This window comes from Nannobrachium achirus, assembly GCF_963921795.1.
Source record: "Nannobrachium achirus genome assembly, chromosome: 5".
Lineage (NCBI taxonomy): Eukaryota > Metazoa > Chordata > Actinopteri > Myctophiformes > Myctophidae > Nannobrachium > Nannobrachium achirus.
Genome location: NC_137814.1, coordinates 55,052,574 through 55,340,931, shown reverse-complemented (window position 1 = coordinate 55,340,931; position 288,358 = coordinate 55,052,574). Strand labels below are relative to the sequence as shown.

At 42.6% G+C, this 288,358-nt stretch overlaps 6 protein-coding genes across 6 annotated transcripts; 4 read left to right on the top strand and 2 right to left on the bottom strand.

The window, feature by feature from the left end:
* Positions 1-84,138: 84,138 nt before the first annotated feature.
* Positions 84,139-92,123, top strand: LOC308285196 (E3 ubiquitin-protein ligase TRIM21-like; the record flags this gene model as incomplete). The annotated part of the gene is made up of 7 exons (XM_080725912.1): positions 84,139-84,603; positions 88,103-88,198; positions 89,061-89,294; positions 90,122-90,266; positions 90,380-90,457; positions 91,099-91,247; positions 92,049-92,123. 7 exons carry the CDS (start codon positions 84,139-84,141, stop codon positions 92,121-92,123), a joined length of 1,242 nt encoding a protein of 413 aa, XP_080582038.1.
* Positions 92,124-100,930: 8,807 nt separating this feature from the next.
* On the top strand, positions 100,931-104,076 carry LOC308285539 (uncharacterized protein). Its single transcript, XM_080726319.1, has 4 exons — positions 100,931-101,041; positions 101,868-102,012; positions 102,126-102,203; positions 102,845-104,076. The coding sequence occupies exons 1-4, from the start codon at positions 100,955-100,957 to the stop codon at positions 103,477-103,479; spliced, it is 945 nt and encodes a 314-aa protein (XP_080582445.1). The 5' UTR covers positions 100,931-100,954; the 3' UTR covers positions 103,480-104,076.
* A 9,392-nt stretch (positions 104,077-113,468) lies between these two features.
* LOC308285195 (E3 ubiquitin-protein ligase TRIM21-like) lies at positions 113,469-148,257 on the top strand (the record flags this gene model as incomplete). Its single annotated transcript, XM_080725911.1, has 9 exons — positions 113,469-113,948; positions 114,608-114,703; positions 116,437-116,670; positions 118,588-118,732; positions 118,843-118,920; positions 120,877-120,942; positions 121,150-121,214; positions 129,964-130,095; positions 148,192-148,257. 9 exons carry the CDS (start codon positions 113,469-113,471, stop codon positions 148,255-148,257), a joined length of 1,362 nt encoding a protein of 453 aa, XP_080582037.1.
* A 512-nt stretch (positions 148,258-148,769) lies between these two features.
* On the bottom strand, positions 148,770-233,817 carry cdc73 (cell division cycle 73, Paf1/RNA polymerase II complex component, homolog). The gene is made up of 17 exons (XM_080726179.1): positions 233,677-233,817; positions 227,257-227,362; positions 227,069-227,138; positions 225,916-225,978; positions 225,700-225,752; positions 224,201-224,289; positions 223,162-223,375; positions 219,848-219,946; positions 215,498-215,576; positions 214,327-214,391; positions 171,959-172,016; positions 163,569-163,604; positions 161,642-161,729; positions 157,359-157,520; positions 154,149-154,249; positions 152,750-152,891; positions 148,770-151,875 (listed from the first exon to the last, which is right to left on the bottom strand). The coding sequence occupies exons 1-17, from the start codon at positions 233,805-233,807 to the stop codon at positions 151,839-151,841; spliced, it is 1,593 nt and encodes a 530-aa protein (XP_080582305.1). The 5' UTR covers positions 233,808-233,817; the 3' UTR covers positions 148,770-151,838.
* Positions 193,799-195,061, bottom strand: LOC308286111 (regulator of chromosome condensation-like; the record flags this gene model as incomplete). The annotated part of the gene is made up of 1 exon (XM_080727068.1): positions 193,799-195,061. The coding sequence occupies one exon, from the start codon at positions 195,059-195,061 to the stop codon at positions 193,799-193,801; it is 1,263 nt and encodes a 420-aa protein (XP_080583194.1).
* Positions 203,797-205,095, top strand: LOC308286110 (beta-1,3-galactosyltransferase 2-like; the record flags this gene model as incomplete). The annotated part of the gene is made up of 1 exon (XM_080727067.1): positions 203,797-205,095. The coding sequence occupies one exon, from the start codon at positions 203,797-203,799 to the stop codon at positions 205,093-205,095; it is 1,299 nt and encodes a 432-aa protein (XP_080583193.1).
* Positions 233,818-288,358: the final 54,541 nt, after the last annotated feature.

Below are 288,358 nucleotides of genomic sequence, written 5' to 3'. Positions count from 1 at the left end.
GTAGTCTGTGAGGGCCCACTAGAAGTCTGGGAGGGCCCCTAGTAGTCTGTGAGGGCCCCTAGTAGTCTGTGAGGGCCCACTAGATGTCTGTGAGGGCCCCTAGTAGTCTGTGAGGGCCAACTAGAAGTCTGTGAGGGCCCCTAGTAGTCTGTGAGGGCAACTAGTAGTCTGTGAGGGCCCATAGTAGTCTGTGAGGGCCCACTAGAAGTCTGTGAGGGCCCCTAGTAGTCTTTGAGGGCAACTAGTAGTCTGTGAGGGCCCACTAGAAGTCTGTGAGGGCCCACTAGAAGTCTGTAAGGGCCCCTAGTAGTCTGTGAGAGCCCACTAGAAGTCTGCGAGGGAACCTAGTAGTCTTTGAGGGCAACTAGTAGTCTGTGAGGGCCCACTAGAAGTCTGTGAGGGCCCCTAGTAGTCTTTGAGGGCAACTAGTAGTCTGTGAGGGCCCACTAGAAGTATGTGAGGGCCCATAATAGTCTGTGATGGCCCCTAGTAGTCTTTGAGGGCCCACTAGAAGTCTGTGAGGGCCAACTAGAAGTCTGTGAGGGCCCCTAGTAGTCTGTGAGGGGAACTAGTAGTCTGTGAGGGCCCACTAGAAGTCTGTGAGGGCCCCTAGTAGTCTGTGAGGGCCCCTAGTAGTCTGTGAGGGCCTACTAGAAGTCTGTAAGGGCCCCTAGTAGTCTGTGAGGGCCAACTAGAAGTCTGTGAGGGCCCCTAGAAGTCTGTGAGGGCCCCTAGTAGTCTGTGAGGGCCAACTAGAAGTCTGTGAGGGCCCCTAGTAGTCTGTGAGGGCAACTAGTAGTCTTTGAGGGCCCACTAGAAGTCTTTGAGGGCCCCTAGTAGTCTGTGAGGGCCCCTAGTTGTCTGTGAGGACCTACTAGAAGTCTGTACGGGCCCCTAGTAGTCTGTGAGGGCCAACTAGAAGTCTGTGAGGGCCCCTAGTAGTCTGTGAGGGCCCCTAGTAGTCTGTGAGGGCCTACTAGAAGTCTGTAAGGGCCCCTAGTAGTCTGTGAGGGCCAACTAGAAGTCTGTGAGGGCCCCTAGAAGTCTGTGAGGGCCCCTAGTAGTCTTTGAGGGCCAACTAGAAGTCTATGAGGGCCCCTAGTAGTCTGTGAGGGAAACTAGTAGTCTGTGAGGGCCCACTAGAAGTCTGTGAGGGCCCCTAGTAGTCTGTGAGGGCCCCTAGTAGTCTGTGAGGGCCTACTAGAAGTCTTTAAGGGCCCCTAGTAGTCTGTGAGGGCCAACTAGAAGTCTGTGAGGGCCCCTAGAAGTCTGTGAGGGCCCCTAGTAGGCTGTGAGGGCCAACTAGAAGTCTGTGAGGGCCCCTAGTAGTCTGTGAGGGCAACTAGTAGTCTTTGAGGGCCCACTAGAAGTCTGTGAGGGCCCCTAGTAGTCTGTGAGGGCCCACTAGAAGTCGTTGAGGGCCCCTAGTAGTCTGTGAGGGCCCACTAGAAGTCTGTGAGGGCCCCTAGTAGTCTGTGAGGGCAACTATAGTAGTCTGTGAGGGCCCACTAGAAGTCTGTGAGGGCCCCTAGTAGTCTGTGAGTGCAACTATAGTAGTCTGTGAGGGCCCCTAGTAGTCTGTGAGGGCAACTATAGTAGTCTGTGAGGGCCCACTAGAAGTCTCTGAGGGCCCTTTGTAGTCTGTGAGGGCCCACTAGAAGTCTGTGAGGGCCCCTAGTAGTCTGTGAGGGCAACTAGAAGTCTGTGAGGGCCCCTACTAGTCTTTGAGGGCAACTAGAAAAGAACATTTCTAAGAAATTTTAAGTGTGCCTCCAGCTCGCTAAGTGTGTGCAACCTTGTATACATACAACACTAACCTTTATTACAGTAAAAGTTATAACCAATAGGGGGCAAGGCCTGAACCATGGAAATAACATCTTTAAATGATATGTTCTTGTTTCTTCTCCTGGAAGACGCCATTTTGAAAGGTGTGTTAAAATGGCCTAAGTCACATTTTATTATGACTTAGGCAAAATAAAATGGCCTAAGTCTCAGTCTTGGGGGGTCTTGACATAGGCAATTGTTTTAATAGGTTGTAACAGGAAGGCCTTTTGAGTTGGGATTGAGGCGCTTTTACCAGAGGTGGCAAGCATCATCAGGAGGTGATTTAGGCCAAAAACTCATTTTCGGAAAAAATGACTTAGGCCATTAGTTTAATAAGGTGACGATATGTGTAAAAAGAGGCAATGTCCGCACACGTTAAAATGCTCACCCGTCTTTTCTTTATTAATAACCAAACAACGTTTCGCCCAACAGGGCTTTCTCAAGTTCAAGTTACAATGATCTGGCCTTTGGACCATTTTATAAGTCCACATCAGTGGGTGTCCTCACTCAATCAGTTCATTACCCAATCGAAATCCACTCCATACAATAATGATTATCAGTTAAAGGGCCATACCTCTGAACAATATAGGTTAAAATATCACACATTACATATCACAAAAAATAAGCAAAATACATACAATACAATATAGGATCTTGATAAGCATGTCAGTCAGGTACAAAATTATTACAGAAATGGTCTAATATCCAAATCCAAGTTCATACCAAAAGGTTTTAATGTTCTAAGTTCATATATCCAGAATGTCTCCCTTTTTAGTAGGAGAGACTCCCAGTCTCCTCCCCTGCGAGGTTTTTCTACTTTCTCCAATCCAATATACCTTAAGGCTGATACATTGTGGCCAGCTTGCATAAAGTGCATAGCCACTGGACTACGTATGTTCTGAGTCCTAATGTCACTTCGGTGTTCAGTAATGCGCGTTTTAAGCGCTCTTGTCGTCATTCCCACATATGCTAATGAACATGGACATTTTAACATGTACACCACATGTGTTGTTTTACATGAAATAATACCTTTAATGTCATATTTCTTTCCTGTTGACGGATGATTAAAGGAAGTACATTTGTAAGTAAAATTGCATTGTGTGCAACTACCACATTTATAATTGCCATTCGGGATATCATCCAGGAAAGTTCTGGGTTTAATGGGTGCTAGGTCTGATCTCACCACTAGGGACCTAATGTTAGGAGGTCGTTTATAGACCACCTGTGGTGGGGCTTTAAAGGCATCTTTTAAAACAGGGTCAGTTGTCATAATATGCCAGTGTTTTTTAATTATGTTATTAAACACATCACCCAACGGTGAGTATGTTATAAAACACTGTGGTACTTTTTCCGCATATGTGTATAATGGTTTCATGGCTGTGGGCCAAACAGGGCATGAGCTATACCTGTTCAAATAGTCAGGGAAAGTTAGCTCTCAAACTGTCAAATCTGGGAATAAATTCCTTACCAAACAATTTCTTCACCAATGTGTTCGTAAAGGTGTCTAGTAACATATCTAACAAAGATTGAAATTCAACATCCCTATCAAAATGTTTGACAGCTAGGGTAATTCTGGGTCTCATTCACTTACTGTACTATAAGGGAAAAACTCACTCCCAAAAATATGCTTTAAGTGGGGTGTGAGGGGTCTAACTAGGTGTTTTTTAATTATTCTGAATCCATTGCAAGCATTTGTTTGGCACGAAAAACATTCTTTGGGCTAAAAACAGACCCAAAAGAACTATGGTTTAGTGATGAGTCATCACTTTTCACAAGGTGTATGGGGTCCATTTTTGGCCCAAAGAATGTTTTTCGTGCAAAACAAATGCTTGCAATGGATTCAGAATAATTAAAAACACCTAGTTAGACCCCTCACACCCCACTTAAAGCAGATTTTTGGGAGTGATTTTTTCCCTTATAGTACAGTGTATAGTAAGTGAATGAGACCCAGAATTACCCTAGCTGTCAAACATTTTGCTAGGGATGTTGAATTTCAATCTTTGTTAGATATGTTACTAGACACCTTTACGAACACATTGGTGAAGAAATTGTTTGGTAAGGAATTTATTCCCAGGGTTTTATTAAAATTCCCTGACTAAAAGTTTGTACTTTCAAAGGCGTGCCACCCTTTGGACAATCGTTTCTTGTTTTCGCCGTTTGGCGTAGCCCTCTATCATAGTGCCGAGTTTCGTAAAAAGCGATTAAGCAGGACAGAAAAAGTGGCAGAAGAATAGGGGGAAAGCGGGGTAAACTCAGACACCAGGTAAACTGAGATCTAGACAATGGAACACATTTGTGGTCATGTGACCATTCAATTTTCAAGCTCCTTGAACGTCCCCCTTGCCGTGAAGGAGAGGACCCCTGTACTAAATGGCCCTCACTCCATCAAAATAGCACTGGTCAACGCTAGATCAATGCGAGCTAAGCCACATATTCTCAACAACTTCTTCACATCCCGTGGACTGTTTTTTTTTTTTTTTTTTTTCTCACTGAGACCTGGCTGGAGGTCGGTGAGTTAAGTTCCTTCATTAAAAACTCTCCCCCACTGACTGTCATTTCCTCAGTTTCCCTAGGACCACAGGCCGTGGCCGTGGCCTGGTCTGTATATTCAAAAACAGTTTCCACTGCCGACCTCTGACCCCGCTCCCCTACTCTAGTTTCGAACTCCAATTATTTGAAGTCGACCTATCATTCCCAATGCTTTTTGCCATAGTGTGTTTACCATAGTGGCCACACACTAGATCTAATTTTATCTTATGGTTTTTCAGTTTTTAATGTTGACATATGCGCCCAAGTGCTCTGTCTGTCGGACCACAAGCCTATTGTTTTTAGTGCCACTTTACCCCGTCAAGCACCTAAAGCCCTCCTACCAGGCCGTCCTTCCCGACACATAAACAGTGTGTCCACCATAAACTTCTCCAACTCATACTCCGCAGCCCCAAACTGCTATATCATCGAGGCCCCACCCCTCCACCTGAGCACTGACGGGTTGGTCACCTTATTTAATTCCACCACGAGGCCACCAGAGCCGGACGGCAAGACTGCAGAAGGCAGAGCGAAAGTGGAAAGCAAACCGTCTACAAGTTTTTTACAATAGCCTGAGAGCAAGCCTAATTAATTATCAAGACATTGTTGAAACCGAAAGGGTAAAATACTTCTCAAACCTAATCACCAAAAACTGCCACAGACCAAAAGTCCTTTTTGATACTATCAACTCAGTCTTAAAGCCTCAAATCACTAACACAATGTCCCCTATCACCTGTGAACAGTTTCTCGATTTCTTTGTAAAAAACGTAACTGACGTCAGGTATTTCATCATCCATAAACAACCACCCCACACCCCCCGTGCCTAGAGCTTTTTTTCCGCCAGTTCGAGCCTGTGTCCCTGATGGATCCTGTTTGGTTAATATTATCAATATATAATATTAATATAGTAGTGTGTACCAATTTGTGTATAACGGTCAAATATCATAATTCTTTGATTGTGTTAAATGTCAATGCCATCCTGTGTTGGGACAAATAACTAATGCACGTGATGAGATCTGTCCACTGCAGGTCATAATGCCCAGGACACAGGATAACAAAATGATATTGCCAAGCCATAATATCTGGCCTTGCTACTGGGCCCAACGACACGAAAACATCTGATATCCATTGTTATCAGGGCCGGATCTAGCCATAGGCAAGGGGGGGCAATGCCCCCCTAAATGCCCTGTCTGCCCCACCTAACATGATGGCATGCAAAAATCTAAAATTTCAAAAATATTAAACTATTTGAAATGTTATGCTGCAACTAGGTAGATGGATAGATACACTGATAAGACATGTTGTTTGTATTGTGTGTTATAGGCACCTATGGTCGCTTATCTCCCGATTAGGGAGTCTTACTGGTAGGTATAAGTGTGCCAAAATGCTTAGTTTTCTATGCATTTTGGTTGTTTTAGGCGGTTTGTCCCCCCATTTTTTTCCCCGCCCACGCCGCTTCGTGGCATGGGCTGGAGGTGACACCCCTATTATTTCTTCCTGCCCCACCTAGTGCTAAAGGCTAGATCCGGCCCTGATTGTTATGTTTAATTGTCCAATCAGAATGTGACTGTAACTCCATATATCTGTGAAATTATGTTTTGTATAGTCAGAGAAGCAACGATGGGTGAACTTACTTGCTGTACTGTACAATTTGTCCAGTTTGTACTCTGAACTATTCTTTCAATACAACTAACAGAAAATGGACTTACACTGTGTGGACTCATTTCTTGTGTGCGAGTACTTTAATATTTTGGGAGAAACTGTCTATTCATATGGAATATAATAATCTTTCCATCAGTCCCTCCCTCATTTACAGGACTTAAGCCCTTTGCACACAGGCGCGTTTATCCGTACGGATAAAACGGACAATTTCACTTTTTAAAAAGAAAACAATGATTCTCTACGACCTCATGCACACCGGATCCGAATTGGCCGTGCGACGAGTGGCTGCGGCCGAGCGTCTTTTTCTCGATCGAACCCAGTTCGATTTGTGCGTCTTGTCGCATGCGGTAAAAAACTCATCACTCCTTTTATGACTCCTTTTGGGATCCGCAGCGCCGATTCCGCACAGCATTGCACACCAAATCCAATGCGTTTTATTCATGCAGCAAACGAAAAAAACGCAACTGTCCTGTGTGCAAAGGGCTTTAGTCTCCCACATGAGACCTACAACCTGTTCCCTTGATATTAGCGAGTTTAAGCTAGATGATTTTCAGCACGGCAACACCAGGCGGACTACGGCTGCTATGACGTAATCGCCGTAGCGATCAAAATGGTTAAGCAAAGCCTCTGTGGCGACGGGTTCCCACCCCTTTCACTGAACGCTTTGGTTCCCATGTCGACGCGTACACGCAGCAGACGGAGTAGGCGCTACGTGGGAAGGGACCTTCTGCCGTATAGTAGAGGCGGCTGCGGCGACGGCAAGTTTATCTATCGAGCGTGGATCATTTCCGATTACCGTTGTCATCTCCCGTTGCCGTAGCGTTGCTTAAACTGGCTAGAATCCCCTCACAGCTACTCAAAGAGGCCTTTGAAACATTAGGTCCTGTCGTTAGCATCCTGTCAATAATAAACAGCTGTCTTAGCTCAGGTCAAGTCCCCCCATATTTCAAACATGCAGTTGTCCAGGCCATTATTAAGAAACCCAACCTCGATGTTACAGTCCCCTCAAACTATAGACCCATATCAAAACTCCCGACTTATGGTAGTTTTAAAGTGAAAAAAGTAAGTGGATCACTTTACCCCCTTGATTTCTCTGGTCTGTCTCAGTTTACCCCGGTGCTGGTGGAAAGTTAGACACAAGACCACTTTTTTAAAAAACAATTATATTTTCACTGCCTTTTGTCTTGAATACATTCTGATAACTTCCATTGTTACGAAACATCCCAAATTACTGGGAAATGTGTATATTTTTACTGATATATCTTTTAGTTTGCCCAGAGGGGAGCTAATGTAAAAAGTGTCTCAGTTTACCCCACTCTACACTAATAAGAAAAACTACAATCTCAATAGTGGCCACTAATAATTGTTATTATTATTATTAGTGGTGACTAGTAATTGTTTTTATTATTACCCGTAATAATAATACTAATAACTGGAAATATGCAATTTGGGGAAATTGTATTTTTCCCATTCAAGTCAAAGGGGAAAATTAAATCACAAATAAATTATTAGCAAGCACACAATTATTAACAAGCACAGAGTTCAATTTGACATATGACTCGAGTGTGTGCTGTCAAAACTGTGGGTGGAGTTTGGGGTTATTTTGGGGTGAATTTGCATCAACGACAAGCTCCGTGGCCATCCCAGGCCCAGGACTCGTCACCCACGGGGCTGCGTCTCGGGCCGGGGATGTCCAAATAGTTGGGTCGAAAGTGGCAGTTCCGTGACCGTGGAGAGCAAAGGTCCGTTTCTCAATGGATTTGTCATCTAGAAGGGTTATTAAACAAATTTGGCTGGGGTGTCTTTTTTAAAATGGCTGGGAAAATGTTTGACAGCTAGGGTAATTTTCAGTCTCATTCACTTGCTATACACTACACTATAAAGGCAAAAATGACTCCCAAAAAATCTGCTTTAAGTGGGATGTGAGGGGTCAAACTAGGGGTTTTTAATTATTCTGAATCCATTGCAAGCATTTGTTTTGCATGAAAAACATTCCTTGGGATAAAAACGGACCCCAAAAGACTGTGAAAATTGATGACTCATCACTAAACCATCGTATTGTGGGGCCATTTCTTGCCCAAGGAATGTTTTTCATGTCAAACAAATGCTTGCAATGGATTCAGAATAATTAAAAAAACCCTAGTTTGACCCCTCATATCCCACTTAAAGCATTTTTTTGGGGAGTCATTCACTTACTATACACTACACTATAAAGGAAGAAATGACTCCCAAAGAATTTCATGCCAAACAGATTTGTTTGGCATGAAAAACATTCCTTGGGCAAGAAATGACCCCACAATACGATGGTTTAGTGATTAGTCATCAATTTTCACAGCCTTTTGGGGTCCGTTTTTAGCCCAAGGAATGTTTTTCATGCAAAACAAATGCTTGCAATGAATTCAGAATAATTAAAAACCCCTAGTTTGACCCCTCACATCCCACTTAAAGCAGATTTTTTGGGAGTCATTTTTGCCTTTATAGTGTAGTAGTGTATAGCAAGTGAATGAGACTGAAAATTACCCTAGCTGTCAAACATTTTCCCAGCCATTTTAAAAAAGACACCCCGGCCAAATTTGTTTAATAACCCTCCTAGATGACAAATCCATTGAGAAACAGACCTTTGCTCTCCACGGTCACGGAACTGCCACTTTCGACAAAACTAAAAGCTCGCCCTCCCGCATCTCCTCTCCTACATTCTCTCCTAATGTATAAGAAGTCCTGTAGTGACTCACCGTGTTCTGTTGGTTCTGTGGAACAAGAGGAGAGAGATGATCGGCTCCGTTGCATTGGTTCAACACATTGCTCTCTGCTCTCTTTATAAAGCATGACTTTATGAATCAGAAGAGAAAACCACTCCCTTCTCTACTGATATCTGATGTGGGTGGGGCAGTGTGTGTGTGTGTGTGTGTGTGTGTGTGTGTGTGTGTGTGTGTGTGTGTGTGTGTGTGTGTGTGTGTGTGTGGGTATTTTTGAGCGGAAGCACACACACACGCACACACATGCACACACACACACGCGCGCTCGCGCGCGCGCAGGCATACAGGTGTGATTATGTAACTCTATGGCTGCACTGGAACGCACTAAGTGCGTGTTGTGTGCTTGTTGGATGGTGCTCTGTGCAACCACAGGACTCTCACTAGACTTCAAACCACTAGACTTCCATCCGGAATGCATTGTGCTGTCTCTGCCCCCCGCCTCCCCCACACAACTCTCACTCAACTTAGTGCCTGACTGTCTGTGGGAAGCCTCAGGTGCGTCTGTGCGTGTGTGTGTGCGTGTGTGTGTCGTGCTGGGAAGTCTCTGAAGCCACTAAGTGTCCAGAATGCTACCAGCCTCCACCTGAGGGGTTCTACTGTCCACAGTAAAACCCACTCACCTGACACAAAGTCCTGGATGAAGAGGTGAACGTCTCCCTCACTTACCCAGGACCCCAGAGGCTCTGATGAGCCAGCTGTGTGAGGGTCATCTGGTGTGGAGGCTCTCTCCATCTCCACTGGGGTGAGAGAGAGAGATAGAGAGAGAGAGAGAGAGAGAGAGAGAGAGAGAGAGAGAGAAAGAGAGAGTCTATTTTAACACTTGCTATGGCCATCTTTACACACAGGCTTCCTGTCTGTCAAAGGAATGAATGTAAAATACTACTGTGTGTTCATCCAGCTGGCTAACAATGCAGCTATAGTCGTTTAACGTCGTTTAATGCAATCAGGTAGGACTTTTCTCTTTAGATGTATGGGCTGTCAAGGCCAGAAAGTATTTGTTTTTTGTTTTGCCACTCAGTAGGCATTCCTGCATAACTTCCAGGTATGATGATGATGTCACGTGCATACCCTCTATACCCTTTTAATATTAAAAGATGTAATAAATGTAGCACTGGCCCTTTAAAGGCAGAGTACATATAAGGGCAGGGTTTGAGGCCATCTGTTGGTGCTGATGGAGGGAGACGACACAGGAGTGCGTTTCGGAGATGTCAGCTGTCAGTGAGGATGAGGATACAAGAGGAAAGGAAAAGGAAAGCAAATGAACAAAGTGATCAAGAAGAGTGCTGGGCAGGCCTGAAATTTCGTCATTTTAGGGGCAAGGCCACTTAGCCTTTGGTGTCGTCCATTTTTTGAGGGCAAAAAGGCCAAATGCCAGGACTGGAAGGCCATCAAATAAAACAAGATTTTAGTCCATTGAAAGAATTTGTTGAATTTAAGGGTTATGGATGATAACCTAATCTGCAGTGAAATAGATAAATGATGGTCATCTGATCCATGCTCAGCTCAACCCTGCACCAATCAAAGATTGATTGATTTCAGAATCTCATCTCACTACCTTAGTCAGAATGCGTTCCACGCGTGTGTGTGTGTGTGTCTCTCTGTCCGTTCGTATTTCTGCTAACTCTGTGTCCAGCAATTGTTCAATTGTCTAAAAAACATACAAAAATCAGTAATGCTTTTGCCTTGCTGACCAAAAACATACTACAAAAATCAGTAATGCTTCTGCCTTGCTGACCATCTATTTTTCAACCTTCAGATGTGTCTCTATTTCTCAATAATCACAAAATGTTTAATAATTTCCCCCAAATGTTGGCCTGTAGGTGGTGTAGGGCCGGGCCCTACAGGTTAGGAGGCTGCCTGGGGTCCCACACACTCAGGGCTGTGTTTTGCTGTAGGCAAGTTCTTCTTTTCTTTCTTCTTAAAAAAAATAAAAAATAAAAAATAGAGATAGAGATAGAGATGTTTTTGGACAGTTTGGATGGTTTTGGACTCAACCAGGCAACACTCCCTTTTCTGTGGAATATACACTATACTACCTACACTACACTCCCTTTTCTGTGGAACATACCACAGTTTCTCAACCACTGTGCCACGGACATTTAAAACCTTTTTAATACCTACTGCATCAAAAGTATCAACTGGCAAATATATATATATATATATATATATATATATATATATATATATATATATATATATATATATATGTTACAGGGTAACTGGGTAACTCAGGGAGACTGTGGTAAGAGCGCTCGTTTTGTAGTTCACCACACACTAATCACCACCAGATGGCGACGCAGCCATTCAATAGTGAAGGCGCTGATGTCACTCGTTTGCGACTCTCTTTCTTTATTTACTAGCCTAGCCTAGCCTAGCCTAGCCTAGCCTAGCCTAGCCTAGCCTAGCTTAGCCATTAGCTCCATTGTAGTCACTTGGACAGGGCGTTTATCGTGGGCTTGCCATAAATATAACGATTGCATTCACCACGGCTTCGTAACTCACGGCCACTCGCGCCTGCGGCGCTCGGGGGCGAAGAGCAGGACCAAGGTCCGCTGGCCTTCGCGCCGCTTGCAATGTCGTGGACAATCGAGTGGCTCCGCCTGGAGGACGTTGTTGTGGCGACGGCTTGTTCCGCCCTGTGCGGCACGGCAAGCGCTCCGTTTCTCTAATTCTCTGAGACGCAAAAAAAACGTGACATATATATATATATAATGATAATGGTAAAACATTGGCCAAATTGTAAAATAATATAAGGAAGAGGCATTTTGAAAATAGCCAGTAGACACACACACACACACGCACGCACGCGCGTGCGCGCACACACACACACACACACACACACACACACACACACACACACACACACACACACACACACACACACACACACACACACACAGTATATCTAGGTGTGCCCTGGGATATTTTGGCTATGAAAAATGTGCCTTGACAGAAAAAAAAAAAAAGTTGGGAAACACTGTGTGACTCTACTACCTACACTACACTCCCATTTTCTGTGGAATACACTGACTAACCAATTAAAATGGGCACATTTCCAGATGTCTTCACCCAAGCAACACTCCCTTTTCTGTGGAATTTCTTGACTTCTGACTGCCCCCTGTTTCCCAAACACTAGTATCGTGGACACATTTTTATGGGTCCCTTAATTTTTTGGTTTCCTACTTTTTGTTTTTAATTATTATTTCTGTAATTTAATTTAGAATCAATCAAGGAAAGTTTTAAGAAATTCCAAAAATTAGAAAACACGTTGAAGAAGTAGTGAAAATAGACGATCTCCAAGTGACGTGTTGGTAGCTTGACTCTTGTAGACACTTGTGTCTACATGACAAGAAAGAGACACAGGTGTCTACTGTCTACTGTTGACCAGAAAGAGAAAGAGGAGAAAGTGATACAGTCAGCTGGGGCATTAAGGCCACTGTGACCTCAAGTTATGCCATCTATGTTATTCATCACAACTTCTTGTCTAAGAGCGAAGACCTCTCTCTCACTGTCACAGGTATGGACTCTTCAAATCACAATATCAAACTCAATCCACATTTGCTGTTTAAGCCAATCACTGCCTTCATACCCTCCATAAATGGGGTTTCTGAAGGCCAGCAGTTCTTTACATGATGTTGATGTTCTAACATATTTCTTTCACAGCTTTCTCAAGACTAGAATGTAAATGAAGTTACACTGTTTGTATTTAAGAGAGCCACATCTGATCCAGTACATTAAATTTTGGTGCTGCTGTGTTTCTCCAGGTCACCAGAGGGCGCTGTCCAGGAGCGCATAACCCCGGGGTGGCTTATTATAATGTAGGACAGGAACGTTGAGATAGTTTATTATAATGTTGCTGGTTCTGATGCTGAAGCTGCTGGACCCAATGAAGAGACAGAATACCACCAGTATGAAGAGATAGATGTACAAGATGGACCCAGTGAGGAGACAGAATACCACCAGTATGAAGAAATAGACCTGCGTGTGTGCGTGCGTGCGTGCGTGCGTGCGTGCGTGTGTGTGTGTCTATTTTGACACTTGCTATATGGAAATCTTGGCTTCCTGTCTGTCAAAGGAATGAATTTAAAATACTACTGTGGGTTCATAAAGCATTGAATGGTTTAGGATCTGAATACATTTCTAATCTACACCATAACCATCCACACCTCTCAGGTTGTCTGGGACAATGTGGAGAATCACTTTTCAGTTTTGTGGGTATGCACATGCATAAAGTGAGTGGCAAATCGAGTGGCAAAGTGAGTGGGTTTAAAGGAGTAGTTCACCCCCAAAATGACTTTTTTTCTATTGATTAGTCACGCCATGGAGAGTAGAGTTCAATAATATTTTTTGGTTTTTGTCACATTCCTAAGAAAAAAATGTGATAACAATAAATGTACCCCCATTGATTCCGGATGGTGACCCGTTTCGAAACGGGTCACCATCCGGAATCAATGGGGGTAAATGTACTCAAATCAAATTTTTGTCTTAGGAATGCGACAAAAAACTAAAAATATTATTGAACTCTACTCTCCATGGCGTGACTAATCAATAGAAAAAAGTCCTTTTGGGGGTGAACTACTCCTTTAATGTCGTTTAACGTTGTTTAATGCAATCAGGTAGGACCTTTCTCTTTAGATGTATGGGCTGTCAAGGCCAGAAAGTATTTGTTTTTTGTTTTGCCACTCAGTAGGCGTTCCTGCATAACTTCCAGGTATGATGATGATGTCACGTGCACACCCTCTATACCCTTTTAATATTAAAAGATGTAATAAATGTAGCACTGGTCCTTTAAGGCAGGGGTTCCCAAACCTTTTTGGCTCGGGGCACCCCTATAAATATATTTTTCATCCGAGGCACCCCTACATTATTATATTCCTAATTTTCAGTCCCAGCACCTTATATTTATAGCATATTATAGCGATTATGTTGCGAGGAAAGCAAGATAATAGCCATTTTAGTTAGAACTAACTGAAAATAACTTTGTACTTCAAGTTTAAAATGATACTAAATATATGCCCAAATAAATTTCAAATATTATCAAATTATCTCGCGGCACCCCTGGACTACCGTGGCGGCACCCCAGGGTGCCCCGTCACCCACTTTGAAAACCCCTGCTTTAAGGGCAGAGTGCATATAAGGGCTGGACAGGGTTTGAGGCCTTCTGTTGGTGCTGATGATGGAGGGAGACGACACGGGCGCGCGTTTTGAAATGGAATCGCTATTGGAGATGTCAGCTGTCAGTGAGGATGAGGATACAAGAGGAAAGGAAAAGGAAAGCAAATGAACAAAGTGATCATGAAGAGTGCTGGGCAGGCCTGAAATGTTGTAATTTTAGGGGCAAGGCCACTTAGCCTTTGGTGTCGTCCATTTTTTGAGGGCAAAAAGGCCAAATGCCAGGACTGGAAGGCCATCAAATAAAACAAGATTTTAGTCCATTGAAAGAATTTGTTGAATTTAAGGGTTATGGATGATAACCTAATCTGCAGTGAAATAGATAAATTATGTGTTTGATGTGTCTGCCCCCTGTTTCCCAAACACTGGGTCGTTTACCATTTGTGTATCGTGGACACATTTTTATGGGTCCCTTAATTTTTTGGTTTCCTACTTTTTGTTTTTAATTATTATTTCTGTAATTTAATTTAGAATCAAGGAAAGTTTTAAGAAATTCCAAAAATTAGAAAACACGTTGAAGAAGTAGTGAAAATAGACGATCTCCGTGTTGTGAGCTTGACTCTTGTAGACACTTGTGTCTACATGACAAGAAAGAGACACAGGTGTCTACTGTCTTCTATCAACAAGAAAGAGAAAGAGGAGAAAGTGATACAGTCAGCTGGGACATTAAGGCCACTGTGACCTCAGGTTATGCCATTGGTTTGAGGGGCACAAGGCCGAATTGAAGGGCAATGACGGCCATGGCCTTCATGGCCTCCATGACATTCCTGCCATGTTGCTGGGATAGTAGCATTTGAACAGATACCGTACCTTACTCGTTACTGGTTAAAGTAATAATATTACAGTAATATAGGCTATTATTAGTAATTTGTTACTGCCCAACACTGGATATAGGCCTATGGCCGGTAACAGGAAAAGCCGACCTAAAACAAGTTCGACCCAAACTCGTTTCCCAACGGGTCTGTGGCCTTAAGCTAGATGCAGAATAGACAAAAATCTAATCTTTGCTTCTGGGGGTCCCTGGAACAAAATATTTTGCGATGGGGGTCCGTGGCCAAATACATATCATTCTGGGGGTCCTTGACATGACAAAGTTTGAGAAACAATGATAGCAACATAAGTTTTTTTCAGGAAAACTGTTAGGATTTAGAAGACATTTTTAGAATGTGCCTATTAAAATGTGTTTTTGGATTTCGGTCTATTCTGCATCTAGCTTAAGGTCACAGACCCGTTGGGAAACGAGTTTGGGTTGACTTTGTTTTAGGTCGACCTTTCATGTATTCCTATGGCCTATTCAGCGACCCACATGCTGTGGCAAAGTTTGTTGTGTGAAAAATTGGTAAAGTCAAATGAAGCTCATAAAGCTATGCAGATGTATATGTTTGGAGATTGTGAGCTGTATATTACAGCACAAAAGAACATAATTATGAATGGGTCAATGACTTCTTAGCAATCACCCAACTAAACCATGTTCAGCGCAATTACCTTACCTCTAAGGCTGCAATCAGACTGGAACGCACAAGTTGAGTGAGAGTTGTGTGGGGGAGGCGGGGGGCAGAGACAGCACAATGCATTGCGGATGGAAGTCGAGTGGTTTGAAGTCGAGTGCGAGTCGTGAGCAAGTTGGACGCAACCACACAACACCACACGACTCGCACTCGACTTCAAACCACTCGACTCCCATCCGGAATGCATTGCGCTGTGCCTGCCCCCCGCCTCCCCCACACGACACGCACTCGTTTTTGTGCCTTTAGGTCTGTAGCCGGCCTAATGGTAGGTACAGATACAGATATGCACAACACTTTGCAGCCGGCATGCCACACACACACACACACACACACACACACACACACACACACACACACACAAGCTGACCTGGACACTTGCTTGGGAAGCAAATGTAGCAGGATGGGTGTTAGTTCCCACGGCCCATCCTTTGCCCACTCATCAGTGGGCTGCGCACAGTGCCGCCTTCCCAACAAACACTCCTTCCGGAGTTCTGCACTGGCGTGCGGTGACAAACATGTGTCCGTGGCTTGCTGTGAGCATAATGATTTCTCAAGGAGGTGTTGCATCATTCGTTACATGGTAAAACATGTTCTTCAGAATAATGAGCAATATCTTTCAAGTCGACTGATTCATTTTATTTGTTTTTCTTTTTTTTAGCTAGCATGCTAACATTGCTAAAACGCTGATTTCTACCTGATCGTTTTGAAAGGCATTATTAGTCTGTTGGCTTTAGTCTAATGTAAATCTCAAAGAAAGACGTATTAACAATGATGATATTATGTTAAAACCGTTGTTTATAGTTAAATCATTGCTGCGAGTGCAATGATTTCTCAACAAGGTGTTGCATCATTAGTTTCAAAAACATTTCTTCAGAATAATGAATTACTCAACAATGTGTGGCATCATTAGTTTCAAAAACATTTCTTCAGAATAATGAATTACTCAACAATGTGTGGCATCATTAGTTTCATGGTGAAACATGTTCTTCAGAAAATTGAGCAATATCTTTCAAGTCAACTGATTCATCTTTTTTCTTTTTCTTTAGCTAGCATTGCTAACATTGCAAAAACGCAGATTAAAAAATAAAACGGTTGTGTAATAGTAGCTCTGTGTACCCTGATGGACCACTGATTATCTATCTATCTATCTATCTATCTATCTATCTATCTATCTATCTATCTATCTAACATGTGGTCATATTTTTTTTTTAACAAATGATGAGCTCGATCACAGATTTATTGATCCTAGCTTGTTGTGTGAGTCCATGACATCATCTGTATCATGTCAAGACATCATCTGTATCATATCAAGACTGGCCTGCTGCAGTAGGCTGGGAGACACACACCCTGCCAGTAGCCTACAGCAAGGGTTCCCAAACGTTGCAATGTCGTGACCCGCGACCACCCAATAACCATATTATTTGAACTGGGGACCCCCCACCCTTAAAGCACTTGGAATTGTCAGCATTTACATTTACTTTATACACACATTTTTATAATCTTTGCCACTTAACCTTTTTCTCTTTCTTTTTAACATTTTGTCCAATTTGCAATTAACTGTTAAATAATGTTCCCAAGTTAACCCCCAGTGTGGGAACCACTGGCATATAGCAGCTTGTTTGTTTGGTCAGCCTTAGACAGAATTGTATTTCTTTTATTTTAGTTTGTTATTTTAGTTTGGCCTGGAGATGAGCGGTAGTTGTGTTAAACTCGTTAGATTGTAGTTTATAGATGAATGTTTTCTAGTTAGGGAGGGGGGCTAGCTCCAACGGCCCTATAGGGGCTGGCCTTGCTCCCCCTCCTTTATTTTCAGTTTGGCCGGCGTCTTCAGGCCTTTTTTGTTCTTTGATTAATTCAATTATTCTCTTGTTGGGATTGGCATGATTTTCTGGTGTGGGTAAAACAATAAAAAAAACCTTAAACTTGTTTTCCCCCTCTGGCATCCTTCCTTGAGGTCCTCCACTTTTGAGCCTTAGTGCAGGGGTCATCAACAGGGGGTCCGGGACCCCTAGAGGGTCCTCCAAATCTTTGTGTGATAGAAGCTTTTTTTTTCTCCTTTTCTATATTAACCACTTGAACCCTAGCGTCCATATTCTGAGAACTGTAGCCAAAAATAACAGTTCTACAAGCCTACAACGCCTCGCAGCAGACAAAGTACAGAGTGATATACTGTAGGTCAAGTTTATTAAGTATTGACGGTTCAAGTGGTTAAATATCTGGAAACACACATTGACATGAATCCAAAATACACTGATGATTGTGCTGTCAAACGATGAAACTATATGGTATCTATGGGTTGTGGATTGCATTTTCTTTCTTTATTGAAATGAATGGTCAGCATTATACAGCTTTATATATTATGAATTATTGCTGAATCACACAGAATGAATGTATGTGGCTGTGTGTTCAGCTAAATTGATTCAGTTTGTTCATTTAAAACCTTCATTTGTTCTTGACAATGGTCTATATTTTAGGTCATTTATGCATAGACACATTGTAATAGATAATAATTAATAGTAATAAAAAAACATAGTATTTTCCAATACATTTTTTGTATTGTTCTAGCCTCACCCTAGCAGTGTTAATTTCCTAGACTAAAACTATGACGAGAAAACGAGATAAAAACTAAGCTATGATGACTAAAACTGAGACTATATAAAAACAAGACTATAACGAGGGACAAATGGAGAAGAGATCCATTAGAACTAAAAGACAAGTCATTTTCAGCATGTGAACAAGTGTAAAACCAGAAATGACAACATTGCGATGCTATCAAGGCCCGCCAAAATAGTTTTTCCCCCCCGACAAAATCAACAGTAGATTTAGTCGACTAAATCTAAACTAAAACTAAAACATTTCAGATGAAAATTTTATTCAGAAGACTATGACTAAAACTAAATCTAAAATGTCCTGTCCAAATCAACCCTGCTCCAGACTGAAGTTGATCTCTCAGCCGATGGTGCAGTTAGGAGCGTGGGATTCCACGCAGATGTAGATGTTGGTGAAGTGTTTGTATCCGTCTGCCTTCGACAGTCCACTTCCTGTTATGAAACATATCATGATGCTCAGAGGTGATTGTTCAACTTGTGATGTGTCATTAATGTAACCCAAACCTATCCTAAACCCTAAATGCATAACCCTAGCCCTGATACCAATCACAGTTTTTAGTCTTACTATACTGTATGTAACCTATACTGTAGGTCTGAAACAGTGGTTCTCAACAAGTGGCCCGGGGACTACCAATGGTCCTTGAGGAGGTCAATGGTCCTCAATCAAATTGACCTTTATAGATCTGCAACTCTGGAGAGCGAAAAATGAAATCAAATGGACCCATTTACGGGTCCATTCGGTTTCATTTTATGCCCTCGAGAATTACATTATTGTTAAACCATCTGCCTTACTTCAAGCACAAGAGGTCTCTACACAACTAGTAGAGACTAGTAGAAGAATTGTTATTTTGATCAACGTTTCCTTGTTATCTCTCCTATGGCACTAACATCAACACAGCATGGAATTGTGGACAAAGATCATATCCAACGATAACAAAATATTCAAAGTCTTGGGTCTGATGAGGATAAATCTCATCAAATGGGTGGTCCGTGGCTCAAATACTGAATAAAGAATGGACTTTGAATGATATGAAAAGGGTTGAAAACTACTGGTCTAAAACATCTTTCTTTGCCATGAAAATGACCATTACCATCAAGGGGACCAGAACAATGTCCATATTATGTGTAATGTGGTACTCATAGGATAATACAAGCACACATGTGCACGCACACAGATTGCTCATCATGTCAGAATGGAGGTACTCACCATCTATCAGGTTCTGTTGGCTACAGTAGTTGATGTCACTGTCCAGCGGGTCAACGAAGATCCCTGATATCGAATCCCCCTGGAAGGAAATTAAACCCATAACACAATGAATACATTGGACCTATTTAATTGTCACCTTTACAATCACAATCATCTTAAGGGTGCGTTCGGAAATGTGCACTCAACGCACTGGTGTGCCATGTTGTCGTTTGTTTATTCAATGCACTTGGTGTGTTGTCGTTCGGAAATCCAGTGCGCGGCGCACCGGTGTGCTGAGTGCACGCACTGAGCGACCCTACTTCGAAGATGGGGTTTGACGGTGTGGTGCGTTGTTTTGACTGGTTGGTTTTCATGGCTGTGTCTCGCACTTCTCAGCTGTGAACAATGGCGTAGGAAATGATAACAAAATGCACTATTTACTGCTTTATTGGTCCTTTGGGCTTTCAGAATCAGAAAGGCTTTATTGTTACACCTTAAAAATACAATCACAGTAAGAAAAGGGTGAAATTCATTTGTCAGTGCTCCTCGGACTTGCAGCAGTTCATTAGTGAAAAGTCATATAAATTAAAAACATTGTCACATAATAATTTTTATAATTTAATAAATAAATTAATAAATAATACATTTAATAATTTATTGTTACACTCACGCATCAGTGTGTAAACTAACAGCAGGTAGGCCAATGTTATGAATTAAATTACCTATCAATAGCAACGTTACGTTAGCAACTGCTGCTTTTAAGAACATTTTCCGACTGAAAAAGCACACAGTTGCCTCTTATCTGGTCGTTTGTAAATAAGCCACACTGAAGGCACTCTCAACATCACCGCCCACTGCACTCACTACACTGAGCACACACCCGGTGCGCATTTCCAAACGCACCCTTAGTGCCACAATTACAGGTTTACAGGTGTAAAATAGTGTGTGAACTACTGTATATCTGCATGTAGAGGCCGCCCTTCGCCATAGCAACACATGGGACCTGGCCAGGGGTGTAGCACCAAATTCTGGGCCCTGGGTACAAGGATTCCCTGCGGAACCCCCATGAATGTTCTTCATAGGGGGAGGGGGTTTAACCCATTTAGACTGGAAACACATTATTTTGTGCTTTAGCTATTGAAAAATAGCCGATATACAAGCTCACAGCGCGGCACTTGGTGCTGCGAGCTTGTAGATCTGCTATTTTTGAAAAATTGTGAAAATGTGTGCAAGTCTTTGAGTATTTCAAATCCTTCTAAGGTTTTTTGAAAAACCTGTGTTTCTATGTCAGTGGTGCTCAAACCTTTTCATGTGAAGGACCCCCAAAATGATATGTATTTGGCAACGGACCCCCATCCCAAAATATGTAGTCCCCCCCCCCCCCTTGTGACACCCCTGGACCTGACCTCTCTACAGCAGGGTTTCTCAAAGTGGACGCCGCGGCACCGCACCCTAGGGTGCCATGACGCAAGTCCAGGGGTGCCGCAGAATACTTTGATAATATTTGATACATTTGGAATGTATCAATAGAGGGTATGCACGTCCACTGGGACCCGCCCCCCCCAATCTAGACTGAGTGGCAAAACATTGAGCAGCATGGAGCATTGGAGTTTGGAAGTGCTAGTTGCAAATCACTCAACGGACCTGCATACCACCTGTTTCTAAATTGCACATAATGCAGAAGGCAGCAGGATGTTGTGTTGTTGAAAACGAGTGCTTCCAAACTCTGACACTTGGAAAAATTAAAACCGGCACAGAATGTCTTGACAGAAAGTAGCTCATAACATGCCTATGGTGGATTATTATGAAACAAAAGCTTTGCAGATAGAAAGAGGATAATTCAAGCTTTCAGTACAGCCGCAATGTTGGTGAGTTAACTTTATTTAATACAATCAGATAGGACTTTTCTGTTTGATTGTATGGACTGTCAATGGCAGAAATTAGTTTTTTGCCACTCAGTAGGCGTGTTCCCACATAACTTCCAGCAACAGTGATGTCACACGCATACCCTCTATAATCACTTCAGTTTAACCACTATACCCTCTATAATTAATTAGTACGATAGACAGCCTCCTTGCCAAAAATAGTCGATCTAAGCTTGTAGATCTGCTATTTCTTGGTGAATGTTCCCCGCAGGTTGCTGGGGTTAAAGTGGCCTATATAGTGACAATTATAACATTATTTTTCAATCTGTCGTAATGGAAAAATATGTTTTCCTCGTGACATAGGCCTACTGTCTCTTATGGAGGAAATATTTAGGCTATATGTACGTACTGTAATATGACATATACTGTAAATGTAATGCTATAAAGTTTGAGGACCACTTATTTACAGTATGTGTTGTCTGTCAACTAGTTGACTCAGTTACCTTCAATCTACCTCTGATAGATTTAAGGCCAGTTTGACCAAAACATTGTAGAGAATGTGACTATGTTTTGTCATCTCATACCATGGCTGTGTACTCTTATGTATGATCTGACCTACAGTATTAAGTGTGCAAAAGGACTTATCTTTTTACTAAGTTAATAAAATATCACTTTATACCGTAAAAGTAAGCAGTGGTGTAAACTAAGTACATTTACTTAAGTACTGTACTTGAGTACAATTTTGAGTTACTTGTACTTTACTTGAGTATTTACAATTTTCAATACTTTTACTTCTACTCCACTACATATCGGATCCAAATATTGTACTTTTACTCCACTACAATCATTTGAAAACTTTAATTATTAGTTACTTTGCAGATATGAATGATTTTATTATAAAATATGAATCAATCCATTTTAGACCTATTTTATACCTTGGCTATTTTAAAATAGCCGATCAACAAGCTCAAAATGCATCGCGGCGCGTTGTGAGCCTGTAGATCTGCTATTCTACCACTTTTTCGAGTCACGTGTTCAAATACTGGATTCTGATTGGCTAAATTCCGGAGGTTATCAGAGGACAACTGCCGCAAAGTTGTGTGTCCGAGATCAATGCGCCTCAGTGTACATCCGGGGACTTCCCCCAACCAACAAATGACGGTGGCAACGGTCCTATGTTTACTAACGTGCATGCTATAGTCGCCGATTTATTTGGATCCAATGCAATCCGCCAACTTTAAAGCCCCTTTTCTCTGAACCTATGCCTTTCTGGAAGCGAACAGCCTCTATTTACGGCCGGAACGGTACTTCTAACTGACGTTAGCTTAGCTGTAAGCTAGACGCATGGATTAGTATGGAGTTGGCGCCATCTGTTGGTGAGTAGAAGATGTTGTTTGTGGAACTATCTGCTGTCTCGCGGAAGTTTTATAGGCAATAATGATTGTAACTTAAGATCCTTGCAAGTTACAACTATGTGTTTTCTTTCATGTATACGGGAAAAAGTGGTAGAAAAGCTATTTACCACTCGGGGTCGGACATTATGCTCTCATAATGTCCTGAGTGAGGTTGTTATCGGACTCGGCTGCGCCTCGTCCGATAACAACCTCACTGCGGACATTATGAGAGCATAATGTCCTCTCACTCGGGGTAAATTGCTTACTTTTCAAACATTTTGTACTTTTACTTTTAGTACTTTAAATACATTTTGATGCCAACACTCTCATACTTTTACTCAAGTACATTTTGATGCCAACACTCTCATACTTTTACTCAAGTACATTTTGAATTCTGGACTTTTACTTGTAACAGAGTACATCTACATTGCAGCATTGATACTTTTACTTAAGTAAAGAAAGTCAATACTTTTTCCCACCACTGAAAGTAAGGTGGCCATTTGCCAGCTAGACAGAGGATGTACTTACGGTGACTCTACACATGGTGTCCTCCTCTGCTGGATTGAAGACGATCTGAAGTGTGTTGCTGAACTTTCTTGGAGAGGTGTGCTTTGCTTTGACCATGTATGGACTTGTGGACACCAACTGGGAGAGAATTGAGAGCATTGATTACCTCGTGAACCATGTACCATGTTGCCATCCCTATTCTGGCCATGTCATAACACAGTGGTTTGTTTTCAACCTTTTTCATGTCAGTGTCCATTATTTATTCTGCATTTTAGTCACGGAACATCATTCGATGACATTTAGCCTCTCAGATTGAAAACTTTGAATATTTTATTATCGTTGGATTCAATTTTGTCCACAATTCCATGCTGTATTGATGTGGTACTGTAGGACTAACAGGCAAATCATAATAACAATTCTTCTACATTCTCTAATTGTGTGAATTCCATGCAAATTAAGTAATGCTTGTTTAATAATAATTTAACTCTTGAGAGCATAAAAATGAAACCAAATGGACCCATAAAGGTGCATTTGGTACAACATATCATACATTATAATAATATATTTGGTTCTCATGAATACTCATTATAAGATGGCAGCATTTCTGTCCACTTGCTCTGTCTCAGAGGAGGGCTGTGGACAGCTCCCAAACCTGCAGTGCCTATCACTGACATCATTGGTAGGCAGATAATGAGCATTAGTGATGACCAATTATATGAAGATGTGGTTGAAAATGGGTGACGTGCTCCTTTAAGACTTAAGATTTATACTGATGCTCTGTCGTGTGCTGAACATAACAGATCTATAAGCTCATCATAAGTGTGTGAGTATGAATGAAAAACAACATAACATTGCACACTGCACACCTTTTGCATATGCTTACTGTTTATCATCATTACATTGTGCAGTAGACATGTTTATTTTTCTGGATTTATGTTTTTTTTTTTTACAGCCATATAACAGGGCAGCATGCCATGTGCCTCTTTTTTTTGATCAAAGTCGTTTTAAGGAGGATTTGAATACGATCTAAATTGTTCTGTCCCTTTTTAATGACACGAAAGATCTATTATTGTTGCTAAATGTTAGCACAGTTGCTTATGCACATAAACTCTATATAAATACTTTGTTGACCGAGGTCCTACAGGGGTCTTTACTCGATCCCCTCCCTTATTTCCCTATATACTGTATGCAACAAATGTCTTGCCGAAAAACAGCTGATCTACAAGCTCAAAACATATTGAGTTGTGACTTTTGCCTATAGTGACATGACCAGAAAAGGGAACAACAGGCTTCATGTGGTAAATCAAGTGTTTAATGAAGCATTCATATATCGTCGTTGTCGGGTGGAAACCTTGTATCTCCAAGTTTCAAATGTGTACGTTCTTTCGCAAAGCAAAGCCCTGCTTCGTCATACAAGGCCGTCGCACAAAAGTAGTGAAAACAGCAGATCTACAAGCACACAACGCCTCGCGGTGCGAGGCGGTGTGTGCTTGTAGATCGGCTGTTTTCACTAGTTTAAATCACTTTTAAAATGATAAATGCAAAACGAACGGTTTTGGACGTACAAGGTTTTCATCGGACAACGACGATATGTATATTTCAGATTCACAAGTTTCCAACGTCCCATCGTGCATTGTGCAGAAGGCGTGCTGCATTTCCGGCGTCGCAGCCGAGTGTGATCTACAAGCTCACAGCGGTTGCATCTGCGGCGCGACGTGAGCTTGTGCAGTATGTCTGACTGCTGTTAACCGGATGTGTCCCACAAATAATTCTACAGTAAATTCTGGCAGAAACAGGTGGATAGATTATGTTTTTTTTTACCTCATACAGACAGCTCTGACCTCCAGTTTTGCAGCTGTCTACGTTCCTCCAGTTCTTGATCTGACTCACCAGAGTGACATACACGTCATGACACGGGATGCCGAAGATCCTAAATGGCACATGATGCAGTATAATTGTAATTACAACAATAACAATGATCATACAAAGATCCTAATGCACGCGATGCAGTATAATAGTAATTATAACGATGATCGTCACTGTCGGGGAGGAACCTCTTATCTTCATATTCTAACCTTTTCGTAAATCAATGCCCCATGTGATCATACTACAGCGTCACACTAAAGTAAAGTAACCGATTTACAAGCGGCACGTTTCGAGCTTGTGGTTCTGCTACTTTTGATACTTTGGAGAATCCTGAAAAGTAATAGTTTTTGACATATGAGGTTTCCACCAAAGACGATATTTACTAATAATATTAATAATTTTCTAAATAATTGAAAACTATTTTGTCTTTCAGCACAATGTGACAGTAGAATCATCAAGTGTTGACCTTTAGATTATAATTCCAATTTCTATAAATATAAAAATGTAAAATGTAATGTCCAGTGGTCAGGTTTACTGTCTGCCACTGAGCGTGTCCAACATGACAAGCATGATAAAAGGTTAATACAAGTCACGAGCACCTTGTCTAACATGCATGTGACCCCATTCACACAGTGATAACACAGGATATCATGTCATCTACACAGGGTCTTCAACGTTTTCAGGCCAAGGACCCCTTAGTTGAGAGAGATGAAGCAGGGACCCCCGTCTACCTCTTCATAGATTCCATATAGTTTGACAGCACAATCATCAGTGTATTTTGGATTCATGTCAATTTGTGTTTTCAGATATTTGACCACTTGAATCGTCAATACTTAATGAACTTTCACTCTGTACTCAGTCTGCTCTTTTCCCCCTCTACACCAAACCTCTTTGCCAAAAATAGCCGATCTACAAGCTCACAACGCCTCGCAGCGCGAGGCGTTGTGAGCTTGTAGATCTGCTATTTTTGGCTAAAGTTCTCCAAATATGGACACTAGGGTTCAAGTGGTTAATATAAAAAAGGAGAAAAAAAAAGTTTCTATCGCACAAAGATTCGGAGGACCCCCTAGGGGTCCCAGACCCCCTGTTGAAGACCCTTGATCTACACCACTCGGTCCCAAACACTGGGTCGGGACCCATGTTTTAGATTCGATCTTAGATTACATTAAACAATATTACAATATTATCAAACATTTGTATTATTATTAATTCACTGAACAGAAAAAAAAGAGTCAGCTGATTATATATATGTTCAAACTAAAATCCCAAAACGTATTTTAATGAATAAAATGTAAAAATGTTGCACATCTGGGCTGGTTAGAGGTGGTCTCCCTACTCTTCCACATGGTGACATTTAGACCCTGATGTTAGTCAGGAGACCTATAGGCCTACTGGTTGACAAGTAGTACTGGCTGGAGCGCATAAGTATACAATGTCTCCCTTAACCAAGCAAAGATTCTCTCTCCTGGGTAGGACAGGAAACTTACGGATTGCACCTTTAACATCTAAAAAACTCAGTACACGAGACTTATAAGCTGGTTGTTTCCCCTCCAAAACCTTTAAAAAATTAGAAATGAAAGCACACACGCACATGCACACGCACGCACGCACACGCACACGCACACGCACACACACACACACACACACACACACACACACACACACACACACACACACACACACGTTTAAACAGTAGAAAGATGTCTTACTTACCAGATCATTTTGCACTCTGCAGAGAAGGCCACGGTTGCTCCCAGAACCAGGAACGTTGCTAGCAGCAAGGCCTTGGCGTACATGGTGGAGGTTGAGGAAGCTCAGGCAGCGAGGTTGGTCTAGCAGCTTGTGTACGATGTTTAGTCCTTCCAGTGTCTGCTAGATCCTCAGCGCGCGCCAAGGGCCCGTTATGCATGCAGGGCCAGCACACGGGTCATGTGAGCAGGTGCAGCATTGATTGACATGCTCCAGAAAACGTGGGAGATCAGATCGTCATGAAACAGAAGAACAGAGTGTTGGGAAAGGTACTCACGCTAAGTAAAAGTATCAATACTGTCATCTAGAATAACTAAAAGTCCAGAATTCAAAATGTACTTGAGTAAAAGTACAAAAGTGTATTGGCATTAAAATGTACTTAAAGTACCAAAAGTAAAAGTGCAACATTTTTGAAAATAGCAGATCTGCAAACTAGTAACTAAAGATTTCAAATAAATGTAGTGGAGTAAAAGTACAATATTTGGATCTGAGATGTATTGGAATGGAAGTAAAAGTACTGGAAATTGGAAAAAAAAAGTGAAGTACAAAAAAAGTGAAAGAAAGTGAAGTACAAATACCTCAATATTGTACTTAAGTAGAGTACTTAAGTAAATCTACTTGGTTACTTTACACCACTGCAGAAGAATGCAGCATGTTCAATGTTCACTTGAACCCCCTTTCAGTGAAAATACAAGACGTAGCCCGTGTCTGTGCTTGTCTCTTTCTCCGCGGCTCTGCCGTCATTGAAAAATAGTCAGCACCGACAGTGCACGCATTCCAACAGATCGTAGCAGCCAGGGAACTATGCTTATTGTTGTACCACAAATCTCCAACGAGCAGTTGTGTTCATCATTGTAAATGTCCAAAATAGGACCGTCATTTTTAGCTTGCGGCTCTTTGACTTTTGGTATTTTGCTGAGTGGCCCCTGAGCCATCTTAAGTTGAGTAGCCCTGCTCTAGAATATAGCCCTGGGGGGCTCAGGTCAACTAAGTATGGAGTAATATGGAGACATATAGGCATATTTGAGTTTCTATTGGTCAAGGTTCAGAGTCAAAGTTGATGAATAGTTCCACATTCTCTCTACTGTGGGACGGGATTGATTACATTCCTGTTTATCGGTCGGCTGTCAAGCTCATTTGTCAAGGCTTTAGAGGAAGAAGTAGTCGCCAGCACTCAAGGAATATCCTTTTTACATGATCCTTTTTACAAGGTTTTAGAGGAACAATAATGTCCCATGACATCTTTTGTAACATTCATTTTTAATATTAAACGTTAAGTTATCATTTCAAGCTTTTGCTAATTATTTGGGGGCCCACTTGTAATTTCCTCACGGGCCATCAGTAGGCCCCCGGCCCACAGGTCGGGCATCCCTGCCCACATAACAAACAAGCACAAGAAAGGTTTAGCTATTTTGTTCAGCTGTTTTGCTGTGCAGGCAGTGTTTATGTTCCGTTCCACACAGTATGACTAAGAATTTGATAACATTCTGAGTGGACTAGTGACCACACAGGTTTATTTCCCTTAGGGTTATAGTCTGGTGTTACCAGACGGTCATAAAGCATTTAGACACTGACTGACTTGTGCAACATGTCACCTCAACACTATATGCCTCATTCACATACAGAAATGCCAAGCTAATGGTTTGCTTGGTAATTCAATGTATTCTCTATGCAAACCAGCTTTTAACATTTCCAAGCTGAAAGAAAAGCTTGGCAATTTTTAAAGCTGGTTTGCATAGAGAATACATTGAATTACCAAGCTAACCATTAGCTTGGCTTCTCTCAGTGTGAATGCAGCATAACACTGCATACAAGACACTATTTCCCAAACTTTAAAATAGCAGATCTACAAGCTCACAATGTGTCACAATGGCAGGTGCTCTCAGATTGAAATTCAGACTGGCCTGAGGGCGCCCGATTCTCAGAGCGTATTTCAAACACAGCCGCTGTAGGTGTAGAAGATGGCGGTCATGCTGTGTTAAGCCCTGATTTAGTAAGTTACATGCTGGTGTTGCATGCCATAAATAGCAGACATGCAAGCTCTAAACTAAGTATAACTGAGGCTTTAATGAGTGAATGAATTTACCTCTGTCATCCCACGAGGGAAATTCAGTTTTCAGCTTAACACAGCTGAACCCAGTGCTGCCCACAAGGAGCGCGGGGGAGGGGAGTAGTGAGCTGGAGCGGGGATTCGTACCTGCGACCTTTGGGACCTCTGGAGTCCTAGGTATGGACACTAACCACTCAGCTATCGCTGCTCTAGGCTGCCACATCAAACCTGCGACCCCTGGGACCTCCGGAGTCCTAGGTATGGACACTAACCACTCAGCTATCGCTGCTCTAGGCTGCCACATCAAACCTGCGACCTCTGGGACACTAACCACTCAGCTATCACTGCTCTAGGCTACCACATTGTATGCTGTCTAGTGTGGGGATTTAAGGGGAGCTAATGCTAATTTCGTGCAAAGTTTGTCTTAAAGCGCAAAACTTTGCACAGATGTAGCCCAAGGCTTGCTCTAATGATTTAGCTAGGGCGCCCGAGCCGACGACCTTCGGGGTCGCCACAGCGGCCAAATCAAGTTGGGCTCCCATCGACTTTCTATACAGGAGGAAAATACCCAGAAAAACATTTTTTTTCTGGGTATTTAAGTAGGATCTGAGGGGTCTAACTACATTCCTTGGGCTAGAAATGAAATGAGAAAACGGTGCATGTATGGGTGAGCATTCATGTTAGTCGGAGGCCTTAGTGTTTTTTTTCTCGTGCTAATCAGTCTAAAAGTGCAACATTTTGCACAGATGTAGCTCAGGGCATGCTCTAATGATTTAGCTAGGGCGCCCGAGTCGGCGACCTTCGTCGTCGCCACAGCTCCAGAAAACACCCACAAAACTCTGAAAAGTGATGACTCATCACTTTTCATCACTAAACCGATGGGAGCCCAACTTGATTTGGCCGCTGTGGCGACCCCGAATGTCGCAGACTCGGGCGCCCTAGCTCAATCATTAGAGCATGCCCTGGGCTACATCTGTGCAAAATTTTGCACTTTTAGACTGCAATGGATTCAGCATCATGATTTGGCCGCTGTGGCGACCCCGAAGGTCGCAGACTCGGGCGCCCTAGCTAAATCATTAGAGCAAGCCCTGGGCTACATCTGTGCAAAATCTTGCGCTTTAAGACAAAATTGCACGAAATTAGCATTAGCTCCCCTTAAATCCCCACACTATTTGTGCCTGTGCTGTCACTCTAATTGGCCTCTGGGCTGCACGATTGGTGAAAGCTATCTAATTGTGATCTTTCAGACTAATATGGTGATTAGGATTCAATTCACGATTTAAACGTTGTTAAGTCAAGCTTCAATTCTGCTTACTGCAGTATAACTACCTCAGCATTATTACATTTATATTTAAAGGACCAGATCAGTGTTATTGCACGTTTAGCACATTGATTATGAGCACCACATAGAAACATACGTTTTTACTGAAAACTGTTTGTGCATTTTAACGTCCAGCGGTCAAAAGCATATTAATTACAGGGAGTTTCATGTGACAATATCTGTCTGGAAGCCTATGGTCCTGGCCTGGAGGCTGGGCCAGATGCTGGAGGCTAAATACCTGCAATCTGTTCCTGTGTGTTGTTTTGTATTTTCCGGTCAAACAGGTTCCACCAATAGGAAACTACATGCCTGAGGTGTGATACGAGGAATTGAAGCCAAACTGGAAGCCATTGTTCAATGGATCTGGATTTTTTTGAATACAAATTATTTTTAGTCATATTTTACTAGTCATCTGAATTGTTTTAGTGTAAATCTAAAGTCTTATGATATTTAGTCAACTAAATCTACAGTTGATTGTGTCTACAAATATGTATTGTGAGGCAGGCCTTGATGGTGTCCAAACCGCATTTTTTTTGTTTGTTTTTTAAGAGCGCAACCAAATAAATCTTATAGTTTTACTGAATCTCTTCTCCAATAGTCTCTCCCTAATATTTGAGTCTAGTTTGTATTTGTTTACTAAATTGTTGTCTTAGTTTTAGTCCTCATAGTAACATAGTTTTAGTTTTGGTTTTCTTTTTAATTTTCGTCAGTGAAAAAAAGGTAATCGACACTACATAGTAGGTGCTATCAGTACGCTCACAAAGGTCCTATACTGGAAATAATTATGACGCTTGCGTCAGGGGAATGTTTTGCGTCACTTCAATCAAAACCCACCAAAACAAAGGACATGCTGCATTCATCAATTATGCCATGGATCTGTGGAATGCATTAGCTTAAGAAATTAGCGAGGCAAAGCACAGTAAACCTTTACAAGTGGCTATGTTGAAGTGTCTCCTTCAACATAGCCTTTAATTAGTATCTCATTAGGTGCAGGCACGTGCACACACACATACTGTAGACATCAAATGGGGCTTGAGCATCTTATGTTGAAAGATTTGTCCTCTGTGTAGAAATCCATGCCGTACACCATACAACAGGTCGCAGCGCGACGTGTTGTGAGCTTGGAGGGTTGCTATATTTTCTCCAAAAGGCCTTTTCAGCCTCTCTAACATTCTCTGCATGTCCCTGATATTATGTCATTTTTGTTGCTCCTCTGCCATTTGCACTGCCACTGACTGACTGATTCAGCACTTTGCTGTTGTTGCTTTTTGATATTTAATCTGTTTCTAATTTTTGAGTTTGAGCTGCATTTTTACAGTATGTAAGATAGGTGCTGTATAATAAAACTGCATTGTCATTATCACTTCCAATTATAATTGGGGATGCTTTTTTTTTATGAAAAGGTTTACCTTGGTACAATGGTTCTCAAACTGTGGGTCTGGACCCCCAGGAGGGTCCCCACATGATTTATTTATTTTGGGGTGGAGGAGATGATGAATTTTAGGACTTTTCAGACCTTTTTAAAACCTTGAAAGAAAGAAAACATTATTTCACCAAAAGTAAACAACAAACTATACTCCAAAAAAACTGGTGAAACGAGGTGTTGTGAGCTCTTAGTAGATTAGCTTTTCACAATATAATCTGTGGGTGGGGAATGGGAATCCCCAGTTCAAATACTGTATAGGGGGTCACGGCCTGAAAAGGTTGAGACCCACTGTCTTACTCCTATAGTGCATTGGACATCTAAGAACCTGCACCAGCGGAAAAAGCATCAGTCGGCACGCAGGTTTTGGCAAAGGAACACGCCCTGATTTAACAAGAGTCACGGATCTGGTTTGCAGAGATTATAATTGCCTCCTGGGTCCCACCCTTTACACAGAGAGGCTTTGACGTCAATGGTTTTAGGGTGGCCTATAATACATGCTAGGCGTCAGAGCAGGATGTTTTTGCTATAGCTGACTTTGTCCAGGTGATTTGACAGACATGATTTGGAAGCTTGTTGTGGTGGCGGTGGGTTTTGCCATAGGAATAGCAGCTTGGGAAAGTACTTGGATTGACACAGGTATCGAGGAAGTAGGAACCCAGCAGCAAAGGTGGAAAGTAAGTACTTGTGCTGTAGCCTTTAAATTTTGAGAAAATTAAAAGGTATTTTTAATACTGCCCTTCCACATGGCTTGAGAGCTGCAGTGTCTGTGGATATTTTAAAGAATCACCTAAAAACAGTACTGTTTCAACAAGCATTTGGGGAATGTCACTGAGCTTCTCCTACAGGTGTGTCTGCTGTTTTCAGATTCCCTGAGATTGTACAGTTTGTGTTTTTGTTGTTTCTAATCATTCGAATGTTCCTTTGCTGTATTTTTTATTTTATTTATGTTGTATGTAAAGCACTATTTGAGGGCTCTCTGTGAAAAGTGCTATTATATAGGCCTACAAATACAATTTACTTACTTACTATATCTTAGAGGCACATAATGTATTTTGTACTCCACTACAATTATTTGAAAACCTGAGTTACTGGTTACTTTGCAGATTATATTATCCACAATCCATTATTAGCCCTATTTTGTACTTCTCAACGCACAACATGTCACAATGCAATGTGTTGTGAGCTTGTAGATTTGCTATTTTAAAAACAGTTTAACGCATTTAAACTGTTCAGGGCTCAGGGGTAGAGTTGCCGTCTTAGAACATGGAGGGTTCCCGAAGGGTTCCCAGTTCGATCCCAGGCTCCCCCAGAGTTGGTGTTGAAGAGTCCTTGAGCAAGACTCGGAACCCCTATTTGCTCCCGGTGAGCAAGTTGGTGCCTTGCATGGTTTCCTCCACCATTGGTGTATGAATATGTGTGTGAATGGGTGAATGTAAAGTACCTTGGATACAGGCGCTATATGAATGCACCGTTTACCATTTTGGCTACATGACTAAAGATTAAGGACACTCGTAGTAAAAAGACACATTTCCATTCATAAGGCCAAACCTTGTTGAACAAAAACATTGGAATTAATTAATGATGAAGTTAGAACATTAGGATTTATTCACAAAATGTAAAGAAGAGAACATAATGAACAGATTGATGTTTCAATAAATCAGAGGACAATTATCAAAGGTTAACAAGTAAGTAAGTAGTTAAAGGATTACTTTAGTTTTTTACAACAAGGGTTCATATTTTAGATTGTAATTAAAGAATATAAAAGATGAGTGTTAAAATTATTTCATTTACTTCTTTCTATTGTTTTAGAGATTCTTATTTCAGGGGGCATGCGTACAAATGGCTAAATATGTCATTTTACACAGAATAAGCCCATTCCCAAGATACAACGCACCCTTTCATGATGTGACTTATGGGGGCTAGAAGTGTTACTGTAAATAGAAATAAAGAAACTGCTGGCTTATTGTGTCTAAAAAGACATATTTAGCCACTTGTATGCCCCCATGCGTATGCATGCCCCCATGCGTACGCATGCCTCACATTTTAGCACGGTAAACATGATAAAACAACAGAACGAAACAAATGAAAACATTTTAACGCTCACTTTTTCTTTTCTCTAATTACAATCTAAAATATAAACCCTTGTTGTAAAAAAACAAAGTTGTCATTTAATACTCAGCTGAAATTAGGCCTTGTCACACTCTCTTGTAACAACCAGGGCATTCATTTACAAGAAAAGAAGGACAGGAAACACAAAAAGTTTAGAATATGGATAAGAGGCTTCTAAATGTGTATGCACTGTAAGGTTTCTGAGTATCTGAGTTCCTCCACTTCCCAGGAGGCCTTGCACTCTGCCGTGGTCGAGCACAACAACCTGACCTCCACTGGGAACGACAACACCTACCTCCGCCAGGTGTCCAGAGTGATCAGATTGCAGATCCAGACACAGGTTGGGCTCTTCTGGAACTATGAATTCATTCGTATATTCTCCTGTAGTATGACATGAATTTAAAATATGCTTTAACCCATTAAGACATAGTGGGCACATCCAAAGATTGCGACGGGTGCCCCGGTCAAAAAAGATAAACTGTAAATTGGAGAAGGCCTGCACACCGTCTTGAATGCTCCCAAAGTAAATTTACTACCATAAAGCGGTCAAACAACAGGACGTTTCGGCCTTCTGTATGGCCTTTGTTAGGTACTGTCTTTCTTGTGAAAGGTTGTGTTGTCTGACCGGTTTATGGTAGTACACTAGCTATTTTGGGAGCATTCAAGCATTCTCCTTTTTATGACTCTACAAACGCCTTCTAAACACTAGTTCTCTCACATTCACGTTTCATTGTTACTAGATGTAAGCTCGCGGTATTAAGTGAGGCGCTGTGAGCTCTTTGAATAGCCAATGCAAAAATCTAAAATGACAAAAATGTACACATTCCCCGACAGAGGTTTTCTATAAAAGTCTGTAATTACTGTATGGGTTAAAATGATAAGAAATATGATATTTTCAACCGGCGTGATAATGGTTATTTGTAAACTTTTTTTTTTTTTTACTATTTTTTAACTATACATATGCCTGTAATTATTGTGGATTTCTTTTCACTATTATTTAAAGGAGTAGTACACCCCCAAAATTACTTTTTTTCTATTGATTACTCACGCCATGGACTGGAGACTTGAGTTCAATAATATCCTTTTGGTTTTGGTCGCATTACTAAGACAATAATTTGATTACAATAGATTTACCACCATTGATTCCGGATGGGGACACAAATGCATTTGGGACCCCATCCGGGAGCAACGGGGGTAAATTTACTTAATCAAAAATGTCTTCTAGGAATGCGACAAATACAAAACAATATTATTGAACTCAAGTCTCCATGGCGTGAGTAATCAATAGAAAAAAAGTCATTTTTGGGGTGAACAACTCCTTTAGGTTTAGCCCTAAAGCCCCACCATCAGCTTGAATCCATCTCTCACCCTCTTCTCCCTTTCAGGACGTGATTGGCACCAACTACAGATTCACGGTGGAAATGGGACATAACACGTGCTTGGACGGCACCACAGGGGAACGCATCGACAGCATAGACTGCATGGTAGCTGATGACCTGCAACTGATTCAGGTAATAGATCAATCTGTCATCTCTGTCAGGTAGAAACCTCCATGTCCAAAAACAGTATACTTACTACCAGTAAGACTCCCTAATCGGGAGATAAGCATACACAAACTTCAGAAGGCAATGGTAGCCAATCAGGAGGGAATATGGGAAATGGGACAGATCCATGTTGATGACATGACTTAAGAGATATACTGTGTACTGCTTTGTGTGATTTTAGGGCAAAATCTGTAGGAGCAGTGTCCAAAAATGTGTGTTGCAAAAATCGACGTGATGGTGGCGCTAGATGGGACTGATGCATGTTGATGACATGACTGTAGAGATACTGTGTACCGATTTGCGTGATTTTCAGGGCAAAATCTGTAGGAGCAGTGTCCACAAATGTGTTTTGCAAGAATCGGCCTCATGGTGGCGCTAGAAGAGGGCCATGTGAGAAATGAGGGGTTAGGGTTGGGTTAGGTTGTGGTTTGGCAGCCAAGGAGTGTGTGCAAAGTTTGGAATGGATAGGGGCAACGGTGGCGGAGATGACTAGGGGAAAAGTGTGACGTGACTGACTGACTGACTGACTGACTGACAGACGGTGGAGGTTTTGATAGTAACTGCGACCTGACGGTCGCAACAAGCTCAAGCGTTAGATCTGCTGCTTTTGATACTTTTATGTGACGGCATAGTATGATCAAGAAGGGTATTAATTTACAGAGAAAAGAAAAGTTAAAATATAGAGATAGATAGGAGGTTTCTGCCTGACAGCAACACAACATCAAACAAGAAGTTAACACGAAATGTGTGTTTAGACATTAGGCGATATGTTTGTCTGATGTAACAATGCTTCGTAGCAAGAACCTTTATAGGGCATAGCAGTGGCCGTGGTTTACTGGCGGTTATAAAAGATTGGCCATTCATTTTTTACATAGAGATTTACAAACATATTTATATCAATTATGTCAAGCCTAGAATCAAGCCATCCAGGATCCTGGTGGTGAATCATGACCATAAAACCATTTCTTCTGTGAAAAACGCCCAATGCTATGGCCTTTATACCACTGGAAAGGATTAGTAAGGATCATGCATTTGTCGGATGAGCAGCACAGCAGAGTAAGCTGTTGCATGGGCTCAACCAGTGGTGTAAAGTAACTCAATACATTTACTCAAGTACTTACATTATATAAACTAGTCCTTACCCGTTCAAAGATATGAGCTCCGAAATGATGTGCAGTGTGTGGGTTATGGGATGTGCACTGTGCACACAGTATATGAGGGATGGAAAGTAACTTTCTGGTGCTTGCATGATAAAATGTAGGAGCATCAATGTAAGAAATACCCGTTTTGTTTAAAGGCTACAGAGATACTGTGTACCGATCTACATGACAACATCTGAAAGAGGGCCAGCCAACACCCCCCCGCCCACCCACCCCCACACACACCCACACACACACACACACACACACACACACACACACACACACACACACACACACACACACACACACACGCACGCACACACACACAGAGCTGGTTAAACATGTTGCCCCATGCTAGATGCAGAATAGATATGCCTCATGCTAGATGCAGAATAGATAGTAGTTACACCATAAAAATGCTAATATACAGCATATGATTTGTGAAAGTGACAAACGGGCTTCACAGTTATGTCAGGTGTGTTCATATGCTAATGGTGATGCGATTTCAGATCAATTGCTCCAGCCACTGAGGAGAAACGCTGTGACAGACAGACAGACACTCACTCACTCAGACAGACATTCGCAAAATTATAGTATATAGATAAGTCATGATGTTGAGTGTGTGCTGCATGTTGGTATTATTTTGTATGTCAACAGTACATACATGGCAACGCAGCTTGTTTTAAGTTTTGCACATTTGGCCTGTGAGCTGTTTTTTTCCCCTCTCCATACAGCACTTCTTGGATATAGATGTATTATTGAAACATGACTTTGTTTCAACAATTAAATACTAGAGATGCACGATCATGAAATTATGGCTGTTATCCGATATTTTTCAGGGTCATATAGATTCCGATACCAATAAATATTATTATTATATTATAATGCAATATATATCGTAATGGAAACAGTATTGACAGATATGACCCTGCAAATATCTCAATTTAATATTTGTATTAAAAAGAAAATCCAAATTGAAAAGCTTCCCGAAAACACTGTTCATCATCACAAAGGGCTTTTTCAGCTTCACATTCAAATGTGAATATTATAAAACAAAATATCGGCTAAAACCGATCAATTATTTTGATATCGGTTCGATACAGATAAGGCATTTTTTATGGCCGATATTGCCGATACCGATATGATTGCCTGATGATTAATTGTGCATCCCTACTAAATGCCCATTGTGAGTTTTTACTTACTGTATTTATTGTTTTGTACCCCCCAGCTTTACAAATGCAGGTTTACAGTGTGGAGTCAGCCATCATCAGGCAGTGACTCAGCCCCTGAGCCATCGTCAGATCTTCCTGGGTTGACACTGACCAGCCATTCCTGCGATGAGGCCAGCAAGTGAACCTTTGAGGTTCTCAAACATTCTCACGTCAAGGACTGCAAAATGACAGATTTGGCTGAGGAACCCCATCATTAAATATGTAGTGCCTGGGAACCCTATACCCCACAATTTGTGTTGTTAAAGGAATAGTTCACCCCCCAAAATGCCTTTTTTTCTCATCCCATGGAGACTTGAGTTCAATATACGTATAGACACAAATGCATTTGTGCCTCCAACTTTCATTATAATCAAAAATTCATTATAATCAAATTGTTGTCTTATAGGAATGCAACAAAAAACATAAATAATTTTTGAACTCAAGTCTCCATGGGGTGAGTGAGTAATCGATAAAATAAAATAAAAACTATTCCTTTAAAATGTTTCAGAAATAATCAAAATTTGTAGCAGATTCAAATAGCCGGTTTATATAGGTTAACGTGGATTCTGATGCAAATCATATTAGCAAATGCAGCTGGGTTGCAGCAGGTTATTTCTCTGTAGAATGTATAAGTATTCTTGACTGCTTGTTCCTTGTGTTGTTTTATTCTCAATAATTTTTCATTTCTTTTTTTTTCTCTTCTTTTTTTTTTTTGTAGAGATGTTATTTTATTTTTACACCTGGTTAAATTTGGTTACACTGCCATTTGAACAAAAGACAACATATTTGACTGTAGATATAAATTAAAATAGCAATGCAGTGCATGCATGTGAAGAGAAAATAATTAATTGTTTTGGTTTTGTTCACATCACAGATAATAAATGTGTTAAATTGCCGTATCATTGGTATTTCACTTTATACAGTTTGACAGGAGATGCAGTCGGCCCAAATTTGAACATTCCTTTGAAAGGAATGTTCAAATATGGCTTTGAAAAAGACGTTTGGACACCACTGCACTAAAGACTATAGACACAATGTTGACATAATGTTGACATAATGTTGACATTGTTGAGGTTGCATAGGACAGTGGTTTTCAACCTTCTTCATATTAAGGTCCATTATGTATTCGCCATTTGAGCCGCGGACCACCTGATGAGAATTAGCCCCAAACTTTAATATATTTTTTGTCGTTGGATACGATTTTGTCCACAATTCCAAGCTGTATTGATGTTGGTACCATAGGGGAGATAATAGGCCAACATTGACCAAAAAAGAAATTGTGTACACTTCTTAAATTAAGTAATGCGCATGTTTTACAATAATTGAGAGGTTAAAATGAAACCAAATGAACCCTCCCAGGTCCATTTGGTTTCATTTTATGCTCTCAAGAGTTAAAGATCTATAATTGGTTGGTTCTCTTTTACTCTATAGTTGCAGATTCTTGGATGTACAATGGTGGAAACTGGAAAGCTATAATTATTTTAAAGAAAGCTGCAAGCTAGCATTCCTGACATGCATGTGGCCCTAAGTAGGCCAGCAGCCAAAGTGCGCTGTCCTATGTTAATACTTTTCATTAGTGCATTAATTACATAAAGCAGGGGTCAGCAACCTTTTTGAAATGAAGTGCCATGTTTTTATTTTCTAGATAGTCAGTGTGCCATGTCAACATAAATGTTAATGACACGCCATAATTCTATTTGGTTGGACATTGTTATAACAATCATTAGACTATTATCCACCTATCTCCCAGACACCCTCTCCAGTCAAAGTTCAGAGTTTTAATGAATGTAGAATTATGTGAAAGATGCAATTTGCGGTAAATTCATTTAAGGTGACTTCATTTAACTGACCACGTTTAAAAGAATATTTGGTTTTAAAATAAAAATCCTTTCTCACACACTTCTGCCAGTGTGCCAGTGTGTCACCCTCCCCTGTGCCAATGTTGGCACCCGTGCCTAAGGTTGCCTACCCCTGACATAAAGAGAGAGATTCTGCTGTTGTTAGTTGGACTCTCTCCTGCGGCCGGTGTGGTTAAACCTGTCAGGGTCAACCTCCACCAGCATTTTGTAAGGATTTTTTTTTGTAAATGTATTGGTCCATGTGTTTTTTTGTTGTTGCCTTTAGTTCTTGCTGCAGTGTGCATACATACATAACACATTAAAACATTGAACTGCATCTGTCTGTTTTTTTGTTTATTTAGGACAATTAAAAAATATTTGATTCTTGTTTAAAAATTCAAATAATCCTGAATAAAACCTAGACAACTGTGAATTTCCACCCTCAGAAGGAACCTGTAAATAATGTAAGACATTGAAGTTTGAATTGTTTAAAACTATTGAATGTGAGCTTGCAAATCTGCAATTTTCCCATAATGTTCACCCCAGAATAGGGATGCTAGATACATGTGGTGAGAAATGCCATGAATTAAATAGAAGTTAAAAGCAGGCATGTTTTCTCATTGATGATAACAAAATAAATGATTGATGCTGGAGATCGACCAGGCAAAAAGAAGATGGCTCTGGTGAGGTGGTCTTTGCTGTGACTGTGCACCTGGATTCAGGAGCTGGTGAGCTCCATCAGTTTGGAACTTTGGATGCTCTTCTGGCCATAGCGCACCTGCAGCGCCCTCTGCTGTCGGCTGTTCAGCTGTGAGAGCAAGGCCTTGTCCTCCATCATTGGTCACAGATATACTGGGTTGGTCTCTAGGCCTAGGGTTATTGATGTCACTTGGAGGTCAACACAATGCAGGGATCTCAATGTTGAATCCACACCACAAGGGGGCACCCACCCTCCAAACCTTCAAAACCACCATCAAAACCCACCTCTTCCATATTGCTTACCCCAGCTAACTCACTCCACTCTGTCCTTTTTGATCTCTATTGTTTTTATGGTTTTATCCTTTAGTTTTAAGGTGTTTTTCTAATAAAGTTGTTTTTACTTTTTAGTTTTCTCTTGCCCCCATGTAAAGAGTCTTTGGGTACTTAGAAAAGCGCTAGGCCTATATAAATCTGATTATTATTATTATTATTATTATTATTACTATAACCTTTCTATGCTCAACTAGGACAGTGGTTCTCAACCTGTGGGTCGGGACCCCCTGGGTGGTCCCCAAATTATTTTGTTGGGTCCCCAGATGATTACTTTAATGTGCAACATTGTTTTCTCACGGTAAACAAACCACCACAAAGTTTAAGTGTATAGAGGGGTTATGCACATTTCTAAAGTGACAATTGAAGGGCATTTTAAAATGACAAATTAAACATTGGCCAAATTGACAAATATTAGAGGCAGAATTTGTGAAAATAGCCGATCTACATGCTCGATGTGAGCATGTAGATCTGCTGTTTTCACAATATGTTATACAAAATGTAATTCCTCAACTCTTAATGCTCGTCAGGTTGAATTGATTGATTGATTGAAGACTTTATTAGAAGTTTGCATAGGAAAAGGTACAGTTTCATGACGGTACAGTTCACTGGTACAAGGTCTACTAAAAGGAGATCCATGAAAAGACTAAGCTTATTTCCACTGGAAACCATTGAAGTATCTCATATAACATTGAATGACAGACAGATAGAACACAGTACTATGCAGTAGATATGTAAAGAAAAACAAAACAAAGACAGTAATTCTTAAACAAACAGTATATACAAAGAAGGGCAGGGGAGGGTAGGGTTGGGGCTAGGTTCATTATTACCAGTTGCGAACGGCTGCTGCCTGTAAGTGGCTTTTCAGGGCAATTTTAAAGGATGCAAGTGATCCACACTCCTTTATGGCCTTCGGTAAGGCTTTCCACATTTTGGTGGTATAGCAGAAAAAAGAGTTTGACCCTTTGAACCCTTTGAAACCACTGAACTAGCATAATAATAGCCTAATCAATCATTCATCAGCTTTAAAGATATTTGTATGAGCCTTAAACACATGTGATTACTTTACTTTGCACTAATTAGGCTATACATAAGTTTGTGCCAGGCAGCTACTGAAATGATGTGTGTGTGTGTGTGTGTGTGTGTGTGTGTGTGTTCGTTTTCCTGGTCAATAAAGCAGAATAATAAATGTATGATGTGTTTCACTGTACAGTGTACACGCACGCACGCACGCACGCACGCACGCACACACACACACACACACACACACACACACACACACACACCCGCGCGGTCCAAGTGACCACAGCCGAGCGCTCCCGACCTCCACTCCAGCCAATCACAAGCCGCGCATTCTAATTTATTCAACCCCGTCTCCTACGGATTCTATTATCGCGTCCAGGGACTGGAGACTGAAGTTGAAGACTAACTGGATAACACAGCTGCGTCTACCACTGATAATTAAACTAGCAGCAGGTGTGTCTTATTAGCTCTCATTAGCCAAACCAAATGCCCTCTGCGCATGTCTTGCATGTTGCATGGCAGCCTAGAGTTTGTGGTTTTGTCAGAAGTGTTGGTCAGTAGCCTAAGTTCATTTTTTGTCAACTTCAAATCATTGCCTTTTTCTGCACTGGACAAAATGTCAACTAGATTCAGATCCCAGCTGGTAACACCGTGCCTCCAGTGTGGAGTGTCCGACTGGACTGAACGTGAACTGTTCAGGCTCTTCAAAACAAGAGAGAAGATGATGGTGTCCAAAAGCTCTTCATCATCTTTGTCAGAGGAGGAAGGGCGCAAGTTGATGGAAGCCATGCTAAAACCTCATGTTAAGTTGCAGAGAACACAGGGTAAGTGAAGTTTGTTTTGTTCCCTTTCACCCTATCTTTTAATCTGCAATTAAATGTTTGATTAGGAAAGATAATGAAAACATGAGCATAGGCGATTTTAGGCTCTGTCAGGGGAGGGTTAACTTGCTACACTATGAAAATAAGTCAAACTGAATATTTTATACCAGTGGTTCTAAAGCTTTTTTCATGTCAAGGACCCCCAAATTGACACATTAGCCCACGGACCCCCATAAAAGAAGATTTTTACTGCTACAGCAGTTATTCTCAACTCAAGTTTGATATGCATTATCCCACAGACCCCCATTTGATAATATTTTGATCTCTCAGACACCAATCTACTCTGTCATCAGTGTTAATTTAACTCTTGAGAGTGTACAAATGGGGTCCATTTGGTTTACACATAGGTACAGGAAGGCTACAGGCCATGTAGTAGTTGTGTATCTGTGAATAGCAGACTACAGAACAACATATTGTCAACATACAACACTATTTGCAGCAGACAGTTGCAAAGTTAAGCAAAACAATTACATCTGTAACATTCCATTAATTGTCACAGGTTGCTTTCATGTTATATCTAGCTCCTTTCGGAACCCCTCACTCCACTGCTACGCAGCTCCGAGATGGGGTTCCTACTGGTAGCATGCCGGAATCCTGCGGCTGGATCGCCGATCCGCCGTTAGCGAACACTTCTTACCTTTGGTGAACACTCTATCCAAGAGCAGCCGGTTCTGTGTTTTTAGACATTCTGGTGCATTCTGGGAAGTTGAGGCCGCATAGGAAAACATTACTGCCTCCCCTGGTCACGTGGTATATACACAAGTTACACAACGGGGAAAACACAGAACCGGCTGACCTTCTGAGCGATATAAAGTCTTTATTTCACCCCAGTGCTTTGAGTTTCTTCCACCTTAAAGAAGTAAAACGATTATAGATGAACAGAGACCCGTCACTTTTTGGATAGAGTGTTCACCAAAGGTAAGAAGTGTTCCCTAACGGCGGATCGGCGATCCAGCCGCAGGATTCCGGCATGCTACCAGTAGGAACCCCATCTCGGAGCTGCGTAGCAGTGGAGTGAGGGGTTCCAAAAGGAGCTATGTTATATCCTTCATTCATATATACAGTCAGGTCGATAGACGAGTTCTCAAACGTTTGTCTCAGGTTGCCTCTGTAAATAACGTAATCATCCACGGCACCCCTGAATTATTAGTTAAGTAGGCTACCATGCATAGTAGTACATAAGGACCGCAGGAATACACAAGAAACGGAGGGGGAGAGTGATTTAATCCGGTTGCTCCGTAGGTCCGTACATACTTGTCTCTGTCCGTAACCTTACGGACAACACTCAACCCGATGGATTAAAACCGATAAAGACGTACGTACGCTTGAACTACCCGTGGCAAACTTTTGTCAACCATGGCAGTAGTGAGGACAATTACTTATGACAGCGGTTCTGAAACTATATGTCCCAACAAGAAATATAATTTAGCAAGAAACGGGAAAAAAGGAACATCATTGCAATCACTGAAGAGGACGTCTGGACTCCTGACAGCCTCAAACAGCTTTATTGGCATGAGAAAACATACACACAAATGCGCGCGCGTGCACACACTCACACCGCCTGTCCTCCAACTAAACAGAGAGACGGGTGCAGTGCTCTCACTGCTCTGTGTTTTGTTATAATTACTCAGTCTGGGTGGTTAATCTGTACCTCGGTCCCTCGCGGAGTTGCATTTACCGCGATAACGTTGCCGACAGCAAACATCGCGTCGGTCGCCAGGTCAAGACAATCTGTGGTTCTACATATTTTGGCAAAAAAACACCTCCATGTGGCACGCGGCCCAAATGGGAGCAAGAATTGGAGCGGAGAGCGGGTTGGCACATAAATAACGGAGAGAGGAACTATGCATGTCGACGAATCTACCGTACGTACTCTCTCACCCAAAAACGTACACAAAATCACGCATACGTAACTATTACTTAACAGCACCTTACATTTATGTCTCATTACGGTAGCGAAATATGTAAATCTTTCCCCCTCAAGAACATATCCATTTCCCATTAGGACAGATTGAGAATAACTTTAACCAGTTGAATCCCAGCATCCCTGTTGTAGGCGGGACCATTCACCAAAAATAGCAGATTGTGATGCATTATAAGCTTGTAGATTGTTTATTTTTGTTGAAGAGATTTGGTTAAGATTGAAAAAGAACGCACCAAGTACAGTGCAACTCAGGTCCGTTTTACTAAGTATCGAGGGTTAAAGTGAAGTGATATTGATACATTCCAAGTTATCCCTATAGATATAGAACCCAATACTCATTCATTTAAAGGGGAATTTCAATTTAAAACACTTCTGGGGCCGTTTTAATGGCTTCTTCATTTTTTTGAGACTGCTTTTAAAAGGCTTGATTCAGTATAGGCTACTTGATATTTATTTTAATGGATACGACCCCTCCTATACTGTAAACCCATTGTAACGTAAAGCTCCATTTTAGCCTTGTTAGGTTACTTTTCCATTACATGTTTAAAAAGGTTGCCTATAGACTAATTGAAGTAAAAGTGAAATTTTGTCAGGGGATTTTATGAATATTAAAACGATTATCAACGAGAGCTTGTGACCAATGTAAATAACTACATTGGATCCATTTGAATACAGGCTATTCTTTTCTATTTTCTAAAAAGTAATAGTTTTGGAAAGACAAGTTTCCACCCACCACTGGCCACCAGTGATGACATGCTATGTTAAAGGGATATTTAACTTTTTTGGGGGGTAATTTAATCGTCTACTGAGGCCTTTGTGAGCCTCCCAGACAGTTAAAGTTTCTTGATTCAGTATTAAGATTAGTTTTATATTCAACAGACTCGCCCCCTTTCTATACAAACCCATTGTAACTTCAAACTCCATTTTAACCACGACAGATTCATCGAAAACACCCGTCCTTGTTTCTGGTGACTCGTACTGCCCTCCTAATAGGTTATTTTTTTCAATTAATTTTTTATTGTATATTTTTTATTGTATTTTCATTTTCCCAAAGGATTATTACAAATAAATAAATAACAAACACAATTGAACAAAAAAAAAACACGGCTCCCTCGCTTATCCAGAGGGCACTATGAGTCAGCAGAACCAAGGGCGGGTGTTTCTGGTGAATCTGTCATGCTTAAAATGGAGTTAAAAGTTAGGATGGGTTTGTATAGGAAGGTGGCGTGTCTGATAAAATGAAATCCATCAAAGCAACTTAAAAAAAACTGTCCGGGCTGCTCACAAAAGCCTAGACAAAAAGTGAAATATCCCTTAACTAGTTAAATGGTGCATCCGACAGGCTCGACGCCTTTCTGTATCGAAAATAGTGAGCAATGCTTTTAAAGTGAGAGCATTATGACTTTGTAACACAACGCATGTTATCTCTAATCATTTTGCGGTTTCTTTATTTCCCCTCATTCTCCAACCCAGATTTCGTTCCTTCCCAACTGCCAGTCAAGAAACATGTTTGTGAGCAGTGTGGGAAAACGTTCAGCAAGATACGTGATCTCAAATGTCACCAAAGAATCCACACAGGAGAGAAGCCCTACGACTGTGACCAGTGTGGGAAAATGTTCAGCTGGAGAAGTGATCTCGAACGTCACCAAAGAATCCACACAGGAGAGAAACCCTACTACTGTGAGCAGTGTGGGACAAAGTACAGCAATAGAGATCATCTCAAAAGTCACCAGAGAATTCATACAGGAGAGCAGCCTTACGACTGTGACCAGTGTGGGAGAAAGTTCAGCCATAAAGTTAATCTCAAACGGCACCAAAGAATTCATACAGGGGAGAAGCCCTACCCCTGTGACCAGTGTGGGAGAAAGTTCGGCCAAAAACGCGATCTCAGACGACACCAGAGAATTCATACAGGAGAGAAACCCTACCATTGTGACCAGTGCGACAAATGGTTCAGCACTGACTCAGGCCTCAGATGTCACAAGAGGATTCATTCAGAAAACTACCACTTTTGTGACCAGTGTACGAAATGGTTCAAACGTTGCGATTCCTTAAAGAAACACATCCGAGCAATTCACGCTTGAATGAAGCGCTGTAAGAAGAAGGGGTTTAAACCTACGTGATGCTTTTCAAGAAGTGAACCACTAGAGACTTAATCTCTCAAGAACAGACTCTGAGGCTACGCAGGAAAAGGAACTTTTTTTTGATGATGGCTTGCTGATTTGCTAGAGGCTTGACATCGGAGGGAAGCTATTATTTTTGTGTGAACAGTTTTCAATGGCTCATTATTTCTCAAATTGAAGCTTTTATTGTTATCTTTTTAATCTAAAAAGGGGGGTCTTCTTTTCCTTTTGTCAGAATATGGGCCGAAACATTAGTAATCAGTGCAGGATCACACAGAACTTGCCTGTGTCTGTTTCCCCCGCAAATAGCTGATCTACAAGCTCACCAAAGCTCCTTTTAGCTTTGAGATTCTTTTTATTATTTCACTTAACGGTAGAGTAAGTGATTTCATTTAATTCAAATAATAACTAAACAGGTCTATGTTCTGATAGTACTAGTTACTATAGAGTGTTTGGTCCATATTAGGACTTCCCTCCTATCGCCAGTGAGGAGTAACTAGTACAATCAGAACATAGACCCATTTTGTTACTATTTGAATTAAATGAAATCACTTACGCTACCTTTAATGTTAATAAATGTCAGTTATTTCTTTGTATATTGTATAATTCTTCTGTTTACAAAGCCTAAACCCCAAATTGAAAGGTAATTTTTATTTGCATGTTCCAGTGTTCAATGCCAAAAATGTATAATTAATCGTTAAATGATGACTTCATCCGCTTTCAACCTATCTTCATATAACTGGTCCTCACTAATGATCATTATTATACTATTGTACTGCTGTGTCTCAGAGGAGGGCTGTGGACCATTCAGAAACCCACATACCAGTGACCTCAGCGATGAGGAATCCAAGCTAATAGAAACAATTGTTCTCTAAAATTTGAAATCTTTTTGAAAGGAGGAACAAAAACAACAAAAACAAAAGTAACCTAACGGTAAGGTAGGAAGGTTTCTGAACTGTCCAGTGTCCACAAAAAAAGAACATATTATTCTCAGTATTAAGGAGTAATTTTGAATGAAGACTTTATTAGAAGTTTGCACAGAAAAAGGTACCGTCTCATGACAGTACAGTTCATTGGTACAATGCAAACACTTATTACAGCACACAGTTTTCTCTACAGTAGTTGTTCTTTGCTCCGCTCTCTCAGGTTGAAGCTGGGTGTTTGTGTGATTTGTGAAATACGATGCTTTGTGTGTGTGGATGAAACTACCTCTTATGTTGATGTTCTGCCTTTTGGGTTTTCCACTAATATTGCCTCGTAGTTGGCAAGCATTTGAACGCACTGTTTCTAAATGTGTCCTTCAGGCAACGTAAAAGCATCCTAGTATATTTGCCTGTCTAGGGATGCTTGGCTGTTTGCTTAATGGGATACTTTGCCAATTTTGAGCCTTAATTAATTCCCATTGTTCTGTGAGATCATGTTGTGTTGCAATAAATACATTACAGTATGTATGTTCTTTCTGTCTATTTAAAGGCCCTGAAAAATACAGAAATGTGGTGCAAAGATGTCTTAATCCAAATAACCAAACTTTCATTTCTGCCTCCTCACCTATACTGTCTAGTCTGTCCTCCTGACTAGGATATGTGAGTGAGTCCATCCATATGTGAGTGAGTCCATCCTGTCTAGGATAAGTTCCATATCCTAGTCATGTCCTAACTAGGTGATAATTCCGCAAAAAATAGCCAATCAACAAACCACATTGTGATCTTGCAAATCTGCAATTTTCCCTTAGTGTTCACCCCAGAATAGGGATGCTAGATACATGTGGTGAGAAATGCTATGAATTAAATAGAAGTTAAAAGCAGGCATGTTTTCTCATGGATGGAAAAAATAAATGATTAAGGCTGGAGATCGACCAGGCAAAAAGAAGATGGCTCTGGTGAGGGGGTTCTTTGCAGTGTGCACCAGGTGAGCTCCATCAGTTTGTACAGGATGCTCTTCTGGCCATACCGCACCTGCAGCGCCCTCTGCTGTCGGCTGTTGAACTTTGCAAGCAAGGCCTTGTCCTCCATCAGTGCTTGGTCACAGATCTATGACCTGTCCCTCCTCTTCTCTCTTCCCCTCTCTGTAAGACTCCAGGGTGAGGCGAGCTGCTTCATGGATCAGCCACCGCCAGTTAGCCTTCTAGGCTGTGGAGAGCATGCGGTAGGATTTATACTATTCTTTTGGTGAATGTTTGTCTATTATGACATGCCCAGAAAAGTTAGGGTATGACAAAGCCTGTAAATGTGAATTCTTACCGACAGAGAAAGGCATGAACGCAGCTCTCCCTGGTCATTGAGAAAAGTTTTCATTTTTTTTTTTTTTTTTTTTCATATGGGTATATCCACTGTCCCTCCTCGTATAGCACTGGTGAGGTTAGGGATGACCAAGGTTCCCTGGGAGTGTGAGAGAGAGCGGTAGAGACAGGGACAGAGAAATGCATCAGGGGCTGACAAATGAGCTTCTTTTGTGTGAGTCATTGTAGTTCTCGCTGTGCTGTGTTGTACCCCTGCTCTGTTGCTGTACCAAATTCAACATAAACAACCATAAGGCGGAACCAGGGCAGAAAGAGCCTGCTGGTTGGTCAGTCAGGGACCAATCAGAAGGCTGACAAAAGTTATTTCTCATTTGAGCGATTCAGCACCACGGATAGCATCAGAGAGCAGAATTGTAATCATGGCTCATTTCAGTGTAAATGAATTAAACACGATCCATCCATACATAACTATGCAACAATTTGAATAAGCCAGACCACAGTAATAACATCAGAGTCTACCGATGACTTCAAAACACAACACATCAGCCTGGATCAGATAGCGCACGGCGACTAATCTTGAATCAGTCTGGATTCCAGGTTACACAGCGACACAGTTCTTACAGTTTTTCAGGGTCTACACATCATAACATGGGCAACTGGCGGCCCGGGGGCCACATGCGGCCCCCACCTTCACTTTATGCGGCCCGCAGGTTGACATTGGAGTACTGATATGTTATTGATTTCAGCTGTTACAATTCCAAACATGGAAAAAATGACTGTCTTTAATTACTTCAGTCTATATTAGTAGCTAAATGTGACTAGTATTGTATTAAAATGTTATTGTATTTTTTTATGTCCAATGTATTTGTATTTAAGTTCATAAAGTTAACATAAGAACACATAAATGCATTTGAAATTTTAAAACAAAAGAAGAAAAAAATGTAAACTTTCGGGATTCCAATTCAAAAATAGCATAAATAGCAGATCTACAAGCTCAAAACGCGTTGCACTGCGACACGTTTTGAGCTTGTAGATCGGCTATTTTTGCTATTGAATATGCATTTGGCCCTCTGGAGTAAGTGTGAAAATGTAGTGTCCCTCTCCATCATCAAAGTTGCCCACCCCTGGTCTACACACTAAGGCTGGGTAATATATCGAAAATGTACCTTCATCAAGGTATCAACATGCGAGGTATACATATACCGACGAAGGCGGCTTGAAATGAGGTATTGGTGTAGGCTAGGTGTCAAATTAATTAACAGACACGCTGTAACCAGGTGTGGTTATTTCTATAAAACGATTGTTGGAAAATGTAAATAAGGCATTTAATTTCTTTATTCTATGTGTACTCTTGCAATGGGCATGCATGGATATCCTATTCATTAACTGGGTTAGGCAGGCAGTGGACCTAAAGCAGAAAAAACATTTAAAAACTATAATGCAATTGTTTTTACTAATATTGTGATATCGAGGTATTCAACAATGTTGTCGAATATTTCCTAATATCGCCCAGCCTGACTACACACTATCCCTTTAACAACCCCTGACAGAGATAAACGCATTTCTTTTTTAAAAATAGCATGCTGATAGGTTCAAATAAGTGTGAATGAATTGTAACAGCGTCAACATACTGTTTGTATTTGCAGCTGATACTTCTGTCCAGCTCCACCACCACTTCGAAGTGGTGGTGGAGAAGGTATAAGGCTTGGTGAGCTAAAGGTTGAGTCACTGCTTTTTGCGGATGACTTGGTCCTGATGGCACCATCGGTCCAAGACCTTCAGCTCTCACTGGATCGGTTCGCAGCCGAGTGTACAGCGGCCGGAATGAGGATCAGCATCTGTAAGTCTAAGGCCATGGTTCTCAGCAGGGAACCGATGGATTGTGCAGTCCAAGTAGGGAATGAGACATTACCCCAGGTGAAGGAGTTTAAGTATCTCGGGGTCTTGTTCACAAGTGAGAGAAAGGGGAAGACGGAGAAGGAGATCAGCCGGAGAATCGGAGCAGCAGGAGCGGTTTTGCAGTCGCTGAATCGCACCGTTGTGAAGAAAAAAGAGTTGAGCCGTAAGGCAAAGCTCTCTGTCTTTCGAGCAATCTTCGTTCCCACTTTCACCTATGGTCATGAAGTGTGGGTCATGACCGAAAGTATAAGGTCTCGGGTACAAGCGGCCGAAATGAGATTTCTCAGAAGGGTGGCTGGTATCTCCCTTTAGGGTGAGAAGTTCAATCACCCGAGAGAGACTTGGAGTAGAACCGCTGCTCCTTCACTTGGAAAGGAGTCAGCTTAGGTGGTTCGGGCATCTAGTATGGATGCCCCCCGAGCGCCTTCCTAGGAAGGTCCTCGATGCATGACCCGATTCCGGACAAGCGGTTGAAGATGGATGGATGGATGGACTTCTGTCCAGCTCTGCAGGCTAGATGGAGGACGTTGAGATGGACAGCAGACGTGAGGTTATCACTGACAATCACTGACAGATACTCTTACAGAGGAGTGTGATTGGGTCACTGTGACAGGGTTGCCATGTCCACTTATTATAAGCGACTTTGGGCTTGTTTTCCGTAAAGTTGCTTGTTAAATGTTTTTTTTTTCTTTGTGTGTGTGTGTGTGTGTGTGTGTGTGTGTGTGTGTGTGTGTGTGTGTGTGTGTGTGTGTGTGTGTGTGTGTGTGTGTGTGTGTGTGTGTACTAGTAGTAGTAGTTTCCTAAATGTTGTTTAAACCAGTGGTTCTCAAACATTTTCATGTCAAGGACCATCAAAATCTAAATATGTAGGCCTATTTGTCGAACAGACTTGTTTCCATTGTGGTCCTAATGTATATTTGACGATTTTGCCAAATCGACACATTGTGAGCTTGTAGATCTGCGGTTTTCAAATAGCCTATGTATGTTTTAGAACAATACAAAAATGATTTTGTATTTAAAGGTTAGCACTATTCTGACAGTGCTACTCAAAGCATTATGAGCACACTTGAAACAGGGACACTATAAAAACGAGGCTGAAAAAATGGGTAGGCCTATTCTCTCCTGACTGGCTGAGATGTTGTCACCTGCCTGAAAATGTACTTTTCTGTGATGGAGAGACAGGGAGGCACCTGTTAGTACTGAATAACAAGTGTCTCCCTGTCTATTCCGATTATTATTATTATAAATTATAGGCATAAAGGATTGGCTACTCTATAGAGCCTATACAGCAATGATTACTATCAGAATATAGCCTAGCTTTAACCTTAAACATAAAGGGGAAAAAAAGTGTTTTGTTTTAACCAAATCACCCCCGCCCCCGAGAACAATAGAATAATATATCAGGTTCGGTCCCTCCCCTTCCTTCTTCATCATACGTTTCCGCGGTAACTCTGCACTCATGCGGGCACTGCCACTCCCTGTGCCCGGGCTGCACCCATGATGAGCGGGGCGGCGGGCGGTGTCCTCTGTGTTCCACACAGCGTCTCCCTCACAGCGACAGGCAACCTGACAGCTGTGTGCTGCTCTGCTGACCAGCAGGCTACGGCTGCAGGACCAGCCACGTCCAAAGCAACTGATGTCGGACTCGGACTCGGATTTAGGGGCAGATTACTGGCCAGATGACTGGCGAGATGACTGGCCAGTCCCTGTGCGTCCCCGGCCATGGCAGACTGGGCTTCCTGCACTGATGGCACCACCCGCACCCAGACAGAACAAAGTCGTGTGTTCTCGACATCCTCAAACAGAGATGAGTCTTTTCTGCGTGGAAGACAACGCTCTCTTGTGTGGCAAATGTGCTGCTTACCACAAGGCACACCGAATTGTGCCAGCTGTTGAGCAGATTCCACAAATGAAGGTAAGAAAGAAAAGAAAATAGGCTTAAAGGCCTATTATTATATATGTACTGTGAAGGGTGGCTAAAACACTGCTAATTTTGTGTAAAACTTTGTGTTTATTTGTGAATTAAGTGCACAAATCATGTTCTGGTAAATATTCTTCTGGTGACATGGCATGAGACTGGGGCGACCTTTCGCTTGCCAACGGGTCTGAGCTGCGTGTATCTATGTAGGTTCCAGGGTGCTGCCTATTGCGTTACTCTCGAGCTTTGAGCTCAGCTCTTTGGTTGACTGGTAACGTACGCGCCATGATATAATACGGCCCGGGTTCGCCTCCCGACCGGAACGTGCTACATCTATTCTGCATCTAGCTTAAGGCAAGACCCAAATTCAGAGTGAACATTTACATTTTTAATGCAAATATTTGCTTCTGGGGGTCCCTGGCTGGAACAAAGATATTTTGAGATGAGGGGGTCCGCGGCCAAATACTATAATTGTGAGGGTCCTTGCACTGAGACCGATTCTAAAATGTCTTCTAAATCGTATGTTCCTTTATCAGTGGTTCTCAAACTTTGTCATATCGAGGACCCCCAAAATGATATTTGTTCCAGGGACACCCAGAAGCAAAGATTTGAGTTAAAAATATGTTCACAGTTGTGTTGAGTTGTGTCTGACTGTTTCATCATGTACTTATAGATAATGCTACGAAACGAGAAGATCAAGACAGCAAACGCCGCACGCAACGTAATGATGGACGTTCTCAAAGCTCAGATGAACACGGACACATTTAAGGTAATTAAATCATTCTATCAACCCCTCCCTTCCTCCTTCTGTGTAAATGTATTCGTGGCTCTGTGTTCATGAAATGTAACTGTGACCATGATTAAATACTGAATGACTACTTAACTTTTTTTTTTTGTTCAATAATAATTTTTGGTCCCATCCAGAATCAATGGGGGTACATTTATTGTAATCAAATTATTGTCTTAAGAATGCGACAAAAAACAAAACAATATTATTGAACTCAAGTCTCCATGGCGTGAGTGATCAATAGTCATTTTGGGGGTGAACTACTCCTTTAATGAACACTCAACTTGTTATGGCAGCAAGAGAGAAAGATCGGAGGTTGTTGTTGGCTTCCTTCTGTCTCGCGAGACAATGGAGTATGCACCAGAGATTAATCTGTTGTTGGGTTACAGGCATAGGCGTAGTTTGACATTTGCCCTAGGGGGGGCAGCTTGTGCACCAACATATGTCAACAACATGTCAACTTATCACACAATCCACAACCACGTTAGTGTACCAAATAAAACACAAGTACAATTATGTGCAGTATGAGCAGTATAGCAGTGTATCATTTTACAAATTGTGTTCACTATTAAGTAAAATAGCTACTTTCATTATTGGTATCACGGTTGCAGCCTACAAGAAATTTGGTACGAGGAATATTTGTTTAAGAAGAATAAAACATTTGATAATCTTTGCTATAATTTCTAAATGGCTACAAAACATTTTGTTTAATGCAGGAAAATAATTATTTTAATTTTAATTCATTCTAAGTAATGAACAATAAGGGAATATCAGTGAATAATAATACTTAAAAATTATATTTTTACATTTTAAACCCCTTTTTAACACATATGGTGCCAACCCCGAGTTTCCCGAGTTTGTTTTCAAATAGACCGCTGTGCCAACCCCGAGTTTCCCGAGTTTGGCCTTAATTACTTAATTAGGTTAATTACACTCTCACCCATCTTGTGACAAAGTTTGTTGCTTCTGTGATAAAAAATAAGTCAGAAATCACATATTCAACAAGTAATGTGACCAAAAACAAAGACAAATGCTTCCCATGAACCACAATATTGCTAAACCATGGCTCAAATGGCTCAAATATGAAATTCATAATAACTCGCTATGACGAAATGCTTTTCAGTGCGTCCAGGCCATAGAGTATATATAAAAGGTCCAGGCTAGTCAATTTCACCTTTATTACACACGATGGCGCCATTGTCAGATTAGTGTACCCCCTGCTGAAGTGAAACCAATGGACTGAAGCAAGCCAGCCAGGGTGTGTGTTTGTGACACACTATCTACTTGTGTTGTGATCATCACCCACCAACAACTCTAGTCTGCCTGCCTATCGTTACATTATTCTGCAGCTTCATCATCACATCAAACAAACGAGTGGGTCGCTGTAATTTCTACTTCACCATCAAAGATGGCGACGCTGCGCTACAACAGCAGCGGGACTATCCATTTTACTCATCATCATCATGATCACCGTTTGAGCGCTGCTCAATCAACTCCAACGGTGCAGACTGCTCCAAACGGCAAACGGTGATAGTTCGCTGGGTAAGTGGCTCAAACGTGCTGGCTGCGGTGCCGCCGCCGCGTCGCCGGGCCGGTTCTCCCCGTCCCCGATCAACTCCAAACGGGCAGTCTTCTCCAAGCGGCGTCGCGGTGCCGGGCCGGTTCGGTTCTCTAGACGCCGATCAACTCCAAGCGGGCAGGCTCTTCCAAACGGTGACGCGGAGCCGGGCCGGTTCGGTTCCAAACGCCGTGATACGGCTCCTTCGCGGTTCGCCGTCAAGTCGTCCTGGTCAACGTACCACGATGTCCCGATCACGCACCGTGATGTCCCGGTCCTCACGCTGCTTAGCCGTCGGCCGGACCGATTGTCCGCACGCCGTGATGTCCTGGTTCCTCCTGGTCCACTCCAAACGATTGTGGTTCATCATCACCTCAGTAACCTTACCTCAGTAACTAAAAACCTGCCCACGCTAGCCGGAACAGCGGCCCGTCGGGATAGTGAGCGGACCCCCACAAGAATTAGTCGGTCGCGGTGACAAACAACATATTCTTCATCATCATCATCATCATCATCATCACAACACACTCTAGTCTATCACGGGCTGCTGTGAATGTCCTGTTAGTGGGTCACTGTGACAAAAAAACGCGGTCTATTTCATTACAACAATGTCACCTCCTTCAAAGACGGTGGCGCTAACAACAGCAGCTGGTCGCGGTGGTGCGCGGAACCAGTCGCTAACGTGAGTCCATTCAGCTCTCAGAAGTCGCAGTCTAAAACAGCCGATCTACAAGCACACAACGCCAGCCGATCTACAAGCACACAACGCCTCGCATGGGGAGGCGTTGTGTAGTCCCCTGACTGACTCGGTGAAGAGTGGAAACCACAGCGAGATCGAAGGCACACATCCCATTCCCAGAGACCCAGACCACAACTTTCCAGTGAGTTTGTATTTTATATATATATAGCCTATATAATCGTCAGATGAATCAATTTATTTTTTATAATCTAAATCGCTCTGGGTAGGATAAATGTGTCTGCTAAAACTTTTAGGCTAAAGGTGTAAATTGATTTGTGTTTTTTTTCCTCCCATCTGGGAGGGGGAGAGAGAGAGAGGGCTGGAGGGATAGATAAATGTGTTTATTGTGTGTGTGTGTGTGTGTGTGTGTGTGTGTGTGTGTGTGTGTGTGTGTGTGTGTGTGTGTGTGTGTGTGTGTGAGAGAGAGAAAGAAAGAAAGGGAGGGAGGATAAAGCTCCATTGAATTGACTGTGTGATTGATTGTGTGAGAGAGAGGGTTAGAGAGAAATGTATTGTGTGTGTGTGTGTGTGTGTGTGTGTGTGTGTGTGTGTGTGTGTGTGTGTGTGTGTGTGTGTGTGTGTGTGTGTGTGTGTGTGTGTGTGTGTGTGTGTGTGAGTGAGTGAGTGAGAGAGTGAGAATGTATTGTGTGTGAGAGAAAGAGGAAGGAGGAAGAGAGAGAGAGAAAAAGTATTTATTGTTGTGTGTGTGTGTGAGAGAGAGAGGGAGGGGAGAGAGAAATAGTGTGTGTGTGTGTGTGTGTGTGCGTGCGTGCGTGCGTGCGTGCGTGTGTGTGAGACACATTGTATTGTATTGTAAATGGATTTTATTTTTCTATATTTATAGGTAGTGGTTCGTGCAGAGGAGCCTGCTGACTTCCCTTTGGAGAACTGAAAACTTTCCTTGGCCTGCCTGCTGTTTCTGACCGGCCTCATCTCAACTCACATGTGCACGCACGCAGCCTCTGAACTGTGAACATGCACATGCACACGCACACGAGCATGCATGCAGACTCTGAACTGTGAACGTGCACACGTACAGGCGCACGCATGCACGCGCGCAGACACACAATGTGAGAAACAATGTGAACAAGCCAGAGAAACACTGAACTAGCAAGAATACACTTGATTGAAAACGGTAAAGAAACAAAATAAAAAACACTTATTTGTCTTATTCTTTTGTATTTCTTTGAAGGAAAAATACTGTAAATACAATATTGAAGTCATTGAAATCAAAGCTAAAAAGATCAAGTGAGTTTTCAGCCTGATACAGTATCATTCACTAAAAGCTGTTTTTCTCAAAACAAGGTCTAAAAAGGGGTCATTTTTGGCCGTTTTTTTTTTTGGTCTGGCCTATAAATACAGAAGCGAACATCGTAGAAACATGGTTCTTGGACCGGGTGAAACTAGAGAATCTCCTCTTTCATTCGATGTGTTGTGTGATTTTGTCACGATAAAACTGAATGCGGAGGCTGTCTTCGAAGTTGGTCAAAAACATGGCAAGAGCACAGTACAGACAGAAATAAGCCATGGCAACAGATGTGTTAATTATAATTTTTCAATGTTTTGAAAAAAATAAGTTATTTTCTTAACATCATTAATTTTCTCTAATATGTGTAATCTTGAGTACAGTTCGGATATTGCAGGTATGTTCAGGTATATTCATGGCCAGACAACCAGAGAGAGAGACAATAGAGAGAACGAGAGCTGATCACTTAACATTCCAATCAATCAACTCAATTGTCGCCAGCTGGTCTCTGTGTGAGGGGGGAGAAACCAGTGATTATTAGTTGGTTAATTCTTTAAAAAATCATAACTCTTGACAGGAATGGGCTAGAGACTTCCTTTTTTTCCCCTAAATGCTCAGAAATGCCAGGGGATGCAGTGCACCCACTGCCCTCCCATAAACTATGCCCATGGTTACAGGCCCTGCTTGATTGATTGATTGATTGATTGATTGATTGATTGAAGACTTTATTAGTTTTATAAGTTTGCATTGGAAAAGGTACAGTTTCATGACGGTACAGTTCACTGGTACAAGGTCAGCTAAAAGGAGATCCTAGTAAGCTTTTCTACAAGGTCAGCTAAAAGGAGATCCGTGTAAGCTGTTTTGCTTATTTACACAGGAAACCTTTATGTATCTCATATAACATTGAATGAAAGATGGATAGGTGCAGTAGATATTCCACAGATAGCCTACAGTGCGCCTGCCTCTGTGCATGGGTGCTGTGCTGATGCCACCTTCTGTTGCATCAAAAGTAATCAACAAACTATACTATTAAAAAATAGTTATCTAATTATATAAGATAAGAGGCAAACATTTTGAAAATAGCTGATGTGCTATTTTCAGTGGTGTGTTCTAGAATTTTTTAGAGGGCATACGCTCCGTGGCTATTCCTGTGGTCAGGGCATACGCAAGTGCATAATGCCTATCAAATATGCTACTTTGACGAGGGCAGACGCTATTCATATTGTTATGCCCGACAGCAGACGCCGTATAGACCGTTGTAGCAGAAGTGGTGCCTACAAATATGGCCGCCCTATTGTGATAGCTAGCGACCCCACTTCAAGATGCGCTGTGATTGGCCGGCAGTGTATAACCCTCGCTGTGATTGGCCGGTAGTGTATGATGACGTCATTTTGCCGGGAAATCCCGCCCCTGTCACTGCTAGAAGAAAATATATAAAGAGAAGGCTTCAGAAGCTGAAAATAACGGAGTGGGTGTGATTGATATATTATTTGTAAACAACAACACCTTCTTATTCCCATATGAGATACGATAATCCATCACACAGAAATAAGACAGGAGAGTGATTCAGAGTGAGAATGGAATGTTTACTATGGAGAGAGAGTATTCAAGACAGGTACAGTACAGAATAATCAATGGTTCGTGCTCTCTCTGACAAATGATGTTTTGACATGAGTATAAGTATGGTCATTTGGTCAGTCAGTGGATGACGTTTAAACAGTTCATAGGATATGTTTCTTGTCCACAAATCACAAGACGAAGAGTCCGCGTACAGTAGGTTACTGGAGGAAGATGTCCTTGCTGGTGTCTGGATGACACAAGCTGAGCAAAACAATTCTCATTGTTTTCGGAACAGGCTCCAGGCAGTTGATAAGGTCTGATTTCTACCAGACGGAGACCTTGTGTAGTACTGTACATTACATGAGTATAACGGGACACAGTCACTGTGTCTTTAGGGTCAAGTGGTCAACAATATGTATTGATAAAAAGATGATATGAACCATAACAAAATACCTATCAATATCCACCGGCTGGTTAATATTGATCTTTTTATCAAATAGATCAACAAAAGAAAACAAAATAGGCACACAGTGGGATGAAAATGGTTAGGGTTAGGGTTAGGGTTAAAACATTTCTTCAATAGCAAAAGGACTGTAATTATCGTTAGGGTTAGAGTTGACATGACATTAATGACAAAAATGTTATCATGTTTACACATAAATGAAATAACCCCTTGTAGTCTTCCCCTGCAACCTGTTCAAAAGAAAACAAGGACAGAATAAAAATAAAAAGGGGTCCATAAGTCCATAAGTCCTCGATATGATGAGGGCTAGAGACAGAGCAAAGTCCAGGGATCGAGTTGAGGTCGGAGATGGGCCGGAGATGGGTTGTAGATGGGCGGAGACGGGTCGGAGATGGGTTGTAGAAGGGCGGAGACGGGTCGAAGAGTGGAAGTGGGTTCTTTAGGTGGGTTTCAGACAGCTCCTATGGACAGAAGCTTGCGGCAGTTCACTAATATCGATACAATGGATTCTTCAGTCATAATTATAGCGGCTTAATTCTTCGACAGTGCGATTTCAGAATACTCACAGGCCCGGGAGGCTGCAATAGCCCCCCGCTGTGATGATGGCGCGTTCGCACTGCCCTCTGGCCTCTGGTGGTTCCTTGGCTCCGCCTGGCGTCCATCGGGCCTAGAGGATGACAGGGCTTGGCGGCAGGTCACTTGTATTTCAACAATTTACAATCATAATTTCTCCACCTAAATGTTTTTCTTCAGTGCATTTCCGTTACCCACCGACAACCAGAGCATAGCTCTGGTCCTGCGGTTGATTGGCTCATGCACTGGTAGCCCATCGTCTGTTGGTGGTGCCCCTTTTCACTCTCCGCCCTCTGTATTTTTTTCTCCGCTGTGGTGTTGTCATGGTTAGCCCTTATAGGTGTTGAGTGGCTGTAAGCCATTCTGATAGTCTGTTTGTGTTGGGCAGAAGGATTAATGCACACAACACAAACATACTCAAAACATACAAAGTTTTAAAATCAAAAGTTTCAAAATCAAAATTAAACGTTAAACAAGTTAAACAATGAAAATCAAAGCATAAGCATACAGTAAAATTCAAAGCATATTCCAAACAATCAAGCACACTCCCCCCTCTTGACACAAGGTGTGGCATTAATGATGTTGTTGATGTTTGGGGCTAAATGGTTAAAATAATAAAAATAAAAATACATTTTCAGACCACAGATTTATAATCTGTTCACAGTTCTTCAATTATTCAAAACTTTCAAAAAAAAAAAAAAAGAAAAAGACTTAAAATCATAAAATAGTTAAATCAGTGTCAAATGTTTCTTAGTAGGCCTACCAATAAGACACCCAAAGAGGACCTGGGAACAGGAAGTTCCACACAAGGATTGTGGGTAATCGAGTCTTTTTAAAATGTTTCATAACAGTACCAGAATGGAACATCAACAAAAATACTTTAGACAGTAAACAATCAGAATGTTGATGAAATCAGTAGAAAGGAAGACAAAACTTCTAACACTTTCTCACACATACCCGCCATGGCCATGGCACGTCACACACACGCACTCACAGGCCGAGAGGGAGTAAAGTGTCCGGGCCTCTTCTGTAACATAGGCACCGTATAAACAGGGCCCCTTTGATATGAGAACACAGACAGAAGGTTTAAATAAAAATAAAAGATAATAATAATAACAAAATAAATAAAATATAATTAAATGGACACCAGCCCCTAGGGAAGCAAAACAAAAAAGAACGGCTCCACCGGACATGGTGCCCCTTTCTCAACAAGACAGGAGGACAGAGAAAAACGGACAAAATCAAATGCTAATAAAACATGAGGTCAAATCCGTCCAGTCCAACAAAAACCTGTCATAAACCTGGAAAAACAAAACAACAACAGTTGACATGAATTTATATAGTTACTGTAAGACATGATGTAATATCATGTCAAGTGGTCACCTCATGGGCTGGGGTGACCTTAATCAGTGGACAGAACACAACTGAGTTGTTGACATGATGGTGAATCTTGTTGTTGACAGCTCTTGCCGTCACCCCATGAGGATAAAGATTGTTTACTTAAATATGGTTTACCAGTGAAATATCAGACACTTGTTACAGTGTCAAGGCTGTCAGAATCACAATGTTAGAATATCAGGGTGTGTTAAGGAACATAGAGTGGCAAACATCACTTTTAGGAGAAACACATAGAAACAGATTCACACAACAGAGTAAGACCCATTTTGAGAGAGAGAGATAGAGAAACAGTATGTAACAAGTCACTTGAAGTTTATAACGATCCCCACAGTTTCTCCAAATAAAATAAAACATAGGCAGAGCTAGCGCAAGCAGCAAGCGTAAGCAGCAAGCCTAAATGCGAGCCAGCGACTCACACATACCGTACAGTACTGCACGGCCGAACACACATACATGCACCACTGCTCATGTTCATACTGGGTTTGATTTTTCCCTTTTCTTTCACAAGGTTATCACCAGGGGAGAAAAATAGGATTAAAACACACATACATACAGTACATATATCCATGTAGACAATATCTCGTACATTTACACATGTGGGTCAGTCAGTTCAGAGGTCATCATTCAGAAGGGGGCTTCTTTAGTTCCAGTGGTCATGTTTATTTAAAATGTTCTTGGGAGCGCTCACAGAGTTGGATAGAGAGTCTCTGAGATAAAAAGCTCCTTTTTTTTAACACCTCAGCTGGCTTAAGACGGAAATAAAAATAAAATAAAATAAAAATAAGAATGAGACTAAAGACAAAACAAGACATGTATGCGACTTCTCCTCCAAAGACAGGAAAAACCTCTGTCTTTCACCTTAAAATAACCACAGCTTTTCTTATGTGATTAATGAGTGTTGGGCTAATTAACACCGGTCAAAAGATTTCCATCCGATACAGGCAAAACCTCTGTACTGGGAATCCTCCAAAGACAGGAAAAACCTCTGTCTGGGTCAAAATAAGTCCACTTCTCCTCCAAAGACAGGAAAAACCTCTGTCTTTTACCCTTTTTTTTTAGAAACAGGAACAACATCTGATTCTGTGGACTTAATGAAATCTTCTGTTAATAACACCAACTGGGGACTAGCATCAACCGTGACCACCGGCGGCTATGTCCAAATTCTTCAGAACCAGGCAAACCCTCTGATTCTGGTAAACAATGTGCAACAAAAAGCAACAAAACAATAGACTAAAAACAACATTAAACAACTGCAGCAGTGTTAAGAGCTAGCTAGACTCTCAAGACAGCAGGTACAAATCTTTAAGTACTGGACACCTCTGTGATTTACAGTGCAAAAAGGCATGAATAGCCTACAATCAAAACTGAGAAATAGATTTAGAAAGTAAAGGTGTAGAAAACCACCTTGGAACTTTAAAGACTTAAAAAGAATAACACAACCGATTTAATGGTTGTTTTTAACCGGGCCGCAGATAAAAAGTAATGTGTAAGGCAAACCGGAACCAGGAAACAACGGAATTTGGAACACATTATTTAGGACACAGGGGCCTCATGGACAAGGTTAAATCATGGATAAAAAAAAATACGATTTAACTTATGCAAGTTTTTTTTTTTTTTTTTTTTTTTTTTTTCTCTGAGCCTTTGACTTCCTGGGCCATATTAACCTAGCCTGGCAGTGTGTGAGTTGTATTACCTGGGTGGTGTATTGGCTCTGCTGTCGGCTTGCCCCTTTGCCACTTTGAGTGACATTTATGATAAAACGTGTCATGGTGGGGAGAAAAAAAATCCTGGGGGGTCACCGACAGCAGGTCCAATCGGGTCCACTCCTTGAGAAAGTGGAGAAGGAGACATTTTAGTTCTGTCTTAACTTAACTTGTCAGATACATTATAAACATTTGAATATTATTAGAGGCATTCAAGCCAATTATTTCACCAGAACAGAAATGGTCAAAATACGGTCTAAGAAATAACATATTGCTTCTGACTCCCCCACTCTGCTTCGCGAGGGCAAGCGGGGGAGTGAGAGGCGTAGAGTAAACGGAGCGAATTCGGTACCAAAACAGACAGATAACAAAATAATACTGGACAATTATTGATAAAATAACCACGCTATTCTCATGTGATTAAGTGGCTTGAAATAGCCGTTGTTGGGTACGCAGTGGCCGATAAGACTTTCTTCAGAACAAGAATATGTTCTGGCTCAACACAAAGATTTCTTCTCAGAACTTAAAACCGCAGCCGTTCTGGAGTATACTCAACATAAAGATTTTTTTCCTCAGAACTTGAAACCGCAGCCGTTCTGGAGTATACCTGAAATCTAACAAAGTCTCTGCTAATAACCAACTTGGACAAGCATTCTCCGCGGCCAAACGGCTGCTATGTCCTCAAAACATGTAACAATAAAAAACAAACAACAAAAAAGGTACCGAAAAAATAAAATAAAGTTCGAAAATCACAGAAATAACGACCGATACAATGACCATCTACTGTTATCCAAACGCAGATAAGGGTTAATTTACGACGCGTGTCAAACCAAAACATCATTCGGAGTTATCTGACTCCTCCGACGGGGAGAACAATAATTCATCATTAATTAAATATTCAAAGACACAACACATAATGTTACAGGGGCCAACCGTAAACTATAAAGGATTAATAAAAAGTAATTACAAATGTTATAATTTTAAAGGAATGTTATAATGAATGGTGTCTCTGGTCCTACTGTATTTCCCCTATTATGGGCTGGCAGGGACAATAGCCTATGATAGGATGTGTCCGAGCAATTTATGTGTTAAAACAAGTGAAGGTAAAATAGACTGAGCGATACTAAAACATTATTTAGCCTTGTCCGACTCCCTGAAATATCAAAAATCAAAACAATAATTCAAACTGAGAAGCGACTCATCGCGCACAGATAACTGAAGAAAACAGTATACTTATCTTAAAATATTATTCCGGTCACCAGTGGTGCATAAAGATCCGTCCTCGGACCGTGGAGCATGCAATCAGAAAACCATGTGTCCAGCGGTCCAGTGGCGGATGTCCAAGCAGGGAATGTTATAAAATAAATTGTACTGTTGTCAAAATAATAACCTTGTCTGAAAACACAGTAAACTTCCAAACTCACAGCTGGTTCTTTGATACGTATTGTAACACCGACCCACCGGGGGAGAGAAAGTGCACCCACGGTCACTTGTCCATCCATCGGTCGGTCAAGATTACATCTGTATGCGGCGACGTAGGACCATTTTGATTGATATATTATTTGTAAACAACAACACCTTCTTATTCCCATATGAGATACAATAATCCATCACACAGAAATAAGACAGGAGAGTGATTCAGAGTGAGAATGGAATGTTTACTATGGAGAGAGAGTATTCAAGACAGGTACAGTACAGAATAATCAATGGTTCGTGCTCTCTCTGACAAATGATGTTTTGACATGAGTATAAGTATGGTCATTTGGTCAGTCAGTGGATGACGTTTAAACAGTTCATAGGATATGTTTCTTGTCCACAAATCACAAGACGAAGAGTCCGCGTACAGTAGGTTACTGGAGGAAGATGTCCTTGCTGGTGTCTGGATGACACAAGCTGAGCAAAACAATTCTCATTGTTTTCGGAACAGGCTCCAGGCAGTTGATAAGGTCTGATTTCTACCAGACGGAGACCTTGTGTAGTACTGTACATTACATGAGTATAACGGGACACAGTCACTGTGTCTTTAGGGTCAAGTGGTCAACAATATGTATTGATAAAAAGATGATATGAACCATAACAAAATACCTATCAGGGTGTTCTAAAACTTTAGCGATTTAAGAGTTAGGACAATTTTAAGATTTGTTTTATAAAAAAAGTTACATGGTATAACTTTAATATTACATTATTTGATATAGGCCTACCTACTACATTTAATAACTACCCTTTGTTTAGCGATTTTCAAAATGTTCTTTTCATAGAAACGAAGGTTTGTATTAGTCCTGCAGCAAGCCCTCAAAAAAGGCCTTTGTTTTTGAGATACCCCTACCCGAGGTATAACCAAACACAACCATGTTTTTTCTTATGTTTAGGGTCTCCCATTAATGCAATGGATTGTTGTGAAATTGTACTTTTGGCAGAAATGTGTTTTTTTGGCTATTCTTTAGACCTACCCCAATCTCTGAAAATGGCAAATCCGCCCAGGTCAAAGATGACAAAAATGCCTATAACTTGAGAATGCTTACTCTTATCTTCATAAAATCTGCTGAGATGTGAACCAGGTGTTTACCCTACATCAGCAAAGAGTCAGAATGCAATTTACCTAAAGAAATGCTGAAATATTAGTCTTTAAACACACCTTTAGTTTAGGCGGAAATTGTACTTTTGTGGTGGGGACTTTACTTTCTCTCATTTACAAGAAAAACATACATTATGTCAAATAAGATGTTACTGCATTGCCTAAGATGCCACTAAACAATAACCAGTGGTTGTGTGGAGATAGCTTGTACAGTTTTATTGCAAATCAGATTTCTTTAGACCCCCTCCCCTGAAAAAGACAAATTAGGTCATTCTGAATGGGAGTTAGGTGACATACTGTAAGTCTTTTTTGGGAGGTCCAGTTGGCTGTACTGTACCACAGAACCAAACTATAACAATATGAATAAACCAATAATGTATTTCATCTAAAATTACAACATTGATCAAAACACAGCAATGCCTTTTCCCCCCTACTACTCCCGTTCATAAAGTAATTGTTGTGGAAATGTATTTTAAGGCAAAAGGATAAAATTGTGCTCTAAATTCAGAAAAAGTTGAAAGTGGTCTTTCTGGAGCGTACCAGGGCAACATAATGCTGTCTGGCTTTTCAAGACACTGTCTGAGTACACAAGTGATAATTTCACCTGTGTACTTTAAGCCTCTCTCTCTATATATATATAGGCGAAGATTTCCATGGATAAATAACACTCAACTTTTGGATATGTACCAAATTATAAGGTTTTCAAGTCAAGCCATGGGAATTAAGGAATGCACACACGGTCAACAACCAACCCATATAAACAAACATTATAGACTTGATTGAAGTTCTTGAACACCACCAAAGCCTTTTCAACTCTCCCAAAGTTGCATAACATGCGCATGGACACACTATGTGTCACCACTCAACCAGTGAGTATTGATTAATTGCTGGCCAAATTAATCTATCAACGTTATGAAATGATTGCTCAGACCTGACTTTTAGACTATATAAAGGCATAAAAGCCCCTAATCAATTATAAAAAAAGACATGTGTTGGCATGAAACATGATGCAACAGAAACACCTTGTTGTGAAAGCAATATAGTCCTGCAGCAAGCCTTCAAAAAAGGCCTTAGTTTTTTTAGATACCCCTACCCGAGGTATAACCAAACACAACCATGTTTTTTCTTATGTTTAGGGTCTCCCATTAATGAAATGGATTGTTGTGAAATTGTACTTTTGGCGGAAATGTGTTTTTTTTGGGCTATTCTTTAGACCTACCCCAATCTCTGAAAAAGGCAAATCCGCCTAGGTCAAAGCTGACAAAAATGCCTATAACTTGAGAATGCTCACTCTTAAATCTTCATAAAATCTGCTGAGATGTGAACCAGGTGTTTACCCTACATCAGCAAAGAGTCAGAATGCAATTTACCGAAAGAAATGCTGAAATATTAGTCTTTAAACACAGCTTTAGTTTAGGCGGAAATTGTACTTTTGTGGTGGGGAAAAACATACATTTATGTCAAATAAGATGTTACTGCATTGCCTAAGATGCCACTAAACAATAACCAGTGGTTGGAGATAGCTTGTACAGTTTTATTGCAAATCAGATTTCTTTAGACCCCCTCCCCTGAAAAAGACAAATTAGGTCATTCAGAATGGGAGTTAGGTGACATACTGTAAGTCTTTTTTGGGAGGTCCAGTTGGCTGTACTGTACCACAGAACCAAACTATCACAATATGAATAAACCAATAATGTATTTCATCTAAAATTACAACATTGATCAAAACACAGAAATGCCTTTTTTCCCCTACTACTCCCGTTCATAAAGTAATTGTTGTGGAAATGTATTTTAAGGCAAAAGGATAAAATTGTGCACTAAACCGTAGGGGTAGCGTTGCCCTGGTACGCCCTGGAGCATACCAGGGCAACATAATGCTGTCTGGCTTTTCAAGACACTGTCTGAGTACACAAGTGATAATTTCACCTGTGTACTTTAAGCCTCTCTCTCTATATATATATATAGGCGAAGCTTTCCATGGATAAATAACACTCAACTTTTGGATATGTACCAAATAGTAAGGTTTTCAAGTCAAGTCCTTATCATTTGACATTCACTAACACTAAAATAAATATATCAATTATCAAGTGTTTTTAGAGGTATGGAATCCATATAGAAAGACAATATGGATACATGGCAAATGGTGCAGTTATATAGTGCCTTTATCCAAGGTGCTTTACAAAGATTGTTCATTACATTCACCCATTCACACACACACACACACACACACACGTTCATACACTGATGGCAGAGGGAACCATGCAAGGCAACGGGAGCAACTAGGGATTCAGAGTCTTGTTCAAGGACTCTTCGAAACAAACTCTGGGACAGGGTCTTACTTAATCCCATTCAATTACCTTGCTCTTTGCATGTTCTCTCTAGGTCAAAACTAATGTGGGCATGATTGGATCTGAAATACTCTGTGTGTCAGAGTGAAGCAGAAGTCAGTAATCCCAAAAAACAATATTAGAACATATGGGGGTAAGATTTGGATGTGTACCCTGATGGCTACTGGCACAAAGGACTGACGAAATCACGTTGTTTTTACCCTGGGATGATCAATCTGTGGCTGACTGTGCTCCTCATCCCCACTAGCACAATTATAGGACAGATGAGAGGAGTTCATCAGGACAGCTAGCTCCTACCCTCTGTGACCATCTCCAGACTGTCCTGTTTAACTCAAGCTTTGGAACTTCCTCACCGGCTGATTCATTTCTTTGCAGTGCTTGTGTTAAAAGGTTTCCTTCCACCACCACCAACTCCTCCCCTTGGATAGGTGTCCGTGTGTGCATGTTTGTGCATGTGTGTGTGTGCGCGCGTGTGTGGCGGAGAGAGTCGCAGCCCCAGCCTGAAGCCTCAAAAGTCTAGTATCTGCTCTCATTCCATAGGGATATCCCTTTGGAGTGATGGTTAAGGTATTGGACTTTCACGCAGGAGACCTGGGTTCGAAACCGGGTGGGGAGGTTCGGATCACCTCCGTTACATTGGTGCCGTGACCCGGATCTGGGCTTCCCCGTAGGAGGAGGTCAAAGGGGGGTGAGTGTGGCGGAGAGAGTCGCAGCCCCAGCCTGAAGCCTCAAAAGTCTAGTATCTGCTCTCATTCCATAGGGATATCCCTTTGGAGTGATGGTTAAGGTATTGGACTTTCACGCGGGAGACCTGGGTTCGAAACCGAGTGGGGAGGTTCGGATCACCTCCGTTACACGTGCCTGCGGGCACACACACTCGCTCGCTCACTCACTACCCTATGTAGCTCTGTAATCCTAGCCTGGCTCCAGCCAATAGACCCGCCCACTCTCTGAGTGAACTGCATCTCTTGGTCTGGATGTGTCATATGACGCGCCCCTTGATACGGTATCTTGGCTTACCGACCAATGAAATCTAAGCAATATACGGAGGAGGGGTGCGTCTAACTTTTGAAAATCAACAGAAACAGTGGAGGGAGGGGTGGCTTAGCCTGATACTTCAGTCCGCACATCACCACCCCCTGCTGGTGGGTGGTGTGTAGTGTGGACTGAACCCGGAGATATTTTATTTTATTTCAAGCGCGCCCAAAGAGCGGGCGCATTGAATGGGCCAATCAGGGTTGTATGCTTGGGGCACGTGGTTTGGCTGCTCCGGTCCCAGCCCCCTCCAAACAGAGCTCTTCTGCCCACATCAGAGCAGTGTAGGCCCACGTGAGACTCACTCGTGGACTCTGATTGGTGTCCTCTGCCCATGTGAGAGTCTAGTGGACTCTGATTGGTCCGTGAAAACTGTCATGGCGGAGTCAGACTCGACTCGTATTATTTTAATAAACTATACAATAGTGCCGTTTCATCACGTTTTAATACCATTTTGCACTAACGTAAACATGCAGTCATATAATATGTTATGAGAAATAACATATTTTTTCAATGTCACGCCACGTCGCCATCGCGGGTGTGTGTGTGTGTGTGTGTGTGTGTGTGTGTGTGTGTGAGTGTGTGACGTCAATAGGCTTTAGCCCGCCCCCGCTGAAATAGAATGTCTGCTCGAAATCTCAGACTCTCTCCCCCCACGTAGTGTGGTGTGTTGAGTCGGACGCTTGCAGTCAGGCTAGGGGTGGCTCACCAGCGTTCTTAATTGCCTTCTTTGATCGTCAGAAGAGCTGCAACTACAAGTGTCGATAGCTCGTTAGTGATTCTCTCTAATCAATGAAACATCAAAGACAATGACCTGTTTGGTGCATGTCATAGAGGGGAGGGGGAGGAGGGAATGTTTTGCGTGCAAAAGTCAAACACAACCCCTCCCACTAGATCTCTTGTGATTGGGAATTTCAAATTTTAAATCCCCTCCCCTTTTCAATCAAATAGAATGGGGACAACTTCAGACTCAAGCCCCAGCGTAGAGTCTGAAATCAGGCTACTGTAATCCCCCACATTGTCATCCATGAAGTTGTGAGGGTGGACAGGAAGGGTGATAATATGGCTCCTTGGGGAGCACCAGTGTTGGTGACATAGTCTGCAACCAAGCCTAGATCCATTTGCACCGACAGCTTCAGGGCCATCTGTGGATGTACTGTATGGTATTGAAGATGCTTATGAAGTCAAAGAACATGACTCTCACGGCGCTACCAGGAGCAGAATCTCAAAGATCTTCTTGACGTGTAATGTCAAAACAATTAACTGGCATGTAGTCACTGAATGCACTGGGTGTCCCTTCTTAAACACCAGGACATTTTACTTTACTCAACCTCAGGAAGAAGTTGAATATATGCTGGAATGCAGCTGCAAACTGCCCAGTGCACACCTTGAGCACCCAAGGGTTGCTGTTGTCTGGACCCCTGGCCTTGTTAATGTTTATCCTGTTAAGGGGCCATATCTGAGGTATAGGGATCTGGGGATCTTAAGGTTGCTGGTTTACCAATCAATAATCTGCGTTAAAGTGTCATTGGGAGAACCAGTCTCACAAATCTGTCTGCAGTGATATTGATATTGGGGTATGTTTAAAGAAATCTGATTTGCAATAAAACTTCTGTGCAAGTTATCTCCACACAAACACTGGTTATTGTTTAGTAGCAACTTAGGCAATGCAGTAACATCTTATTTGACGTAAATTTGTGTTTCTTGTAAATGAGAGAAAGTAAAGTAGTTCTCACCACAAAAGTACAATTTCCGCCTAAACTAAAGGTGTGTTTAAAGGATAATATTTCAGTATTTCTTTAGGTAAATTGCATTCTGACTCTTTGCTGATGTAGGGTAGACACCTGGTTCACATCTCAGCAGATTTTATGAAGATAAGAGTGAGCATTCTCAAGTTATAGGCATTTTTGTCAGGTTTGACCTAGGCGGATTTGCCTTTTTCAGAGATTGGGGTAGGTCTAAAGAATAGCCAAAAAATAATAATTTCTCCCAAAAATGTAATTTCACAACAATCCATTTCATTAATGGGAGACCCTAAACATAAGAAAAAAGATGGTTGTGTTTGTTTATACCTCGGGTAGGGGTATCTCAAAATCTGACGGCCTCTGCTGCTATACTATATGGTCATGATTCACTGCCATCCTGGATGGCTTTGTTCGAGGCTTAACATAATTGTTATAAATATTTTTGTAAAAGTCTATGGCGAAAATGAATGGGGAATATTAAGTGGCACCAGTAAACCACTTCCGCTGCGATGCTCTATCCGTCTGTCTTTCAATGTTATATGAGATACTTAAAGTGTGTTTCCTGTGGAAATAAGCTTCGTCTTTCTAGGATCTCCTTTTAGTTGACCTTGTACCAGTGATTTGTACTGTCATGAAACTGTACTTTTTTCTATTGCAAACTTCTAATAAATTCTTCAATCAATCAATCAATCAATGCTCTATACGTGCGTTGCAGGTAGAACACAGCACTGCACAACTAGACTATTCAAATCAAACAAAGGCACCACCTGAATTCAGCGATGTGACACTGGTTTTAGAACTAGGGGATGTTATCACCCTCCAGTGGCTGTACTGCATTATCACATGGGTTTTCATAATGATGATCATTTTCTGTAATCGTTTAGTTGTAGCCTACTGACAAGGAAGGGATATTCTTCACATGTGTTTCTTGCTCGGTCCTGTGTCTTCATTGCTGTGTGTTCAGCATAATGTAATGTTGTAAAGCTCCCATCTCTTGCTTTGTTAGGAGTCAGCCAAGCTTCAGAAAGAGGAGTTGGAGGTTGATTTCTCCAAACTAACGTCTGCCATCGCTGACGTGAAGAGGCGGCTGATGGCGTCCGTGGAAGAGAAGGAGAAAAGGCTGCTGCAGAAAGCCCAGAGTGAGGTCGCAAAGATGGAGGCCACCTGCCAAAGCCTGGAGGATACGGTGTCCAACATGGATGCCGTCCTGAAAAGCACGGACCCCAGCACACTGATGCAGGTGGGAGTTCACAACTTGTAAGAGCCATAGCACCCTGTTCATTTTGACAGCAAATTTGTATGTCACTGCGTCGAGGCTTGTCTTTGAGTTCTACTGGATCTCCTCTCCACTAGTCCATCCCTAACATTAGTTCTACTGGATCTCCTCTCATTTAACATATTTTACTGCCGTGGTATTAATTGATTAATTCAGTAGCTTCTCCCGCAATGTCGACGGCTCCATGAATGCACCATGGTTTTATGTGTACACTGTCAGAGTTACAGACCTGTAATGGTCATTAAAGGCTTGTGTTTGTCTTCTGATTTTGTATGTCCTTGGCAAAAAGTACATTTTGACAAATGTGTTCATCACAAGCCAGTATGGCAATGACCCTTGGTTGTGAGGCAAATATTGGGTCAAAACTGTGCAATGAGAACCACCCCTGTGTTTACGGATCTTTCAGGCTTATAATTCACTGCAAAGAAGCCAGAGCCGCGCATCGACAATCCAGTCCGCTGGTGGTGTGACCTTTGACCCAGAGGAGAAACTAACAGACTCCAGAGACATCAGAGAACAACTCTTGACTGCTGTCATAAGCATTTGGAAGGGTAAGCATCATTATCATCAACCAGGTCACACTGCTACTGATCACAGTCAGGTACACAAAGCAAGACACCACCTAACCTTACCCCTGACCCTTTTATTCTAAATACCATGTATTTTTGCTTTGTGTTTTTCAAGATAGTACTGTATTCTATCTGTCATTCAATGTTATGAGTAAAAAAAAAGGATCTCAATGTAAATAAGCCTTGTACCAGTGAACTGTACTGTCATGAAACTGTACCTTGTTCCTATGCAAACTTCTAATAAATGATTCAATCAATCAATCAATCAATCAATCAATCAATCAATCAACCACCTGTTATAGTCCTCTGACTTCTCATTTTGTCTGGTCCTAGACCAAGACCCAATTGCTGTGGAACCCCTGGACATTGATTTTACATCAGGCTCTGTTTACCTGTCTAAGCTGGAGAAATGTGAGTAAACCACTGAGTACAGTGTTGTTTAGCTATAATCCTATCCTTTATTAAAATTGCTCAGAGCAGGGGACTTCAACATCACCCCTCAGCTGAGAGAGAGATGAAGCATACATGTTTATGTACTGTAGTAGGGGGCCCTGCTACAGGCACACTGTTGCTCTGATCCACGCCAAACTTGTTGCAAACACTGTTCAGGACTCAGGTCCATAGACATGGTACAAGGAATATAGACATAAAGGAAACACGATAGGCAATACAAATCATTAACCTAACCAGGGGCCTATCTATGGGCCACCACTGCTCCAACACTGTTCAGTTCTCTGGCATGAGACTAGTCACTAGTGACACCAAACAAACTATATTGCACACATACAGGCCTCTACACCAGGGCTTCTCAACGTGGGTGCCGTGGCACCCTAGGGTGCCTTGACGCAAGTCCATGTCACTTCAGTTTAACCACTTAAACCCCTCTAATCAGGAGATAAGCGACCTTCAGGTCGGCAACCTCATGGTGGCGCTAGAAGAGGGCATGTGAGAAATCAGGAGCGGGGGTTGTGGTTTGCCAGCCAAGGAGTGTGTGTGCAAAGTTTGGCATGGATAGGGGCAACGGTGCCGGAGATAAGAGTAGGGCCAAAAGTGTGACGTGACGTGACGTGACGTGACGTAACAGACAGAAAGATGGAGCTTTTCATAGTAACTTGCGACCTGATGGATGCAAAAACAGACCTGAGTTAAGCTATACTTGGTGGGTTTTTCAGCCTACAGTACGTAACGTGACATCACGCGAGTTTGTAGATCGGCTACTTTTGAGTGGTACTAACATTTATGTCCGTATGAGCACAAGACTAACGTCACACAAGACTTAACGTCATAGGAAGCACACAGACACCAACATCGCCACAGCTGATGTCACAGACAGAATGCCCATACAAGGAGATATGCACTTGTGTCGTGTTTGATACCATGTGAATTGAGCACCACTCACTTAGCACCTGAGCCAAAAATAAAATAGAAAATCTATTTAATTTATATTCACAAAACATATAAAGGTAAAGGTTTCAATAACATCAATATCACGTAATCTTTCATTATGAACAAAATATATGAATAAATAAACTCAATGTAGTACAGTAATGTAGGGCAAATATATTTTGATACATATTCTGAATATAATTCCACAGATGGAGAATCTCTCACCTTTGATGTGACAACTGCAGGCAAGTTCATGTGGGTGTCGCCTGATGCAACCTTGGCTAGACATTCAAGCCGAGAAGTCCAGCACCTACATGAAAGTGGCTTGACTAATTATGGCAGGTTAAACGACAATGAGGTTAGGGCCAAACAATCCTTCACGAGAGGAAAGCATTTTTGGAAAGTTGCGTTTTCCACTTACCCGGCTTATTTGGGGATAAAAGGTGACAAAACAATTTGGTGTCTTGAGATATACAAAGTGTATTCGGGTGAATGTGGTAAGAGAGAGTGGTCAGGTGAGTTGTCAGGTAACTGGTGCTCGTGCACTGAAAAAGTATATCCATGGAAACGCGGTTCAAGGTTTTTGAAATTTGGAGTGTATCTAGATTATGACTCTGGAATCCTGTGTCTGTATGGTCTACCAAAAGATCGAGGAGATCCAGTACTCCTGCACTCCTTCGCCACCAGTTTCAATAAAGAGGTTCTGTTCCCAGTGTTTAAGGTAGAGAGAAACAATCACGTCAATTTGATGAAGTGCGATCCCGATTCCGATGACTCGGACTGAGCTTGTTAGATCGTCTTTTTTTAAGCATTTCAAAAAGGTTTTCCGTTTTCACTTGTCATGTAATAGTATAGAGAACTTTGCTAGTATTTAATGTGAATCACCACCAGCCTGGTGAAACGCATGGGTTGTTCTAAAAAAACTCCATTCTCTTTCTGTAAAAAAAAAAGAAAAAAATCTTTTCTGGAAGTGTCAATTGCAAGAGCAAATAATGGGGCCAAAAGGCTATCTATTGATGCACCCATGCACGCTGTAGAAAAGGTCAAATCGCACGTGTGATTTGCTTAAATCTTTATACCGTCATCACGAGCCTGTACGTACGTATTCATTGTATTTTCATTCATGTAATTTCTCATTTTCATTCATGTCATTTCGGTTGCAGTGGCGATGGAACCAACAGGAGGGTGGGATTGTAGGAAGGGGTGTGTGAACCGTGTCAGATACTTCCCAGTTAAGTTTCACTTGATGTGTTAAGTTTTATTTTATTTTGTTGATGTCATTCCCTAACTATATGTTTCTGTTGAGTTCATTCATTGTATTTGTTCATTCATTATTCATAATAAAGTCCTGCACAAACATTAGACATTATTCTATTCTATTATTATTTTTAAGGATAAATGTTTAGTACAGTAATTCTGTGTTGTATCGGCTACTGGTGTCCTTATTCATTATAATGCATGTACAGTATGTATGTGTTGTATAGGCTACTGGTGTTCTTGTTCATTATAATTTATGTACAGTATGTGTTGTATAGGCTACTGGTGTCCTTATTCATTATAATGTATGTACAGTATGTATGTGTTGTATAGGCTACTGGTGTCCTTGTTCATTATGTAATTTACTTTACCAGTTCAGTGGTCATCTCTGGATTATTACACAATATTGACCAACAGAGGGCACCCTCTCACACATTTAAAAACCTTTAGATATCACTACAGTATATTTAATATAGGGAGTTCATATCTAGCTTTTTGTGGAATGGAACTTATACAATGCTATTTTTGACAAAAACTCAGTACTTTTACTTTGGTAATGTATATTTTCCAATGCCTGTCTAAGAATATTGTTAGACACAGGCCTTTTGACATATTTTACTTGGGTGTTTTTATATTGTGGTATTGTTACTATTACTTAATCATAATAAATACTTGGACAGACCTGTCTATTGTGTGTCACTGTCCCCTATGAAGCACCACATCAGAAAAATTACAAGACATTTTACAAAAAATATAATATGAAAATATAAAGTTTTTTTTCTTTTTCTTTTTTTTTAAGAATTGTATACATTTGAAACCAAACTAATCTAAGACATTCCATGAATTAAAAATAATGATAATTAAGGCTTGTCCTGTTGTCCAGGACAACTAATACATCTTTAAATGTAGCCTACTGGCTCTTGGTTTCACCTTTTCTGTGATGCTCCTAGCAGCGTTGTGCTGTATGCAGACTAGCCTGTGGACTGGAGTAGAGGGGGGCAAGGGGGGTCATAAAAAAAGGACAAGTGAATGGGAAATGTACTTGTCCAGAGGTCAGGACAACTGCCTCAAAAAGTTGATGTCAAGCCCTGGGGGTGGTTTGGGCTAAGGCAAGTCTTGAGCTTCTGAGTGTTAGGGCAGCGATCTAATTATTGGACTCTCAGAACAGATTAATCTAATCCAGTGGTTCTCGACCTTTTCAGGCCCCCACCCTGACGAGCACTAAGAGTTGAGGAATTACATTTTGTAAAACATGGTTCTATTGTGAAAATAGCAGATCGCAAGTCCTTGTCACTTCTATCACTTCTATGTTCAAATACTGGGTTCTGATTGGCTTAAAACAGTGGTAAATCAGTCAACAACCTTGAGTTGGCTCATGGACCCCGCCCACTGAAACAATTGATCCTTGCAAGTTACAACTGTGTTTTCTTTCATTTATGGTAAAAGTGGTAGAAAGGCGCAATTTACCATTCGAGGTCGTAGGTTGTTGGCTGATTTACCACTGTTTCAGGGTTTTGGCCAGAGGCGAAATCAGCCAACAACGCACTCCCTCTCATGGTAAATGACTTACTTTAGACATGTGCAGATACCCTCTATTCACTTAAACTTTATGTTGGTTTGTTCACTTTTGAGTGAGAAAACAATGTTTATTATCATACCTCCAGAAAAGGTCCCCCATTGGGATACAGCGCCATCTGGCGATGCAACAGAGCAAAACTCAGTGTAAAAAAAAACATCACAAGGATGCAGCTGGGACGTATCATCAGTGATGTAGCCTGGGGTCGACGGGTGTTTCGGGTCTCGCAACATCATACACCCTCGCCCAGGTGACCCAGCCGGGGTTGATCAAGTCCCGACTTACGTCCCAGTAGCTATCCACGATCAGTCCTATTAGGGAAAGACAGGGTCACTCAATGTGCAGCACCGGAACTACTCTGCCGGGATTGGGGGTACCATTCTGGCGCGTGGAAGAACTAGGCTCTATGGGTTGACTCCTGGCCGGGCTCCTCCTACGTCTCACCAGGTCCTCCCCTGCTCTCACCAGGTTCAGAACCTGTGCGTTGCACCAGACCCCAATCCAAACATTCCATTCAGCTGCTGCAGTTGAATGGCCCTCCTAAAGGCCTCACCGTGGATTTGTTGGGCTTCTTCCTCACGGAAGACACAGGCTGGGGCGCTAACCCAACCTGCTCCCGGGTGCCGTCTAAATTCCGGCCGTCAACCGAGTCTCCGGTGGTCACCAAACTATTCCTGGTTGTCACATAGTATATTCCTATGAGCCACTATAAATAGAACTAATAGTGTAAAAAAACATCACAAGGATGCAGCTGGGACGTATCATCAGTGATGTAGCCTGGGGTCGACGGGTGTTTCGGGTCTCGCAACATCATACACCCTCGCCCAGGTGACCCAGCCGGGGTTGATCAAGTCCCGACTTACGTCCCAGTAGCTATCCACGATCAGTCCTATTAGGGAAAGACAGGGTCACTCAATGTGCAGCACCGGAACTACTCTGCCCGGGATTGGGGGTACCATTCTGGCACGTGGAAGAACTAGGCTCTATGGGTTGACTCCTGGCCGGGCTCCTCCTACGTCTCACCAGGTCCTCCCCTGCTCTCACCAGGTTCAGAACCTGTGCGTTGCACCAGACCCCAATCCAAACATTCCATTCAGCTGCTGCAGTTGAATGGCCCTCCTAAAGGCCTCACCGTGGATTTGTTGGGCTTCTTCCTCGCGGAAGACACAGGCTGGGGCGCTAACCCAACCTGCTCCCGGGTGCCGTCTAAATTCCGGCCGTCAACCGAGTCTCCGGTGGTCACCAAACTATTCCTGGTTGTCACATAGTCTATTCCTATGAGCCACTATAAATAGAACTAATAGTGTAAAAAAACCATCACAAGGATGCAGCTGGGACGTATCATCAGTGATGTAGCCTGGGGTCGATGGGTGTTTCGGGTCTCGCAACATCATACACCCTCGCCCAGGTGACCCAGCCGGGGTTGATCAAGTCCCGACTTACGTCCCAGTAGCTATCCACGATCAGTCCTATTAGGGAAAGACAGGGTCACTCAATGTGCAGCACCGGAACTACTCTGCCGGGATTGGGGGTACCATTCTGGCGCGTGGAAGAACTAGGCTCTATGGGTTGACTCCTGGCCGGGCTCCTCCTACGTCTCACCAGGTCCTCCCCTGCTCTCACCAGGTTCAGAACCTGTGCGTTGCACCAGACTCATATACTCCCGTACGATAAATTCATTTGTCGGGAGGGTTGTCACTCACAAACGAGGGCGCCGCCCCCGAGTGCATAAAGGTAACCCACGCCTACCATGGCGTCCTCTTCTGCTCCTCTGCCTGATCGCAACTGGAGCAAACTCAGCCGATTCTCCATTTATTCTGTAAAGTTAGCCTGAAGCGGCGGCTAGGAAGTCGGCCATTGGTTTTTATAGAATAATTACTGTACGATATTATTATCTCTACTCTTTCGACTCTCCGGTGATCGGTTTACTCACCTTTCTCCACGGTAAAGTTTCCCTTCTCATCCCTCAGACACTCTGTCGTGCGTTAGCCTTGTGTAGCCTAGCTTAGCCTTGCTTAGCTGCTAGCTTGCCAACGCCACGATGTCCGCTGATCCACGGCCCTCGGCTAGCATGCTGCTATCCTTGGTCCCCTGGAAGTGTGGTCTGCCTGGATGTAGGAGACTTATCGCTGGTGAGGACACCCACCTTCGGAAATTTCCCTCGACGATCCCTCAGGCCTGCTTCATGTGGTGAGTCTTTCGAGCGTTAGCATTTAGCCTTGCCTTGCTTGTTCCACTGCTGGGTAGCCTCCTGCTAGAAGGCCCTCTCTCAGGGCACTGCTTGCTAGCGCGCCCTAGCTTGGGTGTCGCTATTATCGGTACTTTCTAGCTGGCTAGGAATTTCCACTGTTTGTCCGGTTTCTCGTCTTGTTCCCGCCGCCCTGGCCTCGCCGACCAGGGCTCCGGGCCTCTCCTGACAGGTCTGTTTTGGCACGCAGCGGTGCCCGCTGTTTGTGCCTCTTCCAGTTAGCCTCCGCTAGCTTTGTGGCCTGCCTGGAGTTTTGTTTCCACCGGACACTCTGCCTCCGGGGCTCGCAGCGCTGGGCGCCCCAGCGCTGCTTCTCGCCCCGGGCCGCAGCCTGCAGCCACAACGCCTATTGGGGGCTCCAGCGCGCCGCTGGTGCCCTACGGCTGGCGTCTGCAACTTCGCGGGACCACACGCGCCCGGCCGCTCCCACGCCGGGGACGGCTAGCGGCGACGCCGGTTCACGCCTGCAGCCACGACGCCTATTGGGGGCTCCAGCGCGCCGCTGGTGCCCTACGGCTGGCGTCTGCAACTTCGCGGGACCACACGCGCCCGGCCGCTCCCACGCCGGGGGCGGCTAGTGGCAACGCTGGTTCCCGCCCTCTCTCCCCGTTAAGGCTGGCGCCTTTTTCAGGGGAGAGAGCCTACTAGTCTGCCCGGCTGCCCCCACGCCGGGGGCGGCTAACGGCGACTTCCTCCTCTTTTCCCCCTGGATATTTCACTCTCGGCCATGCAGGCTGAGCCCGGATCTTCCTGACACGCGTATGTTGTGGCGGCGCGCCTCCGGACAACGCTGTTAAGGGCGGGGATGTTTTTGAGAGTGAGGATGAGGAGGAATTGAATTGGATGAAGGCTCTTCTCCCAGTTTTCCTCCTACGTGTTGGGGGAAGCGAGTCTTGCAAGTCCTCGCTTCCACGAGGACTCTGCTCAGTTCAGAACAGGAGCATTGAGTGTTGTGTACCTGTAACGTATGCGTCTTCACACTCTTCAGGGACGCCAAGCTGGACTCCTCCCGCAAGGCCTGTGGGAGGAGGTGGCGTAAATGACTTTGGACTGTGGGTACAGGGGTCCCTGACAGCACAGGGGCCCCCTTCCCCCAGACGCAGATATTTTTCCTTATCCCATGCAGGGGTAATGAAAATGTTTTTGTCTCCTTTGTCCCCAATGTCTCAAAGAAGTGTTTGAGCAAACTTGGCCTGTTTACTCTTACACTTGCACAGAAAACCTCATATCGCATGCAACCACTTAGTGCAATGGAGCCCATGCAGGGCTCTCTACTCACTCATGATAACAGATTTCCCATGCAGTCATGCAGACCGGTTACAATCAGAATGGGTTTTCAGACATGCTAAGGTTCCCACCCATGTTAACGGCGGTTCACAGTGGTTCGGTTTCTCCTCTGTGCAATTCTCCTCTGCCTCCACTAAACGGCACTGTCGTGCCGAGTCTAGTGCAGGACAGGAGGTGGGACCCGGAGTTCAAGATGGAAGCAGTATCGGTGTGTGGGATTTTGAGTTGGCCTAATTTTCCCCGCAAGGAACTATTAAAGGCCTCAGATCAGGTTTTAAACGTATACACGTTTTTCCCTGTGCTGGGGTAAATGTTTTTTACGTAACGAACCATGCCTCGCAGAATGCTCTTTCTGTTTCTCTTTTCCACCACCGTTCAACGTGTTGACGTCACGCCCGTTGGCGCGGCCGTCACCGGATACGGAGGGGAGCCTCCCGGATACGGAAGTGCTAATCCCCAACGTTCCTTCTCCCCCGTGCAACCTAACGGTTTCTCCCTCGTTTCACAACACGTTAGCACGTTGTGCGAAACGATTAGGTTCCGAACGGAACCCTTGTTTATTTAATACCTCTGAAGGTATGCTAATAAACAGTGGAGACTGTGCAATCCGAGCAATGGGTGTTACGGTCGGTAACACGCGGCCACAGATTGCAATTCCTGAACCAACCCCCGCTATCCAGCAGAGGTATTTACACTCGAGCCCGCAGTTGAAAGCAGAGGCTCTGAGTGAGGAAATAACCTCAGTACTACGCAATGGTGCTGTAGTAGAGTTCTTGCGAGACCAGAACCGGCTAGGTTTCTGGAGTCGATATTTCCTGGTTCAGAAAAGAAGGGGGGGGGGGGGGCTGCATCCCTCTCTGGAATAGGGATATCTCTGGACTCGACCTGAGATATAGGCGTGCCTACACTCTTTCAGCCAGACCGGTTGGTCAGGTACAAAGGAGTGCATGAAGTTGACGGGGCTGACTGCTTCGGCCGTGCAACTTCTACGCCTGGGCAGGTTTCATATGAGACCATTCCAGCGGTGGCCACAATCTCTCAGGATTCCTTCCCTACAGGGGTATAGGAAAGTGGTGGTCAACCAGAACTGCTTGGGCACGCTAGTCCCTTGACGGGAGGAGGCTTTCTGGCGAGCGGTGTCTCCATGGGCGAGGTGGTGTCACGCAAGGTGATTACCACCGACGCCAGCCGTTCGGGGTGGGGCGCCACCTGCGAGGGGCGCTCAGCCAGGGTTCTTGGACCCCTGTGATGCTGGAGTACCACATCAACTCCCTGGAGTTAATGGCGATCTACTTGGCGCTCAAGTTTTTCGAGCCGTTTATTCTGGGTTGTCATGTCCTAGTCAGGACGGACAAAGCAACCGTCTTGTACTGTGTTAACAAACAAGGAGGTCTGTCATCGCGTCCGCTGGATCAGCTGGCGCGCGAGATGACTCTCTGGTGCTTGCCGCGCCTGAGGTCCATCAGAGCCTCCCATGTCCCGGGTCTTCAGAACGGCGGCGCCGATCTGTTATCCAGGGGGGAGCCTCGTTACGAGGACTGGGCAGATCTTCTCCAGGTTCGGTCAACCTCTAGTCGAACTCTTTGCGTCCCAGGAGAACACAAAGTGCCCCCTTTACTTCGCAGTGAGGGGACCTTCTCCTCTGGGGGTGGATGTTTTCGCACACGAGTGGCCGGCGGGCCTTCTCTATGCGTTTTCCACCTTTGGAACTGATCCTTCCCACTTTGGAGAGGATCAGGAGGTTCAACCTGGAGGTCCTTCTGGTGGCACCATCCAGAGGCGTGTGGAGGTCTGTGATCACCCCACTGCTCTACCAGTCCCCCTGGCGGCTCCCCTTGCACAGGGACCTGCTGCGCCAGGCGGGGGACGAGATCCTCCATCCCGACCCCCAGTCCCTAGACCTGTGGGTCTGGCCCGTGAGAGGGAGAACCTGCTAGCCGCAGGCTTCTCACCAGCGGTTGTAGCCACTATTCAGAGTGCTAAAGCCCCCTCCACTAGGGCGGTGTATGATGGAAGGTGGAATGTCTTTTTGGACTGGTGTGCGCTCCAGGAGCCACCTGTGGTGGCTCACTTGGCCCCAGCCCAGAAGGTTTTGGGTTTCTTGCAGGACCGCTTGGACCTGGGTTTTGCGTTCTCTACGCTCAGGGGTTATTTGGCGGCTATTGACGCCTGTCACCTGGGGGTGTCAGGCAAGGACCTGTCTAAAGTCCCTGAGTTGATCAAGTTCATGCACGGTGTCGACCGTTTGAGACCTGTGACTAGAGCTTTGTTCCCTGCTTGGGATCTGCAGGTGAGGGTCTCTGCCGAGCACCTTTCGAGCCCCTTGAGAGAACCTCCTTGAAACATTTGAGTTTCAAGACGGCTCTTCTGCTGGCTTGTCTACAGCCAAGCGGGTGAGTGACCTTCATTCGCTCTCAGTGAGTCCTGATTGTATGAGGTTTCTCAATAATGACTCCAAGGTTCTTCTTAAACCGCAAGAACCAGGTGGTCCCGAAGGAACCTGTTGTGTTGACGGCTTTTCACCCTCCTCCGTTTGCCTCAGAGGAGGATAGGCGTCTCCATTGTCTTTGTCCTGTGAGGGCCTTGAAGGCCTACTGTGACAAGACGGTGAACTGCAGGTCTACTTCTCAGCTTTTCGTGGTCATGAATGCCCGTCAGCGAAAAGCGGTGTCCAAGCCCACCTTGTCCAGGTGGATTGTGGATGCCATTAGGTTGGCATACGCCTGTGCGGGTTCCGAAGTGCCGGAGGCACTTAAGGCCCATAGCACTAGGGGTGTGTCGATTTCTTGGGCCTTGTCCAAAGGGATCTCCGTTAGTGAGATTTGTTCGGCGGCGAATTGGTCTTCGCCGTCTACCTTTGCGGCCTATTACCACCTAGATGTGGCGCCTTCTGCTCTGGCGCATTCAGTTCTAGGTGCTGCCGCCTCTTCTACGGTGTAGTGAGGCGGCTCTCCCCTTCCTGGGTCAGCGCACGGCTGTCCTGTGGATATTTGGGGGGACCCTGAGTTTATCCCTTATAATTACTGTAGTATTATGAGGCGGGCCCTAGTCTGCTCTTAGCGCATAAGGTGGACCTCGGTTTGTCAGGGTCTTTCTTTACTGTCTGAACACGCCCAGGCCCTGTGGGTCTGGGTCGGTCTGGTCTCAGGAGGGGTCACGCCGGTTGACGGTGCCGCCCTCCTGGGTTATGGATTGTGTGTGCGACGGTTTTGTCGGTTCATGGCTTCTCGAGGAGTTTATGTATCCCAATGGGGGACCTTTTCTGGAGGTATGATAATAAACGGTCAGGTTCCGAACGGAACCCTTGTTTATTTAATACCGGAGGAAAAGGTCCCCCAGATTAAGGCCCCTCGGTTCGCAAGTTGCGGGTAGAGGAGCAGTTTTAGAGGACGCCATGGTAGGCGTGGGTTACCTTTATGCACTCGGGGGCGGCGCCCTCGTTTGTGAGTGACAACCCTCCCGACAAATGAATTTATCGTACGGGAGTATATGAGTTTTGCTCTGTTGCATCGCCAGATGGCGCTGTATCCCAATGGGGGACCTTTTCCTCCGGTATTAAATAAACAAGGGTTCCGTTCGGAACCTGACCGTTTCACATTAAGCTGATCATCTGGGGACCCTCCAAAATAATTTGCTATGATTGACTGAGACAGAGACAGAGACATATAGTGTGGAGATGTATGATTCAGACTTCAGGGTGTTCTCAAGTGTAGTTTCTTATTTAGTAGTAGTAGTTTCCTAAATGTTGTTTGAACCAGTGGTTCTCAAACATTTTCATGTCAAGGACCATCAGAATCGAAATATGTATTTGTTGAACGAACAGACTTGTTTCCATTGTGGTCCTAATATATATATTTTACGATTTTGCCGAATCGACATATTGTGAACTTGTAAAAGGATTTTGTATTTAAAGGTTAGCACTATATTCTGACAGTGCTACTCAAAGCATAATGAGCAATATTGGAACTGGGACACTATACAACTAGGCTGGAAAAAATGGGTAGGCCTTTTCTCTCCTGACTGGCTGAGATGTTGTCACCTGCCTGAAAATGTAGTTTTCTGTGTATTATTAAAGAGATGGAGAGACAGGGAGGCACGTACCTGTTATAACAGGTGTCTCCCAGTCTATTCTGATAGTAACCTATAGGCAGCCTATATGATTGGCTACTCTATATAGCCTATACAGCAATGATTACTATCAGAATATAGCCTAGCTTTAACCTTAAACATTAAAAAAAAAAAGAAAAAAAAAGAAACGTATTTTCTTATAACCAAATCACCCCTGCCCGAGAACAATAGAATACTATATCAGGTTCGGTCCCTCCCTTCCTTCTTCCTCATATAAGTTTCGATTCTTCAGAATCCTGTGGTGGAGAATAATATAACGACTATCAGATTCGTCCCGCCCCCCATCATAAGTTTCGATTCTTCAGAATTCACCATTGGCCGTTATAATAGGCAGGCTAAAAGAGCTGTTCACTTCACTCGTCTCTCGAGTCGAGAGGAACATGGCGACACGCGGGGCTCCTCTGGAGATGACCTGCTCCGTCTGTCTATCGAGCACGTCCGCGGTAACTCTGCACTCATGCGGGCACTCCCTGTGCCCGGGCTGCACCCATGATGACCGGGGCCAGTGTCCTGCGTGTAGCTCTGTTGCTCTGCTGACCAGCAGGCTGCGGCTGCAGGATCAGCCACGTCCAGTCGGCAGTGCCGAGAGTCAGATGAAGCAATTTCTGATGTCGGACTTAGGGGCAGTGGCAGTCCCCGTGCGTCCCCGGCCACGGCAGACTGGGACTCCTGCACTGATGGCACCACCCGCACCCAGACAGAACAAAGTCGTGTGTTCTCGACATCCCCAAACAGAGATGAGTCTTTTCTGCGTGGAAGACAACGCTCTCTTGTGTGGCAAATGTGCTGCTCACCACAAGGCACACCGAATTGTGCCAGCTGTTGAGCAGATTCCACAAATGAAGGTAGGAAGAAAATATCATGGGTGTAGAATCTATTTCTAATGTTATATATTCAATTGCTAGTCAGTCTTAGGCCTATTAAAGGAGTAGTTCACCCCCAAAATGATTTTTTTCTATTGATTAGTCATGCCATGGAGACTAGAGTTCAATAATATGTTTTGGTTTTTGTCACATTCCTAAGATTGATTCTGGATGGTGACCCGTTTCGAAACGGGTCACCATCCAGAACGAATGGGGGTACATTTATTGTTATCACATTTTTGTCTTAGGAATGCAACAAAGACCTAAAAATATTATTGAACTCTAGTCTCCATGGCATGACTAATCAATAGAAAAAAAGTAATTTTGGGGGTGAACTACTCCTTTAAAGGTTAGGTCAAGGTCGCTCACACATTATCACTCCGTCCTTATCCAGGTGTCCAAGCAGGCAGCAGCTATGGTCACTGGTTGACATGTAGAGTATTCACCTCACGATTGACATGACACAATTGTTGACACGTTGCAGGTATGCTGGAATCAGCTAGAACAGCTCTATAATGTAATTGTGCAACCTGGTGGGATGCATGTTATAGTCATTCCTCGGATGCATTGCAATACTGTTGCAAAGTTCAGCACTGGAAATGCATGTGTTTGCATATGGAGGGCTGACAGGCAAGTTCAGTGGTAATAGTCTTGAGTGTATCAGCTGCACTCTGAAGTGGTTTCTATCACCTGGACCAAAGACATTTGAACAGATACAGCAGCAGTCTACCTGTGCATCCGACTGGCTGATTTGGGGTATGATAATGGAGGTGAGGCAGAACAGCTGTTTGACAGATTTACACTCTGCTCAATCCAACAGTTGAACAATGTTCTACTATTTCAAATGCTATTATATAAATTACAACCCTTTAAAAAAAAAAGAAAAACGCCCTGAGTGGCCAATATATATATATATATATATATATATATATATATATATATATATATATATATATATAAAGGAAATGTAGTACACTGGAGCCATTCCTACACCTCTCCTCCCAAGACATATTCAGGTTAAGCACTTCAAGGTTTTCCAACACATACTGTACAGTACATGTTAAAAAATGTATCTATGAAAAAGTTGTCACCAAGTGACAAAAGGCACGTACATCCATTTAGGCTGGCTGGATCAAAACTATATAAATAACATGAAACAACAAGATCTGCACACCAGAATGCTGCTTCCCTCCTGAGTATTTTTATTGGTAACGTTTCGAGCCTCAGACCCAGTAATTGTGTTGTTTCATAGTATATTCATCTAAACAACTGGTAGTTTCATGGTTCCATTACAGTGTTTTTGTTCATATAAGTGATTGTGTAAACACAGTGTTAATCAGAACCCTACACACATTGAGTCCCTCTGAGGTCAGTGACTAATGGAGGCAGCCTACTTTGTATAAGAGTCCATAAAACCAACAACACACACAATGTGTTCTTTCTTTCTTTTTTTCTAAGGGGATGAAAATAAAAAGATTTTTAACAAGATACTCATCATTTTATAACATGATAAGGAGATAAAGATAAGTTCAATGTCAAAGACCCTCCTCCGGATCCCAGTTTCCCATCCCAGGCCAATTGTGTTCATATAGACGCTTGACAAGCCTTTTGCACCGTGATGGATTCAAACCTTCAGAACTCCATGGTTGAGGACAGGTACTAGTGAGGACCTATTATATGAAGATAGGTTGAAAAGTGGTGGAGTGCCCCTTTAAGTGTTTTTTTTTAAGTTAAATTATCTTGCGGCACCCTGGACTGCAGTCACGGCACCCCAGGGTGCCCTGTCACCCACTTTGAAAACCCCTGATGTAGACACCTTAACGTTTTAGTGAAAAGAACAATATTAATTATCATTCCCTTCACTACTGTCTCAGTCTGTGTTTGCTCATGGGCAGCAACACAACAGTCTCCAGGGGAACATTATTTGTGTGGCCTGACCTTTACAAAATGTCCTAAACAACCTGTGAGAAATGAAGAAGTCATTATTCATGATTAACAGACCTTCCCATTGATAGCTACCGGTATGCAAATTCACCAGTGTCATTGTATTGAGTTTCCTCTTACATTTGTTGACGTTACATCAGTTAAGGTTAGGCTGCTTGGCTTTCATCAAATGGGAAGTTAAAGCATTAGACTAGTTCACTATTCTTTCAAAGCATTCATCATTCATCTTCCTCTATTGCAACTTTAAGTTTTCCAACAAGCTGTAGAACAGATGCAGTCTGACAATGAACTACAATGACTGAGGACGTGCATGTCAACGTACAATGAAAAACATGTAGTCTGAGCTTTATCCTTGCCATTTTTCAAAGACAGAGGGTCAATACTAAGGGAGAATCATCAGTTTGAAGTTGAATGCTTCATTCGGATTTTGAAAACTGTGTTTTGGCATGTGGTTATAAATGAAGTGATAACACAGAAAGCTACCCCAGATGCAAGGCTATCACATATTTCCTAGTAGCTACTAGGTATATACCTTCCCAAAAGTCACTATGAGAATCATTCCCCCCCAGATGGTACCGATGACCCCAAATTTGGGGCCCTGGCTCAGAGTATTATGACATAATTATATAGTCACTATATGTCACTGCCTGTAATAAAGAACAATTCTATATATGCAAATTTTAACCACCTTACTGGACTATATATAGTCTGAACTTTATCCCAACCATATTTCAAAGAGATAGGATCAATCATAAGAGAGAACCATCAGTTTGAAGTAGAATGTTCCATTCGCATTTTAAAAACAGTTTTTTGGCATGTTGTTATAAAAGGATAGATAGCAGCACAGCGAAAGCTACCACAGATGCAAGGCTATCACATTTTTCCTATCACTAGAGGTGTATACCTACCCAAAAATCACTATGAGAATTAATCCCCCCAAATGATACCGATGACCCCATATGTGTGGTCCTAGCTCAGCGTCTTCTGGTAGGCCTAAATATTCTTCTGGTGACATGGGACTGGGGCGACCTTTCGTTTGCCAACGGGTCTGAGCTGTGTGTATCTATTCTGCATCTAGCTTAGGGCAAGAAAGACCCAAATTCAGAGTGAACATTTACATTTAACGCAAATATTTGCTTCTGGGGGTCCCTGGCTGGAACAAAGATATTTTGAGATGAGGGGGTCCGTGGCCAAATACATATAATTGTGGGGGTCCTTGCACTATATAGGCCGATTCTAAAATGTCTTGCTTTATCAGTGGTCCTCAAACTTTGTCATATCAAGGACCCCCAAATGATATTTGTTCCAGGGACCCCCAGCCCCAGAAGCAAAAAATGGAGTTAAAAATGTTCACTCTAAATTTGGGTCCATTCTGCATCTAGCTTTAGGTCCAAGACCAGTTGGGAAACCCGCACACGCGGGACTGTGCGCCTTTGCACGCAGCATCGGCATCGCTGGTCCATTAAGTTGCGTTTCTTCAGAATGGAAACAAGTTGTGTTGAGTTGTGTCTGACTGTTTCATCATGTACTTGAATAGATAATTCTAGGAAACGAGAAGATCAAGACAGCAAACGTCGCACGCAACGTAAAGATGGACGTTCTCAAAGCTCAGATGAACACGGACGCATTTAAGGTAATTACGGTAATTTCATCTTTTTAATCATTCGCCAGTGACACACATAGTTCTCTCTGTGTGTATCTCATATAACATTGAATGAAAGACGGATAGAACACAGTACTATGCAGTAGATATCATCAGAAAGAAAATATATATATATATATAGATATTTACAATAGAAGGGTCAGGGGGAGGGTAAGATTGGTCTAGGTTTGTTTTCTGTGGCTGAGCAGTCCGATGATGCTTGAGTTGCAGTCACTGTTGCAGTTTCTGCAGATATAGCCTAGGCCTACTGTGCTCCTGCCTCTGTGCATGGGTGCTGATGACACCTTCTGTTGCATCAAAAGTAATCAACAAACTATACTATTAAAAAATAGTTATCTAATTATATAAGATAAGAGACAAACATTTTGAAAATAGCTGATGTGCTATTTTCACAATACTAATGGCTCAACTCCAACATTCTAAGTGCTCATCAGGGTGGGGCAGCGGCCCTCCCTAGTGGCGTGGACAAAACTCTGCGCCTATGGGGTGGGGTCCCCGGTTCAAATATGATTCTTTTGGGGGGTCACACCCTGAAAAGGTTGAGAAGAACCACTGGACTTGACTTGACTAGACTATTCAAATCAGGCACCACCTGAAATCAGCAACGTGACACTGGTTTTAGAACTAGGGGATGTTATCGCCCTCCAGTGGCTGTACCGCATATCACATTCGTTTTCATAATGTACATTTTCTGTATCGTTTAATTAGTAGACTACTAGTATTTGTTTCTTGCTCGGTCCTGTGGTTGCTGTGTGTTCAGCATAATGTAACTTGTAAATCATTATTTGTAGCATACAAATAAATATTTCACTCCCATCTCTTGCTATGTTAGGAGTCAGCCAAGCTTCAGAAAGAGGAGTTGGAGGTTGATTTCTCCAAACTAACGTCTGCCATCGCTGACGTGACGAGGCGGCTGATGGCGTCCGTGGAAGAGAAGGAGAAAAGGCTGCTGCAGACAGCCCAGAGTGAGGTCGCAAAGATGGAGGCCACCTGCCAAAGCCTGGAAGATACGGTGTCCAACATGGATGCCGTCCTGAAAAGCACGGACCCCAGCACACTGATGCAGGTGGGAGTTCACAACTTGTAACAGCCATAGCACCCTGTTCATTTTGACAGCAAATTTCTATGTCACTGCGATCGAGGCTTGTCTTTTAGTTCTACTGGATCTCCTCTCCACTAGTCCCTCCCTAACATTAGTTCTACTGGATCTCCTCTCCACTAGTCCCTCCCTAACATTAGTTCTACTGGATCTCCTCTCGACTAGTCCCTCCCTAACATTCTAGTCTAGTATTTATTTGTTGATGAAAGTTTGTTAGCTTAGTTTTTATTTCGTTTTTGTCAGTAAAAAAAAAAAAAAGGTAATCTCAACTAGATACTAAAGTTCATAGCAGTTAGTGTGGTTTTCTGGTGCCACTAAAAAAGCCAGTCATTAATATTTTCCATAGAGATTTACACATATGTATATCAATTATTTTAAGCCTAGAATCAAGCCATGAATCATAACCATAAAACCTTTGATTCTGTGAATAAAAATACAAATAAAAACAATATTTAATTATATGATATACTACATTTAACACATTTTACTGCCGTGGTATTAATTGATTAATTCAGCGGCTTCTGCCATGGTTTTTCAGTGTTTTTACGTATTGTCGACGGCTCCATGAACGCACCATGGTGTCATTTGTACACTCTCAGAGTTACAGACCTGTAATGGTCATTAAAGGCTTGTGTTTGTCTTCTGATTTTGTAATTAATGTCCATGGCAAAAACTGCATTTTGACAAAACTGGACACCACAAGCCAGTATGGCGATGACCCTTGGTTGTGAGGCAAATATTGGGTCAAACTTGTGTAATGAGAAGTACCACCCCTGTGTTTACGGATCTTTCAGGCTTACAATTCACTGCAAAGAAGCCAGAGCCGCGCGTCGACAATCCAGTCCGCTGGTGGTGTGACCTTTGACCCAGAGGAGAAACTAACAGACTCCAGAGACATCAGAGAACAACTCCTGACTGCTGTCACAAGCGTATGGAAGGGTAAGTAGTATCATTATCATCAACCAGGTCACACTGCTAATGCTCACAGTCAGATACCCAAAGAAAAACACCACCTGATCTATCCCCTTGACTTTTATTTTGTCTGTTCCTAGACCAAGGCCCCATTGCTGTGGAACCCCTGGACATTGATTTTACATCAGACTCTGTTTACCTGCATAAGCTGGAGAAATGTGAGTAAACCACTGAGTACAGTGTTGTTTAGCTATAATCCTATCCTATCCTATGTTAAAATTGATCAGAGCAGGGGTCTTCAACATTTTTCAGGCCAATGACCCCTCAGCTGAGAGAGAGAGAGATGAAGCACGAAGCATGCGTGTACTGTATATGGACTGTAGTAGGGGGGCCCCTGCTACAGGCACACTTTTGCTCCGATCCACACCAAAGTTGTCGCCAACACTGTTCAGGACTCTGTCAATTAGAATAGTAACACCTAACCAGGGGCATATCTATGGGCCACCAATGCTCCAACACTGTTCAGTGGTCTGGCATGACACCAGTCACACCAAACAAAGGGCTTCTCAAAGTGTGTGCCGTTAGAACAGTTATTTACAGGGATGCCCTGAGCCAAACATACCGGTATTTGAGAACCACTGCTATACAGTAGTGCAATGTTGACCACTTCATAACTCGGTGACAATTGCTATGATTAGTGTTAATATGTGACTAGGTTTGAAGTCCACATAACGCAGTAAAGGTTTCAATAACATTGATATCGCATAATCTTCCATTATGTACCAAATGTAAAAAATAAATAAACTCTGTAATGTAGGACAGATATTGTTTGACTTGTTCTGAATATTAAATTCCACAGATGGAGAATCTTTCACCTTTGATGTGAGAACTGCAGGCAAGTTCATGTGGGTGTCGCCTGATGGAACCTTGGCTAGGAATTCAAGCGAAGAAGTCCAGCACCTGTATGAAAGTGGCTCGACTAATTATGGCAGGTTAAATGACAATGAGGTTAGGGCCAAACAAACCTTCACAGGAGGAAAACATTTTTGGAAAGTAGCGTTTTCCACCTACCCGGTTTATTTGGGTATAAAAGGTGACAAAACAAGTTGGTGTCTTGAGATATACAAACAAAAGAGGGAAACTGTAGCTGGAGTAGCTAATGTACGTGTAGGTGAATGTGGTAAGAGAGTGTGGTCAGGTCAGCAGGCCACTGAGAGAGCAGGCTCAGGTCAGCGGTGCACTGAAGAAGTGTTTCCATGGAAACGTGGTTCAGGGTTTTTGAAATTTGGAGTGTATCTAGATTATGACTCTGGAATCCTTTGTCTGTATGGTCTCCCGGAAGATATAGATCCAGAGTTTCTGGGTATGTTTGATGATGACATGAGAGATCCAGTACTCCTGCACTCCTTCGCCACCTGTTTCAATAAACAGGCTCTGTCCCCAGTGTTTAAGCTAGAGAGAAACCAACACGTCAATTTTATGAGGCACAATTAGATTAGAAGAAGGGAAATTTGTTTTGCTCTGGTCAATGCATACATTCAAGACAATACATAAATATACAAATACAATAAAACACCCAGCGAAGTACTTCAGTTCTATAAAAAAAGGTAAAAATAATTTGAAATATTAAAAGGTATTTAAAAGAAAGCAAAGTCCACACTGTGGAACACTCATGTTTGTTTGCGTGTCCGTCCGTCCATGTCCAGTTCATCCAGGCACCTGCCTGTGTGTGTGTAGGCTGGACCAGGTGAGGTGAATAAGGGGTTGGGCGCAATCTTTCCTGCTTTCTTCCCTATCCTCTGGTCGTAGAAATGCTGCATCCCACAGAGCTTAGACCCCAAGGTAGTTACCCTCCGCAGCTTAGCCTTGTTGGCATCTGAGTAGCCTCGGAAACCCAGGCTTATTTTGGCAATCGGAAGAAAAATATACATCAGCCTCCGTAGAAGGTAGGTCCTCTGTCGTTAAAAGTCAACCCACTGTCAAATAGTGGTCCCAAGATATGTGTAGCTGCTGCTGACCCTCTCCACCATCCCTGTCCCCTGCCACTGTCTTCTCTTCTTCACCACTAGGTGGCACTCTATATCTAGGCTATATATGGAGGGATGTTGGTAGAAATCTTTTTCCATGATATTATCTGTTGACGTTTGGAAAACGTTTTCAGTTACAATGGTTATTGAGTTTTGTTTTTTCTTTTTTATATATATATATATCATTTTGTGTCTTAACCACTATATATTCTTCTTTTTTTCATTAGCTGATCTGCAAGCTCACAACATAGCATTTTGAGCTTGTTAAGATTGGCTGTTTTAAGCATTTGAAAAAGATTTTCTGTTTTCACATGTCATGTCTAAAGTATAGAGAACTTTGCCGACAATGTGAATCACCACCAGCCTGGTGAAACACGTGTGTTGTTCTCCTTAACAGTAAAAAGAAGAAGGAAAAAAACAACATTCCAACATTTTAGGGTTGGAAATGTCAATTGCAAGAGCAAATAATGGGCCCATGCATGCTGTAGAAAAGGTCAAATCGCACTTCATTGTATTTTCATTCATGTCATTTCGGTTGCAGTGGCGATGGAACCAACAGGAGGGTGGGATTGTAGGAGGGGTGTGTGAACCGTGTCAGATACTTCCCAGTTAAGTTTCACTTGATGTGTTAAGTTTTATTTTATTTTGTTGATTTCATTCCCTAACAATACATTTCTGTTGAGTTCATTCATTGTATTTGTTCATTCATTATTCATAATAAAGTCCTGCACAAACATTAGACATTATTCTATTCTATTATTATTTTTAAGGATAAATGTTTAGTACAGTAATTCTGTGTTGTATCAGGTAGTGGTGTTCTTGTTCATTACAGTATAGGCTACTTAGTCAGGGGATATCTTCAGAAATAGTCTCAAATCCTGGAATAAAGTCCTTACCAAAAATGTCTTCACCAATGTGTTTGTAAAGGTGTCTAGTAACACATCTCACAAAGACTGAACTTCAGTTTCCCTTTAGGAGAATCCTTGACAGCTGCTGAAAGTTGGGGTCCCATTAAATTAACTATACAGGATAAAACACACCAAAATAAATATGCTTTAAAGGACAACTCCTCCCTAAATCACTTCTAGGCCCATTTTCCTACTTATATTGATCCAAAAAGACTCTCCATGGGGTCTACAGTGTATTAGGCAGAAATGCCCCTGTTGTCCTGTTTCCCCAGCAGAACCCAGCAGCTGCCATAGCATAGAGAGGAGCCTTACACTATTTGTTGCGGTCAAAAGTGTTTTTCTTTTTCATTAAAGTGTTACTAGTTGTCATTAAAAACACATCCATGTCTTGGTTGTCCAACACAAGCCACCACAATCTCATAAATCATGTTTTGGGGTGAACATTCGGCACAAGTGTCAATCAAAGTTACTGTACTGGCCAATCACAGTGCATCTTTTCCGGGAGTTGGCAAAACACATAAAAGCATAACATCTGTTTAGCAGAGTGTCATGGCTTGTGTGGGACAATGATGACATGGATGTGTTTGTAATGACAACTAGTACCTCATTCATGAAAAATTAGTCCACAACAAATACATAGTGTAATGAGAGCTGCTGGGTTCTGCTGGGGAAACTGGACAACAGGGGCATTTATGCCTAATAGACCCCATGGGCAGTCTTTTTGGATCTATATAAGTAGGAAAATGAGCCTAGAAGTGATTTAGGGAGGAGTTGTCCTTTAAGTAGCATGTGAGGGGTCAAACTAGGGTTTTTTCATGATTCTGATCAATCCATTGCAAGCATTTGTTTTGCACGAAAAACATTCCTGGGCTAAAAAGGCTCTTGTCTGCAAACCAGTCAGTTGAAACAATGTTGATGTTGATTGGCTTAAAACAGTGGTAAATCATTCAACAACCTTGAGTTGGCTCATGGACCCCGCCCACTGAAACAATTGATCCTTGCAAGTTACAACTGTGTTTTCTTTCATTTATGGTAAAAGTGGTAGAAAGGCAAGTACCATGTCAAGTACCATCAAAATCGAAATATGTATTTGTCGAACGAACAGACTTGTTTCCATTGTGGTCCTAATATATAGACCTATATTTTACGATTTTGCCGAATCGACACATTGTGAGCTTGTAAAAGGATTTTGTATTTAAAGGTTAAATTAGCACTATATTCTGACAGTGCTACTCAAAGCATAATGAGCAATATTGGAACTGGGACACTATAAAAACTAGGCTGAAAAAAATGGGTAGGCCTTTTCTCTCCTGACTGGCTGAGATGTTGTCACCTGCCTGAAAATGTAGTTTTCTGTTTATTATTAAAGAGATGGAGAGACAGGGAGGCACGTACCTGTTATAACAGGTGTCTCCCAGTCTATTCTGATAGTAACCTATAGGCAGCCTATATGATTGGCTACTCTATATAGCCTATACAGAATTATTACTATCAGAATATAGCCTAGCTTTAACCTTAAACATAAAAAACAAAACAAAAAAAACGTATTTGCTTTTAACCAAATCACCCCTGCCCGAGATAGAATACTATATCAGGTTCGGTCCCTCCCTTGTCCCTTCCTTCTTCCTCATAAGTTTCGATTCTTCAGAATCCTGTGGTGGAGAATAATATAACGACTATCAGATTCGTCCCGCCCCCCATCATAAGTTTCGATTCTTCAGAATTCACATAAGAGCTGTTCACTTCACTCGTCTCTCGAGTCGAGAGGAACATGGCGACACGCGGGGCTCCTCTGGAGATGACCTGCTCCGTCTGTCTATCGAGCACGTCCGCGGTAACTCTGCACTCATGCGGGCACTCCCTGTGCCCGGGCTGCACCCATGATGACCGGGGCCAGTGTCCTGCGTGTAGCTCTGTTGCTCTGCTGACCAGCAGGCTGCGGCTGCAGGATCAGCCACGTCCAGTCGGCAGTGCCGAGAGTCAGATGAAGCAATTTCTGATGTCGGACTTAGGGGCAGTGGCAGTCCCCGTGCGTCCCCGGCCACGGCAGACTGGGACTCCTGCACTGATGGCACCACCCGCACCCAGACAGAACAAAGTCGTGTGTTCTCGACATCCCCAAACAGAGATGAGTCTTTTCTGCGTGGAAGACAACGCTCTCTTGTGTGGCAAATGTGCTGCTCACCACAAGGCACACCGAATTGTGCCAGCTGTTGAGCAGATTCCACAAATGAAGGTAGGAAGAAAATATCATGGGTGTAGAATCTATTTCTAATGTTATATATTCAATTGCTAGTCAGTCTTAGGCCTATTAAAGGAGTAGTTCACCCCCAAAATGATTTTTTTCTATTGATTAGTCATGCCATGGAGACTAGAGTTCAATAATATGTTTTGGTTTTTGTCACATTCCTAAGACAAACATTTGATTCGAGTAAATTTACCCCCATTGATTCTGGATGGTGACCCGTTTCGAAACGGGTCACCATCCAGAACGAATGGGGGTACATTTATTGTTATCACATTTTTGTCTTAGGAATGCAACAAAGACCTAAAAATATTATTGAACTCTAGTCTCCATGGCATGACTAATCAATAGAAAAAAAGTAATTTTGGGGGTGAACTACTCCTTTAAAGGTCAGGTCAAGGTCGCTCACACATTATCACTCCGTCCTTATCCAGGTGTCCAAGCAGGCAGCAGCTATGGTCACTGGTTGACATGTAGAGTATTCACCTCACGATTGACATGACACAATTGTTGACACGTTGCAGGTATGCTGGAATCAGCTAGAACAGCTCTATAATGTAATTGTGCAACCTGGTGGGATGCATGTTATAGTCATTCCTCGGATGCATTGCAATACTGTTGCAAAGTTCAGCACTGGAAATGCATGTGTTTGCATATGGAGGGCTGACAGGCAAGTTCAGTGGTAATAGTCTTGAGTGTATCAGCTGCACTCTGAAGTGGTTTCTATCACCTGGACCAAAGACATTTGAACAGATACAGCAGCAGTCTACCTGTGCATCCGACTGGCTGATTTGGGGTATGATAATGGAGGTGAGGCAGAACAGCTGTTTGACAGATTTACACTCTGCTCAATCCAACAGTTGAACAATGTTCTACTATTTCAAATGCTATTATATAAATTACAACCCTTTAAAAAAAAAAAAAACGCCCTGAGTGGTCAATATATATATATATATATATATATATATATATATATATATATATATATATATATATATATATATATATATATATATATATATATATAAAAGGAAATGTAGTACACTGGAGCCATTCCTACACCTCTCCTCCCAAGACATATTCAGGTTAAGCACTTCAAGGTTTTCCAACACATACTGTACAGTACATGTTAAAAAATGTATCTATGAAAAAGTTGTCACCAAGTGACAAAAGGCACGTACATCCATTTAGGCTGGCTGGATCAAAACTATATAAATAACATGAAACAACAAGATCTGCACACCAGAATGCTGCTTCCCTCCTGAGTATTTTTATTGGTAACGTTTCGAGCCTCAGACCCAGTAATTGTGTTGTTTCATAGTATATTCATCTAAACAACTGGTAGTTTCATGGTTCCATTACAGTGTTTTTGTTCATACTAGCCCTTACCCGTTCAAAGATATGAGCTCCGAAATGATGTGCAGTGTGTGGATTATGGGATGTGCACTGTGCACACAGTATATGAGGGATGGAAAGTAACTTTAACTGGTGCTTGCATGCTAATATGTAGGAGCATCAATGTAAGAAATACCCGTTCCATTTAACGGCTACAGAGATACTGTGTACCGATCTGCATGATTTTGGACAACATCTGTAACAGGGCCAGAACCACCCCCCCCCCCCCCCCCCCCCCCCACCCCCCGCCCGCCCGCCCGCCCGCCCGCCCAAGTGATTGTGTAAACACAGTGTTAATCAGAACCCTACACACATTGAGTCCCTCTGAGGTCAGTGACTAATGGAGGCAGCCTACTTTGTATCTACAAGAGTCCATAAAACCAACAACACACACAATGTGTTCTTTCTTTCTTCTTTCTTTCTTTCTTTCTTTCTTTCTTTCTTTCTTTCTAAGGGGATGAAAATAAAAATATTTTTAACAAGATACTCATCATTTTATAACATGATAAGGAGATAAAGATAAGTTCAGTGTCAAAGATCCTCCTCCGGATCCCGGTTTCCCATCCCAGGCCAATTGTGTTCATATAGACGCTTGACAAGCCTTTTGCACCGTGATGGATTCAAACCTTTAGAACTCCATGGTTGAGGACAGGTACTAGTGAGGACCTATTATATGAAGATAGGTTGAAAAGTGGTGGAGTTCCCCTTTAAGTGTTTTTTTTTTAAGTTAAATTATCTTGCGGCACCCCTGGACTGCAGTCACGGCACCCCAGGGTGCCCTGTCACCCACTTTGAAAACCCCTGATGTAGACACCTTAACGTTTTAGTGAAAAGAACAATATTAATTATCATTCCCTTCACTACTGTCTCAGTCTGTGTTTGCTCATGGGCAGCAACACAACAGTCTCCAGGGGAACATTATTTGTGTGGCCTGACCTTTACAATGAGGCTATAATGTCCTAAACAACCTGTGAGAAATGAAGAAGTCATTATTCATGATTAACAGACCTTCCCATTGATAGCTATGCAAATTCACCTGAGTTTCCTCTTACATTTGTTGACGTTACATCAGTTAAGGTTAGGCTGCTTGGCTTTCATCAAATGGGAAGTTAAAGCATTAGACTAGTTCACTATTCTTTCAAAGCATTCATCATTCATCTTCCTCTATTGCAACTTTAAGTTTTCCAACAAGCTGTAGAACAGATGCAGTCTGACAATGAACTACAATGACTGAGGACGTGCATGTCAACGTACAATGAAAAACATGTAGTCTGAGCTTTATCCTTGCCATTTTTCAAAGACAGAGGGTCAATACTAAGGGAGAATCATCAGTTTGAAGTTGAATGCTTCATTCGGATTTTGAAAACTGTGTTTTGGCATGTGGTTATAAATGAAGTGATAACACAGAAAGCTACCCCAGATGCAAGGCTATCACATATTTCCTAGTAGCTACTAGGTATATACCTTCCCAAAAGTCACTATGAGAATCATTCCCCCCCAGATGGTACCGATGACCCCAAATTTGGGGCCCTGGCTCAGAGTATTATGACATAAATATATAGTCACTATATGTCACTGCCTGTAATAAAGAACAATTCTATATGCAAATTTTAACCACCTTACTGGACTATATATAGTCTGAACTTTATCCCAACCATATTTCAAAGAGATAGGATCAATCATAAGAGAGAACCATCAGTTTGAAGTAGAATGTTCCATTCGGATTTTAAAAACAGTTTTTTGGCATGTTGTTATAAAAGGATAGATAGCACAGCGAAAGCTACCACAGATGCAAGGCTATCACATTTTTCCTATCACTAGAGGTGTATACCTACCTAAAAATCACTATGAGAATTAATCCCCCCAAATGATACCGATGACCCCATACAGTATGTGTGGTCCTAGCTCAGCGTCTTCTGGTAGGCCTAAATATTCTTCTGGTGACATGGGACTGGGGCGACCTTTCGTTTGCCAACGGGTCTGAGCTGTGTGTATCTATTCTGCATCTAGCTTAGGGCAAGAAAGACTTCTGGGGGTCCCTGGCTGGAACAAAGATATTTTGAGATGAGGGGGTCCGTGGCCAAATACATAGACCTATAGTTGAGGGGGTCCTTGCACTGATATAGGCCGATTCTAAAATGTCTTAATTTATCAGTGGTCCTCAAACTTTGTCATATCAAGAACAAATGCTATTTGTTCCAGGGACCCCCAGCCCCAGAAGCAAAAAATTGAGTTAAAAATGTCTCTAAATTTGGGTCCATTCTGCATCTAGCTTTAGGCCCAAGACCAGTTGGGAAACCCGCACACGCGGGACTGGGCGCCTTTGCACGCAGCATCGCTGGTCCATTAAGTTTTGTTTCTTCAGAATGGAAACAAGTTGTGTTGAGTTGTGTCTGACTGTTTCATCATGTACTTGAATAGATAATTCTAGGAAACGAGAAGATCAAGACAGCAAACGTCGCACGCAACGTAAAGATGGACGTTCTCAAAGCTCAGATGAACACGGACGCATTTAAGGTAATTACGGTAATTTCATCTTTTTAATCATTCGCCAGTGACGCACATAGTTCTCTCTCCCACCCCCACCTCCTCTCCCCCCCTCTCTCTCTCTGTCTATCTACCCCTCCCTTCCTCCTTCTGTGTAAATGTATTAGTGACTGTGTTCATGAAATGTAACTGTGACCATGATTAATACTGTATGACTACTTACTTTATTTGAGTTAATTCTTTAAAGGTGTAGTTCACCCCAAAATGTTTTTTTGGTCCGATCCAGAATCAATGGGGGTACACATTGTAATCAAATTATTGTCTTGAATCCGACAATAAACAAAACAATATTATTGAACTCAAGTCTCCATGGCGTGAGTGATCAATAGTCATTTTGGGGGTGAACTTACTCCTTTAACGAACACTCAACTTGTTATGGCAGCAAGAGAGAAAGATGGGAGGTTGTTGTTGGCTTCCTTCTGTCTCGGCCTCTCGGGAGACAATGGAGTATGCACCAGGGAATCAGGGATTAATCTGTTGTCGGGTTACAGGCCCTGCTTGCTTTATTGATTGATTGATTGATTGATTGATTGAAAGACTTTATTAGAAGTTTGCATAGGAAAAGGTACAGTTCACTGGTACAAGGTCAGCTAAAAGGAGATCCTAGTAAGCTTTTCTGCTTATTTACACAGGAAACCTTTATGTATCTCATAAAGACGGATAGAACACAGTACTAGTAGATATCATCAGAAAGAAAAAAATATATATAGATAGATATTTACAATAGAAGGGTCAGGGGGAGGGTAAGATTGGGCTAGGTTTGTTTTCTGTGGCTGAACAGTCCGATGATGCTTGAGTTGCAGTCACTGTTGCAGTTTCTGCAGATGTAGCCTACTGTGCGCCTGCCTCTGTGCATGGGTGCTGATGCCACCTTCTGTTGCATCAAAAGTAATCAACAAACTATACTATTAAAAATAGTTATCTAATTATATAAGATAAGAGGCAAACATTTTGAAAATAGCTGATGTGCTATTTTCACAATACTAATGGCTCAACTCCAACATTCTAAGTGCTCATCAGGGTGGGGCAGATGCACGCTGCCCCCTCCCTAGTGGCGTGGACAAAACTCTGCGCCTATGGGGTGGGGTCCCCGGTTCAAATATGATTATTTTGGGGGGTCACATCCTGAAAAGATTGAGAAGAACCACTGGACTTGACTTGACTATTCAAATCAATCAAAGGCACCACCTGAAATCAGCAATGTGACACTGGTTTTAGAACTAGGGGATGTTATCGCCCTCCAGTGGCTGTACCGCATATCACATTAGTTTTCATAATGTACATTTTCTGTATCGTAGTTAGTACTGACAAGGAAGTGATATTCTTCATATTTGTTTCTTGCTTGGTCCTGTGTGGTTATTGCTGTGTGTTCAACATAATGTAACTTGTAAAGCATTATTTGTAGTATACAAATACACATTTCACTCCCATCCCTTACTATGTTAGGAGTCAGCCAAGCTTCAGAAAGAGGAGTTGGAGGTTGATTTCTCCAAACTAACGTCTGCCATCGCTGACGTGACGAGGCGGCTGATGGCGTCCGTGGAAGAGAAGGAGAAAAGGCTGCTGCAGAAAGCCCAGAGTGAGGTCGCAAAGATGGAGGCCACCTGCCAAAGCCTGGAAGATACGGTGTCCAACATGGATGCCGTCCTGAAAAGCACGGACCCCAGCACACTGATGCAGGTGGGAGTTCACAACTTGTAACAGCCATAGCACCCTGTTCATTTTTACAGCAAATTTCTATGTCACTGCGTCGAGGCTTGTCTTTTAGTTCTACTGGATCTCCTCTCCACTAGTCCCTCCCTAACATTAGTTCTACTGGATCTCCTCTCCACTAGTCCCTCCCTAACATTAGTTCTACTGGATCTCCTCTCGACTAGTCCCTCCCTAACATTCTAGTCTAGTATTTATTTGTTGATGAAAGTTTGTTAGCTTAGTTTTTATTTCGTTTTTGTCAGTAAAAAAAAAAGAAAAAGGTAATCTCAACTAGATACTAAAGTTCATAGCAGTTAGTGTGGTTTTCTGGTGCCACTAAAAAAGCCAGTCATTAATATTTTCCATAGAGATTTACACATATCGTATATCAATTATTTTAAGCCTAGAATCAAGCCATGAATCATAACCATAAAAACTTTGATTCTGTGAATAAAAATACAAATAAAAACAATATTTAATTATATGATATACTACATTTAACACATTTTACTGCCATGGTATTAATTGATTAATTCAGCGGCTTCTGCCATGGTTTTTCAGTGTTTTTACGTATTGTCGACGGCTCCATGAACGCACCATGGTGTCATTTGTACACTCTAGTTACAGACCTGTAATGGTCATTAAAGGCTTGTGTTTGTCTTCTGATTTTGTAATTTATGTCCATGGCAAAAACTGCATTTTGACAAAACTGGACACCACAAGCCAGTATGGCGATGACCCTTGGTTGTGAGGCAAATATTGGGTCAAACTTGTGTAATGAGAAGTACCACCCCTGTGTTTACGGATCTTTCAGGCTTATAATTCACTGCAAAGAAGCCAGAGCCGTGCGTCGACAATCCAGTCCGCTGGAGGTGTGACCTTTGACCCAGAGGAGAAACTAACAGACTCCAGAGACATCAGAGAACAACTCCTCACTGCTGTCACAAGCGTATGGAAGGGTAAGTAGTATCATTATCATCAACCAGGTCACACTGCTAATGCTCACAGTCAGGTACCCAAAGAAAAACACCACCTGTTCTATCCCCTTGACTTTTATTTTGTCTGTTCCTAGACCAAGGCCCCATTGCTGTGGAACCCCTGGACATTGATTTTACATCAGACTCTGTTTACCTGCATAAGCTGGAGAAATGTGAGTAAACCACTGAGTACAGTGTTGTTTAGCTATAATCCTATCCTATCCTATGTTAAAATTGATCAGAGCAGGGGTCTTCAACATTTTTCAGGCCAATGACCCCTCAGCTGAGAGAGAGAAAGATGAAGCACGAAGCATGCGTGTACTGTATATGGACTGTAGTAGGGGGGCCCCTGCTACAGGCACACTTTTGCTCCGATCCACACCAAAGTTGTAGCCAACACTGTTCAGGACTCTGTCAATTAGAATAGTAACACCTAACCAGGGGCATATCTATGGGCCACCAATGCTCCAACACTGTTCAGTGGTCTGGCATGACACCAGTCACACCAAACAAAGGGCTTCTCAAAGTGTGTGCCGTTAGAACAGTTATTTACAGGGATGCCCTGAGCCAAACATACCGGTATTTGAGAACCACTGCTATACAGTAGTGCAATGTTGACCACTTCATAACTCGGTGACAATTGCTATGATTAGTGTTAATATGTGACTAGGTTTGAAGTCCACATAACGCAGTAAAGGTTTCAATAACATTGATATCGCATAATCTTCCATTATGTACCAAATGTAAAAAATAAATAAACTCTGTAATGTAGGACAGATATTGTTTGACTTGTTCTGAATATTAAATTCCACAGATGGAGAATCTTTCACCTTTGATGTGAGAACTGCAGGCAAGTTCATGTGGGTGTCGCCTGATGGAACCTTGGCTAGGAATTCAAGCGAAGAAGTCCAGCACCTGTATGAAAGTGGCTCGACTAATTATGGCAGGTTAAATGACAATGAGGTTAGGGCCAAACAAACCTTCACAGGAGGAAAACATTTTTGGAAAGTAGCGTTTTCCACCTACCCGGTTTATTTGGGTATAAAAGGTGACAAAACAAGTTGGTGTCTTGAGATATACAAACAAAAGAGGGAAACTGTAGCTGGAGTAGCTAATGTACGTGTAGGTGAATGTGGTAAGAGAGTGTGGTCAGGTCAGCAGGCCACTGAGAGAGCAGGCTCAGGTCAGCGGTGCACTGAAGAAGTGTTTCCATGGAAACGTGGTTCAGGGTTTTTGAAATTTGGAGTGTATCTAGATTATGACTCTGGAATCCTTTGTCTGTATGGTCTCCCGGAAGATATAGATCCAGAGTTTCTGGGTATGTTTGATGATGACATGAGAGATCCAGTACTCCTGCACTCCTTCGCCACCTGTTTCAATAAACAGGCTCTGTCCCCAGTGTTTAAGCTAGAGAGAAACCAACACGTCAATTTTATGAGGCACAATTAGATTAGAAGAAGGGAAATTTGTTTTGCTCTGGTCAATGCATACATTCAAGACAATACATAAATATACAAATACAATAAAACACCCAGCAAAGTACTTCAGTTCTATAAAAAAAGGTAAAAATAATTTGAAATATTAAAAGGTATTTAAAAGAAAGCAAAGTCCACACTGTGGAACACTCATGTTTGTTTGCGTGTCCGTCCGTCCATGTCCAGTTCATCCAGGCACCTGCCTGTGTGTGTGTAGGCTGGACCAGGTGAGGTGAATAAGGGGTTGGGCGCAATCTTTCCTGCTTTCTTCCCTATCCTCTGGTCGTAGAAATGCTGCATCCCACAGAGCTTAGACCCCAAGGTAGTTACCCTCCGCAGCTTAGCCTTGTTGGCATCTGAGTAGCCTCGGAAACCCAGGCTTATTTTGGCAATCGGAAGAAAAATATACATCAGCCTCCGTAGAAGGTAGGTCCTCTGTCGTTAAAAGTCAACCCACTGTCAAATAGTGGTCCCAAGATATGTGTAGCTGCTGCTGACCCTCTCCACCATCCCTGTCCCCTGCCACTGTCTTCTCTTCTTCACCACTAGGTGGCACTCTATATCTAGGCTATATGGGGCTGTTAAGTATGACATCATTTTGTAGGCAGAGGAGAATTTCTGCCCCCAGTTTCCGTGAATCTTTTTACTATTTTTACTATTTACACATGTTTCTTCTCTTTGTTGTTGAAAGGAAAGTGTTAGAATTATACTTTAGTCGTTATTTTTTAGTCGTTGCTTTTTGAAATAGCGAGGGACAGAAAATGCTCTGGGGGCAGATTCTCCTCTGCCTACAAAATGATGTCACGGCTTAAAAGCCCCATATGGAGGGATGTTGGTAGAAATCTTTTTCCATGATATTATCTGTTGACGTTTGGAAAACCTTTTCAGTTACAATGGTTATTGAGTTTTGTTTTTTCTTTTTTATATATATATATATATCATTTTGTGTCTTAACCACTATATATTCTTCTTTTTTTCATTAGCTGATCTGCAAGCTCACAACATAGCATTTTGAGCTTGTTAAGATTGGCTGTTTTAAGCATTTGAAAAAGATTTTCTGTTTTCACATGTCATGTCTAAAGTATAGAGAACTTTGCCGACAATGTGAATCACCACCAGCCTGGTGAAACACGTGTGTTGTTCTCCTTAACAGTAAAAAGAAGAAGGAAAAAAACAACATTCCAACATTTTAGGGTTGGAAATGTCAATTGCAAGAGCAAATAATGGGCCCATGCATGCTGTAGAAAAGGTCAAATCGCACTTCATTGTATTTTCATTCATGTAATTTCGGTTGCAGTGGCGATGGAACCAACAGGAGGGTGGGATTGTAGGAGGGGTGTGTGAACCGTGTCAGATACTTCCCAGTTAAGTTTCACTTGATGTGTTAAGTTTTATTTTATTTTGTTGATTTCATTCCCTAACAATACATTTCTGTTGAGTTCATTCATTGTATTTGTTCATTCATTATTCATAATAAAGTCCTGCACAAACATTAGACATTATTCTATTCTATTATTATTTTTAAGGATAAATGTTTAGTACAGTAATTCTGTGTTGTATCAGGTACTGGTGTTCTTGTTCATTACAGTATAGGCTACTTAGTCAGGGGATATCTTCAGAAATAGTCTCAAATCCTGGAATAAAGTCCTTACCAAAAATGTCTTCACCAATGTGTTTGTAAAGGTGTCTAGTAACACATCTCACAAAGACTGAACTTCAGTTTCCCTTTAGGAGAATCCTTGACAGCTGCTGAAAGTTGGGGTCCCATTAAATTAACTATACAGGATAAAACACACCAAAATAAATATGCTTTAAAGGACAACTCCTCCCTAAATCACTTCTAGGCCCATTTTCCTACTTATATTGATCCAAAAAGACTCTCCATGGGGTCTACAGTGTATTAGGCAGAAATGCCCCTGTTGTCCTGTTTCCCCAGCAGAACCCAGCAGCTGCCATAGCATAGAGAGGAGCCTTACACTATTTGTTGCGGTCAAAAGTGTTTTTCTTTTTCATTAAAGTGTTACTAGTTGTCATTAAAAACACATCCATGTCTTGGTTGTCCAACACAAGCCACCACAATCTCATAAATCATGTTTTGGGGTGAACATTCGGCACAAGTGTCAATCAAAGTTACTGTACTGGCCAATCACAGTGCATCTTTTCCGGGAGTTGGCAAAACACATAAAAGCATAACATCTGTTTAGCAGAGTGTCATGGCTTGTGTGGGACAATGATGACATGGATGTGTTTGTAATGACAACTAGTACCTCATTCATGAAAAATTAGTCCACAACAAATACATAGTGTAATGAGAGCTGCTGGGTTCTGCTGGGGAAACTGGACAACAGGGGCATTTATGCCTAATAGACCCCATGGGCAGTCTTTTTGGATCAATATAAGTAGGAAAATGAGCCTAGAAGTGATTTAGGGAGGAGTTGTCCTTTAAGTAGCATGTGAGGGGTCAAACTAGGGTTTTTTCATGATTCTGATCAATCCATTGCAAGCATTTGTTTTGCACGAAAAACATTCCTGGGCTAAAAATGCTCTTGTCTGCAAACCAGTCAGTTGAAACAATGTTGATGTTGATTGGCTTAAAACAGTGGTAAATCATTCAACAACCTTGAGTTGGCTCATGGACCCCGCCCACTGAAACAATTGATCCTTGCAAGTTACAACTGTGTTTTCTTTCATTTATGGTAAAAGTGGTAGAAAGGCGCAATTTACCATTCGAGGTCGTAGGTTGTTGGCTGATTTACCACTGTTTCAGGGTTTTGGCACGAGGCGAAATCAGCCAACAACGCACTCCCTCTCATGGTAAATGACTTACTTTAGACATGTGCAGATACCCTCTATTCACTTAAACTTTATGTTGGTTTGTTCACTTTTGAGTGAGAAAACAATGTTTCACATTAAGCTGATCATCTGGGGACCCTCCAAAATAATTTGGGGGGACTGTTGGGTTAAAAAACATTTTAACATCTATTATATTTAAAACACCAACTTCAGTGTTACAAGTGACAAGGTTATTTTGTTTTGATCTGATAACTAATGCACGTGATGAGAATCTGCCCCACTACAGGGACAGAGAGATTGACCAGCGAAATGTCAAAGTGTCCCGGACACTGGATAATGAGAAGCCAAAACATTCTACATCCTTTCTGAGTTCACGAGACTCAGTCACAACACCATCTCATGATCCATTGTTATGTTTTAACTGTCCAATGAATGCTTGACAAATCTATTTTCCCTGTACCTACTGAAGTATATTTGTGAACTGATGTTACATTGTATGAAGATTCAGATTGAGAAAGAAAAGAGACACATGTTTATTGTACTGTACTGGACATCTATTTTGTATGCTCATTGATTTAATATACAGTAAGAGAAAAACCCGGACTTGCACTGTGTGGTCTCATTTATTATTGTGTGGGAGTGAATTCAATCATTTTGGGGGAAACTGTCTATTCATATGGAATATAATAATCCATTCCATCAATTGGCCCATTCGATTGCCGGATTAGCTCCGAGGAGATATTGGGGACTTTGTTGGACTCATTTTGTCTCTTCCGCTGCTAGAACCAGTTGCGGATTTCTACTGAGTTGACGTTTATGGATTCGATAAACTGCTGGACAGTTTGTTTTGGAGTCCTCGTTCATCTCTGCTAGAGAAACAACCAGCCGAGGATATTATCAGACATTTCCCCTGACTCCCACGGATTATCACTGAAAGGATTCTCTCCCACTCGTATTTCCTCCTGCGCGCGGAGAAATTACCATGGGACTTGAGAAGTGTGTATAAAGCACACAGTGTAAGTTTTGATTTTATTCATGCCTTTTTGGACTGTAAATCACAGATGTGTCAAGTACTTAAAGATTTGTACCGGCTAAGTTAGAGAATTGCTACCTCTAGCCCAAGCTGCGTTTTTATTGTTTAAAGTTTTTTTAGTCTATTGTTTTGTTGCTTTTTGTTGCACGTTTGAGTAACAGAATAGGGACTGCGGTTTCCTGTTCTGAGGACATAGCAGACTGTTGGTCACAGATTCATGCTTGTCCATATTATTAGTTGGTGTTATTTAGCACGAGACTCCAGTTTAGTGTTGCCAGGACGAAAGTTATTTCTGTCCTGAAGGAAATCTTTACACGATTTTGTTTAGTGTACCCAGAACAAAAGCAATTGTTCTGAAGGGAGAATCTCTTGGCCAGTGCATAACCCAATACGGCTGTTTCAAGCCACTTAATCACATAAGAAATAGCGTGGTTATTTTAATTGGTAGATTTCCTTTATGTTCCAGAACAGAACGTTCTGACGGAAATCTTCATGCTTTACGCTTACCTGTTGTGTCTTATCTAGTGTGTTTCGTTTTTTTAGTCTTATTATTTTTTTATTCCGTCTAATCCGCCAGCTGAGGTGACAAGCAAACTAGCTTCGATTTCATCCTCCTCCTAACCGACCAGCTTCAAAAATGGGAAATGCACAGGGAGACAGAAAACACCTGCCGAAATCTAAACAACCTCTTTACAAACTGAACAACAACTTTGAGTTTGAAGCCTCTCTCCAAAGCTTGGAGAATGAACTGATAACAGCTTTAACGGCTAAGATAGACAATGAGGAAATGAAACAGGTTGTTTCTAGGTGCCCCACAATTGCACCATTTTTGCCCATATGGAGAAAGGAATTCGGATATGATGACTCTCTCACGACTGAGGACTTGACGAGATTTTCTGGAGTACTGTATCAACATATCGATAAAATCTCACAACGGAAAAGTCTGAAGAGAGCCGAAAATGAGGTCGCCAGGCTTGGGATTCTCGCTCTGGCGCAGCTGCGCTGGGCGGCTGCAGAAAGAGAGGCAGCGAGGGAGAGAAAAGAAAAGGAGAGGCCTTCAGAATCGGACAGCCAGCCTCTGCCTTCCTCACACCGTGCCAGAACAGGGGCGAACAACAGTGAGCTCGGCCCGGCTGGACGACACCATGCCACACCAGAGGTGAAGGACAACAGTGAGGTCGGCCCGGCTGGACGACACCATGCCACACCAGAGGTGAAGGACAACAGTGAGGTCGGCCCGGCTGGACGAACACCATCACCACAACCTCCCCCACCTGTGGCTGTGACTCACGGGCCTCCACGCCAGGGGGGTATCAATGCACGACATCACATTGACATGCAAACCTCATTACCTACACTTCTATCTGATAGGAAGGGGGTAGAGAGAGGGGGGAGGCAACATGAAGGAGAAAGATGTGACAATGATTTAAATAACTCAGTTGTTTTTTCTCCTCCTTGTAATCAGGTCGAGCTGGGAGATCCCGCTGACCACACGAATCCGCCCCTCCCCGGCGTTCCACGCAAACCACCAAAACCAACACCCACTAAGAATGGCCATACACCCACTAAGGAAAAAGTGTACACAGGTGAGCGTCGGGAACAGGTTCACACACCCACACCTAGTCAAATTAACGATTCTCTTTTGGCCCCGATGAGTGCGTACCCAGAGGATGGCAAAATTACATTTGTGTACCGTAATTGGTACCCAGTGGATGCTCGAGACACGGCTGAACGTTTACCCGATATCCACAGCAACCCTGATGAGTGGGAAAAATCTGTAAAGGCAGAAATTGTGGAGCTAAGACTAGACACCTGGGAAGTTAAAAAACTAATTACTATGTGTTGCACACCTAAAACTTTTCCTTATCAGATTTCTGCTACAGGCAGACGGTCTTGGCTACAGGCAGACGGTCACCCATACCAGTGTATGCGGCCCGTGCCGGCCCAAGGTAATAACCCTGCAGGTGAGGTCAGGAACGCCCCACATGAAGCCGCAGTACAGGTTATGATTAATCAGGCTAAGGACCTTGTTAGGGGTAACGTGGACTTTTCCTTAATCACTAACATTAAGATGAGGCAGGGTGAGGACGTCTCTGATTTCGTCCATCACTTCACCACTCAGTTTGACCGCCACTCGGGTTTCACAAAAGGGCTGCCAGGATATGCTAGTGTGCTTAATCAGCTTTTGATTGACGCTTTACGCCCCCATTTGAGACAGGCGATCATTATGCATGACCCGCTATGGAGATTGAGAACGACAGATGAGATCACAATACTAGCCAGGTATTACAACGACATCGTTCCAGAGCCCAAGCCACTAGTTAAGTTGCGAGCCGTAATGTCGGATGATGGACAAGTGACACTCCACCGAACACATAACCCGAAGAGGGGTCCCAGTGGTGATCAGCGGGATCCCCCAGCCGGGAATGGACCTGAAGGACAGAGTCAAGGTAACAACATCAACACAAACACTAACAGGGCCCAGAACAATACACACACAATCACCTGTTTCAGCTGTGGAAAGAAGTGGCAGGCCCAACAGCAGCAGAACCCTGCTACACAGGGTCCCGGTCCCCCAACTGAGTCAGGTCAGGTACAAGTACAATCATGACTAGATAAAGGCCCATTGGGCCACCCACGTATGCCACCCAGATAACTTGGCTATTGTTGATGATTATGATAATGACTACTTACTACTGACACTTCAGATGTGTGGCACCCCGTTGATCGGCTGATCACGGTGCCAACCCTAGTAGTTGCATTTCGTGCCTAATTTAGTATTGTTGTCAGTTCTCCACTCATAGAGCCTGCAGTTGTTGGAGTCCAGGGCGGAGCAGAACCATGGCTGCCTTTCCCTGGCCTTTCTGACCCTTGATGGAACTCTATGGTGTGACACGCCCGCTGCAACCAGACCACATCGCTGCAGCCACAAAGTTTCTAAGGGCGGTAACCTTCATTCTAATAGTATTAATTATTGACTACTCTCTTTGAATAGTATTAATTATTGTTAACAATAAAAATAAAAAAAATGGGCTGGTTTAGTATAGTTTTGGTTTAATTTGTCAGTTTACCTTCTTTGATTTATTTTGGTAGGGTATGCTGTCTGCGGGGACGACGGGCACAGAGTGTTTGGCCCTAGTAGACAGCCCACTTTTGATTGTTTTAGCCAGCCCATCTTAGGCCATGTTAGGATCATACAGTACAGTAGTTGGATTCAGTATAAAAAAAAAAAAAAAAAAAAGGATTATTATTAAAGATTATTAATTAATTGTATGATTATTGATTATAAAAAAAAAAAGAAAAAAAAAATCATTTCATTTAAAAGTTCATTTATGCTTTAATGTTTTCACACACAATGGACATTGTGTGTTCAAGGGGGGAGTTTATCTGATTGCCTATTATCTGTTTGTCTGATTTTACAGTGATTTTACATTGATTTTGAATTTAACTTGATTTTCTATAACATTAATTGATTTTAACTACCTTATCAACTTCCCACTTTCTCTCCCACTCTTGTCTCTGCTTGCGTGTGCGTACGTGTGCGTATGTGTGGCTAGAAGACATGTGTAGCCTTCAAGGACAGATGGTCTGTGTGTGAGAGATTATTTAGACCTGCTCTCTTCCAGTTAATAACAACATTCCCTTGTTTAATGTTTGATACGGTCTAAAGTATTTTGTAAAGTATTTTGTTTAATTTCTGTTCTGGGAATCATTATGATGTTAAACATTTAAAAAAAACTCTATTACCCACAACCTACTACTTACAGTATTGATTGATTGTTTCTTGTCTTTTCTTTTCCTTTGTCTTACAGATAAGATATTTCGATGATAATTGAGAATGATTTGACAGACACCCTCATTGTCTGTCCAAAGGAGAAATGTCAAAAGGAAGTTGAAATTCTATATGGTATTTCGTGAGTATCAAAAGACATTACACACGTTTTTCCCGCTGTAAAGTGTTTTCTTACAGAAATTGACTCGGACAAAAGCAGCCAATAACTAACCTTAAGGGTAAAAAGGAAGGAACACTTGGCTTAAGGAGGTTCCGGTTTCCGACATCTCCCCATGTCAAGGGACGAACACCTTACATAAGGTAATCGGGGATGGGCAGGAAATTATGGCCCCCACGGCTGGTTCTGCGTCAAACCTAGCCCTGTAGACAGACCAGAGGAGTCTAGTTTACTAGGGTAGGCAAAACCAGAATGCTGTCTCCTTTAACCCAAATTCTTTTGTCTTGTTAAAGTAAACAAATGATGAAGAGTCAAGTTCGTCTTGTTTTGACTGTAAAGCCCTAAATTATAACTATGACTTGGGAACGTGTTGATGTGTTTTGACTCGCCTGATCGCATGGGGAATTTTTCAACAAACCTTGGGACATTGAACCTTTGTAAAAAAAAAAATTAATAATAATATATAATAATAATTAATAATTAAGAAAATACAGCTATATTTTTCTTTTAGCTCTACTTTTAAAAGTTATCAAAATATTTGTACCTATTGTGATTCAATTATTAGATGTTCTGATTTAAATACCTTTGGAAATATACAGTTCTTTGACCCTGCTATCGAAAAGAGTTTAATTAAATATTTGGCTGATAGTGAACCATAAGTTCTCTGTCCCTTTGGCAGCATTTGTTTGGGGTTCTAGGGTCGACACTTTAACTCCTTCAGCTGTTGTTTTAGGGCGGAATTGTTGGGTTAAAAAACATTTTAACATCTATTATATTTAAAACACCAACTTCAGTGTTACAAGTGACAAGGTTATTTTGTTTTGATCTGATAACTAATGCACGTGATGAGAATCTGCCCCACTACAGGGACAGAGAGATTGACCAGCGAAATGTCAAAGTGTCCCGGACACTGGATAATGAGAAGCCAAAACATTCTACATCCTTTCTGAGTTCACGAGACTCAGTCACAACACCATCTCATGATCCATTGTTATGTTTTAACTGTCCAATGAATGCTTGACAAATCTATTTTCCCTGTACCTACTGAAGTATATTTGTGAACTGATGTTACATTGTATGAAGATTCAGATTGAGAAAGAAAAGAGACACATGTTTATTGTACTGTACTGGACATCTATTTTGTATGCTCATTGATTTAATATACAGTAAGAGAAAAACCCGGACTTGCACTGTGTGGTCTCATTTATTATTGTGTGGGAGTGAATTCAATCATTTTGGGGGAAACTGTCTATTCATATGGAATATAATAATCCATTCCATCAGGGACATGTGCTATGATTGACTGAGACAGAGACATATAGTGTGGAGATGTATGATTCAGACGTCAGGGTGTTCTCAAGTGTAGTTTCTTATTTAGTAGTAGGGTCTAGTAGTTTCCTAAATGTTGTTTGAACCATGTGGTTCTCAAACATTTTCATGTCAAGTAGGCCTACCATCAAAATCGAAATATGTATTTGTCGAACGAACAGACTTGTTTCCATTGTGGTCCTAATATATAGACCTATATTTTACGATTTTGCCGAATCGACACATTGTGAGCTTGTAAAAGGATTTTGTATTTAAAGGTTAAATTAGCACTATATTCTGACAGTGCTACTCAAAGCATAATGAGCAATATTGGAACTGGGACACTATAAAAACTAGGCTGAAAAAAATGGGTAGGCCTTTTCTCTCCTGACTGGCTGAGATGTTGTCACCTGCCTGAAAATGTAGTTTTCTGTTTATTATTAAAGAGATGGAGAGACAGGGAGGCACGTACCTGTTATAACAGGTGTCTCCCAGTCTATTCTGATAGTAACCTATAGGCAGCCTATATGATTGGCTACTCTATAGCCTATACAGCAATGATTACTATCAGAATATAGCCTAGCTTTAACCTTAAACATAAAACAAACAAAAACACGTATTTTCTTATAACCAAATCACCCCTGCCCGAGAACAATAGAATACTATTTCAGGATCGGTCCCTCCCTCCCTTCCTTCTTCATCATAAGTTTCGATTCTTCAGAATCCTGTGGTGGAGAATAATATAATGACTGTCTATCAGATTCGTCCCGCCCCCCATCATAAGTTTCGATTCTTCAGAATCTTCACCATAGGCCGTTATAATAGGCAGGCTAATAAGAAGAGTCCTTCACTTCACTCGTCTCTCGAGTCGAGAGGAACATGGCGACACGCGGGGCTCCTCTGGAGGAGATGACCTGCTCCGTCTGTCTATCGAGCACGTCCGCGGTAACTCTGCACTCATGCGGGCACTCCCTGTGCCCGGGCTGCACCCATGATGACCGGGGCCAGTGTCCTGCGTGTCCTGACAGCTGTGTTGCTCTGCTGACCAGCAGGCTGCTGCTGCAGGACCAGCCACGTCCAGACGGCAGTGCCGTGAGGCAGATGAAGCAACTGATGTCGGACTTAGGGCCAGATGCCAGGCCAGTTGCCGTGCGCCGTCCCCGGCCACGGCAGACTGGGACTCCTGCACTGATGGCACCACCCGCACCCAGACAGAACAAAGTCGTGTGTTCTCGACATCCCCAAACAGAGATGAGTCTTTTCTGCGTGGAAGACAACGCTCTCTTGTGTGGCAAATGTGCTGCTCACCACAAGGCACACCGAATTGTGCCAGCTGTTGAGCAGATTCCACAAATGAAGGTAGGAAATAAAATAAAATAGACCTATTATAACCTATATATAGTGAAGGGCGGCTAAGACACTGCTAATGTTGTGTAAAACTTTGTATTTATTTGTGAATTAAGTGCACAAAACATGTTCTGGTATTCTTCTGGTGACATGGCATGGGACTGGGGAGACCAATTTCGTTTGCCAACAGGTCTGAGCTGTGTGTATCTATTCTGCATCTAGCTTAAGGCAAGACCCAAATTCAGAGTGAACATTTACATTTTTAACGCAAATATTTGCTTCTGGGGGTCCCTGGCTGGAACAAAGATATTTTGAGATGAGGGGGTCCGCGGCCAAATACATATAATTGTGGGGGTCCTTGCACTGATATAGGCCGATTCTAAAATGTCTTGCTTTATCAGTGGTCCTCAAACTTTGTCATATCAAGGACCCCCAAATGATATTTGTTCCAGACCCCCAGCCCCAGAAGCAAAAATTTGATTTAAAAATCTTCACTCTAAATTTGGGTCCATTCTGCATCTAGCTTTAGGCCCAAGACCAGTTGGGAAACCCGCACACGTGGGACTGGGCGCCTTTGCACGCAGCATCACTGGTCCATTAAGTTTCGTTTCTTCAGAATGGAAACAAGTTGTGTTGAGTTGTGTCCCTTTCATCATCATGTACTTTAATAGATAATGCTACGAAACGAGAAGATTAGGACAGCAAACGTCGCACGCAACGTAAAGATGGACGTTCTCAAAGCTCAGATGAACACGGACGCATTTAAGGTAAGGCAATTTCATCTTTTTAATCATTTGCCATTTCAAAGAGAGTGACGCACATAGTTCTCTCTCCCACCCTCTCCCCACAAAGTGCAAAGTCTCAGGTTACAAGAGGGAAGGGGGGGGGGGGGGGTCAGATGCACAGGGGGGGAGAGAGAGAGAGAGAGAGAGAGAGAGAGAGAGATCTAGAACACTATAGAATCAAAAACATAGATCTAGAACAAAGAATTCATAGATCTAGAACACATAAAATTCATAGATATAGCGAAGTGTCATAATCATCACAAAAGTCTCAGGTTACAAGAGGGAAGGGGGGGGGGGGTCAGATGCACAGAGAGAGAGAGAGAGAGAGAGAGAGAGAGAGAGAGAGAGAACGCTATAGAATCAAAAACATAGTTCTAGATCATATAATTCATAGATCTAGAACACATAAAATTCATAGATATAGAACACAGAATATGTACAGTACAGCAAGGTACAGTAGAGTACAGTACAGTAAGGTACAGTAGAGTACAGTACAGTAAGATACAGTACAGCAGGGTACAGTAGAGTACAGCAAAGTACAGTAGAGTACAGTAAAGTACAGTACAGTACAATACAGTACAGTCAGGTACAGTAGAGTACAGTAAAGTACAGTAAGGTAAAGTAGAGTACAGTTGAGTACATTAAATTACAGTACAGTAAGGTACAGTCAGGTACAGTAAAGTACAGTACAGTAAGGTATAGTAAGGTACAGTAGAGTACATTAAAGTACAGTACATTAAAGTACAGTACAGTAAGGTACAGTAGAGTACATTAAAGTACAGTACAGTAAGGTACAATACAGTACGGTACAGTAGAGTACAGTACAGTAAGTACAGCAGAGTACAGTAAAGTACAGTACAGTAAGGTACAGTAAAGTACAGTAGAGTACAGTAGAGTAAGGTAAAGTACAGTAAGGTACAGTAGTGTACAGTACAGTAAGGTACAGTAGAGTACTGCGAAGTACAGTACAGTACAGTAAGGTACAGTAAGGTACAGTACAGTACAGCACAGTAAGGTACAGTACAGTACGGTAAAGTACAGTAAGGTAGGGTACAGTACAGCACAGTAAGGTAGGGTACATACAGTACAACACAGTAAGGCACAGTAAGTTACAGTAAAGTACAGTAAGGTACACTACAGTAAGGTACAGTACAGTACAGTAAGGTACAGTACAGTAAGTTACGGTACAGTACAGTACAGTACAGTACAGTACAGTACAGTACAGTACACACACAGGGTATAGCTGCTCAGATTCACCGCTCCACTTCGAACAGGCCGGACTGGGCCCCCATACAGTAGGTGGTACAGGGCCAGGCTGGGCCCCCACACAGTAGGCGTTGCAGGGCCGGAATGGGCCCCCACACAGTAGGTGGTGCAGGGCCGGACTGGGCCCTCACACAGAATGCGTTGCAGGGCCGGACTGGGCCCCCACGCAGTAGGCGTTGCAGGGCCTTATCAGTTGGATCACTGCTGCAACGTAGCTGTGAGCGCCTGCGAAGCAGGCGCAATCTCTAGATGTGAGCGGACCGAAGGGCCACGAACCTCTAGTGATGATCAATTTCTGGTTTAGATTGTACTGACAAGGAAGTGATATTCTTCACATTTGTTTCTTGCTTGGTCCTGTGTCTTCATTGCTGTGTGTTCAGCATAATGTAACTTCTAAAGCATTATTTGTAGTATACAAATAAATGTTTCAATCCCATCTCTTGCTTTAGGAGTCAGCCAAGCTTCAGAAAGAGGAGTTGGAGGTTGATTTCTCCAGACTAATGTCTGCCTTCACTGACGTGAAGAGGCGGCTGATGGCGTCCGTGGAAGAGAAGGAGAAAAGGCTGCTGCAGAAAGCCCAGAGTGAGGTCGCAAAGATGGAGGCCACGTGCCAAACCCTGGAAGATACGGTGTCCAACATGGATGCCGTCCTGAAAAGCACCGACCCCAGCACACTGATGCAGGTGGGAGTTCTCAACTTATAACAGCCATAGCACCCTGTTCATTTTGACAGCAAATTTGTATGTCACTGCGTCGAGGCTTGTCTTTTAGTTCTACTGGATCTCCTCTCCACTAGTCAGTTTACAGTTTACAGTTTAGGCATTTAGCAGACGCTTTTAATCCAAAGCGACTTACAATAAGCAGATACAACATCACAATAATAAACAAGATAATAGGTCAGTACATTAACAGCAATATAACAATGTTATGGATATCTATCTAGAGAAAACACAATATAATCAAAGTTCTAAAGAAACCTAAAAAACTAAAACAAATGCTGACTAGCTTCATGTATGGTCATTGATTTTACTGTAGTGCTAAGGGTTTAGGTGGAGTCTGAAAAGGTGAGTCTTCAGTCCGAAAGGCGAAAGGTAGCGAGTGAGTCCGTTGTTCTAAGTGCGACAGGGAGTTTATTCCACAACTTGGGAGCCAAGAGGGCAAACTGTCTTGGACGAGTGGATTTTTGCCCTGGAGTTTTTAGCGAGGGTTCGGTCAGCATCCCTGTGTTGGCTGATCTAAGTGAACGAGTGGGGGTGTAGGGGTTGATCAGGTTTTGGAGGTATGGAGGAGCCATACCTTTGGCTGCCTTGAAGGTCAGCATCAGTGTTTTGTATTCCATGCGGGCCGCAACCGGGAGCCAGTGGAGGCTGCGGAGAAGGGGAGAGACATGTGAGAACTTAGGCTGGTTGAAGACCAGTCGTGCCGCGGCATTTTTGATCAGTTGGAGAGGTTTAAGTGCACATGCCGGGAGACCAGTGAGGAGAGAGTTACAATAGTCAAGTTTTGATATGACAGATGTCTAAATGAGGAGCTGCGCTGCCTCCTGGGTGAGGAACTCAGACATCCGTCTGATTTTACGGATGTTATAGAGTGTGAACCTACAGGACCGGGTGACTGATGCAATATGTGCCTTGAATGATAGCTGGCTGTCCAGGACCACACCAAGGTTTCTAGCAGTAGGAACTGAAGTCACCAATGCATTATCTATGGAAATAGTGAGATCTTGCATGGGGCAAGACTTAGCTGGGAAGAAGAGTAGCTCCGTCTTGTCCGGGTTCAGCTTGAGGTGGTGGGCTGACATCCACTGTGAGATGTCGGCCAGACATGCAGCAATGCGCTCTTCCACCTGGGTGGCAGAAGGGGGGAAGGACAAAAACAGTTGAGTGTCATCAGCATAGCAGTGATATGATAGATTGTGAGTTGTGAGCAGAGATTACAGCACCAAGGGATTTGGTGTACAGAGAGAACAGCAGAGGGCCAAGTACGGATCCCTGGGCGACTCCCGTTTGGAGGGTTCGGGGGGATGAAAGCAAACCTTTCCAGTCCCTCCCTAACATTCTAGTCTAGTATTTATTTGTTGACGAAAGTTTGTTAGCTTAGTTTTTATTTCCTTTTCGTCAGTGAAAATCTCAACTAGATACTAAAGTTCACAGCAGTTAGTGTGGTTTTCTGGTGCCACTAAAAAAGCCAGTCATTACTTTTTTTCCAGATTTACACAAATATGTATATCAATTATTTTACGCCTAGAATCAAGCCATGAATCATAACCATTAAACCTTTGATTCTGTGAATAAAAATAAAAACAATATTTAATTATATGATATACTTCTGCCATGGTTTTTCAGTGTTTTTACGTATTGTCAACGGCTCCATGAACGCACCATGGTGTCATTTGTACACTGTCAGAGTTACAGACCTTAATGGTCATTAAAGGCTTGTGTTTGTCTTCTGATTTTGTAATTTATGTCCATGGCAAAAACTGCATTTTGACAAAACTGGACACCACAAGCCAGTATGGCGATGACCCTTGGTTGTGAGGCAAATATTGGGTCAAACTTGTGTAATGAGAAGTACCACCCCTGTGTTTACGGATCTTTCAGGCTTATAATTCACTGCAAAGAAGCCAGAGCCGTGCGTCGACAATCCAGTCCGCTGGTGGTGTGACCTTTGACCCAGAGGAGAAACTAACAGACTCCAGAGACATCAGAGAACAACTCCTGACTGCTGTCACAAGCATTTGGAAGGGTAAGCATCATTATCATCAACCAGGTCACACTGCTACTGATCACAGTCAGATACCCAAAGAAAAACACCACCTGATCTATCCCTTTGACTTTCATTTTGTCTGTTCCCAGACCAAGGCCCGGTTGCTGCTGAACCCCTGGACATTGATTTTACATCAGACTCTGTTTACCTGCATAAGCTGGAGAAATGTGAGTAAACCACTGAGTACAGTGTTGTTTAGCTATAATCCTATCCTATCCTATGTTAAAATTGCTCAGAGCAGGGGTCTTCAACATTTTTCAGGCCAATGACCCCTCAGCTGAGAGAGAGAGAGAGATGAAGCACAAAGCATACATGTACTGTCAGGGACGTGCTGGGCCCCTGATGCAGCCCGGGAAAAATAGTTGGAGAGGCCCTCATTGCGCGCTATAGAGAGAGATCTCTCTCTATAGCGCTGCTGCTACTCAAAGATTTGCCATTTCAGATCATGACAAGTGACAAGCCAGTGGGCCAATTACATGAGTTATATTTCGTTGTTGTCGGGTGGAAACCTTGTATGACCAAAACCATTTTAAAAATGATTTAAACTATGAAAACAGCCGATCTACAAGCACACAACGCCTCGTGGTGCGAGGCGTTGTGTGCTTTTAGATCTGATGTTTTCACTACTTTTGTGCAAAGGCCTTGTATGATGAAGCAGGGCTTTGCTTTGCGAAAAAATGTATACATTTGAAACTTCGAGCCCGACAGTGACGATTTACTTTGTTGGCCGCCCATCCCCCAAAATGGAACGAAGGCCAACATTTTATTTTAATTTTTTTCCTAATGGCCGGGAATGAACCGGCCGTTCGGGAGTTGTCCCGCTTTTCCCAACGGCCAGCACTTCCCTGTGTACTGTATATGGACTGTAGTAGGGGGCCCCTGCTACAGGCACACTTTTGCTCCGAGCCACACCAAGTCGCAAACACTGTTCAGGGCTCTGTCAATTAGAATAGTAACACCTAACCAGGTAGCAGGGTCTCAAACCCAGGTTCTGTGACCATCCTCTGGCAAGGATGGTTTGATGATTGATTTGACCTCTATGGACCCTTTATAAAAGATTTAGCCCCCATGTCCCTCGCAAAAATCCCAGCATTTTTTGCTAGAGGGCCAAATTCAAAATGGCGTCCGGCGCCTTCGTTAAAAATGAACTTTTGATCCAGATGACCGAGAATCATGTATGAAGACACTTTTTCATACAAGTCACCCATGAGGATTCCAAATCTGACCCCATTTGAATCAGAAGACCTTGTTTAATTAGCATATATTATGCATAAGTAACAACTCCAAGCAAACGTGGTCATTTTCTGTTCTGTGTTATTCCAAGTACTTATTTTTACAAATATTATTATTATTCCTGCACATCTGACCACTACTGAAGCAGTAAATATTCCAATAAAGTGCTCTTTGTTCATGTAATAAGCTAGTATGTCCATATTTCTTTTCTGTACATCAATTATTATGACTTTTAGACCACATGTTTGGAAAAAAAAAAAAGAATCAAATACCAAACTTCTCACGAATCAATTTCTATATTTTTGTATTGTGCATATTTAATGACACAATATGCTTGTTTGAGCAAATTAGCGTAAATAAGCATAACAAATTGTGTAGGTACTATAGACATATATATGTGGTATTTAGGGCACAACATCGGCCTAGTATTGTTATCAGATATTACGTGTGTGTGTGTGTGTGTGTGTGTGTGTGTGTGTGTGTGTGTGTGTGTGTGTGTGTGTGTGTGTGTGTGTGTGTGTGTGTTGATGAGCTACTGTATAATAAATTGTTCCTGCCAGCCATTGTCCTCTGGTTTGGGATATTCTATCTAGCTTAAAATATTGTTTCAAGATATTTGCTTGCAGTTTAGACCTCCTCAAATATTTCTGCGAGCTATGTTTGACACAATGATACATCAATCTGTTGATTCCAGTGAGGCTGGTCCACCGCGTGTAGTATACATTGTTGTCTTTGTCCAAAAGTGCCACTGTAGATCACGCAGGGAACAGTCCAGCTGGTTCCCCACATTGGTAGCAGCCAGAGCATAGACCTTTCTTCTGTCTATCCAGTGTCTCTTGTGACTGACTGGTAGAGACTGGGGTGTGGCTCCTGCTGTAATGGCTCTTCAGTGTCCCCATCATCGTCCACCACACTTGGCTTGTCTGATGTTGGCAAGGTCAGTCTAAACAAGGATGGTAACATTCTGCTTCCTCGAGGACATTGGGGCAATGGGGCATGGGTATCCAAAATGGCCAGGAAGGAGTCCTTGAACAAAGGCTTGTGTCACCAATTCCTCGTGAATATTATACAAATTGTGATAGCTGCATTGGATTAGTCCATTTAGCCTGATGGCTTATGCTCCCATGCTCTATTTTTCTCCACCTCTTTTGCCATCCTCAAAGGCAGACTGGCCAAAGGCTCCTCTGGTCTGAGGCTTGGTCTGAGGCACCTCAGACCAGATGCCAAGGCAAGGTTGGCAGATGTTTTATTCTCAGACAGACCACCCATTGGGTTGATCTGCTATTTCAACCTGGAGGCAGTAGATGCTGATTGGCCCATTTCCATTAGGTTAGGTAACATGGCACCTCATCCAGAACTACCAGTGGGATTCCCAATGCAGAGTCATTGCTCCCTGTATCCCACTCAGACTGCATGGACTCATTGGCTGAACTGGCCTTCAGGCCAGTAGGAAAGGGTGGCATCTTCTGAGATATAAACTGGTACAGTACGTCACCCTCTTCTCACTGGCATCCAGCTCTTTCTCTGCCTCTTCCCAGAGAATCGTTTCGAAGACATTTCAGCTCTGATCCAGATTGATGTGTTTGAATTACTGCTATACCCCACTGCTCCCCACTTTCTCTGAGTTGCAGACAACATTGTTATTGGTGTCCTGGATTGTGCCTCCAGTCTGCACGTTGGACAGGGTCTTCTCCTGAGTGCATATCTGATAACAATTATAATATTTTGTGCCATAAATACCACTTATATTGGTTTAGCTTATTTACACTAATTTGATAAATAAGAAGATTATCTAATTAAATATGCACAATACAAAAAATGTAGAAATTGATTCTACAGGACAAATTACTTTGGGATCAACTGTGAAAGGTTTGGTATGTGACCATTGTTTTCCAAGCATGTGGTCTAGAAGTTGAAGTCATAATAATTGATATATAGAAACATTTTTTATGGACCTACTAGCTTATTACATGAACAAAGAGCACTTTATTGGAATATGTACTGCTTCAGTAGTGGTCAGATGTGCAGGAATAATAATATTAGTAAAAATAAGTACTTGGAATAACACAGAACAGAACATTACCAAGTGTTTACTTTGAGTTGTTATATATGCACAATATATGATAATTAAACATGCATTATGCTAATTAAACAAGGTCTTATGATTAAAATGGTGTCAGATTTGGAATCCTCATGGGTGACTTGTATGAAAAAGTGTCTTCATACATGATTCTCGGTCATCTGGATCAAACGTTCATTTTTAACGAAGGCGCCGGACGCCATTTTGAATTTGGCCCTCTAGCAAAAAATGCTGGGATTTTTGCGAGGGACATGGGGGCTAAATCTTTTATAAAGGGTCCATAGAGGTCAAATCAATCATCAAACCATCCTTGCCAGAGGATGGTCACAGAATCTTGGTTTGAGACCCTGTAGCAACTCATAATGTAATAACTGCTCATAATGTAATAAGGGCTCATAATGTAATAAAAATGTTTTAATAAAAACTCATAATGTAATAATCAGCTCATAATGTAATAAAAAACGAGCGCATAACGTAATAACAGATTTTTCAATAATGTAATAATGTAATAATGTGTTACATTAAGAACCTCCACATAGGAGGCTCATAATGTAATACAACTTCATAATGTAATAATGTATTTTTTATTACATTATGAACTGATTATTACATTATGAGCTTTTATTACATTTTAATTTTAATTATTACATTATGAGCTAGTTTTTTATTACATTATGAGCTGATTATTACATTATGAGTTTTTATAAAAAAAAATATTACATTATGAGCTGTTATTACATTATTGGTTGCGGGTAACAAACCTTGCCAACTTTGTTGATGAAGAATGGAGCAACTGTCTGCTAAACATGAAGCAAATGAATACATATAGGGACCATTTAAAGGGAATACACCATGAATTTTCATTTTTCCAATTTTTAATGTATTTTTTTGGGTGTCCCACCAGCAGGTTCTATCCTCACAAAGTCCTATTTCTGACCATTGTGTCTTTCTCAGTTTATGGGCAGATCTATGGAAGCAGGTTTCAGAACGGGCTGTCTGATTTTAGGTCCGATTGTGTGCTGAGTGGGGTTGGGGAGGGGTGGGCAGGCCTGAGAAGGAGGCAGGAGGAGCTGGGAGAGGGTTGGGGAGGGGTGGGCAGGCCTGCTGAGCAGGAGGTGGGGAGGAGTGTGGGGCCAAAATTGGTTCAATAGCGCAGTCCTCCCACTCAGGACAAGGTGGTACTGCAGCTGAAAATGCTCTGAAAGCCAGGCAGAAATGACAGGGGCTCTGTATTCAGGAGTGGTAATTTAGCCTCAAACCTTTTGAAAAACGTTTTTTTTTGGGGACACAAACAATGTTATATTATTTTTAAATTATTACGTTATTTTTAAAAGCATGGTGTAGAACCATTAACTATACAAAGAGCATCCACAATGTTCAACGTACAGTTCGTGATTGTATCGACACTGGGTGTTGATGCAACATCGATAATATCCCCATGTGGTCAGTATGACGACAGTCTGCCATTGCTAGTTCTGGGCCACTTTGCCGAAGGTCATGGGGACCATTATGTAAGCCTTGATGGACCAGTCACACACTTGATTCAAAGAGTCCAGGAAGCAGAGGAGAGAACAACTTCGATCTGGCCCTCACTCTCGCCCCAAGTCTGGCCCTCACTGTGGCCCTGACCAGGTACCTCACTCTGGCCCTGACCCAGTACCTCACTCTGGCCCTGACCTGTACCTCACTCTGGCCCTGACCCAGTACCTCACCTTGGCCCTGACCTGTACCTCACTCTGGTCCTAAGTCTGGACAGATCGAAGTGGTGCGCTCTCCTCTGCTTCCTGGACTCTTTGAATTAAGTGTGTGTTATCGATGTTGCATCAACACCAGTGTCGATACACCAGTAAGACTCCCTAATCGGGAGATAAGCGACCGTAGGTCACTTATCTCCACAAATAGAGCAAAAATGTGTTTTTCCAAAATCTTCCTGATCCATGTTGATGACATGAGTGTAGACATACTGTGTAGTGATTTTCGTGATTTTAGGGCAAAATCTGAATCGGCCTCATGGTGGCGCTAGAGGGCCATGTGAGAAATGAGGGGTGGGGTCTCCGCGCCACCAAGGCGGACGAATAGGTACCGGCCCCGGCTCTCCCGGTCGCTCCTAGCCCGAGTTACGGCATTTTATGTGAGCTGCAGTGGCAGGGGGTCCTCCACTGGGGGCGCCACCACTTTTGCATCCGTTCTGGAGCACCAGGAGTGGGTGGTCCCCGGGAATGCCCCGTGAGCAGCCCCGTTGTGGTGGTCATTTGGTAATTTTTGGACATGTGCTCATTTTTTACACTTGGGGGTCCCCGAGGGAGCTGGGGGTCCCTGGAGCTCCGGGGGTCCTTGGAGGTTGTAGTTTGGCAGGTAAGGAGTGTGTGTGCAAAATCTGGCATGGATCGGGGCAACGGTTGCGGAGATATGAGCAGGGCAAAAGTGTGACGTGTGACGTGTGTGACGGACGGACGGACGGACGGACAGACGGACACCTCGAGCAGCTTTCTGTAGTAAGTGCGACCTACGGTCGCAATCACGAACTGTACGTTGAACATTGTGGATATTCGTTGTACAGTTAAATGATCCCCATAGGTCAGGGGTGTCCAAAGTGCGGCCCGGGGGCCAAATGCGGCCCGATGACAAATTGTATGCGGCCCGCTACTTCATTCCTAAATTGTACTATAAACGGCCCGCCAGCACCGTCAAACAAGAACATTTTACAGTATAATTTGACAGGATTCCATGTTCCCTGTTTTCTCATTCTGAAGGGGACAAATGTTGTATTTTTTACCTTGCATCTCTGGTTACATTTGGTATTGTGAGTTATTTGTGTTTTGTTCAGAGCACACACCTGGCACAAGACCATTGATATTAAATATTGTAATTGCGATGCATATGTACACTACAGTATGAGACTGGGGTTGTTATGGTCCTACCGAAAGTAAATTTAGTCAGGAGATATAGTCGGCCCTTGGGTGTTTTAATATTTTCTAATGTGGCCCCCTTTGAAAAAAGTTTGGGCACCCCTGCCATAGGTATTCATTTGCTGCATGTTTAGCAGATAGTTTCTCCATTCTTCATCAACAAAGTTGGCAGGGTGTGTAGCAACCAATAATGTAATAACGGCTCATATGTAATAAGAGCTCATAATGTAATAAGAAATGTAATAAAAACTCATAATGTAATAATCAGCTCATAATGTAATAAAAAACAAGTGCATAATGTAATAATTAAAATGTAATAAAAGCTCATAATGTAATAATCAGCTCATAACGTAATAAAAATACATTATTACATTATTAAGTTTTATTACATTATGAGCCTCCTATGTGGAGGTTCTTAATGTAACACATTATTACATTATTACATTATTGAAAAAGCTGTTATTACGTTATGCGCTCGTTTTTTTTATTACATTATGAGCTGATTATTACATTATGAGTTTTTATTACATTTTTTTATTACATAATGAGCCCTTATTACATTATGAGCAGTTATTACATTATGAGTTGCTACAGACCCTACTAAGGGGCATATCTATGGGCCACCAATGCTCCAACACCTGTTCAGTGGTCTGGCATGACACCAGTCACACCAAACAAAGGGCTTCTCAAAGTGTGTGCCGTGGCACCCTAGGGTGCCTTGAACCAAGTCCAAATACTTTGATAATATTTCAAATGTATCAATGTCACTTAATTTTAACCGTAGACAATCTATACATAGTAAAACAGACCGAGTTAAACTGTATTTTCAGGGGAATGTTCACCCCAGAATAGGAAGTGGTTAAAAAATGTTTCCTTGTGACATACTGCATCTTTGGTGGAAATATTTATATATTTATGTACCATTACTGTAATATGGCAAAAGATGCTGTAAAGTAACAATGTAATGATTAGCGCTAATATGTGACTAGGTTTGAAGTCCACATAACGCCGTAAAGCATAACATTGATATCGCTAACTAATGTAGGACAAATATTGTTTGACTTGTTCTGAATATTATTCCACAGATGGAGAATCTCTCACCTTTGACGTGACAACTGCAGGCAAGTTCATGTGGGTGTCGCCTGATGGAACCTTGGCTAGGAATTCAGGCGACGAATTCCAGCAGCTACATGCAAGTGGCTTAAAGGACGATCAGGTTAGGGCCAAACAATCCTTCACAGGAGGAAAACATTTTTGGAAAGTTAAGTTTTCCACCTACCCGGTGTATTTGGGTATAAAAGGTGACAAAACAAGTTGGTGTCTTGAGATATTCAAACGGCAAACTGTAGCTGGAGGTGTAGGTGAATGTGGTAAGAGAGTGTGGTCAGGTCAGCAGGCCACTGAGATAGCGGGGTCATCTCTGTTCTCTCTGGGCTCTCTGTGCCCTGAAGCAGTGTTTCCATGGAAACGTGGTTATGGGTTTTTGAAATTTGGAGTGTATCTAGATTATGACTCTGGAATCCTATGTCTGTATGGTCTCCCGGAAGATCCAGATCCAGAGGGTCTGTTGGGGTTTGGTCTAGAAGATGACAGAGATCCAGTACTCCTGCACTCCTTCGCCACCTGTTTCAATAAACAGGCTCTGTCCCCAGTGTTTACGCTAGTGAGAAACCAACACGTCAATTTTATGAGGCACAATCCATTATATAATTAGAGAGAGAGGTCAGTCAGTCAGTCAGTAGGTCAGTCACAATGCATTTCCACCTTTATCTCTTCAGCAACTGATCCCAATTTTCACATGGCATTGGCCATTAGCATTATACAGACGCTGACGGAGCCCGATTTTCATTTTTCCCAAATTCAAGCTATTTATTAGCGTTTCTTCACCACTGTACAGCACAGCCTGTTCAGCTCAGCCTGTTGTCAGGGTTACGGTCTGTTCCTCCAGGCCATGGGATCCCATAGCCCCACACACACCTCTCTCACAGTTAGGAATGTTGCAGTGAAGAGACACACATTCTCTCTCTCTCTCTCTCTCTCTCTCGCATGGGTCATGCATGCACCGGGTCATCTTCCAACGGGTATGGAAATCATAAATACACTCCTCCATGGGCTGCTCCTTACATTATGATGCTCCCACATATTCTCACGCACGCACCAGTTACAGTAACTTTCCCCACAACCCACACATATTTTGGAGCACATATCTTTGTACGGGTAAGGTCTAGTTAGATTAGAAGAAGGGAAATTTGTTTTGCTCTGGTCAATGCATACATTCAAGACAATACATAAATATACAAATACAATAAAACACCCAGCAAAGTACTTCAGTTCTATAAAAAAAGGTAAAAATAATTTGAAATATTAAAAGGTATTTAAAAGAAAGCAAAGTCCACACTGTGGAACACTCATGTTTGTTTGCGTGTCCGTCCGTCCATGTCCAGTTCATCCAGGCACCTGCCTGTGTGCGTGTAGGCTGGACCAGGTGAGGTGAATAAGGGGTTGGGCGCAATCCTTCCTGCTTTCTTCCCTATCCTCTGGTCGTAGAAATGCTGCATCCCACAGAGCTTAGACCCCAAGGTAGTTACCCTCCGCAGCTTAGCCTTGTTGGCATCTGAGTAGCCTCGGAAACCCAGGCTTATTTTGGCAATCGGAAGAAAAATAAACCTGGGCAAGCCTAGCCTGATAAATCCGTCCACACATCACCACCCCCTGTTGGTGGGTGGTGTGTAGTGAAACGTAGTGAAGAGTCTGATGCTTGCAGTCAGGCTAGGGCAAGCCCCCCTATAACTGTGCTGGTTCATGACATTTTAATTGTATAAATAAATGTAGCCGTTCAGATATATTATTTTTTTACATCAGTATTGTTCATGTGAACTGGTTCGTTTAGGCTTATCCATTATAATTATAAAATCGCTATGATTTATCACTCGTTTTCCACCGTGGATCACTTCCTCATTTATTCAAAGCGGACAGCAGCAGGATTCATGTCAACCTCCAGGTCATTTTGAGACGCCGGAGGACCTGGCGAGATCCGCCTTGCAGCATAGAATGTGCCGCGTTAGGTTAGACTAGCCTCTGAGAGACCCCCATACCAGGCCAGGAAGGAAAAGGTAAGGAGGCTGTCAATATGACAGATGTAAAAGCTGCAAAGGATAGGGGGGGGGGCAACATCCATATACATCAGCCTCCGTAGAAGGTAGGTCCTCTGTCGTTAAAAGTCAACCCACTGTCAAATAGTGGTCCCAAGATATGTGTAGCTGCTGCTGACCCTCTCCACCATCCCTGTCCCCTGCCACTGTCTTCTCTTCTTCACCACTAGGTGGCACTCTATATCTAGGCTATATTTGGAGGGATGTTGGTAGAAATCTTTTTCCATGATATTATCTGTTGACGTTTGGAAAACCTTTTCAGTTACAATGGTTATTGAGTTTTGTTTTTTCTTTTATATATATATATATATATATCATTTTGTGTCTTAACCACTATATATTCTTCTTTTTTTCATTAGCTGATCTGCAAGCTCACAACATAGCATTTTGTTAGATTGGCTGTTTTAAGCATTTGAAAAAAGGTTTTCTGTTTTCGCATGTCATGTCTAAAGTATAGAGAACTTTGCCGACAATGTGAATCACCACCAGCCTGGTGAAACACGTGTGTTGTTCTCCTTATCAGTAAAAAGAAGAAGGAAAAAAACAACATTCCAACATTTTAGGGTTGGAAATGTCAATTGCAAGAGCAAATAATGGGGCCAAAAGACAATCTATTGATGCACCCATGCATGCTGTAGAAAAGGTCAAATCGCACTTCATTGTATTTTCATTCATGTCATTTCGGTTGCAGTGACGATGGAACCAACAGGAGGGTGGGATTGTAGGAAGGGGTGTGTGAAGCGTGTCAGATACTTCCCAATTAAGTTTCACTTGATGTGTTAAGTTTTATTTTATTTGTTGATGTCATTCCCTAACTATACGTTTCTGTTGATGTTACGACTGGGGTCGTATTTGTAGAACTATTGTAGGTACTGTATTGTTTGGTCCTAGTGTGGTGTGGTGTATGACAGAGCTGAGAGTGTCTGGGAGTGTATGCAAAACAGGGGTATCACTCCCAGACAGAGTGAGTGTGTGAGAGCATGTAAAAACAGGTGTGCCGCTCCCAGAAGCTGATTGGTGGGGAAACGACCAGGATGGCTGGGATTGGTGGGGAAGCGTTCCTGGAGTTCTGTCTGCTGACTGGCTGACAAGGGTGGAGATTGGGGATAAAAGGAGCAGCAGACCTCGGCCAGCCACGCAGGGGAGCAGACCTTGTCCTCCTCCTCTCCCAACTGGCACCCAACATGTCCTTATGTTTTCTTATGAGTTGATATGAGTTCTGGGTTAAGTTGAGTTGCTTTGAGCCTTTGAGTAATGTTTATGTTAAGGAGGTAAGATACTGTTTGTTCTTTTGGTAGGCAAGTGATTTTCTTTGGAGTGAGTTTTCTTTTGATTTGAGTCTTGAGTTATCCTTCAGTTATTCCTAAGTGATTCTTCAGTTACTACTGAGTTCTTAAGTTTTTCAGTAGGTTTTCATTTAGTTCTACTTATTCATAGACCCCTATGTATTATGTTTCACTTCTGTTAACTGTTCTAGTTTGTTATTACCACTTTGTAAATAAACCGCACTTTATGTTGCATTTATAACCCGTTGTTGGTGTGGCTACTTGGGAGCTGGGGAAGACAAGGGTTAATTTCATGTTGTGTCTCAGGACCCCTAGACTGGGGCATAACATGAATTGGGGGCTCGTTCACTAGTTTTCTCGTGTGCTTGGTAAGTTACATTTTTTCTCTACTCTTCTGGTTGGCAGTTTGATTATGTTGGTAAAAATGAGTTTTTCGTTAGATGACTTTGTGGCAAATCCTTCTTGGGCAAAAATTGAGAAATGTAAGAAAGAAGAGTTAAAATTGGTGGCTGATGCTTATGAACTTGCTGTGTCTCCTACATTCTCTAAGGCTGAACTCCGACATCAGGTGTGCTCGCAGCTTGTCGACAAAGGGGTGATACCCCCAGTGACCGGTCTACCTGTGACTGTGAATGGTGAGAAGGAGGAGGGGGCCTTGCCCGTGGAGGTTACTGATGCGGAGGTACCGGGAACGTCCACAAATGGTGTGGGGTCCGCTCCTCGCTCACTACAGACAGGTATGAACACGGTCGATCTCCAGCTGACATTACAGATAAGACAGGAAGAGACCAGAAATAAAGAGCTGGAGATCCAAGCATTACAGCTGCGTTTAAGAGCACTTGAACTTGAAAACCCAAGGGCAGGTACACAAAGTACAGTCGGTGTCAGTAATTCAAGTATGGACATTAGCAAATATATATCATTGATGCCACAATTTAGAGAATCTGATGTGGACTCATATTTTGGTGCTTTTGAACGGATTGCTGTAGCATTGAAATGGCCTAAGGAATCCTGGGCAATACTAATACAATGTAAATTAGTAGGAAGAGCCCAAGAAGTATGCGCTACATTGTCAATTGAGCAGAGCCTTGATTACGAGGTAATAAAACAGAGGGTGTTGCAAGTGTATGAGCTTGTCCCTGAAGCATATAGACAAAATTTCAGAAAAAAAGAAAAAACTGCCAGCCAGAGTTACGTGGAGTTTGCACGCGAGAAAAGCACGTTATTCGATAAGTGGTGCCAGGCCTCTAAAGTTAATACATTAGCTGATATGCGGGAACTGATTCTACTGGAAGAGTTTAAAAGATGCTTGCCGGAGAGGATCATAGTTTATGTTAACGAGCAAAAAGTGTTAGCATTGACAAAGGCTGCGGTCCTGGCTGATGAGTTTGTTTTGACTCACAAGAGTGTATTCACTTCCCCAGCAGCTCATGGGTTTGCTGTAGGCCCATAGAAGTGGTCTCCCAAACCTGTGCGTAAAACCACGGCACCGTTATTGGGCGAGAGCCGTGAGTGTTATTACTGTAGAGAGCCTGGGCACTTGATTGCCTGTTGTCCGGCTAACCCTAAGAGAAAAGGACAGTCTGATAATTTTCCTGCGGGCATTGGCCTGATTAAGTCAGTTTCTGTGCCTCATATCCAATCTGAATGCTGTTCGATGTCTGATGTAGAGGTGGACCCTCGCTTTAAACCTTTTGTATTTGATGGATTTGTTTCCGTAACTGGTAATGAGAATGATAAAGTGCCAATAAAGATCTTGCGAGATACGGGTGCTTATCATTCTATCATGCTGGAGTCGGTCCTGCCTCTGTCGAATGAGACGTCATGTAATGCTGATTTGCTGGTGTGGGGAATTAAAATGAGCGTGATTAAAGCACCATTACACATGGTACATTTTGGCTCACCGCTTGTGTCTGGACATTTTAAAGTAGCGGTGCGGCCTCAGTTACCAATCGGCGGTGTTGCGTTTATTTTGGGTAACGATATAGCTGGAGGACAGGTTTTTCCTCCACCCGAGGTCGTTGAATGTCCCATTTTGCCGTGTGACTCCCCTGCGTCAACCATACCAAATGTATTCCCTGTGTGCGCAGTTACGCGCGCACAGACTCGTAAAATGGGTCAAATTGTTGAGTTGTCTGATTCATTTATGGCTACTGTGGATGAAAATGAGCATGATGATGAAGCTGTTACCACCACTAAGATTGAAGGTGTGTTAAAAATGCCAAATGTGTCTGTATTTCCTGTTGAATCTGAGTTGAGTCTAAAAGTAACCAGAGAAATGTTAATAGCGGCTCAGAAAAATGACCCGTCATTAACTTTGTGTTTGTCCTCTGCCATAGCCAGTGAGGGAGGCCAAAATCCAGTTGGGTTTTTTTTGGAGAACGGGGTCCTGATGAGGAGCTGGAGTCCTGGTGACAGCGAGGTGGTCACTGTTAGTCAGGTAGTGGTGCCAGATAAATATCGGCCACAAGTGCTTAGTATTGCTCATGATTCCAGTTTAGCTGGACATCTTGGTATTAAAAAAACATACCATCGGGTGCTGCAAAAATTTTATTGGCCAGGCTTAAAAGCTGACATAACTAAATATTGCCGTTCATGTCACACCTGTCAAATTGTAGGGAAGCCGAACCAACCTGTTCCACCGGCCCCTCTGCATCCGATTCCTGTGCTTGGGGAACCGTTTGAGGACGTAATTATAGATTGTGTGGGCCCTCTACCAAAAACAGTTCCAAGCACCAGCGCATGGAGCTCTCCTTGTTTGTTAGTTCCTAAACTCCTGGCGCTCCTTGCTCTGTTGTTTGCCCTACAGTATTTTGAAGTGTACATTGGGTCTACTCTCCAGTCTGTAAAGGTTTTTACAGAACATAACCCATTGGTGTTTTTAGCACAGATGCGTAATGCTAATCAAAGACTAATGCGCTGGTCCATTGCTTTGCAGGATTTCAATCTGGAGATATGTCACAAAAAGGGTATTGAAAATGTAATGGCTGACGCGCTATCCAGAGTGTTTTAAAGTGTTAACCGTACAAGGGTTGAGCACCATAGGGGGGTGCTTAATTCTTGGGAAGGGGGGTGTTACGACTGGGGTCGTATTTGTAGAACTATTGTAGGTACTGTATTGTTTGGTCCTAGTGTGGTGTGGTGTATGACAGAGCTGAGAGTGTCTGGGAGTGTATGCAAAACAGGGGTATCACTCCCAGACAGAGTGAGTGTGTGAGAGCATGTAAAAACAGGTGTGCCGCTCCCAGAAGCTGATTGGTGGGGAAACGACCAGGATGGCTGGGATTGGTGGGGAAGCGTTCCTGGAGTTCTGTCTGCTGACTGGCTGACAAGGGTGGAGATTGGGGATAAAAGGAGCAGCAGACCTCGGCCAGCCACGCAGGGGAGCAGACCTTGTCCTCCTCCTCTCCCAACTGGCACCCAACATGTCCTTATGTTTTCTTATGAGTTGATATGAGTTCTGGGTTAAGTTGAGTTGCTTTGAGCCTTTGAATAATGTTTATGTTAAGGAGGTAAGATACTGTTTGTTCTTTTGGTAGGCAAGTGATTTTCTTTGGAGTGAGTTTTCTTTTGATTTGAGTCTTGAGTTATCCTTCAGTTATTCCTAAGTGATTCTTCAGTTACTACTGAGTTCTTAAGTTTTTCAGTAGGTTTTCATTTAGTTCTACTTATTCATAGACCCCTATGTATTATGTTTCACTTCTGTTAACTGTTCTAGTTTGTTATTACCACTTTGTAAATAAACCGCACTTTATGTTGCATTTATAACCCGTTGTTGGTGTGGCTACTTGGGAGCTGGGGAAGACAAGGGTTAATTTCATGTTGTGTCTCAGGACCCCTAGACTGGGGCATAACAGTTGAGTTCATTCATTGTATTTGTTCATTCATTATTCATAATAAAGTCCTGCACAAACATTAGACATTATTCTATTCTATTATTATTTTTAAGGATAGGTCTACATGTTAAGTACAGTAATTCTGTGTTGTATAGGCTACTGGTGTCCTTGTTCATTATGTACAGTATAGGCTACTTAGTCAGGGGATATCTTCAGAAATAGTGTCAAATCCTGGAATAAATTCCTTACCAAAAGATGTCTTCACCAATGTGTTTGTAAAGACTCTCACAAAGACTGAACTTCAGTTTCCCTATAGGAGAATCCTTGACAGCTGCTGAAAGTTGGGGTCCCATTAAATTAACTATACAGGATAAAACACACCAAAATAAATATGCTTTAAAGGACAACTCCTCCCTAAATCACTTCTAGGCCCATTTTCCTACTTATATTGATCCAAAAAGACTCTCCATGGGGTCTACAGTGTATTAGGCAGAAATGCCCTGTTGTCCAGTTTCCCCAGCAGAACCCAGCAGCTGCCATAGCATAGAGAGGAGCCTTACACTATTTGTTGCGGTCAAAAGTGTTTTTCTTTTTCATTAAAGTGTTACTAGTTGTCATTAAAAACACATCCATGTCTTGGTTGTCCAACACAAGCCACCACAATCTCATAAATCATGTTTTGGGGTGAACATTCGGCACAAGTGTCAATCAAAGTTACTGTACTGGCCAATCACAGTGCATCTTTTCCGGGAGTTGGCAAAACACATAAAAGCATAACATCTGTTTAGCAGAGTGTCATGGCTTGTGTGGGACAATGATGACATGGATGTGTTTGTAATGACAACTAGTACCTCATTCATGAAAAATGAGTCCACAACAAATACATAGTGTAAAAGTGGTAGGCTTATAGGCTCCACTCTGTTATGAGAGCTGCTGGGTTCTGCTGGGGAAACTGGACAACAGGGGCATTTATGCCTAATAGACCCCATGGGCAGTCTTTTTGGATCAATATAAGTAGGAAAATGAGCCTAGAAGTGATTTAGGGAGGAGTTGTCCTTTAAGTAGCATGTGAGGGGTCAAACTAGGGTTTTTTCATGATTCTGATCAATCCATTGCAAGCATTTGTTTTGCACGAAAAACATTCCTGGGCTAAAAATGCTCTTGTCTGCAAACCAGTCAGTTGAAACAATGTTGATGTTTGAACTTTTGCTACAATGAAGTCCTTTTATATTCTCCTGCTGGTTTCTGACTGCTTACATCTTTATCTGTTTGATTTTAATGACCATTATATGTTTACAATTATATATATTTTTTGAACTATTTCAATATCTTCTGAATAATCGCATGATTGTCCATAGTTAATCATGATTAATCACAAATTAATCTGACATTTTTGTATTTGTTATAAATCTACCTTAAACAGATATTTGTCATGGGACATGGGAGTAGACAAATGCTTGCTTTATGCAAAAGTTTATTATTATTGGAACAATGAGAAATACTGTCCAGAATCTTCAAGTAACAAAAGGTGTGCATGGGAGTAGGGCCTACAGTAATAGGCCTATGTTTAAATCATAAACTCAAGCCCAACAAATAGCAGATGAGCATATTGATTAACATAAATGGAGCGCAGGATATTTTAGCCTCCCTGTTACTTAATGACACTTTAAATGTTGTCAGTGTTTGATCTCTTAACCTTGAGATCATCAAACATCAAAGACAAGAGGTTTGTCATTTCACTGACAGCTGCACTAACCAGTTGTCTAAAACAACAGGTCCACTAGGGGGCAGACATGCTTGGTCAGATATGTGTTAGATACCAAGATCATGGAAGCAATGTCGTGGGGTATCCAGGTGTCAATCAACTCTAGACAACCTAGCAGGTACAAGAGGGGGTGGGTGGGACTAAAAGATGCAGGAAGGACAATCTGGCAGTTAGAGAAACTACTGAAAACACACTAACCTGGAAGAGAAGAGTGTGTGGGAGACATTTCAACAGGTTTCTGAGTGAGTATGGACACTATCTGACAACTTCAGCCCTATATGGCTGTGGTATTACTTACATTTTACAATGTCACCGACACAGGAGAGCATATAAGTGATCTATGGCTTTAGTTTATACTGTTTATGAAATACATAAATTAAAGACATATCACAGCCAGGACTGTAGTCTAGGACTACAGTGGGACCTTTAACAGTGTTGTGGTGTTTGGATAGTGCTTATAGGACCTGCTACCAAAGCTGTGCAGTAGAGGTGATCAGGACTTGTTAGGCCTACTGTACACCAGAGCAGGGACGTGCTGGGCCCCTGATTCAGCCCGGGAAAAAGAGTTGGAGAGGCCCTCATTGTGCGCTATAGAGAGAGATCTCTCTCTATAGCGCTGCTGCTACTCAAAGATTTGGGACAATGTGACAAGCCAGTGGGCCAATTACATGAGTTATATTTCGTTGTTGTTGGGTCCAAAACCGTTTGTTTTGTATTTATCATTTTAAAAATGATTTAAACTAGTGAAAACAGCCGATCTACAAGCACACAACGCCTCGCGGTGCGAGGCGTTGTGTGCTTGTAGATCTGCTGTTTTCACTACTTTTGTGCAAACAGTTTAATTTTTACTTTTGTGCAAACAGTTTATTTTTTTCCTAATGGCCGGCCTGTACCAGCCGGGAATGAACCGGCCGTTCGGGACTTGTCCCGATTTTCCCAATGGCCAGCACGTCCCTGCACCAGAGAGGATCCAGGTACAGACAGACAGACAGACAGACAGACAGTCAGTCAGTCAGTCAGTCAGTCAGTCAGTGTTCTCCAGACTCCAGCTCACCCAAACTCATCTTGTTGGGTTACTGGTTGGAGGCAGCAGTCTGTCTAAAGTTTTCAGCTCAGAGGAACTGTGAGCACAGACAATACTTTCATTGAGGATTAAAAATTCCAACTCCAACAAGCATTCAGGACAAAAACAAAGGTAGTTTGTGAAGCTAAGTACAACAATAAATGTTCCTTTGGACTGGATGTGTCCTTCATATCGGAATCATTTTTTGAAATGAAAGCTGAGTGATTCACTACTTCTTTCTTACATGTATGATGCTTCTTTAAAGAGGCGGTGCCATAGATTTGTACTTTTTCTGGTTTTCATGTGTCTAGGAGGTTGACAGTAAATCATTAGATCCCCTGGTGTGGTTGTTATGAGCAATTATGTATTCACTTTGTATTTGTCTTTTTTTCCTGGAGGCTGACACCTTGTGGGTCAAAAGTGCCGGTCCAAAAACACAGATACAATTACATCACAGAATCAACCCCTCCCCTTTTACCATTCACCAAACACTGTGGGTGTGGCTAACATCAGCTGGGTCACCACCCACCATGACAACCAGGCATACTTGATGAACTGGTGGGTATGGCCACATAAGAACCTAATTTTAACTCTTTCTGTTCACTTTTTTGGAAAAAAATCTTCCTCCTAGTATAATCGTAATAGCTGATAATCATGTTTTAGTGGGGGAAAAATCATGGCACCCCATCTTTAATGATATGTAAATCAGTCAGTTTGATGTTATTGTTTTATTACTAATGTTTGGTTGAAATGTCACTGATAGGCAGCTGTCACAATGATATACTCGCCATCATAATTGTCTTCATGTTGCAAAAAACATAGCTATGTATATCTGATCTATAAGCTCACAATGCATCGCAATGCGACACGTTGTGAGCTTGTAGATGGGCTATTTCCACTACTTTTACTTTTGACTATAACATCAAATATGGCCTATAATTAATATATTCCTTCCAATGTTCAAAGGGAAAAGAAAATTAAATTGCTGTGCAATTATTTGTATGACAATCAATCATCAAGTGAAATGTCATGATGGTGACACTGATCTAGGATCTGATACTCCTTACTACCAGTAAGACGCCCTAAGGGCGAGAAGTGAGGTTGTGCTGAAACAACAGAGACTCACGCAATATGTCCATAATGGGCATTCCCAGATATGGGCTTAATATTGATGACATCAGGGACCTCCATATATGGGCACTAAGGGACTGTCTTGGCCACATAAGGAGTGTGACAGACTGACTGACGCATGCACACACTCACATGATCTGCAGGTTTTCATACTAGTAAGACGCCTCACATGCAACCTCAAGGTCGCGCCAATTCTTGACCATCTGGCCAGTGATGTATATCGGACCAGTTACCCATATATGGAGACCCCTGCATGATAGTCAACAATGTGAAGTCAAAACATGCCCATATGGGCATTACCAAATACAACAATATATTTTATGCCCATACATGGAGATTCCAGTCTGAACCAGCCACACAGATATGGGCCATGTCTCGGCCATCTGGCCAGTGATATATATTGATGACATCAGGGGGCTGGAACTGGAAGAGACATTTGGAAGACCAAAAACAAGAAAAAAATGATCTATGCAAGGTCTTCAGAATTGCAAGCTCTAGATCTTTACCACTGCACCAACTGTAGGCCTAGTTCATACTCATGATTTTTACTCATGGTTCTGACTATACTGTCATGAAACTGTACCTTTTTCCTATGCAATACTTCTAACAAATACCTCAATCAATCAATCAATCAATATTTATTATACATACGGGGTAAAATATCAACATGACAATCATATAAAATGGCATGCCCTGAGGCCACAGTGGCATGCGAAATGGACAACAAAGGGAAGATCAAGGCGTCTTGAGCTTGTAGATCCGCTATTTTCAAAATACATTTTTACATTTCATAGGCCTCTCTGTGTAGAAATCCATGCCGTACGTACGCCACATCTCCAGTATTGACTTGATTATGCTTAGTTTAGTGTGAAAAGCATAGAAAATAGCCGACCTCCAAGCTCACAACACGTCGCAGCGCGACACGTTGTGAGCTTGGAGGTCTGCTATTTTCGATATTTTCACCAAAAGGCCCTGCTGCCTCTCTAACATTCTCTGCACGTCCCTGCTCAGCATCCATCTACCGATATACTCACTCTCCCTCCCCTGTACGTGTCTCAAACCATCTCAATCTGGCCTCTCTGTCTTTATCTCCGAAGCAATCCCTGTCCCTCTAATGTACTAGTTCCTGATCCTATCCATCCTTGTTACTCCCAGAGAGAACCTTGACATTTTAGTGTCCGCTACCTCCAGCTCTGCTTCTTATGTTTTCCTCAGTGCGACTGTCTCCAAACCGTACACCATGGATATTATTTCGTTTTGGTCGCATTCCTAAGCAAACAATTTAATGACCAGCAGTGCATGGGTCCCTATATGGAGACACAGAGAGCCTGCTTTGTTCCCTATGGAGACACTAAAGAGTCTCCTCAAATTATTGGCTTAGGAGTGCGACAAATAACAAACAAAAAAATCCATGGGTGGGTGAGTTATCATTTTGTGGGTGAACTATCCATCTAACACCGGATTTTGAATTCTAGCACAGGTTCAGGTGTGAAACCCAAACCCTCGTATAGAGATGGTGACGGATAAAAAGAGGCCCAGGAAGTCATCATGGAAGTCATGGATGCTCTTCTTTGTCCGTCTGTGTGTGAGGAGGAACACGCAGCCTCCGGAGCGTATCGATTTCTCCTTCCCCTGCTTGTTCTACCAGGAGCAATCTGTTGCCATCACCCAGCCGGCCTCCTTGATTGATGGGGAAGCTCACTGGTCAATTCCTCCCTCCCCCGCACTCTGTCTTCCATCTCCAGTAATGAGACGAGATACCCCCCCCTCCCCCAAACCAAGTGGTGGAAAGCAACCTAGTACATTTCGTTGTCCTCGGTGGAGATTTAAACCAGTGAGAATAGCTGATCTACAAGCACAAAGGCGTTGTGTGCTTGCAGATCTGCTATTTTTCCACTAGTTTTGTGACAGTCTGGTATGAAGAAGCAGGCCTTAATCAAGTACTCTACTTAAATAATTAAATAATAAGAGAAGAGGGCGGTACTTCTTGGGAGGCTATATTCTATTGAGACTAGGTATCACATCTGAAATGGCTTGGAATCAGAGATAGACAGAACATGAAATGTAATGTAATTCCTGGAGAGTTACATGATTTGCCTTGCAATATCATGTAACTATTATGACAGACAGGCCAAATGATAATATTTTGCACCTAAACTTTCAATGCACAGCACAGAGGAGAACCAGTATTGTTTGAGTATTGGTGGTGCAGTGGTAGTGAGCTGGATGCAATCTTACCTGGTGGGGAGGGAACAGGTGGTGGAGATTAACGGTACCCTGTCCCCCCCCCCCCTCCCAGTAAGCTGTGGTGTTCCTCAAGGTAGTATACTGGGGCCTCTGTTGTTCCTAATATACGTGAACGACATGGCATCTGCTTGCGACTGCAACCTGTTCCTGTTCGCGGATGACTCGGCTCTTCTAGTCTCGGGCAAGGACCACTTGCAGGTTGAAAAGACACTTAACTCTGAACTAAGCAAGAGCTGCACATGGCTTAACGACAACAAATTATCAATTCACCTGGGAAAAACTGAGTCCATCCTCTTTGGATCAAATCATAACCTAAAAAAAGTCGATAACTTCACAATCAAAGTGGGTGACGAGGTCATAACACGAAAAAACAAAATCTCTTACTTAGGATGCATCCTTGAAGCTAATCTTTCCAGCGAAAAGATGACTTCTAAAGTAATAAATAAAATCAACCAACGAACTTGTTTCCTACAGAGGATCGCCCCAATGGTCAATTTCAACACACTGAAGACCATAGCTGGTGCAATAATCCAGCCCCTCTTTGACTACGGAGTTCACGTATGGTATCGTGACGCCCCACAAGCCCTTAAAACTAAACTCCAAACAGCCCAAAATAAACTAATTAGGGTCCTGCTTAACCTTCCCTATCAGACTCACCTCACCGCTACTCACCAGTTAAGAGTGGGGTGGCTCAGAGTAGATGACAGATTACAGCAACTTGCAATGGGCCTGGTGTACAAGATACACTACACCACTATGATACCCAAGTACCTGTCAAAATACTTTATAAACATTAAGGATGTCCATAATTACAACACCAGAGGCAGCGCTACAGATCACTTCCAACCCAGAGTCAAAACCAACAAAGGGTCAAACTCGTTTTTCTGCTATACCACCAAAATGTGGAAAGCCTTACCGAAGGCCATAAAGGAGTGTGGATCACTAGCATCCTTTAAAATTGCCCTGAAAAACCACTTACAGGCAGCAGCCGTTCGCAACTGGTAAAAAAAAACTAACCTAGCCCAACCCTACCCTCCCCTGCCCCTTCCTTGTATATACTGTTTGTTTAGACTTACTGTTTTCTTTTTTTCTTTTTCTTTACATATCTACTGCATAGTACTGTGTTCTATTTGTCTGTCATTCAATGTTATATGAGATACTTTAATGGTTTCCAGTGGAAATAAGCTTAGTCTTTTCATGGATCTCCTTTTAGTAGACCTTGTACCAGTGAACTGTACCGTCATGAAACTGTACCTTTTCCTATGCAAACTTCTAATAAAGTCTTCAATCAATCAATAAGATTTGTGCCCAATAGTCATGAGGTCATAGGATCAAGAACAATAGTAAACATTTTCAAAATTGGTACTTGACTCTAATACATGTACCAAATATAATTTAGTGAAACTTGCCGAGAGATTCCATCATTTGCAAATCACAATGGTGTAGTGGTTAAGATATATCTCTTGACTGTAGAAGGTAACCGGTTCAAGTCCAACAGATAACATTTTCCAAGTTTGTTCCTGTCTCTTCTACCTGTACCTAAACTTTGAATCAAGAGGACAGAGGAGAACCAGTGCTATGCACGTCTTGGTGGTACAGTGGTTAAGATAAATGCCGAATGGTCATGAGGTCACTGGATCAACTCCCGGAAGGCATATTTTCAAAATTAGTACTTCACTTTAATACATAAGTACCAAATCATTTAGTGAAAATTGCCAAGGGATAACATCACTTGAAAATCACAATGGTGTAATGGTTAAGATATGCCCCTTGACTGCAGAAGGAATTACTGGTTCAAATCCAACAAATAACATTTTCCAAGTTTGTTCCTGTCTCTTCTACCTGTACCTACACTTTCAATGAATAACGCCAATAGAACAGGTTAAGTATGTGAACCACGGTGGTGCAGTGGTTAAGATAAACGCCTTGGAGCGAAAGACTGAGTTCAAAACTCACTGATGGTAAATGAGAGAGTTCGAAAAATGATGAAAACACAATGGTGGAACGCATAAATCGAAAGATGGTGAACAGTGAATGCCAAAGATGTTGAAAATACAATGATGACAGAAAAATTTCAAAAGGTGGGCGGAACCATGACTATAGAGTGAACAGCACGGGCAGAACCATGCCTACCAAGTGAATGCCAAAGATGTTAAAAATACAATGGTGACAGAAAAAGTTCAAAAGATGGGTGGAACCATGACTACAGAGTGAACAGCATGGGCAGAAACATGCCTACCGAGTGAACAGCACAGTCCTAGACAATGGGAAACAAAGTACCGAGTGAACAGCACAGTCCTAGACAATGGGAAACAAAGTACAGCATCGCAGAGTTGACAGAGGAAATTACCAGATGCCGGTGAACAAGTGAGGTGGAGAAAATGAAAAACTTGCTTTGCTAAAAAAAACATTTTTTAAGCCCCTACTCTCAGAGGCAGCCTACATCCATCTCCTTGCCTCATAATTGACAACATTAGGGCGTTCCCCTGACCAGGATTCAAACCCCGACTCTTCTGTTACTGAATCATGTGCTTTGCCCCGACACCACCAATACTGGCACACTTATAAACTCTTTTAGGTCATATTTGACGTCGAAGAGAGAGAGAGAGGGAGATGACATACTAAAATATACAAGTATTCAAATATAAAAAAGATTGCACATATTTGGGTAATTTGATTAGGTTTAGACGTCCACCACAATAATTCAAATTATTTTCTAATGAAACCCTTTTTTAACATTTATTTAGGTCTTCATAAAGTATTAGTGGCTGTAAAAGGTACCTTAAACAGTGTGGTATTACACCCATAAATAGCTTCTCTCTGATAAGCAGAAAACTCCCAGGGCATGAAGCATATCAAATCAATGAACAATTATAACCTGAGGCCTATTTACTGTAGTTGTGAAATTTAAAGCATTCTGTCAGTTTGACTTTAAATTAGACCAACCAATACAGCAAAGACTAGGTCATCAAAAACAATATTTAGACCCAATCGCCTTATAATCAAGAAGCAAGGCTTATTTGTTTTTCTTATACATCAACTAATTGACAGAAAGATATCACAATATATTGTTTACAATTATCTAATATCAGGCCTGTTTATCCATCATTTCATCAACAAATAGGGAGGGACTAGTAGTGGAGAAGAGATCCTGTAGAACTAAAAGACAAGTAATATTTCCGTTTGGTAGCGCTCTGAAAATAGCAGATCTACAAGCTCACAACGCGTCAAAGCACAACACGTTTATTTTCAGCATGCAACCAAGTATAAAATCAGACATTAGGACATCATCAAGGCAAAATCGACAGCAGATTTCGCCGACTAAAATCGACTAAAACTAGACTAAAACTAAACTTGGTTTTATTCAAAAGACTATGACTAAAACTAAATCTAAAAGTTCCTGTCAAAATCAACACTGCGGGCCACTGTGTGAAGCGACACGGTCAGGAGAATGCGATTTGTGACGTCGGCGCGAAGTCACCGCCGAATGAATGAAGTCTTTCTGGGGCATCAGTGGTGCTATCTGATGTTGTTTGTGAGTAAATGGCCTGGACTCCCATTTGTTGTTAAAGGACTCTTTGATAGCTAAAGGTCACACGGATCTAATCAATTTGGCAGAGAGAGTCAGCGCGCTGACAGGCAGACCTTGTACAGGCAACAGTCTCCGAGATCAAACACGAAAACAAAAGAAAACATGTTCAACTAACAGCTATAGTTGATGTACAAACCCAATGCTTGAAACCGGGAGAGTGTTTTCTGCTGGTGTTTCAGTCTGAGTGTATCAAAGGGTGCGTTCAGAAATGCGCACCGGGTTTGGTTAGGGTTAGGGTTAGGTTTAGGCATAGTTTTACTGAGGTTAAGGTTAGGATTAGGCTTGGGTTTAGGCACTCACTACACTGAGCACACACCCGGTGCGCATTTCTGAACGCACCCATTTATTTGATACACTCAGACTGAAACACCAGCAGAAAACACTCTCCCGCTTGAAACCTTAAGATCCCTAAATCCGAGGGGAGGACTGCACATCCTTCCGACATTTCATTATTCTGACGATGGTTAGGGTTAGGTTTAGGCATAGTTTTACTGAGGTTTACTGCCGTCACGGCACCCACTTTGAAAACCCCTGGTATACAATGCCAGTGGTTCTCAAACCTTTTAATGTCAAGAACTCCCACAAGGATATGTATTTGGCTTCGGACGTCCCATCTAAAAAATATCAGGGACCTCGAGAAATAAAGATTGGAGTTAATAAATCACACCCCGGGGCCTTTTCCACCCACAAAGATCCGGTTCGGGTTCTTTCTCCCGCCTATGGGATGGCAACTTTCTTGGAACCTTGGTTCATCCTTGCGAACCGGCCGCAAACCAACTTTTACGGTTCGGAACCAACTCGGTTCTCGGTGGAAAAGCTCACCTATGGTTCATCCTATAGGCGAGAGAAAGAACCTGAACCGGTTCTTTGCCGGTGAAAAAGGCCCCCTAGTGTGAAGTGAGCAGTGCAAACTGAGCCGTTTGTGCCAAGATGTAGGCCATATCAAGGCCAGATGTAGGCCATATCAAGGCCAGATGTAGGTCATATCAAGGCCAGATGTAGGTCATATCAAGGCCAGATGTAGGCCATATCAAGGCCAGATGTAGGTCATATCAAGGCCAGATGTAGGTCATATCAAGGCCAGATGAAGGCCATACCTAGGCCATATCAAGGACAGATGTAGGCCACGCTTCAGAGCCTGGACCCCTTCCAGGACTGCTCAAAAATGTTTTCTTCAAAATATATATTCAAAGATTTTCATACATTTCACTATTTTTGAACAGCCAAAGTACAAGGTTAAAGTGGTTAAAATGACTGTGACGCTACAGTATAACACAACATATGCCAACAAGCAAACATGTCCAAATTAGGGATGGCATGTTGAAAGTGGCAATTATTTAGCTACAGTTAAACTATAATCTTGTTCAGCAATTTCAGCAACTTTTCAAATAGTCCATTTTCATTGGTTTATGTTTTAAAGAAATAATTAATAGTGACTGAGCATAACGGGGAAAAAATCCTGAGTGAGTGACCTATGTGCTCTTTGGAAAAGGACAGTCCTCTGTGGGCTAATTATGAGATGGGACAGTGGTCTTCTAAAGGTCACAGTATGCTACATTGACTTTCCATTACTTCTCTTTGAACAGGAATGCACAGCTCAATCATTTCACCGTGCACTTTATGGATGGACTATTGAATTTGGCCTTCATGTGTGGCGCTACTATTATTATATTACCATATTCCTGGTCTTCTCCAGGGCGCCGCCATTGCCTCTTACAGGGTGCGCCATTGGGGTTTTCCTCTCTCTTCATTCAATATCTGTTCACTTCCTCCCTAATAGACCATATCAAAGATTTTTAATGTTAAAGATACACTTCTCCATTGGAGCCACTAGAGGCAACACGGTACACAAATCCTACAAACGGTCTCCTTTTGGGTGCCTGACGGAAATCTCGCGCATGTCCTATTATATGTAGGGATGGGACGATAAGCGATATTATCGTTTATCGTGATAAAAAACACTCACGATAATCGTATCATGGAGATTTAATATATCGTGATATCGTCCTCCGTCATGCACTGGGATCAATTCACCTTTTATTTGCCGAGCTGCATATCCGGTACCACTTAATCCCTCTATAATTGATACTTATAATATATGTACTTGATAGTCTTTTATCACTCCCTTTCAAATGTCTTTGTCAAAAAATAGCCGATCTACAAGCTCACAACGTGTCGCGCTGTAGATCTGCTATTTTTTGGCAAATGTTCCGCCCCAGGATAATGGATTTTGATTATCGCGATATCGTAAATCGCGATTTCTTTTGTCACAATAATCGTGAAATGATATGATATTTTCATATCGTCCCATCCCTAGTCCTATGTTTACTGGCGCTAGATCCCGTGAGAGTGCATCATGTGTTTGCTGGGAGAGAGAAAGGTCCATAATAAAGTTGATTTTCTCTTCATTTGTCTCTCTCTAAAAAAGAAAAAAAAAGCCATTTTAGTATGAACATTTTAGGAATATGGCTTTGTGACGATCTGGTCCAACATTTAGTTCCGTGACTGTGGAGTTAAAGAGGTGGTGCCATAGTTTTGTACTTTTTCTGTTTTTCATGTGTCTAGGAGGTTGAAAGTACTTCATTAGACCCCCTGGTGTGGCTTTTTTGAGAAATGATGTATTCTCTTAGTATTTGTTTGTTTTCTCTTGGAGGCTGCCACCTTGTGGTCAAAAGTGTCAGTTAAAAAACACAGATACTAAGTGTCACAGTATCAACTCCTCCCCAATTACCATTCGCCCAACACTGTGGGGTGTGGCTATATCAGCTGGGTCACCACCCACCATGACATCCATGCATACTTAATGAACTGGGGGTGTGGCCACATAAAAAAACAATTTTAACTCTTTCTGTATACTTTTTTGGAAAAAATCTTCCTCCTAGTATAATCATAATACCTGATAATCATGTTTTAGAGGGGGGTAAAATCATGGCACCACCTCTTTAAAGAATGGTTCAGAAGCTGTGTTCATGTTCACTCACTCTCCCACTGGAATGAATAGACTCCAACCCGCTTCCTGTATCCTAAAAAGGTGTTTACCTACATCACGCATATACTGTACAGTACAGGAAGTAAACCAGAGATGGCGAGTCTAGCCATTTCCCTCTTGGACCATATTCACCTGGCAGCCATCTTGCCATTAAGTTAATGAAATGCCACCCCATTGCCACCATAGATATAAGAAGCTAGATACCTAATCCACCACGCAGTTCATTAGAGCGACGTGTAACAACTGGAGGCCGGATGTCCGGATAAACGGAGTGATCGCTGCCAGTCCAAGTGACTACTGGCCAATATCCGGGACATATCAATTCAACAGAGCTTTTATTTCCATCCAGTTCCTGATGTTGCATGGCTCAGTTGTTCTTATAGAGTCTGCGTACGAAAAGACCCGCCGCCACCTGCCACTGATTGGCCTACCAACTTCCGTTTCTGTGACACACGTGGAAGCGTTGCAGATTCCCTCTGTCCCCCGACGCATACTGTATGCCCCAGGGCCGAAGGAGGCGTCTGCCTTTCTATGTCTACGGTTGCCACCTTGGTTTTTCAATGCAAAATGCAAACATGGCCGCCCGGTGAATATGGCCTAGGGCGGCTACTACTACCGCTAAAACAAAACTGGGTGATTCTGCTCATGACATACAAGGCCAGGTCGAGGCAAAGCAGGCAAAGCACTTGTTCTTTAAAAGTTGTATTGTTATAATAAATTAAAAAATGGTGTCCCCTTTACATACACAGCCTGAGACATTAAGATAAGATAGATGAACGCACTGTGACCTTTCCCAGCCACCCATACTGTACTGTACGTTGTTTTTCCTGCACACAGTATTAAAGCAGGTGTGTTGCTCGTTGTGATCTATATAAGCCAGGCTCTATTTTAATGTGTTTCTATAAATAGCTGAGAGCAGGGGTGTCGCACCAAATTCTGGGCTCAGGGTACAAGGATTCACTGCGGGCCCCCCGCACAATTATTTTGTGCTTTAACTATTGAAGATCTACAAGATCTACAAGCTCCCAGCGCGGCACCGAGTGCCGCGCTGGGAGCTTGTAGATCTGCTATTTTTGAAAAATCATGAAAATTTGTGCAAGACTTTGAATATTTCAAATCCTATGGCTTTTTGAAAAACCTATGTTTCTATGTCAGTGGTGCTCAAACCTTTTCATCTGAAGGACCCCCAAAATGATATGTATTTGGCCACGGACCCCCATCTCAAAATATTTAGTTCCAGGGACCCCCAAGAAGCAAAATTTGAGTTATGTCTGCTTAAAAAATACATATATTGAAAGATTTGCAGACATTTTCACAACGATTAAAAAATTGCAGATCTACAAGCTCGTATATCTGCTATTTTTCAATAGCTAAAGTATAAAATAATTTAGGCCCCCTCCACCTCGGGCCCTAGTTACTGAGTCCCATTTCTCCCCCCATTGTGACGCCCCTGGCTGAGAGAGAGAATGTGTGTGTGTAAACTGAGTCACAGAACAGAACGCCAGTGTGACTCATCCACGTAGCATCACAAAATGTAGACAAGACTGCTAAAGGATGCAGCTTACTCATCATTGTCTCCCACCAGGGTGGAAACCTCATGTTCAAAAAACAAAAACTGTTCTGGATTCAAATTCAAAAACAGCAAAATTTGCAGATCTACAAGCTCAAAGCGCGGCACAACGCAACAAAAATTGCCATCCTCATGAATCGTGATTGGGCGTAACAACAAACTTTGAACCGTTTTGTGTCAAAATGTAGGCCAGATCTAGGCCACGCTTCAGAGACCAGACATTTACACCTAGTGTGAAGTGAGGGGTGCTCTTCATGAGTTAATTTCATCCACTAGTCAATCACAGCGTGTCCGGCAAAGCTTTGCCAAGCAATAGACCCTGTTCACAGCCCACTCACGCATGCGCACTCAGCGAATTTCTCAGCAACTTCCTGGTGCTGACGTCAGCTTTGGAGGGTAAAATAACATAGAAATAGCTGGACTTAAAGCCAACAAATCATTATTTCCAACGGTAAAGTAAATTATACCGCTTTGTGCCTTTTACTATCTTGTGTTCTTGATCATGCTAGCCGTATTTTAAACATCACTATTCGGAAATTGCATTAAATTTGCGATTTCTGTGTTAATTCTATGGGATATTAGCAGTTTTTCCCCTTCTACCGTGACGTCAGCGCCAAGAAGTTGCGTAACATGGTGTACGACAAACTTTGAGCCCGGGCCTTTTTTAACATGTTTTCCCCGCAGTTTTCGACCGGACAACAAACTTTGAGCCGTTTGTGCCACGATGTACGCCATATCTAGGCCTGAGTAGCCACACTTCAGTTTACTTAAGCCCGTAATGTTTTTTAACACGTTTTCCCATTGGTTTTTGACTGGACAAAGCAGCTTTAAACCTGGTGTCCCTTTTGGGCACGTCATTATATTGTTAGTGAAAATCTTCAATGTATGTTTGTTTTCTTTATATCTTTTGACACATTTTCAAAAATAAGCTCACAAAGCATCGCACCGTGGTAAGTTTTGAGCTTGTAGAACAGAATGAGAGAAATACATTTTTTTTTTAACCTAAATTGCTACAAAAGCCCTACAGTTGGGCTAGGTTGTCAATGGCAGCATTATTTTGGGGTCGGGGCTGAAAAGTTTGGGGACCCATGAAGTAGAGCTTAAATTATGTTTATATTATAAAAAAAACAAATCGCCACATTAAAACAGACGGCACAGAGGTCATCATTTCTCCACCAGACTTTATTGTCCATTTCATAAGAAGACTCAAAGCACTACTTTCCATCATTTCTGTCCATTTCAGCACAATGCGACACCCTTTGCAGGGTCTCGGCACGAACAAACCATGGGCTCAGCTGTTCAAAAAGAAAGAAAAAAAAAAAAGAAAAGAAAAAAAGCTGAAAGGTACTGGAGCTTGGAACCGACTGCTCGACTTCAGCATTTTAGTAGAACCGCAGAACATTTTCCTAAAAGTATCAAGAGCTGTAAAAAGTAAAACACTAAACCCAAAAGACCTTTGGCTCCAAGACGTCCTACCATATTTACATGCGGATCAATCGGGGAACAGCTGAACCGTTTATATGAGTGTGGTTCTCAATGTGGGGGCGAGGGGGACCCCCAGGGGTCCCTGCCGGGGTTCCAGGGGGTCCCCCAGCTAAACGACTGTTAAGAACCAAGTAGTTCAGTGGTTTTGAACCTTTTTCACATCGAGGTTCCATTATTATTTATTTGGCATTTGAGCCAAAGACCACCATTGGATGAGATTTAGCCTCTCAGAACCAAAAAATATATATATTTTGTTGTTGGATAAGATCTTGTCCATGTGGTGCCATAGATAACAGGCAAACTAAATACAATAAAATAAAAAATATACATTTTCTAATTGTTTTGACTTTTTTGTAAATGAAGTAATGCAGATGTTCAACCATAATGTAACTTTTGTGAGTGCAAAATGAAACCAAATGGACCCTTACGGGTCTGAAACATTCGGTTTCACTTTACACTCTCAAGAGTTACACATTTAATAAGGGTCCATGTGGTTACCAACTCTCCAGCATTTAGCCGGGGACCACCTGAAACCCCCTCGAGGACCACTGGTGGACCCCCCGGTCCTCACTGGTTGAGAACCACTGAAGTAGAGGGTCCAGTAACTCAACACCAAATAAGACCATTACTGGTCCCAAATAGGCAACTGTATATCGTCACTGTCGGGCAGAAACCTCGTATCTCCAAGTTTCAAATTTGTACATTTTTCCGCAAAGCAAAGCCCTGCTTCATCATACAAGGCCGTCGCACAAAAGTAGTGAAAACAGCAGATCTACAAGGCGTTGTGTACGCCTCGCAGTGCGAGGCGTTGTGTGCTTGTAGATCGGCTGTTTTCACTAGTTTAAATCATTTCAAAAATGATAAATACAAAACCAACGGTTTTGGACATACAAGGTTTCCACCCGACAACGACGATATGCAACTGCAGCCATTTTGGAGAGAAGTTGGGTCTCTTATCGTCTTCACAGGTGTTACCAATGACACTAATGAAGGCTCTGTTCCATTCTGGTCAAACAGAGTCAGGGTGCTGGTATTGTTGCATGTTGGCTCACTAGAAACACTCTAGTACACCACTGCGCCTCAAAGCGTGGTCCAGAGACCCTCATTGGTTCCTTGGGGGTTCCAAATGACCCCTTAAAAAAGGTGTGTAGCTCATTTGGTTCCATTTGTACACTCTCAGAGTTATGGGGGTCCTTGAAGTAAAAGGTTTGAGGACCACTGTCCTACACTAGCATCATTGGTAACACCTTTGAAGGAAGTGATGAGACCTAACCTCTCTCCAATAGAGCATCGCAGCGGAAGTGGTTTACTGGTGCCACTTAACTCATCCTCTGCCAAAATATCCCTTTGTACCCCTTCCCTGCCATGCCCGAGGAACCCGAAGATTTAATAAGCTTTAATTAAAAAAAAAACGTTTTATCGAGGCGGAATTAAAATAGGCCGGAACTAATGCTCCGTGATCGGTTTCTACACGGACACATTATTCAGCGGACCAGTTAAGATTGAGACCGTAAACCGGAAGCGGCTGTCCGTCCTCTATCCTCTATTCGTTGGCTTTCTGTGTAAACACGGCAGCTTACAGACGGAGAACTTATGGATCAATTGAAAAAAGTGTTCGATCACGCACGATGGGAACTGGATTAGCGGCCGCTTTAACAGGTAGGAGAAGCCAGCAGTGAAAGACATAGAAAAAACTTCGGGCTCCTCGGCCGTTAACTACGAATGAGTTAAAAATCGTCATTCATTTTCCCCATAGACCTTTGCAAAAACATTTATACCAATTATGTTAAGCCTAGAACCAAGCCATCCAGGATGGCAGTTAATCATGACCATAAAACCTTTGATCCTATGTGAAAATATATTTTAATATTACTTTATTTGATATACTACATTTAATAACTACCCTTTGTTTAGCGATTTTCAAAATGTTCTTTTCATAGAAACAAAGGTTTTATGGTCATGATTCACTGCAATCCTGGATGGCTTGGTTCTAGGCTTAACATAATTGTTATGAACATTTTTGTAAGTCTATGGGGAAAAGGAATGACGATTTTTAAGTGGCACCAGTAAACCACTTCCGCTACGATGGTCTATATGGCTGCTGAGCATATAGCCTATATTTCGTACGTTCTCCGAATTATGGGGGTCCGTGGCGAAGTACCTACACGGCAAACTGGGGGTCCTTGAAATCAAAACGTAACATAGATAAGGACGAGTCCCTTATGCACCCCCCACCCCCATCAAAATACAAAGATATAAAGGTGGACGATTCATCCTGATGCCTATAGGCCGTTTTTATTCATTATTATTCAAATATCTTTTCAAGTGGAGAATTGGTTTTTACAGTTTTTGGGGAGAAAAGAAAACAGAAGTCTGCGTTCCTTCCGTCTCTGCTCACATGCCTCCATCTTGATTACTATCGTTGTCTTGTCTTCCCAAAGTCATGATTTTTTTTTTGTCCATATAAAATCCTTTTTTTTGTTGTTGGGTGTATATCGAAGCTAAATGGGGAAAAGAAAATCACCACCCCTCCCCAAAATAAGACAAAAACAAACATAATGCAAAAAAAACAATCAAAAGAAATTCCTGTCCCAGTGTCCAGAGCAGAGTGTGTGTGTGTGTGTGTGTGTGTGTGTGTGTGTGTGTGTGTGTGTGTGTGTGTGTGCGTGTGCGTGCGTGCGTGAGTGTGGTGTGGTGGGGGGAAGGAGAGCCAGGGGGGCGTAGAGGAACTCACTGGTGGTCTGAGCTCAGAACCTGAGGTGGGATTTGTGTTTGACCATGTATCTGTTGAGACAACAAAAACAGCAGCGTTAAAATGAGTCACAGGACTTTGCTACGGTTCATAACATTGCTGAGACCGCTGAACTCCATATTGGAACTTTTTGTGTTTTTTCCCCCCCATAAATGAATAATGCCCTACTGCACTTGATCACACAAAAGCCTAAAAAGTAGCAGATCCACAACCTAAAGCGACGCGTTTCGAGCTTGTTGAATTTGAATCCTGAAAAGTAAAAGTTTTGGGCATAACAAGGTTTACCTCCGGGCTCCGACAGACGAAAAAAAAAAATATATATATATATACATTTTTCAGGAAATGTAAAAGCATCCAGCTCAAGTGGAGATTTTTATTACTTTTCATTGGTTCAATCTTTTTCAACCAACACACAGATGTAAAGGGAGTTCAATAGCATTGATTTATAAAAAAAAATAAAACATAAAAGAAAAATGGAGTTGGCTGGTTTCAGCTGGGCAGCGATTTTGTGAAATGGTTTCAGCACTATATTCTGATATAGTGCTAGACTGCTATAGAATGTTTGTCCAGTAACAGGGGTCTCTCCACATTTGTCTGCTCTTTGTATGTGCCATCACGTCCAAATACAGCGTTCATCCTGTATCCTGTGAGAGTTCTCTCTTCTGAGTGGATCAAACTGGTATCCTGACCTGAAGATTTTATTTCCGCTCATTAAAGAGCTGGAAAGACTCAGGTTACTGGAACAAACACGCGGTTATAGCAATGAATACTACCAGAATAATAACTTGCCATACTTTTAATTGAACTAATCGATTTAAAAGAAACCGATAGACCAATCACTGGGGAAACTATCGACAGTTTCAGCCCTCCACAAACACACACACACCCCCAGAGTGGAGCACGCACCTGTCGAGAGTTTCCCAGAACTTGAGGAAGACGGGACGGTCCAGGTGGCGTTTGTGGTGGCTCAGCTCCAGCACCGTCACGTCCCACTTCCCGACGTTGGGGTCTGTCTTAGCCTCGTCATATTTCAGATGAAAGGCTCGAACTGAGGGGAGCGCACACGCACACGCACACACACACACACACACACACACACACACACACACACACACACACACACACACACACACACACACGTTAATTTTGACGGCAAATCGTAATCTAAGGCCCATTGACTGGGCCAGATAAACAGATGAAACAATATCATTCTCCATTCAAGTGGATGGTAAGATACAAAAAAAATATATCTGTCACAGCTTGAATAAGTGAGTAGCAACTCACCTCCAATTCTGACATGTCTGTTTTTACTGACCGACACAAGAATAATGAGGCCTTAGGACTAAATATAAAACATTTATTCTTTTGTCTTAAGTCTTAATTAACACTGACATTTTCACATGAAAATAAACAAGGAAAACTGTCCCTTTAGGACCAATTAACAGGGCTTGAAACTGCGACCGCTTTAGGTCACAAATGCGTCTGAGACGTCTTAAAAATAAAGGACATAAACTAAGCACAAAAAGAAAGGAAACTTGATTCGGGCCATTATATATCCCCTTTAATAATACCAATTTGTATTGTGTGTTATATCATTTTCATTGTTGATTCGTCACAACAAGGTACAGCTTGTAAGCATCGGGCATTCGAGGAATGAGCAACACAGCCAAATGTGTGGGTAGCGCCCCTCGAAAAATAGCCCCTCTGAGGCCGAGCTGCCAGGAACTCTTTATGCATGTCAGCACGTACATCATGCCTAGTGCAGGGTTCCCACACATTTTAACAATTAATTTCCAGGACTATATAAACAATAATTCAGCTCAATAACGAGTCACTTACTCCTATACGCAATGCCCAAAGACAGGTAGTGTATGCCAGTGGTTCTCAAACTTTTCAGGCTGTGACCCCCAAAATAATCATATTTTAACTAGGGACCCCCCACCCTGACGAGCATTAAGGGTTGAGGAATTTTGTATAACACGTTTTTATTGTGAAAATAGCAGATCTACATGCTCACAACGCCTCGCGTTGCGAGGCGTTGTGAGCATGTAGATCGGCTATTTTCACAAGTTCTGCCTCTAATATTTGACAATTTGGCCAATGTTTAATTTGTCATTTCAGAGGTATTAACAAAATCAATAACCAAAGACAATGCATAGGTATTTTTTTCCAGGACCCTTGATCAATTCCAAAACTTTTCCAGTACTGGAAAAAATATTTTCCTAATTTCAAAATATTTCCAGGAATTTCATGACCGTGGGAACCCTGCTAGTGTTAGGAAGTTGAGAGAATGTCCAGAACGTACTTTTGGCAAAGATGTCGACGGGCGATCCGTCGGGCAGCAACCAGGGCCACCCCTTGAACTGCCAGGCTGGACCTTGGACGAACACAGCCACCACACGGTCCCTGCAAGACATCCCATAATAATCAATATATTATAGCTACTACCACACGGTCCCTGCAAGACACATCATAATCATTAGGGCTGTCACAATTATTACATAATCGTCTAATCGCAATTATTTGAGGTAATCGCAATTATTTTGCAAAATAGTCATAATCGTTTCCATGTTGAGAAAGGTGCGACGCATTGTGAGCTTGTAGATCGGCTATTTCCACTATCAATGTTCTTTTTTAAGTATAAAGTTGTCAAATATGTCAGTAAATTCTTTGTATATTTAAAGTTATACCATGTAACTTTTTTTATAAAACAAATCTTAAAATTGTACTAACTGTTAAATCGCTAAAGTTTTAGAACCCCCACTCTGTTATTTTCAGCTTCTGAAGCCTTCTCTTTATATGTTTTCTATGAGTTGTGAGGGGGGGAGAATTTCCCGGCAAAATGATGTCATCTCCCACATGATACACTACCGGCCAATCACAGCGCCGATCATACACCACCGGCCAATCACAGCGAGTCTTGCTGTCTCTAAAGGAAGTAGCTTCCCTCAGTAACTGTGTTTACATTGGTGAAGGAATCTTGCTTGCTACTCCCTCAATCCTGGTCTAAAAATGATGGGAGACGGCTCTACGGAATCGTATCGGCGAGGCGGAGGTGCTCGCGACGGCCCGTTCCGGTGGTCCGCGGCGACTCCGGCCGAAAAAAGCAATACCGCTACTGACCACTAGTTGAGCAGCTTCCACAGTACAGCTTTAAGTTATGTGTCATAATTGGCAGGTGCAACTTGAAAGCCTAAAAGCCAAACAGAAATGTAATTGTCAATGACATACACAATTAAATGAATCGCAATTATTTGAGTGACAATTAATCATCATTGTCATAATCGTGACATCCCTAATCACCAGTAAGACTCCCTAATCGGGAGATAAGCGACCGTCAGGTCGCAGCGTGATTTTAGGGCAAAATGTGTAGGAGCAGTGTCCAAAAATGTGGTTTAAAAAAATCGGCCTGATGGTGGCGCTATATGGGACATCCATATTGATGAGATGAGTGTAGACATACTGTGTACCGATTTGTGTGATTTTAGGGCAAAAATTGTAGGAGCAGTGTCCAAAAATGTGTTTTAAAAAATCGGCCTGAAGGTGGCGCTATATGGGACAGATCCATGTTGATGACATGAGTCTAGACATACTGTGTAGCGATGTCAGTGATTTTAGGGCAAAAATTTTAGGAGCAGTGTCCAAAAATGTGTTTTGCAAGAATCGGCCTCAGGGTGGGACTAGAAGAGGGCCATGTGAGAAATGAGGGGTGGGGTCTCCGCGCCGGCGAGGCGGACAAATAGGTACCGGCCCCGGCTCTCCCGGTCGCTCCTAGCCCGAGTTACGGCATTTTATGTGCGCTGCAGTGGCAGGGGGTCCTCCACTGGGGGCGCCACCACTTTTGCATCCGTTCTGGAGCACCAGGAGTCGGGTGGTCCCCGGGAATTCCCTGTGAGCAGCCCCGTTGGGGTGGTCATTTGGTCATTTTTGCACATTTGGTCATTTTTTACATCTGGGGGTCCAGAGAACCTTAACCCCTGTATTTATATATTTATTTCAAGGTAGGATAAGTGATATTTTTTTTTTGTTAAAAGGATGATATAATAAATTATTTTAACCATAGGAAAATCATTTCACTACCTTAGGTCAAGCTTCCGTTGAATATTTATTGTGTAATACATTTAAAAAATAAATTGATTATAATTGAATGAATGAATGAATCGTTTATTTCGATGAACAGTTAGACATTACAAATCAAATTTCTTTTTGTTTCTTTTAACCTGTATCGAAAAGGTATAGACAGAAGCTTAATGCTTATTGATGCCTATCCTTGACAAACAAACAAAAAGACAAACACAAACATAAGAACAAACAACCGACGACAAAACAATATAAAACATAAAAGACAATACCATATTAACTAGGCTAATTGGCAATCATGTAAATGGTTTGATTCAGTTCAGTTATATTTCCAAAAGATTCCCTTTTACTTGGCTTATTAGCAATATAAAACGTTTTTATATTCAGCAAAATGTCAGTAATGGTTTTGTCTGCCTCTCATTATTGTCAAGGAAGAAAGTACCGTATGTCGCTGCCTTGCGTTTTATCAAGGCAAAAAAATGCACCCTAAGACACACACCATAAGTTTCACATGTGTGCGGAGGACGGAGGAGGGGCCACCGCAGCAGTTGCACAGAAATTACTTTCACTTTCAGCTTACGACAAACGGGATCTAATCTATGCACAAGGATTTAAGGATGTTATATTTATAATGATTACCAGAACATTCACTACCTGTAGCCATGGAGTAGGCCTACTCCTCCGTTGGAAGGGAAATGCACTGTTACGTGCTGTTAGACAGACAGTGTCATGCCTTGCCTTGGCTTGGCTCCTCTCCTCTGAGGAGATTGGAGCAACCCGTAATGCTGATCCGCGGTGCGGCGATGCGCGGGTATTTAGGAAGCATGATTTGATCATTGAGTCAATTATGAACGGATTTCTAAAATTAAAACGTCTGCATAATACTTGGGAAGTCAACTTCGCAGAAAATCGCCAAAACCGCGGCCTTTGCGATTCGCTAATCGCGAGATTTCACATCGCGATTTCGGTTTGAAAACGATTAACCGTGCAGCCCTAATACATATGCCACTAGCAAGGCCGGTTTTCACTTCCCAAAAACAAAAACTAATTATTTGAATCGCACAGCAGAATACAGAGACATGGAAATCTGGAATACTTTGCCACTGCTAATGACCAAACTGACACAGAAATCACTATTCAAAAAGACAATAAAGAAACACCCTGGGATAATATCCGTTGTAGGATGTACTAGAACATTTGAATTAGTTTTATATGCGTTCATAAAGTGATTTTGTTATGATGAATTAAATGTATGTATGTAATGTATGTTTCAAATGTATATATTTAAATGTATGTAATGTTTTTATGTGGACTCCAGGCTTTAGGGCACAGCTAATGGGGATCCTAACAAATAAACAAATAAGCTCACGTTGGCAACACGTCCCCCCCCTCAAGAAAAGTGTGTTGAGTGTTGAAGTTGTGTCATGTGACGTACCAGTCCTGAGGGGCCAGTTTGAGCGGCTGGTCGATGACACGGTAGGGCACGGTGACGCTGACCGTAGCCCCGCCCGGCTGCGTCTGGTCCTTACGACGCTGGAGCAACACCTCGTTGTCCCGCGGGATGCCCTGCTTCTTCTTTTCCTCCGACGTCACAAACCTGGAGAGGGAGAGAGATGGAGAGAGAGAGATGGAGAGAGACAGAGAGAGAGAGACACACAGCAGAGAGAATTTTAGAATAGAAAAAATACCTTTATTAACTTATTACATGATACAACAATTCAGCAACCATAGAGTGCTGTGACCGACTTTACAACACCAACCGAGACAGAGGCAGAGCGAGAGAGTTGAGACGGCTGGGTGGAGGGCCAATCCTTCAGTAGCACCGGTCCAAAGAGCAGAGAGACATCACATGATTGGCCCCACTGGCTTGTCCATCATCTACAAGCCCACAACAACGTGTCGCTTTGCCTCGAATGCGTGGTGGCCTTGCAGATCTTCCATGTTCGGTTGTGGTTGGCCGGGTCCGGGCCGAGATGCCAGGGCTGAATTTATGTCCCGGACTCACAACGTGGCGTGTTTTTTGTTTTAACCCATTTAGGCCAAGAATTATTGAATGCTTTAACCAGTGAAAAATAGCAGATATACAAGCTCGCAGCGCGGCACTCGGTGCCGCGCTGCGAGCATGTAGATCTGTGAATATATGTATTTTCAAAGCGAACGTTTGTAACTCAAATTTTGCTTCTGGGTGGTCCCTGGAACTAAATATTTTTAGATGGGGGTCCGTGGCCAAATAAATATCATTCTGGGGGTCCTTCACATGAAAAGGTTTGAGAACCACTGACATAGTAGTCTCTCAAGAACAGACTAACTGAGCTCCAGTTAAGTGAAAAGGACCTTTTCTTTGACGATGGCTGGCCAGATTGCTGACATAGAAACAGGTTTTTGGAGCGGTGAAAGCGCTCCCAATAGACAGGTATGTCTGTGGCTGGCTGGCTGGCTATGTGGCTGGCTGGCTGGGTATGTCTGTAGCCTGGCAATACCTTGAGTGGCCACACAAGTTAAAGGAGGGGCGCTGTTGTGCAGGCACACACACACACACACACACACACACACACACACACACACACACACACACACACACACACACACACACACACACACACACACACACACACACACACACACACACACACACACACACACACACACACACACACACACACACACACACACACACACAGCTCCACTTCGAACCAAGGTTTGATTTTTCAAAAAGCCTTAGAAGGATTCAAAAGACACATAGAATCGGGTCAAAATTCTAATTTTCACAATTTTTCAAAAATAGCAGATCTACAAGCTCGCAGCGTGCGCTGTGAGCTTGTATATCTGCTATTTTTCAATAGTTAAAGCATAAAATAATGATACCCAATAATGTGTACCCGTTCTAAATCGGTTAAACACAACCCAAGCGGGTCACGGGGTGTAGCAGGGTTAAGAATGTACAGTACAGTACACGACAACGGCCTCTCACCTGTTGTCTAATTGGGTCGACCGGCCGGAAAAACCAGCGCTCGTCGTTAGCTCTGAAAATCAATTACTTCCCCACAAACGACAGTAGCAGCGCGACAAGAGTATAAATTAGGCTTTGCCTGGGCCTGGGTGATTTATAGTTCCATTTACGCCAGAGGTGCATCCGAGGCCCTGCCGTTGGCGGTAGGCGACATGTGCACTTAATCTCATGAATGAATGCACGCTCATTTTTCTTTTCCAGCTTGAAAAAAAAAAAAAAAAAAATAGTGTGGATTTCCAGACGTGTGGGTGTTTTTGGTGTATTTTCTTCAGTTTGTGTGTGCATGGCACTGTAGATACGGAGGCTTAATTAAACACTGTTGGGTACAGCGTATATTTATTAGACGTCCGTTATCTCGCTTGGTTCTACACATCCGGACGACCTACGATCTTGCTGTCCATGTCCCTGTCCTTCTTTTCCTGTAAACTCAGAATGATGGGAGCTTGCACAAAAGAGGATTTCACCCACTCCTTTACACCTGTAAACCATGTCTCCCACCCTCTCCGCTCCCCTCCACTGTCTCCCGGTTGCTGCCCGCACAAGAGTAGAAAACAAGACGGACGATGGCCTTCACACAGCCAAAGGTATGGCACCTCCAAACCTGCAAAACCGGATCGAACCCTACAACCCCAGCGGTTCACTCAGATCAGCCAACACAGGGATGCTGACAGAACCCTTGCTAAAAACCCCAGGACAACGATCCACTCGTCCTAGACTCTTCACCGTTCTGGTCACCAAACTGTGGAATAAACTCCCCGTTGGACTCATTCCCAGCTTTCCACCGTGGTCTGAAGACTCACCTCTTCTGACTCCACCTTAGCCCATAGCACTTACCGTAGCACTTGCTTACCCTCGAGGACCATACATGTAATTTAGATAGCTTTTTGTTTTAATAAAGTTTTTACTAAATAGGTGCTTGGTTTATCTAAAATTTTCTTAAGAGTACTATTTCTGATTAAGAGGGCCTGCTAAACGCCTAAATTGTAAACCTGTGATGTGACAGTAAAATCTGATTCTGACCGACAAGCAGAGAGATAGATGGTCAAAGTGAGCAACCTCACTTTCTTTGAGCAACCTTGCAAAAACAGCAAATATGATGTAGAGGTGATGTAATTTGAGGTCCATAGCAACACTACATCCCAACAGCAGGGTTCCCACACATCTTTACCAATTAATTTCCAATACTTTTCCAGAATATTTAACCCGATTTCCAGGACTATAACAATAACGAGTCGCTTACTTCTATGCACAATGCCCAAAGACAGGTAGTGTATGCCAGTGGTTCTCAACCATTTCAGGCCGGAAATAATCATGACGAGCACTAAGAGTAGAGGAATTTAAACACAGTTTTATTGTGAAAATAGCCGATCTACATGCTCACAACGTTGCGAGGCGTTGTGAGCATGTAGATCGGCTATTTTCACAATTTCTGCCTCTAATATTTGACAATTTGGCCAATATTTAATTTGTCATTTCAGAGGTATTAACAAAATCAATAACCAAAGACAATGCATAGCATTTCTTTTCCCAGGACCTTCCAGGACCCTTTTGATCAATTCCAAAACTTTTCCAGTACTGGGAAAAATATGTTTCTAAATTCAAAATATTTCCAGGAATTTCATGACCGTGGGAACCCTGCAACAGGCATAGTCAGGCTTACTTGAGGTCCTGCAGGATGAAGTCAGGCTTATTTGAGGTCCTGCAGGATAAAGTCAGGCTTACTTGAGGTCCTGCAGGATAAAGTCAGGCTTACTTGAGGTCCTGCAGGATAAAGTCAGGCATATTTGAGGTCCTGCAGGATAAAGTCAGGCTTACTTGAGGTCCTGCAGGATAAAGTCAGGCTTACTTGAAGTCCTGCAGGATAAAGTCAGGCATATTTGAGGTCCTGCAGGATAAAGTCAGGCTTACTTGAGGTCCTGCAGGATAAAGTCAGGCTTACTTGAGGTCCTGCAGGATAAAGTCAGGCTTACTTGAGGTCCTGCAGGATAAAGTCAGGCTTACTTGAGGTCCTGCAGGATAAAGTCAGGCTTACTTGAAGTCCTGCAGGATAAAGTCAGGCTTACTTGAGGTCCTGCAGGATAAAGTCAGGCTTATTTGAGGTCCTGCAAGATAAAGTCAGGCTTATTTGAGGTCCTGCAGGATAAAGTCAGGCTTACTTGAGGTCCTGCAGGATAAAGTCAGGCTTATTTGAGGTCCTGCAGGATAAAGTCAGGCTTATTTGAGGTCCTGCAGGATAAAGTCAGGCTGAGGTCCTGCAGGATAAAGTCAGGCTTATTTGAGGTCATGCAGGATAAAGTCAGGCTTACTTGAGGTCCTGCAGGATAGAGTCAGGCTTACTTGAGGTCCTGCAGGATAAAGTCAGGCTTACTTGAGGTCCTGCAGGATAAAGTCAGGCTTACTTGAGGTCCTGCAGGATAAAGTCAGGCTTACTTGAGGTCCCACAGGATTAAGTCAGGCTTACTTGAGGTCCTCCAGGACAAAGTCAAGCTTACTTAAGTCAGGCTTACTTGAGGTCCTGCAGGATAAAGTCAGGCTTACTTGAGGTCCTGCAGGATAAAGTCAGGCTTACTTGAGGTCCTGCAGGACAAAGTCAAGCTTACTTAAGTCAGGCTTACTTGAGGTCCTGCAGGATAAAGTCAGGCTTACTTGAGGTCCTGCAGGATAAAGTCAGGCTTACTTGAGGTCCTGCAGGATAAAGTCAGGCTTACTTGAGGTCCTGCAGCAGGTCCTTGGCGTTGAGCATGGTGATGAGAGAGGTGGTGGCGGCGGGGATGATGACGATGGGGGTCCGGGACCCTGCAGGGGCAGGAGACCATTTAAAACCACGTAGCAACGGACTAAAAGGAATAGTTCTATCAATTACTAGGCCTGTCACAATTATTAGATAACCGTCTAATCGCAATCACTTGACATCATCACAATAATTTTGTCATAATCGTCAAGTTGAAAAATGATCATAGATTTTCAACCATTTAAAAAAGAATAGTGGAAATAGCCGATCTACAAGCTATCAAAGTTCTTTTTAAAGTATAAAGTTATCAAATATGTCAGTCATTTCTTTGTATATCATGTGTCATATCTGTCATGTGCAACTTCAAAGCCTAAAAGCCAAACAGAAATGACAAAAACACAATTAAATCGTTAACCGCAATTATTTGAGTAACAATTAATCGTCATGTAAGATGTCATAATCGTTGACAGCCCTAGTACCAAAAAAGCTAAAAGGAGGAGTTCACCCCCAAAATGACTTTTATTCTATCCATTACTCACCCCATGCAGACTTGAGTTCAATAGGTAATTTTTTCCACCCATCCCATTCCTAAGACAATCATTTAAATTATAATAAATGTACCCCTGTTGATTCTGGATGGACACAAACACATTTTTCCCTCAATGGGGGTACATTTATTATAATAGAATTATTGTCTTGGAAATGGGACGAAAACTAAAAATATATATATTATTAACTCTTTGGGGTGAGTAAAAAATACATTTTGGTGGCGAACTATTCCTTTAAAAAGCTCACACACACGCCAGTGCTGGTTTTAACAGAACATCTTGGGGTCAGCAAACGGTCATTTAAGTCTGTTACGATTATTTGAGATAATCGTAACGTAATCATAATTGCCGTAATTGTTTCTGTACATCGATATGAATTCATCCGTTCTTGTACAGTACTGTATGTTCATACATTTTCACATAATGCAGAAACGGTGGAAATAAACCTAATCTAAATTAGATCAGCTATTTCCACTTTTGTTAAAAAAAGAATGCTGAAAGTATGACATTATTAAACAAGGCCTGTATTCCATTATGAGTTGCTACGAGGCCTATTTTGGCCATAGCACATTATCTATTGAATATTCTTTTTCACAGCCTATTGTTTGACCCCATTCTAATTCCAATACAGTGAAATCAGTCAAGGCGCGTGAGTGAACTTAAATCCATGCAAACAAAAACAAAAAAGGGCCAGGGGTTAAACTAAAAAGGAAAAAACGTCAATGAGAATTGATATGTTTGATGTTAAATCAATGGCCGTCCTGCGAACAGTTCAATCTATAACCATCTAGCCCAGTGTTTCTCAATCTTTTTTGGCTTGAGTACCCCTTTTCCCTGATCTCTGAATCCAAGTACCCCCTTTACCCGACAACAACATTTTTCTCATAAAATTGCAATTTAGCCAATAAATAGTGGTATGTCTATATGAAGCTATAACTCCCCATTTCAAGAATATAAAATCACAAATAAGAAATGGAGTGAAAGAGTTTAAAACGGTGCCTCCTGAGCACTGAGCAGATTTATTTTCAACACTGTGGCCAAAACATTTCAGTCCAGTTTTCATGTCAATAACTTTAAAAACATTCAAGCACATTCCAGGTGCCTGGTACTATGTACAGTAATTTGGGGTGGCAACTATCAGACTCACCAAGTTTCTCCATGTGTCTTCACTAAACATAGCAGTGTTTTTTCCCCCTCCTAATTCAATGGTTTTTAATTATTTAACTATGAATAATATAAACATGATTTTTACTTCTTTTTGGGGGGGCATTTTCGAGTACCCCCTGTAGTACCTCCGCGTACCCCCATTTGAGAAACACTGATCTAGCCATCCAAATGGGTCAAAACCATGCCTACCTTTCTTCTGATTTGGCGGAGGTCTGGCTTGGGACACTGGAGGGAAGAGGGAGAGAGGGAAGCGTGTAAATCACACATGCACACACAATAAACTGTCGAACTGAGATAAACCCAGCATGCTGCAGCAACACAATGTCAAATATGGATATTAAAACCCATTCAGGCCTAGAATTATTGAATGCTTTAACCAGTGAAAAATAGCAGATATACAAGCTCACAGCGCGGCACCGAGTGCCGCGCTGCGAGCTTGTAGATCTGCTATCTACTTATGTCCAGCTGACAGTGATGATATAAGGCAGGGGTCTTCAAGGTTTTCAGGCCAAGGACCCCTTAGTTGAGAGAGAGATGAAGCAGGGACCCCCACAATCTTTTCATAGATACCGTATAGTTTCATCGTTTGACAGCACAATCATCAGTGTATTTTGGATTCATGTCAATTGGTGTTTTCAGACATTTAACTACTTTAACTGTCAACACTTTATAAACTTGACCTTTCACGCTTTACTTAGTCTGCTCTTTTCCCCCTTCTACACAAGAGCTCTTTGCAGAAAATAGCAGATCTCACAGAAATCTCTTTGCAGAAAATAGCAAGCTCACAACGCCTCGCGCTGCGAGGCGTTGTGAGCTTGTAGATCGGCTATTTTAGATCGGCTATTATTTTTGGCTAAAGTTCTCAGAATATGGACACAAGGGTTCAAGTGGTTAATATGAAACATTCGGTTTTGGAGGACGCCCTATATTAACTCTGAGGACCCCTTAGGGGTCCCGGAACCCCTGTTGAAGACCCCTGATATAAGGGCTTATTATATGTCCAGTTACTTTTTCATCAAACGGAGAAGAACATACTGTAGAAGATCTACAATCCCACCACGCCTCGAGGCAAAGCGACACGTTGTGGGCTTGTATGAGCCGTTATCATTTCGTTGGTTTGTTTTATGGTTCAGCTTGGGGATAGGTGTAAGATAGCGTTAAAATGAACCCCATGGAACATTACTGTCCAGGGCAACAAGACAAATCTCAACTAGACATACAAAAAAATCACACCCGTGTGAAGTGGAGCTGTGTGTGTGTGTGTGTGTGTGTGTGTGTGTGTGTAGATCATGTGTACCGATTTTTGTGACATTTGAAGAAAATATGTAGGAAAAGGAGCAAAAAGTGTGTTTTGGAGAAAATTCAAGATGGCGGAAAATCTATCCTGGCGCAAATGGGCGTGGCCTATATGGGGAGATGCGTCTTGACCCAAGGAATCCAGGGAAAAAATTTTAATTTTCCGATCCACGGTTCAAGAGTTACGGGGCAAAACGTAAAGTGGGCCGTTATAGCGCCACCATGAGGCCGAGTGATGTAATTATTTTTCGATTCATTCTTAAAATCATTATGAATCTCCTCTCCGAGGTTTGAAACTGTAGCTCCTATGGTTTACGAGAGAAAAATACTTGAAAGTGATTTCTTGCATTGTCCCATTATAAGTCAATGGGGACAATTAAGCGTCGTTTTTTACCGATTACGTCGGCATGGTAAGGCGGATCGGAACGAAAGGTAATAGAACACCATTCCCGGCCGAGCCGCACATTTTGATGTATATATTGCGCGAGTGGCGTAAATGGTGCGGCACAATTACGCGCCGAAGTCAGGCTACATACACACACACACACAGACACACACACAGACCCACACAGCCACGTATAGGGAGCCTGTGTTTCAGACAGCTCCAAAAATCGAACCTCTGTTCGAAGTGGAGCTGTGTGTGTGTGTGTGTGTGTGTGTGTGTGTGTGTGTATTGCAGTTGATGCTCAGGGCAGGCTAGACTCAACAGCACCTCTCTGGTCACCCAGGATCATGTGTACCGATTTTTGTGACATTTGAAGAAAATATGTAGGAAAAGGAGCAAAAAGTGTGTTTTGGAGAAAATTCAAGATGGCGGAAAATCTATCCTGGCGCAAATGGGCGTGGCCTATATGGGGAGATGCGTCTTGACCCAAGGAATCCAGGGAAAAAAGAATTTTAATTTTCCGATCTACGGTTCAAGAGTTACGGGGCAAAACGTAAAGTGGGCCGTTATAGCGCCACCATGAGGCCGAGTGATGTAATTATTTTTCGATTCATTCTTAAAATCATTATGAATCTCCTCTCCGAGGTTTGAAACTGTAGCTCCTATGGTTTACGAGAGAAAAATACTTGAAAGTGATTTCTTGCATTGTCCCATTATAAGTCAATGGGGACAATTAAGCGTAGTTTTTTGCCGATTACGTCGGCATGGTAAGGCGGATCGGAACGAAAGGTAATAGAACACCATTCCCGGCCGAGCCGCACATTTTGATGTATATATTGCGCGAGTGGCGTAAATGGTGCGGCACTAGTTACGCGCCGAAGTTTAGGCTACACGGACGGACGGACGGAGACACACACGGCCACACACACGGCCACGTATAGGGAGCTTGTGTTCCACACAGCTCCAAAAACAGTTTACAGCCATGTGTTTCTTCAGGTGTTGGTGGAGCCTCTCCCCTGCCCTACTTGTACTTTTCATTGGTTCAATATTTACATTATATTGACCGCTTTCACTTTCTTTCTTCCAAACACTGCAGATCTACAAGCTCAATACACATGGCTATTTAACCCATTTAGACCGGGTACGCATTATTGCGTATCATTATTTTATGCTCTAACTCACAGCCGCGTTGCGAAGCTTGTAGATCTGCTATTTTTGAAGGTTAGGGTTTTTTGAAAAACCTATGTTTCTATGTCAGCAATCTGGCTAGCCATCGTCAAAGAAAAGGTCCTTTTCACTTAACTGGAGCTCAGTTAGTCTGTTCTTGAGAGACTACTATGTCAGTGGTTCTCAAACTTTTTCATGTCAAGGATATTTATTTGGCCACGGACCCCCTTCTCAAAATATTTAATTCCAAGGACCCCCCAGAAGCAAAACCTTGAGTTACAAATGTCCGCTTAAAAATTACATATATTCAAAGATTTGCACATAACTTTCATGATTTTTTCAAAAAATAGCAGATCTACAAGCTCGCAGCGCGGCTGCTATTTTTCAATAGTTAAAGCATTCAATAATTCTAGAATGGCTAAAAAAATAAAGAAATAGAACATTGTTGAATAACTTTAGGTTGTGTGTGCCTGCCCAGAACAGGGACACCGGGGTTGATATGGTTAAAGTGAACTCGACAGAGGAACCCACATAACCCTGCGCTCTTACAGAACACATCTGCTTGTTCCACTGCTTGCACCTTGGTGTAATCATTTTCCCAGGGAGAGGGCATCATGGAACAGTAATGATTTTATATACGCAGCTTTTTTTTTTACCCGCTGGAGACCTCCTGGATTATTAACCCATTCAGTCCTAGAATTATTGAATGCTTTAACCAGTGAAAAAATAGCAGATATACAAGCTCACAGCGCGGCACCGAGTGCGTGTGTGTGTGTGTGTGTGTGTGTGTGTGTGTGTGTGTGTGTGTGTGTGTGTGTGTGTGTGTGTGTGTATTGCAGTTGATGCTCAGGGCAGGCTAGACTCAACAGCACCTCTCTGGTCACCCAGGGTACTACATACAGGCTACATACAGACCCACCCACCCACAAACATACCTACAAACATACCTACACACACGGCCACGTATAGGGAGCTTGTGTTCCACACAGCTCCAAAAGTCGTGAAAATGTGTGCAAATCTTTGAATGTATGTATTTTTTTTAAGCGAACGTTTGTAACTAAAATTTTGCTTCTGGGGGGTCCCTGGAACTAGATATTTGGAGATGGGGGTCCGTGGCCAAATACATATCATTTTGGGGGTCCTTCACACGAAAAGGTTTGAGCACCACTGACATAGTAGTCTCTCAAGAACAGACTAGCTGAGCTCCAGTTGAAGTGAAAAGGACCTTTTCTTTGACGATGGCTGGCCAGATTGCTGACATAGAAACATAGGTTTTTCAAAAAAACCTTAGAAGGATTCAAAAGACACTTATAGAATCGGGTCAAAATTCTAATTTTCACGATTTTTCAAAAATAGCAGATCTACAAGCTCGCAGCGCGGCACTCGGTGCCGCGCTGTGAGCTTGTATATCTGCTATTTTTCAATAGTTAAAGCATAAAATAATGATACACAAAATGTGTACCCGTTCTAAATGGGTTAATAACGCGGCGAGGAAAAGCAACACAAACACATAAATCAGATAAGAAAGCCATTATTGCAGGTACACCAAGGGGTATATGGTGATGATCACAGGAGTAATCCCTTCCAGACATTTTATTGGAGACCGACTCGAGTGAAAAGTAACAAAAGCCACAACAAAAACAAACTAACTTTGGAACACGGTATTGGTGATGGGAAATGTGTGTGTGCGTGTGGAAGAAAGGACTGATTGCGTCTTTGCATTTTTCTTCACTCCTCCAAATCCATCTTTTATAGTAGTGGTTCCCAAACTTTTTAGTTTGTGACCCAAAACTAAGAGAAATTAAGACGTTTGTCCGGGACACAAACTAGTGAAAACAGCAGATCTACAAGCTCACAACACGTCGTTTCAAGCGGCGTTGTGAGCTTGGTAGATCGGCTATTTTCACTACTTCTTAAATATTTGTTTTCTATATTTGTGGAATTTCTTATATTTTTCTTGGATATCTTCATGAAATTACTGACAAAAATCATTGAATTTGTTTTTAATTCATGGATTTTTTTTTCTTCTTTTTTGTAATTTCTTTTTTTTGAAAATGTTTTGAAATAATACTATAAATATATAAAAATATCCACCTGTTTCCGCAAGACTTTACTGTAGCATTATCTGTGGGACACTTCCGGTTAACAGCAGACATACAAGCTCACGTCGCGTCCCGGAAATGCCGCTCGCCTTCTGCGCAATGCACAATGGGACGTTGGAAAGTTGTGGATACAAAACAAGAAATTCAGGGATCCATAAAAATGTGTCCGCGACCCACAGTACCAGTGCTTTAAAGCCCCTGCTAGCATCGAACGCACGCTACACGGGTTACCACAACGCACCCGTTGTTCACAAGGACTAAAGCCACACTGGAGGCGTCAATTGGACACGCCAAACACGCCAAAGCTTGTCTCCCGGAACGCCGTTCTATTTTGGAGCGTTGACGTGTAACACAGGCCTTCCGAAATGAGTTGGCGTCATGATGACGCTCGACGCTCATCATTGGATTGTGTCAGTGACACCACGTCACTTGTCACAGCCTTTACATCAACCCAGTTTATGAAGAAAAGGATGTATAAACAACAAACTAAAAACACACACACACAGAACCTTACATAACTGTGCAGACACACACACACATACAGAGACTTCTCAACAAAGCAACAGCAGCGCGGGTGCAGCAGTGTCTCGGGGTCAGAGCTGTACTGGAAGAAGGCGAATAAGAAGCATGATTCATCACAGGCACAAAGACTGGGATTGAAGGTTCCCAGCGATGGATGGCTGGAGGAGGTGACCTCTTGTTCTAATTTTTCACTGCCACCACAACCCCCCCCCCCCCCCCACCCCCACCCCCCCTGGTTTGACTGTCAAGAAATGCTGTGCTACGAGGGGATGTTTTTTTTTTTTTATTTAGATTTTCTTTACAGCCCCCAACCACTTTGTTGGCTTGATCATGCTGATTAGGATGTGGGATGAAAGCTATTGGATTCATTAGTAATGTATGTTTTGTCATTTATATATACTCTGATGTACGATGGTGCTTTAAGTTTAACTTCCATTACAATATTAATGTATTATGTTTCATTGGGTTGATGATATTGTAGAAATACAAAAAAGAAATCAGATTTGGGACCCATGGCCCATCACACACCCACCGGATCATTTGCAAGCTGAAAGAAATGTGTGTCGCAGGCTATGACGCAAATCTTTGTCTACAGAAATGTTGAAATGTAATATTTATTCTACACATTTTTGCAGCATCGGAAAGCGTTAAGAATGTTTGTGTCATGTTTGTCCTCCTACAGAAACCATATTAAAACAAAAATTATATATTAATATTGTAGGTTGACGATGCTTAGATGCCAATTTGAGATGTTTTTCATTATTATAGCGTGTTTTTATTGATGTCTCTATGAGAGCTGCAGTAACACTTGAATTTCCACTCGGTATGAACAAAGTACAGGTCTACCCTACCCACCCAGCTACCTACTGTACTGTACCCATCAACCTGGTGGACCTATTTTTGGACAATTTCCAAACATGTTTCCCCCAATTATAGTGAAAAAACAGGTCATCTATAAATATGTGATGTGGTGGAGAAGTCACTGCAACACTGCAAATTAAATAAAGTATTTATGGTGCACGGCTCAATAATATCATGAAACAGTGAAGAAGTTGGCAGCACACAAGGAATCTCCTTTCACATGATTTATTTACCTCTTGGACAGACAATGAACGTACGTTTCGACCCGACAGGTCTCTGTCCAAGAGGTAAAAAGGAGTGTGCTGGCAACTTCTTCACTGTCTCTTTGTGTTACAATGAAGCATACAGGGATGAAGCAGGACTCTAGTTGGACCAGTCTCTTTCCCAGCGGCTTCAAACCTAATCCAAACTCCATTGCATTTACTCTGCAAGCGGCACCGACCGGTGAAAGATGCACTGTGAAAAGACGGATAGGAAAACGTTCATTTCAAGCACAAGGAATGTCGTTTCCGCAGTGACAACCTTTGACATCCTAATGGAACTAGTTCAGAGAAGGAGAATAAATAATAATAATCCAACTCAAAACCATTTAGTGATTTTGGGGTTGTCATTAACTCATACAGGGCCAGATTTCCAAAATATGAATATGAATGTGCGCTTATAACGCCAGGAAATAGCTATTTTGTATCCCCCCAGACCACCTTAACCAGACCACCTTAACGAATGCACGTTCATCATACCATACCACCAGATGACCACTAGAGACCACCATACACCATACACTGACATGGTCCCATGTTAAGCCTGTTTAAATCCACATAACAGGATGAGACGCTGACTTGGTCCTCATTGACTTAACATGGACGGGCCGCCGGTCACCATTTCAGCTCAATACTGTTCAATTCGTGCTTGATCGTCTCAAACCACCATTGGTATGGGCATCGGGACGTATATAGATGCCACACAGAAAGTTTCAGAATCAAAATCCGACCTAGTGAAGCTACGTGAGGGTCGGATGGTTGCATTGAGGCTAACGCTAGCAGAGGCCTGTTGTCAACAGGAAGCCCTGGTTTAAAGGTGACGTCATAATCGTATCCTTTTTTTTCCACGGTTTACGTGTGGACATTAGCTGAGGTAAGCTAACCATTTCGCTCCGTCTATAAACACATATTAAAATCTTAAACAATGCTTTTATATAAAAGTCGCTCCGAGTCGCTCGGCACCAAACGCCATAGTGAACTAGTCGCTCGTAAAGTCGCCCGGCGCTAACTGAGTTAAGTGCTCTGTGACGAGTTCAGAATGTTCAGCTATGTAAATTCTATATTAATTCACTGCATGGGGAATAGAGGATGACAGGTATGCGGCGGTGGCTGAGTGAGCAGAGGGGTCACCTGGGAACCGGAAAGGTCAAAGTGTCCAAGACACTTAACCTCTAATAGCACGCCCACCCTCCCCATACGCTCAACATGGCCATCTGAGCAGCCATCAACTGGGTGAAGCTGAATCTCCCCTGCGGGATCATAAAACCTGGAAGGTTTTAGACTTGTGGGACTGTAGGTAGATGGGTTAAGTAGTAGTTCTCACGAACTCAGGTCCGTTTCACTAAGTATAGAGAGTGGTTAACCTGAAGTGATATAGACCAGTAAAGCCCTTTGCACACAGGCGCGTTTAACCGCACGGATAAAACGGACAATATAATTTTTTTAAAAGAAAACAATGATTCTCTATGACCTCATGCACACCGGCTCCGAATTAGCCGTGCGACGAGTGGCTGCCGCCGTGCGTTTTTTTCTTGATCGAACCCAGTTCGATTTGTGCGTCTTGTCGCATGCGGTAAAAAACTAATCACTCCTTTTATGACAACTTTTGCTGTTTACTGCTTTGCGTGATTTTAGGACAAAATCTGTAGGAGCAGCGTCCAAAAATGTGTTTTGCAAGAATCGGCCTCATGGTGAGAGAGGCCATGTGAGAAATGAGGGGTGGAGGTTGTGGTTTCGCAGCCAAGGAGTGTGTGTGTGCAAAGTTTGGCATGAATAGGGGCAACGGTGGCGGAGATATGAGTAGGGCAAAAGTGTGACGTGACGTGAGACTGACAGACTGACTGAGAGCCAGTGGAGGTTTTGAAAGTAACTGCGACCTGACGGTCGCAATTAATATTAATCAAAGTATCCCGTGGCACCCTAAGGTGTCACAGCGGCGCCCGCTTTGAGAAACCCTGCCCCTAGTGGTGGTGTAGAGGTACTGACCTGGACGGGGGACGGGCTGCAGAGCTGGAGTCTGGGCCTTCCGGGCTGACGCTCCCTCCTGCACAACACACACACACACAAAACAGAGTCTTTAACAGAGTTGCATCAATTTAAGTCCTAAGTGTCCTTAGAGAGTTGTAGCCTTTTACTGCCGTTTACTGCGCACTAAGGTGCCGGCTACACGGAGCTGGATATTTATGAAGCTAGACATTTCTTTATGCGTTTGGGGCTTGCAGCCACACAAAGCTGGATATTTCAGCTGCAAAGCTGGATATTTTTTAAACCGGATAAATAAGTGGAGAGATTGAAAAATATCCGATTCACTGGATCCGTGTAGACAGGGAACCCGGATATCTCTGAAGACTTTACTGTACGTGTGCTTGTTAGACCTAGATATCTTTGTCGTGTGGATATCTGAAAAACCGGGATATATGAAATATCCAGCTCCGTGTGGACCTAGATATTTTTCTATGTGGATATGTGAAAAAACGGGATATATGAAATATCCGGCTCTGTGTAGCCTATAGTGAGCTGCAGTAACACGTAAAGGTGTGTGCTCAATAAATAAAATAAATCTAAACTAAAAGCGGATCTCAAATCTCTTGTAGCAGCAGATATGGAATATGTATATGAAGTGGGTGGTGCTAAAGTGGCGTCCACAGCAGTGATCTAGGGATGGGATGGGACGATAAGCAATATTATCGTTTATCGTGATTAAAAAACACTCACGATAATCGTATCGTGGAGATTTCATTTATCGTCCTCCTTCATGCACTGGGATCAGTTCACATTTATCAGGTACCATTTAAACCCCCTATTGGTAAAACCTACTTATAATATACAGTACGTACTTGATAGTGTTTTTTTTTACTCTCTACCAAATCTCTTTGCCAAAAAATAGCAGATCTACAAGCTCACAACGCATCACGTTGCGACACGTTGTGAGCTTGTAGATCTGCTATTTTTCCAGTATCATCTTTAGTAGACCGCCAAGTTAAAGGAGAACTAAGAAGCAGGTGTGATGCTCCGTGCAGGAGGGAGTTCTATTTAAAAAAAGAAAAAAAGCCAACCCACCTCCCTCGTTTCGTATTCATAGAATTCCGCTTATGAAAAATGGAGGTTTGCGGCGCTTTACCAATTTGTTGCTCATCCTCCCACTTTCCTCCAGGGCCCTATCGATTCCCCTTGGAGAAAATGAAGTGTGTGTGACTGTGTGTGTGTGTGTGTGTGTGTGTGTGTGTGTGTGTGCGCGCGCGTGTGTGTGTGTGAGAAAGAGAGAAAGATGAAGGGGCAGTGCTGAGGGTCACACCCCTGCGGTCTAGTTGTAATCTATCATTCAGTGACATTCCCACAGGCTGGAGCACACGCTCGCATGACCAGGACCTTTGGAAAACAACGCAGCCGTGGGCTGACTGGCGGAGCGACCCCCCCCCCCCCCTCGGCGGCTGTTACCAAGTGCCGATACGGTCAGGGACGCGGTGGGGGGGGCAAGCGACACAGAGAATGACACTCAAGTGATATGACAGAGTGGTGAGAGTAGGTCGCTTGTATATGAATAAAAACACTCTGGTCGGGCGCCCGCTGGCCTACTGGTCCAGGCGCATACCACTTAGGCATTGCCACATAGGCATGGATGCCTGGCCGGCGTCGCCGGTTTGATTCCCGATCCGGACGACCTTTGCCGCGTGTCACTCCCCATCTCTCCTCCCATTTCCTGTCAGTCTATTGTCCAATATCAATAAAGGGATAAAAGCCCAAAAAACTAATCTTATTATTATTTTTTAAACACGTGTGTCGTGTGGTGCACGCCAACTCCAGGACACTAGGATTTTTAACTCATTCCCAGCTTGAGTTTCCCTGAGTTATATCCTTTGTCTTTCCCTGCCAAGCCTGAGTATCCCGAGTTTTAATTCCTACTTCCCGGCATAATCGCGAACCGGAAATGCATGTTGGACCCCAGAACAACTGCTTTTCCCGTTTACTTCCTGCTCTTCTTGTTTACTTCCTATGCAAACATAACTGCAGCTATCTCATGAATGCCTGAATCGTGCACGTTTCAGGCGTTAAAAACAAAATGGTGGCAGTGAACCCCGAAAGTATTTTTTTTTAATGGCAGTAAATGAGTTTAAGCTTCCAAAACAAATTAAGATACATAGCAATCAGGTAGCTCTCGTGCACATCCGGGATGGATCTTTGTCAATCCCGCAGGGGGGAAATTCAGGTGCCAGAGGCAGCAGAACAGTTAAGTTACAGATACAAGGACAGATGTCGTAAATGCAAATATGTTAGCATTAAGTACACGGAAAGTACAGAAGGAAATCAAATGTCGTTACATCACAGAAATACAACAGTACAGTGTCATGGAAACGTGGGTCACCCCTGCAATACAGAACGTGCAGACCAGTGGAGTGCTCCAGGATATCTTTATTTGGGTCCAGAAGTGCCCAGATATTGTTCTCTATGATACAAGTTGTCCCTGTTGAGCACTGACGAGCCCTTCTGGCTGAAGCGTGCAGACATCTCCTTAAAGCTATACTGTGTAAGTTGCTCAACTAGTGGTCAGTAGCGTCCGCGTCTTTCGGCCGTTTTTCGCCGCGGACCGGGCCTCACACCCCCGCGTCACCCCCGCGTCTGCCTCCATCTCGCCGAGATCTATCTTTGGAGGGGTCCCTGGTTCCTGTGCGTTCAGGCATTCCGGAGAAACGGAGTGTTTCACCCGAGTATAGATAGAGACACACGGGCGCCTACAAATATGGCCGCCCTATTGTGATAGCTAGCAACCCCACTTCAAGATGCGCTGTGATTGGCCGGCAGTGTATAACCCTCGCTGTGATTGGCCGGTAGTGTATGATGACGTCATTTTGCCGGGAAATCCCGCCCCTGTCACTGCTAGAAGAAAATATATAAAGAGAAGGCTTCAGAAGCTGAAAATAACGGAGTGGGTGTTCTAAAACTTTAGCGATTTAAGAGTTAGGACAATTTTAAGATTTGTTTTATAAAAAAAGTTACATGGTATAACTTTAACAGTACAGTGTTCATTTCGTTGACTAAGACCAATTAGTTTTCCCCAAGGGCCGAATTATGTCTAGGGTACCAAGCCGAGAGCCACAACATTGCGGGGGGCAACAGTGGCGTTCCGATACTCCAGCGACAGTTCAGATATCGTCGTTGTCGGGTGAAAATCTTGTATGTCCAAAACTGTTTGTTTTGCATTTATCATTTTAAAAAATGATTTAACCTAGTGAAAACAGCCGATCTACAAGCACACAACGCCTCACGATGTGCGTTGTGTGCTTGTAGATCTGCTGTTTTCACTACTTTTGTGCGACGGCCTTGTATGATGAAGCAGGGCTTTACTTTGCGAAAGAACATACAAATTTGGAGAGACAAGGTTTCCACCTGACAACAACGATATACTAGTGTTGTTGCTGCTCTTATACCACCATTATTACTGGGGTTGGTGGGGGCCAGACAGTAGCCTATTGGGGAACCCTGGACTAGACTAAGGCGAAACTATTTCAGATAACTAAAACAGGACTAAGTTAATGGTGTGTTATTCAAAAGACTAAATCAGAATGGTGTCAAAATGAACAGCAAAACATCCGTGCAGAGTGTCAGTCAGTGTCCGTGCGGTACTGTGATACGGGAGAGTGTTCTTCGCAGGTCTTTCAGTCCGAGTGTATCAAAAAAGCACCGTTGCTCCGACCAGTTTAACATTCACCAGGTTAGCATTCACCGGCGTCGGCAGGTTAGCATTCACCATGTTAGCATTCACTAGCGTTAGCTTTACTGAGGTTAGGGTAAAGGTTTAGGTGCATTCTCCGTCCCCCCCGACTTTGGTCACCTCCACGCAGCCAATCACAAGCTTCCGCTGCCTTAACCCAGTTGCTTTTTTGATACACTCGGACTGAAAGACCTGCAAAAAACACTCTCCCACTGTGATACGTGTTACTCCAGGGCTGTGAAAAAAATGTGTTTATTAAACAGAAAAGACGTGAGGAGTGCGTGTCTTATGCAAAAACCACACCAAATCAAACTTCATGCTTGAAGCAGTACGACTGTGAGCGTCGCATTTGCCAATCTTGTCACCACATTTGAGAACTCGATATTAAGGAGATCTTGACACATCTGCCAACTACTCTATTTATACCCATTCTTTAATTCACCACTTCCTATTTTTCTCTCCGCTTTCGTAATAGCTACAGACCAGTGTTTATCAGCAGAGTCACATGAGCGTCTCTCAGCTGTAACTTAGTACTGTATATACACACACAGACACACACACACACACACACACAGCACACACACACACACACACAGACACACCCACCCACCCAGCTGAATAGTGTCAAAGAGAAATATGATGTCCAATCCAAGGTGACGAGTAGATGTTCCGTTTATTTAGAGACAATAGCAACAAGTCCATTTAAAACAGCATAAAGCAACTCAAGTATAAAACCTTCTCTGCCCTCAGCCTTGTGCTTCGGTACAGAGCTCCTTCTCCCCAGCAGCGGCCTGGGTCCAGTACTGTCTCTCTACATACAGTCAGCTATATAGATAGATAGGCCAGGCCTGTTTTAACACAGCCAGCCTGTTGCAGCTGCTAGTCCTAATAGCCTACCTAAACAAGGCACAGGTTACAACACTATGCTATATCAAGAATAGGTTAACAGCTGCAGGAGATCCACTTATGGATCGTGCCACGGGAAAGAGTGACACCTAATAGTCACACAGTATGACAGTCATAGATCAAATAACATTTTTGTTCATTACAATGTTTTACTAAATACTTCATAATTTCCATGACAATAGCGCTCTTCTGTAGGCCTGGGCAAATACATCAAAACAGATATTCAAATAATCAAGCCCTTTTTTTCCCCCTTATAGAACAAATCAACAGAAAATGTATCTAAGATTTGTTTCTTACTCTCCTCTTTTTTTTTAAATGTTTTAATACCATTATAATAACACTTTGACACCCTTAGTTTTAATCAAACTAATGTAGAATACTGCCAAGGCTTCTTCCTATTGTTTTTTCGAGGGCTCCGTGTGTACACAGCATATGTCAATTACTATGTACCCGGGAGGTTGCGGTCATGGGAGTCGAACGTCTTTTTTTTCACACAAGAGAAGAAAAATATAACTGCAATGATCCATGTTACTTTTCTCAGAAGGCAACGCTGTAACTTAACAGATTACTCTTTTAATGGCAATAAGTACGCTGTAACGTAACAAGTTACTTTTAGAAGTAACGTTACGCAACACTGCTCACGCCAGGTTGGTTCTCAACCTGTGGGTCCCCAAATATTTTTGGGGGGTCCCCAGATGATTAAATAATGTGCAACCATGTTTTCTCACTCAACAGTAAACAAACCAACATAACGTTTAAGTATATAGTAACTTAAGGCTGGGCAATATATCGAAAATGTATCGATAGCGAGGTATCAACATGCAAGGTATACATATCGACGAAGACGGCTTCAAAAAAGCAGTCCATCTGTAACCAGGTGTGGTTATTTCAATAAATCCTACCTAACCCTTCTATGTGTACTGTGCAGTGGGCATGCACAGATGCTATTCATTATCTGGGTTAGGTAGGCAGTGGACCTTAAGCAGAAAAAAAAACATTAAAAACCATATGATGCAATTGTTTTGACTAATATTGTGAGTAATATCTATATCCTACATGGGCAACTGGCGGCCACATGCGGCCCCCACCTTCACTTAATGTGGCCCTCAGCTGGTTAATCAATCAATCAAAACTTTATTACAGCCGAAGCCAAAGGTAGACAAACAAACAGTTAAAAAAACAATATAAATTCGTTAAGACAATAAAGATCTAAAAAGAACAAATAAAAACATCTATAAAAGACACTCATACCAATGTTTCCACATATGTGAGCGATATCTTACAGAGCTGTACTTCGGATTGATCAACATGTTAATCATTACATTAATATGAAAAGAATCATATATTATTGATTTCAGCTGTTCCAATTCCAAACATAGAAACATGATTAGGTTGAATTTACTCAAGTGAAGTCTATTAGTGGTTTAATGACAAGTATAGTACAGGGGTTAAAGCTAAAAAAAAGCAAAAAAAAATCCCAAGACTGAAATGTATTTTCTGACCATGTCCCAATATGTGATTTTGCAGCGCACACCAATATTTGGGGTGTTTCCCTGAAGTTCTGAACTGTCTTCACTGAATGAGTGTGTGCCAATCCATGCTTAATTTTATAGAAGTATCTTCTGAAGTTCTGTAGTATTCTATTGCTACTGCTTTTTAGTTTGGAGATCACTTGACTAGCATTTTGACGACGTGGTTATTCATCGCTACACCTCCCCCTTATTTATTCATTTATTTGCAGATCTGCACTGATCTCAGAAATAGCCCCGCCCCCTATTGAATCCTCAAGACTGAAATCAGTCCCCAGGACTGAGAACTTTAACCCCTGATAGTATTCAAATGTTAGTCTTTTTTATGTCCAACGCATTTACGTTCTTAACACTTTGACTGCCACAATGTTAAGGGTTTTAAGGGTAAAACCCTTGCCACCATAGAGGCCCATTGATTTCTGACGGAATAAATTGAAAATGGTAGGATGTACGAAAATTGCCAAAAATTTCAGAGAAACTAGAGCCGGAACCCTAGTTTTCACCATAAAATTTTCGTCCATAAAAAGTGTTCTGCTGTGGAGAAACCTGAGGGAGAGCGAAAGCTGCACAGATGAAAAAACAGCATCAGAAATTTACTTTCTGAGATAATTGAGGTCAAAGAAAAAAAACTTTCAGAAGCCCTACAAACAAATTGGTAAATGGTACAAGAACACACAGTACCTCTAAATGAAGAACTGGGTGCCGGCCATAATGCCGTAAAAAAAAAGTTAAAAAAAGTTGTACCGTGGTCTAGTTATAAGGCAGGAAAGTGGAAGAAGCCAGGAGACTGACAGAGGCTCTTTTTTCATCTTCCCAGGATGAAGGAGAGACAGAGTAGAATCCACTGTGTTTTGACCTGGGATTTTTTATTCAAGCCTTCAGTTAGACATCAGACATCTCAAAAATAAAGATAAAAACTCTGATAAAGATAAAAAAAAAACTTTACATTGCTGTTTCACTTCAGTATAGTTGTAGATGTGTTCCATTGCAATCATCATTTTAGTCACTTCAAACTAAAACGGTCAAACTACCCTGAGCAATTCAAAGTCATAATACATAAAATTAAATAAAAATTGATGTACATCCATATGGAAATGTTTGTATTGACAAAGTCAAGCCAACTGCGACAAACTTCACCATGTTAGAATCCAGACCAGGCAACTGCAAGTAAGAGTAATTATGAAAAAAAAAAAAACATAATTACCATAAGGTATATATAATTATTTGCTATACATTTTATATACACAGGTACATATATTTCCAAAATAGCAGATCTACAAGCTCATAGCCCGGCACCGCGCTATGAGCTTGTAGATCTGCCATTTACATATGATGCCTAATAGCCGATCTACAAGCTCATAGCCCAGCAAGGCACTATGAGCTTAGTATTTTCATGGCTCTCCTTTTAGTAGACCTTGTACCAGTGAACTGTACCGTCATGAAACTGTACCTTTTCCTAGGCAAACTTCTAATAAAGTCTTCAATCAATCAATCAATCAATCAATCAATCAATCAATCAATCAATCCCTTCTTTGTATTTACCTACTGTATGTTTTTATACTGTTTTTTATTTCCCCCTTTTTTCCTGACTATATCTACTGCATAGTACTGTGTTCTATCCGTCTGTCATTCAATGTTATATGAGATACTGCAATGGTTTACTATGGAAATAAGCCTAGTCTTTTCATGGATCTCATGATCTCCTTTTAGTAGACCTTGTACCAGTGAACTGTACCGTCATGAAACTGTACCTTTTCCTATGCAAACTTCTAATAAAGTCTTCAATCAATCAATCAATCAATCAATCAATCAATCTCTCTCTCCCCAACTTTCTCTCTTGTATCATGGCTGTAAGGTTTATTCTAACGCAGTTGGTTCTCTAGCGAAAAAAAAAAAGAGAGAGAGAGAGAGAGAGAGAGAGAGAGAGAGAGAGAGAGAGAGAGAGAAGTGGAGCAGAGAGAGAGGTAGAGAGACAGAGACACGGTGAGAGAAAGATCGCTCTCTGAATGAAAGAGAGAGAGAGAGAGAGTGGAGCAGAGAGAGAGGTAGAGAGACATAGAGACACGGTGAGAGAGATCACTTTCTGAACGAAAGAGAGAGAGGAAATCTGAGCAGGCTATCGATGGGTTACTTTTAGAATAAAACACGATAAAACTATAAAAATACAATGAGGATTACCACTGGGATTCTTTTTCGATCTCCATCTCGCTGGATTGGTCAGACTGCGACGTCTGCGAGTGACTTATAGTGGTTGTTTTGCTGGGATGTGTTTGTTTTGCACTAAATGGAGCATCTGTCCTCCTTCCTCACCAAGCTAAGCTAAAGAGGCGTCAATTGGGTATGGCAAGCTATGGCAGCTGCCATACCTTGGCTACAGGGGGAATATAATAAAATGTACTGTAATCGTGCCTGTTGTAAAGGTATGGCAACATGACTGGTGTCTTGCACGCGAGCCTCGCGCGCGTGAAAGACACCAGTCATGTTGCCATAACTTAGCTTTTTCTGAACTGACGCCGCTGAGCTAAACGCCCTGCTCGATCGGTGGTCCGCGCGCGGACCACCTGTTGTGATCCGAGATGAGCATAATCATCTCTCATCTCATGCTTGCTCTCGGAGCGACGTCGGCGACCCCCCAAACACGCCACTACACCACTGTGTATCAATCAATCAATCTAGCAACAACCACTTACTTTATATAGCAATTCTTTTCGCTGCGACGCCGCGGCTCGGTGGTCCCTGGTGGCCTGGTCGATGAACCATGACGATCCAGTAAAACTTTTCAGATCACATGTAACGGCTGTAGAAGTAGTCCTCAGTAGTATAGTAAAGCACCCCTCCTCCATCTCAAGAGATCTATACTTTTCACTCCTTGCCATCCATCCAGCAATCCCAGGCCTGGGGAGGACGGTCATGTACCAAATCACCATGGTAACACAAGGTAACACAAGCTGATTGGCCACACAATGGTAACCATGGTGATTTTAGTCATTCCAGGGCCCAGGACGGCTGAATCCAAGCGTCAGTGATACATATGCTCCTAATCTTGTGTTAATTAAACTAGACCAGGTCAACCTGGTTGTGCCAGACCCCCTGTCTGTCATCATCATTTATGACATCATGCCTTTTGTAGGCATGTCATCATCATGTCATCATCATATATACCCTTTATATAGAAAAGGGACAGACCGACATTTGCTTATGTAGGCCTACCCATTTCATGGGTCTGGCAAAAAAAGACATTCGGGCGTCAGTTGACGCTGGTGGCAGCGCGGGGGGGGTAAAAAACGTGACGTCATATGACTCCCGTGGCGGTTAAAGTGTTAAAGTTAACATAAGTATAACTAAATGCATTTGAAATTAAGGTTAGATTTCAGGATTTCAATTAAAAAAAAGAACAAAAAGAAATTCTGGATTCCAATTCAAAAGAAGCAGAAATAGCAGATCTACAAGCTCAAAACGCGTTGCAGAACTTGTAGATCTGCTTCTTTTGTATGAGATACTAGAATGACAAAGTACGTAGCAATATGCAATGTGGACCTCTGGAGTGAAGGTGGAAATATAGTGGCCCTCTCCATCATCAAAGTTGCCCACCCCTGATCTATATCAAGGTAAACAACGTTGACGTTTTTCCTAATATCGCCCAGCCTTAGTGTATAGAGGGTAATTTAAGGACTTTTTAATGCCTCTAAAATGACAAATTAAACATTGGTCAAATTGTCAAATATTAGAGGCAGAAATTGTGAAAATAGCCGATCTACATGCTCACAACGCCTCGCATGCTCACAACGCCTCAAATATGATTATTTTGGGGGTCGCGGCCTGAAAAGGTTGAGAAGCACTGGCATGAGCAACAGTAGGAGACAGGGGAGACTGAAGTAGCAGTGGACTCAGTGAATGCAGGTGCACACAGGACTCTGCTGCTGTGAGAAAGGTTCTGCTGTAAGACATCCAGGTGCAGGGGCGTCACACCAAATTCTGGGTCCTGGGTACAAGGATTCACTGCGGACCCCCCATGAATGTTAACTATTGAAAAATAGCAGATATACAAGCTCACAGCGCGGCACTCGGTGCCGCGCTGTGAGCTTGTAGATCTGCTATTTTTGAAAAATCGTGAAAATGTGTGCCAAGAAACCTATGTTTCCATGTCATCTCAAAATATTTAGTTCCAGGGACCCCCCAGAAGCAAAATTTGAGTTACAAATGTTCACTTAAAAAAATACATATATTCAAAGATGTGCGCACATTTTCACGACTTTTCAAAAATAGCAGATCTACAAGCTCGCAGCGCGGCACTCGGTGCCGCGCTGTGAGCTTGTATATCTGCTATTTTTCAATAGCTAAATTTACTAGGGCCCCTCCACCTTGGGCCCTGGTAACTCAGTCCCACTTTCCTACCCCTTGTGACGCCCCTGTCCAGGTGCACAGACTCTGCTGCTGTATCTGGGCCAGGTTGGCTGCACAGACACACCAGGTCATCCACATGTCACAGTGCTGCTGTATTAACCACTCTTAGGCCAATGGTTTTCAACCCTTTTTCACAGCTAAGGTCCCATTATTTATTCTGCATTTGTGCCACAGACCAGTGTTAAAGGGATATTCCACTTTCAACAGGGAGCAGTGGTAGGGCTTCTCTCCACATACAAACCCATTGTAACTTCAAACTCCATTTTAACCATGATAGATTCATTAAAAACACACATTATTTTTTCTGGTGACTCATTTTACTCTCCTAATACGTGAGCAGGCCGTGTTTTATCGATAACTCTTTTGATTTATTTTTTATAATTATTTGGAAAAATGGAAAAAATTAAATACAAAAGAATAATTATTAAAAATAAATGAAAAATGTTATCGAAAAAACACGGCCTGCTAACATATTAGGAGGGTAGTATGAGTCACCAGATGTGTGTTTTTAATGAATCTATCATGGTTAAAATGAAGTTTGAAGTTACAATGGGTGTGTGTGGGGAGAGGCCCTGGGCCTGGAGGGCCTGGTAACATTTACATCAAATATCTAAATATTCAATCAAGCTAATTAAAAACTGTTCAGGGTGTTCATAAAAGCCTGATTAGATGATAAAATTACCAAAAGTTTTTTTGAAAGTGAAATACTCCTTTACTTTTTCCATCTTTTATCTTTACATTTGAGAATGCCACTTTTCGAATCTTGTTGGTTTTGCACGGAGAGTAGAAGACAGCGTCAGATGTGATTGATACTGTTACTATATTATTTGCAGAGCAGAGATTTTGTGCCTGGGGCAGTGGCACTGAGGCGTATGCTAGGCATGTTTTGTTTATTATGTTTTTGAGAACTCAGAATTGCATTGTATTTTAATTATAATTGTTATTATTTTGACGGAGTAACAGACAGTAGAAGACAATGACTTGTTCAGAGTTATGTGGTCATATTTAGCCTAAAAGACGAAGACTAAAAGACTAAGTCTAATTCCAAAAGACCAAGACTAAAGCTTCTATCAGAGTCCAGGGTGAAGAGCTAGCTATTCACTTCACCGCAGTGTAGTTTCCTAGCTATCACCTAGGCTTTGTTATGTATTTTTAGGTGATAGCTAGAAAACGACACCGCGGTGAACTGAATAGCTCTGGACTCTGATAGAGGCTTAAAGTTATACCATGTAACTTTTTTTATAAAACAAATCTTAAAATTGTCCTAGCTGTTAAATCGCTAAAGTTTTAGAACCCCCACTCCGTTAATTTCAGCTTCTAAAGCCTTCTCTTTATATGTTTTCTATGAGCCGTGAGGGGGGGAGAATTTTGAGGCAAAATGACGTCATCTGCATCATGTGTATACGTTGGCCAATCATATCGCCGATCATAAACACACGGTACACTACCGGCCAATCACAGGCGCATCTTGCTGACTTCTCAGGAAGTAGCTTGCCTCAACATAACAACAACATATTCTCGTGTGAAGGAGTCAGTTTCTCCGGAATGCCTGAACGCACAGGAACCAGGGACCCCTCTAAAGATAGATCTCGGCGAGCTGCAGGCGGATGCGGTGGCGAGAGGCCCGGTCCGCGGCGAAAAACGGCCGAAAGACGCGGACGTGACCGCGGTTTGCTATACAGCTCTGACCACTAGTTGAGCAACTTACACAGTATAGCTTTAAGATAATATTTTTACATTTAGTCGACTAAGACTAGATTAAAACAACTAAGACTAGATTAAAACAACTAAGACTAGATTAAAACAATTTCAGAAGACTTAAGGGCTTTGCACACAGACACACAGACGAAAAAACGGACGATTATATTTCTTTTAAAGAAAACAATGATTCTTTATGACGTCATGCACACCGCGCTTTGTGCCAAGATGTAGGCCAGATGTAGACCAGATGTAGGCCAGATGTTGACCAGATGTAGGCCAGATGTAGGCCACGCTTCGCACCTCGGACAAAGCCAGATGTTGGAGCCTAAAGCTCCGCTCAAAAATACTTCATATTTGTCAAAATTTCAATGAATGAAAAATTCAATCACACAGTAATCACACAGTACAGTATGCCCGACCGATATGCCCATACATGGAGATCTCTGTATCCGTCCCTTTTATGACCATATATGGATATCCCTGATGTCATTATGCCCATATATGGCATGCCCCTTTTGGCCCATTATATGGAGCTGACTTATTTGATCGTGTCTGATGTATAATTGAACTGTTGACAAACCGTTGCTATGGCAGTGACGTCATTACGTGCGCGTCACGCGTCTCTGACGCATTCACGTTGCCTAGAGACGCATTCACGTCAGTGTCCTTGGGTCCCACGGACGCATTGCCTCCATTGGAGTCCACGTTAAAATAATTTACCACATCACGAAAAAACATTTTTTTTAAAAAGTCCACAGACGCCACCATTGTTCATGGGTGAAGGCATGCTACTTTACCCTACGTTAACACAAATGAAATCCGCGTAGAAAGTCTTAAAACAGACGATAAAACTAACAACAGTCTGTGTTTTGAATCCACGACGCAGCACCGGGCCGCTCTCTGACCATAGTGGCACAGCGTGTTAGGTGACACACCAAAAAGGGTTCCCCCACAGGACGTGTATGGCAGGGCTCGGCGCAGAAACGTGACGTCACGTCTCTACACTGCAGCTCAATGCTCACTGCTCAGACAGCGACCCGCCTCCTTTCCCCTCCATTCAATAACAAACAACTGGATATACAGTACACGCGCTATTGTTTATAGATGTGGTGGTGGACATTGGACAACGTGTTAGAAGCCACACAGGTCTTCATTGCGTCTTTACAACAATAGCGACGATTAACGTTGTGGTGAACATGGTCAAATAACCTTTATTGGCTCAACTACAACACGGAGGAAGCAAGCTAGCCTAGCATGTATGCTATCTGAGACAGTATGTATGTAGCCTAGGCTGCCTAACTGTTTGATTGATTATAGTGTTTTCGTGGCGGCGCCGTCCCTTTGGTGGTCCGCCGGGGCAGCGGACTACCGCGGCCGCCTGTGCCTTGCCCTCCCGCATCCATAGAGGGGCGGCACGTCCCTCTAGGATCAACCGTTCAAAACAAAAGTAGCCGATCTACAAGCAACCCAATCCACTGTTTTTGACCCAGTCCACTGATTCTCTGTACAGCAGAGCAAACACAAGCACGGCATTTCCCCCATTCCATAGAAGCAGTAACAGTACAAACAGGAGACATCATGATCTCACTGAGAAGATCCATATATTATCGATGTATATAAAATAACAGGTGGCTGACTGGCTGTTGATTATGAAGACTCGGTAAAAGCTTCTATCTGCGCCCCCAAGTGGTCAACATCCGATATTACCGGTTCGGTATAAAAACAATCAAACACATGACTATTTGGAAGTATTAAAATTGTAAGATTTGGAATTGTGGTTCATTTCTTTCAGACACATTTCTACGTAACATGAACATAACCATATAATAACCAATTCAAGTTAAATGCTGCACTTTGTCAAAAATGACATGCCGCGTAGAATTTTTGTGGGACCCATAAAATATCCCTGGGACTCATCCCAAAGACCCTTCGTGGGTCCCGGGGACTCATTACATTAAAAACCTATTAACATCACTGCTATGGCAGCACTTTGTGTTGGGTGTGATGTCAGAGGGTCAGCATATCTAACGCGTTGCAGACATCACTGCAAGAAGAGACGTTAGTTTACTTTAAACACGCAGGTTGTTCATCGCAGAGCTTCACATACCAACATGGCCGGAGTAGAGAGCAGCTCGTTTGCACGGAGCGAACCACACTGTCATCTCGTAGGGATCTAAAGGCTCCACGCTCGAAACATGACGACAGAGAATAAGACGGGGAAGGACAAAAGCTCCAAGGGGACCAAGGACACCGATCCGACAGGTCCCTCTTGTAGCCACGTCAAGAAACTGCTCAAGGGGAAGAATCTTTTCAAGGTGTGGGGTTCGAATTCCAACGGCAACCCTTGTCAGGACTGTAGCGGGGAAGGAGAGAAGACGGCAGCGACGATATGGATGTGTTTACACTGCGGACACCGAGGATGCGGGCAGAACTCTGAGAACGAGCACGCGGTCAGACATCACAAGTCAACCCTGCCGCGGTCGGGGCTAAACTGCCTGGTGCTCAGCACAGAGGACTGGGGCACCGTGTGGTGTTACAGCTGCAACATACCGGTCCAGTACACCAGAACCGACGGTTTAGCTGGGTTATTGGACCAAATAATTCAATCACAAACCTTGCCTGACCGCAACAATGGTGCAGGGGAGAACAAGAGCAATGTGAAGAAAAACAATGTAATAGCATTTAATAATGGACAGAAGAAACAGAACGTGCAGAGGTCTGGCACAGCCACAGGCGTCGCAGCAGTGCACAAATAGTTCAGCTCCGTCACCACACAGCCCCCACCAGCGTGTCGCCCGTCCCGGCGACTAAACGCTCAACACATAGTCTCTATAGCGACGGGGAGTCTTCCGCTGTCTTTGAGGCCGTGAAGTTGTGGGCCCCTGCCCCCCACTGTCGGTCCCAAAGGCCATTGTATTGGGTGGGTCCATGAGGGTCGGAGGAGCCGTGCAGGGTGAGCTGGGTTGTTCAGCCGGTAAGTCTCGTTGAGCATGGGGACGGTAGGGCGCCAGACGGTCCTGATGCAACACCACCACCCGTCCCCTGACACACAGCTTCACCCGGTACACAACATCTGAAATAGGCTCCAACACCTCACAAGGCCCCACCCACTTGCTGGTGAGATTGGGCGAAATGCCCTTTTTCCGGGTCTTCAGCTTCTAAAGCCTTCTCTTTATATGTTTTCTATGAGCCGTGAGAATTTCGAGGCAAAATGACGTCATCTGCATCATGTGTATACGTTGGCCAATCATATCGCCGATCATAAACACACGGTACACTACCGGCCAATCACAGGCGCATCTTCTGACTTCTCAGGAAGTAGCTTGCCTCAACATAACAACAACATATTCTCGTGTGAAGGAGTCAGTTTCTCCGGAATGCCTGAACGCACAGGAACCAGGGACCCCTCTAAAGATAGATCTCGGCGAGCTGCAGGTGGATGCGGTGGCGAGAGGCCCGGTCCGCGGCGAAAAACGGCCGAAAGACGCGGACGTGACCGCGGTTTGCTATACAGCTCTGACCACTAGTTGAGCAACTTACACAGTATAGCTTTTAGTAAGGGGATTTTATAAGATATTTGACCAATCTGCGAAGTAAATCGTTACCAAAACATTTCTTCACCAATGTGTTTCTAAAGATGTGTAATAATATGTACTAAAAGGTTGAAATTCAACTCCCGGGGGAAACCTCATAAAAACCTGATTTGTGTTTGTGTCCCATTAACTTTCCTATACAGGAAAAAAATACAACAAATAAATATGCTTTAAGTAGCATGTGAGGGGTCAAACTAGGGCTTTTTCATGATACTGAATCCATTGCAAGCATTTGTTTTGCATGAACAACATTCTGTGGGCTAAAAACGGACCCACAAAACGATGGTTTAGTGATGAATCATCACTTTTCACCGTTTTGTAGGGGCCATTTGTAGCCCACGGAATGTTACAGTTGTGTGCATTATTATTATATTGACTCTGTACCAACACATTCTTCCCACAGATTAGATATTACACACAAAGAAAGTTTGACAACATGACTAATATTAAATACTGTACAAGTACAGTATTTGTTAGTCTTCCAAAACGTTGAAAAGTATCCTAACTAACAATAGATGCCATTTTGCTGAAGCTGTTGTCCTTTAAAACAACAATACATTAACTTTATAAAATAACACATAATAAATGTTGTCAACCGTATAAAATAATACATTATATAACTTTTATCCTCTAAAGGTTTTGAATAATACTGGTGGGATAAACAAGGAAACTGGCACAGGTAAATAAGTTGCACCTGCAGTTTCTTGGAAGGGAATGAATAGTGAAGACATGAGGAAGAATAAAATGATACTTCTGTAACATGATTCTGACGTTAGGAAACTAATGAATGTATTTCATCATCCTAGGTTCATCCATTCGGCTGTTGTTCAGTGGAGTAAAGTAACTAAGTACATTTACTTAAGTACACAGTTGAGTTAATTGTACTTTACTTGAGTAATTCCAATTTCCAATACTTCTACTTCTACTCCACTACATTAATTTGAAAACTCTATAGTTATTGGTTACTTTACGGATATAAATTCATTTTATAAAACATATATAAACCACTTTTGCACTATTTCATACCCAGGCTATTTGAAACAAGCTGACAATGCTTGTAGATCTGATATTTTCAAACATTGTGTACTTGTGGTACTTTAAGCGCATTTGGATGCCAACACTTTCATACTTTTACTCTTGAATTCCGGACTTTTACTTGTAACAGAGTATTTCTCTATGTGTTCTATATATGTGAAGCACAGTATTGATACTTTTACTTGAGTTAAAAATGTGAATAACTTTCCCACCACTGCTGTTGTTCTGCTGGCATGCAACACACACACACACACACACACACACACACACACACACACACACACACACACACACACACACACACACACACACACACACACACACACACACCGAGGGCAGAGAGTCTGCAGCAGAAGGGAATGAACAGTGAAATAAGTGATACTTCTGTAACATAATTCTGATCAGGAAACGAATTCATGTATTTCATCATTGTAGGTTGATACATTCATGCTATTGTTCTGCAGGCCTGATTGGCATGCAACACACACACACACACACACACACACACACACACACACACACACACACACACACACACACACACACACACACACACACACACACACACACACACACACACACACACACACACACACACACACACACACACACACACACACACACACACACACACAATCATCATCACAGGTCACAGTCGCGTGCAGAGACATTTTTATGGGTCCCTTAATATTTTTTTCCTATTTGTTTTACATTTTTATTATTTCAAAACATTTTCATTAATAAATACATTTTAAGATATTCCATAACTTAGAAAAAGTAAATAGTAGTGAAAAAGCTCACAACGTGGTGCAAAGCATTGCGAGCGTATAGATCAGCTGTTTTCACTAGTTTGGGTGCCGGGCAAACGACTAATTTCGCTTTTGGGTCACAAGCTAAAGCGTTTGGGAACCGCTGCTCTACGGTACACTCTCCCCCGTCATAGTTACTACAGGGTGTACTGTATGTGTGCTAAGAACCTGTTTTATATTACAGTTTTTCACGATTGTTAACACACGTTTTTCACTACACTAACAGCTTTTTCAAAACTGCACACACAAAACTGAAAACCTCACACACAAAATGCTAAACCTCACACTCCCTTCCCAAGATGATCACTTTGCCATCAAATCACTAAACTGTGTTCACAAAATGGACTTGTGTTTGCATTTGGTACACACGCCATATTTTCAAATGACACATACCATTCATTCAGAACACACAAATAAGCATTTACTGCACACTACCAAGCATGTACAGCACACTGGAGTGCAAAATTGAAAACACACCATTGAATTGGAACACACCATATGAATGACATTGACTCGGGAGAATGAGCTATTTCTCCTTTTGTAAAATTACTCAGTGTTGGCCTACTTTTTTATATAGTCAAACATAAAACAGCACACAAATATGCATCCAAAAAGTTGTATTTGGGTACATGATTTACAGTAGATTTAGGCATCATGCCTCCGGTCAGAGATGGGCTCAAAATATAAAAAAAACTAAAAAAAACGAAATACTCGATCAGTACTTGGTCTAATATTGACCAGGATAGTGTCACCAAGATACTATCCTGGTGACAATATCCTGGTATTTGTATCTTTGCATTTCAAATCATTTTTGTATTTTGTGCCCATCTCTGCCTCTGGTTCCTGTCTCAATGTTGTGCAACAACTGAACATTGTGTGTAGTGTTTAGACAACAAGGTGAATTTGAGTGTAAAGAAAGAAAATCTGAGTCTAATGCATGAAAAGCGAGTGTGAAGTAGTGCCAAATCAGGTCAAGCTATAGGTACATTAAGTGAAGGTTGTGAAAATTGTGCCGAATTTTAGATTTTTGTGTGTTAACAATCGTGAAAAACTGTAAACACTTGAACTGGGGGGAAACTTTCGACCATAAAGCTCACAGCGCGTTTCAGCGTGATGTGTTGTGAGCTTGTAGATCGTCTGTTTTTGACAAAGAGGTTTGGTGTACAGGGAAAGAAGAGTGCAGTAGTAGTGAAGCAGTCAAAGAGGTTTGGTGTACAGGGAAAGAAGAGTGCAGTCAAAGAGGTTTGGTGTACAGGGAAAGAAGAGTGCAGTCAAAGAGGTTTGGTGTACAGGGAAAGAAGAGTGCAGTCAAAGAGGTTTGGTGTACAGGGAAAGAAGAGTGTGTAGTTCGATGCGTCCTCACGGCCCTCCCTCGCCAGGAACTATTCACGTTATTCCTGGCCCCGCCCCCGGTTTCCTGTTCATATCCTGAAAGAGGCGGAGCTGGCCTGAAAAACATCATTTGGTTTCCTGTTGTCCTTGCATTAAAGTGCCAGTAGTTGGCGTTCTAGGCTCTGGGATCTGAATGTACATGGGTTGCCATGTCCGCTTATAATAAGCAATTTGTGTTTCTAAAAAATAGTATAGTTGCTTACTTTCTAATATTTTTTAAACCAGTGGTTCCCAAATCTTTTCATATCAAGGACCCCAGATTAACATATTTGTCCACAGTTGCAGACCCCCATCTGAAAATATGTGGTGCCAGGGACCTCCACACAGATTTATGTTGTTAAAATGTTTCAAAAATATTCAAATTTCTTTTTTTCCCCTAAATATTTGTTTAAATAGCAAATATACAAGCTCACAATGTGTCGCAATGGGTTACATGTCTCCATTCCGATAGGTCTCCTTTTTGACATGTCTCCTTTCCGACACTAACCCTATGCCTAACCCTAACTCTAAACTTAACCTCTGTGGAAGTGTTGCCACTCTGACAATAAGAAGTCAATGTCGGAATGGAGATACGTCCCCGTCGCAATGTGACACATTGTGAGCTTGCTGATCTGCTATTTTCAATTGTAAATGTAAAGTAGTATAGCCTAGTTGCTTCTGTTGGGCTTATTTCTTTGGCAAAATCTGGCAACAGACAATTCCGTGTCACTTCCTTACTTGGGAGGAAGTGAAAAGATGTTTTTTTAAGCACACACCCTCTGTAAAAGAAAATGGCAGCCTCCATAGAGAGGGCCAGGAATATCGTGAATAGAGAGAAAGAGAGAAAGAGAGAAACAGAGCGGGGGAGGGGAGAGGGAGAGGGAGAGAGAGAGAGAGAGAGAGAGAGAGAGAGAGAGAGAGAGAGAGAGATAGAGAGAGCATACATTCGAAATGGGAGAGTCACCACACCCCTCCAATTTGCACCCAGGCGGAAGATATAGGGCCTAAAGTGAATTAAATTAAAGAACAAGTAGGGCACAAAATATTATAATTGTTATCAGACGCATCAGATATGCACTCAGGACAAGACCCTGTCCAACACGCTTCCTGGAAGCACAATCCAGGACACCCATAACAATGTCGTCTGCACCCCAGAGTAAGAAGAGAGCACTCCGGGTACAGATGTGTTTGGCAGCAGTGCACTTTTTCATAAAAGTCAACCATGAGGATTCCAAATCTGACACCATCTAATGCAAAAAAAAACGGACCCACAAAACGATGGTTTAGTGATGAATCATCACTTTTCACCGTTTTGTAGGGGCCATTTGTAGCCCACGGAATGTTTTTCATGCAAAACAAATGCTTGCAATGGATTCAGCATCATGAAAAACCCCTAGTTTGACAGCAGTGCGTATTGCTCTGCTTACTATCCATCTGGGATTGCTCCGGCAGACTCGATGTAAGGGGCGGGCCATTTTTTGAAATGATTTAGCAGGTGATTGGATGGGGCCGTCTGTCTATCACAGTCTGGGAGTGCCAACTCCAACCACTCATATTGGCCTGTCTGCGTGACGTTCCACCCAGAATCCGCCTCCTGGTTTTCCACGTGGTCTGCAATCAGACTCTATTGGCTCAGAGCCGCTCAGAGCCCGCCCGTAGATGCCGCTGATTGGTCCGGCCCGGGGCTTTACGAGTGTTATCAACTCCCACCGAGAGAACTCAGATGGTAAAGTAGGGCGGTAGCCTACGCACTACTGCCACCATCTGACGAAAGTCAGGTTAAAAGTTAATGGGACACAAACACAAATCAGTTTTTTTTATGAGGTTTCCCCCGGAAGTTGAATTTCAACCTTTTAGTACATATTATTGCACACCTTTAGAAACACATTGGTGAAGAAATTTCTTGGTAACGATTTACTTCGCAGATTTTCTTATGTTCCCCTTACTATTTAAAGTTATACCATGTAACTTTTTTTATAAAAAAGCAATACCGCTACTGACCACTAGTTGAGCAGCTTCCACAGTACAGCTTTAAGATAATATTTTTACATTTAGTCGACTAAGACTAGTGTAAAAGCCACAGCACTGCTTTTCTTTGTTAGTTTATAGTTATTATTTGTATTATTATATTTTGAGATTATTTGTGATTATTTAGTATTATTTGGCATGTTAGTCTATTAGTTTATGAGTTAATTGTTTATTGGATTATTGGTTTGGGCACCAGGGGCATGCCACTCCCAGGCCTGATTGATTGACAGGCTATATATAGGCCTGGGTGATTGGGGAAGGGCATGCACCTGGTGGACAAACGTTTTTTTTTTTTTTTTTTTTTGAAAATAGGCCTAGACCTTTATTAACAAGCAAGTGCAGCACAAATACAGTATAAAATGAAATGTTTTGAATGTTCACCATCAAACAGCTGTGTGCTAGAAATCGACATGTCAGGTTTGCAAGACTTGACCACCTGCCTCTGGACTGCCGTGAAGAAAGTTGAACAGTAAAAGATAAACCTGTTGCTCCAGTGATATCTGTGCCTGCCTAGGTATTCAAGTCCACAGGTTGTAAAGACACATTTCAGAAGCAGAGAGAGGATGAGGGTGACGTGTGAGTCAAATCTCACTGTAATTTTTAAGGCCCCCAATTGAGACCACTGAAGTGTTCGGTTCAATTATCAAACGCAGCCCCCCAGTCAGTCAGTCAGTCCCCCCAGGTTACAGTAGGTCAGAAATCCTTCTCTGGTAGGAGGAGGAGGAACAACTTCATCATCATCAGCTCTCCTGTTTGCTCTTGGCCAGCAGGACGGTGTGCTGCCCTCCGCTGGACGCTGCCAGTACTGTGCGTGTCTCCAGCTGTTTGCCCGTCATCTTCACAGGGCTCACCTCGTCGTCCTCCTCGCCCGTGCCCAGCTGCAGATTGGTCCCCATGCCCCAGGCGTACACCGAGCCTTCTCTGGTGACGGCGAAGCTGACGGAGGCTCCGCAGCACACGGCTCTGACCAGCTCCATGCCAGGCACGGCTGTGGGCACCGACGTCTCCTCAGCGTCCGCGCCCAGACCCAGACGGCCGTACTCTGACCGGCCCAGACTGTACACCTGACCTTCAGCATCCAGACAGAGCGAGTGGTGCTGTCCTCCAGAGAAGTCCACCCAGGCCTTGGTGGAGTTCTTGAAGCAGGTCAGCTTCACTGGGAAGAAGCACGTCTTGATGCTCTGTGTGCCAAGCTGGTGGTAATTTGACAACCCAAAGCCGTACACGTAGCCTTCTTTTGAAACGGCGAAGGTGAAGTAGGCTCCACAGAAGGCATCCACCAGCTGCACCTTGCCTTTGAACTTCACCACCTGGGGGGTCAGCAGTCGGCTGAGGCCCATTCTGCCTCCTCTGTTGGAGAACATCTCCGGCACCCTTCCCAGCTGGCCCTGCTCTCCACAGCCCAGTGTGTACAGGTTCCCATCCTGCGTCACCATCACCAGATGGTCATTACCTGATGCAATCTTCACCACGGGCTCCTTGATGTGGAGTTGAACTGGAAGGTTACATTTCTCCATTGGGATCAAAAGACCGATAACACCATTGTTATCTCTAAATGAGCCCCAGATGTAGACCTTGCCGTCGTCGGTGAGAGCAGCAGTGTGGCTGTCTCCAGCAGACACCTGCACCACCCTGTGGTCCAGGACCACCTTCCCTGGGACACATTCAGAGCCCTCCTTGGACGCCTCCCGGCCCAGGGCACCCTCGTCGTTGCAGCCGAACGTGAAAACACTTCCGGTCTCACTGAGGCACACGGTGTGCATGCCCCCGGCTGCCACCTGGAGCGCGGCCTCCGGCAGGGGGACCAGGGCCGGCTTCTTCCTCTCCATGGTATTCTCCCCCAGGCCAAGCTGGCCCACGTCTCCCTGGCCCAGCACCAGAACCTCCCCCGGCTCCTTCCCGTGACTCCTGTGGTCCACCTTCACTCTCTTCTGAACCGCTTCATCATCTGATTGACCTGCCCTCTTCCTGGGAGTCTTGCTTGGTGTCTTTTTTGCAGGCATGGTTGGCAACAAACTAGATTAAAACAATTTCAGAAGACATAAGGGCTTTGCACACAGACACACAAACGAAAAAACGGACGATTAGATTTCTTTTAAAGAAAACAATGATTCTTTATGACGTCATGCACACCGGCTCTGAATTTGCCATGCGGCAGGTGGCTGCGGCAGTGCGTTTTTTCCCCGCTCAAACCCAGTTCGATTTGTGCGTCTTGTCGCATGCGGTAAAAACTCATTGACTCCTTTTATGACTCCTTTTCGGATCCGCAGTGTGGATTCCGCACAGCCCACACCAAATCCAATGAGTTTTAATCATGCAGCAAATGGAAAAAAAACGCAATGGTAGAAAATCGCGCCTGTGTGCAAAGACAGGACTAAGACTAAATCTAAATTTGCTGAAAAAATGAACACTGCCACGGACCATCTTTTGTGAGATTTTGCCTCTATTCAAGATGATAGTTTTAATTCTATGCTGTATTGATGTTGGTACCATAGGATCACATTAACAATTCTTCTAAATTCTCTAATTGTAGACTTTTTGCAAATGAAGGCAGATGTTTAACAACCACTTAACTCTTGAGCCCAATAAAACCCTGCGTCTATTGAAAGATAAAACAAAAAAAGCTCACTCACTATAAGCTCACAACACATTGCGATGTTATGAGTTATGAATGAGCGTATGTGTGCAATTTCAAAAGACGTTGTGCCCCAAAATAGGGAACAGTGGTTAATAATGCTATGTTTATTTTTTTCTCCTTTCATTATGCATGTATATAAATCAGAAATCAATTTGAGAAATTGGTTTTCTAAATGCAGCCAGGCACATTGATAAGAATGAAACTACATGGCGTGGGGGTGGGGGTTGGGGGGGGGGCACCGGATCAATTGTGAAATACTGCTGGAAAGGCGGGTATTACACAAAACACGATAAGGAGTAATTCTCCAATGGTGAAAACAATACAGCTCGAAGCGGCGACTACACAGGGGAGAAATTATTAAGCCATTTAGGCCTAGAATTATTGAATGCTTTAACTATTGAAAAATAGCAGACATACAAGCTCGCAAGCTTGTAGGTCTGCTATTTTTGGAAAAAAAAATCTTGAAAATGTGTGCAAGTTTTTGAATATCTTTGACCCGATCTTTGACCCCGACTTCTAAATCCTTCCTCTAAATCAGCTGTTCTCAAACCTTTTCATGTCAAGGACCCCCCAAAGTTGCAGGTATTTGGCCGCGGACACCCATCTCAAAATATGTTGTTCCAGGGACCACCCGGAAGCCAATATTTGAGTTACAAATGTTCGCTTTTAAATAGATATATTCAAAGAAAAAAAAAAACATGATTTTTAGCAGAGCTTGTAGATCTGCTATTTTTCAATAGTAAAATAATGGTTAAAGTGGATCAAATCTACCACGACTCGGGTGGGTTACAGATCTTTGAGGGTTAAGCCTGAGGTTTGGAAGTGCTCCAAATGGGGAGGGGGCGCGGGGCTCGCCGGGGGAGCCTGTAGCTCCGCATAATGGCCCCCGTGGTGGAAGTGTGGATGAGAAGACCACTGCACGCACCCCCACCCCACCCCCCTCGCACTTCTCACCACACACTCAGTGGAGATATCCTCCTGTTCCTCTTTCTGAGGGGTGGGTAGTGAATACAAATAGGTCACGAGAGCCCAACCCCCCCCGCTCGCCACCCCCGCTTCCCACAAAGCAGCGAGCGGGCGGCAAAGGCGGCGGCGGCAGCGTGTAAAGCGCTAGAGATGGTGTGATGTGTTAAGGGGGGGTAGAGCGTACCATCACCGAGGCAGAGACTGTCCGTCAGAAACACAGATGCACACAACGTGCAGCGCTATAGCTCTCTCTCAACCCCCTCCTCAGCTGTCTCAAGCCTCTGTCACTATAGCCGCTCACCTCCGGAACACAGGCGACAGCACACACACACACACACACGCGCGCACACACAGAGCGAGACTGCGCACCGCCGATAGCAGGCAAATCCATCAAAATCGAAGAGAGGGAGGGAGGGAGGGAGGGGGGGAGAGATAGAGAGAGAGTGAGAGGAGGGGTGGAGGATGGGAGAGACGAGAGGAGAAGAGAGAAAAAAACGATGACAGAAAAAAAAAATATGATACGAGCGAGGAAGCACATTGGAAGAGGAGAGGTTAACGGGGAAGGAAAAGCAAACGAGCAGGCGGTGGTGGTGGTGTGTGCGGGCAGCACAGGAGGATGAGCAACGGCAGCAGCAGCAGCAGCAGAGACAGAGGGTGGCTGCTACCACCACGCACAAACGCACATCCACCCAGCTTTCACCGCTACCTTCATCTGCCCTGCCTCGCTGCGCGAGCCAACAACAACCACAGCACAGCCAGAGGAACGCTGCGGCGGACGCCCTGGGCTCTGTGAGCCGAGGCAAGAAAAGCCACCGGCACACCACCTCCTCCTTTGCCCCACGCTTTTCCTGACAGCCAACAGCCGAGAGCACCGAAGCTAGCACCCAAAAAAAAAAAAAAACACTCTGCAAAGCAAAGCACAGCCTCCGGGGACGATGCGCCGCGGCAGAGCGAGAGACCGCAACGCGACCGGACCTCTCCGACACATGTACGGTCAACTATGGCCACGCACGTATGCGCTTGCGTTTTGGTAGGGAGCCGTGTGTGTCTGCGAGAGGACCCGGTGAAGAAGAAGAAGAAGAAAAACATGTTCCGTTTGAGTGATATGGGAATACAGGCTGGTTGACTTAGGCAACACAGAGGCATTAAAGGATGAGGACTTGGGTTATCAAGCCCCGACATGTCAGAGAGGCAGTAGCCGCGGATCGACCACATCGAGGCACGACACTCGACGCTTTATGATTCACCAAGTCCGGGGACAATTGGGAAAGAGGAACTGTGACTCAAGCTGAAACAGGCGTGTAAGCGGGTGGTACAAACGACTTGCTGTCTGTGGTGGTGGGAGACCCGATACCGAGGTATGTGAGATGAGAGACAGTTTCAAAATCTGAAGGCCGTTTTTCGTTTTCTTTTTTTTTTTTACGCTTGCATGTCAAGTGCGTGTACGTTCACATGGCTGGGAAAGGAAATGCTTCTTTTCATTTCAGTTGACGCGTCCACGAGAGGCCAACATAAGTCTTTTCAGTGCTTTCTGTGAGCTCACACAAACCGTTCTTTGTCTCCGGGGGTCCTTCAAGAGGGCTGTGTGTAATTCAGTAGAATGTGCGAGGACACACATCACTCCAGGGGGGCTTAGTGGCCCACAAACAGAACATAGGCGGACCATTCTACACACACTTCTTATCAAGATTCTGCACAGTTGGGAAGCAAGAGTGGGGAAGGGCATAAAGCAGGGTTTCTGCAGGTTTAGGCAAGTTAGATTTAAGCCTTTTTTAATGCCACTAAGAATTACATTCAAGTACCTCAATCCTCGCATCCCTAATCTCTTTGGGAAGGATTGCTGTTTAACAAGCTCACGACGTGTTGCAATGAGACAGCGTTGGGAGCTTGTAGATCGTCTGTTTTCAAAAGCAGAGATTTAGTGTGTGTGAAATAACATCTGCCGTTCACGGATTTGAACTAAATAGCTAGGGTTTAAGTGGATAAACCCAATTTATCAATTACAATATCGGAAAAATATACCCTAAATTCTATTTTTTCATCTGTAATTCACGTTTCTCAGCTGGCATTTTTAAGACCTATAAACGCAATACTTTTTAAAGGTCTTACAGAAGGGGGGAACGAGTTGGAAACGTTTCTTAGAATCTCTCCGACAATGCTTTACACCAAATGTATGACTTATTCACAAATCGTTGTTCTTTCTTGGCGTATTTATGAGTAGCAAGTAACACAATCACATTTGCCTACATTAATTCGCTGATCCAGTGAGGAAGCAATGACTAGCAGAGGTTGTGTTTGTCATTGCTACAGTAGAAAGGAAGGCCATGCTGATTTTTATCTACACCTTTGTTTGTTTTCCGTTACAGCACATTCACGACGTTGGCTCACGATGCTCGACCAGGTGTCAGGTTAAGGTAAGGGGATGTTTCTCGGGGACATTTACTGAACTTTGTAGACTCCGGCTATGTTTACAGCGCTACTGACACGGTGTTAACTGTGCTGCCATCTTCTTGCGAATGTCAAGGTCAGGCCGTTGAAAAATCAATCAATACAATAAATATTTAAGGGGGGAAAAATAGCTGTGCTACTGAACCGACTGCACAGCATCACAGGGAAACCTTTGCATATCAAATAAGACTAGTGATAACAGCAGTAGGGATGAGACGATAAGAACATTTCATGTCACGATTATTGTGACAAAAGAAATCGCGATTTACGATATTTGCGATAAATAAAATCCATTATCCTGGGGTGGAACATTTGCCAAAAAATAGCAGATCTACAAGCTGACAACGTGTCGCGTTGTGAGCTTGTAGATCGTCTATTTTTTGGCAAAGACATTTGATAGAGTGAAAAAAAAGACTGTATCAACTACGTAAATTATAAGTACCTTTTACCAATAGGGGGTTTAAATGGTACTGGATATGCAGCTAATAAAAGGTGAATTGATCCCAGTGTATGACGGAGGACGATATCACGATACATTACTGTACATCTCCACGATATGATTATCGTGAGTGTTTTTTTATCGCGATAAACGATAATATCGCTGATCGTCCCATCCCTATACAGCAGTAGAGGTTCTTACTTCAGATTTAGCTTCAATCATTTTACTCTTTCAGGAGTCCAATTTTGCTAAAAAAATCTAATAACATGAATTCCATCTGACAGCTCATTTAAAAAAAGCACATTCTGACAGTGTGACAACCACCCAGCAGGAACAAGTCATTCCTCAGAGGATTCAGACATGGATTACAGTCAGCGCTACATCACTCAAGCACAACGTGCTGTAGATCACTAGGTAGATTAGTGACAGAACAACTGAATTAACCTGTGTGTGGTAGCAATATTTATAGACGTGTCAAATGTGTCTTTATTCTACTTTTATTCAACTTTGTAGAACATAGTCTAAAGCAGGGGCCTTCAACGTTTTCAGAACAAGGACCCCTTAGTTGAGAGAGAGATGAAGCAGGGACCCCCCACCACCTGTTCATAGATTCCACATAGTTTCATCGTTGGACAGCACGATCGATCGTCAGTGTATTTTGGATTCATGTCAATTTGTGTTTTCAGAACCACTTGAACCGTCAATACTTAATAAACTTGACCTTTCACTCTGTACTTAGTCTGCTCTTTTCCCCCTCTACACCAAAGCTCTTTGCCAAAAATAGCCGATCTACAAGCTCACAACGCCTCGCAGCTAAAGTTCTTAGAATAAGGACACTAGGGTTAAAGTGGTATAAAAAAAAGAAGAAAAAAAGTTTCTATCACACAAAGATTTGGAGGACCCCCTGTAGTAACTCTGAGGACCCCCTAGGGGTCCCGGACCCCCTGTTGAAGACCCCTGGTCTAAAGCAGAATCTCACAAACCAAAGTACTAATTTAGATTTGCCTGCAGCTGTCAGTCCAACAGCTGACATCCTTCATGGACTGACTTCTATTTCTACTCCTTGTCAGCAAGTCATCGTTTGCCAACGGGTCTGAGCTGCGTGTATCCATTCTGCATCTAGCAAGGCAAAACCCCAAATTCAGAGTCAACATTTTTAACTCAAATATTTACTTCTGGAGTCCCTGGAACAACATATTTTGAGATGGGGGTCCACGGCCAAATACATATAATTTTGGGGGTCCTTAACCACTGATATAGACCGATTCTACACATATCTTCCACTTAAGTCCCAAGACCAGTTGGGAAACCCGCACATGCATCTATGGGTATAAGAAGGTGTCCCATATGACACTTCAGGAGGTCTTCTGCCCCACAGGGCCAAGCTTTGGTCATGGAGGCCAGAGCTCTGAAAGCTGTTACACTGTCTGAATCTTCTGTCAACCTTCACCCTGACTGGATAGTCATATTTACTATTACATCTGGTGATGTCAGCACACTACACTCAATCCAATGCACTTTATTTATACTATAGCAACTAAAGTTTACAAAGTGCTGCACAGATGAATCAAGGCTAAATACACGAGAACGCTAAAATACAGAACAGAAAACTACAGCAAAAGACGCTGTGAAATAACACAAAAGAAACTGCTGAAGACATCACGGAAAACACAGGACGCAGCCACGGCAACAGACAGTGAAACAAACAAAACAAAGACCACAGAAACCTCTCAAATGGAATTAAAAGCCAGGGCGTAAAGGTGTGTCTTTAAAAATGTCAATGGTGGGGGCCAGTCGTATTTGGAAGGGGAGCGCATTCCATAAAGTGGGACCTACGACAGAGAAGGCTCGGTCACCTCTGGGGCCTCCAGTTTCAACTGTCGTAAACCTCTAAAAGTTCTGAGAGATACTGGGGTGCCAACCCATTCAGTGATTTAAAAATCACACCCGTGTGAACTGAGCGGTGGTTTACCCACCTAACTGTACTGTACATATTCTGTGTTCTATATCTATGAATTCTATGTGTTCTAGATCTATGAATTCTGTCACCTCCCCCCCCCCCCCAGGCTAGTCTCAACAGCACCCTCTTACCCACCAACCCCCCCCCCGTGTGTGTGTGTGTGTGTGTGTGTGTGTGTGTGTGTGTGTGTGTGTGTGTGTGTGTGTGTGTGTGTGTGCGTGCGTGCGTGTGTGCCTGGCCTGAAAACAGCGCCCCTCCCTTAACATGTATGGTCATAAAAGGTACTGTAGGGCAGGCTACATACAGACCCACCCACATACACGGACAAATACACGGATACACGGATACACACACGGCCACTCTATGGAGACGGTGTGACCACCGCTCAAAAACAAAACAATACAATCTTAAAATCGATTCACTGTGCTAAGCATGATTATATAGTTATAACTCCTATAAGCCTTGTACTAGTAGGACTTTTGCCCACTCTGCAGGTCTATTTACACCTCACAATAGTACTAGGCAAGACATGTTCTCACCTGTTGGTAGCGTGTCAAAATAACCATTTCTAAATGGAGCCGTGTATTACTCTGTCCACCAACCACACCTCCAGCTATTTGCGTTGTCTTGTGTTGTATAAAAGAGACTGTCTGACAATCAGGCTGCATTTGCAATCACAGTCTCCTAGCGCTCTCGTTTTTTGTATAATAAATACATTGTTTCATTCCACTCTACCCTTGTGGGGATTTAATGTTATACTGTAAGTAAGGTTAATAATTTCCATCACACCTAATCAACCTCCTGCCTTGGGAGAGGCTGAGGAGAGATGGAGGACAGGACAGAGACAACAGTAATCTAGTGGCAGGGAGAGAGAACTATCGGTCAGAGATGGTAAGGTGGGGCCAGGCCATTTAAAGTTTTAACTCTCAAATACCTGGAACGTGCCCGAGTCGCATTAGATTTGAACCACTTTAACCATTATTTTATGCTTTAACTATTGAAAAATAGCAGATATACAAGCTCACAGCGCGGCACCGAGTGCCGCGCTGCGAGCTTGTAGATCTGCTATTTTTGAAAAATCATGAAAATGTGTGCAAGTCTTTGAATATCTTTGACCCGACTTCTAAATCCTTCCTCTAAATCAGCTGTTCTCAAACTTTTTCATGTCAAGGACGCCCAAAATTACATTTATTCGGCCGCAGACCCCCATCTCAAAATATGTTGTTCCAGGGACCCCCCAGAAGCAGAGATTTGAGTTACAAAAGTCTGCTTTGAAAAATACATATTGATGCACACATTTTCACGATTTTTCAAAAATAGCAGATCTACAAGCTCGCCGCGCTGTGAGCTTGTATATCTGCTATTTTTCACTGGTTAAAGCATTCAATAATTGTAGGCCTAAATGGGTTAAACACAAAAGGTTATGGTTTAAAAGTCTATTCGATATTTCACGGGTAGCCAATGCAATTGGGTTGGAACGGGTGTAACATGTTCTTGTTTCTTCGTACCCATTCGCATTCCTAGCTGCTGCATTTTGGGCCACCTGTAAACGGGAGAGGCTAGGGGAAGCGTCACTGACGCAACGCTTCCATCTCAATGGCTCTGGATTGGAATTGTATACATGACCGCTGTGTATTTTCATCAATTCCGACGTGCTTTGACATCATTTTCCCTTTCTGACGACAGACAGTGGACAAAGTGTGTGCATTTAATTAATGGCGAGGGCACCGTTAATGAATTGCCATCGTTGTGTTTGCTATAGCTGAACATGGATCACAGTATCAATAATCATATCGTGCTCGTATCTCCAAGTTTCAAATTTGTGCAAATTTTTCGCAAAGTTAAAGCACTGCTTCATCATACAAAGCCATCGCACAAAAGTAGTGAAACAGCTGACATCTACAAGCACACAACGCCTCGCGGTGTGAGGCGTTGTGTGCTCTTAGATCGGCTGTTTTCACTCGTTTAAATAATTTTTAAAATGATAAATACAAAACAAACGGTTTTGGACATACAAGGTTTTCACCCCGACAACGACGATATGTTAATGCCCTCTCCTTCTCTCCCACAGGACCACATTCCTGGCCGTTGAGCAAATAATGGTTTGTACGTTGTGTACATCCTGTTGAAACCCGGAGGACAGACGCTGGCTTCAAGAGGCCCTTGGGAGAACCACCTTCACATCATCTACACCGTGTGGGCATCCATGAGAGGCTGCTTGCGTCTTCCCTGACCAACGACTGCGGTCCAAGTGGATTAAAGGTCCCACGCAGCCCCGCTGGACGCCATGCAGTGGAGGAGACGCCACTGCTGCACGCACATCGCTGGGCTCCTGTATTTCCTCTCGCTGCTGGGGGTCGTGGTTTTACTGGTCCATCGGGACTGGTTGCCGGGCCTCGCGGGTTCGCCGTGGTGGAGAGAGCATCCCGTGGACTATGGAGGAGGAGGCGGCGGGCCGCACTCCGCCAGGGCACGAGGGAACCAGAGCCACCGGCAGCCCCTGTGGCGCTTCGTCATCATTCCACAGCCGAGTGTCATCGTGGACGGAAATAACGCCAGCTTCCGGCAGGACGCGGACGACTCCTCTCCTCGGGGGGAGGCAGGTCTGGAGAACTCCCTGGCAGCGAATGCCAGCCAAAGTGAAGAGGGTGGCCCGAGTGGCATGCTGTCCCCCGGGCCGTACCCTTACATCATTAACGAGGCAAACAAATGCCCAGAGGGAAAGCCACAACCATTCCTGGTGTTGCTGATCGCCACCGAGGCTCGCCAAGTAGAGGCACGGGACGCCATACGGCAGACGTGGGGCAACGAGAGCCTCGCTCCAGGCCTAGGAATCATCCGGCTGTTCCTGCTGGGGGCGAATGAAGGCGAGCTGGGGCGCCTACAGCAGAGGACCTTGGAGTCCGAGAGCCTGAGGCACCACGATATCCTTCAGCAGGACTTCTTGGACACCTACAACAACCTGACTATAAAGACACTGATGGGGATGAACTGGGTGGCCGTGCATTGTCCACGGGCCAGCTACGTTATGAAAACTGACAGTGACATGTTCGTCAACACCGATTACCTCGTCCACAAGCTGCTCAGACCCCAACTGAATCCCAAGAGGAACTACTTCACGGGAAACAACATGAGGGGCTACGCGCCGAACCGAAACAAAAACAGCAAGTGGTACATGTCCCCGGAGCAGTACCCGAGCGAGAAGTACCCCACCTTCTGCTCCGGGACCGGTTACGTGTTCTCCGGGGACCTGGCGGCCAAAATCTACCGAGCCTCTCTGAGCATCCGCCGCCTGCATTTGGAGGACGTGTACGTGGGCATCTGCCTGGCCAAGCTGCGGATCGAGCCCACCCCGCCGCCCAACGAGTTCCTGTTCAACCACTGGCGGGTGTCCTACTCCAGCTGCAAGTACAGCCACCTGATCACGTCCCACGGCTTCCACCCCAGCGAGCTGCTCAAGTACTGGCACCACCTTCAGAGCAACAGGCACAGCGCCTGCATCAACGTCACCCGGGACAAGCAGGCACGGCCTCACCAGAACCGGCTCAGTAGCCAGAGAGCGCTGATCACCGCGAGGCTGGGATGAGCACTCGACGTGAAAACCACTGTACAGGGTTCCCACATATTTTTACCAATTCATTTCCGAAACTTTTCCAGAATATTTAACCCGATTTCCAGGACTGTATAACAATAATTCAGCTCAATAACGAGTCGCTTACTCCTATGCGCAATGCCCAAAGACAGGTCGTGTATGCCAGTGGTTCTCAACCTTTACAGGCCGTGACCCCCGAAATAATCATATTTGAAGAGAGTTGAGGAATTTTTGAAACACGGTTTTATTGTGAAAATAGCCGATCTACATGCTCACAACGCCTCGCGTTGCGAGGCGTTGTGAGCATGTAGATCTGCTATTTTCACAATTTCCGCCTCTAATATTTGACAATTTGGCCAATGTTTAATTTGTCATTTCAGTATTAACAAAATCAATAACGAAAGACAATGCATAGTTATTTTTTCCAGGACCTTCCCAGGACCCTTGATCAATTCCAAAACTTTTCCAGTACTGGAAAAATATTTTTTCTAATTTCAAAATATTTCCAGGAATTTCATGACCGTGGGAACCCTGACTTTATGAGACTCACAATATAATGTACATGTTGTTTTTGGATACATTGCAGATTGATATTTGTACACTTTTTTGAGCTTGGTATCAAGGTCCCCCGATTCAAGGTTGAGGCAAAAAGACAAAAACAAATACTACGCAAATCACTACATGTTGCAGCTATGTCGGTTTTCTATAAATCCCTCTTTATGTACATTGTAACTCCAAACAAAATTAATGTTGTGTAATGAAAGACAACGAGATGAAATGATCTGTAATTTCCAGATTCTGTACGAACCAGCTTTTTACAAACCAGCACAAAAGGCTTGCACAAGAAGATTTTCCCACTGTTTTATACCTGGTTGCTAACTTGTGATGTGAGAAAATATCAAGGTGTTAAGTTGTTTTATCAAAGCCTGCACTGAGCCGTGAGAGTTCATGTATACTGGGAAAGAGATAAAAAGAAAGAAGGCTGTACCTTTCGTACCAAGGGCCATGTTTCAAGATTTAGAAAGGAGAAAAGAAAATCACGGTACATTTTCTATAAACCTCTTTATGTATTGTGGAAATGCCAAAAAAAATAACGTGTTGTAGAATTAAAGGCAAGCAGAGTAATTACATGTCATTCCACAGATTCTGCACAAACCAGCACAAAAAGCTTGCACAAAATAATCTCGCCCATTGTTTTAAACTTGTGTTGTGTCAATAACCTGACGTTGTAAGTCATTTATCAAAGCCTGCATTGAGCCTTCAGAGTTTATATATATATACATAGTATACGGGACACAAATGTAAGAAGCTAACTAGAAGGCTACGGTACGGTTTACAGAAGCTATTGTCAGTGCCAAATAAAAACAGTCAAATCTCAAATGGCCAATGTTACCGAAGAGTTATTTCTTTCTATTGAATGCTTTAACCAGTGAAAAATAGCAGATATACAAGCTCACAGCGCGGCTGCGAGCTTGTAGATCTGCTATTTTTGAAAAAGTCGTGAAAATGTGTGCAAATCTTTGAATATGTATTTTCAAAGCAAACGATTGTTACTCAAATTTTGCTTCTGGGTGGTCCCTGGAACTAAATATTTTGAGATGGGAGTCCGTAGCCAAATAAATATAATTTTGGGGGTCCTTCACATGAAAAGGTTTGAGAACCACTGACATAGTAGTCTCTCAAGAACAATCTAACTGAGCTCCAGTTAAGTGAAAAGGACCTTTTCTTTGACGATGGCTGGCCAGATTGCTGACATAGAAACATAGGTTTTTTTTCCAAAATTCTTAGAAGGATTCAAAAGACACTTATAGAATCGGGTCAAAATTCAAATTTTCACGATTTTTCAAAAATAGCAGATCTACAAGCTCGCAGCGCGGCACTCGGTGCCGTGCTGTGAGCTTGTATATCTGCTATTTTTCAATAGTTAAAGCATAAAATAATGATACACCATAATGTGTACCCGTTCTAAATGGGTTAAAAGTCTATTCGATATTTCACGAGTGGAAGGATGTTCAGATAGGAAGTCCAAACCACAATGACGACAAAACTGGTACTGAAAAAAAAGGAGGGGGCGGGCGGGTTTGCAACAACATTTCACAACTGCTCCGATACTAGGAGGCCATTGTATCGGAGACGGATACGTATGTGAGCTGTGGTGGTTGTGGGTCTAAGAGGCAAAATCTCATCAAATGGTGGTTTCTGGTCTGTGGCTCAAATGCAGAATAAATACATGTGAAAAGGGTTGAAAACCACAGGTGTACAGTACACAAAGTCTCTTCACCAAATATAGCAACAGAAAGATCCACTTCCACATACATCTGCAAACACAGCTCGGCTGCCCAAAAACCTTTCTACAAAGCAGCATGGAGATGAAACACTTTCTTTTGGAGGTGAAACTGAAACCACCTCCTATGAGCCCACCTTTTAAACAGAAAGGATGTCAGAGAGAGGATTTGTAACGGTTGTGAGGACTCGTGCACAATAAGTGTAATACGCAAACAACAGCCGAAACTCAAGAGACAAGAAACTCAAGAAACAAGTAAGCAAGCATGATGTGCACAAACGGTTAAGGCTGAAACTGGAATCATCGTGATATGCAAGTCTTTACTAGCCAGTGGTTGATTCTAACAGTTCAAAAAAGTTGAGGACTAGGACTTGGGACAATAGCATAACACATAACCACGGATATGTGATGCTCACTGCATCGTGAAGCCCATTACCACAACCACTTATTTAATTTGCTGGTCAAAGTTACAAGAGAGCATAGTTATATGAAATGTAATCTTACCATAAACACAATAATCACATCACATTATGCATAACCACATCACACGTCCCACGGGTTCCAACCCAGAGAGCAGCTCGAGTACTGGCAACACCTGCAGAGTAACAAGGACAGTGCCCGCTCAAAGTCACCAAAGGACAAGCCGGGAAGGCCTCGCCAGAACAGACTCTCAAAATAAGAGTTCAGAGGCCCCACTTTCCCACAACAGACCCAGACAGAGAGCTGAAGAAATTACCAGATGCAAATATACTACAGCCAAAGACTTTTCTGTGGTCGGCAACGATGGAAGTAGGAGGTTAGTGAATTTCATTGCGGCCGCATTTTTGTCAAACAACGCTACCAAGAGACAAATGATAAAGTGACACAGAGCCTCAACCAAGCAGAGTGTATCACATTGACTAGATATGGGTGGACTCCACGAGCTACATTTCAGTCACAGCTCATATTATGACACCAGAGTGGGAAATTAAACGTTTTGTCCAACAGACTCGGCCTCTTTCACTTAACACACAGGACTCAACATAGGTGAGGTGTTGAAAATAAATCAGCCATTCGAGAGAGAACTCAACAAATAACAATAACCATCATGCCATCACTCGCTCCTCGCTTGTTGTTACAGACAATGAACGAAACATGGTTTTAGTAGTGAGAGAGGCTGAGCTGTCCCCATTAGGGGTGCAACAACACTGAACCGAACCGGTGTACCGAACCGAATGGCTCTGTCCCAAACCGAACAGCGCATACCGAATGACCCCAATTTCTCTCTTTTTTGGGTGTGGCCACATACAAACTTTTAACTCTTTCTGTACACTTTTTTTTTTAGAAAATCTTCCCCCTAGTATAATCATAATACCTGATTATCATGTTTTAGGGGGGAAACAAATCGTGGCACCCCATCTTTAAAATAAAATGAACATTTTGGAAATATTTTCCAATATATATTTTTCCATTTAAATTTTTTACTGTACCAAAACCGAACCAAAACTGTGAACCAAAAACTGAGGTTCGAACCGAACCGTGGGCTGACTGAACCGGTGCACCCCTAGTCCCCATACAGTACATGAAGTGCTTTGCATGCACGTTAAACCTTGTGGCGCAAGTGGCTTTGAAGGTAAACCGCGTCAAGCCGTCTGCTCGTCGAGTGTGGCGTTTAGCAGTATATCGAGCCATGTTCTTCCACCTCTGTGGCGTTCCAACTGCCACAGCTGTGCTGGCCTCCAAACAATGTTACGTCTTCCTGTACATCGACCGATGAATGGCTGCATGGATGTAGCCACACGATTGTACAGCATGCTCGACATGATTGAACACGAGCTGGAGCGACAACAAGCTGCCGCTGTAGAGTAACCAAGGGATGACGTCAGCCGTGACTCCTTAATAGGGGCGCAACCGCAAGTGCTCTCCCCAGGTCTCCCCGAACCCATATCTTCCTTGAATAAACATGGCCTTCTATGTATATTTAAAATGATCAAACCAACAAGGAAACTATTAGTTAATGACTAGTGAAATGTATGGCTTCCATTAAATGTAGATAAAACCACTCTGCGCTGTCTAAACGTAATACTGTGGGCGCAGAAATCTAGCTCACAGAGCCCAATTCACTCACAATGTTACATTTCGGGCATGTGCAGTTCACTCTTCAATGCAAGTCTACGGAGCTTCCGTGTGCGCTGCCTGAGCGCACAGAGCAATGAGAGTATGCACAGAGCAATGAGAGCATAGATATATGTACACATAGAACGTACTGCACTGGCTGCTGCTGCCCATTACAACTGGTGAGCTACCCTTCCTCCTTCCAGGCCTGTTATGTCACAGGTTCTGAACCTGGTGAGAGCAGGAGAGGACCTGGTAAGACGTAGGAGGAGCCCGGCCAGGAGTCAACCCATAGAGCCTAGTTCTTCCACGCGCCAGAATGGCTCCCCAATCCTGGCAGAGTAGTTCCGGTGCTGCACATTGAGTGACCCTGTCTTTCCCTAATAGGACTGATCGTGGATAGCTACTGGGACGTAAGTCGGGACTTGATCAACCCCGGCTGGGTCACCTGGGCGAGGGTGTATGATGTTGCGAGACCCGAAACACCCGTCAACCCCAGGCTACATCACTGATGATACGTCCCAGCTGCATCCTTGTGATGTTTTTTACACTATTAGTTCTATTTATAGTGGCTCATAGGAATAGACTATGTGACAACCAGGAATAGTTTGGTGACCACCGGAGACTCGGTTGACGGCCGGAATTTAGACGGCACCCGGGAGCAGGTTGGGTTAGCGCCCCAGCCTGTGTCTTCCGTGAGGAGGAAGCCCAACAAATCCACGGTGAGGCCTTTAGGAGGGCCATTCAACTGCAGCAGCTGAATGGAATGTTTGGATTGGGGTCTGGTGCAATGCACAGGTTCTGAACCTGGTGAGAGCAGGAGAGGACCTGGTAAGACGTAGGAGGAGCCCGGCCAGGAGTCAACCCATAGAGCCTAGTTCTTCCACGCGCCAGAATGGCTCCCCAATCCTGGCAGAGTAGTTCCGGTGCTGCACATTGAGTGACCCTGTCTTTCCCTAATAGGACTGATCGTGGATAGCTACTGGGACGTAAGTCGGGACTTGATCAACCCCGGCTGGGTCACCTGGGCGAGGGTGTATGATGTTGCGAGACCCGAAACACCCGTCGACCCCAGGCTACATCACTGATGATACGTCCCAGCTGCATCCTTGTGATGTTTTTTACACTACTGTCTATACTAAGTTACTGTATGCTTCGACGAACGACGGTATGGCCGCATCGGCGATTTACAAGCCCAAAACTGTGCTTGCACATCGGCGTTGTTTGACGCGGGATACCGTCTCACAACTCACCCGACATCATGGACACAGCCCACATCACAGACACAGAGGACATCGTAATGCTTCTCATACATCTCTAAAGGAAAGTCTAATCATTACTTTTCAGGATTCAAGGATGCAAAATTAGCAAAAGTAAGTAGCAGATCTATAAAGGTGCGTTTCGAGATTGTAGATCTTTTAATTTTGATAATTTTGTGTGATGATGTAGTAGTATGATCAAGTAGGACATTCATTTAGGAAGAAAAAAAAGCACAAAATATGGAGATAACGTATCTGCCCGCCTGCAATGATATGATACAACTGAGCATGGCACAGTGTGATGAAGACCACACACACACACACACACACACACACTAGGGATGGGATGATAATCATTATTATCTTAACCCATTCAGAACGGGTACACATTATTTTGTATCATTATTCTATGCTTTAACTATTGAAAAAGAAATTAGAATGTTGACCCGATTCTATAAGTGTCTTTTGAATCCTTCTAAGATTTTTTGAAAAACCTATGTTTCTATATGTCAGCGATCTGGCCAGCCATCGTCAAAGAAAATGTTCTTTTCACTTAACTGGAGCTCAGTTAGTCTGTTCCTGAGAGACTACTATGTCAGTGGTGCTCAAACCTTTTCATGTGAAGGACCACCAAAATGATATGCATTTGGCCACGGACCCCCCATCTCAAAATATTTAGTTCCAGGGACCACCCAGAAGCAAAATTTGAGTTACAAACGTTCGCTTTGAAAATACATGTGTGCAAAGATTTGCACACATTTTCACGACTTTTTTCCTAAAATATCAGATCTACAAGCTCACAGCGCGGCACTCGGTGCCGCGCTGTGAGCTTGTATATCTGCTATTTTTCACTGGTTAAAGCATTCAATAATTCTAGGCCTAAATGGGTTAAATTGTACTGCCGTCATGCACAGGACCTGAGTCGGCTCTGTACTTGAACTTCCTTATTCCTGCTCTGCAGTCTGCACCAAATCTCTTTGCCAAAAAGCTGGATGCCGAGGTGCTGAGTGGTTAACCAAAGTTGCATTTTAAAGGAGTAGTTCACCCCCAAAATGACTTTTTTTCTATTGATTAGTCACGCCATGGAGAGTAGAGTTCAATAATATTTTTTGGTTTTTGTCACATTCCTAACACAAAAATTTGATTCGAGTAAATTTACCCCCATTGATTCCGGATGGTGACCCGTTTCGAAACGGGTCACCATCCGGAACAAATGGGGGTAAATGTATTGTTATCAAATTTTTGTCTTAGGAATGCGACAAAAACCAAAAAATATTATTGAACTCTAGTCTCCATGGCATGACTAATCAATAGAAAAAAAATCATTTTGGGGGTGAACTACTCCTTTAAGAGCTTTGAGCATATTTTGATTATCACATCATAACAATGAATCGCAACAATTTTGTCAACAATAAGCATCATGACGTGACATTTGCCACCTTTGCCATGAATGAAGAAGACAGCCATAATGATGAAGGACTTGACAGACAGATACCAAGGGGAGTGAGAAGAGGTTCTGCTACAGCAGGGTTCCCCAATTAGTTTTCCCCAAGGGCCGAATCATGTCTAGGGTACCAAGCCGAGGGCCACAACATTGTAGGGGGGCGACGGTGGCGTTCCCGCTACTCCAGCGACAGTTCAGATATCGTCGTTGTCGGGTGAAAATCTTGTACGTCCAAAACCGTTCGTTTTGCATTTAGCATTTAAAAAATGATTTAAACTAGTGAAAACAGCCGATCTACAAGCACACAACGCCTGTGCTTGTAGATCTGCTGTTTTCACTACTTTTATGAGACGGCCTTGTGTGATGAAGCAGGGCTTTACTTTGCCAAAGAATGTACAAATTTGGAGATACAAGATTTCCACCCGACAACTATAATATACTAGTGTTGTTGCTGCTCTTATACCACCATTATTACTGGGGTTGGTGTGGGCCAGACAGTAGCCCCCCGCGGGCCGCAAATGGCCCGTGGGCCGCCTATTGGGGAACCCTGTGCTACAACAACAATGTCCAGTGTTGCCCACTGCTGTCAACCATGACCAAATCATCCCCCTGTCCCAACAACCTCAGCACAGAGTCAGAGAGTCTTTCCCAAGATCCCAAATTCCAGCTAGAAATCTCAATATTCATACAAAACACTCTCTGATAGTGAGTGGGACTTGAGTGGACATGAACATATTCCAAGAAGTATGAGTCGAGTTACTTGAAAAAGCCTAAAAAACCTGACTTAGTTGGCCGTTCTTGACACTTTAAAACAAATATCTGCTTAGCAACAATATTCCCCAGCTGCTGCATTAAGGAATGTTACTGCATTGTTTTTGTTTCGCAACTGTACACACTGTTCATTCAGCATGCCAGTTTTGTTTTCCTACAATGTATAAAATAAGCTTTTTGTATAAAGGGCACTTTTTTTATGTTTATTTAACTTTAAGCTGCACTATGTAACTTTCCTCCTCTAACCCGGATTTGAACCCGGGTCTCCTGCACCAACATATTCTCACCTTTAAAGCGTCATACAACCGACGCCTTGTCAAGTACCGTACTGCGTCGGACGAGGGGGCGCTTTGGGGTATGCCTACTGTGTCATGGGTTGGACGAATTGGGTATGGCCAGTGGTCTAAGAACAAAGAAAAAAAAAAGTTGTTCCCGAAGCGAAATTCGATACCGCTATGAAGGGTTTACCAGCCACCCGACGCTACCGTTCACGCCACTATAAACGACGGAGCCGCGCCGTCTCAGGCGCCGATGAGCCCCGGGAGCCGCCGCCGAGGGAGCGGTAGCGACCGAGTCGGCGCGGCGAACGGTGCGAACGGCGCATGAGCCGACTCAGCGGCGTTACCGAATTATGTGCCGTTATGGACAGAATAGTACATTTTGACCAGGGGACTGCTTCCGCGTCCGAATGCGGCTCAAAGAAGGGACCACGTTCCGTTATTATCCACGTTGTCAAAGATAAAACCGTAGACGCTGTAAGCGTTCCAAAGCGTCGCACGGGTGAAGCAGAAAGCGAGTTGGGAACGCATCGGGAGGGTGAAGCAGAGGGGGAGAGAATGGGCTGCCTGCACACGTGCCTTGCTGCTTGCCTTGCCAAGGCGATACATTTAATCTCAACTAAAGTTCAACATTCGTGCCAAACCAGAAACAGGATCGAGTCAAAGGCCATGTCTCATCTAGACACAGGATCTAAATGTCTCGAGAGAAGAGCCGCGAGACAAAATGCAACCCCCCAAATTGTACAAGTTATATTGTATTAACCGATAGCCATTGCTGTATGTCATTCCCCATCTCTTTCCCCCCTATTTCCTTGGTGAGCCAAGTGTCTAACCCCAGAAAAAGAAACACACACACACACACACACACACACACACACACACACACACACACACACACACACACACACACACACACACACACACACACACACACACACACACACACACACACACACACACACACACACACACACACACACACACACACACACACACACACACACACACACACACAGTGTGATAAATATTGTACCGTGGATTTCCGTTTGTTCCCATTGTATCATTTAGCAACAACAGCGGAGCGAGCGTTCTTACCGTCACTGACTTCAAGGTCATGCCGTGGTAGGTTCCCATGGTGTCGATCTTAAAGCCCTCCGTTTCTGGGGGGGGAGGAGAGAATATGATTTAGGACCAGTTGATAAAGCCACAATCAATAACTTAATGAAATAATCTATTCATATTTTGGATATGTTGTAAGTAAGTATAACATATCCAAGTGAAAGGGGGGAAAACAAGGTCGAAAGGTAATTGACAGAATAATCTCCAAGAAGATAATCGATACTTGCAGCCCTGTCATACCCGGAAATTGTGCAGGAACGCCTACTGAGTGGCAAAAAACTACTTTCTGGCCTTGACAGCCCATACATGCAAACAGAAAAGTCCTATCTGATTGCATTAAGCGATGTTAAATGACATTAAACTCACTTTGCCACTCGCTTTGCCACTCATTTATGCATGCGCATACCCTCTATAGATAGAACATATACGCCATCACATCTGATGTTTAATATTCAACACTACAAAGCTTAAAATAATTAGCAACATGAACTTCAGACGGTTACCCACAAATACCACAATAGCACTGTTGTTGTGTATACTGAACTTCCTTGCCAAGTGCCGAATGGATCATAGGTTTTAAAACACATTCACAACACACACAGCCCATTTCATTTACATGCACGCATGTACATAATAAAATCCTCAGTGTTTATCCAACTCTACAATCTACATAAAGTGCCTTTTTCCAAGGCGCTTTACATAGATTACATTTACATTCACCATTCACACGCATTCATACACAGACAGCAGATGAAACCATGCAAGGCACCAACCTGCTCACCGGGAGCAACTAGGGGTTCAGAGTCTTGCTCAAGGACACTTCCACATTAACTCAGGGGGAGCCCGGGATCGAACTGGGAACCCTCTGTGCTCTAATGTGTTCATTTGGTTACATTGTAAGCTCTTACGTTACAAATGGATAAATGTATTCATGATTTATGACTTGGGCAAGGGTTCAACCCCATCCGAGCCCCATGGACTTCAGTTATACAATTCAAATTTAAATATTTCTGAAAAGTATAAAATGCGGAAGACAATTTGTGGAGTTAGTTCTGCTCAGCTAAAATGAACCACCAAGATTGCATCGCGACATGCGAGTTCGTAGAGGTGTCATTTTCTCGGAATGTTTTGGTGGTTAAAGACTCACCCTCTTTTCCTTTGAACCGCTCCTGATCGTATCTGTTGTAGGCAGCTGGGACTGGCTGTTTGTTCCTGATGGAAGGGTCCTGGACACAACAAAACGCACGGTTAAGGGTATATTATAGGTAAATAATATTCAATCATTAATTTAGCTTAACCCATTTAGGCCTAGGATTGTTGAATGCTTTAACTATTGAAAAATAGCAGATATCCAAGCTCACAGCGCGGCACCGAGTGCCGCGCTGCGAGCTTGTAGATCTGCTATTTTTGGAAAAATTGTGAACTTTTTAATTTTGATCAGATTCTATAAGTGTCTTTTGAATCTCTCTAAGTTTTTTTTTTGTTATGTTTCTATTTCAGCAATCTGTTCTTGAGAGACTACTATGTCAGTGGTTCTCAAACCTTTTAATGTGAAGGACTCAAACTGATATTCATTTGGCCACGGACCCCCAATCTCAAAATATCTAGTTCCAGGGACCCCCCAGAAGCAACATTTGAGTTATAAACGTTCGCTTTAAAAATACATATATTCAAAGATTTGCACCCATTTTCACGACTTTTTCAAAAATAGCAGATCTACAAGCTCGCAGCGCGGCACTCGGTGCCGCGCTGTGAGCTTGTATATCTGCTATTTTTCACTGGTTAAAGCATTCAATAATTCTAGGCCTAAATGGGTTAAAGGACCACTTCACTCCTACGGGCTGGATGGCACCTATCAGCAGGGAGTGTTGGGGCGGGAGGAGTAGGCTCTACATCCTCCCTGTGGGGGCTCCTCGTCCTCACTGGCAGGTAGAGTCAGTAGGATACAACAGCATAGACTGAAGCCTGCATCAGAGTCGGTACCGCGGTGGTAAGCTATCCACCGCGGTGTAGTGCGGTGTAGTCTTTTTGAGCGTTAACGTTGTAGTTTTATGACTCAAAAAGACTACACCGCGGTGGATAGCTTACCACCGCGGTACCGACTCTGATGCAGGCTTGAGACAACACACAACCCTTTTTCGGGGAGGAATCACTTGGCTTAAAGACTACAGTGGGGAGGGAAGGGAATAAAATTATAGAAATATACCACTTCACCCATTTTCAACCCAGTCTTAATTGAAATGGTCCCCAGCAACACTCACTATTATAGTATGGTACCATTACTGTCTACTGTGTCTCAGAGGAGGGAAGTGGAGAGCTCAGAAACTGGCCTGCAAGCCAGCGACATCCAATTATCGGTTGGCAGTTTTTTTTTTTAGTTTTTTTTAAGTCCACCAATGAGACACACAGCAAGCAGATGCTAATTGTGCCATCTTATAATGACCATTAGTATGGACCAATTATACGAAGATCAAAATGGGCGCTTCAAAACATTGCTAATAATATATAAAAAAGCTAAAGTAGCTTTTTAATGGAGGGGGAGAGGTGAATAAACTCCCGAGCCCGTTCTGTGGCCTTGGTAAAGGGTTAAATAATGGCAGGCCTTCACCGAAGGAAGGCAGCCCCACAGTTAATTTCAAGGTCCATTTCTTTTGGGAGGGGGGGGGGGGGTGATACAGGCATGGAGCAGCTTTTAAGCCATTCAGAACGGGTACACATTATTGTGTATTATTATTTTATGCTTTAACTATTGAAAAATAGCAGATATACAAGCTCACAGCACGGCACCGAGTGCCGCGCTGCAAGCTTGTATATCTGCTATTTTTGAAAAATCGTGAAAATTAGAATTTTGACCCGATTCTATAAGTGTCTTTTGAATCCTTCTAAGATTTTTGGAAAAACCCTATGTTTCTATGTCAGCAATCTGGCCAGCCATCGTCAAAGAAAAGGTCCTTTTCACTTGAACTGGAGCTCAGTTAGTCTGTTCTTGAGAGACTAGTATGTCAGTGGTGCTCAAACCTTTTCATTTGAAGGACCCCCAAAATGATATGTATTTGGCCACAGACCCCCATCTCAAAATATTTAGTTCCAGGGACCACCCAGAAGCAAAATTTGAGTTACAAACGTTCGCTTTGAAAATGCATATAGTCAAAGATTTGCGCACATTTTCACGACTTTCTCAAAAATAGCAGATCTACAAGCTCGCAGCGCGGCACTCGGTGCCGCGCTGTGAGCTTGTATATCTGCTATTTTTCACTGGTTAAAGCATTCAATAATTCTAGGCCCTAAATGGGTTAATGGAGCCACCAGAGAGACTTTCTCTAGCGGGTTCATCAGTGACAGCGTTTAGCTGAGCATGAGGCGTGTTGTTGGAGTTCATTTAACAGCAAAGCACACGTCTCTGGAATGACAAAACGCTTCGGCATTATCTTCACGTGTGTTTAATTAAAAGTTGCTGTAAGTGGTGTTAAGAATTTTCATGAAAGGTTTCGTTATTAAAGAAAAAAAGGTCAACCACTTAAACCCTATCATTTGTTGATTGTCAAATAGCAAAAATAGCAGATCTACAAGCTCCTAGATTGGGTATTTTTTGCTGACTGTTCATCCATTTTCTACTAATATGTTTTTACTGAGTATTCTATCATGAAATGCTCAGAATCGAAACACTAGGATTTACGTGGTTGAAGGATGAGTTGGGGCGAATCCGATACTTCCGTGACCACGAGAGCAAAGGTCCGTTTCTCAGTGGTTTTGTCAACTATGAAGGTTAAATAACAAATTGAGCTCCCATGTCACTCGCAAAAATGCGGGCAAAATGTTTGACAGCTAGGGTAATTTTCTGTCTCGTTCACTTACTATGCACCATACTATAAAGGAAAAAATGACTCCCAAAAAATCTGCTTTAAGTTGGATGTGAGGGGTCAAACTAGGGTTTTTTAATTATTCTGAAGTATCGGATTCGCCCCAACTAGATATAGTGTTTGTTCAGTAATGGGGGTCTCCCCGTGCCTCTGCGTCTCTCAAGCTCTTTAGTAAACAGAAAATACGTTGTCAAGGCGGGATACAAATTATATCCAATCAGGAGAGACTATTCCAAAAGGGTCATTTATCAGGTTCAAGTTTAGAGAGTTCCACTTCCAGTTGTGTCTGCTCATTCTATACTCTGCTTCCAATTTCACCTCGTACAGGATGATCTGGTAACCTGTACCAGCTTGCTCTTGTCATCCTCACTTGAACATTTTAATTTCCGTTTATTAAAGCGCAGGAGAGACCTGTTACTAAACAAACACACTATGATTACAGTCAGAATATAGGGCCAAATTTTAACAAAATAGCTGTGGGGAAAATAGCCAATCTAGAAGCTCACAGTGAACTTGTACAGTATATCAGCTATTTTCCACAAATGTTCCCCCTAGAATTGGGATGCTAGGGTTCAAGTGGCCCCTTTCATTTAGGGCAGTGGGTCCCAAAGTCTGTACCTCACAAGTGTACAAATAGAACCAAAATGACCCTTATGGTCCATTTGATTCAATTTGTACACTCTTATTAGGGTCCTTGAAATTAAAAATAACTTTGAGAACCATTGATTTAGGGCAGGGATACTCAAATAGCTGAACCTGTGGGCCTTATTACGAAAATGGCAAGGGGCCAGTTGACTAAAATGTCAACATTAATGATACTTGGTAACGTATTTCTTTTAGTGGCACCTTATGATGTCGATCTTAACAACTGACACCGTTTTCCTGGTCAATTAAACGTACTGTAGTGATATTGAATTTCCATGAGATGGTAAAATGTAAGGCAAAGCATCTATCCATTTTGGGTTAAAGGGCCGGTTTTCATTATCAACCTTTCGGCGCTTGCTGAGGCTCATCTTTGCTGCCACTCTGAATGAGTGCATGCAGTTTTACCCTTCTGGTTGATTATTCATGTAATGTGATTAGTCTAAAGATAATTCATTTTAAATGTAGTTATTTTTATTTTTTCCATTAATCTATTGGGGGGCCAGTCAAAATTCTGCCACAAGCCGGAAGTGGCCCGTGGGCCTGAGTTTGAGTGTCACTGATTTAGGGCAGTGGTTCTCAACCTGTGGGTTGGGATCCCCAAATTATTTTGGGGGGTCCCCAGATGATTAACTTAACGTGCAACATTGTTTTCTCTCTCAACAGTAAACAGACCAACATAATGTTTAAGTGTATAGAGGGTATGTGCACATTTCTAAAGTGACAATATAAGGACTTTTTAATACCTCTAAAATGACAAATTAAACATTGGCCAAATTGTCAAATATTAGAGGCAGAAATTGTGAAAATAGCCGATCTACACGCTCACAACGCCTTGATCTGCTATTTTCACAATAGCACTGTGTTATACAGTACTGTAATTCCTCAACTCTTAAGTGCTTGTAGGGTGGGGGTCCCCAGTCAAAATATGGTTATTTTGGGGATCGCGGCCTGAAAAGGTTGAGAACCACTGTTCTAACAGGGGGTCTTCTTACCACTTGGGTGGCGTTCTGTGCTGGTCTCTGCTCCGGTGCGCGACCCTCCTCTCTGGCTTTCACTGACTGAAGGATGGCGAAGATGTTTTTGGAGAAGTTCTGCAAATCACACAAGACGAGAGACTGTCAAAACCTCGGGACCAACATCAGGACATAATTCACAGAACGTCAAACACTATTTATGTACGGGTTGACATGTTGACATTTCAGCTGTTTACTGGAGATGATTTTAACCACTTATAAAGTGCTACATCGTCGCTGCACAAAAAAAGCTTAAAGGACCACTTCACCTCTGGGACAACCAGATCTTATTTTATTGTTGTTTGGGACACGATCAACACAATCCTGAATTATTTGTTGTGTTCAATCAGTGTTTCTAGATATTTTATTTTATATTTTTATATGATATCGCATCATCTATTGCGTCATACGATGCAAAATGCATCATTTAAGTAGCTGATCTACAGGCTCATGGCAGTGCTTCGCTATTAGCTGTACAATGTCTACAAAGTCACTTATAATGTCCAAAACTGTTACTGTTCAGGAAATAGAAAAATAGAACCCAATGGAACCAAAGTACGTATTAGTCACAAGCTCTTGTTAATATTTTATTGGATCAATATTTATTAAAAACCCACAGACACAATTAAAAATAAAAATATTATATATACAATATATACAATTAAAAATATTAAAAATAGCTGATCTACATAGCCTAGTTCCAGACCCTGAATCGCTAGCCACACCCCTTTAATTTTTTTGTTTCGGCGATTCAGGTCTAGAATCGCTCTCATTGAGGAGGCCTGCCTCGGTTGAAAATCCGTACGGCGCATCAGCGTCGTGAATCAGCGTCTTGTGATCAGCGTGGGTGGGGGTTTCCCAGAACTCATGTGTGTTTCCAAGTACACCAGCGCCGCCGCCGTAACGCGCATCGCGGTAAAATGCGGTAAATTGCGGTAAAATGCGATCGTATCGATCTCGCTATGAAACACCAGTAGCAGGCATGTTATGTTGTGTTTGATTACTAGTTCGTAGTGCTCCTATTCTGACTGTTTCTTTGGTTAGCATGTAGCACTAGCAAGCAACAGGCTAGCCACTAGCCAGCATAACATAACATAGCATAACAACACTATGTCATGTGTTGGTCGGTGAACCAATCGCTGAAGACTGCCTCTTTTTGGCAACACCCATCCCTGCAATCGCCCTGGGGGGAAGCGACCTCAGACTGAATAATTAAGTGAAACGAAATGTCAATTCAGGCTGAGTGTCAGGCTATAGCTTGTAGATCGTAATTTGTATGCTCCATATTTTAACTTTGTTTTTTTTTCGTAAATAATGACCTACTTCATCATTCTACAGCATCACACAAAAGTATCAAAAGTACCAGATCCGCAATCTTGAAAGTTTTTGAGCTTGTCGATCTGCTACTTTTTGCTATTTTTGACACAAGGTTTCCACCCGATAAGAGATGATATACTTCATCATACAACGAATAGCGAAGCACCACCGTGAGCCTGTAGATGAGCAACTTTAGTTTTCTTTTTATAAAAATAAATGTCCAAAAGAGGGACGCAATGAAAGTGGTTAACCCATTTAGGCCTAGAATTATTGAATGCTTTAACCAGTGAAAAATAGCAGATATACAAGCTCGCAGCACAGCACTCTTGTAGATCTGCTATTTTTGAAAAAGTCGTGAAAATGTGTGCAAATCTTTGAATATATGTATTTTCAAAGCAAACGTTTGCAACTCAAATTTTGCTTCTGGGTGGTCCCTGGAACTAAATATGTTGAATGGGGGTCCGTGGTCAAATACATATCATTTTGGGGGTCCTTCACATGAAAAAGGTTTGAGAACCACTGACAACCACTGACAGTATAGTCTCTCAAGAACAGACTAACTGAGCTCCAGTTAAGTGAAAAGGACCTTTTCTTTGACGATGGCTGGCCAGATTGCTGACATTTTCCCCTTTTTGAATTTGAATCCTGAATAGAATAGTAACAGTTTTGGCCAGTTTTTGGTTTCCACCACTGTTCAGTTTACAACAGCCAGACAGAGCTAAATCCTGACGCAGTGCTGCCATCTAGAGGCAAAGGTTAACCTACGACAGCAGCAGAGACTGACACAAGCAGCTGTGGTGAGGACATAAGTAGGCCTAAGTGTTAAGTGGGCCTTGCAAATAAAACGTTTGAGAATGAATGCACTCCTAAATGTGCCCCAGTGTGACAGTAAATCAGAGTCATACATATTCTGAAGAGAACCTGGAGACACGACATTCAGAAATTGGGCATTATGATCAAAATAAGAACATTATAATGGTGTGTAAAACAAGTATTTGCCACGGACACTTTTGTCCCTGTACGGACATATCGATGGCCCATGTGACAGAACTATGGGTGACTGGAGGTTAGAACTGACCCATTGTTGATTTTGACAGCAAATTTTGGTTTAGTTATAGTCATAGACTATTGAATACAATTATGTTTAGTTATAGTAATGTTTTAGTCATCTAAAATGTTTTACTTCTAGTCGGGTTAGTCAACTAAAAAAACTTCTAGTTTTAGTCAACTAAATATCGTAAGAGTTTAGTCAACTAAAATGATCTACTAGCTCACAACGTGTTGCAGCGCAACACGTTGTGAGCTTGTAGATCAGCTATTTTTGGTCGGTGACATCCATGCGCACCCATGATGACTTTAGTTCTACTGGATCTCTTCTCTAGTCCCTCCCTAACATTTTAGTATAGTTCCTTTTGTTGACAAAGTTGAAAAAAGGTAGTCAACGAACAGTTTTAGCCAGCTATAGTTTTAGCCGACGAAGTCAACACCAGTGTTAACTAGGGCATTCACGAATAGTGATTTTTTGTATTCGAATTATTCGACCTCAAAGTATTCGAATAGTCGAATATCCGACAGGACTGGCCAAACTGTCAAATATTAAGTAAGCAAGAGGAGAACATTGTGAAAATAGCAGATCTACATGCTATTTTCACAATATTTATCTGCGGAACCGAGTCACATGTAATACCTACAATTCCAAGTGCTTGTCAGGGTGGGGGGTCCCCAGTCCAAATATGTTTATTTTGGGGGTCACGGCCTAAAAAGTTTCGAGAATCCCTGGTATAGAGCATTAACACATTCATCCACCAGGGGCATTGACAACTCATTCTTATGACTTCCTATCTAGCCAAGCTTTATAAACTAGACTATATATTTTTTAAAGAGAAAACATTAAAATGAGCGAATATTCCACTTCGGTGAACAACGTCGAATAGTGAATATTAGAATATTTGGTGAATGCCCTAGTGTTAACAGACCTTGCCGGTGCTCTGGAGGATGGTGGTGCGGGTCCTCCACACCCTCTCCCTGCTCACGATGTCTCTGGTGACGTCCACCTCGGCGTCCACGAAGCTCCTCTGCTTCAGGGTGATGTCGTCGTCCAGGTCAGTCTTGATGGTGGAGCGCTTCTTGGCCATGATCTTGGCCTTGATGGCCGCAATCTTCTCCACGGACATGGCCTCGGACAGCGACCTGGGACACAGAAAAGGACGAGAAAACAGGGGTTTATGTTCCGATTCACGAAAGGCACGCAGAACAGTGTTTGTGTGTATTCCTTGTTGCTAAACTTTTATTTTTGCTGAAGTTAAAGTTACAGAAACAGGAGATAGGCTCCTGAGTCCTGCCCTATGGGCCTCATGGCTTGGCAAGGCTTACTTACTTAGAAACTACTGCCCTGGCGAAGATTCTTCTGATTATTCGAAACTATACTATACTTGACTTTATTTTAAAGTGAGAACTGCAACATGGTAAATGTTGCCATTAATCAGCGCAGTGTTATTTTTGACAGCAACTTTTGATTTGGTTTTAGGCAGTCTTTTGAATAAAATGTCATTTAGTTTTAGTCATAATTTAGCCAACTGAAAGGTTTTAGTTTTAGTCTAACTTTAGTCGACTAAATATCATAAGATTTTAGTTGACTAAATCTACAGTTGATTTAGTCAACTAAAAATGTATTTTGGCAGCCCTTGATGGCATCGTGTGAGCTTGTAGATCTGCTATTTTCAGCACGCAACACCTGAGAGCAACCAAACATAAAATTACTTTCTCCTCCACTAGTCCCTCCCTAACAACACAGCTTAGTTTTTATTTAGTTTTCGTCAGTGAAAAAAACACAGTCGACAATTTTTTTTTTGTCATAGTCTTAGTCGACGAAATCAACACTGAATCAGCGTAGGCATAGAGACGAAAGGTGTCCCCTATAGGGCCAATGACAGAAAAAGAGTGCTGGCTTTTAGTGTGCAAATACAAACGTTAAGAACCGTTGAGGCACTGATGTCAGGCTGAAAGCATCGTTACCTGATCTGGTCGGTCTGCACGCTGCCTTCTTTGTGGCCTTCCAGACGCGCAGCGAGACGCTCCTTATCCAGACGCACCCGCTCCTCATCCTAAAGAGGAAGAACATGGGAGTCCATTCATTCCTTCACAACTGAACTGAAGAGATTATATCATTGCTTCAGACATTCAACATAATCATTCCTGTCAGGCAGAGGAGACCTTGTATCTCCATCATTCAAAATGTTAACGTTTTTTTCCCCTGTAAATTAATGCCCTAAATTTCACGAAATTAGACGATCTGACAATCTTGTATGATACATCATCTCAAAAAGCCTTGTTGCTAATGCTTGAGCGTACATTATGAGAGTGTGGTTGTTTTGCCACCTACGGTTAAAAAGCTGCAATCCACAACTTTTAAGACCAATTTGCGATTCAAACTCAGTTCCCCGGCCAAAGTTTCAACTGTTGAGCTGTAATGACAGCTCGTTCGGGCAGAGGATAAAATTGTGATTTGACCTTCGCAATTTAAACCTTTAGTAACAAGAGTCTCATGTGTTTTTTTTTCTTCTGTTTTTCGTTTCATTGACTCAGTCTCATTCACTGCCGATAGCTAACATATGAACCAAATGGGGCCATGGGATACAGATAAGCTCCTTGTTTAGACTTTATGGAACTGCAATAACCTCTGTTTAGGTTGTGCTGTTCACTGGCAACAGCTGATTATGCTTTTTGTTTTTGCCTTCTGACTGTCATAAAAACCTAGATACCTCATTCCTCAATTACCGGGCCTGTTTTGCACACCCCACCGGGGGTTTGTTTTGCAGCAGTCTGGAACCAATTGTGACCGAACACAGCTGAGGGTCTAGTCATTGAATTTTTTTTTTAAGCTGGGAATCATAGCTACAAAATGATATATTGGTTGTGAAGATTGACCCAACAGTTTTGTAGATATGGCTTATAGAGTTATGCCATGCAGAAATACTAGATCTGAGAAATTCAGCCTTTTAGATGAAATGTAACCTGCAAAATGTTCGGTTTCTCTTCACATTAATTTAAAAAAAGTCTTATTTACATGCAGAGTTAAGCTCTGGCATTTAAGTGAAATGTAGCTTGATATTTATGAAATGCTTTTGTGGCTTTATGACATTTTAGAAAAAAAAATAATAATTTCAGGGCTGGTCTAAAGCTGTGCTTTCCGAAATGACTGCCCCTCTGCTATGCTGGGTCACAATTCATTCAGGAGGACACGGGAGATGCTGGTTGGACTCAACTCTATGTCTCAACTCCATGATGAAAATAAATATGGTGGCAGATTCTTCATGGTTCCATCAACAACTTAAACCCTGGCGTCCCAATTTTGGGAACTTTTCCAAATGAAAATAATTGTTATTTTAAACGTTTCTAAAATAGTGAAAATAGCCCATCTACAAGCTCATAAAGTGAGTTTGGCTACGTTTCGCTATTCATCGTATGACAAAGTATATTCAGCACGTAGGGCTCAGAGAGGGGTGTCCGTTTACCTCAACCCTTGGTTTTTTAGCCTCAGATGATACTTCATCAGCTGCTCGTTTGACTGAGGAGAAGGGAAAAGGAAAGAGAAGTCAGCCATTAACTTTCCTGGATTAAGTGTTGGATAGATGGCTTAGTTGATTGATATTTTAGTAATGATCAATACATAGTAGACAAAAAAGTGAGGAGTTTTGAATCCTCCGTGAGAATTACACGTCCAAGCATACCTTGCGTTGGCCTTTGCAGACCTATTTCTATGGGGGCACTTCTGTCGATGCTTGTTGAAGCAGCTGTGGAGATAAAAACAAAGACAAGTAGTCAGTTAACCATTAACCCTACAACAACTGCCAACTATTGCAATGGCTCTAAACTCATGTACCGAGGCTGTGAGGATATTGTAAGTGGACACGCAAACAAAGATTTTAATGATAATCATATTAAAATGTTGTACCAATAAATAAGTATAGCCTACTAGGTTAGCTCCATTGACCCAAAGTGGAACACAATCCATTGATTCATCATTACAATAAACATGCTTCGAAACGTGAAGTGATCAGATGGGTGGCCCGCGAATACTTTGAAGATTTTAAAGTGCGCCCTGATACAGAAAAAGTAGAGAGCCACTGAACTAATTGTTGTATGACGTCACAACACCTAACTACGTTACAATCAACACGTTTAAACTATGGCTCAATGAAAACGTTTTAAAAAAGAAGAAAAAAATAATAATCCACATGGGAATGGCATCGTTCCAATGTACATCTCAGATATCATATTATGACGTTTTAGTTGTAGTATAGTTGTCTAGGGGCGGCATAGCTCAGGGGTAGAGAAACCGTTATTAGAGCACAAAGGGTTCCTAGTTTGAATCCGGGCTCTCTCTGAGTTAATGTCGAAGAGTCCTTGGGCAAGACTCTGAACCCCTAATTGCTCCCGGCGAGTTCCTCCGCCACCGGTGTATGAATGTGTGCGTGAATGGGTGAATGTAATGCACAATCTATGAAAAGCGCTTTGGATAAAAGCGCTATATAAATGCACCATTTACCATTTTGTCTATTACATTGTCTACATAGTTACGACTCCAAATTTGAGCAAGGTTTCAGCCCATTCAGAGCCCCACTGAATTGAATTCTGTAGAATTCTGAAATTAATTCTGTAGAATTCTGAATTGAATTCTGTAGAATTCTGAATTGAATTCTGAATTGAATTCTGTAGAATTGTGCAGTGTTCCCAAGAAATTTGGTACACATCTTTCCAGCAGTGTTCAAATTAGCTCCGGACATACTGACATAACTTATAGACGCCTGCAGAGCTACACTGTAAAAAACGGAACCAGTTAAGCTGACATTCAGTTCAATAGTCATTGCAAATACCACTTACAACTTTCGCCATTGAGATAAGAAAGCAGGCCCTTTCGATCAGGTCTTCTGACGACTGGAATGTTTTCCGTCTATTTTAAAACAAACAAACAGAAAATAATAATATGTGAGTACAATTCTTCTATGTTCTTCTTAGAGGTTAATTTCAAATCAAGCATATGATGGTGAGAATGACTTCAAGTGACTTACAGCAGCCCTTCGCACATACGATGGATGAGAGAGATGCACATTGTTGAGCAAGAACAGAATTGAGTCAAGAGTATAATACTCCTTGGGCTGCCCCTCCTTTCCAGTTCTGAAAGAAGAAAACAGAAGAGGTAACAGTTAAAGACAGGTTTGGACTGGTATTGATGTCAAATTAACAGTTTGTGAGACACAATCTCAAAGTAAACCAAAACCACTCTCAGGTAATTCATTTATATTTGAGCTGCACACTAAAATAATCTAATACAGACAGATGTTGCAAATTAGTAAATTTGCAATTAGTCAAGCTTCATTTCTGTTTACGGAATAACTATAACTTAACATTAATACTGACATTTTCCCAATGCAAAGGCATCTAAATCCTGACTTAGTTTGTCAAAAACTAAAAACAACATAGTCAAATCCGTCGGGTGGAAACCTCATATGTCCAAAAACAGTAGCAGATCTACAAGCTGAAAATGCGTCATAAAACAAGCTTTTCTCCAAGCTTTGACGAAAATAAATACGATAAAAGGTTTTCATGCTGTTGTTGTTGACCAGGGTCCCTGTGCACGGGGATACTACACCATAGACTGTAGAAAAATATGGACGAAATGACGCCATTGGTTTCTATGCAGCGCAAACGGCCCTTTTCCACGCCTTGAAATGGGTGTCGCCATCATAGAAATAAATAGAATTGTAATGCTACCAGAGATGCTATTGGCTGCCAACGGTCACGTGCAACGCAAGGATACTTGGGAGAATGTGTTGAGCTCTGCCGAAAATACAGCAGACGAAGAAGAAAACGTGGATCGCCCACAAGCCAACAACGCAACAACAACAACAACACACAGCCTATTTTTCTACAGTCTATGACACAGACGGACCGCAGTGACAGTAAATGTCCGAATAACTTTTTCATTTTGCCACGGAGATTTGAGCACCGAAACGTTTGGACTCTGGAGTAGCCGCTGCAGCCGCCGCTAACCAAGCCTGGGTTCCCGAGGCTACCGCTAACCTGACCGGGCCGTCTAGGACTCTGTACCCCGCATGGAAGCCTTGTTGAGGACTCCACTTTTGAAAGTGCCCGTGTAGTTCCGCTGGGTCTTATAATAATCCAGTTGTCCACTAGCCCCATATAGAACCTCACCCGTCGCTGCATACTGTTGTGTCTCGAGGTTATATGGGGCTAATTGTCCACTAGACTTTTCACAAAGCAAAGAGGCATTCGTCCAGAGAAATATGCATGTGTTTATTCATATTTATTAACAGGGATTTGTGATGTTTATAGGACTGAGATTGCAATGCAACCTCAGTCCTATAAACATCATATATAGTTCATAGTTGCATTCATAGTTCTCAGTCACACCTCTTAACAAAAGCTGACAACAATTTGACACCTATGTTAACAATGCGATTAATGTAGGAATGGATGCAATATGCATATGAATTGTCCATTGTGACTACAGTCTGTGATTGTGACATGCTAAGTAGCCTACAGTAGAAGAGAAGCTGGATTCACGAATGGATTCATGAACTAATTATTGAGCTGACATGCAGTATCGTGGGTTAATTATTCCGGGAGGCTAAAGAGGTTATTTCAATCAGCGATCGTAAATGCGCTTGAGTCATGTCATTTGTTTGATTGAGGTTTTTTACAGTAGCAGGCCTACATCATTCAGCATATTCCTCCTCTTTGATTCAGTCAATTTCATTCTGGTTTATATTTTGGAAATAAAATGTGAGATCAACCTATGTCTATTTGTGTGCGTTCCTATGCAAATTTGTGTGACATTTGTATGTGTGAGTGAATGTAAGTGCTAACTTAGTTTGACGTGCTGCAGACTGTTCTATTGACAATTATACTGTAGCCTCAGTGTTATTTTCAAATGTTTTAATTAATACCATTTGGTGAGGCTAAATGTTGAGTGTTTCTTTTTAGTTTTATATTATATTATAGGCTATACCACTTTATATACGAGTGGTTACTTGGGAGAAATACATTATTACCTAATAGCCGTTCTAAACCTACAAAAAGCCAGATAATTGCCATAACATCACGTCGCTGAAGTCTGCTATGACCAACTTCAAATTCCAAAAGAGCTCCCGACCGAGATCTCCCATCCTGGCTCCAACAACAGGTATATGAGGTATGGCAATTATACAGGATAGCAGGACATGCAACTTCATATAAAAAGTGCTGTTTTCAGTTTCCAAAATGTTACATGAAATATTTGATAAATGGTCTGAAGTAGGCCTAATGTAAAGTAAGTCTGTGGTAGGCATATGATTGACAAATTATCAAGAATGCCATATGCCAATGTTAAAGAGGAGTTTATAAAATAATATAGGCTTCCCTTGGCTTAGAACATATAGGCTATTTTGGCTGTAAGTGGCCACTAATATGTTGTCTGGTGTCGATATGTTTATGTAGGGCTATTAGCTTAATGGCATGCCATACTTGCACAAATCAAGACGAGAAAAAACAAATAAAGACGCATTGTTTTGGTGGCATTATATATAGGCTTGTTACACAATCGGGCAGTAGGTAGCCTTCATAATAAATAAATACCAAGTCGTGTATTTGTGGCTGATATGCCTATAAGAGTAAATACATTGTAGGCGAATTAACAAAAACGATGTTTTAACATTTATATAATTATAGAGAATATATGTGTGTTTATTTATGTCCTCACTCATTTTAATAGCTCTGGATTAAGCGTCTGCTAAATGTACATTGTAACCTGGGTTTGTATAATAGATTTATTTTGTAAAAATGTTTACACGCCGTTGTACAAAATAAACCGATCTAGCTAACAGTGCGTCGCATTACGACGAGTTGTTAGATCTGCTCTGCTCTGGGTAACCGAATTGTGCATCAGTGCATGCAGGCTGGCCGCAGATCAGTTTCATCAGAAGTCGGCCCCGCCCCCACCCCGCAACTTTATAATTTATTTTAAAATACATTGGACCAAATTTCGACAAAACGCATATGATGGTGATTGAAAGGCTAGCGATAACTAGCGATAGGAACCATAAAGTATTCATGAAAATGTTAATTAAGGTTAGAACACGAAAGGGGAAAATGAATGGGATCCAATGGTGAACAATTCTTTTTGCTATCGGCCGAGGGGGAAAACAGCGCAACTAGCGGCCAATCATAGGAAGTTTTACTTCCGTATTGGAGTCATTTTAAATCGGCAGAACTTGCCCCTTGTACTACACACACCAGGTCCTTGTAGGGGTGCCGGCTCACGTCAGAAGAATAATCTCAAGAGCAGTCTTAAAAAGACAAAAAAACGGCCACACACACTAGAGGCCAAAGCGCCAATATTTATTTTAGGACACAGAGCACAGGGAAACCTGGGTCCCCCCAGGACGAGTCTTGGGTCAACTGCTTGTTGAGCGTTGCTAGCCGCTCAAAAACATGGCTTTGTGTGTATGTCCATGCAAAATGGACAGGCCATCAAATACTTATTACTTAACCGTATGTCCCTTTTCCGATTGGACAATATAACTAGTAAGACGCCTCAGGGCAACATGCGATTCTTGGCTATCTGGCCAGTGATGTATATCGGACCAGTTATCCAATCTCAACAGTGCCTGTTGAGATTGGCAGAACATGCCCATATATGGGCGTTACCAAATATGGGCATTCCCAGATATGCCCTTAATATTGATGACATCGGGACAGGGATCTCCATATATGGGCATAGAACGGACAAGGACGTAATTCATTTGCAAGTGTGATCTGGGAATGCCCATACATGGGCAAGTCAGAACATGCCCATATATGGGCATTCCCAGATATGCCCTCAATATTGATGACACTGGGACAGGGATCTCCATATATGGGCATAGAACGGACAAGGACGTAATTAATTTGCAAGTGTGATCTGGGAATGCCCATATATGGGCAAGTCAGAACATGCCCATATATGGGCATTCCCAGATATGCCCTCAATATTGATGACACTGGGACAGGGATCTCCATATAAGGGCATAAAAGGGACAAGGATGTAATTAATTTGCAAGTGTGATCTGGGAATGCCCATATATGAAATTAAAAACATTACTTTGTTTCAAAAAGGTTGCTGACCCCTGGTCTATCATCATCAGCCCCACTACTTAACACTGGTGTGATTTTTCAACCCTGAAAGAACACTACAGCTACACTACTTCTAGACATGGAGCTAAACATATTAGAGCAGACTATGACCCCTTTAGTAAGAAGGGTGAGATGGATAATAGTGTATTGATTCATGGACCAAACATTACCTAATTTAAACATCATTATAAGTCCATTATGGGCCACGTCCTCTCTTATGCAATTAATTGAAGTCTCTGCCATTTGGAAATAGCAGTAACTCCATCATTCTGGATTAATTGATCTAAACTCAAAAGTTAACTTAAACCCATGCAGACAGTTTGTTTCTGATGTGGATGCTGCAAACATCAACATTAGTCCAGAGTAGACCTAACCCTAACCTCAGTAAAACTATGCCTAAACCTAACCCTAAACCTAACCAATGTACTGTAGGACTAATGAGATGTCGGACTTATGGGTAGTCCCCGTCCAGACATCCTCATCAACAACATCCATGACAACATCCATGACATTAAGGATACCCGTTCGCAAGCAACACAACACCACCAGCTCCAGCTATGAAATATAGTGTGTCCAGCATCACAAACAAGCTACTAGTACAACCCATACTTTTATTATGGACTTTACACTTTCAGCAGGTGTGGTGGAGCCTAGCCGCAAATTGCAACACTAGATTTTTTTTTATAATCAGATGAATCTAGGGTTGCAATACCTCCCATAGGCAGCCAATGCATCAAAACTTTATTTTGCTATCTGATTGTATTAAACGCTTGGAATTTACTCTTGCTATCTGCAAAGTGTTTGTTTCTGAAAAATCCACTGTATAATTGTTATGATTTATTTTCTGTCAAGAAATCCGAGCAGACATGGTTTATTTTCGTAAGTGTTTATTTTTAGTAAGTGTTGAACTTCGGAAGCGCTTGTCTTCCATAACGCCATGTCCCGCTGCCTCCTGCATAATGTGACATTTAGAACCAGGTGGTCACAGGACCGTTGAGGGATTTTCCACGAGCGCTTCCAAACTCCAGGACTTAGAAAAAAAACTCATCACCTGAACCAAATTTCTTTGATAGAAAGTAACTCATAACATGTCTACTGTGGATTTTTCCGAAACAAACACTTTGCAGATAGAAAGAGTAAATTCCAAGCTTTCCATAGAGCCGCAATATTGGTGAGTTTGAAGTCGTTTAATACAATCAGATAGCAAAAAACTTTTGATGCATTGGCTGCCTATGGGAGGTATTGCAACCCTAGATTCATCCGATTATAAAAAAATCTAGTGTTGCAATTTGCGGCTAGTACAACCCATACTTTTATTATGGACTTTACACTTTCAGCAGGTGTGGTGGAGCCCAACACTAAGATATTACAAGACATTTATTATACCACTGGTTGGTCTGGGGACCAGTGTAAAATTAAACCAAATGGACTCTGCATTACTTCATTCACAAGATGTCTATACAATTAGAAAATGTACAATTGTTATCAACGTTTGCCTGTCATCTCTCCTATGTCACCACATCAATACAGCAAGGAATTGTGGACAAAATCTTATCCAACAACATACTCAGTTTGAGTTTTGAGTCTGGGAGGCTAAATGCCATCAAATGGTGGTCCGTGGCTCAAATGCCGAATAAATAATGGACGCTGATATGAAAAGGGGTGAAAACCACTGTAATACAAACACAACTATGAGCTTAGCAGAGGTGTAAAGTAACTAACTACATTTACCTATGTACTGTGCTTCAGTGCAATTTTGAGGCATTTGTACTTTGAGTATTTCCATTTTCCAATACTTTACCTCTACTCCACCACATCTCAGGCAAGGCAAACATTGTACTCTTACTCCACTACAATGAATTGTCAACTTGTGTTACTTTGTAGATTGTGATTATTACAAAACATACATTAACCACTTGGGAGCTTGTAGATCTGCTATTTTCAAAACATTTTTCTATACATTAAAACATTTATATGGATTGTGGAATGGTGCATTCTGCACAATGAGTACTTTTACTTTTGGTACTTTTAAGTACATTTTGATGCCAATACTTTTCTGTTAGAGGTCTAACACTTTTCGTACTTTTACTGAATTAACATTTTGAATTCCGGACTTTTCCTTGTAACAACAGCATATCTCCAAAATCTACATTCATTGCAGCATCGACACTTCTACTTGAGTAGAAAACATGCGATCAGTTTTTTCCACCACTGCTACTTCTTTAGCTGCTGTTGTGTTAGCCTATGCTAGTCGCTAAAAGGCCTTAGCATATGATCTCCAACCCTGTGGTCCCAGAACATAAACCTTATAGTCTCACCCCCAGATGATGTAGTTGGTCTTGACATCCTTGGGCCAGGAGAACTCCCCGAAGATCACCTCGTCCCCCTTGGCGACGATCTCCTTCTTGTGGATGTTGTACTGTCGCAGGACACTCAGTACGTCCGCCATCTTCACTCACTGTCTGCCTTCACCAGTGTGTGGTGTGTGTGTTTATGGAATGGAAGGACCCCATGGTGTGGTTATCAACACCGTGGTGGCCTCGCAGGATGCCTGCATGACATGTCTTTCAATGTTATTAGTGTTTCTCAAGAAACTTTCACATTTCACTTGTCTCCCCTTAACTCTGACAGCGTACAAATGGAACCAAATTAACCATAGTCTTCAACGTCTTCGTGCCACGGACCCCTTAGGCTTAGTTGAGAGAGCGAGCGATGAAGCAGGGACCCCCACGACCTTTCATAGATTCCATATAGTTTCAATGTTTGACAGGCTGACAGCACAATCATCGGTGCATTTTGGATTCATGTCAATTTGTGTTTTCCCTTTTTCCCCCTCTACACCAAACCTCTTTGCCGAAAATAGCCGATCTACAATAGGCGTTGTGAGCTTGGAGATCTGCTATTTTTTGTCTAAAGTTCTCAGAATATGGACCCATTACATAGGGTTTCTAAGTATGATTGATCACACAAAGATTTGGAAATTGGAGGACCTCCTGTAGTAACTTGGAGGACCCCCTAGGGGTCCCGGACCCCCTGTTGAAGACCCCTGCTTTAAATGTTATGACAGTGTTTCAGTACAGTAGTGTAGGCCTACAGCGTACAAATTATACGGGTTCATTTGGTTCCATTTGGTACACTGTCAGATTTACAGACTTGTATGGGTCAATTTATACCCCCAGAACCCAGAGTCCCTAGAATCCACTTAGAGAACCACTAGTTGTTTATGACATGTATACAAATTAAAGTGGTGTAAATAAGCCATAAGGCTTTCTAGGAACTCATTTTAGTTGACCTTGTACCAGTGATTTGTACTGTCATCATGAAACTGTGCTTTATTCTATTGCAAAATGCTAATAAACTCTTCAGTCAATCAATCAATGTGTCACTGACTGCAACATTCTCTTTGTTTTCACCCATTGATATTTCCAGTGCTGCACTTTTGTATACATGTATATTGTTTTTATGTTAATACGTAATAATATACAACAATGTAAAATAAACTGTTACAAACTTACAAGTAAAACTTCCTGTACTCATTCATTTTACTCGAGCAAAACTATATTTTCTTCTTCTTCCTTTTTACAGTAAATGCCATATGAATTGAGTACAAAGGGACCCCAATGGAAACAAGCCTAACAGCTTTCTTCTGGTCTTTATCCTTTTAGTTGCCCCTGTATCAGTGAACTGTAGCCTACTGTCCTGTGCTTTTTCTTGTGTTAAGTAGTTCTGATAAATTATTCCCCCTTGAATTTGGCAGTGGAGGCTTTATTTATTTTACTTACTATTATTATTTACTTACGTAGGCTACTTTACGACAATGTTAGCCTACGACAGACAATGTATTAAAAAAAACTGTTACAAAGTGAAACCTCCTGTATTTATTCAAAGTTTACTTGAGCCCATTTTCCCTCCGAGTACAACCAGATTTGGCTCAAACAAAGGGTTAAACTCGTTCTCCTGCTATATGCTGCAAAAATGTCTGTGGAATGCCCTGTGAGATTTTCTTTTGCAAACTGCTGATAAAGTATTCAATCCATCATAATGAGAAATGCATCATTACCCAGTATGTAGGCCAGACAGACAGCAAGCACTTGGTTGTATTTTGAAGTGAAGTGTGTGTGTGAATATTTAATATGTTGAATGTGTCTATTTCAAAGCCAGAATACATGAAATCGTTGTATGGCATTCAGATATCGTCGTTGTCGGGTGAAAATCTTGTATGTTGCATTTATAATTTAAAAAATGATTTAAACTAGTGATCTACAAGCGATCTACAAGCACAACGCCTAGATCTGCTGTTTTCACTACTTTTGTGCAACGGCCTTGTATGATGAAGCAGGGCTTTACTTTTTCGAAAGAACATACACATTTGGAGATACAAGGTTTCCAACCAACAACGACAATATACTAGTGTTGTTGCTGCTCTTATACCACCATTATTACTGGGGTTGGTGGGGGCCAGACAGTAGCCCCCCACGGGCCGCAAATGGCCCGCGGGCCGCCTATTGGGGAACCCAGCTATACAGCAAAGTGTGCTGTTGGTTCACTTACAACTACAAGCCAGATATCACAATGTCTAACATTTAAAAAAGAGCTCTTCACCCATTGTCAACTGTATCTTATATTATTGGTCCTTGCTAAAGCTCAACATATATGGCACCAATTCTGTCTGCTCACTTTGTGTCTCATTGCCATTGGTGGGCTGTGGACAGTTCAGAAACCTTAATGACATCGTCAGTGGTCATTTCAAACACGATTTCAAACTTAAGAATGATAATTGAATCAAGTACAGTGGCTTCGATTTCAGTGTGCCAACTTTCGAGGAAGAGAAAGGACGAACCAACACACAAGAGACAGTATTGCAAAAGCAAAAGCCCAAACTGGCATTTATTTAGGGATAATTGTACAGAGTTGGCAATGGGGAAATGCAACCAAGGTAACTAATCATAACAAACATAAATTCTTCCCGGTCCGGGGTTTTGTCCATGCACATTTCACATATTCCATGCAGTCAAAGTCCTATTGTTGCCTATAATAAAAGAAAGGCAACATGTAAGTAATGCATTTCATCATAGTAACACTGGAGGAATAGAGGGTATGCGAGTGGCATCAGCATAATACCCGGAAGTTATGCGGGAACTAATGATAACTCATATTTCACAATTTGGCCAATGTTTAATTTGTAATTTTAGAGGTATTAAAAAGTCCTTAAATTGTCACTTTAGAAATGTGCAGATACCCTCTATACACTTAAACTATATGTTGGTTTGTTTACTGTTGAGAGAGAAAACAATGTTGCACATTAAGTTATTCATCTGGGGAACCCCCCCCCCCCCCCCAAATAATTTGGGGTCCCGATCCACAGGTTGAGAACCACTGCTCTATAGTGAAGATCTGGCTTATCGCCTGAGCATCCGTTTGTCCAACAAGGACAGGCAGTGAACACTGAGGCAGAGTGAAGGCTGTTTGTAGAGAGGCCTTGTTTGATCAGCGCCGATCACAGTATAAAACTAAAACGAGCACTCCAAAATCTTTCTGGTTCTTTTAATTCATATATGCCAGTCACAGCACACGGTGCCATAGCAATACACGGACGCATTTCGGCGTCTAGCCTTCCTCAGCGGTTAGGGTTAGGGATAGGGTTAGTAAATAGGGATGGGACGATATGAAAATGTGATATCACGATTATTGTGAAAAAAATAATAATCGTGATTTACGATATTATCGTGATAATCAAAATCCATTATCCTGGGGCGGAGCATTTGCCAAAAATAGCAGATCTACAAGCTCACAACGCGTCGCACGCATTGCAAGCTTGTAGATCGGCAATTTTTTTGGCAAAGACATTTGATAGAGAGTGAAAAAAAGACTGTATCAAGTACATATATTATAAGTACCTTTTACCAATTATAGAGGGTTTACCGGATATGCAGCTCGGCAAATAGAAGGTGAATTTATCCCAGTGCATGACGGAGGACGATATCACGATAAATTAAATCTCCACGATATGATTATCGTGAGTGTTTTTATCACGATAAACGATAATATCGCTTATTGTCCCATCCCCATTAGTAAATGGGTGAGTCGGACTCGGACCAACAACGTCAGAGAAATGTACGGCACCAACGGAGTAACAAATACAGCACAAATAACAAACAGATTATACACTAATCTAAGTCTTAAATCTGAGGTTATGTATTCAGAGCTGACGTGAGCGAGAGACTTTTCAAATGGGTCTGAGCGGTCTCAAGACAATGATGGCTACGCAGAAAAGGGACAAGTGGGCGGTCCCTTTTCGTGACGACGGCTAGCCAGATTGCCAACGCAGTGATGCAGAGAGTAGAGGGTGCACCCGGTCCGGCACCGCGGAGAGGAGAACAGACAGAATTCCCTTTATCACGATTTCACTCAAGTCAAATGTATCTATATCATCCACACAAGTAGGCTATGTTTATAATAAATAGCCTACCTTGTGTCAGTTAAGTTATATCACCAGCCAGTCAACGGATATAATTTGAAATGCAAGTGAGACTGATGAAAAACACACGCCATGAGTTGCCTCCCTAATCAATAACCAACTGGATTTAATATTGCCCGTCTTATTAAAAAATACAATGCCTTAGATGGCGTCTTTTGTAACATTGAAGGCAGCTCTCCATCAAGCCGAGGCTCACGTTACAGCAGGCATTTGTGTTGGGAACACTTTTGGCAAAGCAAAGGAGAAAGTGTTTCGGATATGGTAGCAAACTACTTTTTTTATGTTGGCTGCTGACTCTGATTGACGACCCTGAGCGGAGCGAGAGATGCGCAAATCAAGGTGAGCGGTGGGGAGCGGTGCGGCCCGGTGGCTGACCAGAGTGACGAGCGAGCGGGACAAGAGCCCTCTGAAGCACGGAGCGGCTTTCGTTCCCGCTCCGCTCACATGCTCTGCTCTCATATACAGGTATGTATAGTTCATTCATATTTACCTCAACTCTGGGTTTTTTGGCCTCAGAAGATACCTCATCATCTGCTCTTTTGACTGAGGAGAAAAACAAAACAAACCAAAAATTGCACTGCATGCATCACACTTTCAATTAGGGCATGGTTCCTGGCTGAGATTTGGCTCTACCATCTAAATCAGGGGTTCCCAAACTTTTTTGGCTCAGGGCACCCCTATAAATATGTTTTTCATCTGAGGCACCCCTACATTATATGCATAATTTTCACTCCCAGCACCTTATATTTATAGCATATTTTAGTGATTATGTTGTGAGGAAAACGTTGAGATAATAGCCATTTTGGTTAGAACTGAAATTAACTTTGTACTTGTAAGTTTAAAATTATACTAAATATTTTTTTAAGTGTCCAAATAAATTCCATAAATCATCAAATTATCTCGCGGCACCCCTGGACTGCCGTCACGGCACCCCAGGGTGCCCCGTCACCCACTTTGAAAACCCCTGATCTAAATGATAAAAATCTTATTATCTAATTTGTGGTAATAAAAACCCAGCTAACTACACCACTTCCTGTCTGAAATAGACCTCTTAAAGGGATATTCCACTTTCAAAAAAACATTTGGTCATTCGTATCATCTACTCATAATTCTACAGTAAATTCATGCGGAAACAGGTGGATAAAAACATAAGTTACACAGCTCCCTTGTTTGCTGTGTCACCTGTGTCTGTCATAATCTGTCAGGAGCTCATGCTTTCACAGTGTGTGTGTGTGTGTGTGTGTGTGTGTGTGTGTGTGTGTGTGTGTGTGTGTGTGTGTGTGTGTGTGTGTGTGTGTGTGTGTGTGTGTGTGTGTGTGTGTGTGTGTGTGTGTGCGTGCGTGCGTGCGTGCGTGCGTGCGTGCGTGCGTGTGTGTGTGTGTGCATGCGTGCATGTGCGTGCATGTCTGTAGCTAATCTTGCAGACTATTTAGCCAGTCAGCATCATATTTCGCGTGGACACTGATAACAGGCAAATTTCCAAATCAGTCACAAAAAGAAAAGAAGAAAAAACATCCTCATAGATCAATTATCCCTCTAGTTATGTGGAGAAAAAAAGAATAGGGACGCTAAGGTTCATGTGGTTAATATAAGATTCTAGATGCATGCATACATAACAAGGAAGAATACATTGTGTTGGCAATCTAATGGTAACTCATACAACTGTGGGTATCTGTAACATTCGTTTACATACCTTGTGTCTGCCTTTGTCGACCCAATTCTCTGGGGCCACTGCTGTCAATGCTTGTTGAAGTAGCTGTGAAGAAAACACAGACAATCACGAGTCAGTTATCTATTAATTAACCCTCCAAACAGGCTCTCAACTACAGACCCTGTCAACTAAGGTGACGTTACGGACAGTTAATATCTGCATTAAAAAGGAATTACAGTTACCTACAATGCATGGCTTGTCTCATCACAGCATACTGTACAGGTCAAATACTATTCTCACCGCTCACTCCTAGCACTGACACTAATACTCCTTTACTCCTGTATATTCCCATTTTTCATCTTAAACCTTTCTCTGATCTGCTATATATATACACACACTCTAAGTACATATATATGTTTCTTCTATGTCTGATAGCAATACACCATTCCTTGTATGTGTGCATACTTGCCCAATAAACATATTCTGATTCCAAATGTCTACACAAAAACAAGCCGTTCAATAGTTGAGTACCTGAGACGAATAACAGTATAAGTCCATATTTTTTTTTTTTTTGAATATATATATTTTTTGATTTACCAGACTGTAAACCACAAACTAGTCATTTTTAATCTGTTAAATTGTTAATGCAATCCCCCTTCATTTTGTTTAATTGTCGGTTGTAATGTTATCTGCTCCCTTTGTCTGCTGAATATTGCTTGTACGGACTTAGACTGTGTTCCACAAACTGCTGGAGATATACGGTTTTTCCACTTTCCATAAGTATTATGTCTTATAATTCCTAATATATATGAGTTATATATAAGTAAAAAATATATAATTCAACAAAATGAGAGAGGAGTACATTAAGACTTTAAGAGATTAAAAACTTCTAGTTTGTGATTTACAGTCTGGTAATCAAAAAAATATCTTTATCCAAATATTTAAAATACGGACTTAGACTGTTATTCGTCTCAGGTACTCAGTTATTCCAAATAATAGGTACTTACGACTTAGGCCATTGAGATATGACAGAAGGGTTTTTCGATCAGGTCTTCTGACATGTGGAATGGTGTCCATCTATTGCGAAAGTATCAATAATATTGCAGGTCAGTCCACAGTCCTTCATAGGGCTGTCACAATTGTTACATAATCGTCTAATCGCAATTATTTTAGGTAATCGCAATTATTTTGCATAATCGTCATAATCGTTTCCATATTGAGAAATGTTAATATAGTTTCAAACACTTTCAAAAAGTAGTGGAAATAGCCGATCTACAAGCTCACAACGTGTCGCATCGCGACGCGTTGTGAGCTTGTAGATCGGCTATTTCCACTAGCAGTGTTCTTTTTTAAGTATAAAATTGTCAAATATGTCAGTCATTTCTTTGTATATTTAAGTTATGTGTCATATCTGCCATGTGCAACTTCAAAGCCTAAAAGCCAAACAGAAATGTAATTGTCAACGACAAATACACGATTAAATCGTTAATCGCGATTATTTGGGTGACAATTAATCGTCATGTAAAATTCATAATCGTGACAGCCTTGTCCTTCACTGGATGTAGCAGTGTTTTGGGTAACAGTCGGGTGAACTAGTTTCGGTACACAACACACCAATTTCACAAGATGTAACCATTCGGGGGGACCTCTTTCCCCGGTGGTTCGTCCAGGTTGACAGAGTTTTGAGGTTCGGTTTAGGCATAATCTCGGTGGAGTTATGGTTAAGGTTATAGCGTTGGGCATGGTGTTTGTGAGGTTAGGGTTAGAATTAGGTTTAAGCATAGTTTTTAATATGATGTTAAACATTAGTTCTTCAGCACAATCTGTGCGACCCACCTGGGAAATTCCCTTGTAACCATTCAGTACAATACCAAGTTTGGGTGATCCTAACTCTTATTGGTATATGAGATATTGGTATCTAGACCAGGCTGAAGGACAAATGGACTGTTGATAAACACCTTCCCGAAAGATAACCACATACCAAAAGTAGTCATCGTAGGCCTTATGATAGCTTGAAACAAATATAATTAAGTACATTTCCTGGTGAATGTACAATATGATATTTCAAAAATGATTTCATGTTTAAATCCCTAATATCCCAATTCCCGGTTGACTATAATCATGCCGATTGATTATGATAGAGATTTGTCACTTATACCATTTCACATTTTTAACCGCTGCAAGTAGCGGTGATTCAGGTTTGAGAAGTCAACAATGAAAAAAGTGATGACATTTTGTGTCATAGGTTCATAACCAATTCACCCTTTGTCAAGTCCCGCCCATTGTCCTGCCCCTCTCCACACTCATTGGTTGCTGTGTGTCTTGGTGGGACATACAGTGGGACATTCCATCCACTGCCATGTTAATTCAGTTGCTTCATATTGTTATTCTGTGTGCTCAATTCTAATTTCAAACTTTGTTTCAGTCAATTGGAGCTGCTCAGTGGCAGCATAGTGAATCAGCATGTTTTTAAATGTTTTTATTTCTCCAAAGATTATGTTTTAGCTAATTCAACATGAAAAAGGCGGAACCAGGGCGGGACAAGGCAGATAGAGCCTGCTGGTTGGTCAGTCAGGGACCAACCAGGGGGCTAACAAAGGGTGAATTGGCATGATGGAATCCACAAGGAAAATAACTACTATGTTAATTGCACTTTCATTTTGAAGGAAGAGTGTGAAAGCAAGAATAATTGCAAGCGACTTACTGCAGTCTTTAGCTTTAGTGCATGACGTACATATTCTGGATGAGGGAGATGTGCATTGTTGAGCAAAAACAAAATGGTTTCCAGAGTATAATACTCCTTGAGCTTCCCCTCCTTTCCACTTCTGAAAGAAAACAGAAAGTACAGATAATTGGCATATTACATTCCGATTATAATCACATTCATCTCGTTATTCAACCTTTTGACTGTATTTAGGCTAAACTATTCCCAGTATTTTCCTACCACAGTCAGAGATTATACCACTAGTCCCTGTATCGACCGATTTCTCAGAGCGGCAACCATAACTGCGGCACCTACTGTATGTGTGTGCGCGCGACTGTGCCACAGTTACATGGCAGCAATCTGAAAGAAAATGCCTACAAAAACAAAACAAGAAAAACCTGTAGACTACAATATTTTGTAGTCTTTCAACCTCATTGGCAAAATCTTTCATGTGCGACACTGTCAAGTATAAGGCATACGTGGTGGTTAACCTACCCGGAAATGATGTAGTTGGTCTTGACATGTTTGGGCCAGGAGAACTCCCCGAATATCACCTCGTCTCCTTCAGTGATGATCTCCTTCTTCTGGACGGTGTAGTGACGGAGGACAGTCAGCACGTCGTTGGCCATGATTTCACCATCTATCTGAATCAGCCTTTGCCGACCCATTTCTCTGGGGCCACTGCTGTCAATGCTTGTTATCTCCACAGTAGCTGTGGAGAGAAAAACAAAGACACAGGAGTCAGTTAACCCTACAACAACCCTGTCAACTGTTGCAATGACTCTCAACCCAAGTGCCGACTCAGAGGCCGTGAGGATATTGTAAGTGGACCCACAAAGAAAGATTTTAACAATATTAAAAGGTGATACCAATAAATAAGCATAGCCTACTAGGTTAGGTTCATTGACCCAAAGTGGAGCACAATCCATTGATTCATCATTAAAATAAACATCCTCCGAAACTATTAACGTTAAGTAATCAGATGGGTGGCAACGCAAATACTTTCAAGATTTTAAAGTGCGACGTGACCTGATACAATTTAAACTATGGCTCAACTAGGCTAAAAAAAAACTGAATCCACATGGGAATGGCATTGTTCCAATGTACATCTCAGATATCATCTCATGACGTCAGTTGTCGAATTACATAGTTATTATTATTATCTATCTATAAATGCGAGAAGTCTCTGCGTGTCTGCCTGTCTGCGTGTATGTAATCCGCGTATCTCGAGAACCGTTCGTCCCACCGGCTTCAGATTCGGCACGCGCGTTCCCCGCCGCGGCACGGAGTGCAGTGCCGGGTCTCGACCCGACCCGACGCGCGGTTTTCCCGAACCGGCGCGAAACGTTCGGAATCTCCTTATGCGGGGTTGATTGTTGACATCAGGCTGTTCCGGAGGAAATCGGCGAAAGCTCTGACTCATTATGACATCACTTCATAAAAGGCTCTGACATCACGTACGCCACATGAGTCAACAAAAAATCTCTGAATATCTCCATATATAGCATATATGGGCATAAAATGGACACAGAATCACAAAGATCTCCATATACAGGCATAAAGGGACACAGACAGACGGATACAGAGATCTCCATAAATGGGCATAAAATGGACGCAAATGGCATATATGGGCATAACATTTACGCAGAATCACAAAGATCTCCATATACGGGCATAAAGGGACACAGACAGACAGATACAGAGATCTCCATATATGGGCATGAAATGGACGCAAATAGACAGATATCTCCATATATGGGCATATATGGGCATAAAATGGACCCAGAACTATATCTGCAGTGATCTCCATATATGGACATAAAATGGACACTGACAGACAGACAGACAGACAGATAACAGATATCTCCATATATGGGCATAAATGGACACAGGCAAACAGATGGTCAAAACGGGTCCTATGACAACAGGTATAATGGGGTTTGCATTAAAGGGCGGGGCATTCATTCCCTATTTACATCGTTCCCGAGTTGGCCAGGTCGCCGACTAGACGCTGGGCCGCCCAAAGCTTCTAGTGACTCCAATTGAGCAAGTTTCAGCACCTTCAGAGCCTCACTGAACTAATTCCATGAAATTGTGCAGTGTTCCCAAGAAATTTGGCACACATCTTTCCAGCAGTGTTCAAATTAGCTCCCGAATTACAGACAGACTGATATAGACACCTGCAGAGCTAGACTGTGAAAACGGAAACCAGTTAAAGGGATCCCTGGCATGTACAACAAATATGCCTTAATACATTATAATTGTCCTCTATAACTACAAAGTAAAATTAAAAACATCTCAATTATTTTTATTTATTCTAGAAATAGCGAATCTTTCACTCAATAGGGGAAATGTAGTTGATGATGTCATAAATAGTGTTATCTATCCCCTATGGAATTTATGGCATGCATGTGCAAATAAAACTAGACCAGGTCAACCTGGTTGTGCCAGACCCCGGTTCTGCCAACCCTCTGGGCCTATAAATGTAATGGTACATTTATAGGCTGTCTGTCCCTTTATAGGCTGTCTGTCCCTCCCTCATGTCATCATCATTGGTTCTGCCAACCCCCTGTCTGTCATCATCATTTATGACATCATGCCTTTTGTAGGCATGTCATCATCATGTCATCATCATATATACCCTTTATATAGAAAAGGGACAGACCGACATTTGCTTATGTAGGCCTACCCATTTCATGGGTCTGGCAAACAAACATAATACTTCCTATGGTTAATATGACCAGCAAATCAATATTTCAAATATGTTTGTGGTTTTTTTGCACATGCATTCCATAGGGATAGATCACACATGACATTTATGACATCAACTTGCAACATGCATTTCCCCTATTGAGTGAAAGATTAGCTATTTCTAGAAGAAATACAATAAGTCAGGTGTTTTTAATTTTACACTGTAGTTATAGAGGACAATCTATACTATAATTTTGCGAATGTCTGTCTGAGTGAGTGAGTGAGTGTCTGTCTGTCTGTCTGTCTGAAACAGCGTTTCTCCTCAGTGGCTGGAGCAATTGATCTGAAATCGCATCACCATAAGCATATGAACACACCTGACATAACTGTGAAGCCTGTTTGTCACTTTCACAAATCGTATGCTGTATATTAGCATTTTTATGGTGTATCTACTATCTATTCTGCATCTAGCATGAGGCACATCTATTCTGCATCTAGCTTGAGGCAAAATGTTTAACCAGCTCTGTGTGTGTGTGTGTGTGTGTGTGTGTGTGTGTGTGTGTGTGTGTGTGTGTGTGTGTGTGTGTGTGTGTGTGTGTGTGTGTGTGTGTGTGTGTGTGTCTGTGTGTGCTGGGGGGGGGGTAGCCATTAAACAAAACGGGTATTTCTTACATTGATGCTCCTACATATTATCATGCAAGCACCAGTTAAAGTTACTTTCCATCCCTCATATACTGTATGCACAGTGCACATCCCATAACCCACACACTGCACATCATTTTGGAGCTCATATCTTTGAATGGGTAAGGGCTAGTTATAATGTATTAAGGCATATTTGTCGTATCAGCCAGGGATCCTTTTAAGATGACAATCAGTTCAATAGTCATTGAAAATACCACTTACAACTTTGGCCATTGAGATAAAACAGCAGGCGCTTTCGATCAGGTCTTCTGACGATTGGGACCTTTTCACTCTATTTTAAAACAAGCAAACAAAAAAAGAATACATGAGTACAATTCCTCTATTTTCTCCCTAGAGGGTAATTTCAAATCAAGCATAATGGTGAGAATAACTTCAGTGACTTACAGCAGCCCTTCGCACATACGATGGATGAGAGAGATGCACATTGTTGAGCAAGAACAGAATTGAGTCAAGAGTATAATACTCCTTGGGCTGCCCCTCCTTTCCAGTTCTGAAAGGAGAAAACAGAAGAGGTAACAGTTAAAGACAGGTTTGGACTGGTATTGATGTCAAATTAACACAGGTTATGAGACAATCTCAAAGTACACCAAAACCACTATATCAATTCAATTCAAAGGAGCTTTATAGGCATGAGAAAACATACGTTTAAATTGCCAAAGCAAGTATTAAAAGTAAAATAAAAACAGTTGAAAATGGGGAACATAATATACAGTTGGAGGGGTACAGCATTGTGTAAACAGAGCTTTGTCGCATTGTGACATTTTATATATATACAGGGTACACTTTTGGAACAAATAGCAGCACTATTTTTTTCTCAAAATGCATTTAAAGGTAGCAACTCTGTTTCATACTGTATATTATGCAGTATGTCTAGATGTCAATCCATGGTTTGTAGTCCTTAGGGTGGTTGTGTTTCTAGCCTTTGTTTGTTGCAACAGTTCGCGCATTGTTGAATTTCTCCCAGTAGGAATGGGAGTGTTTCATCATTGGTCATGTTTTCAAACTCACTTCAGGTGTGTGTAATCTGTGGGAAGTATGTATCTCTGATGTCTTGGTATAGTGGGCAGGTGGTTAGGAAATGTAGCTCTGTTTATACCACATTTTGTGAGCAGTGGGTGCACAGTCTACCTATCAGGTAATTATACTAGTAAGACGCCTCAGGGCGAGGTCTCACCAATTCTTGGCCATCTGGCCAGTGATGTATATCGGACCAGTTATCCATACAGTATATGGAGACCCCTGCATAATAGTCAACAATGTTATGTCAAAACATGCCCATATATGCGCATTACCAAATATGGGCATTCCCATATATGTCCTATATCAGCGCTACTCAACCCGCGGGCCGCATGCGGCCCGCACCGCCTGTCTGTGCGGCCCGTCATGACCATACCAATAAAAATATGATTTTTCTAAGCCTGGCAAAGTTAACGCGCAACGCAAAATGCGGTGATGTTTGAGCCTCAGTGGACTCCGTAGTCAGGAAGCGAATGCAGTCAATGCACAGAACACAGCCTGAACGCAGCAGTGCGGAGATGCTGGCGGCTACACTAGATCTATTGTACAACGAGGCGGTCAGACAGACAAATCTGCGGAGATTTTGCAGCAGACAACCACAGTCGGGCTCACTGGAGTGGAGACGCATGACGGTCGTGCGATATGAACGCTCGCGACCGTCATGTTTTGGGCTAGTGAAGACGTAGTCCTTGTCTGTGCTTGTCTCTGCCTCCGCGGCTCCGCCAGTCAGCACCGACAGACAGTGCACACATTCCAACAGATCGTAGCAGCCAGGGAACTATGCTTGTACACCAAATGGGGAAGTTTTCTCATGCCAATAATGCTCCTTTTCATTAATAGGACGGATTTAAAATAAATAGACGTTTATACTTCTTATTCAATCACTCAAACCCCAGCATCCCTATTCTTGGGGGACATTCATCAAAAAATAGCCGATCTACAAGCTCACCACAAGATGCATTGTGAGCTTGTAGATCGGCTATTTTTGGTTAAGAGTTGTTTTATGGAAAAATAACTCAAGTAAAGTTCAACTCAGCCAGTTGTACTGTACTTGTAAAACATTTGATGCTTTGAGCTTTGTAATTTAAACACAACTAACTGCTCATTGAAGGAGATTGACCAAAAATAGCCAATCTACAAGCTCCAATGCATCTTGTAGTGAGCTTGTAGATCGGCTATTTTTGGTGAATGTCTCCCAAGAATAGGGATGCTGGGGTTTGAGTGATTGAATAATAAGTATAAACGTCTATTTATATTAAATCCGTCCTATTAATGAAAAGGAGCGTTATTGGCATGAGAAAACATACCTTTACATTGCCAAAGTTCACAAGCCTTGCATACCCTGACACAGGGGCGGTTACAAAACGATTGAACCAGTTCTGTTAATTTTCACTTCACATTGGGTGCGTTTATATGCACATATGTATTCCACTTATATTCTGAATGACTGCTCATTCAGAATAGAAATGCTCATATAAACGTTTAGGAATGGCCATTCCGGTCTGACCCGAATGAATTTTCATTCTGGTCTGAAGAGGTGGTTTATGCCGTTTCAATCGGGATACATTTGTCATATTAACGCTCCATTCGGAATTAACTGCTGTCTGAACTGCCCCCCCCCCCCCCCTTCTCCGACCTGAAGTAGGCCTACTTTGCGCATGCCCAAAGTTCTATTCCGAATGAATCCTTTGGTCATGTAAACGGAAGTGGAATGAGGGATACTTGTATTCAGGTCCCATGTAAACGTTTGGGAATGAAGCTCTATTCAGAATAAGTTCATTCTGAATGGCATTCTGAATGTGCATATAAACGCACCCATTGTAAATAAAGCCTAATTTGATCAAATTAGATAATTTCTTCATTCCATCCATAATCTTTTGGTGCAATGAGCTTATATAGATGGAAATGTGGCTGTTTTCTGTGTGTTTGCTTAATTATTAAGCTTGTCATGAAGCCTGTTACAAAATCATTGTAAACGTCCAAAATAGGACCGTCATTTTTAGGTTGCGGCCCTTTGGAGGTATTTTGCTGAGTGGCCCCTGAGCCTTCCTAAGTTGAGTAGCCCTGTCCTATATTGATGACATTGGGACAGGGATCTCCATATATGGGCATAAAATGTATGTTAATTAGTAAAGCCAAGCAGGGCTTTGGCGAGTTAGGGCCTGGGTTTGATGCCTGGGGATCTCCATATATGGGCATAATACTATACTCTATATGGACATTTTATTTATGTTATCCTTTATTAATATATATCCATATACATATATGGATTTAATATTAAAGTTTTCGGGGACGGAGGGTGTAAATCAGAGTAAAGCAGGCTCTCAGTTAGGTCCAGAAATCTCCATATATGGGCATAAAAGGGATTTTGTTTCCGGGAATGCCCATATATGGACTTATTTTATTTGATCCTTTATTAATAATATATATATATATATATATATATATATATATATATATATTAGTGGTGTCCAGTTTGGCGGTTCAATTTCTGAGATATCTGTATCTCATGGTAAGACCACTGGCCATCTGGCCAGTGATTTATATCGATGACATCAGGGATCTTCATATATGGGCATAAAAAGGGATTCTGGGGAATACCCATATAAGGACTTTTACATATGTGATGTCACCTGTGATATCACCATCACCGGTTAAGTGTCAGGGGAACCAACCCATAGACTGTAAAAATGTGTACACACACGGACGGCTTCACGGAGACAAGCTGTGACATTTCTTATGGTAAACTGCGACCTTCGGTTGCAATTCACCGTTTGTCAGCCTTCTGATTGGTCCCTGAGACTCCCTGACTGGCCAACCAGAAAAAACCATTCACTTTTTGCTATCGGGGGTGGAGTTTGTGCAGTGGAGAATGTTGCTTCCCTTGCTTCAGGCTTTCAGCAACTGTCCGCAGTGCGGAGCACGACCTTCGTCCAGTACGGCCGCGGCAGTAGGGGGCGATCTCGCTCATCATAATGAATAAGCTTCAACAAACTAGTTCACATGGACCTTATCAATGGTCTAACTAGTTACGATTGGGTACATATATTTTAAATGGGCAGAATTACGAAAAGCCAGCCTATTATGATTATAGTTCTCCTCTTCCTACCCAAGATGCAATGCGCTTTCTTTTTCTATTTCTATTCTCTCTCTGATCCAGAGGATTAAACTAATTAAAACATATATTTTCGGGGGAAAATTACTGTTTTGCTATGTAATTACTGTACCTTTTTCTTCCCTTTTTATTAATATCACGTAGATGTGTTTTTTTTGGTACTTTATATAGCTGTAATGAGGCTATGACGAAAAAAAAAATCCCATCCACTTCCACTATAAAAGAATCTGCAATAGTGATTCTGTCCCACTGGGATTAAACAAATTAAAACATATATTTTCGGGGAAACCCCCTGTTTTGCAATGTAACTACTGTACCTTTGTCTTCCCTTTTTATTAATATCACCTAGATGTTTTTCCTTTGGTACTTTATATAGCTGTAATGAGGCTATGAAAAAATACAAAATCCCATTCACTGCCACTATAAAAACAATCTGCCCAGGGAAAATGTCCCAGCCTAGTAACAGGGCAGAATGGGGCGGGATTTGCAAACTAGTGAATTATATTTGAGCTGTACGGAGAATATAATATACAGACAGATGTTGCAAATGAGTACATTTGCAATTAGTCAAGCTTCAATTATGTTTACTTTTTCCGGTTGGACTGGACTGATATCGGTCTTCATTATAGTTCACGAAAGAGACGAAAACGGAATATTACCGCATCACGGACAAACAGCTGCCGCTTCTGTGCAGTGCTTCATGCAGTGACACACACACACACACACACACACACACACACACACACACACACACACACACACACACACAGAGTGTTGACTGGATCATGCGCTCGCCTCACAGAGAGCAGTTAAAGTTTTAAAACTTCCAAGCGACGCAATCTATGTGTTTGCAACATGCTTTAACTTTATCACTTAACTTACGTCCGACATGCAAAACAAAGGAATAATTGGAACGCTATTGGATTAAATGATGATGGGGAACAGCTGCGATGGAACTATCCCCTAGGACTGTGGAGAGAGAGAGTGAACACACGACTGACACACTAGGCCAGTGATCAATGTTGCACTGTAAACATACCAGGACTCGCGTTGACCAAACCAAATGCAATAGTCCAATAAATCCATAACATGTAGCCTATAATGTTAGCCTAGTAGCATAGCAACACACATGAATGCAACAGGCTCGTGTGTGCGCGTGTGTTGTGTGCAGAGGTACCGTAGTCTTGGGTCGCGCGCCCCCACAACCCATATCTTTTCTAATAAGCAGGGGTCTCGCCTCTAACGCAAATGGACATGCACTCACTCATTCCTTGGGGAAGGAATGAGTGAACGCAGTATGTGGGATGGCCCGCCAGGCTAGTGTTGTTGTACTGTAGTGTACTGTACTGGAATCAGTTGGTTGAACTAGATATTGGTTCTGTTGTCTTGTTGGACTGTACTGGAATCGGTTCTATAAGCATGTGTTGTATTGTTGTATTGTAGCCTACTGAATTTTCATGATGTTATGTGAAATAATTTTGATTAGATGGAAATGTTCTAGATATTATCTGCAGACAAAAAAAGTAAAGGGAGAAAATAATTGTCCTGACTAAAACTAGTCTAAAATGTCAACAGTCTTTGTTGAATAAACTAGACTAACTAAAATGATGACTTGGACTAAGATAAAGACTAAAATGCTCGACTTTTAGTCGACTAAAACTTAACTAAATAAAAACCGGATGAGATTGACCAAATGTGATAAAAACTAAAAAGGGTGATAAAAAAAAGGCTCATAAAATTAACACTCCAGTATAACTAACCACCACAACAATAAATTAATATTTTAAATGACCATGTTATGGCATGTTTTTAGCCCAATGAAAACTTGACATTAATACTGACATTTTCCCAATGCAAAGGCTTCTAAATCCTGAAAATCCTTCTAGAAAAAAAAAGAACATTGGCAAAATCTTTCATACGCGACACTGTCAAGTATAGGGCATACGTGGTGGTTATGAACCTACCCGTGAACGATGAAGTTGGTCTTGACATGTTTGGGCCAGGAGAACTCCCCGAATATCACCTCGTCTCCTCGAATGATGATGTCTTTCTTCAGGATGTTGTAGTGACGGAGGACAGTCAGCACGTCGTTGGCAATGATTACACCATCTATCCGAATCATCTGGATGTCTTCTCAAAAGTTCATGCATACAAGGAAGAAGAATATTGTAATGTTGGCAATCTAATGGTCTCCGATAACTCATAAAACCGTGGGTATCTGTATCATTTGTTTACATACCTTGTGTCTGCCTTAGCGGACCAATTTCTCTGGGGCCACTGCTGTCAATGCCTGTTGAAGTAGCTGTGAAGAAAACACAGGCAATCAGTTGTCCTTTAATTCATTCTCCAAACAGGGCTCTCACCTACAGACCCTGTCAACTTTGGTAAAGTTATGGACAGGTTTTTCTTTTACATTTTATTTAAATTTATTGAAAAGATTCTGGCATAGGATAACATGTACACCAGACTCACAATATAATAAGTGTATTTAAAAAAAGATTCAACATTCGTTAACAATTCTGCATTAAAAGCTATTGATTGATTGATTGATTGATTGATTGAAGAATGTATTAGAAGTTTGCAATTAAAAAAAAGTACAGTTTCATGACAGTACAAATCACTGGTACAAGGTCAACTAAAAGGAGATCCAAGAAAGCTGAGAATAACATCAAATACAAAGGCAGAAAAAAAGGGTGGGGGAGCATGGGGGCTTAGTCTATTTACAAGTCACGGGTAGCAGCCGCCTGAATGGGACTTTTCATACCAATTTTGAAGGAGGCTAGGGATTTGCTCTCCTTTAAGGCTTGTGGAAGGGCGTTCCACATGTTGATGGTATAGCAGGAGAACGAGTTAGAGCCTTGTTTAGTGTTAAGTCTACGTTGATGATGATTAGTGGAGCTGCCTCTGGTGTTGTAATTGTGAACATCCTTGACATTAAGGAAGTAGTTTGTCAGGTACATGGGTATCTTGGAGGTAGTGTATCTTGTACACCAGGCCCATTGCAAGATGCTGTACTCTGTCAGCTACTTTGAGCCACCCCACGCTTTCGTGGTGATGATCGGTAAGGTGGGCCCGAGGAGGAAGACCAAACACGACCCTAATCAGTTTGTTCTGGACTGTTCACTGCTCACTCCTGGTACTGTACACAGTACACTAATAGTCCTTTACAGGTTTATAGGCTACTTAGCCGAAAATAGCAAAAAGAACAACATTGGGCTAAAATGGCAAAAACGATAGAACGCAGTAAATGAAGACTTATTAACGATCATCTTTTCTTTTCTCTAATTACGATCTAAACTATGAACCCTTGTAGTAAAAAAAAAAACTAAGTTGTACTTTAATGCTGTCTGCCATTGCACAATATACACAGACAATATACTTTTAAAAGCAAGGTATTTTGGACCAGGGAGGATAGAAGCCACAGGGCCATGGCATGCAAACACAAACAGATTATGGTAGTGAGTGTTCGTGTGTGTGTGTGTGTGTGTGTGTGTGTGTGTGTGTGTGTGTGTGTGTGTGTGTGTGTGTGTGTGTGTGTGTGTGTGGCATTGAGGGTACATACCAGGTAAAGCAGGGGTGGTCTGTCCAAGAGGAGTAAAGGGGGTTTTCTGCTGAAAGGAGAGAGAGTAGAAATAAAGCTTAAAAGGAGTAGTTCACCCCCAAAATTACTTTTTTTCTATTGATTACTCACGCCATGGAGACTTGAATTCAATAATTATTTTTGTATTTGTCACACAGAAATGTGCGATGGGGGTTCATTTATTGTAATCAAATTATTGTCTTTGGAATGCAACAAAAAACAAAATAAATTATTGAGCTAAAGTCTTCATGGCGTCAGTAATCAATAGAAAAAAAGTAATTTTGGGGGTGGACTACTCCTTTAATGGTGTATATGGATTTGTTGAGAAACAACTTCTAGAATAGAATAGCCTAGTTAGTACTAGTAGCCTGGATCCAGACCATAGAACCCGGCCACTCGGAGTCGTTAAAACTCATTTTCTGCCACGTGATGAGTTTTGTGTTTTGACGCTGGGTGGTAACCTGACTCCGCCAGATGATGGCAGCAGTGCGTACCGCCCTACTTTTACCATCTGGAATCGCTTGGGTAAAACCGATGTAAGGGGCGGGCCATTTTTTCAAGTTCTTTAGCAAGTGATTGGATGGGGGCGTCTGTCTATCACAGTCTGGGAGTGCCAACTCCAACCACTCATATTGGCCTGTCTGCATGACGTTACACCCAGAATCCGCCTCCTGGGTTTCTGTTGGCTCAGAGCCCACTTGTAGCTGCCGCTGATTGGTCCGGACCGGGACTTTACGGCAATATACACTCTCTTTGAACAGTCCCAGATGCACTGCTGCCATCATCTGGCGGAGTCAGGTTAGCTGGGTGGCACTGTTCGCTATACACGATTATTGCGACCGCGTTGCAACAAAAGCATACTTTTGCCCTTTTTGAATTTGAATCCTGAAAAGTAACAGTTTTGATAATGAGGTTTCCACCACTGAAGCGCTCCCTCTCCCCACACTATGCTAGCGGCTAGGCTAGCAGTTTTCATGTGTTCAGGGACATAGTAGCTAAAAATGGCACTAAAGAATTACAAATTTCTATTGAATACCTTAATTACAATGAAATGAAGTGGACATGTTTTTTTAAGGGCTGTTGTATAATCGCAATATTACACTCGAGAAATGGTTATGCGATTGACAATTTAACTGACAATTTAAGGACTTTTTAACACCTCTAAAATTGCAAATTAAACATTGGCCAAATTGTCAAATATTAGAGGCAGAAATTGTGAAAATAGCTGATCTACATGCACACAACGCCTCACGTTGTGAGCATGTAGATCTGCTATTTTCACAATAGAACCATGTTATACAAAATGTACCGCCTCAACTCTTAGTGCTCATAGGGTTGAGGGGGTCCCCAGTTAAAATATGATTATTTTGGGGGTCGCGGCCTGAAAAGGTTGAGAACCACAGCTCTGGAGGATGGTGGTGCGGGTCCTCCACACCCACTCCCACCTGGGCGTCCACAAAGCTTCTCTGCTTCAGGGTGATGTCGTCCTTCAGGTCAGTCTTGATGGTGGAGCGCTTCTTGGCCATGATCTTGGCCCTGATGGCCGCGATCTTCTCCATGGACATGGCCTCGGACAGCGACCTGGGACACGGAAAGGAAAAGCGCTTGTGTACGGATTCACGAAAGGCGTGCAGATAAAAGACGCACAGATAACATTGTTTGTGTGTGTGTGTCAATTGTTTTGTCCAACTTAAACAACCAACCACAACTCATCCTGTGCGAATTCCGTCCTGGGCGAGGTCGCTTTTCGCCCTTGCGCGTCTTACTGGTTATTATTTTGTTAATTCCCATGTATTTTGTTTGTGTGTGTAGTTTTGTGATGTCTGTCTTGTTTGTAATGTGACTGGTGTAAATAATAAATTAAAAAATGAAAGAATCATTACCACTTAAAGTGGCCATGCTTCTGCATACACGCGCACACGCACGCACGCACGCACGACACACACACACACACACACACACACACACACACACACACACACACACACACACACACACACACACACACACACACACACACACACACACACACACACACACACACACACACACACACACACACACACACACACACACACACTCTTTCGAGGGACAATTGTTTTTTAGTTTTCTAGTTTGAATCTTGTGTTTCAACTTTACTTGTTTATTTCTTCAAGTGAGAACCTTGTATAAGCCCTTTATGGGCTTCCTTTCTCGCCTGCACATATTTTCATGCTTTTTGGAGTGGTGAAAGCACTCCCAATAGACAGGTATGTCTGTGGGTGGGTGGGTGGGTGGCTGGCTATGTGGCTGGCTGGCTGGCTGGCTATGTCTGTAGCCTGGCAATACCTCTAGTGGCCACACACAACACACATGTTAAAGGAGGGGTGCTGTTTAGCAGGCCAGGCAACACTCAAAGGAGGGGTGCTGTTTAGCAGGCCAGGCACACTCAACACGCACGCACGCACGCACGCACGTACGCACACACATGGTATAGCTGCTCAGATTCACCACTCCACTTCGAACCGAGGTTTGATTTTTTAATAATGTTAACATGTATTGTTTGTTTTCTTATTGTGCAAATAAATAAATCAAAAATCAAATAAATCAAATTACCTGATCTGGTCGGTCTGCACGCTGCCTTCTTTGTGGCCTTCCAGACGTGCAGCGAGACACTCCTTATCCAGACGCACCCGCTCCTCATCCTAAAGAGCAAGAACATGGGAGTCCATTCATTCTGAATGCCAGGTTAACACATTAAAAAAAGGGTGTATGTCTGCTTACCTCAACCCTTGGTTTTTTAGCCTTGGATGATATTTCATCTGCTGCTCGTTTGATTGAGGAAAAAAAAATAAGACAGCCATCAACTTTCCTGGATTAGGTGGCGTAGTTTTAGCAATGATCAATACATAGTGGACAAAAAGTTGTGAATCCTCTGCGAGAAGTACACATCCAAAGCATACCTTGCGTTGGCCTTTGCAGACCCATTTCTATGGGGGCACTATTGTCGATGCTTGTTGAAATAGCTGTGGAGAGGAAAAAAGACACAGGAGTCAGTTACCCATTGACTCTACAACTGTAGCGGTTTGTTTAATGGCCTTGGACTTTAATTGCTGGGGTGCCAGTCAGGCTTAACCTGACAATAAAGAAAATATTTTAAACAAGCGCTACAAAGCGTACATACATAAAAAAGTATGCACCCTTGTTCAAACTCAGAAGTATACCCGTTTTGAAACCATAAACCTTTTATCATAAACCACAAATACAGCAGAAAACCATATTCTCTCGGTCGTCCTTACCACAATAATAATGATAATAATAATGAGACCACACACACAACAATACCAGTGTGAGGGGTTTGTATTCAGTTCAAGGGGGGGTCAGAGATAAGTTCAGTTCAGAGGAATACTAAGTTGAAAAGGTTCCCAACAAAAGAAAATAGAACAATTGAAACAAAAATTTCTCCTTTAACCCTCTAAGGCCCACGGTTGTAATATTACAACGTTTGTATTTTATCCAAAAAAAGGTTTAAATCATTTTATTTTAGCTCCCCCTACCACCTAAACACCACCATTGGATTCTATTGTTTAGTATTACAATGCCATTGGCCACAATATTTGCATATAAATACCCCCCACAGGGGCTGACATTCACACCCGCCACACCCGCTGAAATTCCAGAGTTTAGACGAACAACATCTCACTTTTTCATTGAAGCTATACCTCACAAAAACATAAGTAAAATGTCTGTACTATTTTTTTTGGTGATCATTAGAATGTCTAGAACATGTACATATGTTATTATTGTGAAAAATATCCCCCATATGTAAATTAGAGCATGATTTATGATTTTTGATTTATGGCTATAAAATCTTACAAAAACATTTTTTTGAAAAAAACATTACATTTTCCTCTTAATAGGACTCCTACAACACCATCTGATTTTTTTCAATTTTTTATTTTAAGTATTTCTTAATGCGGGCCTTAGAGGGTTAACCCAAGGAAAATCAAAGAAAAATGAAAACTTCCCCTTTAAAGAAAATAAATGCATTTCAAGTTTCCTCTTCGTGGAATAATGTTTGTTGCTGACCGACCTTTATGTTTTGTATGAGCTGTTCACGGACTCCTGGCCATAGAGACGTGCTTTCACTCTGTGTCACCGCTCCGCGGCAGCGCACTGGAAACGCGATTGTAGCACGCGCACACTGCTCAGTGTCAGTGTGTAAACAAGAAGACGTAGCGCTGTACTGTAGCTCCTCCAGACGTGACGATGGGCGATCGTGAGGGGAAAAGACATCAATGCAGGTTCCCCGCCGATTTTCCTCGTATAGAACAAAACTACTGTCTAGAACTGAGAGCTACTGCTACAAACATACGCGCTAACACTAGGCCTGTCGCGTTATTTGGAAACGCACATGAGTTCTGGGCAAACCCCGCCCATGGAAGCTTTTGATTGGCTGAACTGGAGCTAGGCCCTTGGCCCACGCGGAGGTGTGACCACCTAAACCTAACCCCAACCCTAACCCTAACCCTAACCTCAGTAAAACTATGCCTAAACCTAACCCTAACCTTAACCTCAGTAAAACTATGCCTAACTCTAACCCCAACCCTAAACATAACCTCACTGAAACTAACGCTGGTGAGTAACTAAACCTGCCGACGGGCGTGAAAACAAACGGCTCCGCCCAGAACTCATGTGCGATTCCAAATCAGGCGTCCCTGTCGGCAGCCACAGAGCCACCGCAGCCTCTGTCCTCCATAGCTTCCTCTTCCAGCAGCACTGACTCGCGCCGCTTCCATTCATAAAATGGGACGGACCATCACATGGAATGATGCGGGTGAGTGGACGAGCGTGAAAATGAGTGTGTGCGTTGTGAATTGAGTGACAGATTCAGTGACGGCTAAAAACAACGGTGGCTGAGTGACAGATCGCCTCACAACAACTGTAGCTGTTAAAGTGTGTGTGTGTTAACGGGGGGCATTGAGGGTACGTACCAGGGAGAGCAGGCGTGGTCTGTCCAAGAGGGGTAAAGGAGGTCTGCTGCAGGGCCCACCGGTCCATATTGGTCAACCGCTGAAGGGTTAGGAGAGAAAGTAGAACTAAAGCTTAAAACCCATTTAGGCCTAGAATTATTGAATGCTTTAACCAGTGAAAAATAGCAGATATACAAGCTCACAGCGCGCTGCGAGCTTGTAGATCTGCTATTTTTGAAAAAGTCGTGAAAATGTGTGCAAATCTTTGAATATGTATTTTCAAAGCGAACATTTGTAACTCAAATTTTTCTTCTGGGTGGTCCCTGGAACTAAATATTTTGAAATGGGGGTCCGTGACCAAATAAATATAATTTTGGGGGTCCTTCACATGAAAAGGTTTGAGCACCACTGACATAACAAGAACAGACTAACTGAACTCCAGTTAAGTGAAAAGGACCTTTTCGTTGACGATGGCTGGCCAGATTGCTGACATAGAAACATAGTTTTTTTCCAAAAATCTTAGAAGGATTCAAAAGACACTTATAGAATCGGGTCAAAATTCTAATTTTCACGATTTAAAAAAAATAGCAGATCTACAAGCTCGCAGCGCGGCACTCGGTGCCGCGCTGTGAGCTTGTATATCTGCTATTTTTCAATAGTTAAAGCATAAAATATTGCGTCATAATGTGTCATAATGTGTTCAAGAGTTGCAGGGATCCCCAGTTTAAATATGAATACTTTGGGGTCACGGCCTGAAAACCACTGCCCTAGAGCAGGGTTTCTCCAACATCTTTGTCTCAAGGCACCCCTGTAAAATAAAAGTCATTTATGAAATAATTAGATTGTTATTGCGACCGAAGGTCACAGTTTAGTATGTGAAACGGCACATGCCGACTTTGTCTGGCCTGGACCTTTTTTTACGGTCAATGGGTTTGCCGCTCTGACATCATGCTCTGGGGAACCACACTAACAGAATCAGTTTGCTGCTCTGACATCATGCTCTGGCTTTCACTGTGATGTCACACTAACAGAATCCATTGTATGCCCATATATGGATGTCATCAATATTAAGCCCATATCTAACAGGACTTCATATGGGAATTAGGGATGTCCGATATTATCGGCCGGCCGATATTATCGGCCGATATTAGCATAAAAATTAATATCGGAAAATATCGATATCTGTATTTTTTGGGGGGAAATAATAATATTTTTATGTTTTTTTATTTTTTTTACAGGAATTATTACTGTATGGTAGTTAGGGGTGTGCCAAACATCGAATTGTATTTTTTTATTGAGGTGTAATAAGTTACAATGAGTTTCAAAAATGAAAATCATAATGCAGCCGATCTCTGTCTTTCACTGCCTGCTGCGCTGATGGCCCATCAAAGCACCCTCCACACAGCCGTGGAGGAATGTACTCTTAATTGACGCTCGTTAAGGCCTATTCAACTATTGACCCGACCTCTCTTTGATGTGTGTTGCTAACACAAGTAGCTAGTTTGCTTGGCTAGACGTGCAGCAACACACACACACGCACACACACACACACACACACACACACACACACACACACACACACACACACACACACACACACACACACACACACACACACACACACACACACACACACACACACACACACACACACACACACACACACACACACACACACACACACACACACACACACACACACACACACAGTGTTACAGTGGTTCTCAAAGTGTTTTGGGACTCAGGGATCCTTACGGGTCTGTAACTCTAGAGTGTACAAATGGAACCAAATGGACCCTTATGGGTCTGTAACTCTGAGTGTACAAATGGAACCAAATGGACCCTTAGGGGTCTGTAACTCTGAGTGTACAAATGGAACCAAATGGACCCTTACAGGTCTGTAACTCTGAGTGTACAAATGGAACCAAATGGACCCTTACAGGTCTGTAACTCTTAGTGTACAAATGGAACCAAATGGACCCATTCCATTTGTACTCTTAATATGATTTTAAAATATAAATTGAGGTCCCAGCGATATATAAATGCCATTAAATGGGGGTCCAGTAGCCTAATGCATTTCAAACTGGGAGTCCTTGAAATTCAAATGGTTGAGAATCCCTGTTAGATAAAATATTAGCATATATCGGTATCGGTATCGGTTAATATCGGTATCTGGAATTAAGAGTTGGATATTATCGGTTATCGATTATCGGTAAAAAAGTCAATATCGGACATCACTAATGGGAATGCCCATATATAGAGGCAACATTGGCCACATAATACACTAACAGAATCCATATGGCCAAGACAGATGGCCAAGACAGCCATATTCTTGTGGCTGGTTCTACAGACAGGGATCTCCATGTATGGGCATAAAAGGGTATGATGTCAGGACTTTCACATAATGAATAACTGAGTACCGGTAAGCATGTTTGGGCTCTCACAGCATATCTCCATATACAGTACATGGATCTCCATATATGGGTACCAGGGGTCTCCATATATGGGTAACTGGTCCGATATACATCACTGGCCAGACGGCCATGACATGGCACGACCTCTCCCTTTAGGGCCCCGAGACGTCTTACTAGTTTTACAGTACCTTACCTTTATGTCAAATATGTAAAAATATGACTTTAAGTTACAGTATATCACAAGGACAACTTGAGACTTGTATCTTTAAGTTCTACCGTTTGCTTTGACAGTCCAATGTGTTCGGTACCTGCAGATAGACCACACAGATCTGTTTGGCACACTTGATGATGGCTTCTGGGGAGCCGGAGATGGTCACTGGCCACTCTGTGGTGTTGGGCCGTTTCCCTCCTACGTCCACCTGGGCCCCTGTTGACTGCAAAGGAACACAACCACAGTGAGGCCACCAACGTTCAAAATGCAGACATTTGACCCATTTAGGCCTGAACACATTATGACGCAATATTTTATGCTTTAAATATAAAAGAAATAGCAGATCTACAAGCTCGCAGCGCGGCTGCGAGCTTGTAGATCTGCTATTTTTGAAAAATCGTGAAAATTAGAATTTTGACCCGATTCTATAAGTGTCTTTTGAATCCTTCTAAGATTTTTGGAAAAAACCTATGTCTCTATGTCAGCAATCTGGCCAGCCATCGTCAAAGAAATGGCCCTTTTCACTTAAATGGAGCTCAGTTAGTCTGTTCTTGAGAGACTACTATGTCAGTAGTGCTCAAACCTTTTCATGTGAAGGACCCGCAAAATGATATGTATTTGGCCACGGACCCCCCATCTCAAAATATTTAGTTCCAGGGACAACCCAGAAGCAAAATTTGAGTTACACAACGTTCGCTTTGAAAATACATATATTCAAAGATTTGCACACATTTTCACGACTTTTTTCAAAAGTAGCAGATCTACAAGCTCACAGCGCGGCACTCGGTGCCGCGCTGTGAGCTTGTATATCTGCTATTTTTTAATAGTTAAAGCATCCACAAATGTTAGGCCTAAATGGGTTAAATCAAAGGAGGTCCACGACGTGCCAAGGTGTCAAACTCTCTGATGTCTCCCTGTGCCCTCGACGCGTTTGACGCCAAAAGTGCATTCATGTCCTAATCTAACTTTTAAATCATGTTCATGTTTAAGACACGGCCATCTCTACCAGCCGCTACAAAAGCAACGATGCCCGTGATTGTTATTTTTCTGTTCTGAGTGAAAGAAAATACTATCGCAAAAACAAACAGGACATACTCAGATTACATTTCTCTAATAACTTTTTTCCCTGGAGGTAAAAAAAGCGTGTTTCCAAGGCAACTGCCGATTAAATCTTGAATAATCGTGGGCACCCGGTGTGTTAAAGACCTAGTGAAATGAAAAATATGTTTTTCACACTTTTTAGAGCTTATCTGTGGTAACCCTAACACCAGGGACGTGCTGGCCATTGGGAAAAGCGGGACAATTCCCGAACGGCCGGTTCATTCCCGGCCTGTCCAGGCCGGCCATTAGGAAAAAAATAAAAATAAAATGTCGGCCTTCGTTCCATTTTGGGGGCTGGGCGGCCAACAAAGTAAATTGTCACTGCCGGGCAGAAACCTCGTATCTCCAAGTTTCAAATTTGTAAATGTTTTTGCAAAGCAAAGCCCTGCTTCATCATACAAGGCCGTTGCACAAAAGTAGTGAAAACAGCAGATCTACAAGCACACAGCGAGGCGTTGTGTGCTTGTAGATCGGCTGTTTTCACTAGTTTAAATCATTTTTAAAAGGACATACAAGGCTTCCACCCGACAATGACGACATATATCTCATGTAATTGACCCACTGGCTTGTCACTTGTCATGATCTGAAATGGCAAATCTTTGAGTAGCAGCAGCGCTGAGAGAGATCTCTCTCTATAGCGCGCAATGAGGGCCTCTACAACTCTTTTTCCCAGGCTGAATCAGCATGTCCCTGCCTAACACTAACACAAACACTAGATTAAAAAAAAAAAGAAAAAAAAAAAAAATGAAAATAAGACATTTTTGTGGCATACCATACCTCTCTCATCTCCATTATCTTGGAGCTATCTTCTCCGATGAGGTATGCACACTGGCTGGGCAGGACCAACAGCCGCAGGGAGATGGGGGGATGGCTAGCAGACGAACTGTTGCTCGTGGAACTGATCATGTCCTGGAAAATAAGAACACACGTTTGAAAGCATATATGTATCTTAGATGTGACCTGACTAATCCTTTGCCGTGACAAATTTAGGATATAGATGCCTTAATGGTCCACGTCACATTGATATAAACCAGTATGCGCACGCGGGTCGGCACAAAATGAACCCCACCGTTATAGGATGCAATGGATGGCACTCGTGTTTAAAAATGCATTCCATCAAACTTTCAGATGCCGTTTTTCTCCCAGTGTGGAGGAAGAATACTTAGGATTTTTACTGTAAATTCTCACTCTTGAAATATATAATCCTTAGTTTCTGTTGATTGTAAACAATAATAGCGATTCAAAACAGTTGTCCTTCAAACCCCACCTCCATTCACCGTCATCAGAACAGAGGGAGCGCTCCTCTTGATCACCCACCCGATCCACTGGATCACCAGAGCGTCTACTGCTCGCCCAGCTGCAATCCATGAAGCCTAATTTATGCTCCGTCCTGCGACGGTGTCGCACGCAGACCTCCAAGCTCAGAAGGGTTGCATTGGTGACGCGATGTGAGTTTGTATATCAGCTACTCGTGACGCGGAATACCGTTGCGCAATGAAGTATATATGTCTCGATAAGGGCGCACCCATGGGAGCACCTCACTAGCACACAAGAGGAGGTTGAATAACCAGTGCTCCCCAAAACAACAGGTTTGGGGATCTGTTGGGAATTGATTACATGATACAGTCAGCTGTGCATTCAGTCTCAATGTTTGTAAACAAATAATTGGTCTATAGGCTGGCTGGTACAGTATACGAGTTAATCTCTCAAGAAGAACAGATGAAGGAACAAAACAGAGAGGGCGCGATCTTTTTTAAATGTTTTTTCTTCGAAACTGGATACTTTTGAAACCGGATAAATAAGTGAAGATATTGAAACATCCGATTTAGTGGATCCTTGTAGGCATGGAACACGGATATCTCTGAAGACTACTGAGTTTGTGCTTGTCCCCCTAGTGGAGGTCTGGGGTCTGTTAGACCTAGATATTTTTCTATGTGGCTATCTGAAAATCTGGATACATGAAATATCCAGATTTGTCTGTTTAGGCCTTAGATCTATCTGCTGGTTGATCAGACGATGAAGACGTTGTCTGGGTTTTTCCACACTGTTTGGCTTGTCTGACCCCTGTTTGCAGGCATCAGCAAGAATAAGGTTAATCATCTTGCTGCATCTCCCATTAATTTGGGCATGCCATTGGTGAACATTTTCTTTAATAAATAGAGAAAATAGCAGATATACAACCGTCTCATGTTGTGAGCTTGTAGATCAGCCATTTAAGCTACTTTTGCTCACTTTGCTTTTGTTAATGCATCAATTTGTTTCCCCAAAACTGGTACAAAATACTAGTTATTATGTTTCACAACGTGTCACATTGTGACACTTTGTAAGCTTGTAGTCCGTAGTCCATACACAACAAACTACTTAAGGATAAAGTCAGCAACATACCTCCTCAAACTTATAGGCCATCGTTGTAAAAGCCTTGAAGATGGCATCTCTGGGGCCTGTGATGGTGACGATCCATTCTGGACAGTTGCCTTCAGAGATGTAAATGCGTGCTCCACTCTGCAGGTCAAAGAAAAAAGAAAAAAAGAACTCAAGTATTTCTTCCTTCACAGATTTATTGTAAAATTACATGACCTCTCCTCAATTGTTCTCTTCAATCTGGGGAAAAAAAGAAAGTGGAAAAACGGCGCCCTCTGCTGTTGTTTTCCTTTGAATTTATGGAGCTCTGAATCTTTAAGGAGCACCATTTTCAACGGTTTTGTTTGTTTCACTTTTACTTTCCCCAAGTACAAGGATTTGTAACCTTGCATGTGCAGCTCTAGGCTGCTCTCACACAACAGAAGCTGATGTCGGCTGTCGCCTCGCAACGGCAATTTGGCCATGATCTATCCAGCCACAGACACTTGCCCAACATGCACTTTATATGGAAGATAGACTATATGACCATATACAGTACTGAGGTATGGTCCTTTAATTAGGCCTAACATTATTGGATGCTTTAACTATTAAAAAATAGCAGATATACAAGCTCACAGCGCGGCACCGAGTGCCACGCTGCAAGCTTGTAGATCTGCTATTTTTGAAAAAGTCGTGAAAATGTGTGCAAATCTTTATGTATTTTCAAAGCGAACGGTTGTAACTCAAATTTTGCTTCTGGGGGGTCCCTGGAACTAAATATTTTCAGATGGAGGTCCGTGGCCAAATAAATATCATTTTGGGGGTCCTTCACATGAAAAGGTTTGAGAACCACTGACATCGTAGTCTCTCAAGAACAGACTAACTGAGCTCCAGTTAAGTGAAAAGGACCTTTTTTTTACGATGGCTAGCCAGATTGCTGACATAGAAACATAGGTTTTTCAAAACACCTTAGAAGGATTCAAAAGACACTTATAGAATCGGGTCAAAATTCAAATTTTCACGATTTTTCAAAAATAGCAGATCTACAAGCTCGCAGCGTCAGCTTGTATATCTGCTATTTTTCAATAGTTAAAGCATAAAATAATGATACACAATAATGTGTACCCCGTTCTGAATGGGTTAAGGATGTATTGCATGTATTATTATAGAAACGGATACATCGTGCATGCAGTGACATATTCAAAACCATATTGTTTTATTTATGTAAATCCATATCTCAAATTATTGCAATATGACACGAGACCAAGGATTTATAAAAGAATTATCGACCTTCTAGATAAGGTCAGAGTTACTACAAGTCCAGTGTGGCATTTCCGCAGTCAGTGATGATTTGGGATGCTATGGCAGGTGCTGCTTTTTAAAACAATATTCTAATATTTGGAGACAAGCCTGCATGTGTACTTTGCATTAGACACTGAAACCCACCTCCTCTTGCATCTCCTTCACCGTCTCTCCTCCCTGGAACAAACGTGAAGGAACAGCAGCCGTAAGAGAAGGAGAAGTAGAATCAAAGTAGAGTCGCAACAGTTGTGACCAAATAGTGTAGGCAAAAGCAAATTATTCTGCTTAGAACATTTTGTTGTTGTTGTTTCAGTTTAGTTAAATCAATGTTGGAAACTGTGATACGTTTGGTTTATAAAATATAAAAAAAAGGTAGGCAAAATAAGCCTTGGCTTCAGCCAACACCTTTTCGGTGCCACTAGCATTAGTGGACTAAATTGTATGTATGTATTTTTGCTCTATTGCTCATGGACTGAAATAAAGATTCACTAACTTCCACAAAAAGCCGGCACACATTACCTTTCCAAAAATGCTTCCAACCTCCTGCAACAAAACAGACAGGGAAAAAAATATGTAATACATGTGAAACAGTCATTACAGAATTAATGACATTCTTTCATGAATTAAAATGTGAAAATTAGTCCTTTTAATAACCTGTCCTGCTCTCTTTGTTGTTATTGTTGTCTTCCTATCATAGTGTGTGAATAGTAACAGGACAAGCATTGTTTATCCCTCCTCAAAGATAATCAAGGGTCAGACCTTCCATCTGTACACTATCACTGTTGTTGAGAGAGTGGAATCGGAAAATAATGGACCCTTTGTCAAGTCCCGCCCATGGTTGTGCCCCTCTTTGCACCCATTAGATTAGCTGTTTCTTGGTTGGACAAAAGTCCTGTCTCTCCCTCCACTATCATATTTTAAACTTGATGTCAGTAAAAAGTAACATCTGAGGTGCAGTACAGTAACTGGGCATATCATGTTCAACATAGAACAACCAAATAAGGTGGAACAAGGGCAGAACAAGGCAGAATGACAAAGGGTCAATTGGTGACCCATATAGTCCATGGGCCATACGAGATGTCGGTATCGAAAAGGTGGCAAAGGTTATCATGCATTTTTGAAAAGCTCTATATCTGTAGATTATAATTTGGTATGATAACCCTTTCTGAGACACAGCTAAATTGGTGTTATCAGCCGCTAGAGTTGGTGTCCCATTAACTTTACATTACAGGGGAAAAAAAGCAAAAAAAAGAATCTGCTTTAAGTAGCATATGAGGGGTCAAACTAGGTGTTTTTCATGATTCTGAATCCATTGCAAGCATCTGTTTCGCACAAAAAACATTCCTTGGGCTAAAAAACTGCCCCACAAGACTATGGTTTAGTGATGAAAAGTGATGAATCATCACTTTTTTCCCAGTAATGTAAAGTTAATGGGACACCAACTCTAGCGGCTGATAACACCAATTTAGCTGTGTCTCAGAAAGGGTTATCATACCAAATTATAATCTACAGATATAGAGCTTTTCAAAAATGTATGATAACCTTTGCCACCTTTCCGATACCGACATCTCGTAAGGCCCATGGACTAATAGGCTAGTGAACAGCTCCATCCAGCGTCAAGACACAGAACTCATCATGTGGCAGGCAATGAGTTACTACTGTTTTTTAAGGAATTTGTTGACAACATTTTAGAGACCTTTAAATGGGAAATTCAATTCAATTCAAGAAAATACGAATGTTGTGTGTTAGATTTAGGCGTGGCATTTTTTCTTAAATATAATTTGAGTCCCAGAGAGTTTTTAACGAATTATTTGTATCCCTTTTTCGTCCAAATTTAGTCATTATACCAATTGATTCCTCCCCACCTACACATTTCTGTGTTGTCACTGCTGTTGTATCCTACTGACTCACCTGCCAGTGAGGAGCCCCCACCGGGAGGACGTAGAGCCTTCGTCCTACTCCTCCCGCCCCCCCAACACTCCCTGCTGACAGGTGCCGCCCCAGACCGTCCCCGTCCAGCTACCCTCCCCTGAACACGTGCCAATTGTGTTCGCACCATAGAGTTATAATAAGAATAGAGAGGACACCAGATATCCCCGCCCGTCCACTTGCATTGAGTTGCTCACCCAGCGCATGAAGCGTACTTCCGCGTTTGAGACGCCTCTGAAACGTGACGTAGTGGGGCCACTGTGACGCATTTTGCGTCATAGTTTGTGTTCATGGACGCGCTGGGGCTCCAATTCATGAACGAGCACTTCCGGTGTGAACGCGCGTCAATACAAAGAAGCCTAGATGCGCGTTCGTGATTAGAAGCCCCAACTGCAGTACCTCAAACGGCCAACATGTCCATTTTGCTTCAGGGCTCCCCCAGGGTTCTGGGGGCTTGGTTCGCACAGACGCCCGACATAGCTGGTTGCACCACAGGGGATTCGAACCCACAACCTTCCGTGGTGGTGGGCAGGGACTTTACCACTGCGCCACCCGAGCTTTGGCGTGTCAAATTCTATGAATGTGCAATGCTTACTTACACTTAACACGGTAGGACAGCCTTGTCATGTACAAGACTAACAACAAAATCAATGTATGTTAACTAGGTTCCTGCAATAACACGACTACCTGTAATGGAGCCCACGTCTACAGATTGGCAGCCTGTTGTACAGTACTTACTTTCAGATTGTGCAAGAGGAGGCGGATGAATGAATAGTCTATGAAGGTGTCATTGAGACCACCCTCTGACTGGACTTTGTTGGGCTCCATGCTGCAGGACATAGCGGGGGAATGGGATGGTGCTGCAACCAGGCGGTTACCTGACACACACACACACACACACACACACACACACACACACACACACACACACACACACACACACACACACACACACACACACACACACACACACACACACACACACACACACACACACACACACACACACACACACACACACATTCAGATTTAGGCCAGCATTTGATTTTGTGACAAAATATTTCAACTGTGTTATCATCAGAGCATAGTTTGATTAACAGCCATGTCTCCCATTGAAGTTGAGAGCTTTTTTGATTGATTGATGGATTGATTGAATACTTAACAGTTTGCAAATAGTACAGTGTTGCGATCATTCCATGATGGTGCTAAAAGAATGACTCAAAAGGCCCCCAGGGCTTGGTTCCATTGTGATCCTGTGTATACATTCCATCGAGACACTGTGACTCGTGTCGCGGCAATAGAAAAAGGTCACTTTGGGGACTGCCCCATAAGTCGACCTCTCGTTGGGTCGAACAGCGGCGGCAGGTTAGATATCACCCGCGAGTGTCGGCAGGTTAGATAATCACCCGCGTCACGGTTACTGAGGTTGGGGTTGGGGTTAGGTTTAGGCATAGTTTTACTGAGGTTACTGTACATGTACTGTAATACACTAAAATGTGTTTCCGGCCTGTAAGGGTTAAGGTTAGGTTTTGGTGGTCGGACCAAAGGGTGTTCGACCTAATGCCATGTTACCGGTAACTTTGGGGGTGAACTAAAGTTCTAGCGTTTGATTTGACTGTGCAGTGTGTTCAGTACCTGCGTCGCGACCAAACAGATCCTCAAGATCTGTTTGACACACTGGAAGATGGGGATGGTCACTGGCCACTCGGTGGAGTTGGGCCGTTTCCCTGCCACGGCCACCTGGGCCCCTGTTGACTGCAGAGGAACACAACCCCGTCCCCAACGTTCAAAATGCAAACATTTAAACTGACACAATATGTCCATATATGGGTATTCCCAGATATGGTGTTGGAACAACAGAAGTTCAGGAGAGAGAGAGAAACACACCATGACTCCTCCCCCCTCTCCACCTACCTGCTCTCACACCACCTACCTGGCCCTTAGCTCCGCCCCCTAGACATCTACCTAGCTCTATTTATCCTCACTCTAACTTCCCAGAACCCCTCTTGCTTTTTCTTATTGATCTCATTGATCGCTTCATGATCGTTTACACCATAGATCCATGTCTGCTCATCGATCACTGCTCATTATTTATCCTACAGCGCTCAACACACAGCGTTCCCTACTACAGCGCTCAACACACTGCGTTCCCTACTACAGCGCTCAACACACAGCGTTCCCCTCACAGCGTTCCCCACTACAGCATTCCCCTCACAGCGTTCCCTACTACAGCGCCCAACACACAGCTTCCCCTTCACAGCAGTCCCCACAGCGTTAAACACACAGCACTCGACACATAATGCTCAACACGCAGAGCTCAACATCCTTCAACGGCCATCAATCAGAGCATCTGAGCGTCCACAACCTCAGAACCGCCACAACGCCGTAGTCCAGCAGTGGCCCTTCGTCTCTCAGCCCACATCCCATATTACCACAATGCCATAGCTGACTCACTTTACCGTTGCATGCTTCATAATTCAAGACACTGGCTCCACACTCAGATCCCCATCCAGTCCCGGTCCCATCATCTTCCCATAAACCACCCCCTCCACCACCCCATCCCGCAGTCCCAGCAGTCCGTCCTCCAGGGCGTTGCCGACTCCACCATATCGTCCTACCGGACTGCGTGGACCAAATTCAGGTTGTTCCACCACACACAACATTGAATTTCCTTCCTTAAACCCCATAACATTTCCAGCCTACATCAGCTACAGCCAATCCACACACTCCACCAGAGTTTCCACAATCAGAGCTTACCTCCGTGGAATCTCTCTTTTCACCAAACTCATCACTGGTTCGTCCCATCTGTTCACGCATTACCCACAAATCACCCTCTAACCGAAAGGCCTGCAGCGCCTCAACTTCCAACTCAAAAAATCTCGACCCCAGCATCGATCCTCGCTTATCAGACCTAGGTATCCACGACCACAACACCCTCGTGTTTACAATCAAAAAGAGCAAAGCCTCCCAGTGCTGTTTAACCCCCATCTACCTATTCCGCCTCAACTCCCCAACCAGCCCATACGAACCCCTAGCCAACCTTATCCGAGCCAGACTCTCCCTTAATGCCCGACCCTCAGACCCCTTGTTCACTACCGAAAACGGAACAGTAGCCACCCGCAGCTGGTTCCATCTCCACCTCCGCCAATTTCTCACCATCTCAGGGTTCTCGGCAGAGAACTTCCCAGGCCACTCTTTCCGCATCGGCGCCGCATCCACAGCCGCTAGCCGTGGCCTCTAAGATCACACCGTCCAACTGCTAGGCAGGCGGACCTCGCAATCCTACTTGTGCTACATATGCACTAGCGTCCACGACCTCAGAGCAGCCGACCTTGCCCTAGCGTAGTCCTGAAGTTGCCCTTCATCTCTCCTTTTGGGGGTCAGTCCACACTGTTCCAACATCCAACGTAGTGGCCCTTATGTTTACTTTTTGGGGGTTCAGTCCACGTCGCCACTGACGCCGACGGTGCAGACGATTACGCTATACGACCCCTACCCCAAGACTCCAGGGTCTGCGACCCTCCCCGGAACCTACACCCTCCCCAATCCCCTCCTTCCACTACGGACTCATTACTGGGTTCAGTACCTGCGTCGCGACCAAACAGATCCTCAAGATCTGTTTGACACACTGGAAGATGGGGATGGTCACTGGCCACTCTGTAGAGTTGGGCCGTTTCCCTGCCACGGCCACCTGGGCCCCTGTTGACTGCAGAGGAACACAACCCCGTCCCCAACGTTCAAAATGCAAACATTTAACTCATTGCATGCCAGGCCCGATAGTCCCGAGATTATTTCAATGTCTTTCCCCGCCAGGCCCGATAATCCCGAGAAAAAAAGAAAAAAAAAAAGAAATTAAAAAAATGTTTGGACCCCAAAAACTTTAGTAGGCATGATAGCAATCGCGAAATTGCATGTTTAACCCCCATAGCAACCCCATCTTTCAAACATGGCAGCCATCTTTGTTTACATTTTAGGAAAACATAATGGCTGCTATCTCATGAATGCCTGAACGGATTTCCATTCGGATTTTTTTGTTTGAAAGCTGTGAGCAATGTGCAGACACGTGGTGCATTATCTAGGCATGGGTGTGCATGATCCGTGCACTATGAATTACATGGAAGTCTATGGAGACAGAGGCAGGGGAGAGTACGAAGGTATTGTTAAATGGCGGGGAATGTGTTAAACTGACACAATATGTCCATATATGGGTATTCCCAGATATGGGCTTAATATTGATGGCATAAAAGGGAATTCTATTGTATATGGGCATTCCCAGATATGGGCTTAATATTGATGGCATAAAATGGTTTCTATTGTATGGGCATTCCCAGATATGGGCGTAATATTGATGGGCATAAAAGGAATTCATATATGGAGGTCTAGGTGATGATCCAGTCGTCTCCATGTATGGATATCCAGGTTTGATCTTTGATGAGGTGATTTCACAACATGTGAGGTCACAATGTCAACAATGTGATTTCACAATAATGTGATGTCACAACAGTTGTAGACTATAGACATTGAGGCTTTACGCAAGGAAGGAAGTACGTACGCAATATTCATTTACATACCTTGTGTCTGCCTTCGCCGACCCATTACACTGGGAGTACTCATACTGCGGTCAAACTGTGTTGAAGTAGCTGTGAAGAAACACAGACAATCAGTTATCCATTAATTAACCCTCCAAACAGGCTCTCACCTACTGCCTCAACTATGGCCAGTTAATATCTGCATGAAAAAGGAATTACACATATACCTATGACTTGTCTCATCACGGTACAGTCCAAATACGGTACTATTCTCACTGCTCACTCCTGGCACTGACACCAATACAGTACATTCCTTTTTTTTTCACTTTATACTTTTCTCTGATCTGCTATATACAGTAGGTTTCTTTTACAGTTTGTCCAATTCACACAATTCCTTGAGCATACTTGCACAATAATCATATTCTGATTCTAAATAGCAAAAACCCTCCACGAAAACAAGTCGTTCAATAGTTAATTTATAGCGATTTATTCCAAAGCGCTGTACAACGACTGTGCATTGCATTCACCCATTCTCACACACACATTTAAACATCGATGCTGAAGGAAACCATGCAAGGCACCAGCCTGCACATTGGGAGCAATTAGGGGTTTGTCTTGCTCAAGGACACTTTGACACTAACTATGGGGGAGCTCGGGATCGAACTGGGAATCTCGTGGTTCTCCATCCATCCGGCACTCTACGAACCACTCTACCCCTGAGCCACTGCTGCCCGAGCAGGGTAGTGATAATGGTACTTACCACCAATTTCACCATAGAGATATGACAGCAGGCGATTTCGATCAGGTATTTGGACAATTGGAATGTTGTTCATCTGTTGGGAAAGCATAAATAATATTGCAGGTCAATCCACAGTCCTTCACTGGACAGTGGGTTTTTAGGGTAACTGTCGCGTATGACCTAGTTTTGGTATACAACACACCAATTTCACAAGATGTAAGTAAAATACCAAGTTTGGTCATCTGAACACAATTCAGGCAATTAATCCAGAGCGATTTACAGTAAGTAAGGAAAGCACAAGGAAATGCATCAATACATCAAATGCATAGAAATAGTAATGTAAAAAACGTAGATAGACAAAGAACCTTGTATTCAGTAAAAATCAATAAAGATCAAAACCATCAAAACATAAATAATCTGTACATCGAAGCTATACACCAGGGGTGCCCACACTTTTTTGACTTGAGAGCTACTTTTAAAATGACCATATGAACATGATCTACCCGCCCCAAAAACAATGTACCTGAGGGAGCTTTGGAATAGCGGCACTGGTGTTGAAAGACAAAGAAATGTGGAAATAGCGTGGAAATGTCTTAGTTTTCGGGTTCTTTGTAATGCTGACTCTTGATAGAGGGTATGGACGTGACATCAAATACCCAGAAGTTATGCGGGAACGCCTACTGAGTGGCAAAAAACTACTTTCTGGCCTTGACAGCCCATACATCCAAACAGAAGTCTTGCCTTTAGAAACCATGAAGATAATTGACAGGTACAATTTGATGTCAATCAATCATGTCACCTTAATTCAAGTGATAGATGCCAAAAATAGGGGTTTTGTGATTTTTGTTTATAAATATGTTTCTTTATATTTTAATTCTATTTTAGGGGCATGTCATGTGATCTACCTGCACAGCCTTTGTGATCTACTGGTAGATCACGATCTACCTTTTGGGCACCCCTTCGATTTACGATAGGATGCCAAGTCGAAAATAGCCTGACATCAGTCTATATAAAAAATGCTATCTAAACGACATGTATCATATGAGATACTGGTATCTTGACCAGGCTGAAGGACAAATGGACTTTTGGTAAAGCCCACTCCACCTTCCCTAAAGATAACCACATGTAGTCATCCTAGGCCTTATGATATTATAGGAGATCCAGATTCTCAGACAGAGCTTGGAACTGCAGTATAATTACAAGTACATTTCCTGGCGAATGTTGAGGTGTCAGAGGTGAATATTATATTGCTTAAAGTGTTAGTTCACCTATTTTTGACATAAAGCCGTGTGAAATACTTGCCATTAAAATAGTGGTTACAGTATTTTCTGGACTATAAGGCGCACCTGACTATAAGGCGCACTGTCAATGAATGGTCTATTTTCAAACTGTTTTCATATATAAGGCGCACCTGACTATAAGGCGCACATAATAGACGCTACTGTTGCGTTATGCATCCAACAGATGGAGCTGTGCTAAAGGGAATGTCAATGTCAATGAATGATCCATATATAAGGCGCACTGGACTATAAGGCGCACTGTCGTTTTTTGAGAAAATTAAAGGCTTTTAAGTGCGCCTTATAGTCCGGAAAATACGGTACAAATATATTAATTCATTACCAGAGTCCCGTGGTCAGAGTTCTGGTCAGTTTTAGATGAATATAAAGTAGTTCCGGTGATTTGGCAGGGGCTCAGGGCCTAATCATTAAAAATAGATGAATCCACAAAACTAGCGTCATTTGTATTGTTGACCTACCGTATTTCTACCAAATAGACCAACTTTCGTTCAACTTTGACCCCTCTGTCACATGGTACTATTTTCTGTGTCCAGTATCACTAAGCCTGTTACGTAAGAATCGTTCACTTTGATGCAAGCATGAAATTTAGCGCAAATACTCTCTAAGGGCCACTCTTATAGAAAAAGGTGCTGGCCACTCAAAATTCCAAGATGGTGACCTTTTTTTTTCAAAATGGAAGCCACCTTCTCAGAGGAGATCTTGATATAATAATAAGAATAAGAATCGTTCACTTTGTGATACAAGGATGACATTTGGCACATTTACTCTGTAAGGGCCACTCTTATGGAAAAAGGTGCTGGCCACGCAAAATTCCAATATGGCAGCCCCCGAAATCCAAGATGTCTTTCCAAAAATATTGTTTTTCCTTTATAACTCGAGTTGCATTCATTTTAAGACACATATATGTATTGAAGTTGAATATAAAGATGTATACTGCGGATGTTTTGGTACCAAGTACATGTCTGTATCTATTATGGTTCTTGAGATACAGTATATAGTCGGAGCAGATTAATGGCAAATTTTGAAAAAGGAACAAATGATTCAGTGGCCAGTGCCTTTTTTCATAAGAGTGGCCCTTACAGAGTAAATGTGCCAAATGTCATCCTTGTATCACAAAGTGAACGATTCTTATTCTTATTATATCAAGATCTCCTCTGAGAAGGTGGCTTCCATTTTGAAAAAAAAGGTCACCATCTTGGAATTTTGAGTGGTCAGCGCCTTTTTCTATAAGAGTGGCCCTTAGAGAGTATTTGTACCAAATTTCATGCTTGCATTACAAATGAACGATTCGTATGAAATTAGCCATTAATCTGCTCTGAGTATATGCTGTATCTCAAGAACCATAATAGATACAGACATGTACTCAGTACCAAAACATCCGCAATGCCCATTATATTCACCTTCAATACATTTATGGGTCTTAAAATGAATGCAATTCGAGTTATGAAGGAAAAACAACATTTTTGGGCGGACATCTTGGATTTTGGGGGCCGCCATCTTGAAATTTTGCGTGGCCAGCGCTATTTTTGAAGAGAGCAGGATTTGAAGAGTATATGTACCAAGTTTCACGCTTGTATCACAAAGTGAACGATTCTGATGAAATGACCCATTAATCTGCTTAGCTAGGAGTAGAGAATAAGAAATAAACGCTCCTCTTCTCACTGCTGCTCTGACGATACAACACCCCCCACCCCCCTAAACAGTTTTTTTAACGAATCTGCACGATTCACACAAATGACCAATTTGGATTCAAAACGGCGATTTTCGCCGAAAAGCTACAAGTTTGCATAAGGTTTGCCTCTACGTGCTATGAATCTTCGAAGGGACATCAAGAAAGAATCTGTGTCCATGCTCGCTAGGAGTTCTATGTGGATAGCACGAGTCGTCAAGCATTTGTAGATCGCGCCGTACCTCTTGTCGACTCTTCTACCGATTTTAATATTCATGGGTCCAAAGCAGTCGACCCCGGTGGAGAAAAATGAGGGGTCCATTACTCTTAGACTTTGTTCCGGCAGATCTGACATCTTTGGGATTTCAGGTTGAGCTCTCCAACGTCTACATTCGAAGCAAGTCGTTTGGTGTTTTCTCACGGCTTGCCTACCTCTCAGAATCCAATACTTCCGTCGCAACTCCGCGAATACTCGCTCCTTACCCGGGTGTTTCAGCATTTGGTCGTAATATTGGATGATGAGTTTAGTGTAGGGATGCTCAGGCGGCAGTACTACTGGATGGATGGCACCGTGGTCTAAGTCCTGGCAACGACGGAGTCTGCCTCCCACCCTCAGTAGACCTTCGTGGTACTCTGGTGCCAAGCCGCGTATTCTGCTGGTCATGGGCAACTTGGTACCTGCTTTGGTGTGCTTTATTTCTTCTGAGAAATAATCCTCCTGAATGCCTTGTAGTATGGCTAATTCTGCACTCCGGTAGTCTTCTGATGGTTCCTCCATCTACTGGGGAAATTAAACTCAGGTAGTCTGCTCCTATTAATAGTTGAATGCGGACTCCTTTGATTTCGTCGAGGGGAAGACCTTCCAAGTGAGGATTCTGCTTTTGGATCTTCTTGACTTCATATGTGATAGGATCAAATTCAAATACATTGTCGTCACTAGTGAATGCCTTCTTGATCTCATGTTCCATATCTGGGGTGGAGGCAGAGGCTATGGAGAAAGATATCCTTTTGCCGGACACATTGCGGAAGGCTAGGCACTCGTCTCTTCCGTTAAGCTGCAGGTATTCTGCGGCTTCTGGTAGGAGGATGGTACGTTGTGCGCCGTTGTCTAGAAGGGCGTAGACTTCTAGTTGTATCAGACCGTTTCTTAGGATCACTCGTAATACTTTAAGTATCACTTGGCCATCTGTTAATCGAGTCAAGCATATCATCGAAAGTTCCATGGCTGATCGAATCTCGTCTTCCTCTGTTATGCGTGCGTCGCGGTTTATGTTGTGTAGAATAGACATATGTTCACCTCCGCATAAAATACAACAGTTTCCGATATTGCATTCGCTAATTGCGTGCATACGGGTGCATTGTTTGCATCGTTTTGTAGTCTTTATCCATTGCTCCTTTGCCTGTGGCTTCATCTTAGAGAGTACGGGACATTGACTCGTCTGGTGTGCATCTGTACTGCAGTATACACAGCGTTTGAGGGTTTGCGGAAGGGCCTTGACTGGGTTGTCTGATTGGTGGAGGAAGATGGCTGTTGCGTCTGTCCCTCGAGATGAAAGGTTGTTATCTCTGTTGACCCCCCTCTATCTCGATGGACGATGTCGAACCTGCGATCGGGCCGCCGCCCTTGATGATCCTGGTACTGCTGAGAAGGTCTACTATCGCGAGGGATGTTGTCCTTGCGAATGGCCAGTTGCTGTTGAGAAGACTTGTCAGTAGGGGGGTTAATACGGGGTTGTAGAAATGGCTTGTGTGATACCTGATTATCCGGTTTAGGGGATCGTTGAAGGTTGTTGTTACTGAAATTGTTCTCAAACTGCAGTTGGATCTTGGCTCTGTTCACTAGGAAGTTGGTCAGGTCGGACAGGGTGGGCTTCGTGTGGGTCCCATGGGAATTCTGTAACGTGTTCACCTGTTCAAGCCAACCCCACTTGACGGAGCCAGGCAGCCTTTTGATGATGGCGGAGATGAGATCGGAACTGACGGAGGTGTCGGATGGGTCCGTCAGCACCGTGGACTGAGCACTGTGGAGAAAGATGATCACCGCGTTATAGGCAGCGGCATCCTTGATCATGGGCCATCCGCAGGCCTGACGGCGAAGTTCACCGAATACGGTCTGCGGGTCGCCATAATGTGCGTGGAGAAGATCAAGGGCGTGGGAATAGCCCATCTCCTCGTCTGCGTAGTTAAGGCAGCCGGTGATAAGGTCTTGAGGTGTACCTTCCGTGTGAAGGTGGAGGTAATGCAATTTCATACGAGTGTGGTTCTCGGTGCTGTCGCCATAGAACTCATGGAAGGTGTTAATGAAGGACTTGTAGCGCATCGGGTCGCCATCGAACTTCGGTAAAACCACAGTGGGCTTGTGACCCTCACGGCCCCTCGCTCGCCGCTCGTTCTCAAAGACGGATGTAAGGACCGATTCGAGGGCGGTGGCGTCAGGATTAAGCAAGGAGCCGAGCGTGGAATCACGCACGGTTGCTGGTGGTCCGGCGTGGACGGTGGAGCCGCGCCAAGGGGGGCAGTCGTAGGAGCGTAAGGTGGCTCCTGCCTCAGTCCCGAGGCTCCTGTCTAAGGTGGCATCAGCATGATGCACAGGGTCGGCTGACCTCGCAGGCAGATGTTGTTGCTGACGGCGATGAGGGGTGCTGTGCGACTGTGGGGTGAAGGAGTCATCCAAGGACTCGTCCGGGGCGGCACAGGTCGGGGCTGGTAGGGGCCCGATGGTGGGATCGCCGTCGGAGGAGGCAGCCGTTAGCTGTTGGTCACTGTGCGGTTGTACGGTCGCGCGGATAAGCGGGGGTAATGCCGCCGTGAGGGTGGAGACAATAGTCCTGACAGAAGCGGCAACAGAGGTGGTCACGGTCTGTCGCACCTCTTCGAGAATGTCCTGTCTAAGACCGTCAAGGGCAGGAAGTGTGACCATGGTGCCCAAGGTGTCTCTGATCTCCGTGATCTCCGTACGCTGGTCGCCAATGGCGGACCAAATACCGAGTGCGGTATTCCTCTCAGATTCTTCAAAGCGGTGGTGGATCGCCTGGATTTGTTCAGCCACTGCGCGTTGAACGGCCTCTTGGACAAACTTACACAGGGCTTCTTGATCCTGGTCTTCCGGGTGGGCGGTAGGCATGACTTGCTCGGTCTCAGGCTTATCTATACTTCTATACGCCGCGATCACAATCTTACCAAAAGCTTGCGTCGTTGCACACTGAGTGGATTTACTTAAAACCTCTTATCTCAATGATGGGGCACGCTGGAGTAAAACTTACTAAAAGCTTACTCAGAGCAATTCACTGAGCGATTATATCGCACAAGTGGGTAGACGTATAGTGAAGGAGTATAGAATAGCTATTGATTACTAAAATCTCAATTTCTTTCTTCTCGAACACTTACCTATCAGAACAAATCAGACTTAGAGGAAGTCCTGTTTATAAGTGCTGATAATGACGTCACACAATTCATGGTGACGCGTTGATCATCGTCGTGAAGCCGCGACCAAATACGGTTTCTTTTCTAGAACGCCACTGCAACGTATTTCCCCAAAACAAGGTGCTTTGCAGTCAGCTGATCAGAACGAAACCTCGCTCTATATGGTGGAAATAGGCCAACAATACAAATGACGCTAGTTTTGTGGATTAATCTATTTTCAATGATTGGGCCACGCCAAATGGCCCCCACCCCATTGGAGCTACTTAATATTCATTAGAAACTGACCAGAACTCTGACCACGGGACTCTGGTAATGAATTAATACATTTGTAACCACTATTTTAATGGCAAGTATTTCACACAGCTTTATGTAAAAAATAGGTGAACTAACACTTTAACATCGATGAGTTTGTTTTCTTAAAACGCTATGAACTGAGTGAGAACCAGGGTTTAGTCTGCTCTCTGCTGAGATAAGACTGCTATTCAGGGTCACAGCAGCAGGAGGAAGAGACATTCTTTGTTTTATGACTGTGAGAAACTAGCCAATTAAGAATGGACTGTTAGGGGAGGGCAAGTTACCCAAAGTCCAGTCAGTCAGAGACCACGAGTCCACATCATAATCACAAAAAAACGTCCTCCTCCTACCCTCGCTCCTCTTCCAGTCAAAGAAATCATGTCCATTATGAGCTTGCAGATCAGCAATTTTGCTTTTTCTCTCCAGTGCGTCCAGCCTACTCTTAACAAGGCACGCAGTCTTGTCTTGTGTGTCGTTGGTGAAGGACACGCATGTTTAATATTCCACAAGCTCTATGTTAAGCACAGAGTGGAAAAGAGCATTTCTAAGACACCTTGGATTGTACCATTTTATGTTGAGTTACATGTAATGGATGTCAATTCCTAATCTGGGCTCCATTTCCAGGTTGATTAAATCATGCCGATTGATTATGATTTTCACTCATGCCATTGTTGAGTTTCACATGCTTGGAACAGCTGGAAGAAGTATCGTAACCGATTGGAAAGGATCATGTTGTGAAGGTGAGAATAACTCCATGTGACTTACTGCAGCCATTCGACAATACTCTGAATTACTGAGTTGCACATTGTTGAGCAAAAACACAATTGTCTCAAGAGTATAATACTCCTTGGGCTGCCCAATTCCAGTTCTGAAAAAAAGCAAAAGGCAGAATAGATTATTGGCATCCTACATTCAGATTCTGATTAATCACATTCATCTTGTTATTCAACCTTCTGACTGTATTTAGGCTAAACAATTCACAGTATTTTCCAATTTCCATGTGTGCAATTAGCCTATAGTGGTTTACCACTATAGGCTAATAGGCTTCCATACTGCACTACAGTTTGTTTTATCATTTATAATACACTTCCAACAGCTGACTGACGGGCTAGAATGTAGTTTAAACCATTGGTTCTTAAACTGGGACCCCCAGGGATGGGAGTTCCAGGGAGCCCCCTAGCTCTGGTCCATAGCGTTAGTGGAGTTCTCCATAACGCTATGTTCCTCTACCTCCGTATTCCTTGGCAAAACCGGAAAACCCCGCCGTCTGGTCCGAAAATAACAAAAACTGTTTCGCCCCTCATCAAACCAAAGGTATCAGTGGACAGTTGATAGCTTACTCTACTTAGTGGACGCGGGCTGAGCCCCCCACCACACGATTAAAATACATTTCTAGGGCAAAATGAAAAATATTCTACCGGATGGAGACTCCATTTCTTCTCGTTTTTCACTATTTGTCGTCGCCATCAAGGTGCCAACTCACTACTGCCGCGCAGGTCAGAGGACCGAATTACAATGAGCATTAGTCTCACTGGGTGTTATTCAACTCTGCGACGTTGTAAGCGCTGTTTCGTAAAAACCTGGAAGAGCGTCTCCATCCGGTGGAATATTTTTCATTTTGCCCTAGAAATGTATTTTAATCGTGTGGTGGGGGGGTCAGACCTCGTCCACTAAGTAGAGTAAGCTTTCAACTGTCCACTTATACCTTTGGTTTGATGAGGGGCGAAACAGTTTTTGTTATTTTTGGACCAGACGGTGGGGTGTTCCGGTTTTGCCAAGGAATACGGAGGTAGAGGAACATAGCGTTAGGGAGAACTCCACTAACGCTATGGACCAGAGCTAGGAGCCCCCCAGCTAAATGAGTCAGCAACCAAATGGAGTGTACAAAATGCTATTTTCACTACTTCTTAATCTTTCTTAATTTATCAAATTTGGTTTAAAAATTTTAACATTCTTCAATTAAGAGAACAAAAACAAAAAAACATGATAATATATATATTTCTTCTATAACCCAACAGACCCATAAAACAGTGGGAAACATTGGGACACAACAGTGCGAAATATTTAACTCCATTCCCCAAATTAGCATTGCTGATGGAAGATGGATAGTCCACAGACCTGTTATAGCCTGATTCTGATTGCCTAACGTTTCCTGTTGGCCAAGCAAATTATGTATGTTGCTCCTTGTATGCCAGCACTGCCCAGCAGGCAGAGATTATTATAGCTTGAGTTGAAGGTCTACACAATACAACCCGTAGCCTACTTGTACAGCCTCATTGGAGAAACCTTTCATAATTAACCCCCCAAACACACAACACTATAGCCAAGTATAACCTCTGTGAAGTTAGCACCCCATATGTTGAAAACATATAAATGGTGTCATTATTTAGTGCTGAATTGTGCCGTAAATTTTATAATTTGTGCTGGCATCATTTTTGAGATATTTCAAGTTATAGTTTTGCTGAGCCTTGCACCCCCAATTTTTTGGCTCCAAATCGGGAAAAAGGGTCTCATTCTTTAGTGCTGGATGTGCCGTTGAAATGATCAATTGTGTTTTTATATTTAAATATTTATAGATGCCTTAATGGTCCACGTCACATTGATATAAACCAGTATGCGCACGCCGGTCGGCACCAAATGAACCCCACCGTTCATAGGATGCAATGGATGGCACTCGTGTTTAAAAATGCATTCCATCAAACTTTCAGATGCCGTTTTTCTCCCAGTGTGGAGGAAGAATGCTTAGGATTTTTGGAGCTGTGTGGAACACAAGCTCCCTATACGTGGCCGTGTGTGTAGGTATGTTTGTAGGTATGTTTGTGGGTGGGTGGGTCTGTATGTAGCCTGTATGTAGTACCCTGGGTGACCAGAGAGGTGCTGTTGAGTCTAGCCTGCCCTGAGCATCAACTGCAATACACACACACACACACACACACACACACACACACACACACACACACACACACACACACACACACACACACACACACACACACACACACACACACACACACACACACACACACACACACACACACACACACACACACAGCTCCACTTCGAACAGAGGTTCGATTTTTACTGTAAATTCTCACTCTTGAAATATATAATCCTTAGTTTCTGTTGATTGTAAACAATAATAGCGATTCAAAACAGTTGTCCTTCAAACCCCACCTCTATTCACCGTCATCAGAACAGAGGGAGCGCTCCTCTTGATCACCCACCCGATCCACTGGATCACCAGAGCGTCTACTGCTCGCCCAGCTGCAGTCCATGAAGCCTAATTATGCTCCGTCCTGCGACGGTGTCGCGCGCAGAGCCGCAGACCTCCAAGCTCAGAAGGGTTGCATTGGTGACGCGATGTGAGTTTGTATATCAGCTACTCGGTTGACGTGGAACATCGTTGCGCAATGAAGTATATATGTCTCGATAAGAGCGCTCCCATGGGAGCACCTCACTAGCACACAATAGCCATAAATTATAACTACCAGGAGAGGGTGCTAATATGCGGAGGTTATGTCTCTCCTGGAGTTATAAACCAGAGTCATATGGCTCTCGCTGGTTGAGCCCCAAAGTCCATCCTACGCTCAAAACATGTACAAATCAATAAGTTGCTCACCGAGTCGTCGAAACAGCTTTATATCTACCGGCCGGCACACTCGTTGGCATGTGTTAGTCCATATGTTTCTAATAAATTAATGTTTACTAAAACTTCTCCGAGACTCACGTCTCCTCGTCGCCTTCAGAACGCTTCAGAACTACAGAACGTTGGAATACTTCCGCATACAAAAACGTCATGTCCTAGTATGAGCGAATCGCAACGGCGATCAACGTCACGTGATATGGTCGGCCATTTTTACCCAAGCAGTTCAAAAACAAGGAAAGCGATGAGACTCGGAGAAGTTTTAGTAAACATTAATTACTCTACTTAGAAGAAACATAATAACATAATTAAAAGAAACATATGGACTAACACATGCCAACGAGTGTGCCGTCCGGTAGATATAAAGCTGTTTCGACGACTCGGTGAGCAACTTATTGATTTGTACCTGTTTTGAGCATAGGATGGACGTTGGGGCTCAACCAGCGAGAGCCATATGACTCTGGTTTATAACTCCAGGAGAGACATAACCTCCTCATATTATTATCCTCTCCTGGCAGTTATAATTTATGGCTAAGCACACAAGAGGAGGTTGAATAACCAGTGCTCCCCAAAACAACAGGTTTGGGGATCTGTTGGGAATTGATTACATGATACAGTCAGCTGTGCATTCAGTCTCAATGTTTGTAAACAAATAATTGGCCTATATGGTTATGAATTAGCAGATTTATCAGCATTACAATGGTGTGGCCTGCAGAGGGCGATGGAGAGCAGCAGTGCTTAATGGTAGAACATAGGAGCAGAACAGTCAGTGGTGCAAGACTAAACAGGGATTATTAAGTGGTTTACTAAGAGAGTACTAGAACAGAACTAGTTTTCACCAAACCTAGCCCTGAATGAATACATCACGATCATACCGTGTCATGCATTCAGGGCTAACACCAAACCTACCCGTGAATGATGTAGTTGGTCCGGACATGTTTGGGCCAGTAGATCTCTCCCCCGAAAACCACCTGGTCTCCTTCAAAGATGATCTCTTTCTTCCGGACGGTGTAGTGTCGGACAACACTCAGCACGTTGTCCCACCCTGACACCGGTTCGGTTTGTTCACCTGTCTGTTCAGTTTCATCCAGTAGTAAACTGAGCATGACATCACAGGCGTCACATATTTCTCTCTTTCTTTTTCTTCTTTTCGTTTTCATTTTTCCACCTGTCTGAGTGAAATCACTCTGGAATCGTCTGGATGTCTTCTCAGAAAAGTTTGTTTCCTCCCCTTGGTTGTAGTAGGCTACCGTAATCTGACGTCAAGACCACGCCCCCGGTTAATATAAATACATAGATAAATGTGCTTGTGTGTGTGTGTGTGTGTGTGTGTGTGTGTGTGTGTGTGTGTGTGTGTGTGTGTGTGTGTGTGTGTGTGTGTGTGTGTGTGTGTGTGTGTGTGTGTGTGTGTGTTTCTTTATTTATGTCTGTTTTTTTTGTTTTTTGTTTTGCTACAATTTGGGATTAATGAATAAAACATAGCCTTAACCTATCTATGATCCAGTAGGTCAGGTGGGCTGGGCACCAAAACCATCTGGGCACTATAGGGACTTGTGGGCCTATCCCTAGTGCCCAGATGTCCAGCAGGTGCCCACTCTGATCATCCAGCCTAGAATAGATGTTCCTGTTCCTGTATTCTAGAGTAGGCCCGTGTTAATACAATGCACCCCATTTTTTGTGGGTCCATTTTAAGATTTTCATGAATGATAAAAAAATATATATTGATTTGATTAATTTCATTAATAACAGAAAAATCGAAAGATTCCATAAATTAGAAAACAAATGTTTAAGAAGTAGTGAAAATAGCCAATCTACAAGCTCACAACACGGCGCAATGTGAAGCGGTGTGAGCTTGTAGATCTGATGTTTTCACTATTTTGGGTCCCGGGCAAACGTCTTAATTTCTCTTTTGGGTCACGAGCTATAAAGTTTGTGAACCACTGGGAACCACTAGTAGGCTACATCTACAGTTGTTGGCTTCTTCCTAGACCGAGGGTCAGCAACCCGTGGCTCTAGAGCCGCATGCAGCTCTTTAGCGCCACCCTAGTGGCTCCCTGGAGCTTTTTCAAAAATGTATGAAAATGTAAAAAGATGGGGGGAAAAAATGTATTTTTTGTTTTAACGATTTTTTTATCGTCACTGTCGGGCAGAAACCTTGTATCTCCAAGTTTCAAATTTGTATGTTTTTTTTTTAACAAAGTAAAGCCCTGCTTCATCATACAAGACTGACCCACACAAGTAGTGAAAACAGCAGATCTACAAGCACACAACGCCTCGCACCGCGAGGCGTTGTGTGCTTGTAGATCGGCTGTTTTCACTAGTTTAGTTCATTTTTTAAATGATAAATACAAAACAAAGTTTTTGACATACAAGGTTTCCACCTGACAATGACGATATATAAAGCTTTTATAATTTTTTGCGGCTCCAGTCAGATTTGTTTTTAGTTTCTTTGGTCCAATATGGCTCTTTCAACATTTTGGGTTGCCGACCCCTGTCCTAGACCCTCACCCGCAGATGATACACTGGATTGGACACTACACTAAAGTGCCATCTTTATTGTAGTTTGGATATCCTTTGAGCAACTCTCCTTTGGGTGAGTCAGTCATAAAAAAAATCAAACCTCGGTTCGAAGTGAAGCGGTGAAGCATCAGTTGTGGATGCAGTAGGTGAGAACTATTGCATGTACAGGACAGATAAAACCTGAAGGCCAAATTATCATGTGAAGCTTGACCAATCCTCAAAGTATCCATTCATCAGACCGGGAGGGACACTACACACATATTCTGGACGTACAGGACAGATAAAACCTATTCGTTCTGAACTGAAATGGCCATATATGGACATGGGACACCCATTTTGCTTTTTGAAAAAGCCTATTCATTCTGGACTGATATTCTGGACATACGGGACAGAAAAAACTTGTTCATTCTGGACTGGAGTGACCATATATGGACATGAGGTGACATACATTTTGTTTTTGAAAAAACCTGTTCATTCTGGACTGCAATGACCATATATGGGCGTGGGACACACAAAGCCACTCATTGAAAAAACTAGGCTATATAGATGGCAGCTTCAAAGTAGACTTCAGGAATTAACATTCGACTTGAATTTCAATTTAATATTTTGTCAAATTTTGGGCCTAACAGCAGGCAACACACACACCTTTAGATCAGTGTTTCTCAAAGTGGATTCCAAGGACTCTGTGGTTTCCTTTAGGGGGGTTCTAAATGGACCCATATAAGTCTAACTATATGACAGTGTACAAATGGAACCAAATGGACCCGTTCAAATGAACCCTAACGGGTCCATTTGGTTCCATTTGTACACGGTCAAGTTAAGGGGAGACCTTGAAATTCAAAAGTTTGAGAAACACTGCTTTAGAGCAATAAATGGTAGATAAAAAGAAACATCCAATTGCCACTTTCCAAGAGATGCAAAACGAAACATTTTATTAGGAGACTACATTGTCACTACAGCCAAATACATGTAAAGCACGATTGGATACAAGAGACAATAATAAAATAAATTTGACTGTGGCTGTCAAATACTGAATTACAGTATAGGCTACCATACCTCAATGCCAGGCTTTGGACTACCACATGAAGTATTAAATACAGACATTTCCAACCTTATGGAGACATTTGCACCCTCTGTCAAAACCCCCAGGCTAATCTAAAGCCAGAGTGAACATTGCCAATTAATTGTTTATTATAGCATGTATGGGGAAAAAGGGCCTATCACGGTTACATTGGTCTGGAATTAGTTGGTCTCCTCTTGTGGAGTGATGACGGCATAAAGGGTGGGGTTGACTGTCTGACACTTTCAGCGAACGCAACATGCCACAATTACTGAACAATAAAGCACTGGTCTGGTTCTTAATGCGGGGCCGGGGACCCCTAGGGGTCCTTGAGGGGGTTCCAGCTAAAGGAAGGATAGCTAGGAACCAAATTGACCTTTTTACAGGTCTGTAACTCTGGTCCGTGGCCTAATGCATATCAAACTGGTGGTTCTTCCTTGAAAAAAAAAAGAAGAATATTGAGAATCGCTGCATTTAAGCACCACCGAAGCAATTCAGTTGTTGTTCCCTATGCTGAATTGCCCCCCGAAGCCTTTGTTGTGTGGCAGTGCCGGCGTACAACAGAGCATCAAGTAGGCAAAACACTGCAAATATTCTAGTATCCTTAAAGGGGTATAAAGCATTGTATTTTAAATCTCTTAGTGTTACATGTGTATTTCCGAAACGTACATTCAGTTGCATCTACAGTATTACACCAGAAAGAAAGCAACATCCTAAAAGTTAGTTTTTCATCACTGACATACTTATGTTGCAGTTTAAAAAACAAAACAAAATACTATACAGATAAACTAATATACTAGCAGCCATCAGTGTTGGTAAACTGTTAAATAACTTTGATTTTGACCTGTCAGAACAGAGTAATACAGTGATATAAAAAGTCCATTGGTGATGCATAGAAATTAGACTACTGTCATATTGGGAACAACTCCTTCTCTTCAACTTAGCAGTAAAACTCCCATTTATAAAATGCAGTCTCAAGCATTGGCATCGTTGCTGACGAAGAACACAAAATAACCAGATTTAAGAGCACCAAGGGTATTCTTAAAAAAAATAACATTTGGAGAAACAACTCCATTTGGAATCTTTAACCCATTTAGGCCTAGAATTATTGAATGTTTTAACCAGTGAAAAATAGCAGATATACAAGCTCACAGCGCGGCACTTTTTGAAAGTCGTGAAAATGTGTGCAAATCTTTGAATATATGTATTTTCAAAGCGAACATTTGTAACTCAAATTTTGCTTCTGGGTGGTCCAGGGAACTCAATATTTTGAGATGCGGGTCCGTGGCCAAATACATATCATTTTGGGGGTCCTTCACATGAAAAGGTTTGAGCACCACTGACATACTAGTCTCTCAAGAACAGACTAACTGAGCTATTAAGTGAAAAGGACCTTTTTTTGACGATGGCTGGCCAGATTGCTGACATAGAAACATAGGTTTTTCAAAAAAATCTTAGGAGGATTCAAAAGACACTTATAGAATCGGGTCAAAATTCAAATTTTCACGATTTTTCAAAAATAGCAGATCTACAAGCTCGCAGCGTGGCACTCGGTGCCGCGCTGTGAGCTTGTATATCTGCTGTTTTTCAATAGTTAAAGCACAAAATAATGATACACAATAATGTGTAATTGGCATT

Bases quoted from the DNA above. Each gene is read 5' to 3' on its own strand.
- LOC308285539 (XM_080726319.1), top strand. From the start codon at position 100,955: ATGGAGGCCACCTGCCAAAGCCTGGAAGATACGGTGTCCAACATGGAT. The intron at 102,013-102,125 runs GTAAGTAGTATC...GTCTGTTCCTAG, and splicing joins TGTCACAAGCGTATGGAAGG to ACCAAGGCCCCATTGCTGTG. The intron at 102,204-102,844 runs GTGAGTAAACCA...TAAATTCCACAG, and splicing joins CCTGCATAAGCTGGAGAAAT to ATGGAGAATCTTTCACCTTT.
- cdc73 (XM_080726179.1), bottom strand. From the start codon at position 233,807: ATGGCGGACGTACTGAGTGTCCTGCGACAGTACAACATCCACAAGAAG. The intron at 225,753-225,915 runs GTATGCTTGGAC...CCTTCTCCTCAG, and splicing joins TCTGCAAAGGCCAACGCAAG to TCAAACGAGCAGCTGATGAA. The intron at 161,730-163,568 runs GTAGGCATGGTT...CTGCCCCTGCAG, and splicing joins TCCGCCAAATCAGAAGAAAG to GGTCCCGGACCCCCATCGTC.